At 45.4% G+C, this 232,098-nt stretch overlaps 4 protein-coding genes and 3 non-coding genes across 13 annotated transcripts; 5 read left to right on the forward strand and 2 right to left on the reverse strand.

The window, feature by feature from the left end:
* Positions 1–26,742: 26,742 nt before the first annotated feature.
* LOC137778206 (U6 spliceosomal RNA) lies at positions 26,743–26,846 on the forward strand. Its single transcript, XR_011076786.1, has one exon. It is a non-coding gene; the product is annotated as a U6 spliceosomal RNA (small nuclear RNA).
* A 27,086-nt stretch (positions 26,847–53,932) lies between these two features.
* Positions 53,933–130,649, reverse strand: POLR1A (RNA polymerase I subunit A). Its single transcript, XM_068564331.1, has 34 exons — positions 130,450–130,649; positions 123,624–123,828; positions 122,320–122,469; positions 120,766–120,873; positions 119,103–119,188; positions 118,606–118,709; positions 113,459–113,545; positions 112,046–112,151; positions 111,599–111,761; positions 108,830–109,000; positions 108,576–108,698; positions 105,698–105,928; positions 99,071–99,325; positions 94,227–94,418; positions 81,966–82,115; positions 80,758–80,941; positions 78,327–78,409; positions 78,049–78,207; positions 76,107–76,205; positions 74,951–75,103; positions 73,564–73,646; positions 71,576–71,741; positions 70,515–70,736; positions 69,384–69,598; positions 67,258–67,425; positions 66,179–66,314; positions 65,514–65,671; positions 60,661–60,787; positions 59,223–59,333; positions 58,336–58,635; positions 57,382–57,582; positions 55,972–56,089; positions 55,325–55,489; positions 53,933–54,941 (listed from the first exon to the last, which is right to left on the reverse strand). The coding sequence occupies exons 1-34, from the start codon at positions 130,524–130,526 to the stop codon at positions 54,841–54,843; spliced, it is 5,157 nt and encodes a 1,718-aa protein (XP_068420432.1). The 5' UTR covers positions 130,527–130,649; the 3' UTR covers positions 53,933–54,840.
* On the forward strand, positions 114,825–114,897 carry TRNAE-CUC (transfer RNA glutamic acid (anticodon CUC)). Its single transcript has one exon. It is a non-coding gene; the product is annotated as a tRNA-Glu (tRNA).
* Positions 130,650–130,986: 337 nt separating the features above from the next.
* On the forward strand, positions 130,987–160,293 carry PTCD3 (pentatricopeptide repeat domain 3). Its single transcript, XM_068563887.1, has 24 exons — positions 130,987–131,122; positions 132,930–132,982; positions 133,092–133,128; positions 136,883–136,928; positions 141,682–141,750; positions 142,247–142,351; positions 143,918–144,041; positions 145,888–146,003; positions 146,539–146,609; positions 147,727–147,814; positions 148,202–148,262; positions 148,823–148,908; positions 149,878–150,022; positions 150,698–150,748; positions 152,847–152,936; positions 153,200–153,228; positions 154,093–154,199; positions 155,118–155,196; positions 155,294–155,384; positions 156,943–157,028; positions 157,512–157,660; positions 159,176–159,217; positions 159,646–159,804; positions 160,097–160,293. Exons 1-24 carry the CDS (start codon positions 131,019–131,021, stop codon positions 160,173–160,175), a joined length of 2,067 nt encoding a protein of 688 aa, XP_068419988.1. The 5' UTR covers positions 130,987–131,018; the 3' UTR covers positions 160,176–160,293.
* Positions 158,596–158,731, forward strand: LOC137778185 (small nucleolar RNA SNORD94). Its single transcript, XR_011076767.1, has one exon. It is a non-coding gene; the product is annotated as a small nucleolar RNA SNORD94 (small nucleolar RNA).
* A 5,248-nt stretch (positions 160,294–165,541) lies between the features above and the next one.
* Positions 165,542–215,555, reverse strand: IMMT (inner membrane mitochondrial protein). Of its 7 annotated transcripts, none has more exons than XM_068564374.1 (15): positions 215,391–215,555; positions 199,620–199,693; positions 198,537–198,726; positions 192,830–192,941; positions 190,806–190,907; positions 190,407–190,514; positions 185,833–185,969; positions 180,887–180,990; positions 178,276–178,411; positions 177,613–177,742; positions 173,343–173,357; positions 171,793–172,016; positions 168,616–168,747; positions 167,504–167,633; positions 165,542–166,494 (listed from the first exon to the last, which is right to left on the reverse strand). In XM_068564374.1, exons 1-15 carry the CDS (start codon positions 215,433–215,435, stop codon positions 165,881–165,883), a joined length of 2,253 nt encoding a protein of 750 aa, XP_068420475.1. In that variant the 5' UTR covers positions 215,436–215,555; the 3' UTR covers positions 165,542–165,880. The 7 variants fall into 7 exon arrangements, with proteins under 7 accessions (XP_068420475.1, XP_068420474.1, XP_068420472.1 ...); XM_068564373.1 differs by having other exon boundaries at positions 190,806–190,910; XM_068564371.1 differs by having other exon boundaries at positions 190,806–190,943.
* Positions 215,556–218,501: 2,946 nt separating this feature from the next.
* MRPL35 (mitochondrial ribosomal protein L35) lies at positions 218,502–228,995 on the forward strand. The gene is made up of 4 exons (XM_068564381.1): positions 218,502–218,589; positions 224,791–224,980; positions 225,624–225,768; positions 228,649–228,995. The coding sequence occupies exons 1-4, from the start codon at positions 218,547–218,549 to the stop codon at positions 228,835–228,837; spliced, it is 567 nt and encodes a 188-aa protein (XP_068420482.1). The 5' UTR covers positions 218,502–218,546; the 3' UTR covers positions 228,838–228,995.
* The last annotated feature ends 3,103 nt before the right edge of the window (positions 228,996–232,098 follow it).

The following is a 232,098-nucleotide window of genomic DNA, read 5'->3' on the forward strand; positions in this document are numbered from 1 at the left end:
CACTCATAGCATTCTCAACTGTCCTGTTTATGTTTTTCTTAAAACTTCCCCCTCCCCCAGTCTCAACCCCATCTTTCAAGTTATTCAGTTATTCATGTGTCTGGATTTATCAATCTGGCTCTCCTTCCAAAGGGCTGACCTTCCCCAATGTCCCTTCTCATCCTCTCAGGACAAGGATCTTCATCACAGACTATAAAGGCTCCCTGAGGATCTGTTAAGAATAATCTATTCTCTCTACATGAAACATCCTTCCCTCTGCCCCAGCTACTCCTGCTATAGCGGATGGAAGCAGCTATAGATTTTGTTTACTCAATAGTCTTTCTCAGCCCCAGTCTTCTTCTGGTAATAGTACTCTTCTTTTTTTCCCTTTGGGCAACTTCCCTTCCCCTGGTCCTCATCCTTGCCTGTCCATCATGGTTCTCCTCCATACCCTGGCAACACAGGAGAGATGCATGACTGAAGTTCAGCCAATCAGAGGACCTGATCCCTCTGGCCATTGTGATTCATTCAAGGATGAGCGTGTGACCCAATCCAATGCCTACAAGTTTCCCCTCTTCAGGTAATGACGCAATGAAAATGCTATACTGATAGTGACATCTTTTTTCATTTGTCCAATCATTCATTTGTCCAAGATAAATGCCTGGTTTGGAATAGCTGAGTCATATGTATGTGCGATTTAAACATGGGCACATTTTGTGAGGTTGCCCCGCAGAAAGGTTGACCCAAATTTACACCATCCCAGCGATATGTGTGAGAGTCGGCTCTGCAGACTCCAGCAGCACCTGGTGTTGTCAATCTTTAAATGTTTGCCAGTCTGAAAAATGAAGACAGCTGTTGAAATCTGTTCCATTCCGGGCCTCTTTCTGGGTCATGTTCCCGCATGCCTGCCCCTAAAGTTACCTGCCCCCAACCTTGCTTCTAAATTGCTTGCCTGGTCCTTTGTCCAACTTTACTGGTCTGCTCTGTCCTGGTCTCACTCTACTAGACTGGAAAATGAATCTTTATCTCCCTTTTCTCTTTAAGCTCCTTGCTGGCGCTAAGAACAGTTTAGAACCCTGCAATTATCTGTTGAATGAATGAACGAATGGAGTGAATGAAACCCTTCTATGATCCACCCTTTCTCTGTTCAGTTCTGAGCAGTGCCACGGGGCAGTGCTAACCTGCGTCGATAAATGCCCAAGAACGTCACATTTCAAGGATCCAGATAACCTAACCGTTATATTGTGGGTTTAGGATCAGAACACAACTATCCCTTTCCAGGAATGCCACTCCCCATGGAATGTCCTTGATTAACACACTTTTACTGATATCTGCATATCTTCTTTCGTGTGGAATCAAAAGACACAGTCCCTGATCTCCAGTAACTTAATCTGTGTGAGAGTTAAAACTAACAAGGGAAGGATTTGAATTGAAGTGGGAGCTCTGTCATGTGGCATTTAGGAAATGCAATCCCTTGGGGGAAAGTGGAGCCTAATTTGAGCTGGTAACATTTGAGAACGTTTTATAAAAGAGGTGGTTGTTAAGGGGACATTAATGAGGATTAGAGAGCCGCCCTGGGCTCCCCACTTACATTTGGGGGAATATGAAGTCACAGCTCTTCTAATATGAAGCACGAATAAGTCTCTAGCCTCCTTTCCATGTCTCTTACGCTGAGTTATTCACCTTTTTGGTTGTTGGATTTGGCTACTCACTGGCCAAGAATCCACAGTGCTTTGGGGAGGAATGTCACAAATTGCCAAAAGCTCACCAGGAGAGGAAACAAACAATTCTGAATTAGGAGTAAGTGCTGAGGTGGTCAGGATTGCTCTCAGGTTTCCCAGGTAATAAAAATTCCCAAACTACTTCAAAGCAATCTGGTTTTTGTCTTCTATTCAGTGGTGCCAGGACCCCAAAGGGCTACAGTTGGTAGAATAGGGTACTCTGGAACTCTTCACAAGGAATTAGACACAGCCTCTGAACAGGGGATAGAAACTAAATAAAGGCAGGAGAAGGCAGCGCGTTCCAGGTAGGTGAGTGAAGAGCATTTCCAGGGGGCTTTGTCATTTATAAGGCCCTTTAACAAACAACCTTCTGTATAATTCCAAATAACCCTGAAGGGGTTGTTATTATCATTATAATCGTCACTGTTTTAGGTTAAAGAAAACTGAGGTTCAGAGAGGTTAAAAATCTTGTTGAAGGTCTCTCAGTTACGATTTAAGCCGAGCCTCAAATCCACGTCCTCTGACCGGGGTTGGCATCCAAAACAGTTAACCACGAAGGTGGCACAGGTACAGTGGCCAAGACTGCTTAGCTGCTTACCTAACGAGTTTCCTTTTCTCCTTGGGTCGACAGCTAGACGAGCTTCCCCAGCCTCCTTGTAATTAGAAGTGATGTGTGCCATTTCCCGGCCCAGCCCCTAAATCTTTCACGAACAGTGACTCTGGAAGACATGCGCTCAGAGGGCAAAGTGTAGAGAGGAGGAGCCTGGGCCCCAGATGCCCACTTAGAGGAGACCCACCCAGGAATCAGGAAGACCCATTTTAGACGTTATCTGAAAAATAAGCTGTGTTCTTCCTTGAGTCACTCTACATTTTGTGTTACAGCAGCTCACTTTACCCTAATCAATTCAGGCCCCCAACCTATTAGAACAGAGGTCAGCTGTAGCACCCTATTAATTGTTGGGGGAAAGTAAATTCCCAGGCGGTCCATCTCTCTGTAGCCTCAGGATAGCCCTTTGAGAATGAGGGGCAGGTGCTGGCTGTTGGGTTTGGGGTGGGGGGAGTTTGGGAATAAGGGAGCCCCACTGTCTCATGATCTGGTCACCACAAGTAAGACAGCTCTCCCCACCCCAAAACACAAACACTGAATGAGTCTTGTCTCTGAACTATAATGATTCATCTTCCCAGGAGCTCTTGTATCCAGTCAGATCCCCTCATCTCAGGGACATATTTTGTTGAAAGAAATGTCACGCTCCTTCCTGAGCATTTCTACCCTCCCAGCCAATCCGCCAACACCACTGAATCAAGTTCAGTTTTCCATTTCTGTGATCCTGAGTTCTAGCTGTACATGGAATCTGGAAAAATAATTAACATTTGTAGAATGCTCACTATTCGCCAGACTTTGTACCAGGCGTTTAATATAGTTCATAAGTCACATTCTTCATGGTCCCTGTGATGTCCAGAGGCACTTCTGAAAAGAACTTCCCCCCAGCCATTCCTGAATGGGGGGCTGGGGCACAGGGAATGTGTGGCAGCCATGCCTTATACCAGTTTGTTTCCAGCAGTAAAAAATTGTATTGTTTTTAAATTTAAGTCTTTCACACTTCTTATTAGGTCTATTCTTAGCTTTGTGTATAGTCAATAGGATTCTTTTTCTGTGATATTTTGAAATTGGCTACTGTTTGCTTATTAGAACATGATTTTTGTATGTTGACTGTACTTGGTCACCTTTCTAAACTCTCAGTTTTACTAATTTTTAAGTTTATTCTCTTTCATTTTCTAAATAGAGAAGTATCTTCTAAATAGTAAAATCTTGTAATAGAGAGGATAATGATTTTTCTAACAGCTTTTGGAGATATAATTTATATACCATACCATTTTCCTATTTAAAGGGTACAATTCAATGTTTCTTTAGTATATTCACAGAATGTGCAACCACCACCAAAATCAACTTCAAAACAATGAATGGCAATTTTTAAAAAATTGGTTTTCCCTTATTGAATTGGTTAGTGTCACCAGTAGACTGTTATATAGTGCTGGTGATTGTGGTCAGCCTTGTCTCCTTCCTGATTTTTCTGGAATGTCTGATTTTTCACCATTGAATAGGATATTTGCTAACTGTTTTTGGTAGTTAGACTTCATCAAGGTAAGAAAGATTCCTTCCACCTCAGCTTGCCAAGAATTTTATGTTCTTATTTAGAAATAAGCATCTGTTGATATGTTATCAAATTCATTCATCAAAGCATTTATCTTAATGGGAATATCTTCTCTCCCTTTTAATCTAGTCCTGTAGCAAATTAATAGATTCTCTGCTGAAAATCATCTTTGGATTCTTTACATATAATCCTTCTTCTTTTTCTTTAACATTTATTTATTTATTTTGGCTGCACTGGGTCTTCCTTGTGGCATGCAGGATCTTTAGTTGCGGCATGCACGTGGGATCTAGTTCCCCGACCAGGGATCAAACCCGGGGCCGCTGCATTGGGAGCTCAGAGTCTTACTGACTGAACCACCAGGGAAGTCCCTACATATAATCCTTTTAAAATACCATTGGATTTCATTTGCTAATAGTCTATTTAGAATTTTTGCCTTTAAGTTTTTAGTGCGGTTAGCCAAAGTTTCCTTCCTCCCTCCCTCCCTTCCTCCCTTCCATCCTTCTTTCTTTCCTTCTATCCTTCCTTAATGGGACATGGGGAGCCAAGGTCACGCTTTTCTCGGGAGGCTTCCAGGTAATGACTAAGCAAGACTATAAAGAAGGTACAAGTGCCTGACCATTTCTGTAGGATCCTCTAATGCAGTCTTTGCTCTGGAGCTTCTCGTTGGGCTGGCAAAGACTTGGTCAGACCTGCATCCTTGTCTGACAGCTTTCCCTGCCTAGTCTGGATTCTGCCCTTTCCCTTTCACAGGTGTTACTCCACAATAAACTGTCTGTATGCCCAACTCCAATCAGCATATGCTTCCCAGAGCCCGCAGCTGACACACATGCTACCCTTGCCAGCTTGGTATAAAGCCTTGTTCATTTCCTACACTCTGGAAGAATTTATGTATCCTAGAAACGATCAGGTCCTTGAAAATTAGATGTAGTTCACCAATAAGACCATCTTAGCCTGTGGTTTGGTTTGCTTTGGTTTTAAGGGAAAGGACTTTGACAATAGTTCTAATTTCTTCTGTGTTTATTGGCGTATTCAGGTTTTCTATGTCCTCTTGTATAAATTTTGGTAATTTGTATTTTCCTAGAAAATTCTGTATTTTGATCTAGATTTTAACATTTTTAATTAACATAGAGGCCCCTTCTCTACAAGCTGGGGAGAATTACAGGCATCTAAGTAGTTTCCTGGGACCTGGTTTATTGCTGGAAACCTGGAGGTTCCAGGGCAATGTGAGAAAGTTCTGGAACCAAACTTGGTTCCCAAGCCCTAACAAAAAAGTAGTAGGATGCAGACATGTTAGCACTGGAAGGGACCTTAGACACTACCTTACAGGTAAGGAAACAGATCCAGATGGGAAGTGGCTTGCCCATGCCCACACAGCTCTGTGATAGCAGAGTCAGTACTGTGTCCCAAGTCTCCCCGCTCCCAGCCCTGTTTGGGCTGCAGCCAATCTAATAGTTTACTGAGAGGCAGTGATGGGAAGATTCCTGGGATTCGTGAGGTGATAACAACCTCATTGTGGGTGGGACCTGGGTTCCAGCCCTGGCTCTGTGACTGTGGGCAAGTTACATAATCTCTCAGCTTGGGCTTCCTCAGAGGTACGGTAAGAATAATAATATCTTGCTCCTTGGGGTATTGTGAGATTTAAATGGAAAATTGTCTATGGAGCAGTTAGCACATTGCCTGGACCCTAGTAAGCACTCACTCCATGGGAACCACTAATACTGTTGTTACTAATATGTGCACTGTTCTGAAATTCTGAGAAGCCAGATTTTGGCTCTGGTGCAACAGTTATTTTTTGTGACTTTAATCATAACAATCCCCAAGGTAGTAGTATTTTCTGTATTTTACAAATAAGGAAACTGATATGCATGTCCAACCTCAAGTCTTCAGATCTGGATCAAACACAACTATGTTTTCTAATAAACCTCTGGGCAGGTATGGTCTCAGCAAAATTACCACTCAGCAAAGTTTATTTTACTGCCTGCTGCATCTCTTTCCAAGCCTCTCCCCACCAAGTTGGTGTGGGGAAGAGAAAGTTGGGGACAGTCTGATATTCCTGGGTAAGAGTAACACCCTAAGGAACCACATTTCCCAGGAGCCCTCAGGGCAATCTAGAAAGTTCTCCATTCTCCCAGCACTGGCAGGCAAATCCAGCCAGGACATGAGAAGATCCACTTCTGTCATCCTTAAGGCAGTGCCACTCAATGCATTTGCTGACTAAGAGCCTCCGTGCGGGGGAGGAAAAAGTTTTCCTCAACCCTCTTAGGGTACCTGGCTGGGTCTGAAAATTAAACTGACAAAGACAGAGTAACAGGAGAAAAGCCTACCAATTTTATTGAATTTTTACATGCACATGGACATTTCACAAGAGCATGAAGAGCCAAAGAAGTGACCAGAACAGGAAGCTTTTATAACTTTAGACAAAGAAATAATCCATTTTTGAAGAGTTGACGAAACAAAGGGGTTGGGACTAGGGACAGTAAGTGGTGAAGAATTAGCTAGGAAGATAAGCGTTAGTTTAACAATGTTTGTTTGTACAGATTTCTTGGCCCCAATTCCCCGTCTCTGGTCATGAGAATGTATTCCTTCCTCCTGGTACAGGGAGGGCACCTTTCACATGGGAGTTTCACGACTTGTTTCAGGGAAGAAGCAGGCAGTGATCAGAATGACCTTCCTGCTTCTGCCATTTTCTCAAACTCCTTCAGCTTAAGACATTCAATATGTCAAAGTGCCATATTTTGGGGTGTCATCTACAACATCCGGGAGCTTGTCAGAAATGATGATTCTGGGGATTCCCTGGTGGTCCAATGGTTAGGACTCCACGCGTCCACTACAGGGAACATGGGTTCGATCCTTGGTCGGGGAATTAAAATCCCGCATGCCATGCAGTGCGGCCAAAAGAAAAAAGAAAAAAAAAAAAAAGAAAAGAAATGATGATTCTGCCCCAGCCCCACCCAGACCTACTGAAACATCAATCTCTAGAGGTTGGGGGGGGGAGCGGCAATGTGTTTTAGCAAGCTCTGCAAGTGCTACTTCAGCACAACAAGGTTTGAGAACGTCTATGCTAGGGGACCAATAAGAAGACATAGGCGTGGACAGTCTCTGTAATCTTGCCTTTCCCCAAGATGTGAGCGCTGATCTGTGCTGAGGGTCTTTGCCAAGGAGGAAATAGGACTGAAAAGAAGAAATTGCATCAAGAATGTGGTTCCTCCTTTTTGTAACTCTCCCAGCTTTCGTCCAACATGTTTTTTTCACCTTCAACAAAATACCGAAATGAACATGATGGGTGTGGTATGTTTGGCAGCCTGGAACAAATCAGAGAAGGGTGTGAAATGGGTTCACACCAGATAGGACCGAACTAGGCAGGAAAGCAGCTCAACTGGAGGACCTTGGCAGGTGTGACAGGGTTTCGGACTGGAGGTGGGCCTCAGTGTGTGCTTTAAAAAGAAAAAAAAAAGGGAATTCCTTGGTAGTCCAGTGGTTAGGATTCTGAGCTCTCACTGCCGAGGGCCCAGGTTCAATCCCTGGTGGGGGAACTAACTAAAATCCCACAAGCTACGCAGGACAGCCCCCCCCAAAAAAAAGAAAAGAGAGAAAGAAAGAAGAAAAAGGCTGCCTCATTTGTGATGCACATATCAGCCTTCAGCTGCTACCCTGTTCTCACTCACTCGCTGTGGGACCTTAGGCAGGCGACATAGCTTCTCTCAGCTGAGGGAACTATGTGTGTTAAAGTAACTGGTACGTAGGAGGCACTCAACACAGGTCACAGTAACCACGCCTCAAGCCCTTGTTGTGAAGAGAGGGGCAGCACAGGGCTCAAGACAAGCCATCTTTTCACTGGCCTCCAGCACACGGGGGTCGCCCAGGGTCCCCTGCTTCAGGTCTCTCCCAGGGAAGCCACAGAGTCGGGGTTTGGTGTGACTCCTCCAAACCACTGAATGGATCTCTATGGCTGTGGCCCAGCATGGAAAACTCAGGACACTTGATGTGGCCACCATCTTGATGAGCAAAGACCACCCTCCCTGCCCCTGGAGCCTCTCCTTCTTGCTCTCCCTGCTCCTCCAGCCCCTTGGTCTTTTTTATGAGCTACCCCTGCGCCTGGCCTCCAGTATGGATGGCAGGTCCTTCTCAGCCATGTTTGTTTCCATGGCTGATTAATGGGCAGGGAGAGGTAAGAGGTGGAATGGTGGGTTTGATTAGATCTGTGATGATCAGCTTTGGGGCAGTGCATCTATAGTGTTAGAAGAATAAACCTCCTGCTAGCATTTCTGCTCTACCTTTTTATGTTAAAATTATATCTGTCTCCTTCCTAGCCTTGAGTTGCATTGTGAAGGTCTCAGGAATTTCCAGGCTCCAGGATGCAGAGGTGGGAAGAACACGTGACTCTCCATGCCATTACAAGTGACTGATGTTTCACCTGGAGTGTCCTCAAAGGTATTTGTAGAGCCTCACTCTGGAAGTTTTTCCTTTTCATCTCACCGGAGCGCATAAGGACTTGGGTCATCAAATGAGGATTCTATCGTATACTCAAGAGCCAAGTGGATGGTTTGGGAGGACTCTTCCCCAAACCATGGCCCTGTGCCCTTGTGGCTGAACTAGTGCTTGGTGGAACCAAACAAAGCTACCTGACCCCACAAGAGACTGCAAAATGAACTATGCATTTCCTCGAAGAAAACCATCTCAATATGCTTTGGTCTAGAAACTCACCATGTGTTATCAAAATGTCCACTCTCAGAACTCTCAAAGCCAACTCTGGTCCAGACAATGACTTGATGAAATAAAATTGATATTTTAAGGCAGGCCAAGAAAAAATTAAACATAAAATTCTCTGTGTGTGTGTTTGTTTGGGCCTCCTTCCTCCCTAATGTGCAGTGTGCATCTGCATTACCCATTAACCAGAGCTCCTCAAAGATGGGAACGCCTGCTCGACCATAAAGATCAATCTTTTCTTTCTTGTGATGTTAGCAATGCAACTTCTTAAAAGAATAGTAGTCTTTTTTTTTTTTTAAATATTTATTTATTTATTTGGTTGCACCAGGTCTTAGTTGTGGCAGGCGGGCTCCTTAGTTGCAACATGTGAGCTCCTTAGTTGTGGCATGCATGTGGGATCTAGTTCCCTGACCAGGGATCGAACCTGGAACCCCTGCATTAGGAGTGTGGAGTCCTATTCACTGCACCACCAGGGAAGTCCCCAAAAGAATAGTGTTCTTTCCCAGCTCTGTAGAGGGTCATGAGCAGCAAGGTGATTTGCTGCTCACTTTGTAAGTGCTTACTTGGACTAGGTATCCTTGATGAACTTTATGTAAAATATCAATATGTCATTTTGATGTATGATCCTTTGTCTCAAAAATGTATATGACTGTGGCTTCGAATTCTAACAGGCGGAACATTTCTCAGACCTCTCTGAGAATCTGCTTCCTGGGTGATAATCCTCAGTTTGGCTCAAATAAAATTCCCTTTTTTTCTTCTTAACGTGATAGTTAATTTAATTTTCATCAACAGGTTTCCTGGAGAGAGATGGGGTTAGGGGTGTAAAAGATTGGAGAGGCTTGTAGCAACATAGTTTATTTTCTCCTCCTCCAGGCCAGACCGAGCTCACCATACTGCCCTCACGTCTGTTTTATTTACATCTTTCTGTTATAGCTCCTGCCTCACAACACTCCCAGTTCAGAGTACCTCTAAACTCCGTCAACAGAGTCCTCAATGCAGATGGAAAAACATTCTGCAGTTTTTGCATCTGGCAGTGAATATCCCACCTCTTAACCAAACTTGATCACTGGCGGGGAGAACTTTGTTCCAAATCTGGCCCCCTACCCAGCCGGGTCCAGTGCCAGGGTGTGGCTGGCACAAGATTATGTTCTGTAATGTATTAACAGTAGAGTTGCATTTAATAAAAGCCAAAGAGCTTCTGAACACACATGTTGGAGGAGAAAAGAAGCAAGTTAGAGCTCAGTAGCTGAGCAAACCTAGAGCATGGGTGGGCGTAGGAGGGGAAGCTGTTTTTCTTAGGACCACAGGCCCACGGTCCTAAAGGCCAAGAAGGAATCCTTGCTAGGACTAGGAGGCAATAGCAATCAGTTAATTCATTCCACAAATATTTCTTGGCACTGTTTTTCTCTGAAAATGATCCCCCAGAAAAGACTAACTCTAAGTAGTCTTACATGGGAGTCCTTGCTTGCATGCTTGCTTGCTTCCTTCCTCCCCACCCCTTCCTTCATTCCCTCTTCCCTCCCTCCCTCCCTTCCTTCCTTCCTTCCTCTGAAGTTATGACAACTGTCTGGGGGAGATGCTTTAGTCTGAAATGACCTCAACCAGTGCTTGTTTGTATGTTTATAAAGGTCATCTGATGACACTGGTGAAAAACATAGGCAAAAAACTTTAAAAACACAAATTTAGTAAGTCTCCCTGGAGATAAGACCTCACAGTGAAAAGAGTTGCATGTTTTCGTAAACAGGGATTTTAAAGGTCATTTAAAAATACCTTTAAAAAGCTCTGAAGATGACAGATATATATACCTACTGCATAAATGGAGGAGAAAAACTGTCCTAATGTTATGTGAATGGGTAATTGTGGTTTGGGTTAAAATGTCCATTGTCAGCATCACATGTGGGTTCAGAAAGTACTGTCTTTCAAGCACTTTAGGTGATGTGAAAATGATATGTAGAGCCTTTCAGAGGCTCAGAAAGTGCTCCTATGAAGCTGTCACTTTCCTGCAGCCAATAGTAGGGCTGCTGGCCTTCCGGCTCTCAGACCTCAGCTCCTAGGGGAGGGAGGGTCGGTATCATCTTTGCTCCTCGGTGCTGCTGCCAAACCCTTCTCCCTCCTTCCTTCCTTCCTAAAAAACCACCCGGTTGAATCTCCCTTTGAATCTCATCAAACTATACAGTTGACCCCTTGCTTGTTGCCAGCATCCGCTGACCCCAGGCTCCTTGAGGACTTGGGGTTCACACTCACTCTCTCCAGCACTACTTCTGTTTTATCTCATGGGGATTTCAATATCCACATAGAAGATCCTCCCCATGTTTCAGTGTCTTAGTCCGTTTGGGCTACGATAACAGAGGATCACAGACAGCGTGGCTTATAAACAACAGAAATTTATTTCTCACAGTTCTGGAGGCTGGGAAGTCCAAGATCACCAAGGCATCCATAGACTGGGTGTCTGGTAAGAACCGACTTCCTGGTTCCTAAATGACAATCTTTTTGCTGTGTCCTCACCTGGTGGAAGGGGCAAGGGAATGCTCTGGGGTCTCTTTTATATGGATGCTAATCTCATTCATGAGGACTCCACCCTCATGACCTAATCACCTCCCAAAGGCTCCACCTCCTAATACCGTCACATTGGGGATTAGGTTTCAACATAAGAATTTGAGGGGGACACAAGCATTCAGTCTATAGCACCCAGCCTTGCAGTCCATGACCTACTCTCCACTCATGACCTTGACACCTCCACCCCGACCACTCCCTCCCACGGTCATACCCTGGGACCCGTCACCACCACCGACTACAGCTCTCTGTTATTTCCGTTTCTAGTGGCCACTCTCCAGCCACTCTGCTCTGTCTCTCCAGCTCACTCCTTCTCTTACTCAGACTGCAATAATTCTTCTTCCAGTCAGGACTTACAATCTATGACTCAACCATGTTTTCACTGATAATTAGCCCCTTCATTGCCTCATTCCCTTCCTGACCCAACCTAGAGTTCACAGCTCATCGTTACAGAATTTCTTGCCCACACCCACATCCTCCGTTGTATTTGCCTGGCAGAACCTCAGCACAGCTGGCCTAATCAATGACAAGATGGAGAAACAAAGTGACAACAGATGTCTCCCCCTTTATCCCTCTTCCCACTTTAGACATTGTTTCCCCTCTCTGCTCCCCTTAGACAGAATTCCTTATGAGTTGTCCAATTCCTATCACAAATTCCTCTTCTCCCCTTCTTGCTGGTTCCACCCTCACTGGCTCTGTCACCTCACTCCACTGAAACAGTTTGTGTCAAGACCTCTGAGGACCTTTTGTTGCCAAATCTAATGGGCGATTCTTTGACCTCATCTTGTCTGACCCTTTGATGGAGCAGCTCACTCCACCTTCCTGACACATTCCTGGTGTGGACATGCACTCCCCTTGGATCTCCTTCGACCTCATTGGCTGCTTGTTCACATCTCTCTGACCCTAAACGTTGGGGGACACCAGGATTCAGGCCTTGGACCTTCCCTCTACCACTCCTCACTGACCTCATCCAGTCTCAAGGACTGAATGACTCCCAGAGTTAGATCTCCAGCCCAGATCTTTCCCCCAAACTCCAAACTTCTGTCTGCAACTTACAGCTTGACCTCTCTACTTGGATGTCTAAGGACATCCCAAACTTACCATCTCCTATCCCTCCAAAGTGTTCCTCCCGATCTTATTCATCTCAGAAAATGACAATTCCAGTTGCTCAGGCAATAAAAAAACAACTTGGAAGTCATCCTTGATTCCTTTCTTCCTCTCATGCCCTACATGCAATAATTAGTAAATCATGTTGGCTTACCTTCAAAATATAATACATCAGAACCCAGTGCTTCTTTCCACTGCTTCTAACATGGTCCAAGCCACCATCATCTCTCGCCGGAATTACTGCTGTGACCTCCTAAATGGTCTCCCTGCCTCTGCCCTCATCCTTACATCCACTTAAGCAGCTGGAGTAAACCTTTTAAAACTCAAGTCAGATCAAATTGCTCCTTTGCTCAAAACCGTCCTGTGACTTCTCATCTCATACAGAGCAAAAGCCCAAGTCCTTACAATGGCCCACACGCCTTATATTATCTGGTTTCTGCCTCCCCACTCACCTGATCTCCTACTTCCTCCCCACATCACCCTGCTTCAGCTTCACTGGCCCCGGTTGGATGCACTGAGCACATTCTTACCTTAGGATTTTTGCACTTTCCTGCTCCTTCTTCCTGGGACCATTTCCCCTGATAGTCACATGCTCTTTTACTTTTTTAAAAAACTAATTCATTTATTTGGCTGCGCCAGGTCTTAGTTGCGGCATGCAGGTCTTCGTTGACATGTGCGGGATCATCTTTGCGGCATGTGGGATCTTTAGTTGTGGCATGCGGGCTCTTAGTTGCGGCATGCAGGATCTAGTTCCCTGACCAGGGATTGAACCCAGGCCCCCTGCATTGGAAGCACGGAGTCTTAACCACTGGACCAGCAGGGAAGTCCCACATGCTCCTTTACTTTTGATGTCATCTTATCAAAGAGGACTTCTCTGATCACCCTGTATCAAGTGTCAAACCTACCCCCACCCCTGTCTCCCTGTCCCCTTCAAGTCCTGCCTTATTCTTTCTTCTCAGAGAGGCAACTTCCAGACACTAGACAGAGAGAGAACAGGGAAGGGCAGGGACTTTGATGTTCTATCAGTGATGCTGGAACAAAAGCCAAACCCTGGCCCCTTTCCAGCCTCACCTCTTGTCTTATGTTCCAAGCCACCCAGCTTCCCCACACCTCTCCAGATGACTTCCTGCTCAGGTATCCTTGTCACTCTCTTCCCCACGCCTGGAATCCCTACTCCCCCTCCTCTGCCTGACAAGCTCAGTCCCATCACTCCAGTGCCAGGGTCTCCCTTGGGAAGCTCCCCCAGCTCCCAGCAGATCAGACATGCTCCCTCACCTGTGCCTCCGCTCTGCTTTATGCACCTTCTCCTAACATTTGTCGATGGCGGGGACCAGTCTGTCTTCCTCCTCTGGTCTGTGTGCAAGCTCCTTAAAGGCGCCATGGTGTCTCATCTCTCACCTCCATGTCTGATCCCCAGTGCTTTGCACTGGGTTGGTGCTCAGTATCCATTGGTTTTCCTAAGAATGGTTGGCTCAGAAATCTCATCGTTCACATAGTTCCGGGGTTAGGCGGGACAACAGAGGCTTCATGAGCAATTGTCAGCAATGGGGAACTAATTACCAGCACTTATTGGGTGGGAGTTTCTACATGGGATATTTTATTTCCATGTCATGAGAATCCCTTGTGAGTGAAATGTAACCATCACCATTTACAGATATGGACATCGAGGCAGTGAACACGTGCCATTTGCAGATATGGACCCTGAGGCAGTAAACACGTACCCCTTCTGGGGTACCCGCTCGTCTCAGGGCAGGCCTCACGGTGAGAGCTCTCCCAGGCTCTCTCTCACATTTCATTTAATCCCACATCTACTCTAGGAGGAAGAGGGTGGAGTTCTCACTTTATAGAAGAGGTAAAACCAAGACTTCCCTAAAGGTAAAGCCAGGACTTTAAACACCGTCATCTCGGACTAGGAGTCAGATGGAAGACCAGATGGGAGGGGGCTGGGGGGACATCACCTAGAGGAACTGGTGCAGCCCAGACGAGAAGGAACTTGGTTTTCTGGGAGCCTAGGGCCTTCCTGTCCCTCAGCCCTCGGGACACCCAGCTTGAGCCTTCTGTCACCCTTCCAGGAGGTGTTGAAGTAATGTGTCTTAAATGGAGCATGCAGGGAAAGATTTCTTGTCCTTAAAAAGGCAAAAGCTGGGTCTACCCAGAGCTGGGTTGTTGGGATGGATCAGCCCGGGGGGCAGGAGGGGACACTGAGCAAAAGCTTCCAGGGTAAACTTCTGGCTTCTGGCGAATGCCAGCAGCTTCTCCCAGGAGTCTCGCCCGCCCAAGTGCATATCCCAAGCACAGGAAACTACAAGAGAAACAGGGCTTCTTACAACCTGTGCTGAATGCAAATAAATTCAAATTGTATGGAAATGCAGAAGCCTGACACCTTAGTTTAAGAAATATTTTTAAAAGAAAAAAAAAAGTTGTAGCAGTTCCCAGAAATGTTGAAGATGCAGAGAAAAAGCATGCAAATGTGCTGGGTGTTTTAATAACACATTCCAGAAAGGAAGCAGTGCTCTGTTCCCAAAGCCTAGATATTGCCACCTTCCAAAGAAGGAAGCCCAACTGAAAGACCTAACTGAGGCCCGTGGCTCAGAAATGACACCCCCTTGACACTGCCCTTCTCTGGCACCCCAGTCCCGCTGGAGGTTTGGCCCAGACACAACAACAATCAGGGTCTCCAAATGAAAATAACCAGGACACGTAGTCTGACAAATGATTTCGGATTTGCAATTGTATTTACGTACATATTATAATATATCGATAATCTGTATTATATAGAAATCTGGCAAAGGCTGGCTCTACCCTTCCTGGCTTGAACGCTGGAATGAAAAGACTGAAGGGCTGTGAGAGCCAGACCACCTTGGACAAACTGGGATGTACGTTTGCCACGTGTGTGATGGCAAATACTAACGAGCTGCTAAATTGGGGGCTGAATTAGGAGGCCCTGTGCTGTGTGCAGGGCAGCACAGGGTGGGAAGAATACAGGCCTTGCCAGCAACAGGCCCTCCACTTGCATCTGATGCCTAGTGAGGCCTGGGTCGCAGGTGAGGTTTAGCAATGATGTTATAAAGGGTGCAGGCACTTGATAAATGGCACTAACTTTACCTCTAACTGTATTCTCCGTTCCTATGGTTGCTGGGACTTGTCACCAAAGCTGTATGGGGAGGGGTGCTCTGTGGTAGGGGAGAAGCCCCCTCTCTCCGCCTCACACTCTCCCCTTCTGCTAACCTGGTGGGGGGTTTTCTTTGCACTAAGGGCTGGAAGCAAAGGGGTATATTTCCCTGTGGTGATCCCCACTTAGGCTCTGTCTCTGGCAAGCAGATTCCAACTCACTCGTCAATTCCAACCGATTGCTAATAGTGTCCTGAGATGCCCCGTGGAGAGCTCTGGGCTTATAGAGAGGAAGGCCATGATTGATTGGCAATGTCTGCCAAGTCCTAGGCAGAGGGAACGGGACAGGCAAGTTATATCCCCTGAGACAAGGCTCCTTCCCGATGGGCCTGCTGAGATTGGCTTCCTCAGAAGCAGACTCCAGACAAGGACTCTTGTGCAAGCAGTTTGTTCAAGAATCAATACCAGGGGACTTTCCTGACGGTCCAGTCAGTGATTAAGATTCCGTGCTGCCACTGCAGGGGGCACGGGTTCGATAACTGGTTGGGGAATTAAGATCCCACATGCCGTGTGGCTCGGTCCAAAAAAAAAGAAAGAAAGAAAGAAAGGAAAGAAAAGAAATGATACCAGGAACAGGGATTGAAACAGGGAAGGGATGGAAGGGAAAGGGAGGTGCAGGGTGCCTTACTAAGTAGGTCACCTCTAAGAGCATCTGAGGCTCGGCTGGGGCTCCTCTGGGAGAGAATGGGGACCACCCTTCAGAGTTGCCCCACCTGAGAGGAGACGGAGGGGGGAGATTTCCTCCAATGCCCCTCAACTTCCAGTGCACCCCAGGACAAAACCCTGGGATGGGGGTCACAGCCTGCAGGTGGACGCCCTTGGCAAGTGTGGGCAGGGTGCTGGCAGGGCCTTCTGCAGTGGCCTTCCCCTTCCAACAACCAGCCCTCCTCCGGCAACGGAGAAAAACCCAACAACTTGCTCCTTCCCAGAAACACAGATCCGACCCGAAGTTGACCAGAGGAGGTGGTGCAGCCCAGTGGGGCAGACACGGGCTCTGGAGTCAGCCAAACCTGGGTCTGAATCCTGGCCAAGCTGTGTGACTTCGGGCCAGCATCCTCCTAATAGCCTAGAGGCAACAGTTTCTGCCCAGGGGGTGCTATGAGGATCCCCCCAGGCTTCTCCGTCCAGGAATTTCCCAGACACTCCACTAAGTCAGCATCTGCTGCCCCGACCCCCGACTCTTCCGCACAACTCTGCACAGAACTCACTCCACCCACATGTACAATGCAAACGGCCCAGAAGCCCAGCCCCCTTTTACTTGACAAGATCTGGGAGGACAGTCTTGAACTGCCACTGGGGACATAGAACCGGGCAAGAGGCCTCCGGGCAAAATACCAGGCTCCAGAGCTCCAGTGGGGACAAGATGGCAGCCCACTGCGGGGTGAAAAAGGACATCAGAACGTCTTTTTATCCTCATTTTTAGTTATCCTGTTATTTTATTTTATTTGTTTTATTTTTGGCCGCACCTCGCGGCTTTCAGGATCTTAGTTTCCCGACCGGGGATCAAACCTGGATCCCCGGCAGTGAAATCCCGGAATCCTAACCACTGGACCGCCAGGGAATTCTCTAGTTATCCTTTTAAAAGTTGGTTTTGCTTTTGTTTCATAACAACCATAATAGAATTGTGCACGTGCATAATTTATGCATAAATAAGATATATATCTTAGGGTGTGTGCTCAAAAATACCTTATGGGTGTGTGATTCAAAAAGTTTGGAGACACTTGCGATAGAGCTTTTCTTTTTGGCCTGGATAACACACATCTAGCCTCTTTCCTCTCTGGACTCTCCCCATGCCCCACCCTGCCTTTAGTCTCATTCTCTCCTCACAGAGTTACCTCTTGCTGCAATTCAGTTCCTGACCTCTCAAGGTTTATAAAGAAAAGGGTGACTTGCTACTTGTATAATCACCTCAAGGGGCCCAACCTCACCCCTTTCCCAGACTTGGATTTCCTTTCCTAGGCCTTTTGCCATCACCACCATCATAGTCTCACACCTGTTGCTTCCCTGATCAACAGCTATCAGGGTCTTCCTGTCTGCGGTCCCAGACTACAACAAGTTTCCTGGATCAGTTGACCTGAGTCAACCCACTTTCTGAGTCATTTCCCAGTTCCTGTTCCCTGACCTGTGTAGTCCCCTGGGACCTCACCTTTGTAGTCCCCTGGGCAGACCCTGAGTTCCCACCTCTGTTCCTTTTCTCGAAGTGTGCCTTGCCTCAGCCCTGCAGGTCTAAATCCCATCTGACTCCCAAAGCAGGGGCTCCATCTACCGCGGCGCTTCCCTGGAGCCTCCGGCCACCAGGAAACATCCTCCAGTGCCACCTGGAAACTACCTGCACAGCCCCAGTGAGACTTCCCCGGTGTTGCTTTGGGTCAGGAGCGGCTACATCATTTGTGAGCTCAGTACAAAAGGAAAATACAGGGGCCTCTGTTCAAAAAAAAAGAAAAGGTACTATTAAAGGTACTGAAATATAAAGCATTTTCCTTTCTTCCGAAAGCTCTCTCTTGACCTATCATGGTGTTTTTGTTTTCTATGTAGTGTTGGTGGTCCCTCAGGCAAGGCGATACTGATGGCAGACTCTCACAGGCATCCAGCCACCCCTGCTCTCCGCAACTGGGTGCTCACCCATCACTGGTTGACTGATTCCCCTCCCACCACAGCTGCTGGATCAGCATGCAGAGCCAGGCATCTCCCTTCCCGTGGGCCTGTGCCCCAACCCATGGCAGATGGGCAATCCCCAAGGGGGATGCACTAGGTACCTGGATCAGGGGAGACCGAGAGGTCTGCCCCTGCTGAGTACCAGCCCAGGGCAGAGACGGCTGCCACCATACCCTGTCCCAAGACACAGCAGGGCCCGTGTGCCCAGGCCCCTCCAGCCAGGGCTAAGAGGGGCAGTGGTTTCTGGACAGCAGCAAGGAGTGGAGCTGGGAGACCTTGGGACACTGTGGGTCAGGGGAGTGGGCGGCCAAGACCACATCCCAGGGAAGTGAAGGGAGACAGCATGGTGTGTGAGCCAAGGCTCCAAACCACCAGGACGTGCTTCACTGTCCCATCGGACTTCACTTACAAAATACAAACTCAAAGGGATTTCCCTGGCCGTCCAGTGGTTAAGACTCTGTGAGCTTCAAAAACAGGGGGCTCAGACCTGATCCCTGGTCAGGGAACTAAGATCCCATTTTTAAAAATTAAAAATTAAAAAAATAAAAGAAAATACAAACTCAAAGATAAAATTATTAAAAGCTTCATGCACCCTCATGTTCATTGCAGCATTATTCACAATAGCCAAGATATGAAAACAACCTAAGTGTCCATCAACAGATGAATAAAGAAAATATGGTATCTATCTATTTATCTAGCTATCTATCTATCCATCTATCCATCCATAGATATATACACAATGGAATATTATTCAGCCTTAAAAAAATTGAAATCTTGCCATTTACAACAACATGGATGGACCTTGAGGGCATTTGGCCAAGTGAAATGAGTCTGATAGAGAAAGACAAACACTATATGATCTTACTTACATGTGGAATCTAAACCACAAAACAAAAACCCGACAAAACTGAGCTCATAGATACAGAGAACAGACTGGAAGTTGCCAGAGGTAGGGCGGTGAGGGGGTGGATTGAGGATGTGGATGGGAGGAATGGGTAAAGGTGGTCAAAAGTTATAAACTTCCAGTTATAAAATAAATACGTCATGGGGATGTAATATACAGCATAGTGACCATAGTTAATAATACTGTATTGCATATTTGAAAGTTGCTAAGTGAGTAGATCTTAAGATTCTCATCACAAGAAAAAAAACTTTGTAACTATGAATGGTGACTGATGTTAACTAGACTTATTGTGGTGATCTTCCTGCAATATATACAAATATAGAATCATTATGAAACTAACGTGAATCACCTGAAACTAATATAATGTTATATGTCAATTATATCTCAATTTAAAAAGTAATTAAAAACTTCAAGACAGGGCTTCCTTGGTGGCGCAGTGGTTAAGAATCCACCTGCCAATGCAGGGGACATGGATTCGAGCCCTGTTCCAGGAAGATCCCACATGCCGCAGAGCAACTAAGCCCGCGTGCCACAGCTACTGAGCCTACGCTTTAGAGCCCATGGGCCAAAACTACTGAGCCTGTGAGCCACAACTACTGAGCCTGCGAGCCACAACTACTGAAGCCCATGCACCTAGAGCCCGTGCTCTGCAACAAGAGAAGCCACCGCAATGAGAAGCCCGCGCACCGCAAGGAAGAACCAACGCAGCCAAAAATAAATAAATAAAATAAATTTATTTTTTAAAAAACCAACAAAACTTCAAGACAATGCCCACAGAGCATTAAACCGCAAATGCAGGGCCTTTCTGACCATGGGGCCTGTGTGACTGCCCTGGTCTCACACCCATGATTTGGGCCCTGTTTTAGGTTATGATTATTAATGCCTATTGTGTATGTCCAATCTCCTCTACAAAGTCAATGTTTCCCTGACTGCTGCTCACTCCGTGGGTGATAATCAAGATGTCTTTAGGTGATATGTGAGCAGGTATTTAAAACATTTTAGGGACTTCCCTGGCGGTCTAGTGGCTAAGACTCTGCGGTTCCACTGCAAGGGGTGCAGGTTCAGTCCCTTGTTGGGGAACTAAGATCCCACATGCCATGCTGCCATTTTAATAGTTTATATTTATTTTAATGTATATTAGAAAAATTATGACTATCACATTCAATCTATATTTCACAGTGGTACTCTCTTAGTTCAGGCTGCTATAACAAAACACCATAAACTGAGTGGCTTACCAACAACAGAAATTTATTACTCACAGTTCTGGAAGCTGGAAGTGTGAGATCAGGGTTCTGGTGAGAGCCCTCTTCCAGGTTGCCAACGGCCCCTTCTCAGTATATCCTCACTTGGTGAGAAACAGAGGTCTCTGGGGTCCCTTTTATGAGGGCACTAATCCCATCCATGAGGGCTCCACCCTCATGACCTAATTAACTCCCATAGGTCCCACCTCCTAATACCATCACATGGGGGTTAGGTTTTTAACATAAGAATTTTGGAGGGACACAAAGAGTCCATAATAGATACATAGACTCCCTTAGAAACAAATTTACTGAAGGAAAAAAATATCAGTTGCTCTAAAGAAAAATCTTACGTAAACGATAGTACATGTGGTACTCAGATACGGCAAAAAATGCGACGACAGTGCTCAGAGTTTGGGAAATACCAGACTGTGAGTTCTTTACCGTCATATATGGCTTGTCTACATGTCCACTCTACTTGCTGCATCAGCCTCCCTCAGCCCTTCCTTTAGGGGCAGCCAATGCTGAATGAATGAATAAGCAAATCAACCAATGGAAACTTGGACACCCAGAGCTGGAGCCTCTCCTTTGAAATTTTCATTTGCAGGACTTATTCTGATTAGTCAACTTGCACAGTATTCATTTCTACACATTTTAGAAAAAATTGCTAAAGAAATTAATTCCTTTAAAATATACAGAGCTTGTTTTGGGATAACCTGCCTGCCTTCCTTTTTTGAGTCTTCTCCATGACCACCAAGTTCAGAAACTTGGTGACATTCACAGCATGATGCAAAGTGCCGTGGGCTCCCAGTTACCCTGGAGGCTGTGTCCTGTGTGTGGTCTGAGATGACACTTTGTGATGTGTATTTCCCCGGGAGTTTACCTTGTAGGGATATCAGGACAGAAAAAATGTCAGTTGATACCCTTGGGAGATCCTCAATGAACAAGTGGCCAAAACGTTATCACCAAAAAGTTGTCAGCCCTTAGAGAAATGGTCTCCAGCTTCACCTTTCAACCAAATTTCACCTTATCAAACAGCTACTAAATTTTTTAAAGGACAAAGACTGAAATGTCACTCACAGCAAACATTTTGGAAGCAAGGTTTTCAAAAACGGAGAAAAAGGAGAAACACGTACTTAATGGTTAGCAGCTTCACTGCTGCAGGTGCTCTCTTTGCCAGGTGGCCTTTTTTTTCCTTGAATAATCATTAATATATGTTTATTTGGGTAATTTTCTGTCTGTTTAATCAATGACAAAAAAGGACATCGCTGGCATGCTGTTTTCAACCTACTGGAATATATCACTAGTGCTCTTGATTTTTTAATTTTGAAGTTTCGAGGTAAGCATCTTGAGTGAACTGACATATTTCAGGACTTATCACATAAATCAGGAGATGGATTTACATGTTCATTGTGAAAATTCAAACATCACAGATATGGGTGACTTAGAAAGTGAAAGTTCCCCCATAATTATGCTTTCTAGATATAATCAGTGTTTCTAGTCCTTGGTGCATTCTTCCAGATATGTCTGTGCTTGTGTGTACACACACACGCACACACACACACACACTGCAGGATGCTACTACTCACTGTGCTAAGATTTGCCTCTTTCACTTGGCTTGCCTTGGACATCTCTTCACATCAGCTCGTAAAGATCTACCATGTGAGAGGACTTTTTAAAATGATTCATCAGGGGACTTCCCTGGCGGTCCAGTGGTTGGGACTCCGTACTTCCACAGCAGGGGGCGAGGGTTCGATGCCTGGTCAGGGAACTAGGACCCTGCGTGCCACGAGCCTTGGTTATATAAATAAATAAATAAATAAATAAATAAATAAATAAATAAATAAATAAATAAATAAATAAATAAATAAAATGATTCATCAGACTCATATTTTCGGTCAGACTCAATAGCACGCCATGATTCCGAGGGTCTGCTAAACTTGACTTTCTCCTCATCACCACAGGAGAGAAAAGACGACTTTCACCAACTCTTGGGAAATGGCCAGCTCTTCTCTGAGACCATCCCATGCTCACTGCCCACAACCCACAACCTGTCTGCTCACCCCAGCTGTGGGGTCTGCTGTTGATCCCCATGCGCCTGACCAGGCCCACCCACCTGGCCCAAAAGGTAAGCCCAGGCAGACCCAGTTTGTCCACTGACTGCTATCCACACAGGAAAAGTTTGAGTTCCAGGGAAAAAATTAATTTGCTCCAAAATATACAAAGAAAAACTGCATAATCAAAATGAATACATGTTTAATTAAATGTCTACAAAGTGGACCATTATGTCAGTTACATTAATTGGTAAATTTAGTATTTATAATAATTTCGTTACATTTGAAAAATGAATTGAAAGTAACATTTTCTCCTCTGCAAGAGTGCGTGGAGATGGCCCAGAAATAACATGTGTTGTTTGTTCATATCCTATTATTTTAAAAAGCAAAATTATTAAAGCCAGTTAAAAATACTTGGCAATAAAAATATATATATACACACACATATATGTGAGTATGTTATATGTATATATACATACATCTATCATAGTCAGTGCAGGTTGTGTTTAACGTGTTTGATATGTTGTTGGAATAGAGTCTTTAAAAGTAAGCAGAGGGCGCAGGGCCAACCCAGTTTTTCAGGAGGCCCAGACCACCCCAAGGAGCCCTGCACTCAGCCAGCATCCCCTTCTGCAGGCGTGAGATAGGAGTCGTGCTGAGTCCAGAGGAAGTTTTTCTTGAATCATCTCTAAAAATAGTCCCTATCATGTGAGGCAGGATATTAGTGGCCTGGGAACCAGGAGATTCAGAGGCAGAATTTAGAGAGCTGACGAAAATGGAATCCCACAGCCTAGAAGGTGTCTTCAAGGTTCCATTGGCCCTCTAGAAAAATGTAACGTTCTATCATTAGAGCCAATGTCTTTTTTGGCCTAGATCCCCACTGAACTTCAGTGCAAATAACTTCATGAGAAAATTGTTCTTTTTTATTTATTTTATTTTTTTATTTTTATTTTTAAAAATTTTTATTGGAGTATAGTTGCTTTACAATGTTATGTTAGTTTCTACGGTACAGCAAAGTGAATCAGTTATACATATACATATATGTACTCTTCTTTAGATTTCCTTCCCCTTTAGGTCACCACAAATCATTGAGTAGGGTTCCCTGTGCTAAACAGCAGGTTCTCATTAGTTATCTATTTTATACACAGTAGTTTATACAAGTCAATCCCAATCACCCAGTTCATCCCACCCTCCCTTCCCCCCTTGGTAGGCATAAGTTTGTTGTCTACATCTGTGACTCTATTTCTGCTTTGCCAATAAGTTCATCTGTACCATTTTTCTAGATTCCACATATGTGATATTATACGATATTTGTTTTTCTCTTTCTGACTTACTTCACTCTGTATGGCAATCTCTAGGTCCATCCACGTCTCTGCAAGTGGCACTATTTCGTTTCTTCTTATGGCTGAGCAGAAAATTGCTCTTTTATTGTTTTTTCAAAAAATTCCAATGTAACATGTGTAATAAAGAGCACACATCTTAAGAGTATGGCCTAATGACTTATTACATAGATGATGTTAGATAGATGATAGATAGATAGATAGATAGATAGATAGATAGATAGATAGATAGATGATAGATAGATAGATAGATAGATAGACAGATGATAGATAGACAGATCTCCCCAGGTTAGCACCATCCAGATCACCACAGACTACTTCTATCTCCCCAGAAGTCTCCCTCTGTTCCCTCCCAGGTCAAATCCTCCCCTCCAAGGTAAGCACCGTTCTGATTTCTGTCACCATAGATTAGTTTTGCCTGTTTTTGAATTGCATATAAATGGAATCATGCAGGATGTATGTACTCTTTTGGCATCTCTTGTTCAACATAGCATCTGCAAGATTCCTCTCTCTGGCTGAGACTCATAGGGCTTTGGGGTGTTCGCAGTCATAGGTTTGCATGTGGCCACGCAAGCCTATTCCTGCTTGTCCCTTCCTAGACCATGCACTTATCTCTCACCTTCCTCCCTCACAACACACAGCTGTATAAATGCACAAATAAAAGTCCATTTTTTACAACGTAAATGTATTTTTTTTTTCCTGACTACAAAACTTACACCTACTTGTTTCTTTTTAATAGATCTTTATTGGAGTATAATTGCGTCACAATACTGTGTTAGTTCCTGTTGTACATACTTGTTTTTAAAAAAAGAAAGAAAGAAATTCTAGTTTTGAGAATCTCGCATGGCTTACCCAAACACAGCCAGTCCATGGGGCGGTCAGTGGCCTTTGACCTGTGTATCCTGGCTCCGAAAAACAAACTGGGTCAGTCACATCCTCTGTCTCAGGAATGTGACCTCTGGAACTCAGAGGGAAGTTGCATTTGCTGGAGACATTGGTCCCACTTGGACTGTGTGTAGTGCTGCTCAGACCCTCCTCCAGGACTGAGGGGGCTATTTCCCCAGATGCCAGCCTTCTTGTCCCAACTCAGGACAGCTCTCAGAGGCCATCCCAGCTCCAGAGCGCCTTGTGGCTTGGGCTGAGGCCCTTGTTGAGACCGCTTGGCCGCCCGATTTCTCCTGTTGCTCACTTCTGCTTCTCCCCACCATGCCTCCACCTCCCCGTCCCAGGGGCATTAACCCCAGGGCACAGCACAATAAACTTCCTGCCCACTAATCTCCACCTCAGAGTCTGTTTCCTGGGGGACCACTCTGCCACCAGTAGAAAGAAAGGATGATGCAGAAGAATCAAGCGTGCCCCCCAGGTCTTTCCCTTCTGACCCTGCTGAGCCCTGTATCTTCTTTAGTGGGGTTGCGGGGGGTGGGGGGGAAAGAAGTTCGCCCACCTCTCATACATGCCCCCCCACCGCCATGCTCCTGTACGTCTGTCCTCCTGGAGAATTGCTTACCTGACACTCAGGGTCTCCAAAGGAAAAAGACAAGTTTTGCAGAGAGGCAAGGCCAGATCTAGTATTACCTATCTGAGCTTTAGTTTCTTCATTTGTAAAAGAGGCCTTTGCCAAGGTTACTGCACCCCCTGTGTCTTTCCTATCACCCTCCATTTCCTTCCACGGTCCCTACTTCCACCGTCCCTTATTTGGTCTCCCCTCCCCAATCTGTTACCGAGTCCAAGCTCTGCTTGCCACACAACAGGACAATAAATCAGGAGACAAGGTGTTGAAACAAAGAATAGTGACTTTATTCAGAAAGCCAGTAGACCAAGAAGATGGCGGACTAAGGTCCCCAAATAACCGTCTTATGGGGTCTGGATGCCAGATTCTTTTATAGAACCGGGGGAGGGGGAGGGGAGGAAGTAAAGTAAAAAGGCCATCAGTCTTGCAAAGCATCTCGCATGGCCTGCATGGGGGAGGGGATGTGTTAATTTCTTCTTTCCTACAGCCATTCACACGTGGGCAGGGTCAGAATGCCTCCCTGTGAGCTGAACAAAGGCCCTTTAGTTTAACATTCAGGCAGAGGGGCAGGGTTCTCTGTGGCAGGCCATTATGCATGATTATAGTAAGAAAAGCAATGAAAAGCAAAGGTTAACCTAAAAGAAACAGAGCCAATATGGGGTCAGATTTGTCTCTTCCCTGTTACAAATCCACCCTCTACACTTCGCCCAACAGCACTCACCAGTGCTGTGGAGGTGATACAGCAGGGCACGGGTTCATATGGGGTGGACATTTTACTGGGGAAAATGGGATTGATGATTGCTTTCACAATTAGCCATTTCATGACAATTATGTGAGAGCATTGTTCCTGATCAGAGCTCTTTATCAGAGCGGGCTTTCAGAAGCCCCATTTAAAAAATTTTTTTCATATTGGAGCATAGTTGATTAGAAATGTTGTGTTAGGGGACTTCCCTGACGGTCAGTCCAGTGGTTAAGACTCCGTGCTTCCACTGCAGGGGGCGTGGTTTCAATCCCTGGTCAAGGAACTAAGATCCTGCACGCCACGTAGCCAAAAAAAAAAGAAAAAAAGAAATGTTGTGTTAGTTTCAGGTGTACAGCAAAGTGATTCAGTTATACATATACAGATATCTATTCTTTTTCAAACTCTTTTCCCATTTAGGTTATTACAGAGTATTGAGTAGAGTTCCCTGTGCTATACAGTAGGTCCTTGTTGGTTACCTATTTTAAATATAGCCGTGTGTACATGTCAATCCCAAACTCCTAATCTATCCCTCCCCCCCAACCCTTCCCCCCCTGGTAATCATAAGTTTGTAACCAAGCTGGACCCTATGGGGCCTTCCAGGGACAGGCCTTCCACCATATCCTCTGCTTTAGCTCCTCTCTGAAGTACATAGATAACAGTATTTGATGCACATTTCCTGAGTTGTTTTACAGATGTGAAAACCCCCCACCAAATGGAAGATGTTAACTACTTGTTGACCATGAGCACGGAGCCCCAGGCCTCCTGGAGCCTAAGGGTTGATAATGTTAACCCCTGTGACACCACCCTGTTACCTCACCATCAGCCAATCAGAGAATTGTGCACGAGCTGATCACATACCCTGCAACCTGCCCCCCGCCCCAAACCTGGCTTTTAAAAATGCTTTGCCAGTGCTCACTCGGCAGCACATATACTAAAATCGGAATGATACAGAGAAGATTAGCATGGCCCCTGCACAAGGATGACGCAAATTCGTGAAGCATTCCATATTTTTTGGAAAAGAAAAAAAGAATATCAATGCATATACAATCAGAATAAAAGTAAATATCAAGTACAATTAAAAAAATAATAAATGCTTTGCCAAAACCCTTCAGGGAGCTCGGGGATTTTAGAGCGTGAGCCACCCATCTCTTTGCATGGCCCTGCAATAAATCTTTTTCTGTTCCAGACTCCGAAGTTTTGGTTTGTTTGGCCTCACTGTGTATCAGGCACATGAATTTGTGCTAACAAGTTCATTCTCTAAGTTTGTGAGTCTGTTTCTGTTTTGTAAATAACTTAATTTATATCACTTTTTTAGATTCCACATATAAGCTATATCATATGATATTTGTCCTTCTCTGTCTGACTTACTTCACTTAGTATGCTAATCTCCAGGTCCATCCATGTTGCTGCAAATGGCATTATTTCATTCTTTTTAATGGCTGAGTAATATTCCATTGTAAATATGTACCACATGTTCTTTGTCCATTCACCTGTCGATGGACATTTAGGTTGCTTCCATGTCTTGGCTATTGTAAACAGTGCTGCAATGAACATTGGGTTGCATGTATCCTTTCGAACCATGGTTTTCTCCCGATATATGTCCAGGAGTGGGATTGCTGGATCATATGATAGCTCTATTTTTAGTTTTGTTTTTGGTTTTTAAAAATATTTATTTACTTATTTATTTATTTTGGCTGAGCCGGGTCTTAGTTGTGGCATGCAGGATCTTCATTGCAGCATGCGGACTTCTTAGCTGCACATGTGGACTCTTAGTTGCAGCATGCATGTGCAATCTAGTTCCCCGACCAGGGATCGAACCTGGGTCCCGTGAATTGGGAGTGTGAAGTCTTACCCACCAACAGGGAAGTCCCTCTATTTTTAGTTTTTTAAGGAAACTCCATACTGTTCTCCATAGTGGCTGCACCAATTTACATTCCCACCAACAGTGCAAGAGGGTTCCCTTTTCTTGACATCCTCTCCAGCATTTATTGTTTGTAGATTTTTTGATGATGGCCTTTCTGACCAGTGTGAGGTGATACCTCATTGTAGTTTTAATTTGTATTTCTCTAATAATTAGCGATGTTGAGCATCCTTTCATGTGCCTCTTGGCCATCTGTATGTCTTCTTTGGAGAAATGTCTATTTAGATCTTCTGCCCATTTTTTGATTGGGTTGTTTGGGGTTTTTTTGATATTGAGCCGCATGAGCTGTGTGTAAATTTTGGAGACTAATCTCTTGTCAGTCACATCGTTTGCAAATATTTTCTCCCATTCTGTGGGTTGTCTTTTCATTTTGTTTATGGTTTCCTTTGCTGTGCAAAAGCTTTTGAGTTTAATTAGGTCCCATTTGTTTATTTTTGTTTTTATTTCCATTACGCTAGGAGACGGCTCAAAAAAGATATTGCTGTGATTTATGTCAAAGTGTGCTCTGCCTATGATTTCCTCTAAGAGTTTTATAGTATCTGGTCTTGCATTTAGGTCTTTAATCCATTTTGAGTTTATTTTTGAGTATGATGTTAAAGAATGTTCTAATTTCATTTTTTTACATGTAGCTGTCCAGTTTTCCCAGCACCATTTATTGAAGAGACTGTCTTTCCTCCATTGTATAGTCTTGCCTCCTTTGTCGTAGATTAACTGACCACAGGTGCATGGGTTTATTTCTGTGAAGACACATTTTTTTTTTTTTTTAAGATATTCGCCATGTATTTCTTCTTTTAGGTCTTTTTTTTTTTTAATTTATTTTTATATTAATTTTTGGCTGTGTTGGGTCTTCGTTTCTGTGCGAGGGCTTTCTCCAGTTGCGGCAAGCGGGGGCCACTCTTCATCGCCGTGCGCAGGCCTCTCACTATTGCGGCCTCTCTTATTGCGGAGCACAGGCTCCAGACGCGCAGGCTCAGTAGTTGTGGCTCACGGGCCTAGTTGCTCTGCGGCATGTGGGATCTTCCCAGACCAGGGCTCGAACCCGTGTCCCCTGCATTGGCAGGCAGATTCTCAACGACTGCGCCACCAGAGAAGCCCTGAAGACCCATTCTAATTAAATAAGTGTCTCCCCCACCTGCCCAACAAAGTCTAGATTCGTGAGGCCAATCCAGGGTCATGTGATCTGTGGGAACCTCATCTCCCATTACCTGGTACCATGTGCCTGTCAACTAAAAAAATATATGCACAACCTACAAGTTGAGAGTTATGTTTTAGTTGGTGGGAATTTTTAGGACTTCAAGCCCGGGAGGCAGTATCTCAAGTAACCCTGAGAGAACTGCTCCGAGGAGGCTAGGCGGGGAGCTAGGATATATAGCAGTTTTGCAACAAAGGGCAGGTAGTAGGAAGAAAAGATTACTGTTAAGAAAACTAGATATCTCGGTTAAGGAATTTCGTGCTTTTCTATGTATGGAAAGATGCAAGAATCTGGGCTCACCTAAATCATTCCTTTGATTTGCACCTCAGCTATCTGGGGCCAGCATCCTGTGTTTTCCCATCCTGAGTTTCCTCAGGGCTCACAGTGGGGAGTGGCTGCAGTCTGATGGCTGCTAGATGGCAGGTATTCCTTCCTTCCTGAATTCCCTCAGGGCTCACCAGCTCACCAGCGGTGGCTGCAATGGCTGATGACTGAGACATCCTTTGTTTACTGATATGGTAGGCCATATTCCATTACTCACTCCCATGCCCCGAGATGCCCTAAACATTCCCACCTCTTCACCTTTGCTCCTACTGACTGTACCTGCTGAGGCCCAGCTCCTATACCAGCTCTTCTACAAACCCTTCCTAGAACCTCCAGGCCACTGTGGCAGCATTTTGTTTGTACATTAATGATAGCATTTGTCATTGGCTGCCTTGTGCTAAGTCTTAACTAGGTTAACTAGCTACAATGCTTCTTTCTTTAAAAAAAAAAAAGAGTGGCATGTCCTCATGGCTTGGTAATTTGTGAAATGCCTCCCGTTTCTCCAAACTTGGCACCAAAATTTATCATTCCTACAGATGAGTCAGTAGAAGGGAGAGTTCATTTATTAGCTTAGGTTTGGGAAAAATGCACAAGAAGGATATGTGTCACCTGGCTGCCCCCCTCCCGGGATGAGCAGGCCTCAGTGGAGACCCCACACAGTCCCCTCCCAGGAAAACCCCCAACATCTTCCCCGTTTTCCTGGGTGGGGGAGACCGGCCCTCTGCACGGCGCTAGGGGCCATTTGCAGGCCTAGGGCGGGTTCTCCCCGCCACTCCCACGCCCCAGAGAGGGGCTGGGAGTCAAGGACTCCCACACAATGTCTCCATTGACACTTGTGTCCAAGTCGGGTCTGGGTGCCATGGAAACCTCTCCTGGGAGCAGAGAGGGAAAGCAACAGCCCAGGCCTCCCACACTAAGCCCATTGTCCCCTGAGCTGGCCCCCCTCAGAAGGCCCTTATCACCGTCCCCCTGCCAGGCCTCAGCTCCAGGCTCCCCACCCCACCAGAGGCACCCGCTTTCCCCCTGCTGGCCCTGCCTAGCTGCAGGAATCCCAGTGCCCGGCAAACAGAGGCCCGAGACCTCTGAGCCCTGTGCCCCTCCCCCTCTCCATCCCCATTTACCATTTTACAGAGAGGAAGCTGAGGCTGGAGAGAGGCCGGGCCCTGCCCACGCCCGTTTCACCACGTGGGCCGCTTAGCCCTTCTGGGAACCAGGGGTTCAACAGATCCCGGAAGCAGCAAAACCCTCCAGGGGCTGGAAGGCCCCAAGCCAACCCAGTCCAAAGTGAGGGTGTCAAAATCAGAAGGCAGGGCTTGTGATTACAGCACCGCCTCTCACCATCTGTCACCCAGGTGTCTCCAGGGCACTCCCTTGACAACAATATAAGCAACAAGGACACCGCCTTTAAGCCGAGCCCCTGAAGCCCCCCAGGCTGGGGGAGGGGTGGGATGTCCAGATGGGCAGCAAGAGGAGCCTGGGCTTCGGACCAGCGCTTGCGGGGGCTTCAGTCCCAGCTGGGTGACCTGGGAGAAGTTAGGTAACCTCCCCGAGCCTCAGCTTTACCATCTGTAAAAAGGGAGCAGTAAACACTTTTGACACACCTTCCTGGGATGTGGTAAGGACTGGACAGGACAGTAAACGATGCATTTAGCAGGGCACGGAGAGAGCGCTGGATGAACAGAGCAGGTGCGGCTATTACCCATTTGACGACCTTTCCCCACAGCTCTGGGCACCAAGTCAGGCTCTCGGGGATAAAGGAACCACAGGGAGCAAAGGGAGAGCCCTCAAGTGACCCCCAGAGAGGCCCGACCCCGCCTGAGGCAGGAGTCCCTGGCCTGAGGGAGAACGAGGCAGCAAATGTTTGAGTTGCAAGGGGGCCCCCCTAACATTCCTGTTGGGGTTTTACACGGGGTGGCCAGTTAGTTCTTGGAATGCCCAAGAAAAACAAACTGGTTATTCTGAGTGAAATTGCAGCCTGGCTAAGGCAGGTGGGTCTGCTTTAAATTTAACACAGTGTTTCTGAGATTCTTTTCATCTCCTGGCCACCGCTGGTCTATGGAGACATTACCTTACTTCACCTTCCGGCTCTGAGGCGGGGCAGCTGACAGGGAGTGGGCCTGGGTGGGGGGGATGAGATGGGGGGCTGAGAGCCCCACCCCGGGCTCCTGGGGGCCGGAGTGAGCAGGCCGCCTTCCTCCAACAACTCGGTCTACCTCTGGGGCTGGGGGTTCTGGAATTGGGGGATGCGGGGATGCTCCCATCCTTGGTATTTAGCTGAGGAATTATGGCATTTGCAAATACACTGCTTTCCCAGGAGTACTTGAAAAAAAACTCGGCTGCAGTTTTCCAAGTCCAAGGTTGGTCCCTTTCAAACATTTAGGCGCTGGGTGGCCGTGCCTGCTGGCTCCTCCCAGAATTCCAGCTGCTTTAGCTGGCAAACTGACGGAGAGGCCAGCGTCCCCGCGGGGTGCCTTGGTCAAAGGTGGAGTTCCCTTCTGGTTTTGGAAATTGCTTTTGGCCGGGCTTGCCAGCTTGCGGAGTCCTTGAAAATTCCAGAGCGTTAGAGGCAGACCCGAGTGTGTGAGTCCCTGACCTCTAGACAAAGATTGCCTGATCTGACTCAGACCTTGAATAGCCTATCTTTAAAATGGGGATGAGGGAGGACTTCCCTGGCGGTCCAGTGGTTAGGACTCCGCGCTTTCACTGCCGGGGCCTGGGTTTAGTCCCTGGTCAGGGAACTAAGATCCCGCAAGCCGCGTGGCCAAAAAAGTAGTAATAATAAAAATAAAATAAAATAGAATGGGAATAAGGGGACCTACCTTCCATCAGGGCTGTTACGTGGATTAAATGAAATCGTGTGCTCAAGGTTCCTTTGTTTCAAACGAAGCGGACCTCAAGTTCTTTGGTTGTAACACACAGAAACTTCCTCAAGCTGCTCTTTGTAAAAGGGGAATTTTTTCTATGGAATTAAGGTACTTTCATGAAAACAGGCCACCAGTCCTCTCAGAAAACTGAAACCAGGACCCTGAAAAGGGATTTGCAGTGTCCCTCATCCTGCCCTGTCTCCATGTGCTCTTGGGTGCCTGCTTCTTGGGGCCTCAACTCATCTCCTCTCCCTGCAGACCAGCTTCCAAAGAGAAAGACCCCTTCACTCACCTAAAGCCTTGGCTTTACATCATTTCCTCAAGCTAGGTCCATAGTTTGTGCTCTGTAAAGGATAGGCCAGTTTCTACTGGGTTGCTTTGATTTGTATGTCAATATTAACTTGCTGAATATTCCGTTTGTCCCTCCAGATCTGCTCCCCTTTCTCCTCCACCTTGCTCTGTCCCCAGGGGCTGACCTGTGTGAACTGTCCCTGGAGCTCCCGCCCCCCCCCCACCCCCCGTTCTGGGTTCTGGCTGACTTCAGCCCATAGTAGACACCAGCAGGAAATAGGAGGGCAGGAGGAAAGAGCCTGCAGGGCGTTGATTGTTCTAGCGCCTTGCCAGTGGGGGTGGGCTGGCAGCCGTGTGTCTGGTTCCTACACTGAAGGCCACAGCAGCTTTCCAGTGACCCCATCCTTCAGCTACAGGCCTCTCTGGGTTCTCGTAACCACTTCCTCTCCTGGTCCCTTCAAGCTGACCATGCTGATGGTTCTCCACATTACTATCCCGGAGGTGCTCTACCATCTTGGTTGGTTTCCTTTCATCTTGTCCACATCTCTGTAAAAGTCTCTACACATGGTCCATTTATTATGTTCTCTCAGGTAACAAGGCTGTAACTTTGTTGCCATCTCTCTCCTGCCGGGACTCTGGTGATTCAATGAGATCAAGGGAGAAGTTTGTCTCCCTGCTCCACCTCCCACTCTGGCTCCCGCAGGAAGTGGATAAAGAGCTAGAAGGCCATTGAGATAAAAATTATAAATAAGATACCCAGAACCGAGAAGATAGCCGGGATTCTTTTGGTAGGGAAAAATAACACATGTGCACTGCAGGGGGAGTTACTTCTCTTGAAAGAAACTCTCAATTTTCCTGGGAGAGTGTGACCCACATAAAAGAGTTGGAAATAGGAATATGCTACCAATTCAGTTAGGGCCCTCTCTCTTTCTTAGGGCACAGCTGTCTACGAGCAAGCATCATACAGGTTGTGAACAGAAGATATTTTTAAATTGTCAACTTCTCTGTATTTTTCACTCCCAAGTTCATTGGATTGGTCACCAGAATCTCTGTCTTTTCCTTTCCTTTTCCAGTTTGGCCCATGCACATCTCACTTTGGGCTTTGACCATGACCATAGCCTAGGTCAGACCTCCCTGTCTCCAGTCTCTCTTGCCCAGTCCGTTCCACAGCTCACTGTCAGATTTGCCTTGGTTTCACGAAGGCCTGTGCATGTCGTCGAATCCCACATCAGAAGCATTCCACGGCTTCCTGGTGAAACATCTGAAAGCTTCAGCCCGACGACATTCAAGGCCTCTGCAGTTGGTCCCCGACTCAACTTTCTGGCCTAACTCCCTTTCCAGGAACTTCCCGCTCCTGACGTATCAGCTTCCTCACTGACCTGCCAATCCTCCTTCCCCACCCGCTCCATCTTTTCATCAACGTGCAGCCCAGGAACTTCCCTGCTGGTCCAGTGGTAAAGAATCCGCCTTACAGCGCAGGGGACGCCGGTTTGATCCCTGGTCAGGGGACTAAGATCCCACATGCCGCGGGGCAACTAAGCCCGCGCGTGCCACAAACTACAGAGCACATGCACTCTGGAGACGGTGCACCACAACTAGAGAGAGAATTAAAAAAAAAAAAAAACCTGCACGCCACAACTAGAGAGAAGCCCGTGCTCCACAATGAAGGGCCCGCGCGCCGTAACTAAAGACCCGATGCAGCCAAAAATAACAATAATAATAATTAATAAAAATAAACGTGCAGTCCAAATCCCAGTTCCAGGTAAGGCCTGCCCTGCCCTCTCAGCCACAGGTGACTGCTCACGTTGAACTCCTACCATTCCGAAGAGGACTGCTGAGGGTCCAGGAGGAAGGGTTGAGGGAAGGATAGCTGAGTTCAGGCCAGTTAAAGAGTCTGTGCTTGCCCACTTGGATATCACTCGTGGTCCCTCAGGGGACCTTGTGTGTGCCTCCCCGTGAGCTAACTCCATCCCAGAGGAGCTGAGGGGATGACCCTTTGGTGTCATCTCCTCTTCAGGCCTCTCCATTCTCTGATTTCACTCTCTGGTTTCATCAGGTGGTGGTGCTAGTTGCTCCTCTCTTCACAGACAGTCCTGGGACCCCTGGTTGTCTCATTTAAATGCTTGGGTCAAAGGTTACATCAGAGTCTTGTGGATTCCTGGACACTGGGTTGCACTTAGCTCCCTGGGAATCTTAAGCACGTACCAGGAAGGGCTTCCCCCGGGAGGTGCATTCACGGCACATTCTGCTTATCTTCAGATGGCGTGTCCCGACCTGGCCTGTCAATGCCAGGACACCCCATGTCTTCCTAGAAAACCCAAGTCTTCTGTTGCATTTGAGGTTAAGCCCCAGTTGGTTTCAACCATCTTTGGTTACACACACACAGAGCTTTGAGGATCCATACTACTTTTGATCATTCATTCCAGACTTTGTAATGGCCTTGACTGTGGAAAAAAAGGCCGTTACAACACTGTAACAATGAATATCATGCAATTACTTTTTTGGCAATTGAGTATGCATGACTTAAGAAACCATAGATTTGTAAGTTTCGTTTATCCCTGAGCGAATGCCAGAACAATTAGCTACACATTAGATTGTCATCACTTAGAACAGGGTCTGCAGCCTGTTCGGAACCGGGCTGCACGGCGGGAGGTGAGCGGTGGGAGAGTGAGCGCAGCTTCATCTGCCGCTCCCCATGGCTCCCCATCGCTCGCATCACCGCCTGAACCAACCCCCCACCACCCCATCCGTGGAAAAATCGTCTCCCGTGAAACCGGTCCCTGGTGCCAGAAGGGTTGGTGATGGCTGACTTAGAATATAGATTGGAAACGAAAAGAATTTAAATATCGTCACTACTCGCCTATCAGAATGGCCAGAACACAGAACAAGACAATGTCAAATGCTGGTGAGGGTGTTCTATGAATGAGCAGAAGTTCTCATTCATCGCTGGTGGGAATGCAAAACCTACAACACTTTGCAAGACAAGTTGACAGTTTCTGGATTTTCGTTACAGGGAATTGCTCCATGTGTAGCTGTATATTTGGTGTGTCCACGAGAGGAGGGAAATTCAAGAGCCTCCTATGTCCTTATCCTGGTGACATTGTGCATTAGCTTTTTTTTTTAAAAAAAAACTTTGGGTTTATTTATTTATTTATTTATTTATTTATTTAGGACTGTGTTGGGTCTTCATTTCTGTGCGAGGGCTTTCTCTAGTTGCGGCGAGCAGGGGCCACTCTTCATCGCGGTGCGCGGGCCTCTCACCGTCGCGGCCTCTCCCGTTGCGGAGCCCAGGCTCCAGACGCGCAGGCTCAGCAGTTGTGGCTCACGGGCCCAGTTGCTCTGCGGCATGTGGGATCTTCCCAGACCAGGGCTTGAACCCGTGTCCCCTGCATTGGCAGGCGGATTCTCAACCACTGCGCCACCAGGAAAGCCCTGCATTCGCTTTTTTTTAAGAGCATTATGCTCATTCATTAGTGGTCTCGTGTCATCACCAGGCATTACTAATCCTAGATCTGTGATCTTCAAAATAACATATTCAGGATAAAGGTAAAAATTAAGCAGGACTAAATAATTTATATCATCAAAAAAAAAAAGAATTTAGATTGGAATATTTTTTAAGTTTAAAAAAAAAGATAGAGAAAATACTGGTCCTTGGAGCCAGTGTGAGCTTTTCTTCTTCTTTTTTTTTTTTTTTTTTTTTTTGGCCACGCACCATGTGGGATCTTTGTTCCCCTACCGGGGTTTGAACCCGCATTCCTGCATTGGAAGCATGGCATCTTAACCACCGGACCACCAGGGAAGTCCCATGAGCCAGTGTAAGTTTACTAGGAATAAATCGTGCCAAACTAATTTCATATTCTTTCTTTGTAGAGTCACCAGGCTGATAGATGAGAGAGCTACTAAAGAGATAGAGTCAAAGAATGCTAGGTGAAGTGCGTTGGTTTCCACTGGCAGATAATGAAGCCCCTCATAGTAGCTGGGATAGTCATTAGCTCTGTGCACAAAGATTCTATCTCTCCTCCTCTCACTCACATAGTGGAGCCGAATCTGACCTCTGTATCCCGACACCGAATTAAATCTCGGAGACAGAGTTTTGGGTTAAGTAGAAAAGTATAGCTTTATTGCTTTGCCAGGCAAAGGGGGCCACAGAGGGCTAGTGCCCCATTCTTCTGATTGGTTGGTGGTGACGTAAGTGGGAGTCAGCATCATCAACCTTCTGGTTCCAGCTGGTCTAGTGTCTAGTGTTTGTGGGCAGCATACCATCATTAACCTTTAACTTCTCCCACCTGGTGAGGGTTTCAGTATCTGCAAAACAGCTCAAAGATATTGTTGTCTGTATCGCTTGATGGGGAACCAGGACGTTGCCCCAAGGCTGCACTATTGTTTCTTTTGACTGTTCCTCCCCTGTCTCTGCATCCCCTCCCTTCCCTAATTAGCAACTATTTGAACCTGCTCAAGGAACTCAGGGAAGCTATGGAGGCTGAATGAAGCCTATTTCCTGTAATCAAGAAATGGGGGACACAGAAAGGCTTTTGTGCCCAGGAGCCCCACAGGGTCCTGCTCAGTATCAATAGCAGGGCTGCATTGTCTTGCCTTCTTTGAAGTTAGGTGTTGTCATGTAAACAGCTTCGGCCAATGAAACGTGAGTGGGAGGACGCTCCATGATGAGTCCTTGGATGAGCACTCACAGACAGTCGACACCTTGACTGCAGCCTTGTGGGACCTTGAGCAGACTCAGCTTAGTCACACCCAGACTCTTGACCCATGGAAACTGTGAGATTATACATGTGTGTTCTTTTAAGTTATTAAGTTTGTGATAATTTTGTTATGCAGCCAAAAGGAACTAATATATCATGCTATGGATTTAAGATCTTATCCTGTGTCCAAGGAGAATCTATGGGTTGCTTTAAGGATGGGAGTGCCAGGATCAAAAGTATATTTTTTAGAGATCACTCTGGCTGGTTCAAGAGGATGAGTGTGGGAGCAGCGAGACCATTTGGGAGGCTACTGAGGTGACATAGCAGAGGCAGGAGGTGACATAATGGCTGGGATTCCACTAATGGCAAAGAATAGAAAGAGATGGGCTGATTCAAAATATACTTGGGAAGTAGGTGATAGATTGGGAGGGTGGAGGGTAGTGAAGGAAAGATCAACAACGTCTTCCAGGCTTTGGGTGTGAGTAGCTGTGACAGGGAACCCTAGAAGGGAAAACTTGTCTGCAGGAAACACCTCCTTGGAATCCTTCCTGCAAATTCTCTGTGCTAGTCAGGAATGAAATGGCTGCTAGTGACAGAAAACCCAAATGCCTGGGCTTTAATGATAAAGATGTTTAGTTACATCACATAAAAAAGGCCTGGAGGTAGGAGTTCCAAGTTGGTTCAGGAGTTTGTGGAAACAGGAAACTATATGAGCCACATATTCTTTAATTCAGCCCAGGCTAGAAAAGTCTAATCCAAGTTCAAGGCTGCAAGCCTGAGGTTAATGAAAAAACTTGACAGAATGGAAGTCAATGACACAGCTGCCTAAGGAAGACAGGTCCTGAGCTAGCCATTATATCTCATCAGATAAAGAAAAAGCAAATATTTAAATACCTACTACCATACAATGTAAGTTAAAACTATACTTTTTTGGTATAGTTTCATCATAAAATTCAGTTTCTGTCTATTCACTTCTTAATAAAGAAGGACAGAGTTTTCCTGAAATAGTGAAAGTTTGCTAGTTCTAAGAATCATTGACTTACAAAACCTTGAGATCAGGGACTTCCCTGGTGGTCCAGTGGTTAAGAATCCTCCTTCCAACGCAGGGGACGCAGATTCGATCCCTGGCAGGGGAACTAATATCCCACATGATGCGGGGCAACTAAGCCCACGTGCCGCAACTACTGAGCGCACTCGGGCCAGAAGTTGAGAGCCCGCGCTCCTCAACAAAAGCGCCCGCGTGCTGCAACTAAGACCCGACCAGCCTAATTAATTAATTAATTAATTAAAATTAAAAAACAAAAAAACCTTGAGACCAGAATATATATATATATATATTCCAGTAACATTTACCAGGACGTTTGTTGTAGAAAACTGAGTTTGTTCACATAAAGTTGAAAATTCTATTTGAATAGGCCTTTGATCTTATCCACCGGTCCAGGTGACAGTGAACTTCCCTTGACCTCATTGATCTCATTCTCATTTACTCAACTTACATAGGAAGACTGTGCAGATTTTCTTAAAATTAGGAAAACAGTGAAAGGCATGGTCCTCTTTGTAAAATGTAAGACTGATGACAATAGATGAACTTTAAAATACAATGCAGAATTGAAATTGGTCACAGTGTTACTGAACCAAACTTGGGTCCACTTGCCCTCGTGTAGTAAAGCCAATCTACTGACACCAGGTTGTGGTGAAGGAAAGTGCAGCGTTTATTGTAAGGTGTCAAGCAAGAAGAACGGGTGGCTCATGCTCAAAAACCCTAAACTCCCTGAAGGGTTTCAGCAAAGCATTTTTAAAGGCCAAGTGAGGGAGGGGCCTCCCAGGGTCTGTGATCAGCTCGTGCACAATTCTCTGATTGGCTGATGGTGAGGTCACAGGATGGTGTCACAGGGGTTAACATTATCCACCCTTAGGCACCAGTAGGTCCGGGCCTACGTGCTCATGGTCATCAATTAGTTAATTTCTTCCATTTGACTGGAGTTTTAGCCTCTGTAAAGCAACTCTGAAAATGTGCATCAGATACTACTATCTAGGGACTTCAGAGAGGAGCTACAGTAGAGGATATGGGGGAGGGGTCTGTCCCAGGAAGGCCCAATAGGGTCCTGCTCGGTTACGACAACAGGCTCTGCCACGTCAGCCGGAAGTGGCCCTCTGGCCACTTCCCAGGGGTTCCCTGGTCTTCCCAGTGGCAGCAGGACGTCTGTCTCAGCTCTACACCCTCGCAGGACCATGCACAGCAGGAAGGGAAGGACGAGGACAGCCCTCCTCCGTATATGGAAAACATGGATCTTCCCAGAAGCCACTTACTTGTCATTGTCGGCCAGGGTCAAGAGCAAAGGGGGTGGGGTTACTCTTGGCTTAGACTAATCAGAGGCTGGGTGTACTGCAGCCTGGTTGAAAGTGGGGCTCTCTTAGTAAGGGAAGCAGGGACCGAGGGTGCACAGCCCTGGCCCCCTCCTGGGGGCCACAGTAGAAGACACAAAATGCGCAGAAAATGGCTGTGAAAAGATTCCATTTTTACAATGCAATAAACATCAAACAACTTTGCTGGGGAGTAAGGAGCCTCGTAGAGAGTGAGCCACCCAGGGTTCTTGTCACGGGACTCGGGTTTGTCCACAGGCAGGCTTCGAACAGAGACCTTCTCAAAGCGCTTCTGAGGGCGCCGAGCACTTAGCAGGGAGGTCGCTCCCCCAGAGCACAGATGCCTCACCTTCTCCCTGTGACTCCACCCCCAGGGACTCGACTGCCTTCTTGGCTGGACTTGTGGGACCTCCAGGAAGATGCTGAGGAAGTGGAAAGGCCAGCGCCCTCTGGGTGGGTCTCCTGGGAAGGCCTGTGAGGGGCCTGGGAAAAGATCACAGGCTTTATCCAGCCTTGGGAAACTCACTGGAGGCCAGGTCCTGGTTGAGAGCTGGGTCCTGGGCCCCCCTTGGGCCCTAAGCAGAGCTGGGCTTGGCTTCCTTCTCTCCCAGCAGTAACTACATGAGACAGTGGCCACGGTAAGGAGACAGAACCCGGAGTGAACCAGCTGCAGGAAGTCCTGGCTTTGTTCTCGAGGCTGTGAGGCCCAGAGAGCAGGCACTGGTGCTAGCTCTTCGCTGTCCGGTGTGGCTCCAGCAATCCCTCCTAATATGGTCTCCTCTCCTCAGCCCCGTGCTCCCCCCTTCGACTGCAGGCAAACAGGGGGATGCACTGGCCTAAACACGCCCACCCAGCCCTGTGCCTGCTCACCTGCCTTCCCCAGCCAACGAGAAGGGGGTACAGCCTCTGGCCTTGCCAACACATGGCTCAGGGTGGTCCTGCTGCTGACACGGGCCACGAGCTCCTCACGGGCTGGAGCACGTTTCACAGGGCTAAGCACGGCGCTGGCTGAGAACTAGTGCTCAGTGGGGAGAGGCCACAGCAGACAGAGCAGGAGCAGGGCCAGGGCAGTGGGTCCATCTGCAGCCCTCAAAGGGCTCAAGCACGTGGCACATGGCAGGGGCAGCACAGCTGACCCTGGGAACAGGGGTGACGGGCAGGGGAGAGGCAGCCCCCCAACACACACACACTCAGACACATGCTCACAATTACATGAGCTGCGTTCTAACAGGTATACTGGAGACTTGAATCCATTTCCCCTTTAACTGTGGCACGCTCTCCCCATCACATACACCCTTACCTGCTCTCGATTGCCTGTGTCACAGCAATGGTTAACACGTGCCCCTTGTCTCCCATCAGAAGACAAATCAATCCCTCCCTTGCTCTACCGGGCGTGGAGGCCACAGAATGTATTTGCTTCTCATTCAAAGTGACGTCAGCCAGAGGATGGGGTTGGCAGTGACGGGATAAGTGGAGGTGCAGGGTTGGTGGGGCAGAAGGAAGGGCAAAGACCTCAGCAGCTCTAGGAGACAATGGCAGCAAGAGCCACCTTGTGATCTGGACAGACCCTGGTCCAGGCATCCATGTAGCCTATAGGAAAAATGCAGCATCTCCAGTAGAGATGTAGCATCTCCAGTATGGGGTAAGAGAGAGAGGGGTGAACACTTTCAAGGAGATTTCCAAGCATTTTTGATCGTTCTGCCCTACCTCACAGTCGGCTGTGAAACTTCAATGAGATCATAGATGTAAAATGCGCTTTGAGACAACTACTCACTTGTTGATTCATTCATCGAAAATGTGTTGAGAGTCTAGAATGTGTCAGGCATTGTGCTTGAGCCAAGAGAGAGGGTAGAAAAGATAAACACATAACACAGAGAAATAAAATATACAGTACATGAGCCACCACAATCCCTCCTTTCTAAGCCCCAGGCAGACATGACTAATCAAGCATAGCTCTCTTTATCACAGAACCTGGGAAGGACCTCAGAATTCTTCTCAACACAGTTCTCTAGGCAGCTACTCCTAATCGAATGTTATGGATTGAATATTTGTTTCCTTCCCAAATTCATATGTTGAAGCCCTAACCTCCAGGGTGGCTGTATTTAGAGACTGGGCCCCTACGGAGCAATTATGATTAAATGCAATCTTAAGGGTGGGGTCCTGATCTTGTAGGATTAGTGTCCTTATACGAAGAGATGCCAGAGAGCTCACTCCCTCTCTCCCTGTCCTCACATGTGAGGACATGTGAACACATAGCAAGATGGCAGCTGCCTATAAGCCAAGAAAAGAAGCCTCAGAATGAAACCTACCTTGCAGACACCTTGATCTTGGACTTCCAGCCTCCAAAACTGTGAAAATAAATTTCTGTTGTTCAAACTACCCAGTCTGTGGTATTCTGTTATAGCAGCCTGAGCAGACCAACACACTGAGTCAACATGAAGGTTGATGTTTGTCATTCCTGGGGCAAAGACATGGAGGTATTGATAGGTGAAGTTGGTGGCAGAAACAGGGAGCAGCATGGTATGTCCAGGGCCCATGATGCTTAGAGAGGGGAGTGGACAGAGATGGGACTGGAGAGCGAGGCAGCCACCATAGCACATGTGGATGTGTAGGCCATGCCAGGGCCTTGGGACTTACCCTAAAAGCATTGGGGAATGATCTTCAGGTCCGCATTTAGAAAGATCAATCTGGGACTTCCCTGGTGGCGCAGTGGTTGGGAATCCGCCTGCCAATGCAGGGGACATGGGTTCGTTCCCTGGTCTTGGGGGTGGGTCCCACATGCCACGGAGTAGCTAAGCCCGCGAGCCACAACTACTGAGCCTGCGTGTTGCAACTACTGAAGCCCGTGTGCCTAGAGCCGGTGCTCTGCAACAAGAGAAGCCACCGCAATGAGATGCCTGTGCACCGCAACAAAGAGTACCCCCACTCGCCACAACTAGAGAAAGCCCGCGCGCAGCAACGAAGACCCAATGCAGCCAAAAATAAATAAAATAATTAATTTAAAAAAAAAAGAAATAAATCTGACGACAATCCATCTATGTGCAGGCTTGATAGCAGGCAGGCAGGGATGGAGGCGGGAGGTCAGTAGATAGCTGCCCCATGGATCAAGCCTGGGATGGACCTGAGCCATGTGAGAGGACAGGCTTGTTGACCATTTGGCTGCAGATTAAGAGGAAGAGGTGAGGTGGGTCCCGGGTTTCAGGTTTGGACAATGGGTTGGATGGATGTCCCTCCCTTTGACAGGAATGTGGTCTCCTATGGGGAGATCTCCTGTAGGCAGGCCCCAGGTTGAGAGCAGAAGTCCCTGAACCTCACTGCAGCCACATGCTATTGGTCAGAGTTAGGGTCAGGCCAGCCCAGATTCAACGTGGGTGGGGATTGCCCAAGAGTGTGAATAGAGGGAGGTGTGATTCCTTGGAGCCACTGGGTAACGATCTGCCACCACATCCAAGTAACAGGCAGGAAGGAAGGGGAAGGACAAGTCCCAAAGCCAGAGGCACCTGCCACCTGGGCCTGTGGCCTTTGACGAGCTCTCCCTGAAGCCCCACTCTGACTTCCTCTGGGCCAGAAAAGAACCAGGTCACGTGAACACGCTTAGCTGCAAGGGAGTCTGGGAAACTGAATGTTTTCACCTGAGCACATTCTCATCCCCTCAAAAACCTGAATTCTCAGTAGGGAGAAGGGGAGCACGGCTTTGAGTAGGCCACTAGCAGAGTCTTCTGTGGAAGTCTCAGGGGTGTGGGGGGGGGGGGAATAACAGCCACTGAACACCTTTACGGGAGAGAAGCCATGCTTAGCGCTTTACACAGAATTTGGTTCAGTTGGTCGAGGGTGGGGCCCAAGAATTTGCATCCCTAACCAGCTCCCAGGGGATGTCAAGGCTGCAGAAGTGAAACCACGCTTTGAGTGGCCCTGAGCTGGGTTACATTGAGGAAACAAGCAACTCTCAAATCTCAGAAGCTTAAGTGACAAAGGCTTGTTTCTTACTCATGTGACCTGTCCACTGTGAGCTGCTGGGGCTTTGCTCCCAGGGACCAGGTGGCCAGAGCAGAGGGAGAGAAGTCACGGCAAAGCACCATCTGGCTCCTTCGAGTTGCATGGTTGTGCCCGATATCAGACGTCAGACAGGGAGGAGGAGCTGCTTTGGTGAATGATCCTGTGGGCTACCACAGGCTTCATAGAAGCAGTGGGATTTGAGCTGGCTGGGCTTTGAAGGATGAACAGGAGCTTACCCTGCAGAGAAGGGGGAGAACATTCCAGGCTGAGGAAACACCATAAATTAACTACCATTGATGGAGCACTGGTTATGTGCTAGAAGCTTTCAGATCGCTTCCTTCTTAGTCCTCACAAGAACCCCAAGATAGTATTGGTCCCTTTCATGAAAGAGGAGACTGCGAGTTTGAGATGAGGTCACAGTGCCAGAACATGGGAGCCCAGGAAATTGAACCCAATGTCCAAGGCTTTCTTACCCTTGTCACCATGGTGTCAGGGAGGTGGTATGGCTGTGTAGGAGATTTGCAGAATGATCTGTGTGATGATGTTTCCTGGAACTTGGTTCCAACATCCAGAGGATTTGGGGGGTGGGGACAGTGGGACTCATTAACGGATAGCAATTTTTATTGTGGTTAAATATATATGACATGAAATTTACCATTTTTAAGTGTACAGTTCAGTGGCATTAAGTACGTTCACATTGTTGGGCACCATCACCACCATCCATCTCCAGAGCTTTCTCATCTTGCAAAACTGAAACTCTGTACCCATTAAACACTAACTCCCCAATACCCCTCCCACCAGCCTCTGGCAACCACCGTTCTACTTTCTGTCTCTATGACACTGACGACTCTATTCCATATAAGTGGAATCATACAGTATTTGTCCTTGTGTGTCTGGCTTATTTCACTTAGCATAATGTCTTCACTGTTCATCCATGTTGTACCATGTATTGAAACATCATTCCTTTTTATAGCTCAATAATATTCCATTGCATGCATGAACCCCATTTTGCTTATTCATTCATCCATTGATGGATCTTTGGGTTGTCTCCACCTTTTGGCTATTGTGACTAATGCTGCTGTGAACATGGGTATGCAAATATCTCTTGGAGTCCCTGCTCTGAATTCTTTTGTGTATATACCCAGAAGTGGGATTGCTGTGTCCAGAGGAATTTTTAACATAAAGGACTTTATATGGGTCAGAGGTGCTGGTGGGCTTCGTTGGGGTCCAGGGGAAAATGCTGCCCACCAGCAAAGTAGGAGGAGGCCCAAGACCCCCCAGGTTCCTCACTGCTCTCCCCTCCCCACCAGGATGTCCCGGTTAGGCACTCCTCACCTGCTGCGGGGGGAGGTGGGGCTGTGGGAGCCCCGACCCACCACCCAGGTGCAGAAAGTCTCTCTGCCCGGTTATTTAACTGTTTATCAGGCATAGATCTTGCCCCCACAGTAGTTGGGAATTTCTCCAGGGAGAACAGCCCTTAACCTCTCTAAGCCTCTCTTTTTCTGGCTATAAAACTGAGGTGCTGGTATTGGCCCGCCTACCTCACAGATTGTCAGGAGGTTCAAATGAACTAATGGACGTGAGGGACACGGAGATGCTGCTTCCTGCTGGAGACCCACCCCCCATTCCCGGGCTGCCCTCCACGCACCCCTCTTGGTGGGTCAAACAGGGGCACTGCTGGGGTGACGGTCTGCAAAGGCTGAGGCTGCTTCCACAAGGCCGGAAGAGCCCCCGGGGCTGAAATAGCTAAAAAGAGGACAGCTCAGTAAGATCACTTCCTCAAGACAGTTCTGGGGCAGTGGTTTGCAAATTAGAACATGACTGAGAATCCTCCAGAGGGCTTGTTAGCACAGAGAACGGACCCACCCCAGAGTTTCTGATTCAGGAAGGCTAGGGTGGGCCCCAAGAATTTGCTCTCCTGCAAGTTCTGAGGCTGCTGAGGTGATTCTGAGGCTGCTGATGTGGGGACTGCATTCTGAGAACCACGGCTCTAGAAAATGGAGGAAAAAAGATGCTTATTTTGAAGACCACGGACACATGAGTTCCCGCCATCCCTCCTTGCCTCTCCCCTCCCTTTCTTGTTTCTTTCCTTCCTCCTTTGTCCAACATTTATTATTAGAGCACAGAGTCTGGCCTGGGTTGACCAGATGATCCTTGGCTGCCCAGGGCCCGAGGCCTGTGCTGTGACCGGATGCAGAGGAGTCTGCATGAGTCAGGCTGCTGGGGGGAGGGAAAACACCATGTTCTGGGCGAGGGCCCAGGCAGCCTTCCAGGCCCTGCAAGAGCCCAGGGCACTGTGCAAGGCCGGGGCAGCCTTCCCCCAGGGTCAGGTGGTGCCCACACAGCAGGACACTGGGTGAGGAGCTGGTCTTGGGAGAGGCACCTGATATGGTGCCGTGCCAGGCCCGGCAGCCCAGCCCTAAGGCGCTTGCCAGGCTAGGTCTTCCGAGGCAGGGCTGGAGGAATCCCCTGGTGGTCCAGTGGTTAGGACTCCACGCTTCCACTGCAGGGGCACAGGTTCAATCCCTGGTTGGGGAACTAAGATCCCGCAGACTGAGGGCTGGAAAGCAGGCTGAGAAGCTCAGTGAGTAGGGGCAGAGGTCCACGGGCACTAGGGGCAGCCAGCCCTTGGCCCTTAGATGGCCAGCTTGTGACATTTTTCTTTGAAGGCTCCAGCGTCCTTGTGTCCCACCCCGCGACCCATGGTGGACCCTGCAGTCCACCTTCCCAGAGACTCATCCATCAGGCTTCCCTGGACCTTCCCTCTCCTCCCTAACGGACCAGGGTCTCATTCCTCAGGGCCCCCTTTTCTATTTTCAAAGGAGATCACAAACCAATCTGATCAATGGAACCTAATATGGTCCCCTGTGTCCATCATCAGAACCCAACAAAAGCGCCAGGAGATGAACTGCAGAGGCTCAGCTCCAAGAGGGACGCCAAACTTGGGCGTCAAATTCCCTGGAATTTGATCTGACCCCAGGGCATTGCTTTCACCTTCTCCAGACCTATTTCTTCAATCAAGAAATGGGGCCAATAGGACGAGTGCCGAAGGGCTGAGGGGATCATACCAGCTAGTATCACAGGAATCCTGGGTAACTGGTACCTCTCTCCTCTGCAGCCAAGGGCTGGCCCCCAGGTTCTGAGATTCTTTCTGGTAACACACATGACATATTTCTCAAACTCTTCAAAATTTACCTCCGCTTTGATTGGGGCCATAGGTTGCGGTTCTTAGTTCCTTAAGGCGGCTGCTTGCTGTTTATTTGTTCCGGTTTCATCTCGTGAGCTGCCAGCTCCCCAGCCAGGCAAAACACAGGACCCCCTCCCGTCACCTGGCTGTCCCATCTGTACCTCTGGAAGGCACACTCGGGAGGGGTGCTCCCTGGCCGGGGGAGACATTTGGTACCCTCCCGTCTGCCAGCCACGCTCCACATAGGCGGCCTCTGATGCGAAAACCCCTTCCCTGGGGTCTGAGCAGAGGGGGTGGGCACAGTGCGGAGACCCGGAGCCCAGGCTCTGGAGCCCGCGGTCCGGCTGCAGATCCTCGCTCGTGCCTCCACATGTTGACTGTGTCCACGCGTTCCCGGGGAAGGAGGAGTGTAACCGTATCCCCCGCTGCCCTGGGTGAGCCGCAGGGGAGGGTGGGTGTCTGCACCTGGGACCCAGCTAAGAACAGCTGTGCAGGAGCGCAGGGCTCCTCTCCGTGCTCTGCTGCTGACTTCGGGAACTTTCTGCTGTTACCACGGTCCCTGCAGCACTATGGAGATGCTGTGTGCAGACCTCCTGTTGGTCCCTCACAAGGGGGAGCTTGCTCTGTCAGTCAATCTCCGGACCTCAGAAGATGCCCAGCTGCCCTAACTAGAGTCTAGGGGTGAGCAGGGCCAGCAGCGAACCTCCTTAGCCACAGTGTGGGCTCTGCACTGAATTTTTGGCCTGTATTATCTCATTTAATTTGGGAAGGGATGGAAGTATTTAATGCGGATGACACAAGGTTATCTATATCTGAAAGAAATAAGAGCTCTTGTAAATAGAGCTGCAATGAACATTTTGGTACATGACTCTTTTTGACCTATGGTTTTCTCAGGGTATATGCCCAGTAGTGGGATTGCTGGGTCGTATGGTAGTTCTATTTGTAGTTTTTTCAGGAACCTCCATACTGTTCTCCATAGTGGCTGTATCAATTTACATTCCCACCAACAGTGCAAGAGTGTTCCCTTTCCTCCACACCCTCTCCAGCATTTATTGTTTCTAGATTTTTTGATGATGGCCATAGCCAGGACATGGAAGCAACCTAAATGTCCATCGACAGATGAATGGATAAAGAAGATGTGGCACATATATACAATGGAATATTACTCAGCCATAAAAAGAAATGAAATGGAGGTATTTGTAATGAGGTGGATGGAGTTAGAGTCTGTCATACAGAGTGAAGTAAGTCAGAAAGAGAAAAACAAATACAGTATGCTAACACATACATACGGAATCTAAGGGAAAACAAAAAACAAAAAAAAGGCCATGAAGAACCTAGTGGCAAGACGGGAATAAAGACACAGACCTACTAGAGAATGGACTTGAGGATATGGGGAGGGGGTGGGGTGAGATGTGACAGGGTAAGAGAGTGTCATGGACATATATACACTACCAAATGTAAAATAGCTAGCTAGTGGGAAGCAGCCGCATAGCACAGGGAGATCAGCTCGGTGCTTTGTGACCACCTAGAGGGGTGGGATGGGGAGGGTAGGAGGGAGGGAGATGCAAGAGGGAAGAGAAACGGGAACATATTGTATATGTATAACTGATTCACTTTGTTATAAAGCAGAAGCTAACACACTATTGTAAGGCAATTATACTTCAATAAAGATGTTTAAAAAAAAAAAAAAAAAAAAAGAAATAAGAGCCCTTAAAAATTGACAGTAAAGGTCAATAGAAACCAACCAATAGAAAATGGGCAAAGGATACAAATAGACAATTCTCGTTTAAGTGCAAATCAGACTAGCCAATACACGTCTGAAAAGAGGCTCAGAAGTATGAACAGGGAATTGCAAATTAAAGTAACAATGAGAGGCGTTGTTTACCTCTCAGAGTGGCTAAAATTTCGATGATTCCATTTTGTAAAAGAAACAATGTTCCTCCCCCCTCCCCCGGCCCCCATAGATGTGTATGTGGCAGGGTTTCTCAACTCCGGCACTACTGACATTTAGGGCCAGATAATTCTTTTTTTGTTTTTTCTTAATGAATAAGGCAGCTTATTAACCCAGCATCATTTGTCGTAACGCTTCTTGTTGGCCGCTGCCACCTGTCCAGCGATTCTGTCCAGATCTCTCTGTCCCGAACATGTCAGTTTGCAGCCCCCATCTTGGTCCTTTCCCACCACCTTCAGCCCCTCTGGGGCTCAGAGGACCCGGCGGGCCCCGCTCCTGGAGCCTGTGCTGAAATGGCTGGGCAGGACACTTTCTCTGCCGTCCCCCCAGAGATCTCGGTCATGGAGCCGCCCCAGCGCCACGCCGGAGGGACAGGTGCAGTGCTGTGGGAGCAGCTCGTGTGTAGAGCCACAGGGCGTGAGCTCTTTGTGCTTGGCCAGCTTGACTGTGTCCACCCATTCAGGGCCTTTCTCCAGTTGTGATGACCAAGGACGACACTGCCAAATGTCCAGGGGGCAACACTGTCCCCCACCTCTGCTTGAAAACCACTTGGTATATAGGTAAACATTTATAGCTGCGTATGCTTTAATGAACACTTATTTAATTTTGATCACTATTTTACAGATAAGGAAACTGAGGCACACAGAGGCCAAGTAACTGTCAGCTGAGGACCTGAGATTCCAAGAGGAGTCTGATTTCATAGCTCAGTTTCTTGCCTGAATTGCAGCCACGCTGCTCAACTACATTTTTGAGGTCCGACTGGTTGAATGTACCGGGACTTCAGATTCACGTTTCCAGGCAAGAACCACGGGTCAGGGAAGGGGAGCCCAGGCCTGTGGTGTCTGAAACTGTCACATATGAGGCCACAGCCCCAGGGCTGGCTTGGCTCCCTGAGATGACAGTGCTGGGCGGCCAGTCCAAAAAGCATCAGCCAGCAGGGCCGCCTGACCTCTGAGCAGGGCTGACCACCATTTGCAGAGAAAGGCCTAGAGGCTGAACCCCGGGGTGGGGGGGAGAAGGTGGAGGAGCTTGGATGGGGCAGGTGCAGGAGGTGGGTGCTGATGACTGGACTCCTGATTCTTTCTCATTTCCCTCCCTTCTGGCCTCTGAGCACCCAAGTGCCTCCTCACTGTCCTTCCCACACTGCCCTCTCCCCAGAGCCCCGCTACAGCCAGCTGGGTGGGCAACAGCCCTACCCGGAGCGGCAGGGGAGGTGGGCAGGTGCATGTTCACACGATGCCTGGTGGCTTCTTCAACCTGTGGCCGGGTCACAGTGGGCTGAATTTCCTGTTGGCTCGTCTGTTTGGGGCCCTAGACCATGAGCTCTGTGAAGGCAGAGCCTGGGTAGTTCTTGCATCCTTGGGGGTCTGGTGCAGTGGGCATCAAGATTGGGTGGGTGCAGGATGAGGGAAGGAGGTGGGAGAGGGGCAATTGCTCAAGGGCTGAGCAGCTCCAGTGACACCCAAGCCCAGCCCTGGTGAGCTGAGGTGCTCAGCTCTGCCCCCTGGGACTAGGTTCTGGCCTTTCCCTGGATCTGTGAACAAAGCAGAGCTGTGAGGAGTTTTCAACTGAACAGGGCTCCTGATTACCTCTCCTGGGAGGAGACAAGAGCTGCTTAAAGAACTTGAGGCATGGTCCTCATTCAGTAATTCAAGCTTAGCTTCTTAAATGGAAACTTCTCTTGGAGCTGCTTCTAGAAACACTTGCTGGTTGTGTCCCCTCCTCCTGCCCCTGCAGGTCCCACCACCTCTTTCTTTGCTGAGCCCCCAGGTAGAGCTGATCAAGGCGTCCTTTGAACCCCACTGTATTCTTGGCACCATGAGAACTTTAGCACACACACGCACTCCTGCTTTCTGAAGACAGGGATCAGACCTTAAGACCTCTGTGGAGAAACCTGGCGTCCATGACTCACTTGTCGAGAAGTCAACACACCAATAGGAGGGGATAGTGGCCGTGACTCGGCACAACTTAGGGCTTATTCTAAGTCGGTGATTCTCAACCCTGCTCACATTAGACTCATGCCCCGGGCTCGTTAAATCAGAATCTCTGGGACAGTGGTCCTGTAATCACAGGTTTTATAAGCTCTCCAGGTGTTTCCAATGCGCAGAGTTGAGGACCTCCGTTCTAAGTGGACTTTGGCAAAAGGGGGGGCTTGATGGTGTAGAAATATTGAAATTTTAGACTGTAGCTATTTTGGCGCTTGTGACTGAACTAAGAGCCCTATGTAAGCGAGGCAGGAGAAAGAAGATCACACCAGGTTTGGGATACCTGCAGAGTCCAGCAAATCCATCACCTGAACTGCGTGGCCGCAAACACGAGCGGCAACTGGTTCGCTCATGCTGTGGTCCAGCGCCACCCACTCATGAGTGGGTGAAGTCACAGAGCAGAGAAGTCGCTGATGGACGACTTGTCACCTAGCCAGCTTTTGAGGACCAGTCTTTCCTATTTCAAGAGCATTCTCTGGACTCCTACAGCCCCCAAATCAATCGTAAACTCAAAATTTTAGGGTTGGCAAGCAACAAAGAGACACTTCTTAAGTGGTTCCTAATTCTCTGTAGGTGCAGACCACCTAAGGGCCCCAACATCTTATTGGGTCCTGCAACCCAAATCAAATCCACGATGAAATGCCACCTCACACCCATCAGGATGGCCAATATATATATATATGGTATTTCATCATGGATTTTATTATGTATATAAAACAAAACAGGAAATAACAAGTATTGGCAAGGGTGTGGAGAACCCTTGCACACTGTTGGTAGGAACGTGAAACGGTTCAGTCACTGTGGAAAATAGTATGGCAGCTCTTCAAAACATTAAAATAGAACTGCTGTGTGATTCAACAATTCTACTTCTGGGTCTAAACCCAAAATAATTGAAAGCAGGTACTTCAACAGATATTTGTACACCTATGTTCATAGCAGCATCATTCATAAGAGCCAAAAGGTGGAAGCAACCCCAAAGTCCGCTGACAGGTAAACGGATAAACAAAATATGGTACATACATACAATGGAGTATTATTCAGCCTTAAAAACAGGGAAATTCTGACACATGCTACAACATAGATGAACATTGTGGATATTATGTTAAGTAAGCCAATCACAGAAGGACAAATACTGTATCATTCCACCTATATCAGGCAGTAGTCAGATTCAGAGACAGAAAGTAGGATGGTGGTTATCAAGGGCTGGTGGGAGGGAGGAATGGGGAGTTATCGTTGAATGGGTACAGTTTTAGTTTTGCGATGAAGGTAACTGTGATGGTTATGCAACAATGAAACTACTTAATGTCACTGCACTGCACACTTAAAAATGGTTAAGACAGTAAATTTTATGTTATTTTTACCAAAGTTAAAAAAAAAAAAACAAAAAAAAACCCACAGCCTAGTTCTGGGGTGGGCACACATGAAGGAGCCCACATTTTCACCAGAAGTTGTTTATCAGAGTAATGGCCTGTACCAGCTCTGAAAGGCCCAGGGAGGCCCAGGGGAACCTACATGTACTTTGGCACCTGTATTTTGGGGGAAGGGGACAGACTGGGAATGGGACAGGGGGCTTTATCCATTCCTTGGTTTTCTTCTCGATTCAGGTAGAAAATGTCTCAAAGACTCACTGGGGTACCTGTGGGAATGCTGGTAGTGTTTTTGATGAGGATCTAGAGTGGGGAGATTTTTAAAAAATTTAAGTGTTGTTAGAAGCAAGCAAGTAGGTAGGAATTGATACACAAAGGGGCGGGGTGGGGAGGGCATCCAGGAGCAGTGTCTGGTCTAGCACCTTGGGGTTCTGCAAGAACTCGTAGCTTCTGTGGAGTTTGGGAACCCCGCCAATCACAATCCATTCCACTTTGATTAAAAAAAAAAAAAAAAAAAAAGATCATTCAGGGGAATTCCCTGGCGGGCCAGTGGTTAGGACTCCGTGCTTTCACTGCTGAGGGTGTGGGTGCAATCCCCGGGTGTGAAACTAGGATCCCATAAGCTGCGTGGCACAGCCAAAATAATAAAAAAAATTAAAAAATAATAAAGAAATGAAGTTGGTAAATATTAAAAAAAAAAAAATCATGCAGCTTGATCTATTCTCTTCATCAGATTTGACTTGGACCTACTTGTGGCTCTCTCCAAAAATCAACTTTGCCCTCAGAGAGGAGCCTTTACAATACTGAAAATATTCCAAAGGACACGCCATCTTAAATGGCAAAGGAGGCCACCCCCAGAGGCTCTGAACAAAGAGTGGCACTGAAGTGAGCGTGTAAATCCCATAGGGGAGAAAGGGAGTCCTGGTCTGCCAAGATGTGCAAGCCTGGAACGTCTGCTTACAAACCAGAGGTAGGTCTCCCAGGAGAGAAACACGCATAGAACGGAGCTGCCCAGGACATGCATGGATGGTCGGGCAGGAAGGGCAGGGGGCCGTCACCCACCTCCCAACGCAGGTCAGGGGTCTGATTTCAGCAAGCACGTCGGCCCTGCCCACATCTGGGGCTCGCTTCTTCACCTCCGCACCCTCAGTTCCCAGGTGGGGCTGAGCCATGACACTCAAGTGCTTACGCCGAGCCCTAGGGCCAGGTAACCACATGCTTATTTGTCCAACGGGTACCTCGTGACCTCCTCTGAAGACCCTCTCCCACAGTCCAGTATGAGTGGAAATCATCAGGTTATACATTGGTCCTTTAACACCCCGAGTGCACATCTTCACCTGTGGTGCGGATTCCATCCTGACCCTGCTTCCTGCGCCCCTCAGAAGCTGTCCATAATCCTCTGTCCCCAAGCCCTGGTTGAACCCTATTTCTTCTTTTTTCTTTTTCTTGGCCACGTTGTGCAGCACGCTGTATCTTAGTTCCCCAACCAGGGATCGAACCCGTGCCCCCTGCAGTGGAAGCGCGGAGTCCTAACCACTGGACCACCAGGGAATTCCCAGGTGAACCTTGTTTCTGCCAGGTTTTCTCCAGTGTGGGCACAGGACACACAGGCTGGGTCCCGTCGTCACGTACCTGGAGGGAGCTGCATGGTGACTCTCCCCAGGCGAGGCCTCCCTTCCCAGCCCAGACACACATAGCTAGCTCCTTCCCACTGGCTTCTGCTCTCCTGGCCTCAGGGCCAGAAGCTGGCTGTGGAAGGGGGACACCACAGGGCCAGGCTGGGGTCAGAGTGGGAGGTTGCCAGGGCTGAGCTCTCTCCCTCCACGTCCTCTGCCAAAAAAACAGGAAGAGGGATCCGAGATGTGACTGCGCTGAGTAATTCCAGTCCCAGGCTCTCAAGTCACAGGCGTAGAAACCACAAACCAAAGAGTAAAGAACAAAACCAAAAAGCCCGCAGTCTTGTAGATTTTTTTCCTCCCAACAGCTAGTTCCAGTGATGTTTATTACTCAGCCTGAGTTGGAATAACATCAGACAAAAATAGAAACAGCCTCTGGTTTTACAAAGCCTCGGTACAAGTCCTCTGACTTTTCTGTCCATGCCAAGGCCCCTTGCTGCGGGTACCAGAGGTCAAGGGAGCCCGGATGACCCCGGATGGGGCAGAGCCTGCACAGGGACGCAGGCCTCAGTGCTGGCTTGAGAGCAGAGCTAGGGAAAGACAGCCGGGCAACTTGCTCAAGCGGTACAGCCCGGCTGGGGATCCAGGGTTTTTATGTCTGGGGGTGAGCTGCTGGGGCCCCGAAGAGACCAGCCCCGGACTCAGGGCTGATCCGGTTCAGAAGGACACGCAGCCACATGCCAGCAGGGCCAGGGCTCTGCCCCAGGCACAGAAGCTGGGTGGGTGGAGGTCTCCACCATCCTGTGCTTGTTCCAGAGAAAGAGCCTTAGCGGGGGACTCTTTGGGGACTCTGTCCCCAGGGGCTGGCGTAGCCAGAAGGAGCAGGTCACGGAGCAGCAGGAAGCCTGCCTGCAGTCACTGGCTGCTCGCAGCACTGAGACCTCGCGCCCCTACCCTGGGGGCGCCAGGGGTTCCACCTCCAAGGCCTCCTGCAGCACAGGGGGAGGTCCGGCCGCCTCGGAGGGGCTCGGGGGACTTGGTGAACCTCGTGCGCATCCTGAGATGGGAGGGGCGAGGATGAGCAATGTGGCCACTTTCCAGGTGAAGCCGGTCCAGCCCAGAGGCCGGCTGCTTTTTGGACCCCCCAGAGTCACAGCCGGGCTCTGCACTGTCACCACGAACCGCCCGGGACTCCGGTCTCCCGGTCCTCTCCTGTGACGGGCAGGCCAGGTGGCCAGTGCGCAGGGGCTGCTATCTCAGGGGCTGCTTGAGCTCGAAGAGGCCTGTCCCGCCCTTGACGACCTTCCCGACCACGAGGCAGGCTGACGGGGACCTCAGCTCATCGCGGGATCCTGGGAGAGACACAAGAGTGCTCGTTAGGTGGCTGAGGGAGAAGTCGGGGGTGGTGGAAGGTGATGGGGGGCGGCACTCAACACTGAGGCTGGGCGGGTGGGGCACCTCCGAGGCCACGAGGGGTGGTGCTGAGGCTCGGGGGCTGACGGGAATGAGGCCGCGCTGCTCCTGCGTTTCAAAGAGAGGAAGACCCTCTCCCTCTCCTCCAAAAGGCAGAGGCAGCTCTCCCATCTGCTGCCCGCCCCTGCCAGCTGCTTCCCGCAGTGAGATGCCAAGATCTCCCCTGCATGCGAGGCGTGTGGAGAGGTGCCTGAGGGACGAGCCCGTCTGCCCAGAGCAGACTCAGGAGAGGGGGGGCCAAGGGCACGTGCCCACGACTGACCCATCATGGTGGCCTGCTTCAGAAACTGGAAGCTGGTCTCAAACGTCATCTGCTGCAGCGGGGAGGAGTTCGACCGGATCCCAAAGCGGTTCAGTGGCTTGTAAACACCCTCGAAGCACATGTAGTCAGCGACCAGGGAGAGATGGCGGGGGTCGACGGCGATGCCTGTCACACGGGCGGCGACCGAAGGGAGGGTTAAGCAGTGACGAGGGGACGGTGGGAACAGCACCACCCGATACAAGGGTGCCCCCTCCAGCTCCGTCACCTGCTCACTCAGCTCCCCAACCCCTGACCTCGGCGGGCAGCCCTCCCTCCCCGGTCTCCAGTACTACGTCTCTCTCCACTTCCATCCGGCAGCGCGGGAAGCAGCCTCGCAGGACACGAGACCCTAGAGCACTGTTTGCACTTGGGAATTGAAACCCTGAAGGCAGGATGAGGAAGCAGACTCTCCCTCAGAGGCCAGCAGACGAGAAACACGCTAGGAGGCCTCGGGGACGGGACAAGACTGACCCACAAGGGACTCCCTCTGCACGGTGGCGCTGAGGATCCCCTACGGGCTCCACGCTCACCGTGTCCCTATTTCAGTTCCCTGCGGAGCGGGATTGACACCCCGGGACCTCCCGAGCGCCGCCCACAGCCCCTCTTACCGTACACGGCGAACACATCCTTGATCTCCTTCTCGATCACCCTCAGCGCGGCCTCGATGCCGTACGTGCTGGCCATGGCATGGATGTCATTGGAATAGAGGCGGCGCAAATCCAGGACCTGGGGGAGGCGGGAGGGGTTGGTTAGGAGGGCCTGGCCTTCTGCCCCTTCCTGTGGACACATCCTGCCCAGGCCGCCCTCCCTCCTTGGCTGGCACTCAAGCGCAGCTGATGACAAAGTGGTCGCGAGGTGGCCCAGGACTAGCGAAAGGAAACAGTGTAGGCAGAACTGCCAACAAGCATGCTGGCAGGGCCCCAAGGTCTGTCTCATCATCACCAGGGCCAGAGGAAGACTTGGTACCCGCTTTAGAGTCAACAGGAAGAAAGGTGTTTGTTTATTTAACAGAGAGACCTGTTTCCTAGGATGGAGGCTTCCCCTGGTAGGCGAGGCCAAGTTCCCCAGCAGAGACCCAAACGCCTCCCCCAGGCACGGGGAGCAGGGCTGGGCCCGCTGCATGGGGGTCAGCCGGGCCCCATCAGGGGCCTGGGGCTCCAGGTCGGCTGCCCCGGGGGGGGCCCACGGTGGCTCTGCACTGTGGCAGGTCACCCCCAGAGGCAACAGCAGAGACCCTGGCGGCCTGCCTGGCCTCGTCTGGACAAATCCCACGAGCACGACGCGGAGCTTGGCCTGTCAGTGGCCGGCTCTCGGGAGGCCTGAGCCCTGCCTGCTCCGTCCTCTGGGAAAGCAGCCTGTGAGAGGCTCCAGGGCAGAAGGGGGCCTTTGTGGGGCAGTGCTGTGCGGGGTGGGGGGTGGGGTGGGCATGTGAGGCCGGAGAGCCTCGCCAGCTTGGTGCGCGCGGACTAGGGAAGAGTGAGCTGGTCCTGGCAACTCAGAATTCTGTGGGGAAAACTCGCGCCCACGGGTCGAGAGCACCTCGGAAGGTTCTGGGAGGCTCAGTGAAGCGGGCGGGGGGAAGCAGGAGAGAGCCCAGAGGAGAGGTGGGTGAGCTGGTGGAGCAGGCGGAACAGGGCGCACAGGCCTCTGCCGGGCGTGGGAGGCGGGGCGGGGCCCCCTCTGCACCCAGGGCCTCCTTCACCCGGTAAAGTGAGCAGCCCCCAGGCCAGCGACTCAGAAAACTACTTCTTACAGGTCTACTTCGGGAAGGTTTTAATTTCAAGGAGAAGAAACTGTACTCAAAGTAATTTGGGAAACTCTGGGTTCCGTAAAATTAAGCAGGTTCTGTACTGCAAGCCTTACCAGGCTCACGTGCATCGGGGATCCCTGAGAGGTGGGCCGGGAGATGCAGGCTCGGTTTGGGGACCCTGGGCTAGGAGCGCAAATGGCCCAGGAGGGAGCCTGAGCCGGCGTGAGGACCCGGAGGGGCCAGCAGACGACCCGGAGGGGCCACGCACCTCGGCGTACTTGAACAGCTCCGGGAGGTTGATGCCTTCTGTATTTAAGATGAGCTCCTTCTCGTTCTTGCTGTTGGTGGTTTCGTTCAGGAGGCACCTCGTGATGCCCTTGGTCGCGTAGACGACGGCGTCTTGGGCCAGGGACACTACCAGGGAGCTCATGTCAAAGTTGACCTTGATGAGAGGGAGTTTCACCATCACCTGCAAGAGGAGGGAGAGCTGGGGCGGGGGAGAGGGCCGCCCCAGACCCACCGCCCGGGCTCCCCGGGAGACGCCTCTGGAGCCCCACTAGGGAACACCGCGGCCCTGCTGGGGCGAGCGGGTGGCGGGCCGGGCCTGTGAACGCTGCGGGCCTTCGTGGCCACACAGCAGCCATTTCCAGTCACACAGGCTGAGGTGAAAACAGCAGAGCAACGTTTTCACGGATGTCGGTGAGAACGGTGAAAATCACATCCACTCACATCACCCTTGATATCCTTTCAATTACCACAAAGCATAACACGTGTCCTTTCATGTGTGTAATCCCGGTCAAGGCTTCGTACCCACACTACCATTTAGGAACCAATGAAATCGGATCAAAGGAAAGGACTAAAAAGCCAGTCTGTGTGTAGACGTCCAGGCATCCAAGCCACCGAGCCTCTCAGGGAACACTGCAATGCTGAAGTTGGGGACCAGGAACAAAGACGGTGTGAGGAGTGAAGTGTCTCTGCTGGTCTCTACGACAACTGATACACGTTAACGCACATGTTGTACCGAGGCCTGAAGTACAACGTGAAAGCACCCGTAGGGTCTGGTGGCTCAGATCCCCGCGCAGCGAGAGGACTGGCCCACAAGGGTGTGAAAAGTCGAATGTGCGAGGCCATGACCGGGGGCAGCAGGTGCGCAGCTGTCACCAGCCTCTTTAAGGGACCTGGGGTTGAGACGAGAGCAGCCGGCGGCCGCCCCGGCACTGACCTGGCACCACAGGCCGCCCTGGGTGTCGTACTGGTAGTCCTCTATGAACGGGTGGCACTCGCGCACCGCCCGCACCCGGCGCTCCACCGCCTCGGCGCCCTGGGGCTCCCGGCTGCGGGCGGGCCTCCACGGCTGCGTCAGGCGGGCAGCGGGGAGCGAGTCCTCCTCGGGGCCTGAGCCCCCCTCCTCCTCCTGCGCCGGGGCCTGGGGAACGCCTTCCCCGAGGACGGTCCCTTCCTCCTGCAGGTCGTCGTCGTCCTTGTCCTCCTCCTCCTCCTCCTCCTCACTCTCGTAATCGACCTGGAGGGGGGCGGAGCGCAGGCCGTGTCACTCGGGCCCCACCAGCCGTTTGGACCTGGCCTGCACAACAGGCACCCCTGCAGAGGCCTCAGCCGCTGGCTGACCCCGGCCCCGCCTGCTCCGTCGGCCCGGCCGCCGTCCTCGCCTCTTCCCCGGGGATGCCAGCCCCTCAGTCCCAGGGCCCCCTCCTCTGAGCTGAACCCCGCCCCCCCGCCTCTAGCTCTCTCACCCGTGAACCCGCTCAGCCCTGCCTCACCGCCCTCTGTCCTGGCAGCAATCGTGGCAGTGGAAGACCAGTAACGGGGAGGAGAAGGAGGTATTTTCATGGCAAAGACAGGACGCGGCGGCCTGACTTCCTCTCCCTGCCCAAGGCCTCTGGGTCCTCGAATCTGATTCAGACGCAGGGACAGCCAGCCCTTGCCCACTCGCCACCCCATGAACAGCGCCTTGTCAATCGAGTGGTGCGCTGGGCAGACTGCCTTGCTTCAAGGCTCCTGATGATTCCAGCACGACACAGAGGTGTGGCCTTATGCACCAGGGGGTGAGCCCTCATCTGTGACGAAAGTGTCACCTCAGAGTCCCCTCACCTCCTCCTCTTGTTTCTCCTTGCGTTTGGCGTCCGAGGCATCAGCGTCTCCCTCCTCAGCTTCGGCGTCCACAATGTGCCCCTCCTCTTCCTCATCTCCTTCCTGCTCTCCCTGGGGTTTGGGGACAAGAAAGAGAAAGATGAGCTCTAATACCCAGTGCTTGGTGAATCCATCTCTCCACCCCCCACACTTGCCCATCCACCTGCCTTTCTCCTTACTCACCCAGCCACCCACCTGCCCACCCACCCATCCACTCATCGTTCAGCCACCTATCACCTTCCCAACTATCCATCGACCTACCTTCCACCCCCCTACCCACCCCTGGATTCCACGCTTCCTTCTCTGCAGCCTAAATCTTTACACGTACCACCCGCAAAATCTTGCATTTAAAAAAAAAAAAAAAGAAAGAAAGTGCCAAGGCTTTTCAAGTCATTAAAAGAAGATGGTGCTAGTGTCATTCCAAGTATTTTTGTTATGGGTGGAGATGAAGAGAAAGAGTTGTCTTGGTATTTTAAAAACCAAATATTTATACCTTTCTCCTGGCCTTGGCTCTTAGTTCCTTATCGTCTCCTTCTGGGTGATTTGAGAATTAAGACTGGGCAGCCTTTCAAAGACATCCTGTGCCCATTTGCGCTTGAGTTAGCCAACTGGTAGACCCCGGGGCAGGAGACCTGGCACTCTCTCTGTCTAGGTAGGCCAGGCCCTCATTTTAGGGATGAGGAGACAGGCCCAGAGAGAGGAGGTGACATAGCTGAGGTCACCGAGCCGGGAAGGGACAGGACCAGTCTTCGTTGTGGCCCTGTCCAGGCACAGCACAGCCCTACCAACTGCCGGCTCAGATGACACCCAGGGACCTGCCCCACACTGCTCCCGGGCCTCTTGGCAGATGAGGTACCATCATTCCTGGACTGTTTTGCCTCCAATGGTTTTTCCCTGGCTCTATCCTTTTTCGTCACTGTAGCCCAACTTCCCTGCTTCAAAATGCCTCTCTGGTCCTTTCCTAGTACTCTGTGGGCCTCAATTCATCTGGCCTAGGGAAGTCAAAGGCAGACTGAACAAGACCAGGAAAAGAACTTCCAAGACCTCGGTGGGTACCATTACTTTGAGTCTAACCTCAGGATAAAAAGAGTCACTGACAGAGGGGTCCCTGAGAGCAGAGAGGTGGATGACCTGGGGCCCTCACCCAGGGCCAGGCAGACTATGCTGCCCGACATGGCCTGCCACACTCAAGGAGAAGAAAATGTTGCTTTTCGGCTCTCTCAGAACAGTGGATAAATGCTAAGGTAAGCGGAGAGATGGGCCAACAGCAGGAAGGGGCTCGAGGAGCACCGAGGATAGTCACAGAGCCGTCCTAGGAGAACTGACTCAGTGAGCCGCCACCCGATGTGCTTCCCAGCCCTGGACCCTCCCCCAAGGGGCCCTCAGGGGACTCGCTCACCCGACTCCTCTCCAACTCGCCTGCGTTGTCTAGATCCCGCTGGGTGGCTCTCCGCGTGTTTACGCTTCTGAAAGCGGATGCTTTACTACTCTTCTTTCTGATGGATTCCATCAGAATCTTAAAGAATCTGAAACGAGAAGAAAGCCACGCAGCCCCGTTCAGCACCAGCACCTCCATTCTCCCCTCCCTGTGGGGACAGGATGCTGTAAGGATCTCACAGCCCCGAAGGTGATGTCGGGGATTTCTACAGGAGACGGAGACCCTGCCTCTCCCTTCAGCTCACTTTTCCCCCTCCTGCTGTTTCTGGGTGGTATACGGCGCATCAGAAGGAACACTGCTCCACGCCCAACAGGCCCGGACTGAACACGTGGCCTGCCACTCCCAGGGTGCGTGGCCTCGATCACCACAGATGGTCTCCTGAGCTTTACCTCTGTCTTCCGGAAGACGCGGGTATTAATAGATACCATGCAGTCTTGCTTTAGGGATTAGAAACAACACCACATCCGATACCTGTCATGGGGCCTGGCAGGCTGGCTGCTCAGCAAGTGACAGTTGTTGGTGCTGTGTGGTGGTGGTGGCCGTCTAACTCCGGTGGCAGGGCCTAGCAGCGGGAGAGGGGAGGCCAGGCCGGGACGAGGGCCGCCCCCAGCCCGCCGCCTACCGCATCTCCAGGAAGTGGCACTGCTCAGGGCTGGCAACTCCTGTCTCCTCGGTGTGGGACCCCCGACAATTTGATGAGAGACATAAGATGTGGAAGAGCTTATCGGGATCTCCAAGGCGGTGACAACTTACTTCGTGGCGGTAAATCATGGCGACGGGTTAGAACGAAAGCAATTTAAAAGGACCAACTTGAGGCAGAGCCCAGAGGACCTTTCCTGGCCCCTGGGTCCTTCCTCCTGAGTTATCTATTTAATGCTTCCTCTGGGCCTCACCCTGTCTCCCGCCCCCTGCTCCTTTCTTCATATGACGTCTTGCCTGTCTTCTGCATCAGGCCACAGCAGCACACCAGACAGCCTTCTTTTAATTATATAAAGCATCAGTTCCTCATCTGCCCAGCCAGCCATCCTGTGTTCTCCGAGCGCCTATGACGGGCCCACCGTGTGCCAGCCCTGAGGGCAAAGCAAGGCTGAAAAGACAGGCACTTAAGAGCTTTAACTGGAGAAACAGGCAGGTCAGATGTTTACTATTTTGTTCATTAAAAACAAAAGACTGCTACTCTCCCTCCCTACCATTTTTTTTTTTTTTCCCCAACTTTTTAAAGTTGTACAGGGTTTTGGCTGAGTTTCCGCCCTTGGCAGAAAAAAGCCTCCTCACCACCGATCCAAGGAAGAGCCTGGTCACCAGGTGCTGTGGACAGGGACCAGAGGGCCAGACAGGGGGGAAGCCTGGCTTGACTTTAGAAAGACACAGTCCACCCGGGAGGAGGGGGCGGAAGAGATGTTTCCGAAAGGACAGGCTCTGGTTCAAGTCTCTGTTCTGCCAGAGTCTGGAGACAGAGACAGACGAGGGCCTTGACCCCGTCTGGAAGTCTTGGGACCGCCCCTGCCCCATGCCTGAGCCTGCAGCGCAGACTGCAGGGCGTGAAATGACACGGACGGGGTGTGAAGCTGGGCCGCCCCGCACACACAAGCTGCTTGTCGCCTCCCTCTGCTGTGGGGCTGCCGCCCTGGCCTGTCCCTTCAGGTGACATCACCCCTCTGAGGCTCCCCCACCAGCACTTCAATCCCCGCAACTGGCCTCAACCCGTCACCCACCTGCTCTCACCCCCTGCACGTGCATCGCTGGGCTTCTGTTCGGGCCATGTGCACCACCATCAATTTCCCCAGCCTCCCATCGACCTGTTGGAGCCGCGCCCACGCCCACGGTGGGGTCTAAGCGCAGATGGAACCCCCCAAGAGACCTTCCCTAACCCCCCCGGTGCAAATCCTTTCTACCCTGCCTGCCTCTTCTGGTGAACCGGACCAGTGCAGAACGTGACAGAAGGTGAGAAAGGAGAATAACACCCTGAACGGTAAGTGGCAGGCATGTCACCTGTGTGCCAGAAGTCCTCCCGGGGGTACAAAGAGTCTGCCCTTCTGTGATTTTGCCCAGAGCCAGGAAACCGGAGGCCCACGGTGACTGCTCTGTGAAGGTCGTGCTGTTTGTCAGAATGTGGCAACTGAGGGGGAACTGGAGGGGGGCAGCTGCAGAGAAACCTCCGTCCCACATAAATAATTACCAACAGGGAACATGACCCTCGGCTGTTTCCGAAAGTGCCTGCCAACAGCTCCACCACCTGCTGTTTGCAGAGTCAGACTCACAGAAGCTCTCGCTGCAGACTGCCGACTCGGTGGTACACGGCTGGGGACCGGAGGCCGGAACTCACACCCCTGCCTCCTAGCTCAGTACTCCTGCCACCTCACCACCCCGGCCCACCTTCCAGATCATTTACACACATATCCAAAGGGATGGGCACCAGGGCAGATATTTAGGGGAGCTTCACGGCTTATACACCTCCATCTAGGGAAGTGCCTCTGTGTCTCTGTTTTTTTTTTTTTCTCCAATCTGTGTCAAAAGAGTCTCAAGATCCCACAGCTGGGAAAGAAGAAGGGAAGAAAGGGAGGGAAAGGGGGAAGAGAGAGAAAAGGGGGTGGAGATGAGAGAGGAGAGAGGGGAAAAGGAAGGGAGAAAGGAAAAAGAAAACGCTCCCGGTGGGGGGGGTCCCCTCTTCTGAAGGCACACCCCCATCCCCGTGCGGTCTCCAGGGGGCCTGCGTGAGGCTGCTTCACTGCCCAGGCCTGGCAAAGGCAGCCCAACCACAACCCCTTCCACGAGCTGCTCCCTCTCTGGCCCCCCTGCCCAAGTCACAGGGCAGCTCCACCAAGCGCGACTGCACATGGCTTTGTTCATCACAGCTTTTCAAGTGCACAAGCCAAATACAAAGAAGGAGTTGACTAAGTCTTTCACCACTGGGAAAAAGCCAGGGCTCTTCCTTACCAAGAAGACATTTTTAAAAAGTGATGAACTCTCAGTTCCCCAAGGCAATGTAAAGAGGAAGAACTCTGAGCACAGCCTGGGGCACGCCTCATGCGACCTACCTGCTTGGCAGGCCCACACCTGAGATACATAGAAATGGGGCAGATCGCCGACCCCGCCTGCTCTCGGTAATTCTCAGGAGGCCACATGATCCGAATTCCTATTTCTCAGAAAAGGGCCGCCTGGCCAGCACAAACAGCGGCACGCTTGGGAGTGACGTTCCTCCCGGTTAATTAATGAGCCGGCAGCTGGGGCACAGACAGGTCTCCTGCGACGTGACCCAGCACCCCGACAGCACTGGGCCTGCCTGATAAAACGAGCCTCCTCCACCCGGGCGAAGAGCGACATAGGTGCTTCCGAGGCCCAGCAAGCTCCCCCGTCCAAAGGGCTGAGTTCACGTCCAAGCTCATCTACCACAGCACCCGCCATCCTACGTGCCACCTGCTTAGGGGGCCAGGCTGCAGCCAGTCCACATCTTCAGGTGAGGGCAGGACAGTCACTCCCTCCCAGCCACACTGCCCTGGGGCCCAGCCTGTCAGTGGGCATCACTCAGTAAATATTTATGGGATGACTGAGTGCGCGGACGTCCTGCCTCGACTCTGCCATCACTTCTCTACTTCCAAGCAGCTCCGGAAGACCTGAGGGCTGTTCTAGACTGAAGACAGTGGTTGGTGGTCCGTGGCCAAATCCTGCTGACATATGGGATCTATTTCAGCCTCACCAGGCTTTTCTTTTTTTTTTTTTTTAATTAATTAATTTAGTTAGTTAGTTTTTTGGCTGTGCTGCATCGCAGTTAGTTAGTTATTTAGTTAGTTTTTTGGCTGTGCTGTGTGGCATGTGGGATCTTAGTTCCCTGACCAGGGATCGAACCTGTGCCCCCTGCATTGGAAGCGGAGAGTCTTAACCACTGGACCACCAGGAAGTCCCCTCACCAGGCTTTTAAAAAGATATGAATTAGTTGCCAATGTTTACAAATTAGAGATTTATCTATAAAAAGTAAAAGCAAGCAAACAGCCAAAGAAAGAAAAAAGAGAGGCGGTTTTCTTCTTCTTATTTATCTGAATCAGAAGGTCTGGCCACCCTGGCCCACACCCCTGCCCGCTTGAGGCCAGTGGCGTGCTCTCCAGCCGGACGGGGGCCCCCAACCTGCCTCACCGGCCTTCTCACCTGCCGGCCCCGCAGCCATCTGAGTCTGTGCACCATGATCCAGGGTCACGTGGCCAGTCAGAAGTGCTTCGCTGGCTCTTCCTGGCTTCCCCAGCCCCAGTATGACCACCCTTCTACTCCTGTGCACTCAGCACTGTGGGCCGTGCTTTCCAATGTCCAACAGTGACTTGAACTGGAGAGAAAATGGATGTTCCTTCTCCCCACCAGAAGGGAACCCGAATTTCTCTAAGCAGCTGAAGGTAACCCCAGTTATAGACCTGTGTTTAAGAGCAGCATGCTGGCAGTACACTGCTCCTTCCTCACAGAATATAAACGAATCAGGAACCACATCATGACAGAAATTAACACCACGTGCTGGTCTGACGTCACAGCAGCACCACCGCGACAGAGCACTGTTCTCTTTATGGTACATGAACTCCTCCATCTCAAAGCCTACAAACCCGAGTACACGAGACTCATGGGCCAGAGAGAAGCATAGGGGGCAGAGATGGGAATGTAGTTAATGCAGTCATACCCACAAGCCAGATTAGGCTGCAGGACCTGTTCTTCTTCTAAACACCTCCTTTGAAGGAATCATTTGGGCAAAAGCAACCAGTCTCTGGGAGTCCTGTGGCCAGAAGCCCTCAAGGTCCATGACAAAGTCAAGCAATAAGCATGGCCTGAGTCCTGACCTTGTTTCCATGAAACGCAGGATATCCTCGGGTCTCAGGCACTTTTCCTGCTGGTAGTACGCGTGTGGCAGGAACTGAAACCGCAGCTGGTACACGCGGAACTTGTTCTGTCTCTCCCCCATAGAGAAGGACTCCTGGACATCAATTTTCTCCAACACCTAGAACCAGATTGACAGACAGAAACTAATTTTGCCCAAAGCCTGGGACTGAGCATTACAAGTGGGTTACGGGAAAACAGAGTTTGCAGGGACAGGGGCTGGGACCACAGGCCAAAATCCCAAAGAAACTCCAACAAGCTCTGCTGGTGTAGATCCCTCGGGGGGTGGGGAGAGAGACCCCCCCCACCCTGTAGGCACACCTCCAGAGAACGGCCTGAGGCTGTAGGGCGCAGTCTCCAGCGGGGCTGGTAAGCTGACCCAGAAAGTGCCCTTATTCTTAAGGCACGTTAGAATGCTGCAGACCAGTGATTACCTTTAAAGCTTCCTGATCCATCCCTGCTTAGCAGCTGCAGAGAAAGCCTCCCTCTCACTGGGTGGAGTTGAGCAGGGTCTGAACAGCTGGCAAAGGCTGTTCTGCCCGGATGGGAGGACAGGTGGGAGGATGGGTGGGAGGATGCAGGAAAACGCCTGCAGCCAGCCTGCACTGGGTCCCAGGGAGACAATTACCTCCCCGAGGCACACCCTGGTGAGCTGCTTCTTCAGGCTTTTCACTTTCTTCAGCGCTTTCTTGGTGCTGAATACAGGCACGCTCATCATGGGCGTCTTGATGTTGGCGCTGGCCACCATGAGAATCTCCCTCAGCCTGTCACAGAACAAGGGCGCATCTGATCGTGAGGCACCCGGATTCTGTATTGTTGCGAGGCCTTTCTCATAAAGATGTCACACTTCTTTCAGGATCTGCCAGAGACCACAGGATCTCGTGGGGGAGATATGCTGATCAGGGAGTCCCAGCTCTGGCCCCGCGTGTGACAGCAAGGGACTCTTCTGTCAGCTTCCTCCACCGGAACACGAGCTCCTCAAGGACAGGGCTGTGTCTTCTTCCTGTTTCCTACCACCTGTGCCTCACATTACAGCATGGGTGCTTACTGAACCAATGAGAGATGCAGGGAAGGGAAGCAGCGTCTGCAGCGCTCCCACTGGGCACAGGGACCACGGCTAGACCTCGGCCATGGCTCAGTCAGCCTGCAGGGCCCGACTGCACGGTGCTCCCCGCCCTCCTCCCTCCCACAGGAAGCTGAGGTGCCTGAGTCACTCTGCTAGAAAGTAGCCGGGCCAGGCAGGTGAGCCTGATCTCTGTTCTTTCCCCTCGCCCAGCGGCCATCGTCCTGCAAGGTGCATACTTTTACCTGAAGGGCCAGGGCCCCTTTGGGTCATGTTCTAGGTGAGTGGTGCCCCCGAAGTTGCGCAACCAGACGGCCTGACCCCAGGAGTATGTAGTTTCACAAGCATCCCGGGTAACTTGGATACAGGAGTTGGTGGAGAGGTAAATGGAGATGCTAAGAGGCCTGGGCATGGATCCAACCACAGAAGCCACTGGGCTCTGGAGATTCCAACCCTGACCCCCGCTTTGATGAGACCCTGCCTCTCTCTCTCTCTCTCTCTCTCACACACACACACACACACACACACACACACACACACACACACACACACACACTCTCTCTCTCTCTCTCTCTCTAATGAAATGACCTCATCCCCAGGAGCAGGCTAGGACACCCCGCCCCTGCCCCCTCGCAGTCCCCCACCTGGGAATGCCCAGGGTGACATTCATCTCGCCTCTGCCGGCGAAGTGGAAGGTGTTCAGGGTCATCTGTGTGGAGGGCTCCCCGATGCTCTGTGCGGCCAGCAGGCCCACGGCCTCTCCCGGGTCACACAGCGAGCGCTGCCACTTCAGCTGCAGAAGAGTCCTCAGCCTGGAGATGGGGCAGGGGACAGCAGGAGTCAGGGGCACAGACACTACCTGCCCGTCAGGAGCTGTCGATGCCACCCGCAAGCAGGGTACATGGACCTGTTACCTCTTCCTCTTTCTGGGCTTGTTTTTTCCTAAGCAAATGGTCCTTCTAAGCCTTAAATTCCAGCCAGTGACCCTGAAATGTCCTAAATGACACAGCACAGAGCCCAGCTGGGTAGCTGAAGCTCTAGATGTCCATGCTCGGACTGTTCACGTTCACCCTGAGAACGTCATGGAACTAGTGAGCTCACTATTCACGTTTCCCTTTGTTAATTCTTTTTTGCCCACTAGTTGTGACAGCTTGGAGAGGGCTTACACCTCCCTCTGTACAAACTAGGAAGAGGTTCACTGAGCACTTATGGGGATATTGGGGGGGAGGCGGGAAGGGGTGCTTACTTTCTTAATTAGTGCAAATGGCTACAGGCCACATTGGAAATGTGCGCACTCTACAATTCCGTAATGTACTAACCCTTCTTCCTATGAATGCCGGCCCTTTTAGAACAGTCAAGGAACACTGTATTACCCCGGAACATAGGACAAGGAAGCGGCTCAACAAACAGAGACTAAACGGGACATTACGTTTGAACACAGAGAAAGGTAATAAAACTACGTTTCTATGCAAGTTCTTTTCAAAAGTCAGACTTTCTGCGGCCCTGATGTGTCTTCTCTCCTTATTACTTCAAACCAGTGAGGTTTGACTGCCTATCAGTATTCCCGACAGGAAAAACCTTTAAATACTTCCAGAACTTTGGAGTTGCACCCAGAGCTTGCTGCTTGCTAACAGGTCCCCTGTGAGAGCCACTGCAGCATACGCTGCCTCCCTATCTCGGCCCTCTGAACCCAAGTGATGCTCCCCAGGGCCAAGCTTGCCCCACTCCGGATGCAGCACAGCTGGAGGGAGGACCCACATGGTCCTTCTGAAGGTAAAGGGCAGCATCCTGAGCTGTAGGGAGGCAGGCGAAGGGGGCTGGGGAGCAGGGTCTTGCTCTTTCAGGGAAAGCCCGGCTGGTAGCTCAATCACAACCCGGCATGATTTACTCCATCTTCGGATCTCTGAGGCCTGGCTGGAGAAAGTACTTCAAAGGATAAAAAGTAAGAGCCCTGTCTCTGCCCTCCAGGTCCTCCACCCAAGTGTTCTTCTTTGCTCATCCCCCTGCTGCAGTCCTACTCCCTGGACCCTCAGCCTCTCCGTGCACCTGGCTGGGTTCCACCGGGTGCAGCACAAGCAGCCAGGCTATAGCGGATGATCTCAGGCTTCCGGCTCTGCAGGCCAGGCTTAGTGAGTGGAGTGGGAAGGATCCCTGGATGACTGCTCTGAGACCGACGCCCCAGCAGGCATTCCCTGGGGGCAGTTTTGATGTTTTAACTCACTGTGGCTCAGTGCAGGTCCATGCCTGGCTTCCCACTTGCCAAGGCCACGAGATTTCTTTTTCCTGTTTTATTTCTTTGTGAATAAGTCTAAGCTCAGGACTCCATGGGGTCCTTCTTCCTTGAGGCTTTGAAACCCAAAACTCAAAGGATCGCTGGAATATTCAGACCAAACTCCTTAGGAAAGGCTAGATTGTGGTGTCACGGGGGAGAGAGTGGTCTGTCCCGGGTCACAGGGTTGGCAGCTGCTGACCAGATTCCCCGATTCTCACATAACCATGCCCACCACACCACACTCAAGAGAGGGGCCACGTGTGCAGGGTTCTGTCCCCGCAGAGCGCTCTTCTCTGTTGTGGCCCAGATGGGGGGTGCACTCCTGCCTACCTGCTCTCATCCGTCCCACAGGCCTCAGGGCCTGCAAGGTGCCCTCTGTTTCACTTCCCTCCTTCTTGCTGGAGTCTTGAACCCAGGAGGCTGCCAGAGTGGGCAGGGAAGGGCCTGAGAAGCAGATTCTCCCTCTGCCTGTGCTGTGCAATAAATCAATGTCATTACCTGTCCAGAGAGAGCTCCGATTTCTCGTAACTCTTCTCTGCTTGAGCTGCCCACTCGCGACTGTAGCCATCCACCTTCTTTTCAAACGTTTCTGACACTGATGCAAGGTAGATGTCTGGGCGCCAGACAGACAGACTGGGGTCAGGACAAGGAGCCGCCTTCTTCTGGTATTTCCTCCGGCTTTGCTCGTCTAACTCAGCCCACATCCTCAACATCTGAAAGGAAGGATGGGCCTCAGCTACGCTGGAGGACACCAGGAATAGGCTTCTCTTCCTGGGAGGTCCAGTAGGATAAGGAGGATCAAAGGCACTGGCTTCAAATGAGAATAGGGGAAAGAGACAGAAACCTGACGGCAATGAGAAAGCCATCTCGACATCTGAAACACGGAGAAACCGAACCCATCCCAGGGCGGACTGCGTGACCATGACTCTACAAGTGATTCGTCCTGGCCCTTCAAGCACAGGCAGGGTGACCACGTAAGTTACTGTCCAAACTGAGTGTCTTCTAGCGTAAAATGGGGCACTATTAATAATAATACTGGGATGAGAGGCAAAGCCAGGGCTGTCTCAGGTCAACAAGGACACAGTCACCACAAGCCAGGTGACTGTGCCGGATCCCTGTTTGTCCCCCACCCAGGCTTTCACACGCTCGATGCCCCAAAGCTGTCCCACAGCAACTGCTTCAAAGCGCTCCCCTGCCTCCCGGCTCCCAGCTGTGCTTGGCTGATGGGAGGTCCCAGAAGCAGAAGGGCATGTGGGAGGAGAGTGAGGCTGGGCATTCATCCCCCGCCCTCTCTAACGGACCTCGGAGCCCAGAACTCTTTGCTGAGGGCTCCTGTCAGCTGGCCTCTGCCCACGGCCACCCTCTCCACTCCTGGTGACTGTTCATGCCTGTGGGGGGCGGGTGGGGACCCAACTTACCAGCCCTAGTTCGTTTCCTGGAACCCTGTCCACACCTCTGTAAAGATTCCCTTCCTTAAATCCCTATTTGAGTGCCGTGTTTCCTGACCAGCACCGAACGAAGCCAGATTTCATGACTGCACCTTCCACCGGGAAAACAACTCCTCATCCCCTCAACCCCTGACTGATCGCCCACCCCCACCCCACCCCCCCGCCCCAACCCCAGCACTACCTGGTGAGTCTCAGGGCTGCGGCCGTTCTGGTTTGTGCCCTCGAGGTTCAAGGCTTTCACAGCTGCTTGAATTTTCTGGGAATAATTCAAGAAGGCGCCTTTTCTCAGCAGGGTGTTGGAATGCTTGCTTTGCCATTTTTTGATGGCTTTGAAGTGGCGGAGAGCTTTCTGGGGATCTGCTCTGGATAAAACTTCATGGAGGTGCTTCGACTTCATTAGCACCTAAACAAACAGACCACACAGACAAAACCGAAGAGATGAGGGCGTAACACAAGGGCCATGTCACACAACTTCACAGGACGGAGGTGGCCCGTGTGGAGCCCTCACGATGCCCCTGGGGGGTCTGAGCACCCAGTGCTAACCAGGGCCCTCACTCTGTGCCAGTCAGACTTGGCAGCTGGCGGTCTCAGGAGCTGAGGTCACGAGGGAGAGACCGTGACACTCAGAGTCCCTCCCGAACATGGCGCCAGGATGGAAAGGAGCCAACCCCAGAGCACAACCTTCAATTCGACCACCTGCTTCATGACCTTGGACAGGCCATGTCAGTGTCAGTTTCCCAATCTGCAAAACAGGGTGACTGCTGAGCCAACGGTGACAATCGCTCTCGGGGCAGTAAGGTGTGGTATGAAAACCGCGGGCTTGCGTGTCAGAGGGCCTGGGTGCAGACACAAGCCCTGCCACTCACCAGCTCGTCACTTAAACCCTGACACTCAGCTGCCTTGGCTGTAAAATGCGCAGAGGGCCACCTGTGTCCCCAGGCTGCAGGGAGGAGGAAGGGAGACAGCAGCCATGGTGCGCTCTAGTTTAGGGCCCAGCACAAGGCAAATGCCCCACGGTGCAGTTTTTCTAGACGTATGCGTGCCTCTCTGCCATCTCACGGGATGAAGCACACAGAGGGAGGGGCTCTGACATTGTCAGGCGTTCCAAGGCATCGCCTGGTGCTTTTGCACTCTTCCCACTCTAGTTTTCAGCGGCCACTCTGAGTGGCAAGGCTCAGGGCGGGAGGCCCACCGCACGGCCCCCGCCCCACGACCCACAGGCGCCAGGGGCCGGCACGCTACCTCATAGTTGCTAGCGAGGAAGGGGAACTGCTTGGGCTGCAGGAACTGTGTCTTGGGGATGTCCAGGCCGTCCTCCCCGTACAGGAACTGCACCACGCTGCCATCGCTGTCGCGGACCGTCAGGTCGTACTGGACGACCAGCCCCTCCAGGTGCTTGATGATGCACCTGTACAGAGACCACTGGCTCAGCGCCCACCGCGCTTACCACCTCCCAGGGCAGCCTCTGATGGAGCGGATGGAGGGCAGAAAAGGGGACTGCTGTTCTGCAGCCAGGCAAGCCCCCAGCACAGGCTGGCTGCCATGCCCAGGCTCTGAGCTACAGCACCTCGAGGCCAGGGGCTGCAGCCACGTGTCTGAGGAGGCTGGCTGCCCCGCTCCACCCTGGCTCCCATCTCCAGCCCCAGCTGCTGGGACCACTGCCTGCTTTGTCGCTCCCTGGCATGGCAGAGCTCCCCAGGGACCAGTGTCCTTAGACCCAGGAGGCAGGCAAAGCAGCGGGGCTGTCTCCCCATCCAATGCTTCTCTCATGCCATTAGTCCAGAGACTGTCAGGGACAAAGGGGACCTTAGGAACTACATGCTGATGTGATAGCCCTAACCCGGTGCCTTTTTTCCTCAGTGCTCCCAGCAGTCAGCTGCCTCCCTCAACCTGCCCCCTCTGCTGCCTTGGTGTTGGCCTTAGCTTACTTCTCTGGCCACCCTGCCTTGGTTTCTCCTCCTGCCACCTTCAGAGGGGGTTTCCTAGGAGCCACTGTTCCCCTGAGCTCCAAGGACTGAGCTCGGCACTATCTTCTTGGCACCCACCCCAGGGCCTGGCAAGGCTGGAGCTGAGCACCCACGTCCCTTTGCTGAAGATGCTGAAGTGCCACTCACCTCACAGGGCTGCAGCTCTCAGCACCAGCCACGGCCCCGGAGGCTGCATCTCCAGGCCTCTCCCGAGCTTCAGGCCCCCTCCCTGGAACGTGTCCCCTTGATTATCCTGCCGCTGCCCCCTCACGCCAGCCACACTTTCTCTCTCCCCTCTGCAGCGTCTTTCTTTCTGTCCACCGTGCCACTGTGCTGCCTGCCACTCAGGCCTGACGCCTCCTGCCTCTTGTGCATTTCAGCAGGTTGCCCCACGTCTTCGCCGCGTCGGCTTCTCCCTTTCCGTCGCCACCCACAAGAGGCAGCCTTCCATCCAGCCTACAGCCCCTGCTGTCTGAAGGAAGGCACGCGCCCTTTCTGCCATGACCCTCCACGGGCAGAGGGGTCCTGCGGACCTTTGTGCCCTTTGCCCCAGCGGCTGCCGCTCTTCACTCCAGCCGGGATCCCTGACACCCTCCTCTTCCCTGCCCTGCATTCAGATGGCTCCACACAGATTCCCCCACCCCAAGACTTGCGTGATCACTCGTTTCCTAGCTTTTTCTACACTCCACAGGTATCCTTGAATGATTTAAGAGGATGGAGGTGGCGTGTAACCCCTGCTCACAGGTGGATCTGGCCCTGTAATCCATGCCGGATGCAGGAACTCAGGGCGCCCCAGCCCAGACCTGCTTGTTTAATCTCCTCTCTGGGAGGAAAGGGAACACGTAGCTTCTCTGACTGAACTGTTTGGGCAGGTGGGAGGTTGAAGCTTAAAACTGAGACCGGCCTGGCTCTGAGTGCCAGACTCAGGGGGCCTGGAATCCTCTCTGCCCCAACCGCAGAGCCCTCCCGGGGGGGGGGACCAACTCATCACCACCCAGGACCTTTCCCCCCGGGGAAAGGCGCACACGCCGACTCACGGGCCCTTCCTATAAACCTCTGAGCTCACACTTTACCAGTTCTCTAGGAGGGGAAGAATATCTGCTATTTTCTGTCTTGGGCCACCCATGGGCATTTTTTTCTAGCAGTTTTTTCATCCAAAGGGATCTTAAGTGAATTGTCAATGAAAATGTGAAAAAAATGACAGAGGTGAATGGACCTGCGACGCTGATGCCACCTAAAGGTGGCAGAGCAGGTGCTCTTTACCTTTGGAGGTAGCCGGAGCGGCTGGTCTTCACAGCGGTGTCCACCAGACCCTCTCGCCCGGCCATGCAGTGGAAGAAGAACTCCTGTGGGAGAAGCGGGGACCCAGGTCCCAGTGGTGGCAGTGAGGACAGTGTGCTTCCTAAAGGGTGGCTCAAGCCAGTGCCCCTGGCAGCTGTGACGTCTCCCACGGCCCCAGGGACTTCTGCCATCTCCTGGGGTTGCCTCTGTCTTATTCTGCCCGAGCGCAGAGGGACAAGTGGAACAGAAGTGCCAGCTCCCATTCCCAGGAGTCCGTCCTCAGTGCCATGTCCCACACCCCACACGCACCCCACTTTCCAAACAGAAACGGCACTGGTGCCTCATCATGTAGTAGTGTTTTCCAAAATTCCACGAGAAATGGGTTTATCACAGTAATCAGCAAACACGTACATACATACACACACGTGCCGATAAAGATAACATGACTCGAGCTAAAACTCTACGAAATGACCCCATCCCTCACTCTGATGCTTTCTTTACCACCCTACTCTGTTTCATTCTATGAAGTCAGTCACTACCTATTACAATGATTTCATGATTCACTAAGGGGTCGCAACCAGAGTTCAGAACTCTCTGGTCTACGCCAGCTCTCCACCACCCTCTGCCAGAGGCCACGGATGACCACTGGAGGGTCCGCGTGGGACTGAGGGAGGAGCCCTGGGAGCAGCTGGTGGCCCTGACACGAAGGGTCGGTCCCGTTCACAACCTGGACTTAGTTGTCTGACCACAAGAGGCGTCCTTGCAGAGACGCACTAGACCAGGGAACAGGAGGTACTAACAGTCGAAAAGCCATTTCTGCCAAGTGTGAGGAGAAAACCTTTCTCTTAAGAGAGAGTTTTGTTGCTGACTGAGGAAAAACTAGACATTTGCTACAGCTGGTCAATTTTCCCAAGGTCAGGGAGGAGCCAGGGAGCCAGCTTCTCTTAGGGAAGCTTTGTGAAGTAAATCTCTGTGATGCTCCTTTTGGCAACAGAGAGCACCCTGGTGAGGGGCCTCCCCGTCCCCAGCTGCCCTCAGATGCAGGGAAGAACCGGTTGAGAAAGGGCACACAGCAGGAAGAGGCAGAGCTGGGATTGATCTTATTCATCTTCCCATTCATCAGCAATCCTTCCCGAGCACCCACGATGTGCCAGGCACCGTGCTGGGCTCTGGCATTATGATGGTAAACATGACATGGCTGCATCCTTCTGGTCCTTGCAGGCCCCAGGGTCTAGTGGGTAAGCAGGGATAGCCTGGCACTTATTACTTGGCTGTCTTTGCTTAAAGCTGCTGGTGAAGGTCATAGGCCTCTTACTGTTGAGCCTAAGAGATGAGGAGAACAGCCCTAAGGAAAAACCAAAATACATACAGGAGGCTTGATGCCGGTGAGGAATCTGCCAGTGACGAAGCCGCCAGCCCTGGGGGTGAACTCATAAGGCTCGAAGCAGGGCAGTGACTTGCCAGATGCCATCAGCGGGGGTCTCCGGCCTTCCAGTTCGATCTGGCCCAGCAGGCACGAGATCTGGGAGAAAGGAAACCCAAAGGCAACTGAAGACCCACATGCTCGTTAAATGATGCTCTGTCCCAGCAGGGGATGGGGGGCCTGCTCTTCCAGAAAAACTGCATGGGATCCAAGTTCCTGAAGGCCAACCCAGATTGCTAAACGAGCCAAGAAAGCTGACCATTCAGGAAGATAACTATGTCTTCCTTTCCATGACGGCAATTTTCGCATTTGGACTCAGTTGAAATGGACGGTGTTTGTAAAAGTAGCCATGTTTCAGAAGCATCACGTGTTATACTTGGACGGGACCCCCAGGTCCTAACAGGGAAACTGAGACTAGCAGAAAAAGTAGTTTACTGTGATCTTTAACATTCTCAGGTCAAAAGAGAATAAAACCGCCTATTAATGTTCTTGGGGGGAAAAGAGCAGCGGGTCTGGATTTTACTTAGTCAAAAGGGCTTCCTGATGGCCTCCAGCCTTCTAAGCCCATTCCTATTGCTCTCTACTCACCAGAGAATGAGATGGTCCTTAAGACCCTCTCAAGGTCATCAAGATTTTTTTTAAAAGTTGCTAAAATTTGTGAAAATGCTGTGATAGCACTGCAGTAATTGGAGGAGATAATGAGCCAAAAATTAAAGGTTAAGAAACCTCTACGACAATCCCTATAATGTAATACTAAATGAAAAAAGCAGATCATGCAAAATTTCAGGATCTCAGCTAAGATTATAAATACACACACACCGTGTTTATATATAGTGTGACTGTATAATAATACAGTATGTAAGTTTACAATATGTATCTGTTTGATACACATCAGTATCTGTATACTAATATCGGTATCTGCCTATAACACTTAACAGTGGTTAGCACCTGCACTGATTTCTACATACTTTTGTATTTTTCATTACTTGCCACATTTTGTACGGAATGTGGATCCTTTTAAAAATAGAAACAAATCTGGAAAGTGCCTCCTGCAACTACCTCACCCTTCTGCAAACCAGCCAGCACCCGCCTTTGCTCACACCTGCATGGTATTCACAGTTGAACCTTTGGCTCCAGACTGTACCATCATCTGCAAGTTGTTCTCTGGGAACTGTCTGTGCAGGCCGAAAGGCATGCATGCCTGCGGATAGAACACACGCACTGGTCAGTGACTCACCCTCTTGGGAATCCCAGGTTCAGAAGGTAAATCCAGGATGCAGGAGCCAACACAGACTATTTATCTAGAGAGAAGCGCCAGATCCCACGCGAGGTAAGAAATCTCATCCGGCATCAACCCTTTGGCTAGAAGCCCTAGAGAGAAGTCTAAAGGATGGCCCAGTACAGCAGAAACTTACACATTTTAAATCAACTATACTCCAATAAAAACTAAAAAAAAGAAAAAAAAGAAAAAAAAAAAAAAAAAGAGGATGGCCCAGGGCGCTGCGTTCTCTTGACACCTCTGCCAGGAAGCCGGAAAGGAGATGCAGAGGGGCCAGCATCTCCAGTTCGTGATTCTGAAAAGCAGCTGGTTAAAAATAAAACCTAAAGTGGTGCCCTTGGGAACCTGTCCAGCAGACCATGGCCTGGCCCTGGACAGTAGCCATGATGACCAATGTCTGTGTCACATTCACGTTTCCCAACATGCTGCCCAAGTACCAAGCAGGAGGCTCACCTTGGCTCCTGGGCCAGCGGAAGCGGGCAAAGCCCCCAGGGGGACCAGGGAGATGCTGAGGTGGGGGGAGCTCTGAGTCTATCTAAGCTTCTGTGTAGGGTTGCAGAGACCCAGCCCCACACAGGAGAGGCAGAGTGGATGGGAAGAGATGGAGGAACAAGAAATAATCCTAAGATGCTTCTGAGACAACGCCCCACCCAGTATCCCCACGCAGCACCCGCAGTCAGCCCTAGAAGCTGAGCCTCCTGGTTTTCATGCGGTGCTGGAGGGCTCCTCTGAACCACGCCTCTCAAGGACGGAACTGTACCAACAGGGTCTGCATTCTTGGCAGCTGAGGGGATGCTGACAGCCAGTCAGAGGGCTCCACGAGCAAACACTGACTTCTGCTGGGCACTGGCCACGCCTCCCTTTCTCCTCCTCAGGTGGGGCCTCAAGGCCCAGGAGGCAGGGTGAGGGCCAGGTGGGCTCCTTCAAGCCGCAGGATTGGGAGCCCCAGCTCTGGGCTGAGAAGGCCAGAGAACCGGGCTGCCATCCTGGCTTGTGCGGGGACGTCCCTCTCCTTTCTCAGCTGCGCAGGAAGGGGCTTTGGAGGACTGGCAGGGCGCTCACCTCACCCAGGGCACTGTGCAGATTAGCTCCTGAATCCTCCCTGCAAGCCCACGAGGCCGGTGCTCTTCCCATCCCCACGCCCCTGGGGGAGGACACCTGGCTCAGACCGCTCACATCACACAAGGCCCGAGATCTCAGAGCAAGTCCGCGACAGAGCCGGGATTCGAGCCCAGGCCTTCACCCTTGGGTCCCCCATACAAGCAGCACTGGTGGTTTTGATCCTTCATTCTGCCCCTCCACCCTGCAGTGGCCCCTGGCAAAGATTTTCTTCCATCCCCTTTAATGTAGTTACCCCAAAATAAAAACATTTAAAATGAAAAATAGTGGGGAATTCCCCGGCGGTCCAGTAGTTAGGACTCGGTGTTTTCACTGCCAAGGACCTGGGTTCAATCCCTGGTCGGGGAACTAAGATCCTACAAGCTGTGTGTGGTCAAAAAAAAACAAAAAAGGAAAAAAGAAAAATAGTGCAATGCCTTCTTTCTCAGCATTAATCAAAGACCTTTCCAGACCCCAACGGGTTGAGGGAATGAAGCCCTTGGCTTTTCAAAACGATCAATTCTGCTCGCCCCACCTCACGTCTCACCTAGTCAGCTATTAAACAGCCAAATTGCTCCAAAGGGCCCAGAGTGAGAATCAAAATGTAATTTTTTAAAAAACCAGCATTCAAAATGGTGGTGGTAAGTGCACACACTGCTGGACTAACCTTGTTAATTTCGTTGCTGTAATGGTTCACTTCCTCCTTGAACTTCAGATCAATCATGTTAAAATCCCTCTGGTCTTTGCCCAGATGGGCATCCTGCCACTTCCCTCGGACCTCATCACACGATGCCGCTTCTGGAAGGTTTAACGCAGCCCTGACAGCCTAGAATGAGAAAAGGAAAAAGTCGGAGGCTGCAGCCAAGTGAGGAGGGTGTGGGCTTCATCTCGCTGGAGCCCGGCCAACCCTCTGCGGCAGGCAGTAGCCACCCAGGCCCTCCTCACCCGGGGCCCACAGTGGGTGGACTCTTCAATGATCCTGTGTCTCCTGACATCTGCCTTCGGCTTGACCAAAATGTCTTCCACGCCTGTGAAGTGAAATAGACAAGCTTGGATGTGACTGGGCCTGACTTCTCACCAGGCCGTGAACTTGGTGAGGTCAGGGCACGGAGCACGGTGCCACGCATGCAGGGAGCACCTGAACAATGATGGTGACATTCGTAGCACCATTAAGAGACTGCTACCATCTCTTAAGGGCTTACCATTTTACAAATGACAAAACTAAGGCTCAAACTTGAGCCCAGAGTCACAGAGGCAGAAAGTAAATCCAAGCCCACGTCCCAAACTTGTGCTCTTAGCCACCAGCTATACTCCCTCTGTTCAATAAAAACATGTTGGATGGATGGGCTAGAGGTGAAGATGACGTTTTGGGTGAAAAACTGAGTTTGAGGAAAGAAGAGAGGGAGGGAGAGGACATCCTAGTTTTGACTCCCAGAAGTCACACGTCGTAGGGACCAGCCTATATGGTTGTGAGAATGCGTGTGCAGGCACACACACAGACATGCTCAAGCCTGGGCGACAGGGACCACCACCGCAAGGTCCCCTTCATTGCCCTGGAAGGAGGAAAGCCTCGGTCACTTCAGTTAAGCCTGTCCTTCTGGCTTCAAAGGGCTGAGGAATTCCTCACCTTGGGCAAGAAGTCTTCCCACTTTCTCTTTCAATGAACTATTTTCTGTCTACATCTGAGAGCTACTGGACTCCAAAGTCCCTCGGCCAAGGTCTGAGTGGGAAGGGAGACAAAGGTTGCACTGTTCCAAAGCTGGGCTAAGATGGCTGGGACTCCCACATGCAATGTCCTGGAAGCTTGAGAGCCTCTAAAGAACTTGTGTGAGCAGGAGGGGAAAGAAACTGTCCCTCTGTGAGGAAGCCACAACCATGAAAGTGGGCCCTTCCACGGGGTCAGCTCCAGACCGCCTTGCTGTCCCTCCAGTGACCTCCAGCTGCAAGGGCTAGAAGGCACCATGGCTAGCCCGGCCTTCCGTCCGAGCTCGACACCCAGCTTGGCCCTGCGCCCTCTCAGTCTCTCGGCACCAGATGGTCTTTGCACTTTGGCCAATTTCTCCTCGTACCATGTGCTAAGCAGAGCTGATTGTTCGGTTTGGTCCTCGTCACTGTCTGGGTGTGGGATCTTCCTCTACTTTTCGTTTTTAAAGATATTTGTTCAAGGGTGTTCATCCCAGCAATATCGCGAAAACCAGGAAAGAGCTTAAATGTCTAATAACAGGAACTGGTTAAATAAGCTACGGTACATCTACACAAGTAGAAGAGTCTGTAGCCACAGACCTGAGGATGTCGGTTTATATTTGCTCACCCAAGAGGACATTTATAAAACACATCTGCAAATGGAGGGAGGAGAGATTACAAAACACTAGGTAGTGTAGGATCCCCTTTTTTCTGAATGTGTTTGCACTTGGAAAGTCTAGAAAGACACACATCAAATCGACATTGCTGGTTATCTCTGGCAGTGGAATGCTGGGTGATTTTAAATTATTTTCACACCTGTACTACATTATTTTGACTTTTCCGCAGTTAATATAAATTATACAGTTATGCAGACCCTGCTGCAGGCCGACGAGCAAACTCCAGCTGCGGCAGGCCCACCAGCCCTGTGTCTGCACGCCAGCCAGACCATGGACACACAGTCTCAGTCCCACCGCTGCTGGTCTTGTCGGCTGGACGATTCCCACGCTCACTGGGGCCCCTGCTCAGCACGCAGCCCGTCACCCATTCCTCACAGGGAACTGCCGAAGGGCTCGGACTCCGCTCTGCGCACCTGGAGACGCGCTGCCCTGAATGAGCTCAGGGCACGGAAAGTATCTGCACACTTGTTTCCTTTACCAAAGCCAACTTCCTAAAACAGCGGGCTCTCATTTCCAGGGAGGAAACCAGAGAGTTCCTCCTTCTATCTTAGGATCACCTGACAGGTCGGCCCCAACATGGTGTTTCCAACCTCACCTGCTGCGTCGGGAGGTGTAGGCACTTCTGACAACAGGGAGGACCCTAGATGGAGTGCGGAGTGCCTGGAGGATTCTGCAAGGGCACTTGCAAGAGAGAATGGAGGTGAGTGTGAGTGTGAGAACATCGGTCTCAGGGACCGAAAACCAGGAAGGGTGGGGCTGAGAAAGGGACAGAATGGAAATGGAGATGAAGGTGCAGGGGGGTGTCATTCTGTGCTGTGTGAAGAAACAGGGGGTTGGGGGGTGGGGGGAAGCACTGAGAAGGAGCAAGGCTGTGAAATGTCGCTGGTGGCCGAGTGAGGCTGCCTTTGTAGAAGGAGCCCGCTGTTCCCCTGGAGGCTGCTAGTAGAGCCGGGGAGACATGCCGGTGGGCGTGCTGGCCAGGGGAGGGGGCCCCAGGGCCACCTGCCCACACTCACCCAAAGTGAAGCCTCTGTAGAGCTGCAGGTAGGCGGTGAAGAGGCGGGCCAGGCAGGTGAGAACCTTGCCGCTGGTCTCCCCGCCGTAGATCTCGTAGCAGCAGTGGACCAGGCCGTAGGCGGAGCTCCCGTAATGCGCCTTGTCCAGCACCCCGCAGAGCAGCTCCCCTTCCCTGATGATCACCTGCAGAGGGACGGCCACCAACGCTGGGCTGGAGGCAACGCCTCCTGTGTGAGGCCCCCAACCCCACCCCATCTCGTGTCTTGTTAACCTTATTGTAACCTGCCTCAAGCCCTTGATGCAAAGAAGACTACACACACACACACACAAACACACACAGATATTTCAGTGTGTTCTTCTGCCCCCCTGCTCCCTCCACCTATCCGTACTGACTTAAAGTCAAGGATCCTTGACAAAAGCCTTGTGACTGGAAATGAGAACACCTAGCGTCTAAACTTCATAACCGTGACCTTGGCCTAGGTACTCCCTTCCTTGTACCCTGGGAATAAGAAAAACACAACCTTTTTAATATCATTTAAGGCCTGAATTTGTACTTCCATAAAGTTGGGTTCAAGCATTAGAAGCTAATTCAAGGAAGGACTTCCAGTTGCACAGTGCCACACACATTAAGCATATAATCTATGAAGGGAAAGAAGAGGGGCAGCTTGGGTTCCAAATGCAATGTGTGTTAGACCCTGTGACAAAGCACTTGTGAGCTGGGGCCTTGGGGATACTCCCCCACCAAGAGCACACAGAGGCCTTGGCAATCTTCAGTGTGTCGCTCTCCTGCAGCAGCACTGTGCCCCCCGGGTTTGGCTGCCCTGGGGCTGCCCCCGAGGCCTGGTTCCTAAGCACAGAGCTGGGGGGTGTGAAACCTCACAGCAGCGTAATGATCTTCAGCCTCTCAGGGGTCTCAGGGGAAAACACAGGGTCTGCATTTCCAAGCTCTGCTGAGTCAAGTTCAGAGGCCTTCTGCCAGAGAAGCCTTTCCGTGCTGGTTATGAGTTTTATACTGGGAGTCAAATGCTACTGGTCAACTCTTACTCTTTCCAAAACCGAAGTCGACACAGTTTGGGTACAACTCCTTCCCTTCAGGCACGACTCCTCTTTCTGTGCACGTGTCTCCATCTCTCTGTCCTGGTTTTAAATCAAGCTGCCTAAACCCAGCACTAGAAGGTCTCCAACCCGCACAGCTGGGCAGCCACACCTGGGACTCGCACATGGAGTCGGGGTTAAAGCCGGGAACGGGCCGAGGAGACTCCTTCACCCAGGCCTTCCCGCCAATCTTCGCCTTTCCTGACAAGTTCAGTGGGACGTGATCCTCTGGGATTATGTTGATGAGCAGCGTGGACACAACCTGGAAAGAAAAAGAAGACAAAGCGGATGGCGGGAAGGGAAGCTGAGACGTTCCCTTTTAGGACCTCCTGTCCCTGTTCATCCTGAAACGCAGACAACTCCATTCTGACGAGCTGGAGGTGAAGCAGAAAACAACGAACAAAAAAAAACCACCACCACCAAAAAAGGGACAGTTTCTTGTCTGTGGGACAAGATCTCAGTTTTTACTTTTCTGCTTACATGACTTAGGAGGCGGTTTAGGATTGGAAACAAACACATACCACTAAGAACTTCACTTCTTCTTAGAGTGAACAATCCCCTAGACTTGAAATTAAGTTCTTGAATAGACCAAAGGAAGAAAAGGAAAATAAATTGCTGTGGGATCACAGGAGAGGAAGATTTAAATTTGTATGTGGTTTAAAAAAAAAAAAAAAAGGAAAACAAAGACAGCAGGGTTGAGAGAGATGGCGGGGCTCATAACACTGCCCAGGGAAAGGCAGCCCTGATGCGTGAACCCCAGGACTGAGGCAAAGCGTGAGCCCCAGGACTGAGGCAAAGGTCCAGGAACACTTGTCAGAGGCATCCTTCTCTCATTTTCAGGCCACATCAAAACAGATGACAATTATCACATACAGTTAGTAATGTCCTCCCACAGAGCAGTGCTGACTTTCTGGTGGGGCCCCAAGGAGGAAAAGATGTACAGACTAAGAATCCAGTGTTTTCCCTCTGAAGAGCTTCACAGAGGAGGCCCGAGGTATGTGACCGAGAAGCGGGCTGCAGTGAAGCTTCGGGGATAAGGGGGTGCCCCAGGGTCCACTCCATCACTGACTGGTCGTGGGCTGTGGGGCAAAGGGTTATGTTCTCTTAGCCTTAGCATTGCTCATGTGTAGCATACAGATGAGATCCGTTCATTCATTCAGCAATTATATACCGAGTGCTTACTTTGAGCCAGGCGCTGGGGGAGTCATGAATAGAACAGTCTCTGCCCTCAGTGGAGCCTCCAATCCCAAGGGGATCCACGCTTTGGAGGAAAATAAAGCGGGGAAGGAGGACCCAGAGTAGAGCAGGGGGAGAGAGTATCTGGGATTTTACATAAGATAGGCAGGGAAAGGCTCACCACGAAGGAGAAGGGAGCCCTGCAGAGATCAGATCATGCGTTTTGGGCAGAAGGCTTTTCATTTGAGTGAGAAGGAAAGGTAATTGGAAAGTTGTGATCAAAGGAGTCAGTGACAGGCTCGGATTTAACTTTTAGCAGGATCACTTGTTCCAAATACATTCCTGGTCTGGACTTTGAAGCTAAATAAATGCTGCAAAGAATAAGCCTCCCAAGTGACACTGACAAGAAGGACTGGCACTTCAGAAGCAGTTATTAAGGCGTCCTGAGTGGGGAGCACGTGGGACGCTGTCTCTGTGTGAGGTCTATCACAGGGCGCGCCGGGGATGTGATTGCTCGGCCACCCAACGGCTCCCACACAATTCACTTTTACATAGCTAATACCAGAAATAAATGTATTTGACTGGGATTAATTATGGCTACTGGAAGGCTGGGGAGTCCTTCCCCTGCCCAACTGGGCCCATCAGTATGGCCATCCACTCAATACACGGCTGCCAGCAGGAGGCCAAGAGAGGCGATTTCACAAACAGCTGCTCCACAGAGAAGCCACATGGGGGCAGCCATACCTGGGGACGACCACGGGTCAGCTCCACAGAGGCCAAGAGCATGCATTCCCAAAGACACGGCAGGCTGGGGGCAGGCAGACCGGTCTGACAGGCCCAGGGCTGAGGAGGGGCTGGGAGCCATCAGCTGGCATCAACAGCTCTTTGTGTGCCTGTGCCCCACAAAGAAGCATCTGTATGTGCACAACGGGGTCGGGGCAGCTACGAGAGCAGCTGTCTTTTCACGCAAGTGCTCCGGGAACCAGGGACAACTGGCAACAGCATCGTTAAAGAGAGCAGACAATAGTCCTTGTCATCCCTCAGAAAATGACCAGGAAGGTCACGGCCCCCGTTCTTCACAAGGCTGGCACCGCCAGGAGAGGGGGTGAGGAGTGCAGGCAGGAGGGTGACTTCCCCGGGATGCTGACCACAAGCTGCACTTCAGCCACAGTGCCACATGCCCAGTGGGGACCGCCAGCTGGGCACAGTCAGGGTGGGAAGTCTGAGAGAAAGGTAACATACGTATCCAACCATCTAAGGACAGGGAGATGTGACCCGCCACCTCATCCGTAAAATCAAGGGCGCAGTAAAAGCATTTGACAATCTCAATACCCCTTCATGATAAAAACACTCAACAGACTAGGAATAGGAAGGAACATCATCAACCTAATAAAGGGGAGGCATCAATGAAAAACCTACATCTACCATTCTCAGTGAGCAAAGACGACGCTTTCTGCCTAAGATCAGGAACAAGAAAAGAATGTGTGCTCTTGTCACTCTGTTCAACAATGTTCTAGAGGTTCTAGCCAGGGCAGTCAGGCATGGAAAGAATAAAGCTGCTTTCAGATTGGAGAGTAAGAATGAAAACTACCTCTAATTGCAGATGACATAACCTTATGTAGAGAGAACCCGAAGGAATCCACAAAAAATTATTAGAGCTACTAAATGACTTCAGCAAAGCTAAAGGATATAAGATCAACATTCAAAAATCAACCGTAGGGCTTCTCTGGTGGTGCAGTGGTTAAGAATCCGCCTGCCAATGCAGGGGACATGAGTTCGAGCCCTGGTCCGGGAAGATCCCACATGCCGCAGAGCAACTAAGCCGGTGTGCCACAACTACTGAACCTGCGCTCTAGAACCCGCGAGCCACAACTACTGAGCCTGCGTGCCACAACTACTGAAGCCTGCATGCTTAGAGCCCGTGCTCTGCAACAAGAGAAGCCACTGCAATGCGAAGCCCGCGCACCGCAACGAAGAGTAGCCCCCGCTTGCTGCAACTAGAGGAAGCCCGTGCACAGCAACAAAGACCCAACTCAGCCATAAATAAATAAACAAATAAATTTGTTTTTAAAAAAATCAACCATATTTCTACACATTAACAATGAACAATCTGAAAATGAAATTAGGAAAACAATTCCATGTACAATAACATCACGAAGAATAAAATACTCAGGAATAAATTTAACCAAAGAAGTCTAAAACTTGTAAGTGGAAAACAATAACATACTATTTAAAGAAATTAAAGAAGATCTAAGTAAATGGAGAGACATCATGGATTGGAAGACTTCACATTGTTAAGATGGCAACACTCCCCAAACTGATTTACAGATTCAATGCAATCCCTATTAAAATTCCAACTGCCAGTTTTACATAAGTGACAAGCTGACCCTACAATTCATGTGGAAATGCAAGGAACCCCAAATAGCCAAAACAATCTTGAAAAAGAACAAAGCTGGAGGACTCACATTTCCAGATTTTAAAACTTATTTCAGGGGGCTTCCCTGGTGGCACAGTGGTTGAGAGTCTGCCTGCCAATGCAGAGGACACGGGTTCGAGCCCTGGTCTGGGAAGATCCCACGTGCCGTGGAGCAATTGGGCCCGTGAGCCACAACTACTGAGCCTGCGCATCTGGAGCCTGTGCCCTGCAACAGGAGAGGCCGCGATGGTGAAAGGCCCGCGCACCGCGATGAAGAGTGGCCCCCGCTCGCCGCAACTAGAGAAAGTCCTCGCACAGAAACGAAGACCCAACACAGCCAAAAATAAATAAATAAATAAATTTTTAAAAAAAACAACTTATTTCAAAGCTACAGTAATTAGGACATGATACTGGCATAAAAATAGACATATTGATTAATAGACTAGAAATGAGAGTCTAAAAATAAACCCCTACATCTGTGGTTAACTGATTTTTAACAAGGGTGCTAAGAATATTCAATGGAGAAAGAATAGTCTTGTCAACAAATGGTGCTGAGACAACTGCATATCTACTGGCAAAAGAATGAAGCTGGACCCCTACCTCACACCACATAGAAAAATTAACTCAAAATGGATCAAAGACCTACATGTAAGGGCTAAAACCATAAAACTTTTAGATGGAAACACAGCTGTAAATCTGTGTACCCTTGGATTAGGCAACAGATTCTCAGATGTGACACCAAAAGCACAGGCAATGAAAGAAAAAGTCAATAAATAGGACTTCATCAAAATTAATATTTGTGTGTTAAAGAGCACTATCAAGAAAGTGAAAAAACAACCCATACAATGGTATAAAATATTTGTGTGTCATATATGTGATACAGATCTAATAGCCACAATATATAAAGAACTGTTAGAACCCAACAATTAAAAAGACGAACAACCCAATTAATAAATGGGCAGAGGGCTTGAATAGACATATCTCCAAAGAAGATATTATAAATGGCCAGTAAGCATATGAAAAGATGCTCAATATTATTAATCATTAGGGAAAGGCAAATGAAAACCACAACGAAACACCACTTTGCACCCACTAAGATGGTTATTTAAAAAACAAAAGACAAATAAGTGTTAGTGTGGATGTGGAGAAATTGGAACCCTCGTACATTGCTGGTGGAAATGTAAAATTGTATAGCTGCTTTGGAAAAATGTTTGGTAGTTCCTCAAAAAAGTTAAACATAGAATTACCATATGACCCAGCAATTTCACTCTTAGCTATATATTCAAGAGAATTCAAAGTACACATTCACATAAAAACTGGTGCACGAATACTCAATGCAGCCTTATTTATAACAGCCGAGAAGTGGAAACGAGCCAAATGTTCCATTTATCAACTGACAAATGAATAAACAAAATGTGGTATAACCATACAATGGAATATTATTCAGCCATGAAAAGGAATGAGGTACTTGATGAGGTTGAGTATAATTTTTGTGACTTTCTGTCTGAATTAAAAAAAAAAAAAATCCCCCAAAAAAAAAAAAAAAAAGAAAAGGAATGAGGTACTGTTCATGCTACGACACGGATGAATCTTGAAGACATTATGTTAAATAAAAGTAACAAGCCACAAAAGCGTACCTAACTTGTATGATACCATGTATATGAAATGTCCAAAATAGGCAAATCAATAGAGACAGAAAGTGATTGCCAGGGAATGGGGGAAGGAGGAATCAGGGCTGACTGCCAATAGGTACTGAGTTTCTTTTGGGGGTTATGGAAATGTTCTGGAATTAGTGGTGATGATTGTACAACATAAAGAATACACCGAAAAAAAATCACTGAATTATATACTTACCAAAAATGGTAACTTTTCTGGTAAGTATGAATTACATTTCAATAAAAAAAACAAGGATGCCAGACAAGATGATTTGAGGTCCTTACCTACAGTAATATTCTAGAAGTGCATAATTTACTTTCTGGTCATAAACTATGCTAGGAAGGAAAGATCATACCTGCAACATTCTTTTAAACTGTGAAGGGAGGCAAAATCTACAAGAATTATAATTATTTATTATTTAAATTATTTATATGAAGCCTGTATTGAACTTTAAAAAATGCTCTAAAAATTAAATGGACTTCTTTTTTAAAAATGTTTTGAAATGTGTATACCCTTCAAGCCAGCAATCACAATTCTAGGAATTCATTTAAAATATATACCAATGAAAAGTACACTAGTATAGATATAAGTGGGTGTCCACCACAGCACTGTTCAGAATAGTAAAAAAACAGGTAACAATCTACATGTCTGCCAATAGGAAATTCCCTGGCAGTCCAGAGGTTAGGACTCAGCGCTCTCACTGCCGGGGCCCTGGATTCGATCCCTGGTCAGGGAACTAAGATCCCACAAGCCACTCAGCGTGGCCAAAAACAAAACAAAACAAAAAAACCACAACAACAAAAAAACTGGACACTCATTAAATGTCTGCCAATAGAGAGACAGTTAAATCAATTATATATATCCATGTTATTGGGTACAACACAGAATGGGTTAAGAAGAATGAAGTCAATCTACACATACAGACACAGAATGGACCCCATGATACAGCATTAAGTGAACTAAATATGTCACAAAGCAATTACAAGAAAGGTTCTGTCAACCTAGCACATGAAAACAGTTAAATAAACTTCATGCTATATTTGGAGTGTGTTAGGGTGGTTCAAATTAAAAATACAAACTGCCTGAAATAATGGGATTCCCTTTGGAGGACCTGGTGGCTCAATTAAAGTAAGCCGTCTTACAGACCAGTTAAAACTGAGGTCGACGTGCCTGAGGATGAGGTAAGTGCATGCCTCAGGCACCAGAATATCATGGATAAAGAAGTGGTCTTAAATACAAGCTCAAAATTGAATGTCAAATTTAATCATGGTTCACACCTCCCCTGAGTAGGTATAATATGATTCCATTTTTATTTCTTTTCTATGAGAGTATGCACATACATGAAGAATGGGATTGGACAGAGAGGAAATTTTTCCTTTTTCCTTTCATATTACTGTCTCTTTATTTATTTATTTTTATAAATTTATTTATTTTATTTATTTATTATTTTTAGTTGCATTGGGTCTTCGTTGCTGCCGCGGGCTTTCTCTGGTTGCGGAGAGCGGGGGCTACCCTTTGTTGCGGCGTGCGGGCTTCTCATTGCAGTGGCTTCTCTTGTTGCGGAGCACAGGCTCTAGGCGCGTGGGCTTCAGTAGCTGTGGCTCGCGGGCTCTAGAGCGCAGGCTCAGTAGTTGTGGCAAACAGGCTTAGCTGCTCCGCGGCATGTGGCATCTTCCCGGACCAGGGCTCGAAGCCGTGTCCCCTGCATTGGCAGGTGGATTCTTAACCACTACGCCACCAAGGAAGCCCTACTGTCTCTTTATTTAACGAAAAACTTACGTTACTTCTATAGTTAAAAATAATTTAAAGGGCAGAGATCTAATAAATGAAATCAGCAAGGTTGCTGAATCAAGGACAATATACAAAAATTAATTGTATTTCTATATACCAACCATAAACAATTAGGAAATTTAAAACATAATATCATCTATAATAGCAATACCTAGGAATGAATCTAATGAAAGAGGAACAAGACTTTTATGTCATTGAAAGACATACTGTGTTCATAATTTGGAAGATTCAACACTGGAATGTAATCCCAAAAAAACTCCTTGCAGGTACTTTTTTTGCAGAAATATACAAGATGACTTTGAAATTTATATGGAAATTCACAGGGCCAAGAATATTCAAGATAGTCATGAAGAAGAACAAGGCTGGAAACTTTTACTATCGAAAATCAAAACTTACTATAAAGCTACAATAATTAAGACAGTGTGGTATTGGTGCAGTGGAATCAAACTAATCAATGGAAGTGAAATGAGTCCAGGAGTAGACCTACACACATACAATTAGTTGATTTACAACACAGGAGATACTAAAGAGCAGAGGAAAAACAATGGTCTTTTCATCAATGATGTTGTATCAACTGGATAGTCCTATGGGAAGGAAATGAATCCTGACCCCTTCCTCACATCAACAACATCCACAAAATTCAACTCCAGGCAGACAGTAGACCTAAGCATGAATGGGGAAACAATAAAGCTGCTTAACAATGATACAGGGAAATACCTTAATGACCTTGGGGCAGCCAAGTAATTTTTATACAGGACTAGCCATAAAAGGCAAAGCCTGGTGAATTATATTACATAAGGAACTTCTGATCATTATAAAACAGCATTAAGTGAAAGGGCAAAAAGGCCAGCCATCAAGTAGAAGGTATTTGTAATACATATATCTGTAAATGGACTTACACTAGAATATATTTCTAAAACTCTTACCTATTAATAAGAGAATGGCATAGACTAAAAAAAAGGCAAATGACTTGAACAGGCACTTCACAAAAGATGAGATCCCAGTGGCCATAAGCATATGAAGAGGTGCTCAACCTCACTTGTCATTAAGGAAATGTAAATTAAAACCACAATAAGACACCACTACACACCCATTTCAATGGCTAAATTTACACAGATGGGGGAAAAAACAAAAAATAAAAAACACCCAAACGAAATGGGACAATAATATGAAGTTCTGCTGAGAATAAGGAGTAACTGGAACTCTCATGCCCTGCTGGTGGAGGTGTAAATTGCTACAAGCACTTTGGAAAACTGTTTATTAAACTATTTATTAGAGTTGAAGGTAGATCTTATGATTCAGCAATTTGATTGCTTGGCATTTACCCATCAAAATGCATACATATGCTCAACAAAAGACATGTACAAGAATGTCATAGTAGCCCTATTTGTAATAGCCAAATGAAGACGATCGAAGACAACCCAAATGTCCATCAACGGTAAAATGGACAAATATATAATGGTATATTCATATAATATAATACCACACATCAACAAAAGTGAATAAACTACCACCATATGTGATGACATGAGTGACTCACACAAAGATATGATTTACTCTATGATCCTATTTATGTAAAGTTCAAGAAAAGACAAAACTTACCTATAGTGTTAGAAGTCAGGTGAGTGGCTACTTTTGGGGAGGAGCAGAAATTGAGGGGGGCCTGGAAGGGTCTTCTGGGGGTGTTGGTGATATTCTACTTTCTGATCTAGGTGACGACTTATGTATTCACTTTGTGAACACTCATTGAGCTATATGCTCGAGATCTGCAGTGACGGGCAAATCTTCTTCCTTTGCATGCTCTCTCATTTTCAACAAATGGTGAGAGACCTCCGATTCTTAGGTGGAAAGAAAACCACTCAAGAGGCTGTATAAAATGCCCTGGAGAAATAGCCTAAGACTTAATTTTCTAGGGCAGTACAAATAAATTTCCCAAGCTAAGTTCCTTATTTCCTGATTCAAAACATGGCTTTTCTCTGTAGAATCACACTGAGTCACTAACAAATTCTTGCGCAGTGCAGTCACTCTTCCCCTTTTCATCTATTTGCAAAGAAATACCAGCCTGTACCAATCTCTCAAAAAACACTGAAAAATCTCAACTGCAACAGAAATAAAACCTGGGCCTATTTTCCAATTCTATTTCATTATAAAATAAGCATAGCCCAGAAATGTTAAACAGTGAAAAAGAAATTATTCCTAACACAAACCAAATTACTCTCTCATTTTGATCTTTTTTATGTCAAAGTTTTTGCTCATATACGTTTTTAACATGTTCCAACTGTGATTACACATAGAACTGTGTAGTCTGTTTCTTCTTTCAACATTATGTCAGAGAATTTTCCAGACTGTTACATAACCTTTTAAAACCACTATTTTAAACAACTACATAATATCTTAGCAAATGGATGTCCCACAATTTACTTAGCCCCAGTGCTGAGTATCTAGGTTTTTCTAATTTCCACCACTATAAACCACGATGTCATGGACTGCTTTTTTCAAGTATCTTTTACTATACTTCAGATGATTTCCTTAGGCTGGATTCTCAGATTGAAGGGAATGAACATATTTGTAGCTCTAGATATACAGTCTTTGTCCACTACTTGGTTCTATTTTGAACTCACTGCTTATGTTTAAACAAAATCCTAATAAATTCTGGACACTTACTTAAGAATTAAAATCCCTTTATGTCCAAGATAACTTGAGATGACTTACAAAATAAAGACATAAAAAAGAAATAATAAAAAGAATATAAATAGGAATAATAAGTGGACAAATACATATAACCAGCTAAACTGGGGGCTAGCAAACTACAGCCTATAGGCCAAATCTGGCCCACCATCTGTTTTTGTAAATAAAGTTAAACTGAATCGCAGTCATGCTCATTCATTTAAGCCTTGTCTATGTCTGCTTTCATGTTACAATGGCAGAGCTGAGTAGTTCTAACTCAGAGACTGTATGACCAACAAAACGTAAAATATTTTCTATCTGGATTTTACAGAAAAAGCTCACCAATCCCTGAACTAAACTTAACTGCAAAATTCCCCATCTATTCTGTTAAATCAACTTCTGTTTCTGGCCAGGATAGAACAATGGTGATCTGATTTCACATCCACTAGAAACAAAACAATAACGACAAAAGCAGACATGAACATGAAACATGAATATAAAACAAAGGTTTTCAATACAGACCTTAGGAAATGAAGGAAAGGGATCAGCAAGGATATAGTACACTTGAACTATCTATCACCTGAACCTAACTGACATTTACAGAGCACTCCATCCAACAACAGCGGAATACATATTATTTTTAAGAACACACAGATCATTTACCAAGACAGACTGTATTTGAAGTCACAAAACAAATCTCAATAAATTGAAAAGGATTCAAGTTATCCAAGGTATGTTCTCTGGCCACAGTGGAATTAAATTTGCAATCAGTAATACAGATATCTGGAAAACCCCTAAATATTTGGAAACTAAATCATATACTTCTAAATAACTCAGGGGTCAAAAAAAGAGAAATTAGCAAGTATTCTGAAGTGAATGTAAATGAAACTACAACACGCTTAGGGGAAATTTTATATATAAAATGCCAATATTAAAAAAGGAAAAAAGTTTCAAATCAGTGACTTCTGTTTCAACCTTAAGTAACTAGAAAAAGAAAAGCAAATCAAACCCAAAGTAAACAGAAGGAAATAAAAAAGATCAAAGTGAAATCAATGAAACAGAAAACAGAAAAATAGAGAAAGTCAATAAAAGCTGGTTCTCTGTGAACAATAAAACTGACAGACCTCTAAGCAAACTGAGCAGGAAAAAGAGAGAAGACACAAATTACCACTATCAGAAATGAGACAGGGGACCCACCTTCAGATTCTACAAATAGAAAAGGAAAGTAAAGGAATATGATGAATAACTTTACGCCTATAAATTCAATAAGTTAGATGAAATTCCTTGAAAAACCAAAGCAGTACCTCCAAGAAGAAAGAGATAACCTAAATAGCCCAATATGTATTAGAGAAATAAAAATTTTAGTTAAACAAACCTTCCTAAAGAGAAAACTCCAGGTCCAGATGGCTTCACTGGTGAATTCCACCAAACATTTAAGGAAAAAATAATATCAATACTACACAAACTCTGGGGACTTCCCTGGTGGCACAGTGGTTAAGAATCCACCTGCCAATGTAGGGAACACGGGTTCGAGCCCTGGTCCGGGAAGGTCCCACATGCCATGAAGCAACTAAGCCTGCAAGCCACAACTACTGAGCCTGCACTCTAGAGCCCGCGAGCCACAACTACTGAGCCTACGTGCCACAACTACTGAAGCCCGCGTGCCTAGAGCCTGTGCTCCACAGCAAGAGAAGCCACTGCAATGAGAAGTCCGCACGCTGCAATGAAGAGTAGCCCTCGATCGCCGCAACTAGAGAAAGCCCGTGCGCAGCAATGAAGACCCAACGCAGCCAAAAATAAATAAATTAAAAAAAAAAATACTATACAAACTCTTACAGAAAACTGAAGAAGAGTAAATACTTCCCAACTCATCCTATGAAGCCAATGTTACCCTGATACCAAAACCAGGCAAACATATGACAAGAAAAGAAAACCACCGATCAAAATCCCTCATGTACACAGATACAAAAAATTCTACACAAAAGTTTAGCAAATACTACCTCATAACCAAGTAAGGTTTATCTCAGGAATACAAGTTGGCTTAGTAACTAAAAAGCAGTCAAGTCCCAGGTCCACAGATTTAAAGAACTGCAGAGCTGGGAGAGACCTTAGAGCTCATCAACCTGAACCCTTTCGTTTTATAAATGAAGAACTGAGGCTGACAGAGCCAAGATCACATAACTGATTAAGTATAGTAGGATGGTCTGGGTGTTAGAAAGTCCCGGGTTTGAATCCCAGCTCTGTCTCCTATGGACGTGGGCATGTAACAGTTTCTCCAAACTTCATTACCCTCATCTGCTAAATGGTGGTAATGATGGTTTCTGCATCGCAGGTTGGTTGTGAGGGTTAAGTAAGATAACATATTTGAAGCACTCCCAACAAACCTTAACTACTGCTACCATCAGCACCACTGCCTATTACCACCATATCTGGATTATGAGGACACTGAGTTTAAGTCAGAAGCAAAGGACAGAAACCATGCAGATTACGCTTAGCAGACACTCCCTTGAAACCATCTACACCCAAAAACCCCAGCAAAGAGAGAGTCAGACTATTGTTTGATTTGCCATTTCTGTTTCTGGCCTGGGCTCTCCTGGGAACAAAAACCTCTTTACTGAGCGGCCGGTTTCCTTTTTTTATAGCCACCATTTGTTTTCTCCCAATTACCTGCTTTCCTGTCCACAGCGGACAGGGCTTCAGGATGGCAGGAGGAAAGAGCCTCACGCGCCCCACTCTGTCGGTGAGTCCTCGGTACACCAGCTCCATATACTGCTCCCGGCTGAAAAAGCAGCCTCGAATAGTCATGTTTGCACCCGAAACCATGTGATCTTGGATCAGCCCTGCCAACGGCTGGCCATCCTACAAACCAAAACAGATAAGAGAAGAGCAAAGAAAAAACTGAAGTGGCATTCTAATTCCTAACCCTGTGCTTGGGAGCTGCCCGCTAGCAACAGCCCTCCTTTACATCCCCGTACTGTCCTGTCTCTGAGCCGCACCAGGCCGGTGCTTGGGCTTCCCATCTTGAGAGCAAACTGCCTACCAGAGCACATGACCAGGGCTTCCTGACCAGCTCCCACCTTTGCCTTTTGCCCACTGTTCTGTATCAAAACTGCTGCAAATTCATCCAGGCCCCCTAGCCTTCTCTCCAAAATCCTATCTGTTTCTAGTTACTCCAGCATATTTCTGGCACTTATGCATAAATTTGGTCTGGCTGCTGTTAGCTGTGTCCTTGTTCTTATATTTTGGTTTTACGCTTTGGTATTTTTCACACATTTCTGGCCTGGTTCTCCTCTAAATCAGTCATCCATTCAACAAATATTTATTGAGAGCCTACTGTATGCCTAGGCACTGGGTTAGACCTTCAATCTACTCCAGTGGCCCAAGCAGACACGATCCTTCATGATGAGAAAGAGCTAGACAGTAAACAAATGATTGGACAGATACATTACCACAAAGAGTTTTAAATACTGGAGGAAAATAACAGGATGGGTCACCACATAGATTTGGGGTGGGGAGGATGGTCAGGAATGGTCTCTCTGAGGGGCAGTACTGCATCTTGGCCTGAGGAGTGACTTGGAGTGGGCCAGCGCAGGGAGGGTGGGGTTTGGGCAGAGGTTCCTCAAGAGGGTTGTGGAGGGCTTTCACGTGTGTGACTGCAGAAGGAAAGAATGCCTGCTGTCAGCGTCTCTTCATAATGGAGCACGTATTCATGGTAGGCTGTTATTTACCAGATGTCAAAACAAGGGCCTTTATACAAGCCCCAGTTGGGTGGGTACATTCATCTTTCCACAGCCTTTCTGATCCCCAGTCTCCTGAACCCTACCTGCAGGTCTGCATTCACGGCAACATAAGGCACACCAAAGTAAAAATAGCTGTGCCCGCTGACATTCTCTAAGAAGCAGTTTTTGCAGCCTTTTCAATGGGTATGGGAACTTGAGAAAAATCTGTGCCTTGGATCTACAGATTGTTATCATTTGCTTATTTGTTAAATACTGTCCAATATCATGGCCATGTTTCATAACTAAGGAACTCACAAATGCAGCCATGGAGAAGCGCCAGGAATTTAACCACATACACTAATTCAAAGGCTAAAAAGGATGCTTGTCAAACAGTCTCAATACTGTGGCAACGGGCTTTACGTAAACTCAAAGATAATTATTACAGATGAGCTGAATAGGTGGTGCAGATGGAAGGCAAGATCAGATGGGGCACGCAGCCCTTCTTACGAAGGCTCTGAGTTATGAACATGAATAAAAAATTACACTCTGTGTCTTATTCCAAAGACAAGGTTTTATTTTGCTTAGAGGAAAAACCCAAAACAGTATTAGGCATTTGACTCATCCCACAGTCTTTGGGGGCAGATATAGATTTTCCCTTTTGTCTTTTTCTTTTAAAGAACATAATTATAAGTTACGGGATCTAGTCAGTGCCTTCTCTCTCCATCCAGATTTTTCCATGACTAGAAAATTACCTTAATGGCTAAATTGCTTTCAATGCAATAATCATGAATTCTAGGGAGGAATACTGATTAAAGCAATTTACTAAGGGTCTACTTACAATTCTGAATTTCCTAAATCTGCTTAGGATCAGAAAGACCATCTCTGAATCAAAAACCCAGATAATTGTCAGCTATCCTATTCCACTTAATATCACAGCAAAATGACACTACAATTGATGTCTTTGGTCAGGATGCTTTGAGAATTAGGGTATTCTGTGACTTGAATTTCGCAGCTAAGTCAAAGTCTGGAAACTATGTCTCAAGCTTTGTTAAAAAAACTTCCATGAAGCAATGGCCCTCAATAGATACAACAAACAGAAGAAAAAAAAAGAATCCACAAAGAAACATGTAAATGAAAAGTGTAACTGTTTTCTTGGAAAAGAAACAGCTAAAGTTCCATTCATCTCCTATTTTAAGTAAGAAGACAACCTCCAACCCTATTAAACACATATAACCAACAATAAAATGAACTTAAATCGGGTACTATGGTTAGTCAAGGAAGAGAACCTAGAAATAGAGAAGAAATAGAATAATGAACAAAGGGAAACAGAAACAAAGGGAAATAAAGACACACCAAGAAAAATTACCCAAAAATGGCTTAGGGAAACCAGCTCTTGTCCTTTTAGGACTTTGCCACCAAAGTACATGTTTCATTTTTATAATGATTAGCAAAAAAATAACGAGTCCACCTCTCGGCAATTGCACTGAGGACTAAACAAAATTTATCAAGAATCAAAAGCTCTTTACCTCTGACAAAAGAAATTGTCTGAGGGAATTCCCTGGCGGTCCAGTGGTTAGGACTCTGCATTTTCACTGCTGAGGACGTGGGTTCAATCCCTGGTTGGGGAACTGAGATCCCAACAAACTGCGCAGGGTGGCCAAAAAAAAAAAAAATCTGTCTGAAAGTAAAGTGAACCCTCAGGTCATCCCCTAGAAGTGGTTTTTTTTGTTGTTTTTTGTTTTTACTTTTTAAGAATTCAGTTTATTGATGTAAGCTTATTTATCTGTGTTCTCCCTGTCTCTGGACCTGAAACTCATAGGCAGGTGAGCATATGATGAGGCACATCTGGATTTTAAATAGTCCAGCCCTTCGCAGGACATGCTGTAAGCAATGAGGTCCCCTATGCTACCTTATTCAATCAAAATCAAGTATAGCACATTCAAATTCACTGGCCTGAGAACTTCGGAGCACCCCCAACTCCCCATACAGCTGAAGTCCAGAGGTCACTCTGCCGGCAAAAAATGAACCACCTGCTGCTCGCTGGTAGTATCCCCCGGGGTGAAATGTGACACTCCCTTTAGAGAGCCAGGCGGCCGGTTCAGTCCTGGGAGCCACTCACTGCCACGTGCCCTCACCCAGGCCCAGCCTCGCCTGTCAACGGGGTTGATCACACACGACGCTGAGCACACAGGCTTGGGGGTCAACGGCGCTGGGTTCAAGTCCCAGCTTTGTCACTGGCTGGCAAGTCACTCACCGGTGTTTCCTCATCTGAAAATTGCACCCACCTCCTAAGGCTGTTGTGAGGACTAAGAATGTTTGCAAACTGCTCAGAGCAGTGCCTGAGGCACAGGGAGCGCTCAGCAGACGGTGGCTTTTATTGCCACCACCATCAGAGCTACCACGGATATTATTTACTTAAAAAGACAAAAAGCCAATTTTCAAATTAGGCTAATTACTTCTTCTTTTTCTTCTAATTATTAGCAAAATTATTACTAATTACTAGTAACATTATTAGTAAAAATTAATCAAATTATTTCTTCTAATTTCTGGGGGACCTGAGTGGGCCCTTAAACCCCTCCTGCCTATTGTCAGCCCCTTCACTAATCAACAGCCAGCTAAGGTGGGTGGAGAAGGGAAAGAAAGTTATATTCAAATAACTGCGTCCAGGACGAAGCCACAGTGGTGTGTCTGGTAGGCAACGAGGCTGGGACGCTAGGACCCTGGCCACGTGCCTGACTCCCCAGGTGGGACTGACGGGGGAAGAGAAGTTCCCAGGAGGAGAGGTTACTAATCGATGAGGGACATGTCCGAGCAGCCTCTGGTGCTTCCTGGGTGCGGAGGTCTCCCTCTCTTCTGTGGCAGGGCAGCAGGGCCCGCACAGCGGAAAAGAACAAGCCACAAGGATCTGCGAGCTCCTGGCCCTTCCTCCTCCTCCTCAGCTCTGTGTCCTTCGGTAAGTTACACCATTTTTTTTTTTTTTTTTTTTTTTTTGCTGCGCCGCAGTGCATGTGGGATCTTAGTTCCCCGACCAGAGATGCAACCTGCACCTGTTGCAGTGGAAGCAAGGAGTCTTCACCACTGGACCGACAGGGAATTCCCTACACCGTTTCTTCATGTGTAAATGTGGACGTTAGTACTACCTACCCCAAGGACTGTGGGGAGGAAGAAAGGAGAGGCCTCCAACGTGCTTTGTAGTGTCTGACACTGAAAAAGTGTTTGGCAAACGGTAGCCATAGTTCTTTATTATTATTACTACTCCACACTGCAGCCCAAATGAATGATGTGTCATTGTGAATCACTGTGACGCAAACGGCTTATAAAGGAAGGGATTCACAGAGGAGATTGCTCATGGGCTGGAGGGGGATTTCATCTGGACCCTTGGGGTTAAGTTGTCTCTTAAAACTCCTGCTTGTCCAGACTCAAAGGATCAGAGTCATCTGTGGACCTTGGGGACCCTCACAGCTGGGATGCTAATGCTTGCCAGAGGCTAATAAGTTGTAGAATCCAAACAGACTGGAAGACAAGACCTGTTATGTAGCTACTAAACTCAGCGTTCTGGGATGACTGTTACAACTTCTCTCCTGCCACCTTAAGGGGCAGCAAGAGAGAACCCTTTCCCTGCCTCTAGCCACTAGAGAGCTGAAGACCCCACCCGGAAGAAGCCAAGACCTTCTGTTCCACATGCCCCTGCCCTAGAGCCACCCACTGACTCCAGGAGCTGGCAAGGGCCCGGACCTGGACTGCCAAGTTGTGCTGGCGATGACCATGGAACGGCCTCAAGGTCAGACCTACCTTGGGAACAAGGTACTGCTGATCCGTGCAGGCCAGGACGTAGGCCTCGGCCCGGCCCAGTTCACTCTGAGGGAAGTGGGCGTTCATCTCGTCTCCATCAAAGTCGGCGTTGTAGGCCTTGCAGTTGGCATAGTGGAGCCGCAGGACCTTCTCCTCGGGCAGGATGCGGGCGCGATGCGCCTGGATGGAGGGCCTGTGCAGGGTGGGCTGCCGGTTCAGGAGGAGAATGTCCCCATTCTTCACGTGCCGGCATACCTGGGGGCAGAGGAGAGAACAGGGTGAGCGGTGGCAACTTCGGCAACGTCGCTACTATTCCAAGGGCTCACCTTGGCCTGGGCTGAGTGTGCCTTCTGTCTGTCTCAGGTTTTATTCAACTAAATAAAAGGAGAACTTTTAGTCTGGAGTGAAACCCTAGAAATCTTTGAGAAATAGCTACTAAGCCCCTCTGGTACTCTGAGAAATAGCTGCTAGCCCAGCATAGTCGTGTCCTGGCTCTGGGCACAGAGGCATAAGCCAATGAGGCTACAGGCCCCTGTCCAGTAATCTCTGTCTTCTTCAGAGATGCATGACCTTTCCGGAGTTTGAATTCCTCTGCGAATTAATCTGAAGAAAGAAATAGACACATCTGAAGACAGCATATCTACATATAACCACAAAACTCCTGGTCTGCCAGATCTAGAAAGATCTGGCAGACCTCTAGAATCCCCGCCATGGCCACATCTGAGTACGTTATTCGAAATGTGAATTCCACGTTTTAGAAATACTTGCCCAACCTCATCCAGCAGAGCCAGGACTGAAACACAGGGTTCCTGATTCCCAGTTCAATGCTCTCTGCAAATGTTTTATTGCACTTAAAAATTAATAATAAGTTTAAATTGCATGGTCTTCTGGGAAAGCAATTTCACAATAGATTTTAAAACATTTAAAACTCATTTCCTTTTGGCCTTTCAGAACAGAACAGGTGTCAACGCGAGGTTCTAAGAACGTGTATGTTTATGCAGCAGTGTTAACAGTGGCAAGAACTGGGAAAAACCTGGCTGCCCCACAGAAGGGGCATTGGTGGCTAAATCATGGTATGTACTACGGAATACTATGTAATGATGAAAAAGGATGACTCAACCCTATTAACAGCCCTGAAGTGATGGCAATAATGTATTCCAGTAAAAGAAAAACAATCCAGGTGCCATCTAAGGTGACAGGATGAGGCAATTTAAAACCCAACCCAGGGGACTCCACTGGCGGTCCAGTGGTTAAAAGACTCCAGGCTTCCACTGCAGGGTGCGTGGGTTCTTAGGGAACTAAGATCCCACATGCCACGCAGCACGGCCAAAAAATAAAAAATAAATAAATAAAACCCAACCCAACTCTACGGGTTTATATACACAAGGGAAAAGGGTACTTAGATCCTCACTGAGCTGTTTCTATGCTCTCCTTGAGGCAGGGACACAGGGGAGGAAGAGTAAGGCACAGATCATCACCTTTATCTTTATACGTCTTAGTGACGTTCATGTTACGACAAGCGTGTATTACTTCTATGAAATTTCTTTAAAAGATCTTCGACTGTTTCTAAAGAAAGCAAGAAAAACTGCACAAGTGATGCTTACTGTGGGGGAAAATACAGAAAATACAGACAAACTTAAAGAAGAGAATGAAAACCACAAGTAACTTTACTCCTTTAAAGACAACCAACGCTCACGCTTTCTCGTTCCTTACCAATATCAACATGCCACTGGTCACGTCCTCCTGACAGAACACCTCCGCCCACAAAGCTGACTTTAGTATAAGGCCCTGAATCTTACGCTATATTAATTACTGGGCTTCCCAAATGATGAACAGAGACGCCACTTTAAAAAACAAATGCATGGGAATTCCCTGGCGGTCCAGTGGTTAGGACTCTGCGCTCTCACTGCGGGGGTCTGGGTTCAATCTCTGGTCAGGGAACTAAGACCCCACAAGCCTTGCAGCACGGCCAAAAAATTTTTTTAAATAATAAAATAAAAATAAATAAATAAAAATAAAAAAACAAATGCATGAGGCAACTGCTACCCCAATCATTCTGCAGGCTGCCCTTAGCAGCCCAGAGGAATTATGGAGACTCAGTGAGGCCTCCCCCCACCCCAAGTCTCCCCTAAATTATCCAGCAGATAACGGGTTGGGGGGAAACAAATTACTCCAGGTCTAGTTTCTTCTTATGTCGTCCACATTATGAAGTTGTATCAGAAAGCTGGCTACAGAAAGAGGCTAGAGGTCAACAAGAGATGCTCCCCACCCACCTCCCCCCATCCCTGTTTGGCTGGGCTGAAAGTGTCCTCCAACTCAGGGAAGCAGGGAGCAAACCCCTCAAATTCTAAAAGGCAGTCCTAAAAGCAGCTAGCGGGGAGGCAGTCTTTCTGTTCCCCAAGGAATTCAAACCCGTCCTCCCCCCACCCCCATGTCTGTGTTTCCAAGGAGACCTGGATTCTGAGGATTCCCATGAGTGGCTGCCTAGGGCACGTCACGAAGCCTGAACTGACTTTCAAGGTCTATTTCTTTAGCTTCTCAAGGAAGAAACTGCCGGGACCTGTGGCTTGGGTCCCAAACCCCGGGCTCGCCTCGGGTCTGAGTCTCGAAAATTCGAGACATCCTCCGGCGTAAGCAAACCCCACAGCTGGGAAGGCTCGCAGGCCCAGCCAGCAGGCACCAGCCAATCCAAACAGAAGCCCTGGAGCACAGCGTGCTCCCCTCGCCAACCCAAACCTGAGGCCCTTCCTTTCTCTTGTCTCTAAATAAATACCGCAGCGAAAATTAGTGTGCCCCAGTGCCCGGGTCAGAGTTCCCAGAGGCAGAGCCGGAGCCAAAGAGCTGCTCCTGGCTGACTGCGGGGCCGGGAAATGAGGCCTGGCCGTCCTGGCCACTTCCTACTCCATTTACAAGGCCCAGGAGAAGGGGCAGAGACTTCACCGCTCCCAGGGGAAATGGCTTCTTCCACTCACCCCCTCCCCCTTCTCATCTAACCTGCAGTTCGTCCCTTCCTGGACCTGGGTCTCTCCCTCTCAGTCACGTCACCCATCCCTTTGGCCCAGGTCCTGATCTATACGGAACACATTAACCAAAAAATTACTTTACAAATTACAAATGAATTGTAAATGCACACGTATCTGACTACATATATAAACATTACATATGACATCACCGAGATTTTGGAAACTAAAGATAATCACCTTTAGGCCCCAGGTCCCGATATAAGGACCACTTTTGTCTCATAAGTGCCCTTCCTGTCTCTGCCCCAGGGCCACATCCTCAGGTCACATGTGGCCCTCACACCTCAGAGCCTCCTGCACCTCATCCTGGACCGGTCCAGTCCACAGGGGTTTCCCGAGCGCCTCCTACATGCTGGGTGCTGGGGAGGGTGGAGGGCCGAACACCCTGCCCTGTCCTCACGGGGTTTAGGAACTCGAGGTCAGACAGATGGGGGTACCTGGAGTGACAACATAATGCAATGCGGGTGGGGGGGTAAGGTGGGACACACGGGGGGGACCCCATTCGTGTTGTAAAAGTGGCAAACTGCAGGCCACCTGCTTTTGTAACTAGAGTTTTTTGGAACACGGCCGTACTCATTCACTTTGTACTGCCGTGGCGGCTTTCACACTACATAGGCGGGGCTGAGCAGCTGCAACAGAGACCGTGTGGCCCGCAAAGCCTAAGATATTTACTATCTGGCCCTTGGCTGAAAAAGGCTGTGGACCCCTGCCCTAGAGGAACGAAGGCTTTGCAGAAGGACGAGTGGGCCACGGCTGGGGAGTGTCAGGGAGGACAGAGTATCCCCGGCAGGGACAGCAAGTTCAAGGCCTGACGGGGAGAAAGAGGCCCATATCGATGGGACGCCGAGAGGTGGGGCTGGGAGACAAGGCAGGGACAGCGTGCTCGGGATGTGAACTTAGGCTGGGGGACAGGCGACTGGGCCAACCTCACTCAGTCTCCCGGCTGCTGAGAACTCATTTCCGTCGCTTCCCACGAGCTGACCTGAGTGTGCAGTGAGGCCAACCTGCCCTCTCCTAAGCCCACCCCCAGCCCCACAGACGTAACAAGGCCACGGGAAGGAAGCTCCCCTGCGCGTCTGCCCACCCTCACTCCCCAATAATGTCAGAAACCCCATATCCTTTTGCTTTTGCTCCAGAAGCTACTGCTTCGCTGCCTCACCACAAAGGCCCTGAAGCCCAGCTCCCCCCACTTCATTCAAACGGCTCTCCTGGGTCACACGTGACCTTCATGTGGACAAATCTGCATCTTCCTTCCCTTTCCTCACTCTTCTTAAACTTCATATTTAACTCCACAAACACCTACTAAGTGCCTCTGGGAGAAGCAAAGATACTCTGGGGCTGGTCCTGACCGGGAAGAACCCCCCCCCCCAGCGCAGGTGGGAGACAGATGCAGACACCGAGAGCGAGCCCGGCCGGCCCTCTCTCCCTCGGCGTCCTTCCCTACCTGCCTCCTGCTTCCACAGGTCGCCCCCACCCCCCCGCCGCATTTTCTCTCTGTTGTACTTTGTGCTCAAAGAGTTTAACTCTGATAATTTCATTTCTTTTTTTTTTTTTTGGCTGCGCCACGTGACTTGCAGGATCTTAGTTTCCCGACCAGGGATGGAACCCGTGCCCCGCCGCAGTAGAAGCTCAGGGTCCTAACCACTGGACTGGCAGGGAATTCCTGATAATTTCATTTCTTAACTCTATGCCCCCTAACCTAAGTGCCACATTTCTACCTTTTACGGGAGACTAGCTAGCCCTTAGATTCTCCACCATGACCTCAGTTCAGAAGGGTCCAGACACACCTCCTTCCAGGGCAATGGAAACCACGCTTCTTTCTCACCTTCGCTCTTTTACAGCCCTGACACCCAGCCTACAGCCAAGCCCCCCTACTTCAAGGTCCCCTTGAAACATACCCTGCTTTCACCTTCGGTTCCCCTGCAGCCCCCAGGCTGGCCCTCAACTGCCTCCTGATGACTCCAAACTCGCCCTGCACGCCCACCCTGCCCACAGCCCTCTTTTCTTCTCCAGCTTCATGTGGGTAAAGTCACCGTCCCCCGTCGCTGTTCCCTTGTGTCCACCACGCCACTCAGCAGTGGTGACACATTTATGGTCTCATTCCCTGGGGGTGCCCCTACCAGGCCGTCCACCCCGAGACAGCAGGATCTCATCCACGGTGCCTGGCAAAGTGGAGCATGGCACCACCTGACCCCACTCTGCTCTCTTCTCTCAATTTTCTTCTCAAAATGTCCTACTGTGAGACTGTTTCACATGCTCGACTTGAGTTAGTATGAAGATTACCAGTGTTTGCCTTGCTTCACCGTAAGTTATGAAAAACACACCTTGATTTCTCCTGCATCTTTCTCACAGCTCCTAGCAAAACACTAGGCACTTAAAAATGGCAGAATAATCCCATGAGCCTGAACACAAACCTCACTTAATGCACGAGGAAAAAAACAAAACAGGTGACTAGATTTGTGTCTGCATGTGCCCCCTGCCACCAAAGCAGAAAACGCATGGCCTGTTACTGCTTGACCTCGGGACGGCGGTGAGATGGAGAGGAAGCAAGAGGACAGGCCGCGGTGAAGAGCAGTGGGGACCAATGGTCACCGTGACAAGGCTTCCTCTCCCCGTCTGTCCTCCAACCAAAGTTCCTTCAAGGACCAATGGTCCTCTGTAGAGCTCAAACCCACTAAAAAGAAGACCTAGCCGGCCACCGGGTCTGGATGTGTCAGAGGGCAAGAGGAGGTCTAACGAATGTGCAAGTGGGTGCGGAAGACACACTCAGTCATCCCCTGACTCTGGGCAGTCACCACAAATTAATCCCAAATCTAGTCCATTTCACTCTAGCAACTTCCGCCACTGTTGCCTGGTTAGGCGTTATTTGCTATACCCCTCCCAGCAGGAATGGTTATTATTTGACACAGACACAAGTGATGTCACCCACCCATCTGTCCTCAGCAGACATTGCTAATCGATCATGTACTCTTTCCGGTGAAGCCCAGATAAAGCCTCAGGATCCCTTAACACAGTACTACAGGCAAGAACTAGCAGTCCCCCGAAAGTGAAGTATCACATGAAACCTGTCAGTTTGCAGTTACCAGACACAGAATGTTCCCTTCCTTTAGGGCAGTTCTCAAACTTTAGCACGCAGAGGAACCCTCTGCAGAGCTTATTAATATACAGATTCCTAGGTTCCATTCCCAGAGAGACTAATTCAGGGGTGGGGGCAGGGAGAGGGGAAGGAACGAATGTGCATTTCCTACCAGCTCCAGGGACGCTGCTGCTCTGAGGACCACCCTGTGAGCAGCCCTGTTCAGGGGCAGCAAACCACAACGGAGTTATAATTAAAGAGCGTTCTTCAAGCCCCGACATGTACCCAGAATTGCGCTGCATGCGTGGGATGGCCAAATGAAGTTTTATTCACGGTGTTCAGGCCCTAGGGAACACCCACGTCTGGGGGCAGCTTCCTCTGGGCGGGGGGCGGGGAGAGGGAAGGGGAGGCAGGAACTGCTCTCACAGCATTCCTGCATCGGCACTCACTGAAGCCACAGCCGACAGCCGGCAGCCACGGGGAGCCAACAGGAGCTGGCCGAGCCCCTGACCAAATCTGCCCATTACTCACAATTTTTGTCCCCTGAGGCTTAGGTGCCCCCATGGCTGGTGTCAGGAGCTGTTTGGCCACGGCTTCCCGCTGGGTTAGGTTCGAGGCGCTCAGGGCCGTGCGGCTGCCATCCTCGTTGATGACCATGGAGGCTCCTGGGTGCACACTGGGGCCGTTGATGACTGCCTGCCTCAGTTCCTGAACGTTCCAGGGGGTGACTGGCTGAGGGTAGGTCAGCTTTGTGGCAAACACCTGGAAACAAGGAGTGGATGTGAAAATTCAGGGGGGGCAGAAAGGTTACATGGACCCCCAGATCCGACTCAACAGGCTGTGTTACTTTTTCCCTAAGATGCAGAGGTTCTCTCTGAGCCAAGAAGGTCGTCCTTCAGCAAGTAAAGCAGCATCCTCCCTGTCTTTTCCACATTTTTCCAGACTCGCTCCCTTAAGGAAAGAGACTGGGTCTTCTTTTCTAGCAGAGTCTGCTCAAAGAGAGTAATCTGAGTGTTGCAGTTTATACAGTAGAATTTTTTTTAACCCATTTAAAAATTTCACCATTTCCTGGTCTGCCAATACACTCATTTAGTCCCAAAAGACGGAAAATAGCATGGAACCCTAGCTTGAGAGAGACAGCAGATACCCGCCCTCAAGTACCACCTTCTCCCGCCAACACTTCCCCCACGCCCCCAGCAGCCATCACTAATTGATGGTGGCCCATGCCCTGAGACCAGACATGCCACCCAAATCTCTTTACCTGGCCTGAGATGAAACTGATTTGGTCTCCTGATACATGAGAAAACTCAGGGCTCCATTTGACACACAAGACCTGCACCACACTCCAAGAAAAATGAATTCCCTGGTTAAGCGAGTTCTGAGCTACTGAATATTAAAACCCTTTGATGCTTCCAGAGGCACGTATAACTACATTAGCGACTCTGAGAAGTCCCAGGTAAAGAAACTTGCTAAATGCTGGCCAGGTCTCGACGTGAGTGGCTCTGTGTGAGAGGCCCTCCCCGCCCCGTGGCCCACTCCACTTCTGCCAATGCACTGGCCACTGCCTGACAGAGTGTATATGTACAGACAGTGCCCGACTTAGGATTCTGGGGGCTTTACGATGGTGCAAAAGCAATACGTGTTCAGTAGAAACTGTACTCCCCATTTTGAATGTAGATCTCTTCCTGGGCTACTGAAACGTTGTACGATACTCTCCTGAAGCAGGGCGGGGCAGCAAGCTGCAGCTGGCAGTCAGCCCTGTGATCACGAGGGTTAATAACCCATATACTCAGAGCCGTCCTGTTGTTCACTTCCAGGACAGTATTCAATAACTTAACAAGAGATATTCAACACTTCCTTATAAAATAGGCTTTGAATTAGATGATTTTGCCCAACTGTAGGCTCACATAAGCGTTCTGAGCACATTTAAGGTAGGTTAGACCTAAGCTGTGCTGCTCAGTAGGTTAGGTCCGCTAAATGCATTTTCGACCCACGGCATTTTCAACTTACGATAGGTTTACAGGGATATAACCCCATCATAAGTCGAGGAAGATCTATACTTGTGTATCTGTTGATGCGTCTCCACTGCTGGAATGTAAGCCTCGCAGGGGCCATGTAAGCCTCGCAGGGGACATGCTAAGTCTGTCTGGTTCCCTGCTGGGTCTCTAGCTTATTTCCCAGACTTCACCTCCTCTGCTTCTGTTAACACCTGTCCACAATGCTAGACGGGAAGGGCGTGCCACAAGGGACCAAGAGGCAGCTTCACACACCCTGCTCCTCACAGCTATCCTGCGAGTAACACCCCAGGCCACCATGGCCCTGAGGCTTGGGGCAGGCTGGAGATAGGCAGAGGGGGAAATTCAGAGTCCCTCCATTACCACATGAACCCGGATCCAAGAAAGAGAGGACCTTTGAAGGTGGAAAGAGGAGCAACTCTAAAGGTCTCTCCCACAGCCGGGGACCCTGGAGGCACCATGAGGCCAAAGCCAAAAGGGGCAGCCTCTGCCCTCTGTCCAAAGAGAGCAACAAACAGGTCTCCTCCCAGGGCCTCGGACTCTGGAACTTCCCAATGCCTTTCCCTGACACCCGACCCAGCTTCCAGATGCAAAGACCCCTGGTTCCCAGGAGGCCATGGGCATCGGACTGGGCGTTCTCTGACTCTTGTCCCCTCACACAAGAGCCCTTGCCCAGGAAGCCCATGTGTGCCCGAGGGAGGAGGCGGCAGCAGGTGGGAGGCCATCGGAACACTTGAGCTCTGCTCTCTGCTCCTCCCCAGTCCTCCCCAGAGAGCGGCAGGGGGACCGTGCACAGGGAAATGAGCCTCTCCGTGGAGGGAATTAAACCATCTTCTATTACGGACCTCAAGGCCCATGAAGGAGGAAGCCGATTAAGGGGCCGCTGCTAACGAGCACCACAGCTTGACGTGGTGGGGGAGTGAGACAAGGAGGCTGGCTCCTGGAGGAAACACTAATGGGCGGATGGGGCAAACCGCCTACCCCTGCGGATCTGGGAGGATGGGCGATGCCCGCTCTCTGGGGCTCCTCCACGGCCTGACTCCTGATGCCGGCAGGTACACGGGACAGAGAACCCCCCTTCCCTCCTCCTCATCTCTGTCATGTATTCAATCTCACTAGGAAGGCTTAAAGCTTAGGCCTAGACAGGCAGGAAGAAGCTAGGCGGGAGGGATGTGCACCCTGGTGGCCCGGGAGGTGGGTCTTCCCTGTGGGTAGAGGGTATCTGGAGACCTGGCAGGGAGTGAGAGCAACGCTACCCCAGGGCCTCAGGGTCCCCGCCGAACAGCTGGTCCGGGAAGAGGCAGAGGCTGTCCCCACCCAAGCCACTGCAGTCGGCCACATGCCTTCTCCCCAGCCCTCCTCGCCACTCCCATCCGCCACCTAACAGCACACACCATGGGAATTCCAATTTCATTGGTGTTGATGTACATGTCGGGGCAGATGACTGAGCGGGCTGCGTAGTCTACTCGCTTTCCCATCATGTGCTTCCGGAATAAACCATCCTTCTTCTCCAGGATCTTTATGGGGAAAAAAGTCCACAGAAAGCATTAAAAAAAATCAAGTATGTTTATCATTTTCTTCCTTCAAGACAAACATGTTTCTTATTTAACCCCTTTGGCTAGCAATGGGGATCCAACTTACTGCTCACCTGTCTAATGCCAGGGTACTTTTCCATCATTAGTTTGTCCATCTCACTATCAAACACAATATTGACGTGGCTCTGAAGGCGAATCCAAATGTTGTAAAGTTTGTCTGTGAGGGACTGGCCTGGAAGTAGACTCAAAAAGGACCGGTCCATAGCGATCGAAAGGTCTTTTTCCTGGCCAAGACACAAGCAAGAAAACAGGTGTGATGGAAGAACCTCAAAAAGGCCAGGCCTGGTTCCATTTTTCTTTCTTACTAGAGCTCTGACAAATGATGAGCTCTGGAGTCTGCCTTTATGTCTTTTGAACTTGACAGATCAGCGACAAAAGTGCTCCTAAATCTATCTTGTCCATATACAATCTATCTTGTCCAAAACATCAGCCCCACTACCTATTTACCAGCCCGTCTCTTTCTGGGAGTAAAATGAACTCAAATTTCTAAGAAGTCTCCTTTCTTTCCTTTTAAATTGACACACAATTATTATCTCACAGTTTCTGAGAGTCAGGAATCTGGGTACAGCTTAACTGGGTTCTCTGCTTCAGTCTCCCCCGGGTCACAATAAAGGAGTCAGCCAGGGCTAGGGTCTCATCTGAAGGTTCAACTGGGGGAGGACCCACTTCTAAGCTGACATGGCTGTTGGCAGGATTCAGTTCCTTGAGGACTACTGGACCAAGGGCCTCAGTTTCTAGTTGGTTGTTGGCCAGAAGCCACCTTCAATTATTTGCTGCATGGGCTTCTCCAACATGGTAGCTTATTCCCTCAAAGTGTGCAAGCCAAGAAGGTAATGGATGTATCTGCTAGGAGCAGCTGAAGTCCCTTAGTATCTAATTCTTAAGGCAACCCTAGAAATTATTCCCATATCAATACTCTTCTTATGTAGCTCTGTTATCCTGCAAGATAACTGATTCTAATATGGAGTTTCGGCTTTATTTATGTTTTGGAAAAACTTAATCCAAAGCACTCATAAAAATGCAGGTGAAGTAATTTCTTAAAAGGAAAAATGTTTACCTTATGATTTCCTGTGCCATCAATTAAGATCAAGGCTATGTCAAGTTACTGGCTGATCTCCAGGCCTCACTGAAATATTTAACCAATCCTTTCAATATTTCTGTCCCTGGCTCTGCCTCTTCCTCTTCTCCCACACCTGCCCAGGTGACAGGCCTTAAGGCAGTAAGCTGCCCTAGAGCACCACCTACTGACACTGTCTGGTCTCATGGGGCTGGGTATGACACAGGAGAGAGACATATGGTCCTTTGTCCCAGTGCGGGTCAGATGAGAGAAGAAAGCTGCCAGCACTGAGGGGAGGGAAAGCGGAGGGTGGGGGAGACCCAGTAAATGAGAATGTCTTGGAACCCATTAGTGATAAAGTGGGCTTGTCCTCAATCCTGAGGAATAGAAGGGTCTTCTCAGTTACAGAGAGGACAGGTATATTTTCTGTTCTGGCAGAGGGAGCCTCACAGGGAGAGATGGTCACCTACATGATGACAGAGGCCCTGTCAGACTAACTCACTTCTCATGGCAGCACCTGACTCAGGGCCGTGTGACTACTTGCGAAATGAGTGAGACCCTGTCTCACTTGTACATTCTCAGTGCCTGGAGCGGCGCTAGCCCACCCACACAAGGCATTCACGATTCGTGAGAGGGCCGCCATGGGAATGGGATGTTGGGAGCAAGCGTGGGAAGAAACAACACACCCTATTAATCAGATGGAAAGAGGGCACTGTGACTTCAGGTAGTAAGGACCTCAGGAATCAGAGAGGATACTGTTCATTTCTGCAGAGATTTAGCTTTTTCTCTTGGACAAAAGGCTGCCCTAGTTTCAAGGGATATCAACGTAAAATCCTCAGCCCTGGTCACTGCAGCCGTCTATCCTAAGGCCTTCCCTCCGAAACTGAACTAGGACCTGCAGATGGCAGATTTCTCTAATACTGAGGATTTTTCAAAGCACATTTGCCCCAGCAGATCAGAAAACTTAAGCAAAACCAAAGAAACCCCAAGCAGAAAGGCCGAGTAACCCAGAGCATGGGTGTCCAGGACAGACAGTGGCGCCACCTGGTGACGGGCCTGTCCCAGCAGGGGAAGGGAGCCTGGAAGCCCTGACTATCTACTCAAGGCTGAGATGGTCCTTCCTATTTACATCCAGAGAGCATCTTAGAGCTGGGAAGGATGTCAGTGATCTCAGCAAACTTCCTGAGTGCCTGACTCATCTTTATACCCACCGAGGACCTGGCCCACTGAAGGGGCTCGGGAAATGTCTGCTGAAACAGGAAAACTGATTTCAGTTCCACCATTTACTGGAGAGTAAGCTGAGGCCCCAAATCTGACAGTCCTATTCTGGGAAATTCCTACAAATGACAACACTGTCTTCCTGACCCCAATGTTGGAGACCTTCCTGAGCCAAAACCAGAGCTGGGTGGCATGGGCTCTGGTACCATAACCCAGGAGGGACATTCTTAGAGCTGAGGGCAGCAGACTGGTGTTTCTAGAGCTGCCAGGGAGAGCAGGTGGCCCAGAACACACCACATATAAAATCCCACCACAGACCACATGCATTTTATAGTGGAGACGACCAAGAAGTTAAAGCAACTCAACCAAGGTCACCCCGGGCATGATCGCGGGGGCCACGCTCAGACTCACGCGTTCCCCCAGACATCGCCTGGTCCTCCCAAACCCACGGCTCACACACAGCTGTACAGAACTGCTAACAGGCATCTCCCAGGACCCAGAGCGTAGGGAGTCAGAACTACGACATCAGCTCCAAGGCGGCCCTGACCTCATCTGCGGCAGGTGCTGCCACCTCACTTGGCAGCTCCTGTTCTTGGGCCATCAACGCCAGAAGCTTTCGGATCAGAACCACATCCTTCATGACAGCCTGCAGGTTCACCGTCTGGCCGTTGGTAAACATCTGGTCCCCGAGGCGGCTGACGGGGCGATACCTGTAGGAGGACGCGTGGCATCAGTGGATGCTTAGCATGAAGGGCGTGTTCCTCAGCCTCCCGCCGGCCCCTATTCCACCCCCACGCTCAGAAAGAAACCCACATCCCTCCTGCACGCAGGAAGAACGGAAAGGAAAATGCTCCTACCACCTGCCACCTGGGAGTGGAACAGATGTGCTACTTCTCAGTGCCCTTGACCCTTCCATCATCCTCTCCCAGAGGTCATTATTCAATTGGTCCAGAAACCTTTGTCAGGTGAAATAAAGCCAATGAAAGGGCATTACCTTGAGGGTGGCACCACCAAGAAATCCAGAAAGAACATACTGGGATTGAATCTGGACTCCATGCCAACATCTTCCAGTCCCAGAAAAAGGTAATTCAGAAAGAATCCTGTGTTTGAAATAAACCAAAAGGATCATTTAAATCTATATGTAAGAGCATGGAAGGATGACCACAGAAATTTTACTGAGCGGGGAAAAAAAAAAAATCCCAGAACGTAGGACAATATGTAGAGTAAGATTACATTTGTCTTTATAAAAACTAATGAGCAAAAAAACATTCTCTGGGTGCTGTGAGCCTACACACAGGGGAGATGATGGGTTTAAAGACGGGTGCTACAGGGATGACAGTGCTCAGCCCAGGGGCTGAGATGGGCAAGGATGGGAAACAAAAACTTTCACGTGCTTCTGGTTACCTTCCTGGATCATTAGACTCACACGCGCACGTGCACACACACACTTATTACTCTGGTATTTATAAGAAAACGTATTTGAAATAAACAAACAAAAATCAAATCAAAAAATAGTTAGCCTTCTTAAGATGGGTGGGATGGGGAGGGAGGTCCAAGAGGGAGGGGATATATGTACACATATAGCTGTTTCAATTCATTGTACAGCAGAAACTAACACAACATTGTAAAGCAACTATACCCCAATTAAAACAACAACAACAACAACAACAACAACAAAAGGAAACAAAATAAAAAACCCTCCACATAGATGCTACCAAGATCGTCTATGGATCAAAGCTGTGTTTCAAGTGTCTGGTAACCTAAAAAAAAGCTACAGAGAGAATGAATAAAACATGTCAGGGCCAACAACACTCATACTAACTTGAGTGCTATTTTTTTTCTGACATCACTTATCCCTTTAGCGAGATTTTCATTTTTAAGTGCTTGTCATTACACAGCAGTTACATTCAGTGTTCCAGAACACACTCTCAGAGGGTGGGTGATATGTGGGCTTTTCTTATAAACTCAAAGACTAATGGAAGACTTTCCTATTTGTAGGGAATTAAAATGTATGAAAATCCTAATTTAAAAAAAACAGAGTTCATTTTTTGATTCACAGAAGGAATTCCCATAGACACCTTAAAAAAAAAAACCCCAACTTTTATTTATGGGCATTTAAAATAAAGTGAGTTACACTGCACCTTCGAGACTTATGTCAAACTGTATTAAGCGATGCCCACCTGCAGCTGTCATTTAACGACCAGGCTCAGTTACAGTAACTGTCAAGTTCATGCCTTCCCCACATTACAAGGCGTCAGCAACAATGTACCCTGAAGCCTGCCCCAAACCTACTGTTCGATTTCAGGAGACATCTACAAGAATCACAATTTTGAGAACATAAAAATAAAAAGGCAGGGTAAAGGAGTCCAGGAAAGCAAAGGGCTATTTCTTTAGGCTGGTACAGCACCTTCATTTTTCCAAAGAGCCGTGAGATGTTCTTGAGCGCTGGTGGGTGTCAAGTATCCTCGTTTTCCCATCTGAGCGTCCTCAATTCCTGGAGCCGAAGAGGGGAATCAGAACACAGTAAGTTAATTACAGGCACTCCCTCCTTAATGGGATTTATCAATTCTTTTCCCCACCCTGCCAAGCCTGCAATCTGACCACAAAAATCAATCTCTAGGACAGCATACTCTCTGCTCTGAATTTTTCCCCCTTAATCTAATTTCTAAAGTAATGAAAACCATGTAACTAGTGTATGAAATCTAAAAAAGTAGAGCCAAAAGAAAAAAAAAAATCACCCACGATTTCATCATGTTAACACTATTACCACTTTTATATATTCTTTTCTGGTCCTTCGGTTTATACAGTTTTAGATCATTATAATCTCAGGTGTGGATTTATTTTGTACTACTTTGCTCATTTAGTGTCATATTGTGAGCATTTCTGCATGTTGCCCCCTATAGCTTTTGTCTCACCCTCATTTTTTTTTTTTTTTTTTTACCCAGACTGAAACCTAGTCCTTTATCTGTATTTTGTCTGTTTTCCCAAGAGATGTCACTGTTCCAGAAAATAACTTAAATATTCTTGGAGTGGAGGCAGTCTCTCTCTTCCTAGTGGGATGTCTTCTTGGCTTCTTTTCCCAAACTTGGCATCGAGACCGAGACCCAAGAACACAAGCACAGTGCCCACCCACCGCATGGGGCTGATGGGGTTGGCGAAGAGGATAACGGAGGCCAAAATGGTGAAGAACTTTCGAGTTGTGGTGATCATGGAGCAGGTCAGGGGACCAAAATACACAACTGTCATGAAGATGAAGCTCTGACCCAGGGCACTGGTCAGGCCAATCACCATCATTTTTAATGGCTGCATGATATTCCTCTGAGAGGATGTTTCCTGAGTAACTGAACCACACTGTAATAGTTGGATATATGAGCTGATCCCAATCTTTTTACTATTATTATAAGTTACACTGTGATACACAGCTTTATGCACATGGCTTTTACCAGAAAGTTTCACAGCAGAGTTATGGAGAAATGAGGATGAACATTTTTATGGGTAAACGTATATTCAATTTCTTCTTACAAATATCTTGCTGGTGTGTCAGAAGTAGATTGATTTTGGTTTCTCAGATTAAGCAAGATGACTCTGGGATACTGTTTATCAGCTATACCCGGAGTAAGACAGAAAAATCACACTTGGGGCTGCCATTCAGGAGGTGTGGCCCCAAGCACTTAGATGATTAACAAAGATAAGTAAGCAATGTGACACTCTACGTTCAAAACTATCAACTTCTTTTGGAATACATTCACTGAAATTAAATATTGCTTGGGAATTCCCTGGAGGTCCAGTGGTTAGGACTCTGCACTCTCACTGCTGAGGGCCCAGGTTCGATCCCTGGTCAGGGAACTAAGATCCCACAACCTGCACGGGGTGGCCAAAAAAATTTTTTTTAATTGCTCAGTATTCTTTTTTAATGTACTTATCAGGGCAGGAACTGTGTCTTGTCTGTGTTCCTAACACCTAACAGTATCTAGGACCCAGCAGATACTAAATTTTCACTGGCTTGAACACACATGTTCGAAATATCGTAAGATAATCTATATTTAAAAAACCCTACTCTTCTGCTTTTTTCCACATTTGTAAAATCCAGCTTCATTCCACCTCCAATTCTCTAGTTGGTTTCTTTACCAACTGCAGAAGACACGTCACTGAAAGTTTTTAGAGAAATCTGTAACTTGGATAACAATTAATAGATGTACCATAATTTAATTACTTCTATTAACAGGCACTGTAGTCATTTCCAATTTTAAACAACTTCATACTGTGGGCATGCCTAGTTCTTAGGATAAAATCATTAAAGTGGAATTGCTCGGTCAAGATGTTACACGTCTAAAATTTTGATTCCTATAAAAGCAAAACATTTCAACCAATTAATGCAATTGAAGGAAGTGTGGGGAATGCAATGAAGAGAGGCTCTGACCTTCAGGGATAAACCACAGAGTTAGAAAGCTACATGCGTTCAGTGGGGAGAAAAGACCCCATTAACCTAAAGAACCACTTTGCGGGCACTTCTGGAAAGAACCTCTCTCTTACTAAACTGGCTTGATGCGCTGAGGCAGATGAGTTGCATCTGGCAGTGCTCTCCAGCCCCCGACCCAGGGCTGCCAGTGCAGAAAGTGACCCCACCACAGTTTAGTCACAGACTAAAGCAGACCGGGGCTGTTCACTCACTGGGTTTGAGTCAGAAGAGACCTGTGGGATGACACCTCCTCACATGGACTGCACCCTTCCTAACGGGACACTTTTGTAGCCTGCAAAAAATGAAATCTGGGGCTTCCCTGGTGGAGCAGTGGTTGAGAATCTGCCTGCCAATGCAGGAGACACGGGTTCAAGCCCCGGTCTGGGAGGATCCCACGTGCCGCGGAGCAACTAGGCCCGTGAGCCACAACTACTGAGCCTGCGCGTCGGGAGCCTGTGCTCCGCAACAAGAGAGGCCGTGATGGTGAGAGGCCCGCGCACCACGATGAAGAGTGGCCCCCACTTGCCGCAACTGGAGAAAGCCCTAGCACAGAAACGAAGACCCAACACAGCCAAAAATAAATAAATAAATAAACCCAAAGTTTAAAAAAAAAAAAAAAATGAAATCTGCCTCGATGGGACCTCAGAACAGCCCTAATGTGTGTTTCGTTTAGCTCTAAGAGCTGCCATGTCGAAAACAAATGTCAGGAAGTCAAATAACTTGGGGAAGACTAGATCACAGTGGGTGGAGCACCTCGGCTTTAAGAATTCTCATTTGAAAATGCTAGCATCGTGGGGCTTGAGGAACACTCTGGAGTGAACGTGAATTTCACGAGCTTATGGTGCCCCTCGTGGGATCACCAGTACGTGGGGATCACTGAGGCACCGGCCTCACTGCCTGGCCCCCTTTGATACCAGGAACGTGGCCAGATCCTTGCTCCTAATGCTCACCTGCCTCCACATCACCTCCCCCTGGAGTTACTGACCTGCGTCACCCACAGCCTCCCCCAAGAGCAGAGGCCACTAGGTCAGGTCTCCACTTTGGCACTGGACTCGGCCAGAGGCAGGGTCCTGGGCACAAGGCTGAGTGCCCAACAGGTAAATGTCTGCTAAATACTAAAAACCCAATCCAAAAACTATGGAAGACTACGGCTGACTTGTTTCTAATGCACAGAATTTTGGGTGGCACCATCATATTCTCATAGCTGCAGTGAAGATTACTTCAAAGAATGGATTTGACAAAGGCACTGAAAGGCTACCTAACTTTTAGATATTTGCCCCAAAGAAATAGTTATCCTCTAGATTTCTGACCATCTTTGTTCTCAATCTATGAACATTTTCTAAGGTGCCCTAAGGGCTAGAGCAGCAATTTCCAACCTTAAAAATTATTTTAAGGGCTATATATAGTGTAGAAAAATCCACCCTTGTGGTTGTTTACGGTTAACCCTTAAACAGGCTTTCTAAATGCACTGTGGTATACTGGATTGGATCCTGGAACATAAAAAGGGCATTACTGGATAAACTGGTGAAATTCAAATAAAGTCTGTAGTTCAGTTAATAGTGTACCAATGTTAATTTCTTAGTTTTGACAAATGCACCATGGTCATCTGAGATGTTACATTAGGGCAAACTGAGTGAAGAGTACACAGTAACTCTCTGTACCATGTCTGCAACCCTTCTATACGTCTAAAATTAGTCTAAAATAGAAGGTTTATTTAAAAAGTAATAATAAACACGTTTGCTATTGCTGTGGTCTCAATGTTTGTATTCCCTCAAGTTTCATGTGTTGAGATCCTAACCCCCCAAATGGTGGTGTGTTAGGAGGTCGGACCTTTGGGAGGTGATTAGGTCATGAAGGTGGAAGTCTCGTGACTGGGACTGGTGCCCTTATGAAGAGACCCCAATAGAGCTCCCTTGCCTCTTTCCACCATGTGAGGTTACAGGGAGTAGTTGGCTGTCATTGAGGAAGTGGGCCCTCACCAGACACCGAATGTGCCAGCACCACAACCCTGGACTTCCCAGCCTCCAGAACTGTGAGAAATAAATGTCTGTTGTTTATAAATGCCACTCGGTTTATGGTACTTTTGTTACAGTGGCCCAAACGGGTAAGGCAGTTACTTACTCCAGGCCTTGCCATAGTCCTCAGTGCAAAAGACAGATTATGCAACTCCAGGAAGAGAACTTATTTCCTTGCCTATTCTATGGTTCTTAACTCTGGAATAAGGTTTAGAGACAATATACTACAGACTTTCGCACATGAAATTTCCTCAACTCTGGGCCAAAAGTTCTGTTGCTGCCACTATATAGAGATGGAAACCTAAGGTCCAAGAAGTGACCTTCTCTAAGCCCCTCAGAATAAGAAGCAGAATGAGGTGTCCATCACAGGTGATGCTTTTCCCGCCCTGGTACACTGACTGTATAACAAAAAACAAACGGTCAATATCTACAGAGCACATAAGACATAGCAGGCACTGGTCTCAGTACTTCAAATGGAACACCTTATTTAATCTTCACTTCAAAAGAAAAAACAAAAAGCACCTTTAAACAAACTTACAACTACAAAAATGAAAAAGCAGGAGTACCAAGTCTCGCAAATTTCTTCCCAGGTACCCCCAAGGGCAGAGCAGAGTTACTCCAGGGATCTGAGAGGTCAGGAGCAGCCTGCAGGAGGCGCTAACAGTCTTTGGCTGCTCACAGTTTTTCTTTAAATTCACCTACATTTTACTTCAAAATAAATCCACACTTGTTTGACAACAAAATGGTGTGAAATGTTTTCCAGGTAAATTTCTTAACTTCTTCCTCAAAAATCTTTCAGAAAACCAACCACCTGTGGCAAGAGGTGCGTCATTCAGCGTGTGAGGGGCTGCCTCGCCCTGCAGCCCAGCCGTCAGTTCTGCGCCAGAGGCCGGGGCTGGGAGCTCGCCAGGATGCCCACTGGCCCTAAGAGCCTGGACACCTGCCATCTGCTGGCCCACCACAAATGTGCAGCTGAGAAACACGTGGTGCGGAGGACCAGGGATCCCCAAGGCTCGGGACACGTCTGATGGCCACACATGAAAGACAAGCCGAGGGCCTCCTAGGGCCCGGCCTGCTTACCCTGGGGCTTAGTGTCCTTCTGGTCAGCTTTCCTGTGCACCATGGCCGGATACGTGATTGTCAGTTTGCTGTTGTGCTCCTTTCGGACAACTGACCGCCCGGTTCTAGACACGAGGACAGTTTGGAGGAGAGAAAAAAAACCGAACAATGTGAAATCTAAAATATGACACATATGAACATATCTATGAAACAGAAACAGACTCACAGATATAGAGAACAGGCTTGTGGTTGCCAAGGAGAATGGCAGGTGGGGGAGGGAAGGATTGGGAGTTTGGGATTAGCAGATGCAAACTATTATATATAAGATGGGTAAACAGCACAGGGAACTATATTCAATATCCTGTGATAAACCATAATGGAAAAAATATGAAAAGGAATATATATATATATATATGTATAACTGAATCACTCTGCTATGTAGCAGAAGTTTATATAACATTGTAAATCAACCATACTTTAATAAAATTTAAAAAAACAACAGAGGGGAAGGCACTCACTTGCAGTGGGGACATCGCTTAGAAGTCATATGTGTCTTCCAGAAGAAAGCAATGAGCTTGCTCCTGCTCTCACAGACATTTTTTACCTATTAAAAAAAGGCAAGGAAACTCAAGAGTGGCATTCTGAAGAGAATCCAGTAGGTATTCATTTTGTGGTTTTCACCTTTTTTTGAAAAACCAGAGGAAGCCACCCCTTTCTTAAAATTTCCCACAGAACCCTAATACAGCCAAACGCTACCAATCACCGAGCGACTTCTTTCCTTAAGTTCCCTCATTCATAATATGGGAATGAGAATAATAACCACCTTACCAAGCTGTTACTAAGATAAAGACATCATGACTGCAGTGGGGGGGTTTGGAATACAGCAAGGATCAATAAATGCTACCTTAATTTAAAAACAAACCTGGACTTCCCTGGTGACGCAGTGGTTGGGAATCTGCCTGCCAGTGCAGGGGACACAGGTTCGAGCCCTGGTCCGGGAGGATCCCGCATGCCGCGGAGCAACTAAGCCCGTGCACCACAACTGCTGAGCCCGCGCTCTAGAGCCCGCAAGCCACAACTACTGAGCCCGCATGCCACAACTGCTGAAGCCCGCGTGCCTGGAGCCCATGCTCTGCAGCACGAGAAGCCACCACAATGAGAAGCCCGCGCACCGCAACGAAGAGTGGCCCTCACTCGCCACAACTGGAGGGGGCCCACGCGCAGCAACGAAGACCCAATGCAGCCAAAAATAAATAAATAAATAAATTTAAAATAAATAAATAAATAAAACAAACCTCTCTGGGGACTTCCCTGGTGGTCCAGTGGCTAAGGTTCCATGCTCCCAATGCAGGGGGCCCGGGTTTGATTCCTGGTCAGGGATCTAGATCCCACATGCCGTGACTAAGAGTTTGCATGCCACAACTAAGAGTCCACATGCCACAACTAAGGATCCCGCATGCCACTACGATGATCCCACGTGCCGCAACTAAGACCCGGCGCAGCCAAATAAATACATAAATACTAAAAAAAAAAAAAAAAGAAACCTCTCTGGATGCAGCTGCTGCCTCCCTTGAATGGACCTCAAAGTTCCAAGGGAAGGCACATCCACAGTTAAGCTACACTAGTGGTTCTGAACTGGCTGCAAATGAGACCCACCCGGGGGGCTTCTGTACCCTCCCCTGGGGCCCTACCCTAGACCAATTAAATCAGAATCTCTGGTGTGAAACTTGGGCACAAGGTGAATCAGATCTCAAGATTAGCCCTGCAGGTTGATTACCTAGACCACTCATTCCCTGAACAAATTAACACTTACACAGGTGCGATGGCGGGGGACAGGGAGGCAGCAGTCATTCAGCAGTGTTGGAAGGAAAAAGAAGAACAGGGCGTGGGCCTCATTCTCCAAGTGAGACCGTAAGCCAGAGCATAAGCCTCACTGGATGCTGTACCCAAGCCACTAATTTCACCTAACCTTCTCCTCAGTCCTGCAGGCAGGCATCAAAGATGAGGACCCGGTGGCTCAGGGATGGTTATGTAACTTACAAGGTCAGAGGCCTCACGAGAGGCAGAGCTCGGATTCAAACTTTGGGAAGCTAAAGGATACGCAAAAGACAGTGCGGAGGCAACTGTGATAATTATGCTAAAAACCGAGTGTTTGGGAAACAGAGAGACAGGATAACTCACATGTGCGCCGTGGGATCCCAGGAGGTTGTTCTGTAGGATTTTGGTTGTATATCGTTCTAACTCTTCCTGAATTTCGAAGGCAGTAGGATCAGCATTTTCTTCCAGAAACTGGAAAACAAAGAAAAAAACTGTATGATCAAAGTAAAGCAAGTGTATGATGCACAGCACCAGGGGGCAGCCTCTCCAAGGATGGGAGAGTTTTGTTTGAGGGGAGAGAAAGAAACTTCATGGCTGCTGCGGTGCATTTCCAAAACAGTTTGGCCACACTGCTGTTAAAAACATAAAATAAAAATAAAAATTTAGACTATTCTGCTTCCAGTAGTGGTCGGCTAGATTATTCAGACCAAACCAAAAAGTGAAAAGAACCAAGACAGGATAAAATATTTTTAAAAATGTAAAGCTCCGAAGAACTGACAGGACAGTGAGGGATAACCGAGGCCAAACTGAAGGGAAAATGGGAATCCAGGTCAAAGAGCACAGGGGCCAAGGCTGCTCTGAGGCAGGGATGCCGCACTGCACGGCTCTCGGGCAACCCTCAGGGTAGTTATGTCCCTCCGGGGAAGATGCTGACAGACTTGTGATGATCCCTGGAGCTGCACAACACGTTAGCCTGGCCTTGGAAACATTCTACAATCCAAAAATTTTGAACTTTTCATTTTGAAGGTCTTAAATGATAAAGCGGAGAGAAATGAAAGCCTAGAGTTAGTGCAAGGACAGGAATCTAACAGGATATCTTCCTGCCATATCGCACCCCACAAACACAGGAGGCTGGGGACCCTAAGGGCTATGTCCTTGGGAACTAGACCAGCCCTGAAACACAACCACCTGGCTTCCCATAGCCTGCAGTTCAGTCCAGCCTTGAACACGGACTACGATGGTCCCAGGCCACCAAGCGTATGGCAAAAGCAATAAGAACCCTCTCAGGAGGAAGGCAGCCAGCATCCCAGACCTCAGATTATTCCTACAAAGAATTTGCTAAGTACAATGACAAACTGTCAAAAATAAGCACACAAGGAGGATAAAGAGAGGGAGTTCCTGGAGACAAGGACAATATCTTCTTTTAAGAAATTATTTATTTATTTATTTATGGCTGTGTTGGGTCTTCACTGCTGCGCACGGGCTTTCTCTAGTTGCGGCAAGCGGGGGCTACTCTTCACTGCGGTGCGTGGGCTTTTCATTGAGGTGGCTTCTCTTGTTGCGGAGCACAGGCTCTAGGCGTGAGGGCTTCAGTAGTGGTGGCACACGGGCTCTAGAGCGCAGGCTCAGTAGTTGTGGCGCACGGGCTTAGTTGCTCCGTGGCATGTGGGATCTTCCTGGACCAGGGCTCGAACCCGTGTCTCCTGCACTGGCAGGCAGATTCTTAACCACTCTGCCACCAGGGAAGTCCTTTAATTATTCTTATGGCTTCATGTTTTCACACCTAGCTATTTGTACTCAGTCACAAGACTTAAAGCTCAAGCATTCTGGTGACTATTCTTAGGGGCCACACACAAATAGCTCTTGTACCCACCACTCTGGCTTGCCTGATTGCCATGACAGCCACTACCCACTTACCCTGTACAGAATTCTCTCCAGCTCGTACACTGCTTGTAGGGCCCCGACTTCCAGAACTCTCAGCTGGCAGAGCAGCAGGTGAATCACAGCCCGGGGGCAAGTCAGCATGTGACAGTTTAAACAGGAACCCCGGAGCAGCAGGTAGAGTTTCTGAAGAGAGGGAATAAAAGAGACAGGATATTAGAAAGTGACGTAGCAGTCAAAGTGATTTTCAATGTAATACATACTTACGATTTTTGTTTTTATGTTGTCAGTTTACTCCTTTAAGAATTCCACTTCACCCTATGTACCTGGAAAGCCCTTCTTCACCTTAAGAACTTGATAAATATTCCTCTATATTTTCTCTTATGATTTCATTTTAATCCATTAATACTAGAAATTTACTTTGGGTCTGAGGTCGGAAACTACCTTTATTTTATTTAAATACTAAATTTAGTACTCATTTAAATACTGAAAACTTTTTTTAAAAAATATTTATTTATTTAGGCTACACCAGGTCTTAGTGGCAGGTGGGATCTTCACTGCTTCATGTTTAGTTGCAGCATGTGGGATCTAGATCCTCGACCAGGGTTCAAACCAGGGCCCCCTGCATTGGGAATGCAGAGTCTTACCCACTGGACCACCAGGGAAGTCCTAAATACTGAAAACTTTTAATTAAAATGTTTCATTTAAAATAATGTTTCAAATGTTTAGTATTTAACTAAGACAATTCTCTTCCCCTAATATGATTAACAGACAAAAATCATGTCCACGTACACTATCATCTGTGTTGCTTAAAACAAATCCCGGAGGCTGGGTTAACTGACTTAAGAAGCTGAAAGTGTTGAAGTAGGACTGCACAGTAACTTCATTCTCAGCTCAGTGCTGGGCCTTCTGGAGCTCTGCTCTTCCTGCCACTAAGCAAGAGCCCACAAATCCACCTGAAGGGCCCAGGGAGGCCTGGGGAATTCCGAAGTCCTCTATTGCCAGGGAAGCCCCACCCTCATTTCTGAAAGACATAAAGCCCTTAGAACAAAAGGTCTAGGGATGGATCTGAACGCTTTTCCCTCTGTGTAAACAGAATCCAGCTGTGGCTCTTCTCAGTGGGAATCAAACTGAAGTTCCTTTAGGCAGGGCTAGAGGCCAAGTTGAATGTACTGGATTTCGCTCCTCAAGGTTTTAAATGGCCAAGTAAACAGCACTTTCACTCAATGTGTCGGGAGCTGACCTCCTGAGACACCTGCCCTGGGGAGAGGGGTGGCACTCACAAATCCCACCCGCGCCCTGAGACCCACACGGCCAGGGTGGCCCAGGCCAGAATGTACCTCGAAGAGGAGAGGGTTGTACACAGTGAGCGGGAGCTCGATGTGGCCCAGGTGCCCGGAGCAGTTGCTGAAGTCCTGCACGCAGGTGGAGCACACCTCTTTGGAGTCTGCGGGGCCCAGAGCTAGATCGTACAGGCCGTTCACCGATGGGTTCCCCAGGCTATCTAGGTACCGAGGGTTTGTAATGGACTTAACGCTTAATTTCCTAGGAAGATAAAAAAGACCAGGTGAGACAAGGTTACCCAACTTCTAGGACATTTCCTCTTCGGCACTTACAAAGGGATGATTTTTTTTTTAATAAATTTATTTATTTATTGATTTATGGCTGTGTTGGGTCTTCGTTTCTGTGCGAGGGCTTTCTCTAGTTGCGGCGAGCAGGGGCCACTCTTCATCGCGGTGCGCGGGCCTCTCACTGTCGCGGCCTCTCTTGTTGCGGAGCACAAGCTCCAGACGCGCAGGCTCAGCAGTTGTGGCTCATGGGCTTAGTTGCTCCGCGGCATGTGGGATCTTCCCAGACCAGGGCTCGAACCCGTGTCCCCTGCATTGGCAGGCAGATTCTTAACCACTGCCCCACCAGGGAAGCCCCAAAGGGATGATTTAATGTTTGTGTCTTCAGATGTGCTGACGGCTCCAGAGGGCAGACTCGGTGTCTGCCTTGCTCCCCACTGCAGCTCAGCACGTAGCCCAGAGCCTGCACTCAACAGGTGCTCAATGAATATGTGCTGAACGAAGAGCAGTGAGTGGTAACATCTTTAAAACCCAGATTTAGTGCAAATCTTGCGCTAACCGAACACACTGGCCAACTTTATACAAAGAAGTACCGACTTACACGCCAAACGCATCATAAGCAGCATTTAGTCTGACTTGAACCCTCTGAGATGGGCATCACTATATGCGTTTTTCAGAGGAGGAAACAGGCTCAGAGTGGTTAGTGATTTAATTCAGGTGACAAAGCCCAGAATGGTGGGGGTGTGGTGAGATATGGACCAGACCTAACCCCAAACCCACAGAGTTCAACAAAGGGAATAATCCCAGTATGTAGGAACAGTGAATTGAGAAAAGTTAAACATAAATATGCAAACCTTTGAGAAGTATAACCTGCTTTACTAAAGGTTTCATTGCAGTATTTTATGTTTGGTTGAAAGCGGGCTCCCACAGGACACCTAACTACTTTTACCAAAATTACGTTCATGCCAAGTTTGCTTTTAAACTTTTTTTTTTTGTAAATTAGAAAATAAAGGTAATGAAATCCAAATCTCACAATGCAGAGAAAACCACTGTTAACAGACTTCTTTCTATGGATACATTTTTAAAAACGGTAACTGGGATCATTTGCTATTTCTAGCATTGCCTTTGTCATTTTCATTATGCATTAAGTGTTTTGAGGTCACTAAAAATTCTTTGGAAAGACTGGGTAATTAAGAATTACCCAATCTTTCATTATATGTCAATTAATATAATTCATTTAGCCAAACTCCACTATAAGTAAGCTCATGCCACCTATCTGCATAAAGATTTTTGCATAGCATAATTCAAACTTTTAACTATTTCCTAAAAATATAATTAGTTCCTTGGTGGAGGGAAATCCTTGAATCAAAGGGGGTGAACTGTTTTGTTTTGTTTTCTGGCCTCCCGCGAGGCTTGCAGGATCTTAGTTCCCCGACAAGGAATTGAACCCGGGGCCCCTGCAGTGGAAGCTTGGAGTCCTAACCACTGGACCGCCAGGGAAGTCCCAGGGCGAACTGCTTTGAAGCTCTTGATATATTCTGCCATCTTGCATTCCAGAAAAGATGGGTTAACAGTAAGTAGATTGCCTGTCTGTCCTAACCAGCACTGGGTCTTAGCACTTAAAAACTTTCCAAATTTAAGGTGAAAAAATGCTACCCACTGTGACGTTAAATATTTTTTTTAACAGAAATTAGGATATATCTTTTTAATTTTTAAAAAGTTTTTATTGGAGTATAGTTGCTTTACAATGTTGCGTTAGTTTCCGCTGTACAGCAAAGTGAATCTGCATCCCACCCACCCCCTTCCCTGTCACATTAATTAATCTTTTTATTATGTTTTGTTTTAAAGGTCATTTTGGTCCTTTACTTAATTAAAAAAATAAAATTTAACTCATTTTTAAGTTAAAATCTTAACTTTTTTATTATTGTCTACATGAGCTCCTTACATATGAGGACATTAACCTTTTTTGGTGGCAAATACTTTCCTAGCTTGTGATGCCTTTTGTCATTTTTCACAGGCGAAAGTTTATAAATTCTTTAAACAGCTTCGTTGAGCTGTAACTCACGTACCATACAATTCATCCATTTGAAGTATACACTCGGTGTTTTTTAGTGTATCCACAGAGTTGTGCAACCATCACCACAATATCATTTTCGTCCCCAGTAAAGGAAACCCTAGCAGTCACTCTCCATCCGCCTCTACCTCCCTCACAGTCCTATGCAATGACTAATCTACTTTTTGCCTCCAGAGACTTGTCCATCTGGACATTTCACATAAATGAAATCATATGCTATGTGGTCTCTTATAGCAGGCTTCTTTTACCTCGCATGTTTTCAAGGTTCATCCATGTTGTAGCCTGTATCTGTATTTCATTTTTTTTTAGCCAAAAAATATTCCATTGCATGGATACACCATATTTTATTGGGTTAGTTTTACATTTTGGCTACTATAAATAATGCTGACAGGAACATTTACATACAAGTTTTTTTGTTTTTATTTTTTTTTTAATTACAAATGCATTGGAAATTTCCTGGGTACTCTTTTTTTTTTTTTGAATTAATTAATTAATTAATTTTAATTTTTTCTGCGTTGGGTCTTCGTTGCTGCGCGCAAGCTTCCTCTAGTTGTGGTGAGCAGGGGCTACTCTTCTTTGCAGTGTGCGGGCTTACTGCGGTGGCTTCTCTTGTTGCGGAGCACGGGCTCTAGGCGCGCGGGCTTCAGTAGATGCGGCATGTAGGCTCAGCAGTTGCGGCACGCCGGCTCTAGAGCGCAGGCTCAGTAGTTGTGGCGCACGGGCTCTAGAGCGCAGGCTCAGTAGTTGTGGCGCATGGGCTTAGTTGCTCCGTGGCGTGTGGGATCTTCCCAGACCAGGGCTTCAACCCATGTCCCCTGCATTGGCAGGCGGATTCTTAACCACTGCGCCACCAGGGAAGTCCTGTACACAAGTTTCTGTGTGAATATATTTTTTTCATTTCTCATGGATATATATCTAGTAATGAAAGTGCTGAGTCATACGGTAACTCTATGTTTAACTTTTTGAGGAAATGCCAGACTGTTTTCCAAAGCGGCTGTACCATTTTACAGTCCCACCAGCAATACACCAAGGCTCTAACTTCTCCACATTCTTGCCAACACATTTTATGATCTGACTTTTTGATTCTAGCCATCCTAGTGGGTGTGACATAGTATCTCACTGTGGTTTTGATAACTAATGATGTTGAGCACATCTTTGTGTACCTATTGGCCATCTATATATCCTCTTTGGAGAAATGTCTATTCAAATCCTTTACCTGTTTTATAATTGGGTTATTTGCTGTTTTATTATTGAGTTGTAAGAGTGCTTTGTATATTCAGTATACAAGTCCTTTGTCAGATACATGATTTGCAAATATTTCTTCCGACTCATCTTTTCACTTTCTTGATGATATTGTTTGCATAATTTAAAATTTTTTAATGAGTTAAACTCACTGCTGCTTTCTTCCACTACCTTTGGGCTAAGTCTTTCTCCTTCGAAGTTGGATAAATATTCATCTACATTTCTTCTCGTTCATTTTACACTAAGCTCTAAAACTTAACTGGAGTTATAAACAAGGAGAACATTTATTGCATAAGGCAAACACAAATTAATTAGGTCTGGGTGCAAAAACTTGTACCACTAGATCCTCTTTCTATCATGTTCTGTAAGTTGGTACTTCACTTCCCTTGCCTGGAGCCTACAGTGATGGAAAAAGAGTAGGCAGGTGGGGCCAGCACACACCTGTGTCAACTGGCAGAAGAACTGTGTCCTGTGCTTGTCAAGGCAACACAAACAGCTCACATCCAAAACTGAATGTTTTTTTTTTTTTTTTTTTTGTCTTCATCCTAAGTCTTTCTATGTGGTAAGGAGCAAAGTTCCTCTCTCTAGCTGGGGAGGAGGAGAAAACTCCTCTAATCATTGCAGGAATGGGATGCAATGGGAAGAGCAATCAGCAAGGATTCCACTGCAGAGAAAAGAGTTTAAGACTAGCAAACTTGGGTTTGAGGATGACCTTTGCTGCCTCCTAGAGAGTCATTTTATTCTCTGGACAGGAGTTTCCTCTCCTGTAACTGCAGACACCAACACAAATGGTTGCAGTAAGGACTGATAGTACCAAGTGCTGAACAGATAGCTCCCCCATCCACCCATGAGTGCACTTAACAAATATCTATTGAGTGCTTATTATGTGCCAGACACACCTTTAGATGCTGGGAAAACAGATAAGAATCCCTGTGCTCATGGGCCTTACATCCTATTGAAGGCAGGGAGACAAAAGCCAAGATAAATAAGCACACAGTCTATTGCATGGCAGAAAATCCTATGAAGAAAAGTAAAGCAGAAAAGGGGAAGGACAATAGAGTGGGCCAGTGGCTGGGGGAGCCCATATTGAGAAGGTTATACTGAACAAAAGCCTGAAGGAGATGAGGGAGTAAGCCATGCGGTCACCTTTACAGGAGGAAGAAGCAGGGAGTGCAAAGGCCCTGAGGTGGATGTGTGACTATGGTGCTCCGGGAACAGCAAGGAGGCCAGGGTGAGTACAGAGGTAAGTTCAGAGAAGTAGCAGGGGCCAGAATGACCTTTCCAAGGCATTTTAAGGACTCGGCTTTTACTCCAAGTGACCCAGGGAGCTATTAGAACTTAACACAATAAAAGGTAGCATAATGATTGAAATTTGTCAACCCCAGACTCAAATAGTACTATAATGCTAGTAATGGATATAAATTTGCTTATGCAGTTCCCTGTCTAAAAACTCTGCAATTAATTTGTAAAAATTCAATTCTTTTGCTTTTGGATGAAATAGTATCTATGTATGGCTAGTGATGATATAATTGAAATTTCTGGGCCAGCATACCGTTGTAGCTCAGTTTATTCATCCAGTCATTCAAACAGAGTTGAGGATAAAAGAAAGGAATGAGGAAGCTCAAGGCTAGTGGAGAGAGGCAGAAATATAAACAAGCAAAAGAAGTAACTGAGGCACCATAATAGACAGCTGTACTAGGTGTGGAAAGACCTCAGAAAATGAGGGAGGTTGAGCTGAGCCTTAGAGGGGGAGAGATGCTCTCCAGGTGTCTGCTGGGGGTCGGGGGCAAGAGCAGAGAAGCAGATCCCTCTGGCAGAGAGGACAATGCATGCAGAGGAAATAGCTTGAGGTAAGGCCCAGACGTTGAAACCTGATGGCACTTTATGGAATGTGCAAGTGAGGGCTAGCGAAGGGATCATGTTTTAGCAAAAATCAGCATTGGCCTGATCATGGGTAAACTTGTAGGCTAAGCTAAGAAAGTATCATTTACCTGAGGGAAATGGAAAGCCTCTGGAGGGTTTTAAGGGTGAGAGTAGCACGATCACATCTGCACTTTGGAAGAATAATTTTAACAGCAATGTAGAGCATGCACTAGACTGGTGTAAGGGTGGGGGAGGCGGAAGAAAAAGACAATTCAAACAAGAGATAAGGGTCTGATCTAAGAAGTAACAGTAGTGTTGAAAAGGAGGTTATAGAACGAATAGACATGTAGGTGACACACAGTAAGAACCCAATAAGTAAATGAGATGTCAGGAGAAATAGGTCTAGAATATTTGTCCTGTCACAAAATAGTGACCATTCTGCGCTAGACTAGGTACACCATTTTGGAGGGGCAAGTTCCCTCTCCCTTTAGGGGAAGTAGTTGTTGAGGTTTTGGTATAGGAGTTTAAGAATTCGGTGTGAAATTCAAATAGAGATGTCCGAAAAACAGCTGAAAAAAATGAGTCTGAAAAATCAGGAAACGAAAATTGGGCTGGAGATTTAAATTTAAGAGTATCACTCATGAAAGTGGTGAAATTGTCTAGGGAGGACATTTAGAACAAGAAAAGCAGCATGTATGACCAGAATAGAATCTCAAGGAACAGCAAGATTTAAGTAAAAGAGGAATCAGCTAAGGAGCCTGAGACGAATTCGAATATAAACCACGAACGCAAGGACCTTGCTCACCAATGTGTCACGAATGCTTAGCTTAGTGCCTGGCAAAAACTGGATGATGGATAAATGTTTGTAGGTTGATAAAGGGAAGAAAGAAGTAGTACTTGTCACAGAAATAGAAGAACCTGAAAACAATAAATAAGGTGCTGGAAAAGAGAAAGACTGTCAAATGCTACGGTGATCAAAATGAGGACTGAAGAGGGCCCCTTTGATTTAGTAATTAGACAGAGAATATAAGCGGTCCTAGCAAGGAGAAGTTGTCGCATGAATTGAGTCTCGAACGATCATCATTTTATAGACAAGAGGAGACTAACCATGAGCTTAATAAACCACGTCAGAGACATTATAGTAACTACACAAACGCAGGCTAATTAACGAGGAGACTGGCGGATGATAACGCTGCAATCTGGGTACCCCCACCTTCCCAAGGGCAAACTCTTCCCCAGCCACACTGGGTTCTAGGCAGTGCTCACTAGCCCAGGACGTTCCCGGAACTACGGGTCCCAGCAGGCCATGCGCCAGACAGCCATGGACTCTGAGGAGAAACTGGGCGCCAGACCTTCTGGGAACGGTAGTTTGTGGCCCCGACCCCAAGAAGCTCTGCATGCTTCCCACCAACTCCTTACTTGAGCTCTTCGGCCGAATACATCCCGAAGGAAATGCCCTGCAGCCTCCGCCAGGGCATGTTCTTTGAGCCCAACATCCTCCAGGTCAGTTCCGAGCTCTGACACCCAGAGAGAAATTCCAGTCACCACGGATATACTTTTAACGCTGCCTGCGGCCCGCAGCCACCATGTGATTTAAACTGCGCTTGCGCGCGCGAGAAAGGCTCACGGGAAGATTTACGTGGACGATAACATTTCCGATCTAGGGGGGGAAGGAAAATAATTTCACGACTCTCACTCGCCCTTATATTTTGAAAATAATCGAATACATATAAGACATTAAAATAATATTTTAGGAAATGTCTTTGAGGCAAATTAGGTGTACTGAGCCTTTAACTTCCGAAGCAAAATCTTTCAAACCATGCGACTGTAACCTCCTATGTTGTGATTGCTTTCGTCTTGTTCCGTCTCAGCCAATAGCCGAGCTATTCCCCGCCCACCTCCCCCCCGACCCCCGCCCACCTCCCCCCCCACCCCCGCCTTAAGGTGGAGGGCATGCTTTTCCCGCACGCTATGCGAAGACGCCAAAGATGGCGGCTGTATCGTCGGCTCGCTGGCTGAGGGTTCGCCGCGGGCTTTGCCTACCGCTGACGGGTCGGCGGGCAGGTCTCTGCGGACGGGCCCCCAGTAGCAGGTAAGAGAAGCTTGGAGACTCCATGAGAAAGACCCCAGGATCACCTGGGCCGTATGTATCTCCTTTCCCCCCTGAGAGCTGGGGAACTAAGTACCGTGGAGTGGAATGCGCGTGCGTGCGCTCGCGGCCGCGTGTCCCGGAAAGATGGCACGCGGAGTCCGCGTACTTGAAGCAGGGCTCCACACGCGCTAGGTAGGGGTATATTGATTGCTGGGGCTCGCCTACCCCGGGGTTAGAACTCTTGGCAAGATTTAGGATCCTGCTGTTGTGGAGCCTGCATTCTATAAGTGTGGCTGTTGGCAACCCCTACCCAAGTTTTAAAAGAAAGAAAAATTGTATCCGCTCTTACCCGTTTTCACCCACCGGGAGGAAGGTGGGAAAATCAGGTTTTCCCAAATTAAAGGCAGTTTACGAGTTCCACTGTATGCTGGATGTTGTGGGGATGTTTGGCCAAAGAAATTATCCAGGTGTTCATAAAAACAGGAAAGTCTAAAAGATCTGAACACAATCTGAATAGGATTGCTGTGATTGTTAAAACTTGGCGCATGTATCATTTGTGTAGTTTTTTTCACTCGGTACAAACTGGCGTTGTGGAAGTATGAGAGGCAGGAACTTGTTGTGAAAATTTGGGAATAACCTAATTTTGGATTCGATGTTTGCCATTTCCTTTGTGAGGTGATAGTAGACAAAATTCCCTTATGTGTAAACTGGAGCTAGTAGTAGCCATCAGAAAATTGTGAGTAACAAGTGAGGTGTGTAATTTACAATATACATCTTATATGTAACACCTTCCCTCAATCCTCATAAAAGAGAAAACGCTCCACCTGGTACTGCAGAAGCCTCAATGCTGCTGTTCAATCCCAGTCCTTTTCCCGGTGGTGCCCAGTGTTGTTGTTTTTCTACCCATTTCCTTTGATCTGGCAGCAGCACCTCTCCCTCAGCATTCATCCACAAGACAAGAGTGGTGTATGTGACATACATGTCACGAGAAACAGCATGATTTGAAAGAATTGATCCCTTTCTGAAGTTGATCCTTAGCAGAGAGGTATTGTTTTAAGATGATGCCCGAGACCAGTTACTAGTAGAGGAAGTAATTCTTCATTTAATCACATCTTGACAATTTTCTGAATGGTACCAATGCTATTTAGGAAGGAAATACTTACAGGGTAGTGTACATTATATGTGTGGTATATTGACTCTATTTTTTTTAGCGTGATCAGAACATTTTAAAACTCAATCATGGGTCAGTAATTCTATATTTTAGGTTAAAAAAATAATGTAAATTGTTCCAAGTTTAAATTAGGACACATACATTTGGTACATTCCTGATTGTTGAAGGAAGTGGAATGAAAGGCTGTGGTGATCTTAGTTTCATAATTTGTCAAAATTGCTTTAAGTGGGATAATCTTCTGTTGTCATCAGGGCGTCATCCATGTAAAATCAGGAGCTCATTACATCATCCCTTTTAGCCTCAGTATTTTGGGTTCTCAAAGGTGAAAGTTCCTTATATTTCAGATAAGCTGCTCAAATGTTCAAGTGCTACTAAATTTTTCCTTTTTTCCCTGATTTTATTTAATGAGCTGGCCTGATTTAAAAATTTTTTGGCAATATGATGTCTATATGTGGTACATATTTTGTCATCGTTTTCAACTTGCCATTGAGACCATATCTTCTTAGCATACATTGACATGAATTATCCAGTTTGATCCGTGATAATTGGAAAATTTTGGCTGAGTTGCACATAAGTGGAGGTGAGGTGGGAAGTTCATTAATGAGTATTAGCTTTAGGGCTTTTATTTTTTTGTAGATTTTATTCTGGAAGTGCAGCCGTCCCAGAGGTTGAAGGAGCTGATGCAACAGGTATATAAAAATATATTGAAATAACTCCATTTTTATATTAACGCATTATACTTCTTTATAGTAGTAGTATTGGGAAACTGATTCACTTTGTTTTATTTTTCACATTAAGGGAGTGAAGAAGTGGTCATTCCAAAAAAGAAAACTTGGTGAGTATTCAATCATTGTTCATTCAGCAAGTGGTTAAGTGCTTATTATGAGCGAAACATTGTTAGGTAAGAAGCTAGTGACGGGAATAGCAATGGGAGAGCATTCTTGGGGAGGGAACCATTGCAGAGAGAAAAGCTTAGGGGTCTGAAAGAACATAGAAGAGGAAGGTAGAGAGTAGTGAGTGAAGGGGGAATGAGATTTACTTAAGAGTTAAAAGACCTTCTGAACTAAATTTGGGTTAGTGTTTACGTGGTGATGGTCAATTATGAGCATCATTATTAGAGTAATTTTTTTTTAAAGGAAGTTTTCACGTTGTTGGGAGATTAAAAAAAATACTATCTTTATGGTCTTTACTGAGGTAAAATAAAACAAATGGTGCACACTGCAAAATTTAGCTTTTTTAACTCACTTGATAGATCCTTGAACAAATTGCCTTATATAGGAAACATTTGTTGAATATATAAGAACTAAAACTTACAAAAGCTTGTATAGTAATGATATTATTGAATGCATTGAAAGATCCTTCAAAAAGCCAGGTGTTTTTTGAGTATGACCTGAAGATTCAGGCTCATTTAAAAAAAAAAAAAAACTTTCTTAAATTACTAAAGTAATTAATGGTTATTGCCATTAATTAGTAAGGTAACTAATGTTTATTGTTCAGTGGGATAAATTGAACATGCAGAAAGGAAGTAAAATTACCAGCAATCACTGTACTCAGAGGCAAGTTACCTAATGTGTCTGTGCCATAGTAGAATGTGGGTAATACAGTACCTGCCTCAGGATTAAATGAGCATTTGAACAGTTCCTGCCACATAATCAGATCTCAATAGGTGATACCTATTATTTTAAAGTTCTGGGATATAACATTTGAAGTTGTACGTATACATTTAGTTTAGCAGAATTGATTTGTTAGATGTACCGTTCTATACTCTGTTTTAAATTTTGAATGATTACATAGTATTTTATTATATGGTTATATTCAGGGTCATTTTTGTCTTCCCTGGACTGAGAATCAGAACCAAGATAAGAGTAGGAATATACATATCGTGAATGAGGCATTTCTTGAATGACATTCCAGTCCAGTGCACTTTACCAACCCATTGTGCCTCTATCCCTGACAAAGGTACCACAGGGAATACACGAGAGGGAGTGTATTGAGGGTGTGTTCAGATGGACTACAGTCTAGTTGAGTTGTGTGCATATTTTATACTTTATATCTTACACCCACTTTACACGTGTACATAACTGTTTACACATGACTGGGGGCTACACGGGATATGATCAAATCAAGAGTGGTTGTATTGCAATAATCAAGGTGAGTTTTATTGAAAACATAGTTTAGGTGTACCTTAAAAGGGGTCAGATGATTTTATTGGCATCAGAATCACCGGGGAATTTTGTTTAAAATACATATTCCTGCAGGTAGTTCTTATAAACCCTAAAGTATAAGCCCCACAAATATAGAAAACAGTAAGGTAGGGTGGGACATGATCATGATCTGTCTGGTGGTAGTAGGAGACCATGCAGGCAGGCCTGTGAAAAATGCTCTATTAGAATAGGAGAAATAAGGTAGTTGATAGAGAGCAAACTGAGGCCTATTTATTTATAGCCCATGAGGTAAGAATGGTTTTTACATTTTTTATAGTTGAAAAAAGACTTTCATGACACATGAAAATTATGTGAAATTCAAATTTCAGTGTCAGTTAAATTTTTTTTGGGAACACAGCCTCACTCATTTTTTAACTTACTATCTGTGTCTACTTTTATGCTCCAAAGGCAGAGGTGGGTAGTTGCAACAGTCCTCACGGCCCATAAAGCCAAAAATACTTACTGTCTGTCCCTTTACAGACAAAGCGATTGATAGAGGCTCTCTGATAGAGAGCCTCTGCTTTCCAGGCTCAGGAATTTGTGCTTTTAGACCTAGAAGAAGCCATAAAGACTACAAATTCCTGTTGCCTTATTTGAGAGATGAAGCATCTTTTAAGGCTGTTAAGATGCTTTTAAGGCATCTTTCCCAAATCACAGATGCCGTAAAAGACTAACAAATTGTAGAGAGTCATTGTGAGTTTTCATATAGGAATGTGACAGGATAGAGTGTTCTGAGCACGCTAATCTGGATGGTGTAGTTACTGTAGAGAGGGCAGGGAGCCCAATTATGATCAGCGCATAGGTAACTGGGCTCATTAAAGGAATGGATGTTAAAACTTACCAGATTGGCCAGAAGAGGATGTGGAGAAATGGATGCTCAGATACATTTGTTGCTTGGGCGGTCAGTTGGAACAACACTTTGAAGGGAAAGTTGACAGAACCACAACCTAAAATGTGCACACCTTATCGGTTAGCCATTCTGGAGGAACCCCTGCAAATACGCCCAGGGAGACATGGATGACAGTGTTCTTTACAACTTGGGAATAATAACAAGTTGAAATAGCCAAATGCCCATATGTAAGGGATAATAAAAAGCCGTTATCATACAGTATAACATTTAAGGAATTAATTAGATTTACACGTAGTAACGTGGATAATACAGTCAAACTTATGGAAGCACGTATCCAGAATGACGGTATGTGTTTTCGTGTTAGTTTTATGGTGGTATGTGTGTAAAAGTACCCTTTAAAGTTATGGAAGTATAAACACCAAACTTACGGTAGAGTAGGAGGGGGTCACAAAATGATGCCAGATATAATAGTCTAGTTTGTTGTTGTTGTTTTTTTAAGTATAATGTATTCATTGAGGTTATTTTTAGTGAGTGATCTGAATGTTCATAATTTTTTCACTTACATTTGTTCAGTATGTTGTAAAGATGTACTCACTTGATACGACTTAAATATGCTAACGTAAGATTTAGTTAGGGAATACTGAGAGATGAAAGAATATCTTTCTCTTGCTGAAATTATGTAAGTGTGATTTTAGAAAATCCAGTAGATGTTGTGTATGTCAGGGAATTAGTCTTGACATAGTATAAAATTTCCTATGTGTTTTTTTTCAAATGACTTAAATTATGAGTGTATGTTTAAACTTTATTTAGAAAAATACATTTGGTTTATTAAGTTTATTCTTATTTCCCTTTTAGAAATGAAACACATAAAATCTAACACAAGTAAAAATACATTTGGAACCAAATTATTTTGTTTGTCAATTATTCCAGTGAAACCTCCTCTTTTCAGTAGTTAGTGAATGTCTCTACCCATACTCACAGTGGGTGGCTGGCCTGAACTTCTTATAAAGGTTATATAGTTGAGAGGTTCTAAACTCGAATCATCTGGGAATTCAGTAAGAATGTATGTGACAGTTCTCCATAGAACCTGGGGGTCCTGATTCAAAAGTCCAGAGTGCGGCTTGTGATTTATTCTTATATACAGCTGAATTAAGAGCCACCAGTTTGGATAATAAAGGCAAGAATATTACAGAAAGCTACAGTAAGAATGCATAGAAAAATGGGTAGGAGGAGGTAAGATTCAGGTTAGACAGTTTTATGAGATGAGGGTGAAAATTGGTAGCCCTGGGTGATGGTTATAGGGACCAGGCCAGAGAGTGTAGCATGGAACGTGTACTAACCACCTTTGGGCAAAAGAACTAAACAGTTTTCTCGTTTTCTAACTTATTATTCTAGTGATCTTGAGAGATCAGAACTGGCTTTACTTGAGAACTGAACTTCGTTGTTGGCCAGTCCATTCCGAGAGTAGGATCACTTGTTCGCTTTGTGAGTGTGAAAAGCCCTCATGAGGGTTAACTTGTGATTCTCATTCTTAGGGATAAAGTGGCTGTCCTTCAGGCACTTGCATCCACGGTACACAGGGTAAGTAGGAATTTTAGGTTTTTGTATCTAACTCAGCTAATAATAAATGTAATGTTCATACCTCTGCATGATTCACAATTAAACTGTTGTAGATCTAGAGAGTTTCTTAGAAATATCTAGTCCAGTCCCTTCATGTGACAAATGAGAAAACTAAAGCTTTTAAAGTGATTGGCCCAGGGCTACTTAGGATACTAAAACCCTGACTTAGTACCATGTCTTTTTTCTCCAAATTCAGTGTTTTTATACTATGCCAGTGATTTTTAAACTTAACCTCCTGAAGAGCTTGTTGAAATACATGTTCCTGGGGAACGGTTTGGGTGTGATACTCTAATGCAAATGATCTGTAGACCAACTTTGAGAATAGTGTACCCACCATGCTGGAAGTAATTCAGTGATTAAGAATCTGGGTCCTGGAGCCAAATGTTTTGTTTCATCTTTATCACAAAGTTACCTTTTCTCTTGATGCTTCTGTTTCCTTATCTATAAAATGGAGATTTAATTATAGCACCAAACCTTGAGGTTTGGGTGAGAAATAAGTTAGTGTACGTGAAAGGGTTTAGGACAGTGCCTAACACAAAGGACATGCTCGGTAAGTGCTAGCTATTTCATTATTGCTCCAGCTATCTTGGTGATTTATTTGTGAATAATTTGCTCTCTTGACAGTTCAAGAATAGAGTCTGTAGTCTTGATAGATAAACTGAAACCCTGGTAAATGCCTCAGAAATGGAACTTTCTGATTGATTGTATTTTTCATTAGCTGCAAACTGTACTTTCAATTTCAGCTGTGGGGGAAATGTCTAAAGTAATTAAGTCCTGTCTTTTTGCTGCAACGTCTGTGTGGATTCTGACCATCCCTGAGACCGTTATCACAGATTTCCAGAATTTTTCTTCTATTGTAGATGTTAAACTTATAGGCTGTCGGGCCAAATATGCACTGATATACCCTAGCAGTTTCTGAGGACGGGTTTTAAAATACTGCATCTCCACCCTAGCAAGACATTGAGATTTTCAGCTCACTTATCCATAAATAGTCACCTGAAAAGTAAACTCGTGAAATAGGCCTCTGAGACTGTTCTCAGTTTTTTAATGAGAATGGCCCAGGGCCCCTTCAAGTCAAAGAAGTTATAGAATTATGTGTACAGTTGTCTGACTTGTCTGGGTTTGGGCACTTAAAATCCAAGGGATAGTCATTCATTCATTCAGTAACCACACATTCTGCCCTTAACTGTGCTTACCAGGCACTGTGCTGGTTGTAGAATTAAGACAGAGTCCTTGCATAGTTTCTAGAGAGGGAGGCTGAAGGAGCACTGAGGAGAAGTTGCATGACCCAGACTGGGAAAGGACTTCCAGAAGAGCTGATATCGGATCGATGCTTGGACGATGAGAGGCCAGGATGGTGGGAAAGAGCATTCCTAGCAGAGGCAGCACCAGGAGCAGAGGCACAAAGGTATAGAATGAGTAGGTTGTATGGGGGAAGCAAGAGTTTGTGGGGTAGAGCAGTGAGAGGTGAGGCAAGAGCATGAATGCTATGCTAGGGACTTCTGATTTTTATTCAAGTCCACTGAAAGACTTTAAGCAGTGGTGTGACATAATCAGGCATATTTTAGAAAAGACAGCAATGTGGATATGGGAAACCTTTCCTCTCAAATGTATAATAATGATCTTAACATGTCCAAAACCCAACCCCTTTCTCTCTAAAACTTACACATTCTTTGCCATCTCATTAATGGCAGCTCCATGCTTCTAGTTGCTCCTCTTTTTCATGTGCTGCACTTCAGTAAATCCTCTGTTTCTTCCATCAAAATATTTGTGTACGGAGTCCCAAAGACCACGCCCAGGTTCAGTGGTTTGCTAGGAGGATTCACAGGACTCAGCATATGGTCCTATAGCTATGTTTTATTACAACGAAAGGACACAAAGCAAAATCAGTAAAAGAAGAAGGCACGTGGGGTAAAGTCCAAAGGAAACCAGGAGAAAGCTTCCAAGACTGTTTTCCCAGTGGAGTCACAAAGGACACACTTAATTCCTCCAGCAGAGTTGTGACAACACGTGGAAAAGTCTACCAGGAAAGCTCTTTAGAGACTCAGTGCCCGGACTCTATGCCTGGCACATACCAAAATTCCACACTCCCAGAGGAAAGCAGGAGTTCAGCATAAACCACATAGTACAGTTTAGATCAGTACTGGGAATGGTGGGGACCCTCCAAGATCCAAGTTCCCAGATGCCCACCAGGCCTTGTAAGCAGGCCTTTCTAAGAATAGCAATTTCAAGCCTGGTAACTTTTTTTCCTGCACAGCATCCAAATCCTGAGCACTTGTCATCACCATGATCACCTTGGTCATCCAGGCCACCATCATCTCTTACCGTCTTGGATTAATTACAGCCGTCTCTGTCCTCTTCACCTCCTCTGCCCCCTACAGACTGTTCTCGATTAAGCAGCCATAGTGACCTGCTAAAATGTTGAATCACATCGCTCTTCTACTCAGGACTCATTTGTCTTCTCATTTATCATAATATGGCTTCTCATTTGTCATAATTCAGATAAAAGCTGAAGTCCATCCGAGGGCACCTGAGGCCCTACGTGTTCAGCCACCACCCCCACTGCCACTCTTACCACATCGCCTACCATCTTCCTTGCTGGCTCTGCTCTACGTGGCCTCCTGGCTAATTCTCAGTTTCTTAGTAGGCCCGGGTCTGCCTCAGGGCTTTAATGTTTGCTGTTTATTCTGCCTGGAGTATTTTTCCCTGAGATATCCACATAATTTCCTCCTTCATCTCTTTAAGCCTTTTCATTGAGGCCTTCCTCAACCACACCATTTAAAATTGTATGTTTCGGGGACTTCCCTGGTGGCACAGTGGTTAAGAATCCACCTGCCAATGCAGGGGACATGGGTTCGAGCCCTGGTCTGTGAAGATCCCACATGCCGCAGAGCAGCTAAGCCCGTGCGCCACAACTATTGAGCCTGCGCTCTAGAGCCCGCGAGCCACAACTACTGAGCCCGTGTGCCACAACTACTGAAGCCCATGCGCCTAGGGTCTGTGCTCCGCAGCAAGAGAATCCACTGCAATGAGAAGCCTGTGCACCACAACGAAGAGTAGCCTCTGCTCGCCACAACTAGAGAAAGCCTGTGCGCAGCAACGAAGACCCAGCACAGCCAAAAATAAATAAATTAATTAATTTTTTAAAAAAGAATTAAAAAAATAAATGTATGGTTATTTTCTCTGATAGTTCGTTCTCCCTCCCTCCCTCCCTCCCTTTCTCATAGCAGTTATTGCCTTTAAAATTACTCTATGTTTTATTTATTTTTGTTTTCTGGAGATTTTTTTCCCCACTAAATTGTGAGCTCTATGGGGGATAAGATTTTATTGTCTCCTTGGTAGCTGGAATAATGCCTGGCACATACGAGGTGCTCAGTAAATACGGAATGAATGAATAAGGAAGGTACTGAACTAAGGCAGTGGCAGTGGGGATAAGGGACGGTGGAGTAGGTAGGGGATGTTAAGGAGCTAGAGTTGACCACACCTGGTGACAGGTTAGTTGAATGGAAGTAGTAGGAGAGGATCTTTGGCTGGGATTGCAGAGTGCTCGGTACCATTCACTGAGATAGAGAAGATAGGAGGGAGAAGTAGCTCTGTCAGGGAAGTTCAGTTGGGGATAAATCTAGTGTGAGGCATCTGAGCTACAGGGCCAGAGTAGAGAAGTTGTTTCTCAGAAACCATGAAGGGCTTGGAAATCATTGAGGGAGGAAAATGTCGGAAACAAATAGTAAGAGTAAGTCTAGTAAGGGAAGTCCAGCATGTCACAAAACTAGGGGCCCCAAACAGGTATTGGATAAGGATGGTGGACAGGACAGAGCCAAGCAACAGTTGGTAATCAGGGAGCAATAGTCCAGGGCAGCTACCCTAGAACTGCTTCCTCTGGGTTGCCGTTACATACCCACCACATCTTGGTGGAGAGTGGTATAACCAGATGAAAGGAGCCTCAAATGAGTATAAAGGGAATACAGCATCGGGCGTCAGGAAGCGAGGGCCCCAAAGAGTACTGCCTCCGCGCCCTAGGCATGAGCACCCTTCCTGTGAGAGCCGCAGCGAGGCTCTCCCTGGAGAATCCGGGTCGGTAAGACAAGGCATCAAGGGGACAGAAGACATTCAGGATGTAAGTTGAGTTCTTCCTGTGGAACAAAGTTGCCAGAAGGCCCAGGGAAGGGGGCTCCAAGGGATAGGAGAAGGCTAGAAGAAGTAACTTGAGGGCCGTTCTAAGTGAGCCTCTAGTGGTGCTGGAGAGTTAATTTTGCTCAGGGTTCTACCTAGAACAATTTGAAGAAGTCTAGAACCTTGGGCAACAGGATGCGGGAGAAGCTGCTGCTGTTCCCGCCTCCTGAGAGGGCCCAGGAACTACTGTCCTCCGTTTGCAGGAAACCCTAGTGCAGGCAGCTGGTGCCCAGGCTAGTTAATTCCGAAGCTCTTGACCTTGAGTTTAAAACAGCAATTGTCCCTGGTGATAGCAGCCTTCAATTAAAAAGCAGTCGTGGGGGTTTGAGCCATTGTTTGCTTTAAGTTGTGCATAATTACAACCAAGTCTACAGAGCCATGGGTACAGTGTAGGTATTAGTGTCTGCAAACATACATATTTCTGCTTCTGTGATACACGTATAGTTAAAACTTACTTTACAGAGTTTTTAGTCATCACCAAAACCCACAGGGTCCTCTTAATAAAAATCTAGCTAAAGAGACTTCTGTGTCTTCTCCACAGGATGCTACAGCTGCCCCTTACGCATTTCAAGATGACCCTTATCTCATACCAACATCCTCTATGGAATCTGTGAGTATTTTTATGAAACTTTTCTAGTATTGTTTTATCTTGTTGGTTTGGGTACAAGAGTACATGTATAACTTAGCTTAGTTGTAAAAACTTTTGAAAAGTTTGCAGATGCTGATAGATAAATTGGTAGATTTTCTGAATTTTTTACTACTTTTATCAAAAAGTTTTAGAGATTGGCTGTGGAGAGAGTATTTGGTTTGGGTTTTTAATACTTAGGGCTCTTTCCCACTATAGAGCAATGCACTCAGTTTAAACACATTGCTTTTATATACCTCAAGCTGTATATAAGATGTGACCTGAAATTATGTCACACTAAGTAGAGGTAGATAAATAATAATTATGTAGTTTAACTTCTAGTTGGGATTCTGTGTATCACTGTATTCTCTTTTTTTTTTTTAAGGGGGCAGAATAATTTTTGCTGAGGGTGTGACTTTGATCTCTTGAGTTTAAATTACAGGTAATATCAACTTATATCTAAATCTTTTTCTTTATATAGCATTCATTTTTGTTGGCAAAGAAGTCCGGGGAGAATGCAGCAAAATTTGTTATTAATTCATATCCCAAATATTTTCAGAAAGACATAGCTGAACCTCATATACCGGTAAGGAGAAGTAATTGCAATTTTCAGATAATACTATGTAATTGTCACTTAAACTAAGTTTTCATGGCTAATATTTAAGTAGCCATTTGAATGCCTACAGTATTTGGGTGAAAAGTCTTTTAATGTTTACGGTTATCTTTGCTTACAATACTAACCTTTATTATTATTTTTTTTAAACTATATGTCTTTGCTCTTCATTTTATTTTCCCCATTTGGCTTCTCTGACACCAGACTCTTACATCTTTATCTCTGTGACTATTCCTTTTTAGTTTCCCTCAGTAGCTTTTCTATCTACTCCTTAAGCCTTGGTGTCTTTTTCTTAGGGTTCCATGCTCAGTCACTTTCTCTTTTTTCTGTCCAAAATCTTCCTGCTTCAGTGACCCTTATACTCCATTTGGCATTCTTGTATATCTGGCCTAGGTATCTCTACTTTGAACTCCAGATTGTATTTCCAACTGCCTCTGTTCTGTAGTCATGAGGAGTGTGCAGGGCCTGCTGTGTGTTAGGCATTGTGCTTAGCGTGTCATACAGTGGTGAGCGAAACACGGGCTCTGCCCTCCTGAGTTTATTAGTGGAAATAGTAACTCAGACTCATTATGTCTAAAACTGCTCCCTCTCACATCTCCCTACTTTCCAAAGCATGCACACACACACACCCCCAGACACACCCTCTTGGGCTTCTCAAGCAGCGACTCTTGGGGACAAATTAGGTAGTCAGTGTGATTGTGTCCATAAAAATATTAGAATCCTGAACTAAGACAGTGGCAGCAGTGGAATGATCATTTGTTGGCTATCCTTTCCCCGTTATGTTTCTAACAGTTACTCTTCTATGTTTAGCTCACTTCTGCTTAAAGCCGTCCGTGGATCCCCTGCCCCCATGGCGGGCAGCATTCCCATACCTCTGAGACCTCTTACATCATTTATCATTCACGCTGTATCATAACTATTTCCTTATTTGCTTTCTCTATTAGATTGTGAGCATCTTGAGGATAGAGAATGACTTCCGTCTGTTTATCCCCAGTGTCTAGCTTAGTGCCTGGCATCAAGTAGTAGGCCTGCAATAAATATTGGGTACATTGGTGAGGAGGTAAAATCAACATACCTTGGTAGTACTAAACGTTTAGAGTAAAAGAAGTATCAAGGATGAAAGGTTTCTGTCTTTGCAAACTGGGTGTACTGTGGCACTTTTAACCAAGATAGGGAGGAAAGTAGGAAGGATGGTTTTAGCAAGGGAAAAATAAGTTCACCTTGAAATTGGAAGTTTAGTTGGAAATTAGATTCTTCAGATATGGATTAAATAGTTATGTTTGGGTGCTTTTAAATTCTCTGCCCCAAGCTAGGAGATCGCTAAGTAATCTTGTTTTGGAGACTGGAGAGGTTTTTTGAAATAAGTTATATTCCCTACAGAGGTATTCTTGTTAAAATGATAAATAGTATCTGGTGCATGAAGCATGAATCGGAGCAGTGAAGTTTTATTTTGGTGTGTTGGTGATCAAAATTTTGTCCTACTCAGTTCCCTTTCACGTTGCCCTGTTTGCAATAACTTTAGCCATCTTGTTTTCCTAGTGTTTTATGCCTGAGTACTTTGAACCTCAGATTGAAGGTATAAGTGAGGCTGCTCTGCAGGAACGAATCAAGCTCAGAAAAGTCAAAGCTTCTGTGGACATGTTTGATCAGCTCTTGCAAGCAGGTGACTAAGTTCATTTGAAGCCTCTCTGGGAACATGGGCTTGGAAGTGGGCCACAGTTACGTCTGTGATCCAGATAAGTTATGAGTACAAGTTACAGGTGCTATGCTACTTCCTCTGCTCAGTGGCTATATTTGTGTTTTTTATAGTTTAATAAGTCATATTTCATGTTCTGCTTGAGCATCATTTTAAAACTGTGGGTGGTGTAGATTTGCAACTTTGTTAGTATGTTGTCCTCTTGTGCTGTATCACAGGTAGAGAAATTATACAGCCATTCTTCCTTAGTTTCTGTTTTTAACATCAGGTGTGTACATACTCTATTCACATTTCCTATATATTCTTTAAGTATGTTTGGAAGGCATAAAGCAGACAAAAAAGAAATATTTAAAAAGGAAAGAGCGCTAAGCGGCGGGATCAGAGGTTTGGATAGGTTCTGGCACCAATTAGGACTGTGGCCTTGAAAAAGTCACTTCTGTCAAATCCTGCAGCTCTCTGAATTTGATCTGGATGAACCTCCAGGGGTGTAGATGTAGGTGGCAGGGCTTGTAAGCTGTCATGAGAATGTACCTATAGTAACATGGAAGGCAACAGCATTAAGTTTTAGAATCCCGAGTGCTGTTCAGTGATTTAGGAGAAAAATCAGCCAAACATGCAAGAGATAGAAACTGGACTGAATCACTCAATACAGTCTTAAACACAACAAGAAACATTTGCAGAAAGCTGTGTTTGATTTGAGAATTTTGGTGTGTAGCCTGTTAAAGCTTCAGGTGTACAAATGAATTGCTGATGCAGGTTATCATTTAGGAAGGCTTTTCCCTCAGCTTGTTGAGTACGATAAACATCTTAGTACTAAGACTTGTCTTCCTTTGTTTTACACACTGTGTGGTGTAGGCACATGCAGACGCTCAGTAAGCATTACTAAAGACAGTGTGTCAAACCCATAACACTCGAACTCATTCAGAGTAATGGAATGAGGCAACATACTGGGAGAGGAAACAAAATTTTATTATCAAGGACCTAATAAGTGCCAAGCACTTTGCTATGCATTTAATTCTACAACACCTTATGAGTTGGTGTGCTTATAGTCATTTTATAAAGGAAACTGATTACAAGTAATCTTTAGGGTTACACAGCTTTGAGATGGTAAGACCCAGTCAAGTTACACTCCATCACCGGTGTCCCCTCCACTCTGCCATGCTGTCTTTTCTGGGCTTTTAAGTTTCCTGATGGGCATTTGTATTATCAGTATATTTTCTTTAGAAAAATGCAGTTAGTTTTCTTTTAAAGCACTAAATTATATTTCATACTTCTTCCTGTTCCCTTTTCTCCCCCTTCATAAGAGTCAAGATGAGAACATAATGTTTTGAGCAATAATTTTTTAAAGGCTACTATAATTAGGCATTTATGCTAGTATTTCTAGGCAAGGATTTCAGTGAGGGCCTGGATCCAAGTGGAATAGTTCTGCTTGCATTTGTAAAAATGGAACTGGGCCCGGGGGACAACGTGGCAATCATTTGCAGAGGGCTCAGTTTGAAGATGATAGTTAGAACTGTGAGATAATTTCTCTGGGGATATGAGTACATAAAACAAATGAGCACAGGGTCAAACTTGATCTTGTATTTTATCTTTTCTGTCACACAGCACTGTTAGGGATTGTGTCCTGTCTGCATCACTCCAGGTGTTTAAGCTGATGTGGAGTGCACACTCATCCATCACGAAAGTGGTGGATGAGACTGAATATGCAGCCAGGAAGGCCACAGCTCATAGAAAAAGTGAAGAATTTTAATCTAATAGGCTTTAGTTCTTTGATGTTTCAAGGTATCTTTCCCTTTTTTTCTCCTACCCACAGGAACCACCGTATCTCTGGAAACAACTAACCGTCTCTTGGATTTATTGTGTTACTGTGGTAACCAAGAGCCCTCAACTAATTATAATTTTCAACAACGTGAACAAGCAGAAGAGTTGGTAATGGCTTTGGCAGTGATTTTTAAAGTTTCTTTTGGTAGTAATACCTCCTCAGACTAAGGCAGGTTCTTGTGCCATGTGTTAGGGTCGAAGAGATTTGTTCTGAGGTGTGGTGTGGCATAATACGTAGCCTGGACAAAAAGTGATGTGGAGAAAGAGATGGATTTTAACAATTGTTTTGCCCTGGTTCCCTCCTTAAAAATATTTTGACCTTGCCTGCCACATGCAGCAAACCTTTGACCAGAAATCTTTGGACAGGCCCCTTTGTTGTTGTTACTTAAAGTGATAGTATGATATGTAAGGGACGGGGCGGGGGGGAACCCCTGGCCCCAGCCCCCTCAAAGATTCATACGTATGTGGGCAGAGAGGAGTGAGCATACTCTATACTTTAGAAATTAATACTTCTTAATAAACACTGGGTTTCCTTTTTGCCTTCTAGGGGATCTGTATGTCCTTTGCTTTTCTGAAATTTCCTCAGAGAATGCATTCCATTGTCATATTTTGTTTTATATCTGTTGGTGATGGTTCATTTCAGGAAGAGGCCACAGAGGGAAATAACGAGAAACCTAAGAAGAAGGCTGGTCATCAGCTTGGAGTTACTTGGAGGTATGTTACAGCATGATTAGAACTTTGTGTTATGGCTCTGTACAGTGCGTGGAATGTTCCCCATCAGCCCCTGAAGAAGGTAGGATCCTGGAATATTCTAAAATGCAGTTTGTTTTCGGTGTGCAGTATAAATGGCTCAGTTGGTTTTCATATGTGTTTGGACCGTTTTTCATTAGATCTTTACCTCCAACCAGCAGCACAAGGTTGACACCTGACTTCTTTTTTTCCATCTAACTCCATGTAACCTTCATGGTATGGTTCTTTCGGTAGTTTCATCAGTAGTCCTACCTTGCAATATATACCTCTAATTCTAAAAGATTCATAATTTTTTGTTATGTTAGAATACACATATGCTAGAGCATAGTTCTAAGTTCAGACTACTGGCCAGCAAACAGAAGTATTCACTTCCGAACAAAAGGTGAATGTCATTTAACATTTCAGAATTAAATTAACTGAGTAGAAGTATCTAAATAAAAGAAAGGTATTTCATATGGATATCTGGAAAAGGGAAGCTACCATTAATATCTAAAGTCTTTTTTGAAGTGATAAAATGAATAGAATCAAAAATTAAATTTTTTCAGTAGATATTAATAATTTCTCATAGTGGTTAAGAGCATTGACTTTGGAGTACCATTTTGGCCCAAATCCTGGTTCTGTCTGATTTCCAAGACATATTGGTAACAGGGAGAATCAAGGTACAGCGTGATTTGTATAACATAGCACATTGATAGGCTAGAACAGGACAAAGGATTCTAGAGACACCGCTTGTCTGTGGTTGCCTCTGGGGAATTGTATCCAATTGAAAGAGGGTGGGGAAATGTCACTATGTACCCTGCTGTGCAGTTGGCTTTTTGTTTAATACCTTGAGTATATATTACACCTTTTAAGTCCTGGTTCTGCCACTTAGCCTGTAAAGCCTTGGACAGTTTAAGGTCTTTGAGCCTCAGTTTTTCCTGTTTTCAAAATGATGATGACCATGTCTTCCTCTCTGGGTGGCAAGAATTACTTGAAATTATATGCATAAAATGCTTAGCACGGTGCCTGGAACATGGTAAGTTGGTGGCTATTACTGGTTTTTCCTGTTTCCTCTGGTTCACATTTACTTTCTTGTGTCTAGAGCAAAAAACAACGCTGAGAGAATCTTTGCTCTAATGCCAGAGAAAAACGCGCATTCCTACTGCACAATGATCCGAGGAATGGTGAAGGTAACGTTTGTTTTATATATCTTTATCTTCCCCTAAGTCAGCGCTTCTCAACCTCAGGACTGTTCACAGTTGGGCCAGATAATCTGTTGTTGTGGAGCTGTCCAGTGCCTTGAAGGACGTTGAGGAGCCGCTTCTATCCACTGCGTGCCGGTGGTCCATCCTTCCCGCCCCAGCTGTGCAACCAAAAATGTCTCCAAGCATTACTGAACGTCTCCTGGGAAGCAGCATTGCCCCAGTAGAGAACCACTGCACGGAGGATACATTTGTTGAGAATGAGACCATGTCTGTTTACTGCTGTGTTCCCAAACCCTAGAGCAGTCGATACGCACATATTCCTTAACTGAACAAATTTGATGATCCTTAATTTTCATACTTTCCCTTTTCCAGCACCGAGCTCCTACGCAGGCATTAAACTTGTACACTGAATTATTAAACAACAGACTTCGTGGTAAGTGCGTTTGGAGAATTCCCCTCTGTCCTTCCTTTTCTTTCCTTCTCTCAGGCATCTATAAAATCTCAGGATCTTACCTCAATCATTTGTTCATTCTTTTTTTTTTTTTTTTTTAAATTATTTATTTATTTATGGCTGTGTTGGGTCTTCGTTTCTGTGCGAGGGCTTTCTCTAGTTGTGGCAAGCGGGGGCCACTCTTCATCGCGGTGCGCGGGCCTCTCACTATCGCGGCCTCTCTTGTTGCGGAGCACAGGCTCCAGACGCGCGGGCTCAGTAATTGTGGCTCACGGGCCCAGTTGCTCCGTGGCATGTGGGATCTTCCCAGACCAGGGCTCGAACCCGTGTCCCCTGCATTGGCAGGCAGATTCTCAACCACTGCGCCACCAGGGAAGCCCATTTGTTCATTCTTAATCTTTTCCTGTGGTATTGGTGATTGAAGCAGGAGTCCAGAGCCAGAGAAAAGAGTAGTTTTCTAGTTTTGTAGACATGTGTGCATGACCACTTTGCCTTTAATCTTCAACCCCAAATTTTGTTAAAGTTGTTGTCTTCTTTTATAGCTGATGTACACACCTTCAATTCATTGATTGAAGCAACAGCATTGGTGGTGAATGAGAAATTTGAAGAAAAATGGAATAATATATTGGTAAGGAGGAACCCTCACTTTGTCTTCTAATGGGCCTAAAATATCCCTTGCTAGGAGTACGTGGGCTGGAGGCAGCATTCACTGAACATCTTCATGGCAGTCGCTGTGCTGGGCGCTCAGCTCACGGTGACCTGTTCACACCCTTCCAGCGACCGTGTAGTTTACGTAGGTGTATCTGACATGTGACCCAAGCATACAGCTCGAATCCAGGAAGACCTGGGTTGCTTTATTTACTTATTTCTCATAATGGTTTTTTCATTAAAATGAGACACATTGATTGAAAAAATTTATTAGCTAAGTTTTAAAAAATTGAGGGGCTTCCCTGGTGGCGCAGTGGTTAAGAATCTGCCTGCCAATGCAGGGGACACAGGTTCAAGCCCTGGTCCGGGAAGATCCCACATGCCGCAGAGCAACTAAGCCCGTGCACCACGAGTACTGATGAGCCTGTGCTCTGGAACCCTCAAGCCACAACTACTGAGTCCACGTGCCTAGAGCCCGTGCTCCGCAACAAGAGAAGCCACTGAAATGAGAAACCTGCACACTGCAACGAAGAGTAGCCCCCGCTTTCCAAAACTAAAGAAAGCCCACAGCAGCAACACAAAGATTGAAATCACTGGATTGAAGTGGCAGGAATAGAAACCGTGTTATTACCATACTGCGCATGTAAAAAAGGAAAAAATGCAATCCATTCTAGTCTGCTCTCTTGCTTCAGTCTCAGACTCACTAGGCCGCCAAAGACAGTTGGACACCGTGATCACATGGGGTCAGGGTAACTGATGGAGGGGCTTTTCTAAGGGGCAGAGTTACTGGTCCTGCTAGTTACTAGATAATTCTGAAATTGGGGATGTATTTATTAATCTACTTTAAACATAGGCACAGAGCCCAAGTCTTTTTTAGTATGTTACATTAGTTTTTTGGATAAATTACCTACCAGGCATAAAAAAGACTTCCTGCTTTTGATTCACCTAGGACCTGCTGAAACAAATGGTTGCACAGAACGTGAAACCCAACCTACAGACTTTTAATACTATTCTGAAATGTCTCCGACGATTTCATGCATTTGGAAAATTGCCAGCCTTACAGACTTTACGGGAAATGAAAGCCATCGGAATAGGTGAGGATGTGTCCTAGTGTCCCTCACTGAAGACAGTGCTGACCAGAGGTTTCAGGTGCAGACAAGCAAAAAAGAGACTGTAAACTCTTTTGCTGTTTACGTAGTGTGTTGGGAATTTCCTTTCCACCATTCGGCACATTTTAATTACGTGTATTTACTATGATGGGAGCTCTTTTATCATCTTTGTGTTGTTTATAGGAAGTTACATTCTTTTAGTATTTTAGGTACTTTTTTACGGATTTCTTGATTCTAGGGAGAATTGTTCTCCTACAGTTGGCTGGTTTTAAACTCGTGACATTTTCTAGCATAATTAAGTATTTGAACCCAATTGTGTGCTAGTGTATTGTATATTTTTCAGTAATTACTTTATTGAAGGATGTTTTGGGAATCAATTCATTTCAGTATGCTTTAGTGTTCTTAAATGAAACTCATTGTGCATTGGCTGTAATAGGTGTCTGGACTTTCTAAGAGGAATTCAATCTCTGTGACACCTTTCCACCTTTACATTAATCATATGAGCTAGCAAATGTCTTTGTTCAGAGGAACAGAAATGTATCTTTTACTTAAATACCAACATTAGTATGTTTTTAGTTCAGTGTGCCTCAGTAGGCTGTATTTTGTATAGCTGTGTATGACTTATTTTATTTTTTTCCTCTATGTACCTGGTAACATAAGAACCCTCGCTTGCAACGTATCACTATATTATTCAGCTGTTTTATCAACATGGTATGTATGTCATTATGCTACTAATTTATGTAGAAATTAGGCTAACTTCACTGCTTATGAATTAAGACTAGACAGTTCACAAAATAACCTTGTCTACAGCCTGAGCAAAACGTTATTCTTGAGGGGAGTAACTTCTTGTTTGTGATGTAAAACTTGAGCTGGAGGGGAGGGAGGTCATTAAATATACTAACAAGGATGGTGGGGCTTCCCTGGTGGCACAGTGGTTAAGAATCCGCCTGCCAATGCAGGGGACACGGGTTCAAGCCCTGGTCCGGGAAGGTCCCACGTGCCGCGGAGCAACTAAGCCCGTGCACCGCAACTACTGAGCCTGCACTCTAGAGCCCACGAGCCACAACTACTGAACCCATGCACCTAGAGCCCGAGCTCCGCAACAAGAAAAGCCACCGCAGTGAGAAGCCCGCGCACCACAATGAAGAGTAACACCTGCTCGCCGCAACTAGAGAAAGCCGCGCGCAGCAACAAAGATCCAATGCAGCCAGAATTAATTAATTAATTAATTAATTAATTTTTTTAAAAAAAGGATGGTGTACAGTTTTGGTCAGGAGAAACTGTAGTTCCTTTTGCTCTCCAGAGCTGTGCTGTCCAATACAGTAGCCACTTAGCCACACATGGCTATTTAATTAAAATTAAATAAAATTAAAAGTTCCTTCATTGTATTAGTGCTCAGTGGCCACTTGTAGCCGCTGGCTACGTGTTCAGCGATGCAGGTACAGAACATTTCCGTCCTTGCAGGAAGCTGTTGGACAGTGCTGCTCCACAGTAACCTTATTTTGAAACCTCATGGGAGAACCTTGAGGCTCTGTTTGTCACCTAGTTTTAGGTCAGCTGTGCTCTGTTGAATGGACTTTGGAGCAGGGCACACCTGAGTTGAAATTTCGCCTCTACCATTTACCACCTGTGTCAGAAGGAACTGGATACCTTACTTGAGTGATGCCATCACGGTGTAATGATGAAATGAATTATGCACAATGTCCTGTCCTGTGCTTGGAAGGCAGGTAGTAGGCGCTCACAGTCTGTTGGTTCTTAACCATGTGCCCCAATCTGAGGAAGAACCTCTGGGTTCAGAAATGACAATTCTAGTCCTTCTCTCCTGTGGTAGACTTTACGTGTGAAGACAACAGAAACCCTTGATTATCTATTTTGGAGGGCTAGTGTTACAAAATTCACATTCTCACCTATCGGGAAGTAAGGGCAGTTAACTGACTTTATCTTGAAAACAGGTAAACAGTTTCCATGGTAATTCTGTCTTCCAAAATTTTACTCAACTTTGGTGTCATTTTGCTGAAACTATTATTTCTGACCCCAAAGCCTATTCCATTTCTCCTCAGCATCACATTATCACTTTGGTTCGGTTGCTAACTAAAGTCATTGGTACTTGTGCTTCCTAAGTAACACCCGGGGCCATGGGGGGAGGAGTGTCGGTGTGTCTGAGGGATATAAATTGGCTGCCTGTAATAATAATTTCTAGGAATTTCCCCAAAGGAGAAAGCCTAAAATAATGAAGAAATGATACATATAAAATAGGTTATTATAAAACTAATAGAATAATTAGGATCGCTAACAAATGAAAACATGCTTGAACTTCAAAAGTACATCTGGGCTGTCATGGAAAGTATATTACCGCTTGCATATGGATAAGGTGGGGAAGGGATGTGGATTAATAATGTGAAATGTTTAACTGGAATTGTCATAGGTGCGTTTTAATTCTACAGTTTTTCTTTTTCTTGGCTCTCATCCTGGTTATATTTAAAAGGAGCGCAAATGTTTATTAGCAAAAACATGTTTGTTTTCTAAGTATGCAGGCTTAGTGAGGGTCTGTCTGTCTCCCGTTTCAATGCAAGTCGACCTTGTGAGGAGCCTAAGAAGGAAGGGTAGAGCCTCTGCTGGGAGCCCCTGTAACTGCCCCGGGTCTTGGGGAGAGAGGGTGCGGCTCGTTCCTCTAGCAGGGATGTGCCCGGCCAGCTCCGTGCCTTGGGTGGAGGAAGGAGAAATGCGGCCTTAGGACTAGTTCTGCACACCTGGTGGTTGTACAGGAAGTGGACTCATGAGAAAACCCAGTTGCCTTCTTGTTCTGCAGAAAGCCCTTCAAAAGGATCGTCCCTCATCATCTATGACATCATGAACGAATTAATGGGAAAGAAATTTTCTCCAAAGGACCCGGATGACGGTATGTACAGAAATTGCTTGTATAAGACAGAGAGCCCCATTTTCCTGACTGCTAGGTCTTAGAGCCTTGTGATGAGGACAGGGTTTAATTTAGCTTAGTAATTTTTGGAAGCTGTATGCTTCCTCTGCTTCCTCTCCTGAGTTTTTATGCCGTTAGGTTTGTCTTACATGTTACCAGTTTTGTTGCCAGGATTTTTATTAATGTTACTGACTTGAAAACGTTTATCCATAGTAACCAAGGCTCTTGTGAACTTTGATTTTCAGATATGTTTTTTCAGTCAGCCATGAGGGTTGTAAGTACAATTTCTCGCTTAACTTTTGTTTTCCTTTTATCTTTTATCCATCTCCTAAATTCATCATTGGGGGGGGTGGGGGGATTCTGCCTGATTCTTTCACTTCCTGACTCTTACTTATATTCACGTCTTTAGTTCTAATTTTTTATTCCTCTAAAATCTCTACAAAATCACAACATTCCTGCCCTGTGTTTATTGTATACATTATCTTTTTTCATACCTTTCTTCAGAAAGTAAGGTTTGAAAGTAAGGTTTCAGAGTATTTCATATTTGCCTATTGGTAACTTTTTAAATTGATGGTTTTTAAGTTTGGTTTTTCATCTTATCATGCTAATCATAGGAAAAATTTTCAAGCAGTTTCAGAATGAATTAGCATATCCTATTCCCTAAGGATATGTGTGTGTCCTTCCAGGTTTTCTCCTTTGGTTATTCAAACATGCATGTCCAGACTCATTTCCATGTTATCTTGTTTGTTGACAGCAGTACAGTTATTTCACAGGAGGGAAGGACTTCTGTGGGTGGGTTTTGGAGTTATTTCATGGGTTTTTTGCCAGGGTAGTGATGCTGGAGTGAGCACTCCAGCTGTCTTGTGCATGGCAACCAGGTGTTTTCATATAGTTACTAAATATAGGTATAATTACTAGATTAAGGTTATTTTGTTTTAAATTTCACAGAACTTGGTGATTTGTTTTGATTCCTCCCTCCCCCCCATTTTCTTGTAATTCATTTGCTGTCAACCAATAATAATGTTAGATCAGCATAGATGTTTCTGCAGGTAACTGTACTTTTTTTCTTTATATAATGAGCCACCCTGGCTGATAAGGATCGCAGAGTGATGCTTATTTACTACTTGTAAATTTTCAGTGCTCATCTCTCAGAGATCTGGAACTTGCTTACCAGGTCCATGACCTTTTAAACACTGGAGACAACCGGAAATTCATTGGACCCGATCATCGGCGTAATTTCTATTAGTAAGTGTATTGGAAATGTATCCTTCTGCATTAACGGAGCACCTGTATGCAACCAGTAGTCAGTTCTGCAAGTGGGAGGCTGTTGGCGGCCTGATTTTAGGCAGCTCGACCCTGACTTAACAATGTGAGTTAATTGAACACTTGAAGAGTCAAGCAGTGGTAAAACTGATTTGTCAGACTGAGATGTCTGCTGTGTATCTTTTAAGCTGTTTTTATTTGTGACACTTTGGGGTTTTTTGTTGTTGTTTTTGTTTTTTGTTTTTTTCACCGTACAGCGTGCAGGATGTTAGTTCCATGACCAGGGATCTATCCCGCAACCCCTGCAGTGGAAGCGTGGAGTCTTAACCACCAGACTGCCAGGGACGTCCCTGTAACACTTTAAATCCATATATCTTTTCCCTGTAAACCCTCCTATTTTATGTTTTTGAATTCATGGGAGGGTGGGCCCCTAAAGATTTCATCGCAGCCTCATTTGTTTTTGAAGATGAACATAACATGTTGGAGCCCAAAGAGACTCCTTAAATGGGTTTGCTTTTAAGCAGAGAAAAACAAGAACTTAAGGAGGCAGCCTGTTTATAGGTGTGTGATGGTTCTCTTCTATGTGGTCCAAATCCTCGCTTTACGTTGAACGCTTTTAAAATGAATAGGATATCCACTCTCTCCTCACCGTGAGCTGAGAGTGTAACCAGGAGGTGGCATCAGTGACCGGTTGAGGATTAGAAGGTGTTAACTGGGAAGTCCGGAAAGCACGGTTGGCAGCACCTCCTGGGTCAAGCATTGGCCTGTGTAACTGGAAATTGTGTGTAACTTATTGTCTTTAAATTCTGTGTAATGTCATTATATGACTGTGCTGTAATTTAATCATTCCCCTATTAAGCATGGATTTTAAACTAAACATGCTTTCTTTCTCCATTACAGTTCCAAGTTCTTTGGTTTGCTTTGTCTAATGGAACAAATTGATGTCACCTTGAAGTGGTATAAGGACCTGATACCTTCAGTAAGATGATTCATTACTTACCATTTATCACTGTAGATGTTTCTGGGTGTCTTTGCTGAGTAATACTTGAAACTGTATTTTTATTTTTCTGAATCAGGTATTCTTTCCACATTCCCAAACACTGATAGATCTTCTCCAAGCATTAGATGTGGCCAATCGGCTAGAATTGATTCCTCAGATCTGGAAAGGTCAGTTTCAGCTTATGTGTCCAGACCCATCTCATTTTATTGTCTTATGTTTTGATTAACAAGCATGTTAACATTGTTAGGGAAGAAAACTTCCTTTTTTTTTTTTTTTTTTTATTACTACTCTTTATTTTTTGGCTTTGTTTGGGTCTTCCTTGCTGTGCGCAGGCTTTCTCTAGTTGCGGCGAGCAAGGCTGCTCTGCGTTGTGGTGCACGGTCTTCTCATTGCAGTGGCTTCTCTTGTTGCGGAGCATGGGCTCTAGGCGCGAGGGCTTCACTAGTTGTGGCACGTGGGCCCTAGAGCGCAGGCTCAGTAGTTGTGGCGCACGGGCTTAGTTGCTCCGCGGCATTTGAGATCTTCCTGGACCAGGGCTCAAACCCGTGTCCCCTGCATTGGCAGGCGGATTCTTAACCACTGCGCCACCAGGGAAGTCCCAAAAACTTCCATTTTTGACTAAATTGAATGCAATAGTTGAGGTCTACTTCAGGGTCATTTGCTCATGTTACATATTGGATTGCATGAGTGACAGTGTAGTGGAAAAGACCTAAATTAGTTCTTTTCTGACAAGAAAAGGCTGGGTTTTGTGCACTTGTGTGACATTAGTGTTAATTACCTGGGACACCCAAAATATCAACCCCCAAAGCCTGTGCCGTTCGTTCCTCTATACCATGTTGCATCACTGTGCTTCAGTAGCTAACCAGGGGCTTCCCTGGTGGCGCAGTGGTTAAGAATCCGCCAGTGCAGGGGACATGGGTTCAATCCCTGGTCCGGGAAGATCCCACATGCCGCAGAGCAAGTAAGCCAGTGTGCCACAACTGTTGAGCCTGCGCTCTAGAGCCCGCGTGCCACAACTGCTGAAGCCCGAGTACCTAGAGCCCATGCTCCGTGATAAGAGAAGCCACCGCAGTGAGAAGCCCACACACCGCAAGGAAGAGTAGCCGCCGCTCACCGCAACTAGAGGAAGCCCACGCACAGCAACGAAGATACAATGCAGCCAAAAATTAAAAAATAAATAAAATTAATTAATTAAAACAAAAAAAGCTAACCAATCAGTGATACTCAGGTTTCTAGGAAACAGCCATGACTGTGGGTTTGTGTGTGTGGTTATGTGTGTAAATTGGCTGCAGAAGATGCTGTATCTCATCCACTAGGTGACTGATCATAAAATCAGTTTCTGTGTGCCTCAGTTCCCTTGAGACAGCGACTACAGCCCTGCCCTCCTACCTTACAGGGCTGCTCTAACGATCGTGTGCAAGGACTATTGACGATTCCCACGTGCTGTAAAACCACGTAGAGCTGGTGGCTGCTGGAGAGTGGTGCACGTGCCGTGTTAACGCTTGCCTGGGAGCACGTTACTGGTGCTGGCTTTCACTGCTCATTTGTCCTTTCCTACCATGAATCATCCTGCTAGTTTTCTGGAATCCTGGAATACATGTCAGCAATGTATTTTCACCCCCCCAAAAAATGTGGGTGGCTGCTGACAGTGGACAGAGGTCAGCCAAAGAGTCTTGGTTTTACATGCCAGTGATCACTTCTCACTCTGTTCTTTTTTGTTTCAAGATAGTAAAGAATACGGTCATACTTTTCGCCGTGACCTTAAAGAAGAGATTCTGATGCTCATGGCAAGGGACCGGCACCCACCAGAGGTAAGCTTGTGTTGACACTCAGGTTTTGCTGTCGTTATTAGATGTATACTACCCAGTGTATCCTCTAATACTGACGGCCCAGTGAGGGTCATTTCCATGGTTTTACCTATCACTGTGGAGAACTCTGCCGTCTAAAGTCACTCTTATTCCTCTAGTCCAAAGCAAGCCGCATGAAAATGGATCCTATCAATCCTGACAATTAATAGCAGCTTGCCTTCTTCTTCCTTTTTTTTAGATTTCTCTCTAAAAAGAAAACCCATAGTTGGATTTGAAATACGTGGCTGATCCCATTATTACCCCAGGGCAGAGTGCTTTGCTTTTTTTTTTTTTTTTTTAAATACTGTATTACTGTGTGCTGTACATGTGATGTGTTCCCACGGTAAAATGCATTGCTTAAAAATTTTAATGGTCCTGTGGAGTCTCCTGAACTTAAATTCTCATAAAACCAGTTGGGCATTTCTGCTGACTCTCAGAGCATCTCAGCTGCAGGCGGCGTTTGCTGACTGTGCTGCAGATATCAAATCGACTTATGAAAGCCAGGATGCCAGACAGACGGCTCCCAGTTGGCTGGCCAGCTCTCTGAACTACATAGCCATCCTCTTCTTAAGGGCCGGGAGAACCCAGGAAGCCTGGTGAGTACAGTACATGCCACATGTGTCACTGGAAGCATCTGTGCTTGGATCTCAGAGAACTTTTACCCTGGTCATTAAGAGTTTCTCTAATTTGGCTGTATACTGTGTAGTTTATCAGGAGACAAACGAGTTTTCTACGTACTGAGTTTTCTATAGGAATTTCCAAATACCAACTAAAAAAGCAAACTTGGGGAAGAGGAACCAGTATACATGATGTGTTTAAGAGAAGATGTGGTTCAGTGGGCTCATTCTCTTTCCATTTTCGTTTTCTGTATGCGTGGGCAAGTCACTTCTCCGTTCACTTAAGTAGAACAAAGTGATCAGAGAATCTTAATTTTGAAAATGTTTTGGTCATTTGGTTTATTCAAGTCATCTCATGGATGCTTCTCCGCCCCACCCCCCCAGCTTAAAATGTGGGCTGTGTACTGGGACTTCCAGAAACTGGCATTTTACCAGTGTTTACTAAACCTGGCCTTGACTAGAACCCGTCTTTGGTTTGTGCCACTGTATTCTAGTTCTGTGTGTTCTTCAGCACTTTACTCACATACTAATTCCTGGTGTTTAACTGTGAATGGAGACTTTATGCATAGCGGTTTTTCCAAAAGCGGAGCAGTCAGTGGAAGAGTCCTTGCTAGGGGTGGTCATCAGTTGGGTGGTTCCGATGTGTATTGTTTTGGATATAACCGTGTGTTGGTGTTAAGAGCCAGTGACGGGGTTGTTGTGCCTGGCTGTTCACTAGCGAGGACCTTAATTTGAACCTGATGGTCAGTCCACGGTGTGGGTGTCTGCTCTCTCCAGGAAGGGCTGGTAAAGGCTTTGCTGCCTCCTCTGATCGTAGCTGGTGGCGAATCACACAGCCGGCTACACAGCTGCTGAGAAACATTTGACGCTTGGACTTGTCGACGAGGGCAGGGTGACACACGCTCGTTATGAACCAGGCTGTGATGATTGGCGCAGGGGTACGGACCTCAGCTGATCATGGGAGCTGAGTGTACGTGTTTCTCCTTTGTCCTGCGTGTGGCAGGATGACGGCAAGCACTTACATGAGACTGATGCCTGAATCTGAGCCTGCTCTTCATAACGTCATCATAGGACACACTGAACTCACACTGGATTGTAAGAGAAAAGAGATCAAATTGTATTTGCGTCCCTCTCTTCCCACTGCCCACATAATATCATACATTCCCTCCCTGCGGGGGACTGAAGTGATCCCCTGGAGGAGGATGTACCCCAGCAATTCTCAACACTGGCAACAAAGCAGATTTGCCTTTGAAATTTGTAACGTAATGTGCATATATGAAGTTTGGGAAGAGGGGGTTGAGGCACCTGGGGTGATTCTGATGGGAAGACAGGGCTGGGAACTGGTGGAGCTCACAGACGTGTGTCTTCAGGAGCTTCCTCTCTGGTTGTTAGGAAGGACACTTGGTCTCTGAGTCCAGGAGAAAAGCTATGGTCGTTCGATTGCCTTCTGTTCTGTTAGTATTCATAATCTTTTTCCTATCTCATCTTGAACAGGAAAATGCTGGGGCTTTTCAGGAAACATAATAAGATCCCTAGGTAAGTTCAAGTTAACAGGGCTGCCTGGGTACATCCTGGATTAGCCACATGCGTTTAACTCTTATTGGGGGAAGGGGGTTGGAATTTCCTCACATACCTCAGCCATGGCAGTTGGGCACTTTTCTGCTAGGCAAGTAGGTGATCGGTCACTCCTACCATCTAAGGCATCCTGAGGCAAGCACTGTTTTTTTTTAATCTGTGCTCAGTGATCACAGCACGCTGGGGATACATTGGCTAGATCCTCAGTGAAGGCATAATGAACCAATCAGTGTTCATTATCTATTTGGCCCTTTAAAGTTAGACTTCATGTAACTGTCTGCAAAGCTACCGTTGAGGATTTTATGACTGATCTTTATAAGGTACTAGATTTTGTATGTAAATCTTTGAGGGGTTTAGTTGGGGAATGTTGACATTTCTGCCTTTTACAGGAATGAGTTGCTGAATGAGTTTATGGGCAGTGCAAAAGCATCCGGCAGCCCTGCCCAGGCCATTGAGATAGTGAAGCTGGCAGGTGCCTTCAGCTTACCTATTTGTGAGAGCCTCACCCAGAGATTAATGGCTGACTTCACCCTCAGCCAGGAGCAGAAGTAAGTGGGTCCTGTATCATCACCATCAAGGAAAGTTACGAAAATGGAGCAGACCATTTGTCTGTCTGCCCATTCAGATGTTTGTAGCTTTCTACCCCCTGAATTTCCTTTCCTTGTAGAAAGTCAGGATGTATTGGTTTCATGATATTTTTCGTTTGTCATAAAAGTCAGGGAGGCCTATAGGTTTATTCGCTGGTTGGAACCTTTTCCTTTGTTGCTATAGTGCAGCTGCAGAGTTCCCCAGCCCCAAGCCTGAGTTGCAGTGTAACCCTCCCATTTGTTTTTCTTACAGGGAAGCCCTGGGAGACCTAACTGCATTGACCAGTGACAGCAGCAGTGACAGTGACAGTGACGTCGGCGAAGGCAAATAGAAGTGGTCGAATCAGGAGCTCCTGTGGCCTAGCATGGCTGTTGTGATTACACTTGAGAACTGAGATGTTAGTATTTAATTGTAATGTGAAGAAAACAAGAGAATACCGATTTGGTGAATCTTGATAACAACGCTTACTTATTTACGTTTAATTCCTGAACTAAACCATCCATGCCAGGGTTACCACGTGAACAGAAGGGGCACTACCACTTTCATTTCTTTGGACACACGTTGTGATGTTCTTAAGCTCCGCACAACTGCAGTGTTTGTCAGCTGATGTCAGTGTGGTTTGCCCCTCCCCCATTGGGGACTGTAGCCTTTGTTGGCTGATGCTATGACCTGACACTTCCTCCAGCTCAGAAAGCGTCTAAAGGAAGTTTTTGTACAATTACATCACAGTTGGTGCTGGGTCAGTAGTAGCCAAGTTCAGGGATATTTATATGTGGGAAATTATTCATCTTAGAACTGATTAAACAACGTCAGGAGTTTAGGCTGCACAGCTGGGAAGATGAAGACTGTAAATACTGTAACCAAGGTACATATGTATGCGTTTCCATTATTTTTATAAAATAGCCCGTAGTCTCCCACTAGGCTTGGGGCTTGCACAGGAGTGTTTCATCTCTCCCTTTCTGTGTGAGTGCTGGCACCTTCTTCAGTTGTGCTGTACTTAAAGTGGTCTAAATGTATGTGGTGACAAGAGGATTGAAGTGTCTTCTTGACATGATTGTGTATTGCTGGTAATCGAGTAGGTCAAGAACCTCTACTCCAGCCTCTCTCATGACTTCCAAGTGGTATGGGAAGCAAACAGGAACTTGTGAGGCTTGCAGGAGCTTCACAGGGGTTTCTAGCGCAGGCTGCTTAGCTCATAATCTGATCACCAGATTTACCCAGGCATCCCAGGAGTTCTCAGATGAGCAACTTCATCCTTACCCTGCCGGGGTTGCCATTTATGGGCTGCTGTATTGTACATGTGTCTGTGACATGTGCCTGTCCCCATCTCCATTTGCTATCCTCTGGCCAGGACCCAGTCATACATCCTCAGAAACCTAAGTAAGTATGGACTCGTATGTTTTCTCCTCGATCACCAGAATTTAAGATAGATTCTAAGTGAGACACAAAGAAAGAGGGCAGGGGAAATGACAGTAACTAGCTACTTAAGTATTCATGTGCATCGCCCCAGTAGCCCCTTGACATAGCAAATGAGCAAAAGGGATAGGTAGGGCAGATTAGCCTCTGATCTTGCCTTAAAACTTGCAAAGAGAACTTGGCTACCTGGAAGCTTCTGTAAACTCGGCCCCTCCCTTTCCCTCTGGTTCATCAGCACCTGGAAATGGCTGATTCTTCTGGGCTGAGTATCCATTCAGTGCAATCCTTACAGATGCAGAACACTTCCATTGCCGGGGAATCCTGCCAGAGAACAATCCTCAGCATCGTGCTTTGCAGCTATGGCGTTGATGGGGAAAAGGTCCATCTGGGCTGATGGCACATGAATTTGTAGTGGACTTTCCAAGTGGGTGATGATGTGGCCATGTGGTCTTAACTCTGTGCTACAGATATTCCAGATTCCGATTCTGGGCAAAATAACTGCTTCCAGCTTTTCAGAAAAAAATTAAGGAAGGCCTGTAGGACTGGTCTCCATTCTCTCTTTAGCTTCTAATAGTATAAGGTGTTCTGTTTTTCTATGCCGAAGTTAATAACCTATCAATCAATTTTGGTTTTGGTCCAATAGAACATTTGAGTACTCTTAATAAAATGGATTGTCTTACGTCTTTCAAACTGCAGGGTTTGAAATCAATTTTTGCAGATGATGACGAATATTTTAATGAAATGGATTAGAAAGATGACGAATATTTTAATGAAATGGATTAGAAAATTAAGTACATTGCATACGTTAAAGTTTCGTGACATTTTTACAGCACCACAGATGTATGCATAATGATAAACACGTATAAGTGTACCTGATGGTGATGTAAATTATTTTACTGCTGGTAAAAGGACGTGCTGTGAGACAGCAGTCACCAGGAGTGTGGATGGGCAGGGCAAGGTTTACAGAATCACTTAGATTAGATCTCAGTGGTAGAGTGGCAACTTACCCGAGAAATGGGCATATTTTATTCGGTTGATTAAGGCAGTGTGCTAGCACATGGAGTGAGCAAATGTAAGGTACACAAAGGGGGGGGGGGTGTGAAGGAGTCTCCAGCCTGGCCCAGGAAGGAGCCTAACCTGTAAAAGAATGTTGTCTAGGGCCTTTCCTGGACAAAGAAACCATCATCCATATGATCACCTTCAACATCAAGATATTGTCCTTGAACTTCCCTGGTGGCACAGTGGTTAAGAATCTGCCTGCCAATGCAGGGGACATGGGTTCAAGCCCTGGTCCGGGAAGATCCTACATGCTGCCGAGCAACTCAGCCCGTGTGCCACAAGTACTGAGCCTGCACGCCACAACTACTGAAGCCCACGCACCTAGAGCCCGTGCTCCACAACAAGAAGCCCCCGCAATGAGAAGCCCCCGCTCGCCGCAACTAGAGAAAGCCCGCGCACAGCAACGAAGACCCAACACAGCCAAAAATCAGTAAGTAAAATAAATTTATTAAAAAAAAAAAAGTTGTCTAGCTGACCTGCACAGCTGTGGACTTTATAGAAGATTTTAGAAGGAACACTGGAGATCAAACCCAAGTTTACAGAGCTCAGCAAGACTTTACTCTTGAAAACTCAGAAAGTCCAAGAGAAGTGAAGGTCACGATAGAATTCATCCCCAGGAAAACCTAAGCTTTGCCGATACCAGCGCCATCTGTTCCCACGACAGCAGCGCCTTTGCTGGCTTGTGCCCCACAGTCCCTGCAGAGCCCCTTCCTCTTTCTTCCTGAGACCCCAGGGCAGTGTCCATACAGCTAACCCGGACCAAGCAGTGAAACCGTGTCACCACCCCATGTGGAAAAGGGTGGCGTGGCCAGGCAAAGCCCCTCCTCCTCCTCAACGCTCCCTCTGCTTTCTCAGACCCCCCAGCCCCAGAATGCATCCACAGGGAGGAAACCAGGGGAGCTGAGCCGAGCCCTGGTTCAGGTAAATGGTGCCCACTGGACCTGATGAGTGATTTGCCTGAAATGTAATCACTTTTTATTTCCCGTTTATGTTAAATTATCTGTTCTTCTGCACTGAGTTCAAATTACTTTAAAAGTTTAAATTACAACTAATTTGGGACTTGGAGACTGCTTTTATGCAGAACCTGTTAAGAAAGCAAAGGGTTTAAGTCAATACTCAGGAATACAGAAGTACCGTGCCTTAAAAAAAAGAGACTGCCTAAGTTTACATTTTCCTTCTTTATTGATTTAGAAACTTTAAACATTAAGGCAAAAATCAGAGTTTTAATGATTCCACCTCCTTGAAGGTAGAACTGAGAACGCACGTAAAGGCTCTTTAGGCCCAAGTAAAGGCCGTTTCCACCTAAGGGGTTGCTGAGTGATAGCTCAGGAAGATGTGAATCTTACTGGGCATCAGGAAGAAAAATCAAGGTCTGGACAAGCAGAGTCCCCTTTCAACATCTTGTTTCTCAATATGCAATGAGGGTTGGGGAGGTTTGCTAAAGGAATACTAAGATTGAAAGCCAGTGGCTTTTGTTATTTTGATTTAGAGAGTGGAAATAAACCGCTCAGTATTGCTTGCTTCCTGTGAGCTCAGATAATCACATCTGAAGGAAGTTATTCCTGGGCTCCTAGATATTTCCTTCTAATCTGTAATGTTTTACACATTTCCTGAGTAAAATAAAAATTATGAACACTTCTAACATGACAAATAAGTTAGTCAGCTTTGCAAGTTAATGTATTCTACAATTTCATGCTATTCCAAAGGGAAGAAAGGATTAATTTAGAACAGCCTCATTATCTTCTAGGAAAAGCTTAATGGCCCACAGGTGCCGAGAGTACCTCTACCAGCAGAGATTAAGGACATCACACGAAGTGTGTGTTCCAGTCAGAGAAACTAGATGTATTGTGTTGAATTAAGAATCCACTTAGGAGGAACATAAGGACCGTTAATAATGCCAAACGAACCACTGGATCCCCAAATCAAAGGACAACATCAAGTGCCATGCAGACTTGAGTGTAACAATCAGGAGCTGGGATACACCTGCAGAAATATATAGACAACCCTCTTTTTTTTCATGATTTCCAGATACATTGCTCAGATAAAACTGCCTCTTCAATAATATGTTTATGAACACATAAACCTCAACAAAAAGGACTTACCTGGTGGCGCACTGGTTAGGAATCCACCTGCCAATGCAGGGGACATGGGTTCGAGCCCTGGTCCGGGAAGATCCCACATGCCGTGGAGCAACTAAGCCCATGCACCACAACTACTGAGCCTGCGCTCTAGAGCCCGCGAGCCACTACTGAAGGCCGTACACCTAGAGCCCGTGCTCCAAAACAAGAGAAGCCACTGCAATGAGAAGCCTGCACACTGCAACAAAGAGTAGCCCCCACTCGCCCCAACTAGAGAAAAGCCCGCGCGCAGCAACGAAGACCCAATGCAGCCAAAAATAAAATAAGATAAATTTATAAAAAAAAAAAAACCAACAAAAAATCATGATTTTGAAAAAATATGTTGACAGTAATTTCATGAAGTAAAAAATGAAAGGTAAAAAACACTGGTTAATGTTTATCCAATATGGCAACTGTTCTAATCTTCAGAGAAGTGAACTATGTAAGTAAGTTCTCTGGGTTTTACAGCAATCCAGTTCAAATATACCACAAAATTATTGAATCCCTTTAAGATTCCAGGCTCACCACCCCCACTTCAATGGAGAGATTCACAGTCAACATACCAGAAAAGAGCAAGGTCAACTACCAGTGTTCCAGCACTGGGAGCCATGAACTTTTCTGAGGGCTGTGGAATTAATTTGTGGGTAGGGAAGACACCAACATTTTTCTAATGCCACAGACCAGAACACAGTACATCACAAGTAGAAAGGAGAAGCAATGGTTCCAGAAACTGTTTCATGTATACATTCACATAAGGGTGCGTGCAGGTGTGTTGGGTCCCAGTATAAAATATAATTTTTCCCTGTGGTAGCAATCGAAGTTTGGGATACACACTATCTCTAGTGCCTTTGAATCACTGGAATGATATATCTCCAATTATAAATATATTGGCATTTTGGCTTATATTTACATCACTCTTGAGGTTGACCAGCAGCAGTCAGTTCACCAGGACCTTCAAAGCCAAGAACAGGCCTAGGGCTTCTGAAACCCAGTTCACAGCCTGGAAACTCTGAGCGCCCAGGAGTTGCTACTTCTAATACTTCTGCTAATCAAGGAAATTTTCCATATACACAACAAACTAGAAATGATACTTTTTGAAAAGGGATAAGCTACTCAGTTTTCAATTTTTGTTTTATTCAGTTTGCTCCAAGGGCAAAACCAATAGTAACAGTGATGGCAAACATTATTTTGGTTGGCTCACAAGCCTGATCAGTAAAACCTGAAAAACAGAAAATGTTACACAAGTTGCAAATAAAGTGCTCCTGGAGTTGACTGACATGACAGCTAGAAGGAATAATATAAGTGCAACAGGTGTTAACATTTAGAACAGTACCTGTAACCTGCTCATTTCTAGGCAATTCTGAGACCCTGTTGCAAACCCTTCATGTATTACTGCCGATTTCCTTTGACATGAAATGTGACTTTACCAGGCTCTTCCTGGACCTTACTCTTGCTGCACTTGAGTGGTTCCTATTCCTACAGCACTGGCGTATGCTGTCAGGATCTCCACTATCTGCTTAGTTTCTAGGGTCATTCGGGCTTCCTTCAGCCAGTCCTGTGCCACTCGTCTGGACTCCCCTTTCAGCTGATTGACAAACTTTGCTGCCAGCTCCAGGTCTCCATGCTCAATGCAAAAGGAGGCATATGATAGTAACTTAAATGTGTTTGTGTCCTCGGGGCAGAGCTCTGCTGGTGGCTTCAGCTGCTGAGGTGGGAACAGCAGTAGGGACTGTATGTAGGAGAGGAAGTACTGGTATAAGCTATTCCTGGTCTCATCGATCATGGCTACCCTGTGGGCCAGTTTTTGGATGGCATAGAAACGGACTCTAAGGGTCTCTTCACTGTACACCCCACGGGTCAGGGACTCTGGAGGGAGGGCTGCGCTTAGAGCCTGGGCGAATTCACTATCGGAACAGTTGACTCTGATGGCCTCCACTGCGCTACCCAGGGGAACAGTGGGCAGGTCTGCAGATGCCGTCTTCATGCGGTACTTTAATGCCTCCACCGAGAGCCAGAGCTGGTGGGCTTTTCTGGCCTCCTCTTCAGCAACTGCGTGACCTATTAAAAAAAAAAAAAAAAAGGCAAAGACAGACTTTTTTCTCCACCTGACTATGTCCTCATACACACAGAGAACTGGTGCACCTTCCACAGAAGTAGAAGACGGGGCTGGAGAGAGCCTCTTCCAAGCCCATCCCACCACTTATTTATGGTGCGTTCTTTCCTAGCTGGCCTCTTCACACGAGGCAACAAGGCACGACATAATCTGCTGAACACTTGTTTTTACTGTAGCCGTGGAGAAAGCTGGGAGGGTGGATGTGCACAGACGAGTCCCCCTTCTTTCTTCCTGTGACATCTAGGAGAATGCAGGGTATCTAATTCAGATACATTTATCTTTAGAAATGTTTGAGAAAGAAATGTGATATTTAAATTAAGCCAAGACTTACATTAAGGCCATCAGAAACTTTCTACAAAGGAACGGAAGACTACTGGATCTTGAAATTTCATGAGTACTTAGCTTATTGCTATGCTTACCTGACAAAAAAGATTCCATCACATCCCACAGAAACCCATTTTATTAATAGCACCCTCACTGTCAGGGCATTTCCCTTCCAGTGTGGCACATGGAGGCCTCAGCATAACTACCATCCACTTGGTGGGTGGAACCAGCAAATCACCACCTCCAGGTAACCCTCCAACAGCAGAGCCTGGAGGGCGAACATGCAGCACACTGACCTTTTTCTCCACTCAGGGCACGTGAGACACAACCAAAGTGTGTTGGGTAAACCGCCTTGTAAATGGTGATCTCATGCCAGTCACATAAGGAGTAAAACTTCAAGTTACTTAGGTTTAATTTTTAGATCCTTTAAAATTTCTTCTCACAACTCTCTATACTACAAACTTATTAAATCTGGGGCTAATTTTCTAAGAAATGAATAAAATTTATTAGAGGGACTTCGCCATCTTTATCCCCTAATGTCAATGCACGTATACCATTATCCTCATAGCAAGAATTTACCCTGAGAAGTAGGGCTGAATGAAATTAGCTGTAAGAGGCCCGTGTGCTTACTCTGAACAGCCTGCTCGATGCCCCTCAGTCTGGCATAGGCAGTGTTTATATCCAGAGTATAGTTGTCAACTTGCTCTTGACTGAGGCGACGAAACTGTAATTCTTGTTCAGCGAGTTTCTCAGACAGGTCCTGAAATGGTAAACAGTGCACAGAGAAAAGTGATGCTACCTCAGTGCATGTCACTTATCGGGCCACTAAGTCTTCCAGTAACTGCTGCCTCCAAAAGTAAAGAGGGCCTTTAACATCTCAAAACAGGTGTCATGAAACTCCTACATTATGGGTAAGGTTTCAAAAATTTCCTAAAGCTTATATGTGATGGTTCATCTTCTACAAATTTACTGGTGGAACCTAATATTAGAGGAAGAAGACCAGGAGGGGAAGAAAGAAGTCTATTAAAATGAGAAAATGACAACTTTAGAAAATAAAGTAACTCTGTGGCCACCCAGACATTAAATTGTATTCAATATCTTCCACTTTAAGAGTTCACTTTTCTCAAAATACTCATCAAAGAGAATTCAAAGTAATATACCTTTTCATACTGGCATAAATTTCTATTTTCTGGAAGATTTCCTTACTTGGAAAACCTCATTCCCTTCTTGTGAGACAGAATAATAAGTTAAAATATTATAAATGACTTGCTGAGTAGAAACTAATTATGATTAAAGGTATCCTGATGGTTTGCTGTGGTTTCCAAACTTAACCTCTCCGGGATGTTTCCTCAAATATAAAAATCTCAGAACTACCACATAATCCACAAGAGTTTGTGGAGATAAAGCAGGCGATACATGTGTCAAGTATTATTACCTGCGTTCCTGAAACCCCCTGTACCAACCCTCCTTAAAGCTTTGAAGGCTCCAAATGACTAGGACATAAATACAAAACACATCTGATCAGTAACACATAGGTACACCTTTATGTAAAAAGGAGCAGCTGTGAAATATACAAAAGTCCCCCTCCAGCAAGGACAGGCACCATTAGAAATCTTTCCCCGTTCTTCCACACTCTCAGACTGAACGACATGGAGCACATTAGAAGGAACGCAGAGACTGTTTATAACGTAAAGGGGAAAAGGAGGTTGAAGGGGAGACGATGCTTTACGACAGGTCCTCACCTGCTCAAACTCGTATTTCAGTTCCTGTTCTTGGACCCTGAGGACATCTCGTAAGTGATCGGTGTGGGCAGCAGCCTGCCGGCGAAGCTGGGTTCTCATTTCGTTCTCCATGGCATCTCTGACTTCCTCCACCTGTGAAGCCAAGTACAGTAATGAGGAATTCTCAATTCTCCACGCACGCTTTTAGCAAGAGAGAAGACCAGTAACCACGATGATGGCAGCTTCCACGTCCAGAACCCCTTACGATGAGCCGTGCGTGGGAACACATTCTTATTTCGAGTTCTCGTATGAGTCAGAAAGCTGAATGTTGGAAGGTGACTCAAACGAGGTCACATGGCTGTGGCGAAATCAGATTTCAAACAGGGGTCTCTCTAACCCCCAGACTTGAGTTTCTTCCATATCACCAGGCTGCCTCCTGTACAAAGCAAACACTCATTTCCTGCATCACATACTCCCCTGAGAATCAAGAAATCCGAGACCACAGAACTAACTACAAAGACTTGGGATCAAACACAGCTTCACCGCAACCATCTGTGTGACCTTAGGGAAATTATTCATCTTCTAAGTCTCCATTTTCTTGTCTGTGAATAATAAGGCCTACCACGCAGAACTGTTAAGAAAAGTAACAAGTATCTGACAGTTACTGAACACAGTTTCTGTCAACAAAGAAAGCTCCTCTGAAACTGCTTATTTTAATATGAATTTAGATTCAACACAGGCCAAATCAAGCCAAAACTATGAAAAGCCTATAATGTCTGGCCTAACAATTAGCCGTGTGTCATATTACAAATTATTTAATACTAACTACCTGGAAATCATAACTTCCTTTTTCTCAGAAACAATATAGTTAATAAATGAATCCATTCAGTCAGTGCATAAATATTTATGAAGTGCCAGCCCTGTGCCAGGCAGTGCCTACTATAAGCTTGGATGCCGTGGTGCTCAAGGCAGACAAACTTCTCGCTCTTTTGCAGTATACATTTCAAGAGAGGAATCAGTGATAGGCAAAATGGACATCTCAGACTGTGGTACTTGTTTTTAAGAAAATAAATAGGGCAATATGAGAGAAAGTAATACAGAGACTCTACTTTAGATTGAAGGGAACAGGACAGGGCTACTCCAGGGCAAAAGATGTAGTCAAGGCGCCAAAACGACAACAAAAAAACCCAAGGTACCTGGTACATTAGGGAAATAAGGGAAGTAAGGGAAGCCTGGCTCACAGCAAACAGGAATGAGATCAAGGGGCTTCTTTGGTATAAGTTAAGAATTTGGATTTTATATTAAATACAGTCGGCAGTCAGTGGAGAATTTTCAGCAGCATAGTGTCTGATGAGAATACATTTTATAAGGACCACTTGCCTGTGTAAATAGACATAGAAAGATGGGTATGCAAACAGGGACCCTGTTAAGATGATACTCTGAACTAAGGTGGTGGTGACTGAAAGAGAAAAGTGGAGCGTTTAGGGATTTATTCTGAATGCAGAGCTGGTAGACTCTGTCAATGGTCTGGATGCAAAAACTGATGGAGGAACAACTGAGCATGATTTCTAGCTTGATCAACTGAGTGGATGGAGGTTTATTTAGAGAGAAACAGCTGAGGGGCTGGGAGACAGTCTGGAGAGAATCAAGAAATTTGTTTTGAACATGTTGAGTTTGAAATGACTACTGAAAATCCAGCTGAAGACATCAAGTCAGCTGCTGGACAGCCCTTGAAGCCAAGGCAGAGGTCAGAGCCAGCAGTATAAGTGTCAGTAATAGACAGTATTTAAACTTCAAGGCCACAGGACTAGCGAAGAGCACCTGGAGGCAGCTTAGATGGATAAAAGGTTTCAGAACAATGCCAGTGCACGCCGGTATTTGAGAGGCTGAGCAAAGGAAGCCAAAGAGCGTCAGCAAGGCGGGGGAAAGGCCAGCAAGTGTGGGGTCTGGCAGCCTAGGGAAGAAAGAGATTCAGGGAGGAGGAAGTGGACTTCCCTGGTGGTGCAGTGGTTAGGAATCCGCCTGCCGGTGCAGGGGACATGGGTTCAATCCCTGGTCCGGGAAGATCCCACATGCCGCGGAGAACTAAACCCGTGCGCCACAACTACTGAGCCCGTGTGCCTAGAGCCCATGCTCCACAACAAGAGAAGCCGCCACAATGAGAAGCCGGCGCACCACAACGAAGACCCAAAGCAACCAAAAATAAATAAATTAATTAATTTTTTTAAAAAAGGAGGAGGGGGGCTTCCCTGGTGGCGCAGTGGTTAAGAATCTGCCTGCCAATGCAGGGGACACGGGTTCGAGCCCTGGTCTGGGAAGATCCCACATGCCACGGAGCAACTAAGCCCGTGAGCCACAACTACTGAGCCTGCGCGTCTGGAGCTTGTGCTCCACAACGGGAGAGGCCGCAACAGTAAGAGGCCCGCGCACCGCAATGAAGAGTGGCCCCTGCTCGCCGCAACTGGAGAAAGCCCTCACACAGAAACGAAGACCCAACACAGCCAAAAGTAAATAAATTAATTAATTAATTTAAAAAAAAAAAAAAAAAAGGAGGAGGAAATGGTCAACTGTGCAGCTGAGAAAACGAGAAGGTAGGATGAGTAGTCAGGTTCCCAAATCAGCCTGTAGACACCTATTTAATACATGATGTGCTCAGACAGAAGACTACAGCTACTTCATCCATGCTTCACCACTAACTACTTAGAAATGCTTGCAGAGAGGGGCGTCCCTGGTGGTCCAGCGGTTGGGGCTCAGCACTTCCACTGCAGGGGGCAAGGGTTCAATTCCTGGTCAGGGAACTAGATCCTGCAGGCCATGTGTTGCAGCCAAAAACACCCCAAATAAACAAAGAAACAAAAAAAACACTTGAGGAGAAAAATATACTCAGAATCCAATAGACTCTTTCAGCACTGCTTAAGGGGACAGAGGCTCCACTGGGAAAAGGAAAGCTAGATAATCCTGGATGCCAGCAGCTCGTTACTTTCTGACACTCCTGCATCAGCTCAACATAAAGGCTCTCTGCTAGACCAATCCTTCCCTAGAAGTTCTGACTAGAACAAGGGCCAAAGTTCCATTCAAGAGGGGGGTCGGCCTGAACTTACAGCTAGTATTTTAAAGTCAGTGACTGCTGGTATTACCTCTAGAAGCAAACAAGTTAGATTCACTTTAAACATTAGGCAGTTTTGCTCATTTCTTTACCTTTCTGTCCTGTTCAGCCTGTATCTCACTTCTATGATGTTCTAATGCTTTTGCCACTGCAGAGTCAAACGCCCGCTTTTCCTCCAGCTTCTGTTTCTCCAAGGCTAAGGCAATGTGCTGCTTCTCCGTGGCTTTCTGTTCGGCCAGCGCTTTGTTCAGCTGGTCGATGCGGCGATGCGCGTGAGCAATCAGGGAGTTTAGGTCGTCGGCGGACAGCCTGTCAGCTAAACAAAACCACGTGAAAATGTTAATGATTTCACCAAAATCATACACCTACAAGGTAACTTGCCTCAACTGATTGTAATTTAAACAGCTAGGAAGAAAAGCCAAGAGGAGCTGACATTTAAAAAGAGATGTAGAGGCTGCCGTGTAATCAGAAATTCACAGCTCATGGCCAGCAACTAAGCATTTTCAATCCCAAGCAAAATAATTCAGGGAGGCCTCCAAGTACAGAATCAGTTTTTTTCCAGGAACCCAAATTAGTAGTACTTCCAATCTGAACTGATTATAAATTGGCTTTGTAACTCACCATAATTTTGCCTCTAAGGACAAAGCTTACAAATACAAAGCTCACAAATGTACTCACTTCTCCATTTTCTGCTAAAACTTGAATCAAATCCAAATTCTCTCACTTTTCCCTAATAAGAGTTTTCTACTTTTTCTGACACAGATAATATTATCCAGGACAGCGACCTGCAGCCAGAGCTGTCCATCAGAATCACTTGCAGAGCTTTTAAAAATAATCATACCCAAAGAGTCTGATTCTGATGGGTTTTTTTTTTCTTTCCCCAATCTCACACTCCAGAAGTATTCTGATATATTACCACAGGTTAAGAATTATGGCTCTAACAGCAAAATAAAGAATATGGGAAATACTATGATAAACAACTCAATTCCACAGTACGTAGATTGAAAAGCAAAAAACGAAGTGAGGATGAGAGATTTATTGACCAAATTCACCATGTGTAGCTCCTTTGGATACTGATTTGAACAAAACAACTAAAAAAACTCATTCTATAAAGTGATTAGGGATATTTGAACACTTAAGAGATATCTTTGATGACATGAAGGAATTACTGTTGACTGGGACAATGGTATGGTGATCACATTTTTTAAAAAACATACTGAAAGTTTTTACAAGCTGAAGAATATAATGTTTGGGATCTGCTTCAACATAAGTTGGGGGAATAAATGAGACAAAACCAGCCATGTGTTGGTAACTGCTAAAGTTGGGTGATGGGTAAACAGGAGTTCATTATAGTTTTCTTACTTATTAATGTTTCAAATTTTACAAAATAAAAACTTAAAAATGTATATACATATATATCTATCACATCTACAGGTTTCCAATCACATAGTGAAAACATTTTTGTTCCTGAGAGCACACGGATGACAAAAATATACAAATCAGATTTATCACATGCAACATAATTCTACTTTAGATTAATTTAGATGGTTTAGTATAAGAACCATAGGCAAAACAAAAAGACTTGAGTCTTTTAAGACTCAAAACAGAAGCCTTTAAACATAAAATACACATAATTACTCACCTAGGTCAGAAATACCTACAAAGAAAAAGAATAAGTTTGAAAAAAAGTAAGTACATGTTTCAGTTATTAATCATTAAGTAGGAATATCCAAAAGAAAGCAAGAAGGAACCAGAAGCTAGTAGTAGAAAAAGCATACTTTAGTACTGGAAAGCAAAATTTTTTAAAGGATCAGAAAACATTACAAAAATCAAGGTAAATTCTAACATTTCAGAAAATAAGAGAGTCAATGATATTAAAGTAGTCTTGGTTTCCGGGGACTCATCTCTAACTACTTTTGTAAAGCAATCAACTTAGTTTTTACATGGAAACTACAATTCTCGTTTATCCCGTCTGCATTAGTTCGTAGACTATTTCACAAAGTCACAGTCCTGACTGTGTTCTCAATACCACGCCTCTCCTAACATTGCAAATACTTAAGAAATTAATTTTTCTTCTTTGGAAATGTGAAAACAGTGAACTCACATTAAATTTGTGCTTAATGTGTGCAAATTAAACTAAGAACTACGACTGCCTGACGTGGCGGTAAGGAAAAAAAAATAACATTCTGAAGAGTTTGGATGATGTACCCCACCACGATCACAAGTACCACTGCGTGAACACCTGACAGGAGGGGACCCGCAGACAGTCTCCTGCCCCTCGGAATAAGCTTCTTAACATCCTGGGTATGACCCTTGGATTCAACAAGTTCAAAGACAAGTATTTTTCATCCAAAATGGCTCTAAAAGTTCAACTACTTAATCTGGTATTCAACCAAAGACACAGGGATCTGTCCCAATGCTGCAGGAAAAACCCGCAAAAGATGGGCAAGGTTAGGAGATAATAGGTCAGTCTGAACATGGCACGTAAGTATGGCTCTATATACTAGCCTACTAGCAATAAAGGAAATGTCCCTCGGGAATACTGACAACCTACAAATTGCACCTCATCCTCTCATCCTGGCAACACCCATGTGCACACTTCCTCCTCCCACAGTGGTATCCACTATCTGAATATAGTGTTTATCATTCATTTTGTTATACTTCACATATGCATGCATTCTTAAACAATATATAGTTTCATTTTACATGTTCTTAAGCTTCATGTAAGCGGTATCCTATTTTACATATTCTTCTGCAACTTTTTGCTTCTCCTTAACATTTATGTTCAAGAGAAATGGTCTAGGTCATTCATTTGCACTGCCATACGTGTGGTATTTAACTGTCTCTGATTTTTCTGCTCTTACAAACAGTGCTGCTATAAACATTTTAATGAATCTTCCTGAGCACCTGTGTGAGTCTTCCTGAGCTCATACCTAGGAACTGAACTGTTGGATCAGGAGTATATACATCGTCAACTTCACTAGATACAAGTTATGGTTCAACAAACCAATTGCTGGGAATTCCCTGGCAGTCCAGTGGTTAGGACTCGGCGTTTTCACTGACAGGGGCCTGGATTCGATCCCTGGTTGGGGAGCTAAGATCCCACAAGACACACCGGTGTAGCCAAAAACAAAACAAAACAATTGGTGAATGATCACTTCTAAGTCTCTTTCCTATTCCTCATTTTCAGTGCCCTTGGCATACACACTGGGTGACCCATATCACTTCACCCTCAGATTACTCCAGCAGCTATAAATAGCTTCCTTACCCTGAGGCATCCCTCCCTACATCAAACTCACCCTCAAGCTCATAAAAATGAATTTTCCTACTTATTATAATCACATCATTCCTCTTCTCAAAAGCTCAAAAGGGGGTCCTGTGCTGCCAACACGAATCAATCAGCCAGAGAACAGTGAGGCTAGTAGGTAAGAATGAGATCCTGGCCCTAGCCCCAAACGTGGACAAACTACTTAAGCCCTCTGTGTCTCAGTTTTCTCATCTATAAAACGGGCATAATAATAAAACTTACCTCAAAGGACTGTTATGAACTTTAAAAAAGTTACTACATGTGAAGCACTCAGAACACAGTGCTAGACATAACATAATGCTCAACAATGCTAGCTAAATATTGTTATGTTTGCCACTGTGCTCAGCTATGGAGAACACAGAAAAAGTACTAGACAGACGAGTATCACCAGGATACTTATAACTTAGGGAAATAAGACTAATAAGAGGAAAATAACTGGTAACACAAATCAGTACTAATGAGCTTAGTATAGGTCTTAAAAGCGAGAACATACACTGAGGGCTGAGGTAATCATGGAATAAGTCACTATCTCCAGAGGGACACAAGAAATCAGCAGCATTGGCAGGAAAACTCTGCAGCTGTAGGCATGGCTGGAAGGGAAAAACTTCAGCAGGTGCCATTTGTACCTTTCAATCTATTTTAAAAATAAGAAATTAAATGGAGGTTGCCTTCCTCCCTCTAAAAAATAATCCAAAGATTACACTGCAGAGGATTTTCCCTTTCTATATGATACGCTTCTTTAATGCTGGGTTTCTCAGCCTTGGTACTACTGACATCCTGGGCCAGGTAATTATTAGTTGGAGGGGCTGTTCTGTGCACCGCAGGATGCTGAGAAGCACCTCTGGCCTCTATCCCCACAACGTGACAAGTCTGTCTCCAGACATCGCCAAATATTCTCTGGGGGCAAAAATGCCCTGAGCTGAGAACACCTGCTTTAATGTTTTCATGCTTTACAATGGGCATTTTTTAAATCAGCCAAAAAAAAAATTTTTATTTTTTATTTTATTTTTTTTATCTTGGCCGCACCACACAGCCTGCAGGATCTTAGTTCCCTGACCAGGGATGGAACCTGCACCCTTGGCAGTGAAAACACGGAGTCCTAACCACAGGACCACCAAGGAATTCCCCCCGACCCAGGCCCCCAAATTTTTTAAGCTAAAAACTTCACAGGCTGGCATGGAAAAATGAGTAGGATCTAGCCTACTGGGAAGACCAAAGACAAGTATTTTAGATGAGAGAATGCAAATTTCTAGGGATGGCACTCATAACTAACTCTCCATAGGCAAAGCCTGACCTGCCCTTTCAGTCTTATTTAATTTACTGCAGCCAACCTAGACTCCCTACTGTCTACCAACGTCAGGTTTAAGCCAAGGAGCTTACATCCAATGGACAGAGATACACACACAACAAACAAAAACCAGTGAGTAAGTACTTCAGAAGGATTAAAAAAAGGTAACGTGGTAGAGTGACTTGTGGAGGAGGATGTCTCTGGGAATAATAACATCTGTCTCAGTTGTAACCTCAATGAAGCCCAGCCCTTGGAAAATTCTGGTGAGGGAAATGGTACAGCTGTGGCCTAAGGGAGCCTGCTCAAGGACACACTGTCCCCTCTGCTGCTAGTCAGTTTAAACAAGTTTAACCAACAATGTTCAAATAAGACTGACTCACTGTTCCCACACTGAACTTTGTGTGATTCTCCATTTAATCCTCTCTTACAAATCCTGCTTTTATTTTTTGCTTTGACAAGAATCTGGTATCTATCTCCCTCTTAAGTGAGTCAACTACATTAAAAAAAACTAACTACATATCTGAGTTAATAACAGCCTTGACTCTACCTCTTGCCATGACATCTCCTTGGTTGGCTATGACGCTGTTAAAATTCCTGCACTGTCTTTATTACCTGAGCTCCTTAGACCAGCCACGGTTCTGTGATGCAGCCTTGACACCTTCACCCCAGAGAAGTCTATAATGCCAGTTCTTCAGGTGCTACCTGATGTTCAGTTTCTAACAGACACTGGCATTTAGGAAGTACTGTTTTGATTTTGTTGAGACTGGTAATCTCCGTGATTCTTATTATTCTCACAGAGCTTCAAGGAAATGTGACCATTCCCTGCAGTTACAACGTGTAATTGTTGAGCCATCAAAGTTCCATGCAGTCTGAGCTATTTGCAACTTGAAGGCCACACAGCAGATTTCCTTTTCACCCAGCACCCCTGGGTGAGTTCTCAACCACAGTGTTGTCACAGAGCAGTCATAAGGTGTGCCTTAAGTAATTCATTATGAATATTTTTAAAGTAACAAAGGTTTTGAATAATTTTACATATATATAATATGCTAATAGAGTCAAGGTTATGTCGCTTCACTCACTTAGATTCCAAATTACACTGGCTGGAACTTGTGTCCACCATGGCTAAACCAGGTGTGTCACCTGTCACAGGTGTGACTGAAATAAAATGTTGAAAACACGATACCGCATATCAGATGAGATATGCATGCCAGAGGGGTTTAGACTAGAGAATGGAGCTGAAGCAAGTTTAGATCAGTTGATCAGTCGTTAAAAAAAAAAACACAAAAGGGAAAGTACCAACACTTCAGTTGTACTTACTCATCCCTTTCCACCCTGGCAAGACTTCCGGAGTAATACTGTCCAGTTCTCGTTTAAAGTCATCCCGGGCTTGGACTACCAGCTCATGATACTGAGACACAACCTTAGCCTCAGACTGAGCTGCTTTAACCTGAACAGATACAAGGGGTATGTGGTTAAAGTGAACAAAAAGTGCCATAAACATTCCAGAATATTCTAAGTCATATTCATTTATTTATTTACATCTGGTTGTGAATATATAAGCAATATATAGAAAGAAATCTCAAGCTCAGAAAAAGGAATGTAAGTCTTGTCTTTGTTTCCTTCTAATTCTATACAAATGCCATGGACAGGCCCTGTCCCATCTCACTGTGCCCCTGTCCCTCTTTCTCTGGGTCACGGGAAATTACCCATACACATCACAAATGCAGACTTGTGAAATTTCCATAAGTGGTGATGACCATGAGTAAATATTTACCTATTATAAAAAGTATCAACAATACTGAAGAATCCACTTCGTGTCCAAAGCAAGTTTTTAAAATTAGTTACAACTAATATTCTTTTCAAGGGAAAAGAGAGAAAGATGATAGGAATCTTACTACTTTCCGGAATTCTTAAAAATCCTTTGACAAAACAATTACATTTAAAAATAAAAAGTACTTGTACAAGATCTAAGAAACACACCTTTTGGACCACATTATCCAGATCAACTATCATGTTGTGAAGTTTCCCCTCTGCAGCAGTTATATAAGATTTGGCCCCAGCAACCTCTTCTTTCTTTGCATCTTCAATTACACTTTTCATCTTCTCTAACTCTTCTCTGGAAACCAATAAAACAAAACAAAGGTTTAGTATTAGTCCTTATCAACTTTATTAAAGAATATGACAAACAATTGTTAAGTCTATGAAAAATTTAATTTGGAAAAAACTACTCAATGCTTTTTCAGTCAACAGGCAGAGAACCTTTCCTCACCAACAACTGAAAACACCTTGGTGAGAAGCTAGATTTATAGAGTGAACCGGACGAGTAGCATGGTGTACAGGAAAACACATAGGCTTCAGAACCAGAGAGACTTGGATTCAGCTCCCAGACCAGCCTCTCCTTTGCTGCTCACGCTTATATAGGGAGTAGAGGTAATTCATGCCAAGTACCTTGCACAGTGCCTGCTACATCAGGAGCACTCAATAAATGGCAGCTTTTGCAAGGATTAGGTTGACTCCCCTGCCAATGAGAGCTTGAGGAAGGCAAAGGCAAGGGAGGAGGCCTAAGAGCTCACTAAGCAAATAGCTGGGTCTTCAGGAGCCCTCACGATTCAGGCTGGATGGACTATGGTCTACCCAACCACAGAACACAGAACTCAGAGCCCTGACTCATGGTCTACTGATGTGAGCATAATGCCTTCAATCTCCTAAAAGATATGCTGGCTTTATTAGAAGGCTTCTCTTTCTCTAAATATCTTGTTAAGAAGACAGCAAAAATTTGAATGACAAATATTGATTGGGTGGGCCAAAAGGTGTGTTCGGGTTTTTCCGTAAGATGGCTTTAGTAGCACTTAAACAATTTCGTTAGACTGTAGGTGACAGCTGTCGTATCAGCACGCATTTTAAAAAAGAATTATCAAAATTGGTGAATTTTTGTGTGGCCATTTTAATATTGAAGGTGGAAGAAAAAAGCAACATTTTCGGCATATTACACTTTATTTCAAGAAAGGTAAAAACGCAACTGAAACACACAAAAAGATTTGCGCAATGTATGGAGAAGGTGCCGTGACTGATCGAACGTGTCAGAAGTGGTTTGCGAAGTTTCGTGCTGGAGATTTCTCGCTGGACGATGCTCCACGGTCGGGTAGACCAGTTGAACTTGATAGCGATCAAATCGAGACGTTAATTGAGAACAATCTACGTTACACCACGCGGGAGATAGCCGACATACTCAAAATATCCAAATCAAGTGCTGAAAATCATTTGCCCCAGCCTGGTTATGTGAATCGCTTTGGTGTTCGTGTTCCACGTAAGTTAAGCGGAAAAAAACCTTCTTGACCGTATTTCCACCTGTGATTCTCTACTGAAATGTAATGAAAACATTCCATTTTTAAAACAAGTTTGTGATGGGCAATGAAAAGGGGATACTGTACAATAATGTGGAATGGAAGAGATTGTGGGGCCAGCGAAATACACCACCAACAACCACACCAAAGGCCGGTCTTCATCCAAAGAAGGTGATGTGTTTATGGTGGGACTGGAAGGGAGTCTTCTATTATGAGCTCCTTCCGGAAAACCAAACGATTAATTTCAACAAGTACTGCTGCCAATCAGACCAACTGAAAGTGGCACTCGACGAAAAGCGTCCAGAATTAGTCAACAGAAAACACGTAATCTTCCATCAGGATAACGCAAGACTGCATGTTTGATGCCCAGGCAAAAACTGTTACAGCTTGGCTGGGAAGTTCTGATTCATCCACCGTATTCACCACACATTGATTGCACCTTCGGATTTTCATTTATTTTGGTCTTTACGTAATTCTTTTAATGGAAAAAATTTCAATTCCTGGGAAGACTGTAAAAGGCACCTGGAATAGTTCTTTGCTCAAAAAGATAAAAAGTTTTGGGAAGATGGAATTATGAAGTTGCCTGAAAAATGGCAGAAGGCAGTGGAACAAAACGGTGAAAACATTGTGCAATACAGTTCTTGGAGAAAATGAAAAATACGTTTTTCATTTTTACTTAAAAAACCGAAGGCACTTTTTGGCCCCCCCAATAACAATTCCATAATGTTGATGAGAGCCCTTTATTCAAATGTAGGTTCCCATTGTCAGAGGTTGATCTTGTACTTGGTTTGCTTGCTTGATCCTAGTTTTAGACAACTTCCAGGAAAGGTCAAGGTGGCATAAAACTAGACTCATTATACGCTAACTACTTTGGTAGTTAAGGCAAAGAGACTGTGACATACTCTTTAATTTCTGATAAAACTGTTCAAGCCATCCCAGAAAAATCCTGAAATGATGGCAGAGCCTCAGTAAATCTGTAGAACACATATCACCTAAATAATAATCCAAAGAAAAACTTGATTTTTATACAAGATCTTTTATATAGGCTTCTGCCAAGTTTATTTTGGCTGGATTATATATCAATATTTTTTTCCCTCTCTCCCTTTTAAGCTTCCGTGCTCCTATCACCAATACAGTACAGGTGGAGAGGGGAGGGAAGGGTTTCTCTGCCTCCTCTTTCTATGCAGACAGTACAAAGAAAGCCCCCAGGAGGCCCTAATTGCTTGTTAAAGCCCATGAGTAATTACTTGGCTTTGAGAAGGGCATCGGCAGCCTCATCTACTGCCTTTCTGCGTTCCTTCAATGCACCCTCCACTGTGCGCCACTGAGCTGACTTCTTGTCACCTGCAATCTAAACAAACAGTTTTAATTATGTAAACATGAATAACTGCTATTATTGTCACAATAACATGACTAAACGCAGACAGTAGTGACATGAAAGTCAAAGGTAAAAAGTTATATACACTATTTCTCCGGAAGAGGAACTCTTAATCTAATGTCACGTACAGGCTCAAAGAAATCCATGAACCATCTCCCGTCAACCACCCGCACCAAAACTGTAAAAGACTGTGCTCCAGTGCACAAGCATTCTCTAAGGAGAGATATTTTTTATCAGAGTCTCAAAAGGAGATATGAAGCAGAAAAGATTAGTAAGAACAATAACTTGTCATGAATTGTTTGTTGATTAAATCATTCTTCAATGAAGCACCGGTGCTTAAAATTTTCTTATTTGCAGGTCTACTGAAATCATAGTAAGAATAAGTAGAAAGTTTACACATTTGTAGGGTCCTTACTCCTCCAAAACATTACCCTAAAGAATGAGCCTCCATAATTTTTAAGGAGAAAATCAACTACTGTCAAGAACCCCACTCCAGGGGCTTCCCTGGTGGCGCAGTGGTTGAGAATTGGCCTGCCAATGCAGGGGACACGGGTACGAGCCCTGGTCTGGGAAGATCCCACATGCCGCGGAGCGAATGGGCCCGTGAGCCACAACTACTGAGCCTGCGCTCCGCAACAAGAGAGGCCGCAATAGTGAGAGGCCCGTGCGCCGCGATGAAGAGTGGCCCCCGCTCGCCGCAACTACAGAAAGCCCTCGCACAGAAATGAAGACCCAACACAGCCATAAATAAATTAATTAATTAAATTTAAAAAAAAAAGAACCCAAGAACCCCACTCCACCTTGAGCTGACTTCTACAGAATGTGAATTTTATCTTTATATATATATATATATATGTCTCCCTTGAAAATTCCTCAGGCAGGTCTAACATGTTTTGCTCCAGCACTGGAACTGACTGCCAGCCACTTCTTCAACTGAGCAGAGTTGGCTAATACTTAGGGGATACATCATACCAAAAACAAAAACCACCTCTAACACTATAATCACACTCAGTGCAGCAAGACGCTCACACAAGAGAGGTGTAAGAAAGCAGACCACTGAAGGCGTGGCATAGGCGAGTCCAGCTTCCATCCCCCTCTCACTTTGCATCATATAAACAATGAGCGGAATGTTGTTTGGAACTGTTTCAACTCTTTAAAACTATTTTTAAAATTAGTTATTAACTATTTTAAATGACTTTTTTCCCCTCCCTTTTCTTTTGCCAAGTACATATAGTTTAAAGTAGTATATTATGTGTAGATATGAAGCAAAATCCACCTTATGGCTTCTCTTCAAAGTACAGTTGACCTTTTAACAACACAGGTTTGAACTGCATGGGTCCACTTATACAAAGATTTTTTTCAACACAGTACTACACAATCTGCAGTTGGCTGAATCCACAGATGCAGGAGGGCCAACTACGGGACTTGAGCATCCGTGAATTTTGGTATCCGTGGCGGGTCCTGAAACCAATCCCCTGCAGATACTGAGGGGTAACTATATACTATGCTAGGACCTTAGAGAGGAATAGGAACATACTAAATTACCAAAGAATGAAATATCTTTTATCAAAGAAAAAAACGACTGAGTTGGTTCAGTAATTATATTTCAAGTCGCCCAAAGAGGGCCACTACAGGGGCTGCTGCACACCTGAAACATGAGTGCAATCTCAGTGCGGTGTCCTGGGCCTTGGATGCCCAACCCGTATCTTCCCTTGTTAGAAACAGAAGTGGTTTTGCCTCTGCAGCCCTAGGCCTGCTACTTTAAGGGGAATAGGGCTCAGCAAAAGTAATGCCTCTGGTTTGGGTCATTCACAAGCAATTCTCCACATTATGTTCCTACTGACATCTAGTGTGATCTCGATTTTAAAGGTACATCCATTATCAATGCAAAGTTTAAACAACCAAGCTCCTTAAGGCAGGATTAACCCTGCCACCGGACCACTGTGGCAGTCTGAGGAAGCCTCTCAGGGTAACATTTTTAAATGCTTAAAATGAAACTATTAGATTGCAGAGAAGCCCAATTACATTGAAATATGGTCATAAAAGATACATTTTTTAATTTTGTGAAATAGAAACCAAGATCTAGTAGTAGAACTAATAAATACCCTAATCCAGAAGTAGTGATGAGCATAAATGCTATTTCAAGAGATCTGCAAGTACCATAATGTAATATGAAAATACCTGTGCTTTCTCTTGGTAATAAAGTTATGGATACTACTAACACTACTGCTTTTGTTGTCACTATTCGTAATTGAAGGAAAAGCTTTTGAGGCTAGGGAAAATAAAGATGTTTTCCATCCAAGTTCAGCGAGCCCCTGAATTCTATCCACAGACCCAACTCTAGGTTAAGAACCCCTGCTTTTAGAAGAAATAGTTGGCACTTTTTTTCTATCTTTGTATCTCACTTTTCTAATTTTTATGTTCTACACAGATTGTTGCAAAGTGACAAAACCAATTAATTTCATGGTGTGAATAATCAAGTTGAAGATTCAGTGAACTGCCACTTTAGCCATCTTGCAAAATAAAATACATCAAAAAATGTTGTTGGTTTGGGCCATATCAGTATCCTGTATAAAAAATTTTCCAAGACTTTATCATATGTTGTTACAAGACCCTGGTATTGTATTAAGGTAACTCTTCATAACTAACCCAAACAGACTCATGAATCACGTAAATGTCAATGACATATCTGGGGGCCAAAATGTGTCTCCCTGTGTTAAAGGTATTCCTGTTTATAGAGGTCCAAGGATAAGCTGTCCTGTAAAACAGACATCGGATTCCCCTACGATCAAGCCTGGTCCAACTGTTTACAAACAATGCTTTGAGAAATTAACTCAGTATATATTATAGAACAAGCCCATGTGCACCTACAGCTTCTTTTGCTACAAGAAACAGAGTTGGGATCAATTTTTAACATTTCAAAACTTGTGTTCAATACGTTTTTCTGATTATTTTGTTAACACCAGCTAATGTTCCCTAATCTGGTTAACTGTGCTACTATAAAGTATCCTTTAGTTGTAACATCCTTATTGTAAACGATCTCATACTGTCTAATCCACATGCACTACATGTTATGTGTTCAGCGGGAAGAGGAAATACCCTCTTATGCAGCCTTTCCCCAAAGCAGTACCATGGACATCTAAAGCCTCTAATCACTGTCCTTCTGAAAGAACCTACTTGGGTTTGAACTCAACTTCCTGCTATCATGCAACTTCCAGCCTTCTCTATACATGTGTATAACCAGCATAGTAAGTATTTCCTGTGTGGTTTTTACTTTCCTGACTGAACTCTGACTAAGATTTAAATTTTTCTCGTGGACTTTGAACAAAACAGAATTTTCTTTTAATTTTTCAAAGGTTGTAGTTTCTTGACTGTTTGCATCAGAGGTCTAATTTAACTCCTTCATGATGCACGTACATACAACTAAAGCAATCTGAAGTGTATTTAAATATTTTAAAAACCACAGTCATGGTAGCAAAGTAACTTGACGGATCATGCATGATCCTGATTCCTGAGATTTATAGGTTCTCTATTTCATTTTATTCTTCTTTTTTTTTAAAGTTACATTTGTTGGAAGTAGCAGACCAAATCTTTTTTCAACCCAAACTTGAACTTTTTTTTAAAAATTATTTATTTATGGCTGTGTTGGGTCTTCATTTCTGTGCAAGGGCTTTCTCTAGTTGTGGCAAGCGGGGGCCACTCTTCATCACGGTGCATGGGCTTCTCACTATCGCGGCCTCTCTTGTTGCGGAGCACAGGCTCCAGATGCGCAGGCTCAGTAATTGTGGCTCACGGGCCCAGACGCTCCGTGGCACATGGGATCTTCCCAGACCAGGGCTCGAACCCATGTCCCCTGCATTGGCAGGCGGATTCTCAACCACTGCGCCACCAGGGAAGCCCCCCATTTTATTCTTTAAATGACTTGGTGTCAAGATACATTTTTATATACTGAATAACTGAATGTAATTATAAAGGAAATTTATTGAGTCCCAGTATTACATTTTTTTTTAATAAATTTATTTATCTATTTATTTTTGGCTGTATTGGGTCTTCGTTGCTGCGCATGTGCTTTTCTCTAGTTGCAGCGAGTGGGGGCTACTCTTTGTTGTGGTGCTCGGGCTTCTTGCTGTGGTGGATTCTTTCATTGGGAGCACGGGCTCTAGGCGGACGGGTTTCAGTAGTTGTGGCACACAGGCTCAGTAGTTGTGGCTCCCGGGCTCTAGAGTGCAGGCTCCGTAGTTGTGGTGCACGGGCTTAGTTGCTCCACAGCATGTGGGATCTTCCCGGACCAGGGCTCAAACCCGGGTCTCCTGCGTTGGCAGGTGGGTTCTTAACCACTGTGCCACCAGGGAAGCCCCGAGTCCCAGTATTACATGTTAATTAGTGTAATTACTTTATTCTTTGAGGTGTCCAATGTAAGTTAAATAATCAACATAAGCATTTAAAGTAGCTGGTGTTTTGGGGTACCTGGGATCTCTGTATTATTCTTTTAACTGTGTGTCTATCAAAAAGTATCTGACAAAAAAAGTTTATTTTAAAAAATAGATGGCGATTTTAAAGCAAAAGAAAAAAGGCAAACAACAAATACATTCAAGCACTATTAAGATATGAAAGCAAATCTGAACTAATTCTTATACCATATCACTGTTGTGAGATAAAGCACCATATATAAAATTCATTAAAAAGAACACCTGAAATTTTTTTTTTCATTTTTTTTTGTTTTTCTAAAAAGACCATCATTCTAGTTTGTTTTCGCTTACTGAGAGAAAGCCCAACTTAGAAGGAAGAAATCATGTCTAACATTCTTTGGCCCACCTCAGAATCGTCCATGGCTGTTTTCAGTATGTTGGCGTGGGCAGTGACAGCCTGGACCGCAGCATTCTGAGCCACAATAGCCTGCTGAGTAATGCAAGCAGTTTGGCTCAGAGCATCTTCTAAGCTCTTGGCTAGTGCTGAAGTTAAAAAAAAAAAAAAAAAAGTTAAAAACTAGATCCCTCCTACCAAATGACTTTAATCTTTCCCTCTTCACCTGTTGAGTCTTGCATTGCATTTCCCCCTCAAAACAAACAAAATACAGATTAAGTGAATCAAAATTTCACTTAAAAGTATGATAAAATATTAATAATCACTGAATCCAGATGGTGAATCTATGCAGGTTCATTACACTATTTTTACTTTTATGTATATCTGAATTTTTTCAAAATAAAACATGTTTTGTGTTTTCTATATGAAAGGGAAGATCGCAATAGGAAAGGCAAATATATAAAAGGATTGAAGATCACTTAAATGAGCCAGCATATAGTTTAAGAAACAATCAAAAAAATTTTGTGAAAGCGATTATAACTACAGTGAACAGCAAAAGGATAAACATGAAGATATAAAATAGGACATCAAAATCACAAAATGTGGGAGAGGGGAATAAAAAAACGTAGATCTTTTAGAATGTGTTTGAGCTTATATGACTATCTGTCTAAAGCAAGCAGATATAGCAATGGGTTAACACACTTGAAAACAAGGGTAACCACAAATCAAAAACACGCTACAGATTCACAAAAACCAAAAAGAAAGGAATTCAAGCATAATACAAATGAAAACCATCAAACCACAAAAGGAAAAACCAAAAGAAGAAGAAAGGAACAAAGAAGATGTTAACTGGATAACAAGATTTTTAAATGGCAAAAAATACATACCTATCAATAATTACCTTAAATGTCAATAGACTAAATGCTCCAATCAAAAGACACAGAGTGGCAGATTAGATAATAAAACAAGAACCTATAATATGCTGCCTACAATAGATCCATGTTAGGGCGAAAGACACACACAGACTGAAAGTGAGGGGATGGAAAAAGATATTTCATGCAAATGGAAACAATAAGAAAGCAGGGGCAGCAATACTCGTACCAGAAAAAATACATTTTAAAATAAAGGACATGGAGAAAGACAAAGAAGAAAGACAAAGATGGACACTATATAATGATAAAATGATCAATACAAGAAGAGGATATTACACTCATTAACTTATATGCACTCAATATAGGAGCATCTAAACACATAAAACAAATACTAACAGACATACAGGGAGAAACTGATGGGAATACATAAACAGTAGGAGACTAACATCCCACTGACATCAACAGACAGATCTTTCAGACAAAAAATCAACAAGGCAAAAGAGATCCTAAATGACACAATAAAACAGTTAGACTTAATTGCTATCTACAGCAACACTACATCCAAAAAACCAGAATACACATTCTTTTCAAGTACGCATGGAACATTCTCTAGGACAGACCACATACTAGGACACAAAACAAGCCCAACAAATTGAGGATAAGTAATTAAAGATAGTAATTATTTCAAGCATCTTTTCCGACCATAATGGCATGAAACTAGAAATAAACCACAGAAAGAAAAACGAGAAAAAACCTATTACATACGGACTAAACAACATGCTACTAAAACACCAATAATAGGTCAAAGAGAAATCAAAAAATACCTTGAGACAAACAACAATGAAAGCACAACCATACAAAAATCTATGGGAGGCAACAAAAGCAGTCCTAAGAGGGACATTCATAGCAATAAAGGCCTTCCTCAAAAACAAATAAATAAAACTCAAATAAATAACCTAACCTACCACCTAAAAGATTAGAAAAAGAAGAACAAACAAAGCCTAAATTCAGCAGGAGGAAGGAAATAATAAAGATTAGAGATGAAATAAATAACACAGAGATTAAAAAAATGAAAAAAAATCAAAGCAAGAGCTGGTTTTTTGAAAGGTAAACAAAATCGACAAACCTCTAGCCAGGCTCACCAAGTAGAAGAGAGGACCCAAATAAACAAAATAAGAAATGAAAGAGGAGAAATAACAACTAATACCACAGAAATACAAAAAAATCATTAAGAAGAAAATACTATGAACAGTTATATGCCACCAAAGTGGACAACCTTGAAGAAATGGACAAGTTTCTAGAAACATACAGCCTGCCAAAACTGAATCAAGAAGAAACATAATTTGTACAGACCAATCACTAGAAGTGAAATAGAATCTATAATTTAAAAAAACTCCCTGCAAACAAAAATCCAGGATCAGGTGGATTCACTGGGGAATTCTACAACAATATACAAAGAACTTATACCTATCCTTCTCAAATTCTTCCAAAAGACTGAAGAGGAGGGAACACTCCCAAGGTCATTCTATAAGCCAGTATCACCCTGATACCAAAACCAGACAAAGACACTACAAAAAAAAAGGAAAACTTACAGGCCAATATCTTTGATGAATGGAGATGTAAAAATCATCAACAAAATATTACCAAACCGAATCCAACAACATATAAAAAGGATCATATATCATGATCAAGTTGGATTCATTCCAGGGTCACAAGGATGGTTCAACATATGCAAATCAATCACTGTGATACACCACAGCAACAAAAGAAAAGACAAAAACCACACGATCATCTTGATAGATGCAGAAAAAGCATTTGATAAAATTCGACACCCCTTCATGATAAAAACTCTCACCAATGTGGGAGAACATAATAATAAAAGCCATTTATGGCAAACCCACAGCCAATATAATACTCAACGGTGAAAGGCTGAAAGTCTTCCCACTAAATTCTGGAACAAGACAAGGATGCCCACTCTCACCACTTCTATTCAACATAGTACTGGATAGTCCTAGCCACAGGAATCAGACAAGAAAAAGAAATAAAAAGTATCCAAATTGGAAGGGAAGAGGCAAAATTGTCATTATATGCAGATGACATGACACTCTACATAGAAAACCCTAAAGATTCCACACAGAAACTAGTAGAACTGATAAATGAATTCAGCAAGGTGACAGGATACAAGATTAATATAAAGAAATCTGTTGCATTTCTTTACACTAACAATGAAACATCAGAAAGAGAAAGTAAAGAAACAATTCCCATTTAAAGTCACACCAAAAAATAAAATAAAATACCTACAAATAAACCTAACCAAGGAGGTGAAAGACCGATACACCGATAAAGGAAACTGAATATGATTCAAAGAAATGGAAAGATATCCCATGTTCTTAGACTGGAAGAATTAATATTGTTAAAATGTCCACAGTACTCAAAGTAATCTACATATTTAATGCAATCCTTACCAAAATACCCATGACATTATCCACAGAACTAGAACAAATAATCCTAAAATTTATATGGAACCAGAAAAGACCCAAAATCGCCAAAACAATCCTGAGGAAAAAGAACAAAGTTGGAAAGATAACACTCCCAGACTTCAGGCAACACTACAAAGCTCAGTAATCAAAACAGTGTGGTACTGAAAGAAAAAGAGACATATGGATCAATGGAACAGAATAAAGAGCCCCAAAATAAACCCACACAGCTGAGACGAAAAACCAAATCCAAGTAATCAAACGAATGCCCTACATCTGTGCTCATTCTGGCTCTTCTACTCTGTACACAATTCTAACAAACTTGCCTCCTAGGAGTAGGACAGAGCCAGCAAGTTGAAGGAAAACAAGAACCACTCAAGGCAAAAAAAACAACAGAAAAACGTGGAGACAAAAAACAAAAAAAAACAAAAAACTATAAACAGCTGTCCTAAGAATTTAAAACTAACATCTCTTGGTCCAGCAAAAAGCTACATGCACACTACCTCCAGGGACATCAATATATTGCAGCACAGTACAATAAATTATGTTCCATGTACCTCGTTTAAGACAGGAAAATACATTTTTAGGTAACTGATACCTGCGTTTCTTTTGGCCCTGCGGCAGGCGGGCTCTTAGTTCCCCGACCAGGGATCACACCTGGGCCCTTGGCGCAGAGTCCTAACCACTGGACCGCCAGGGAAGTCCCACTAACATCTTTCTTTAAGCCATCAAAAAACCTAATGTAAAATTGAAACTTAAAAAGGAATATGCTTCGGTTAGGTGGAAACCAGCAATGTGTGGAACATTCCATCCCCCAATGATGTCAGATAAGGGGGCGGCTAGACGGAGTCCAGAGGCCAGGTAATAAACCAGAGTGGGAGCCATTCCAACCTGCACGAATATATGTATGAGTGTAACAGAAGACTCTTAGGCAAGTGGCCAAAACATAAATAATTTCTGTTCCGCAGAGTACAAAGAATCTTCAGCACTAACCATAATAAAAACAAAAGGACAAAGTACGTGAATCACTTGAATTTATGCGGATTAGAATAGCCCTTGTCACCTGGGTAAAAGTTTAGATGGAAAGAACACAAGTGATGAAATAAAGATGGTGAACAGAGCAACACCACTAAAGAAACCACAAAGAGCCGACAGATGAGAAACTTGTGTGACAGCTGAAGAAGAGAGCAACCGAGAGAGATGACCCAAGTACTTAAGAAGCGTCAGGTTTACATACACTCAATCTTAACTTGTTCTTGCTTCTCCTGTTGCGCAAGCCGAGCTGCAACTTCTTCAGGTGGCCGCTCCCTTACAGAAGTTGAGGATGCTTCCTCTTGCAGTAAAACTAAATGAGAGGAAATCAAATTTCAGCACAGAATTTCAACAGCTAATGGGGACATAAAAACACCATCATTTGTGCTTGCCAGATGTATCAACTTGAGGGCATTTTTGTGATAAAGATTCTAAAACCACATCATCACTCAATGATTCCAACACGAAGAAATAAAGGGTCAGCTCTTAAACCCCTTGTTTTCAAAGATTTATTCAGACTTTGAAATTTAGGGAATGCCTAGACATTGCATAGTTTTGATGAGCATATCATTTACATAACCACAAATACAGATAATTTAACTACCTGAAGTTGCAGGCTTGGGTTTTCCTTCACCAGTTTCAGGGTGATCAGTTTCTGTAGATTCCTCATGCTGAACCACAGGCGCTGGGACGGACAGTGTGTCACCTGCTGCAGAAATAATTTGAGCTGCATCTGTAGGTGCTATAAATATATGTTACACATGGTATTTACAGTTTCCTGGGTTAACAGAGAAACACACAGGAATCCACTACTATTACCTCCCACTTCACATCTGACTCCTTAAAGACACAAACACATGTGCTGCCACTACTCAAACACACAAACAGTCAGGGGCGCTGCCCACTGCACAAACCCACACACAATGAGCAATGGCTGGGAAAGCACAAGAGAAGAGAGTCTGGTCAGCATCCACCTGCATTTTAACCATTATTCTCAAGCAAGCCTTCTAATAACAGTACTAAATGGTACTAAATCTTAACATGAGAAGGGGACATAAGATTTACATAGCATGGAAATATAATAACAAATGAGAAAACAGCCTGTAATGAAGAAGGTAGATAAAAGAAAGTAACCAAAAACCATTTTTTAATTGCTTTGAAGAGTGGTAGAGATGAAAGAGGTGCGGGCAAGAACAGGATGGCAATTTTAAACACAAACAAGAAAAGTTCACAGTTTAGATGGCAAGTGAGTAAAGGACAGGACTCAGTTAAAAAAATTACTTCATAGACATATTTTTAAAGAAAAGAAGGTTGAAAAATCAAGAGCTTATAAATTATAAATAAAAGTGTTGATGGAAGAGAAATGAGTAATTCTGAAGGTGGAATAGATGGTGGGGTGGGGAGCAACAAAATGGAGAAAAAAAAGTTTTAAATAAACTGAAGGTCCCATTTAAGAGTTAAAGTTGGACTATCACAAAGCCCATTAACTGGTCTCCTTGCTCTGTCCGTGGTTCCTTTATCTATTCTCCACAATAGCCAGTAATCTTATTAAAAGTCAGCTATCAATCCCCTGACTCATAATCCTCCCAACAACTTCCCATCTTACACAGACTAGAAAGCAAAACTCTTAGGATGGCCTCCGAAGACTGCCACTATAGGCTTTCTGCTCCCTCTCTACTATTGCTATTATTCTCCTCTTACTCTACCTGGGTTTCATTTGCTCCTTGCTAGAATACGCCAAGCCTTTGCACTAGCTAATCCTTCTGCCTGGAAGCTCTTCCCCACCAGCCCTTTACATGACTGACTCCCTCATCTCTTTCTAGTCTCTGCCCAAATGACACCTTCCAGAGGAAACTTTTCTTACCCACTCCATTTAAAATTGCAATATTCCCTCCCACACTTATCACTGCATGACATCATATACATAATTTACTTGTATATTTATATGCGACTTCCCTCCCCTCATCCCACTAAGGAATCTTCACAGCATTTGTGTGTTTGTTTTTACTGTTTTGTTCACTGCTATAACCCCAGTGCCTAAAAGACACCCAGCACTTGGCACACAGTAGATACTCAGTATTTACTGAGTGAAAGTCAGGTGATTTAATCAAGGACAGAAGTGAAAGGAGACACATAATAAATTCAAATGCATGCAGACCAGGTTAGGACTAGGAAGTGCTATAAGTTATTGTGGGATTACAATCATCAAGGGAAAAAAAAATCTGCAGATCAAAACTAGATCAAGACACTTCATCACTAAGAAAGAAGAGAGAAGAAAGAGTTGGTGAACAGGAAGAAAAAAGAGGTGTGGAAAGAGAACAAATCTTAAAATCTAAAGAGAGGGAAAGCTAGGAGTCAGAGAAAAGGAAAAAGTAACAGAAAAATAAGTGTGCTGCAGGCAAGACAATTCTTGTTACCATTACTTAGTAGCTGTTCACAATAAAGTCCAATTTCATATCCCACTCAACCCTTAAAATGAGAGCCAAGATGACAGGTGAGAATACTCCCTCCCCAAGGTGAGGGAAGAGTCCTTCATGGGGACGGGCCCCCCTCTTGACCATGGGTACAAATACATTAAAACAATTCATTTACCTATAATTTTAAAAGAATGATTCTAAATATAGGTACCTGTTGTTGAAGCTGAAGTGTCTCCCTTTTGTTTTTGGAGCTGTGAAGCAGGCTGTTTAGATTCTTCCATTGCCTCAGATACACTAGAGATTTTTAGTGGACCAGACTGAATCTTGGAAATGAAAAACATTTAACATTTCAGATATGATAGTGTTCTTAAAAACAGGCAGCACAAAGTATCTTGTATTATTTTAAAAGTCAAGTTTTTCAGGCTTTTAACATAAAGGTATCAACAATTTACAACAATGTATTTTATTTTTTAATTTCTTTTAAACTTCTTTATTGGAGTATAATTGCTTTACAATGTTGTGTTAGTTTTCGCTGTATAACAAAGTGAATCAGCTACAAATATACATATATCCCCATATCCCCTCCCTCTTGCGTCTCCCTCCCACCCTCCCTATCCCACCCCTCTAGGTGGTCACAAAGCACCGAGCTGATCTCCCTGTGCTATGCGGCTGCTTCCCACTAGCTATCTATTTTACATTTGGTAGTGTATATATGTCCATGCCACTCTCTCACTTCATCCCAGCTTACCCCTCCCCCTCCCCGTGTCCTCAAGTCCATTCTCTACGTCTGCGTCTTTATTCCTGTCCTGCCCCTAGGTTCATCAGAACCATTTTTTTTTTAAGATTCCATATACATGTGTTAGCATACGGTATTTGTTTCTCTCTTTCTGACTTACTTCACTCTGTATGACAGACTCTAGGTCCATCCACCTCACTACAAATAACTCAATTTCGTTTCTTTTTATGGCTGAGTAATATTCCATTGTATATATGTGCCAAAACAATGTATTTTATTAACCATAGTAAGAGAAGCCATCGTACTAGAAAAACGCAGTCCAAAAATGTCATTCCAAATGACTAGTCTATATTTTAATAGTAACAAAGACTTCTCTTAGGGCAACTAATAAAGTACATGATATATGACCTTCCCTTTAAACACCATTCCTTTTATATATACAACACTGAGAAGGCTATTTCCATTCGCATTCTAAATCCAGTTATGGTGTCTTCTAAATAAATTCAGTTAAAATCAAATTTGTTTTTAGAAGGCTCTGAGTAAAAATGAAAATTCATCTTTTTTCTCTTTAATCTCCAAGATTCCCGTACCTGCACACTAAGATATATGATCCAATTGTGAGTAATGCCTGTTTTTCTCTTTCTCAGTAACCACCTGCCTTAAGTTTAAGGCACCACTCATTAACAGGACTGCCAGGTGATGTGCCACAGAAAATTACTGAGTAACAGAAATATTTTCATTTACCACCTATGTTGTCCCCCTTTTTGCCAGAACTTGGCATTGGGACTCAGATATCCCTAAGATGACTACTCAAACATAATAGAAATTGTTCTGAATTTTGTCACTACCAGAAATCAGAAATATAGCCATTTTCTTACTATTAAAATTTTGTTATTTTTTAACTCATGAAATGCATGCTCACTATATAACAAGCAAAATAACATCAAGATACATCATTGTTTTAGTTTGCCCCTTCATTGCTCCTTCCAGCACTCTCAGGGAGCCACTGCTAATGCCCTGAAATTAATCCTTCCACCCATGAGCTCAGGTATATATACATATACAATTTTTCATTTCTTTAAACAAACTAAAATAGTTCATTTTATATTATACAAATTATCATGTAACCTGCTTTTTTTCATTTAACAACACATTATGTACACTCGCTTCCGGTCAAGAAACTCTTTTTAGTTGAATAATATCCTAATTTAATTGTATATCCTAATGGAGTGGCAAATCCCATAATTTGGTCAATTACTCCCCTACTTATGAACATTCAAGTTGTTTCCTGATTTTTGTTAAGCATTCTTGTCCACAGACAACTGAAAAGCACTAGAGTGTGATGTCTGCAGGATAGCTGCCAGAAGAGGGAGTGCTGGGTCAGAGGGCTTGTATATTTTTAAGATATTATCACTTTCACATAAGGTTCTGGCAACTCACACTCTCACAACAAATGTGTGTGTATGTGTTTGTGTATAAATATGATCTATTTCCAGACTCCGTTGTTCTGTTCCTCTAATTTCTATTCCTATGTCAAAACCTTATTGTTTTATGAAAGTAGGATTATAACAGTCAGTATCTGGAAAAGCAAGTGACCTCTGACCCCCTACCCCAACACTTTTTAAAAATGTCCTTGACTCGTCTTACACATTACTTATTCCTCCACATGAACTTTAAAATCATCTTGTCTGGTTCTTTACCCTCTGGAAAAATCAATTAGAATTCATATTAGATGTCTGTGTGTGTATTTATGTACACATACACACACATCATAAAAACATTATTTCTCTCAAATATATACATATTTAAGAGAGATTTGAGAGAAATGCATTTAAGAGAAATGACATTTTAATATTACATCCCATCCAGGAACATAACATTTGTCACCATTTAGACAGGTCTTATTCTATGTCCATCAAAAAGATTTTAGGTTTATCTTCTCTCAGTATTTACTGTCTATGCATAAATAACCATGTTGACACTAAAAGGGTTACCATGAAATAAAATGCATAGTTTCTAAAAGAAACAAGTTTGTAAGAACACACAACAGTATAGAGTGCTGAATAAATGGTACAAATTAAAAAATAAAAACACTGGGCTTCCCTGGTGGCGCAGTGGTTGAGAATCTGCCTGCCAATGCAGGGGACACAGGTTCGAGCCCTGGTCTGGGAAGATCCCACATGCCGCAGAGCAGCTGGGCCCGTGAGCCACAATTACTGAGCTTGTGCGTCTGGAGCCTGTGCTCCGCAACAAGAGAGGCCATGATAGTGAGAGGCCCGTGCATCGCGATGAAGAATGGCCCCCGCTTGCCACAACTAGAGAAAGCCCTCGCACAGAAACGAAGACCCAACAGAGCCACAAATAAATAAATAAATAAAGTCACAACCTTCCTCCCAACCCAGCCCTAAAAAAAAATAAAAAAATAAAAACATTAATTCCTATTGGAATTCAGCTGCGTAGTGAAGGATGCAGGCCTTGAAGAGAACACTGAAAGACAAAAGAAAGGAAGTCATTCTGAGTAGAAGACAGACATGAGAAGAGTTGTACAAATGGAAAGGATCACTCTTTAGTTCTCTAGTTTACCAAGGACCTTGGAACAATGCCTGGTACATAATAATCACTTGATTGACATTTGAGTAAATGAATGAATGAAAAGCACAAGGCATACTTGTAAGGTAAACAAGTATGAAACTAAGTATTTATGAGCAGGACCATACAGAGATAAGACTGGAAATGTAAATGAGAGCCAGAATGCCAAGGGTAATAAATATCAACCTAAGAACCAGCAAAAGCCATAAACGACAGAAATAAAGGAACCAATAGCCAGCTCCCAGGTTAACATTTAACCACTCCTGGCTTCACTTTCCTTATTCAGAACATGAGACAATCTCTCTTCTATCTTTAAAACAATAGGAATCAAAGTTCTTGATTAAGTGATATGATGAAAATATCATGAAAACATCACAGCACTTATTCTAAAAGATTCTCTGATACTGATATAAGGATGGCCTAGATCATGTTAGGAAGAGAGACTGGGGGGTTGGAGACTGGGAGGAAGTGGGAAAGGCTGTGTGTCAGGGGAGAGGAACAGGGCTAATTTAAATACAAAGTGATAAAGGTCAGAAATGAGATAAAGATGGTGGAAAGAAAAAGAATAAACATTAGAGATCTAACAAGATAGGACAGCTAGGACTTCCCTGGTGGCGGAGTGGTTGAGAACCCACCTGCCAATGCAGGGGACACGGGTTTGAGCCCTGGTCCGGGAAGATCCCACATGCCGCGGAGCAACTAAGCCCGTGCGCCACAACTACTGAGCCTGTGCTCTAGAGCCCGCGAGCCACAACTACTGAGCCCACACACCACAACTACTGAAGCCCGTGCACTCAGAGGCCGTGCTCCACAACAAGAGAAGCCCGCACCACAACGAAGAGTAGCCCCTCCTCGTCGCAAGTAGAGAAAGCCCACGCGCAGCTACGAAGACCCAATGCAGCCAAAAATAAATAAATAAAATAAATAAATAAATGAATTTTTAAAAAAAAGAAATGAATGACATTTAAAAAAAAAAAAAGATAGGATAGCTACAAAATATGGGCAGCTGTGAAGATGAATCCAAGAATTCTAACGGAGCTACCTGACAGCGTGGTACAATCTTTAATACATGAAAAGCAAATCAGGAAGAGTGCAAGTTTTGAGGCGGCGGAGTACAGACATGCAAAGTTCACAAGTGGCGATGTTCAGCAGGGTAGGGAAAGTGGAACAAGAAGAGGCCAAGGCTATTGAGAATGACACCTGAAGTCATGTCAAGGGAGAAAAGAACACTACCCTGAACTGTTCAGCCTGACTGTATGCTCCTGAAATTGCTTCCAGCTCTTTCTCCCAGGTCATGGAGCTTAAAATAGGCCCAGGACTTTAGAATGAAGTCATAGGATTCTGCTCCTTGACTACTGAAGCTGCAACACTACCTCCCTCAGCCCACGTAGACATTTTAAAGTTCAGACGGAAGAATAAATGATGTAGAAGACCAAGAACATGTTGAGTCATTTGGGGTGGAGGTGAGAGAAATCAGAGGGCACCTGCTTTTCCATATAGTAATTCTGTCATAGGATTGGTCTCGAGACCATGTTAGATACTGGAGAACAGACGTCTACTCAGTTTCTAAAAAAGAACTGGGGGCTTCCCTGGTGGCGCAGTGGTTAGGAATCCGCCTGCCAATGCAGGGGACACGGGTTCATGCCCCGGTCCAGGAAGATCCCACATGCCACGGAGCGGCTAGGCCCGTGAGCCACAACTACTGAGCCTGCACGTCTGGAGGCTGCGCGTCTGAAGCCTGTGCTCCGCAACGGGAGAGGCCACGACAGTGAGAGGCCTGCGCACCGCGATGAAGAGTGGCCCCCACTCACCGCAACTGGAGAAAGCCCTTGCACAGAAACGAAGACCCAACACAGCCAAAAATAAATAAATAAATAAATAAATTTATTTAAAAAAATAAAAAATAAAATGGCCCCATGGGGATGGATTTAAAAAAAAAAGAACTGGTCAGCCATGTCCAGCCTCACAGCATAAAGAAATATCCAATACCAAATCACCAAAAATTCATGCTCTCTTTTATACATTTTTTTCAAGCACCCGTTTGAAAGAAGAAATATGTTAAGATGTTTAAAAAAAAATTTGTAAGCCTAATGGGGTAAAAAAGGGTGAAACTGAAGAATATGCACAAACTTCCAAGAATACTAGAAGGTATTCCCGTCACAGAATCAGTATGCAGCTGAAAATTCTGTGGCTGTTTTGAGGTCTAAAAGGAGCCATTACTAACTATGACATGTGGGTCCTGTGTCATGGCCATTCTACATTTATGTTTTTAGTCTTCTAAGTCAGAGTTTGAGAGCTGCAATGCTGTAGGCTGACACAGAACCCCCTCCATCCACAGGGCAGCTGGGGTTACTTCTGCCCGAGCTGCCCCTTCCATTTAGCCTTGTGTGCCACATAATTATTTTCTATACCATGTGGACTAAATGAGAGCACTTATGGGACTCCAAAGGGATAAAAACCCAGCTCTACATAATATTACTTCAATTTTTAAAAAAATGAAAACATATACCCGGCAAACTATTTTCAAGATGAAAACAACCTGCTTTTCAAAGTATTCTCTAGGATAAACTGAAATTGTGCTTAGAATTCTTACCGGCTTCTTTGGCGATGGAACAGTATACGGTGGGGAACCAAGAACCATCTCAAAGAGTTTGTCTGAGTAAGGTATGGTTTTCTCTACATTTTTCCGGAAATGGGAATCCCATTTGGCGTACAGGATAGTGCCACCAATACCGCCACCAACAAACAAGATGCCAGCTCCGGCAATTTTGCTAGGAGACAACCTAAGTGAAAGAAATAGGAAACACATTTTTATTTTTTGGCTCTCCTAAACCTACTTCCCTAGACTAATGTAAGAGTCTCAAAGACCTCAAGCCTCTATTTCTCTATCACTGATTCAGATCACAGCAGCCCAGTTTATCACCACAGCTGCACATCACCTTTCCCTGATTTGTTTTTTAATATGTTCACAACAAAAAATAATATTTCTTTATGGATAATTTTTTAACAGTAATATCTAGGATAGGAAGAATGAAGCAATTTTCCCTTTAACACTTAAAACTTAGCATGTTCAGGGACTTCCCTGGCGGTCCAGTGGTTAAGAATCTGCCTCCCAATGCAGGGGGTGCAGGTTTGCTCCCTGGTCAGGGAGCTAAGATCCCACATGCCTCTGGGCCAAAAAACCAAAACATAAAACAGAAGCAGTATTGTAACAAATTCAATAGACTTTAAAAATGGTCCACATCAAAAAAAAAAACCTTGGCATGTTCACAATCATGAGGTTTCCTTTGAACCCAAAAAACAAGTATCACTAATTTTCAACAGTCCTCTCCCTTAAACATTTCCGTAAATACGATAAAACAAATGTCAAGTAGAACAAATACTTTTTAAGTTCCAACGTGCTGAGTTCTGGATGTAAATCTATTTGCCATAAAGGGGTGGGGGGGTCTACCTTGGATGCCATCCAGTCACCAAAGAACCAAAAGGAGCACCATAACAAATTTTCGCCTACAAATAAATAATGCTCCAAAGATATTACGGCAAAGCTCCAGTGTTTGTACCCCTTAAAAAAAAAGACTTTAAGCAGATGTTCTCATATCCAAAGAACGAACACACACACACGCCCCTCAGCATACAGTTAAAAGCCTATTTATTTACAAGGAGACATGCTACATACCGAGAACTGCCTGGAGTGGAGTATCTACGACATGGTCGCAATGGACGGAGTACAAACTTCCCACAAAGACAACTCTAGAAAAGAAGGAGAAAACACCACAACCAACAGAGTTATAAGAATCTGGGAGGACTTTAGGGTTGGGAACTCAGTAGTAGTACTTTTATTACAAATACAACCGTCTTCATTAAACAAAACTTTATTTTACTTTCAGAAACCAACTTACCATGAAACATATTTACAAACCCTTAAAAACAGTGATGCTTCCTGCGCCCCAAGGCTCACGTAAAACTACTTTTTTTAAAAAATTTATTTATTTATTTATTTATTTATTTTTGGCTGTGTTGGGTCTTCGTTTCTGTGCAAGGGCTTTCTCTAGTTGCAGCAAGCGGGGGCCACTCTTCATCGCGGTGCGCGGGCCTCTCACTGTCACGGCCTCTCTTGTTGCGGAGCACAGGCTCCAGACGCGCAGGCTCAGTAGTTGTGGCTCACGGGCCCAGTTGCTCCGCGGCATGTGGGATCTTCCCAGACCAGGGCTCGAACCCGTGTCCCCTGCATTGGCAGGCAGATTCTCAACCACTGCGCCACCAGGGAAGCCCAAACTACTTTTAAGATTTCAAAAAAAAAGGGACTATGAGACCATGATCAATTAGCATTTTTTTAAATTGAGGTATAGTTGATGTACGGTATAAGTTTCAGGTGTACAACACAGTGATTCACAATTTTTAAAGGTTATATTCTATTCATAGTTATTATAAAATACTGGCTATACTTCCTGTGTTGTACAATATATCCTTGTAGCTTATTTATTTTACAAATGGCAGTTTGTATCTCTTAATCCCCTACCCCTGTCTTGCCTCTCCCCACTTCCCTCTCCCCACTGATAAGCACTGATTTGTTCTCTGTATCTGTGAGTCTGTTTCTGTTATATTCACTAGTTTGTTGTGTATTTTTTAGATTCCACGTATAAGTGATATCATACAGTACTTGTCTTTGCCTAATTTATTTCACTTAGCATAATGCCCTCCAAGTCCATCCATGTTGCTCAAATGGCAAAATTTCATTCTTGTTTATGGCTGAGTAGTATTCCATTTTACACACACACACACACACACACACACACACACACACACACATCTTCTTCATCCGCTCATCTGTTGATGGACACTTAGGTTGCTTCCATCTCTTGGCTATTGTAAATACTGCTGCTATAACACTGGGGTGCCAATCAGCACTTTTAATGTTATGTATGCTAATTATTTCTTAGAGACAATTTGCCATGTTTTCTTTTTTATAAATTTATTTATTTTATTTATTTTTGGCCACATTGGGTCTTCGTTGCTGTGTGCAGGCTTTCTCTAGTTGCGGCGAGCGGGGGCTACTCTTCACTGTGGTGGCTTCTCTTGTTGTGGAGCACGGGCTCTAGGCACACGGGCTTCAGCAGTTGTGGCACGCAGGCTCTAGAGCGCAGGCTCAGTAGTGGTGGCACACGGGCTTAGCTGCTCTGCAGCATGTGGGATCTTCCCAGACCAGGGCTTGAACCCGTGTCCCCTGAGTTGGCAGGCAGGTTTTTAACCACTGCACCACCAGGGAAGCACCATGTTTTCTTAATTGGCAAGAAAAAACAAAACAAAGTATAAAATATCTATTTTCACTTTGTAAACGCAGACATCTGAAAAATCACCTACAGAGTCTAGCAAACAACACTGCACTATAAGATACATATGAATGCACTCAGGGCAGAGATCCAACCTTAGCTTAATCTACCCAGAAAACCAAGTTTCCCATCTCTACGATGATTATGTAGCTACTCAATTCCAACAGGCATTCATCTAAATCTAAAAGTTCATTTTGGTTTCTCCTAATGTGTAATTAGACTAAAAGTCAATAGTTTTAAGAAAAAAAACTAATTTTTACTAATGTCATAAATGTTCATGTAAATACTTATCTCCATATAAGTTGTCTACCTTTACACAAAAGCAAATGATCAAGACAATGCTGTGTGATTTGTTTTAATCAAAGTAAAGCACATAACATCAAATGTTTCTTAACAAAATGTAGATCCCTTAAATAAAACAAATAATTGGGCATCTAAATACTATTTGGGGAGGGTTTTGATAAACTTAAGGCCATTCATAGCTATCAATTTGAAATTTCAAACTTATTGTATCCAGAAATAAAATCTTTCTTTATACCAAGTAGGAAATCAAACAGCAGCAAGGGAAAAAAAATGCTTTCTCTAGGTTCCTTGATGAAACTGCATCTAAGGAATAACAGAAAAACACAAACTTCCTTTTAAAAGTATCTTAAATTTTAAGAAAATATATCACATGTCAGAGAGCACATGAAATTACTCTAGAATTATAGCTGCATTTACATTCTATTTGCCAAAGCCTAGAGGTAAACATCAAATTAACATATTAATACACTTGGGGGAGGAAAAACTGTATGTTTTACAATGTGTAAAGCAGCTATAATTGGTATTTTAAAAGTATTTCAATTAGTACCTTTAGTGTAGAATTCTCAACCGAAATTACAAGAAAAGGGTGTTTCCCTACTGTTCTATAAGACAAGTAGCATGAAATTTCAAACAGAATTGCATCTACTTTCATATATCAACAACTCCATTTTGTTCACTTAGGGATGAAATATTAGGAAACCATTAAAGTTGTGTTTTGTTTAAGAAAGCATTTTTTTACCTCAATGGGTATAAAAAGGTATTCAAGTCAAAAATTAAGGCACTGTTAACAATGGATAATTAGCTAATTGGAATGTCAAGCAGCAAACATAATAATGGATACTTGATTCTGTGTAATACAGAGCCAAATTCAACACTAGAGTTTGAGAACACCCTAATTCACAGCAATAAATATTTTTTAATCTGTTCCTTTATCCATCTTCTACTTTTACCTTGCCCCTCTTCCCTCCCTTTGACAGATATATTTGATGTGATTGTAAGTTTATAGTTCCTAGCATTAAGTAAATTTAAAATCTAAAATTCAAAATGTTTAGTTACATACAGAGTGAAGTCCCCCTCATACTTCTGTCTTCCAGCCACTTAGATTCCCTCTCCATAGGCAACCAATGCTAATGTTTCTTATATATTCAGATATTTTGTGACGGAGAATTCCGGGCACGCCTCCTTTACACAAACGAAACCATAACATACACCCAGTCCTGTACTAAAGTTCCCTCAACAATATACACTTGAGCTCATTCTATATCAGCACATGAAAATCTTCCTACTGGATCTGAGTGATTCCGTACTCCACTGTATGGTTGGTTGCACGGCTGTTAGCATAACTGATGCCATCTTAGGCCCACATAGTTCCTCCTGTCCTTCCACAGACCCTGCCCAGGATGGTACTGTGTGGTAAATCGCTACTCTGTCATCAAAGGCTTTGTACTTAATAGATATTGTTTAATAATCATTAGGACCAGGGGGCCTCTATGCTCTGTTAGTCCCCAAACATTGAAGACCTTTGCTGATGTATTCCCCTACCCATGAGACCAGTTACCCACTCAATCATCTTGACTTAGGAATGCACGTCCTGTTCCCAAGCACGTACCCCTGTACTCTAGGTTAACTATAAAATCGTCCCAATAGCCCCTCAGACATGCGGAGTGCAGTTGTGAACGCTTCCGGATCACTGTCTGCCGGATCCCATCCTGTAAGTTGCCTTATAATAAACTGATCTGTTGATTATGTGGAGCTGCCTGCCTTGTGTTTTGGTCTCAAGACGCTCTCAGTTCGGTGGGTACATTTCATTCCCTCTGGCCTCCAACAGTTGTCACTTAATATATTTAACCAGCCTCTTTTTGATGGTGACTGAGGTTTTGTTTAAATTTTTATTATAATAAACAATGAGAAACATACATCATTTGGGGTCAATTCCTAAAAGTATTCCTAAAAGTAACACCTGAAACGTTGGTAAATATTGCCCTATTAGGGGCGTCCCTGGTGACGCAGTGGTTAAGAGTCCGCCTGCCAGTGCAGGGGACGCGGGTTCCCACAGCCTCTCCAACAGCCTTGCAGTGCAGTTTTAACCACAGTTTCCTCTGTTATGACTGTGCATCTTTTAATATATTTATGATCTGTTTTATTTCCTCTTGTATGAACTATCAGAGTATCCTTTGACCACTTTTAAATAAGATTGATCATCTTCATGTTCTAAGTGTTCTTTACATATGAAGAAAAATTAGCCATGTCCCTGCTACTTGCAAATGGTTTTATCCAGTTTGTGATACTTTTATAGCCAAAAGTGTCCATCTTTTATGACTTCCAGGTTTTCTCCTATTCTTAGAAAGCCACCCTCCGATGATAAAATAAGTCTTCCATGGTTTTACTCTCATGGTTTCATCTTCTTTATATTTAAATCTTTGAATCCAGTGTAAAGTATACGGCATGGATTCAACTTTATTTTTTCCTAAATGTCTATTCAGTGGTCCCTAAATCATAGACTGAATAATCCATTTTTTTTCCCCAAAAATTTGAAATGCCACCTTAAAATATACTCAATTCCTTGATGCATTTAGATTTCCTAATTTGTTCCACTGTTCCACCTATTCACACACTTCTCTTCAGAGACTAACACCACAATGTTTTAACTACTGCATCTTAGAATTAGGTTTTAACCTGGTACAGCTAGTCCTCTCTTCTAGTACTATTCTTTTTCAGAATTTTTCTGGATATTCTTGTTTTTGTTTTTGTTTTTGAAAGCTGAGCTTTCAATTAAACAACTGTAATATGCACCCTGATTTAAGAAGGGATAAAATGTGAAAAAATTCATCTTTTATGACCAAAAAATAGTAGCAATAAAAGGTCTCACACTTGGGACTTGCCTGGTGGTGCAGTGGTTAAGAATCCGCCTGCCAATGCAGGGGACATGGGTTTGATCCCTGGTCCAGAAAGATCCCACATGCTGCGGAACAACTAAGCCCGTGTGCCACAACTACTGAGCCTGCGCTCTAGAGCCCGCGAGCCACAACTACTGAGTCCACGCGCTGCAACTACTGAAGCCCACACACCTAGAGCCCATGCTCCGCAACAAGAGAAGCCACCGCAATGAGAAGCCTGCGCACCACAACAAAGAGTAGCCTCCGCTCGCCGCAACTAGAGAAAGCCCACGCACAGCAATGAAGACCCAACGCAGCCTAAAAATTAATTTAAAAGAAGTTTCATACTTCTGTACAAAAAAAAGAAAATTGATTGTATCCTGACGCAAATAAATAGATTTTTATCTGAAATAGTGGCTCCTGGTTTAAAAAATTTAAGTATCCTGTTCATTAGGCTACCGTCATAGTCTATGTTGCATTTCATATTCCAAACAGAGCTTTAAGAGTCAGGAAATTTAAGTTTTCTACGGTTTTATCACCCAAGTATGAATCCCTAGATACAAAGTTTAGTCTTGCCTATTAAAAAAATATGGATATCTTCTAAGTCTATTAATCCATAGGTCTTTTACTCTATAGGTGTTCCCTCCAGTAATCATTCAGTTGAAGAAATCTGCTTGTTCAACCTGCAGAATTTTCCACAGACTGGATTTTGTTCAAGGTGCAATTTAACACGTTCCTGTCCTCTGTATTTCCTGCAAGCTGGAGCTGGAACCAGACACTTGATCAGACTCAGGTTTAGTCTCTTTGGCAAGACTTTAGGGGGTGGTGTTTTCTTTCATTGGGAGGCACACAACGTCTGCTTGCCTCTCTTTTAGTGCTGTTATCAATTGTGCTTATGTACAATGTCTAGATCCATTAATTTATTGGAAGTTGCAAAAAGTGGTCTCTAATTCTATTTTTCATTTATAATTTGACGTATTTTATAAAGAGATGCTTCCCCTCATCTACAATTTGATTACTCAATAGTACAGTTCATATAGGAAAGGCAGGATAAATGGTTGATTCTTCTTATCCTTTTATCCAGTTATCCTGTGATGATGAACAATTGTGCGGTTTTTTGGTTTTCATTTATTAATTGTGACAGATTGTATTTTCCAAAAACTGCCATATTTCACATCTCACATGCTTTTCTAGAACCTTGCCACTTCCCCAGAACCTTGCAAGCTCGTGAGACCCCAAGAACCTCCTAATGGAACCTCCTTAGAAATGAAAGATATTTACTTATATGTTATTTCCTTATAAGTATATATAATACAATATAATTTTTATCTGTATAATAATAAATATTATTTACCGTAAAAGAATAAATAAAGCCTAGGTTTGAGGTGATCTGTTTTACAGCTATAACCAAACAAATGCTTGTACCTGGAAATAGGGTGCTACTATAAAACATAAGGCACGTGTTAATGACTTTGGGACTGGGGGGTGGGGAGTGAAAGTTGGAAGGGCCTTGAGGAGACTGTCAGCAGAAGCCTAATGGCCTTCACAGAAGCTGTTTTGGTGAGGGCTTAAGAAAAGTGAGAAAAATATTTTTGGGACCCGGAGGAAAGAGGGATCTTTGTATGTAGTGACAGAAGTTTATCAAAATCGTCACCCCCGTGGTAAGACATGGAAAATAGAAAATTAGGTATAGCTATACCTAATGAACTGATGGATTTAGCTAAAGAGAGTACTAAGCAGAACGTTCACAAGTGCCAACTGCTTCCTTTTAGCAGAGTATGATAAGGATAGAGCCAGGCTTCTGAAACACACACAAACCAAAAAAAACTGTTCAGCTTTCAAGCAAAATTTGAAGGAAATATAAAGGAGCCAGTACTTGGTGGGTTAAAAAATAAGACTGTTTCTCATTCTCAGCCTCTCCAGTTAGCAACGATCCTTTAAGACCTCAGAAAGATCTCAGGAGGTGCTCCTCACAGAACTTTTTATACTGAGAAAAGGCCCATTAAGGATCTTAAGAGTATGCATCCCATATTCTTTTTATTAAACAACAGGGCAACTGAAAATCTTAGGGGTTTGAGACCACAGCAGCCTCACAGCGAGCCCAGAATTGGAGAAGAGCTTATTCTGATCAGATTTGTGGGTGTGGCTTTTGTCTAATGGAGAAAACCCCAGTAAGACCCACAAGAAACCCACAAAGTCCTTAAGATGAAAAAAAAACAGGCCGGCCTGGATTTAAAGGTGAAAAGAGTATAAAACAAATAGAGGTTTTTGGACTCTAGAACTTCTACAGACAGAAAGCAGTCTGAGAAAACGATTCAGCTGCCAACAGGCGACATATCTGGAAAAGGAAGGATGGGGCTTCCCTGGTGGTGCAGTGGTTAAGAATCCGCCTGCCAATGCAGGAGACATGGGCTCGAGCCCTGGTCCGGGAAGATCCCACATGCCGTGGAGCAACTAAGCCCGTGCACCACAACTACTGAGCCCGCGAGCCACAACTACTGAGCCCGTGCACCTAGAGCCCGTGCTCCGCAACAAGAGAAGCCACCACAATGAGAAGCCCGCGCACCATAATGAAGAGTAGCCCCTGCTCGCAGCAACTAGAGAAAGTCCACACGCAGCAACCAAGACCCAACGCAGCCAAAAATAAATAAATAAATTAATTAAATAATTAAAAAAAGAAAAGGAAGGATGATTCAAAGGGTGAAATCTGAAGCCCAGAGGGTAGAACCAAGAGCTATGGAGGGGGACTTCCCTGGCGGTCCAGTGGTTAATACTCCGCGCTTCCACGGCAGGGGGCTCGGGTTTGGGGAACTAAGATCCCGCATGCTGCGCAGTGCAGCCAAAAAAAAAAAAGAGCTATGGAGAAACATTCCCAAGCAAGAGGACTCAGTCCTAATTAAGCAAGCAGCAACATGTGCCAGTTGGATTTGACATCTGTTGTGAACGGTGACTGCTGTGTGCCTCTTTGGATGGGAGTGTCACGCTGTACTGTGTGTAGGGTATATGGGGAACAGATAACTTGTCTCTTTAGTTCACAGGTCTTTAGACTGAAAGGAAAGGCACTTAAGGAACTGTACCCAACAGACCACATTCAAGATGTCTTACCTGCAAAGGGATCTGATTTGACAGCAAGATCCTGGTCCGTTAGTCTAAGCCTGATGCTGTGATGGGATGAGGTTCTGGAGGGTTATGAGGAAGGCTGTGAATGTATTCACATGTGGGAGGAATGCAAGTTGTTGTGGCTACAAGGCAGACTGTATTGTCCAAAACTGACTACAACAATATTTCCTGTAACACATGCTCTTCCAGAAACTTGCTACTCCTCCAGCAAACTGAGCCCTTCCCTGGAACCAGGGCACGCCTTAGTTACTAGTTTACTAATAGAGGGCAGTGAAAGTGAGGCCCTGTGACTTCTGAGACCAGGACATAAAGGGGATACAGCTTCTGCCTGGCTCTGCCTCTCGCCACACTTGCTCTTGGAACACAGCCGCCAAACTGGGAGGAAACCCAGACACACATGTAGGTGTTCCAGCCAACAGCCCCAGCTGAGGTCTCAGCTGCAGCCAGTATCAACTGCCAGACACCGGGAGTGAGGAAGCCTTTGAGATGACTCCAGCCCCAGCCATGGCCTGACTAAAACCTCACGAGGGACACAAAATGCCCAGCTGAGGCCAGGAAACCCCCAGAACTGAGGGAGGCAGTAAATAAATCTTTTACCCCAAGCTCAAGGTGCCTTAGCAAACTAAAACAAGATCTTTATCAATTCATGGATTTAAACACTTTAGATGAACTTAAACCAGTTGCAACTGTTATCCTTTTGAAAACTCAAATTGTCCCATTTTTGGCTAATGGATGCTACTTCAAGTTTATTATATATTATTTTATATTACTTTAATTATATATATATATGTGAGTCTAGCTCTGTATATATCAGGCCATCTGCAACTGCCTGGTGTTAAGTGTTTTGTTTTTTTCTCTGTGTGGTAAAATTGGCTTATAAAATTCACTTTAAATTTTAAAGTGTACATTTCAGTGGCATTTAGTACATCCACAATGCTGTACAACCATCACCACTACCTAGTTCCAGAACAGTTTCATCACTCCAAAAGTAAATTCCTGTACCAACTAAGCAGTCTCCCCATTTTCCCTTCTCCCCAGCTGCTGGCAGCCACTATCTACTTTCTGGCTCTACATTGGCAGGTGGATTCTTAACCACCGCACCACCAGGGAAGCCCCAAATCATTTTTTAATTTTGTGAAATCCAATTTATCTTGTGTCTTTTGGTGTCACGTGTAAGAAACCACTGACAAATCCAAGGTCTACCTTCAGAACTCTCTTTCTTAAGCACCAAACTAAACTCTCTATTTATATAAACTAAACGTCCTAACTTTAACACACAAAATATTGGACACTTCTTAGTTCTGGAATACCTTTTTATTAATAATAACCAACAATGTAGAAAAGACAATACTGTTTCAAAACAATTTGCCTTGACACATAGCCTTGTAATAAATGTTATAAGGTTAGCATTGCTGCTTCCAACCTATAGAAACATGATTTTAACAAACCCCAAAAAAGCAAGTTAAAACACACAATTCCCATGTAATGTTCTTTTTTTTTTTTAAACAACAGCTCCTGTTTATTTTATTTTTTTTTTAATTTTTTTTTTTTAAGTATTTTATTTATTTATTTATTTGGGCCCCGTCTTAGTTGCGGCAGGCAGGCTCCTTAGTTGCAGCATGCGAACTCTTAGGTGCAGCATGCATGTGGGATCTAGTTCCCTGACCAGGGATCGAACTCCGGCCCCCTGCCTTGGGAGCGTGGAGTCTTAATCACTGTGCCACCAGGGAAGTCCCTGTTTATTTTATTTTATTTTTATTTATTTATTTTATTTATGGCTGTGTTCGGTCTTCGTTTCTGTGCGAGGGCTTTCTCTAGTTGCGGCAAGCGGGGGCCACTCTTCGTCGCGGTGCGCGGGCCTCTCACTATCGTGGCCTCTCTTGGTGCGGAGCACAGGCTCCAGACGCGCAGGCTCAGCAATTGTGGCTCACAGGCCTAGTCGCTCCGCGGCATGTGGGATGCTCCCAGACCAGGGCTCGAACCCGTGTCCCCTGCATTGGCAGGCAGATTCTCAACCACTGCGCCACCAGGGAAGCCCTGTAATGTTCTTGCGAAGACCACTTATTCCTTAGCTCTTCCAAATTAAAGTGAACATATGAAAAGGAACCACAATCCTGGAAACAGAGACTAGAATACAAGTCCCCACATATGAACCCTATCTGGAGGTTGCAGGTTTCCCTTCTAGATGTGGTTTGCTGTAAATGACATTTTGGTTTTGAGATTTGTCATAAGGATTCCTCCCACACAAACAAACAAAAGGTATCCAGAAGTTAATGGCAAGTTCTACATTTGAATTACAGATTAATATCCAACAACTCTTTCTATAGTTGACTAAAAATATTTTATAGGAATCATGCATTAAGGTTAAAAATATATCACATACACAAATCCAATTAAGTTTGGCATGAAAGCAGTATTATTTTCCAGTAAAAACATATTCTATATCTAGGAGAAAAAGTGCTCTTCAGTTATGACAAGGAAATAGCAGATATTCATCGGTATGGCAAAAGCAGGCAGGTGATATTTCTCTAGTTTTCTCTGCATATATGTGTGAAAATATATATTACCTATATACTCTCAATCTTGTGTTCTAAGTTACGATGTAAAATGTATTTCAAAATGGTCTGAAAGCAACTGGTCCAGAGAAATGAAAATGAAGAATAATATAAAAGGATTCTGGACTTCCCTGGTGGCGCAGTGGTTAAGAATCTGCCTGCCAATGCAGGAGATATGGGTTCGAGCCCTGGCCGGAAGATCCCACATGCCGCAGAGTAATTAAGCCCCCGAGCCACAACTACTGAGCCCACGTGCCACAAATACTGAAGCCCAAGCAGCTAGAGCCTGTGCTCCATAAGAAGAGAAGCCACCGCAATGACAAGCCCACACACCGCAATGAAGAGTAGCCCCCGCTCGCCACAACTAGAGAAAAGCCCGTGCACAGCAATGAAGACCCAACACAGCCAAAAATAAAAACAAATAAATAAATTTATTAAAAAAAAAAAAAGGATTCTAATATGCATAGAAGCAAACAGGCTGCATCATATACTAAACTACTTTCTACCACATGTGCCTCACTACCTACATCTATTATTGAGTAACAGTGTTTTATAACCCTAATGAAAAGAAAGAATTCCGGAAGATGATAGCTAAAAATGTCCACACACAAGTTCAGTCCTAAACTAGCCCTGCTATCAAACTTGGTCTTAGTTAAATAAGCTAGCTTAGTCAACCCTCAAAAATAATGTTTCTTTCTCTTTTTCAAAATTATAAGCAGATAAGATCAATGCACATGCAGATGACCACTCCCAAATTTGTAGTCTGGGAGAGGGCCAGCTAGGCTGAAAGCCCAGGTCCTCCAAACCCAATGCCCACCTCAAAAAAGGTTGGGCCTGGCCATGCAGTCCTGGGACTAAAACAAGACAGATGGTGTTAGGTCTGGGAAGTAAAGTGAGGAAGAACCAGAGCTCTGAAGCTCATTTCTGGGAAAGAAAGAAAGAGCAATTCATTTCTGCTGAATACCCACATGTAAGGAATTTAAGGATGATTAAGCCCAGACACGAGGATAAGCTAGATGCCAGCCGTGATGGTAAATTGTATATGTCAACTTGGAGGGTGTTTTTGGATGAAATTAACATTTGAATCAATGAACTATGAATAAAGCAGGTTGCCTTCCGTGAATCAATGAACTATGAATAAAGCAGGTTGCCTTCCGTAATGTGGGTGGGCCTCATCCAGTCAATGGAAAACCGGAATAGAACAAAAAGACCAGTCTCCCCAAGCCAAGAGGGAATTCTCCGGCAGACTGCCTTCAGACTGGAACTGCACCATCAGCTATCCTGGGTCTCCAATTTGCCAGCCTTCAGACTGAAAAAGCACCACAAGCTCCTCTGGGTCTGTGCGTATCAAGCCTGCCAGCCTCCACTGCGGACGCTGGACCTGCCAGCCTCCACAACTGCATGGGCCAATTCCTTATAGTAAATCTTTCTATCTACTTGCACACCCTATTGGTTCTGTTTCTCTGGAGGTTCTAAAACCAATGGAGGTTTAAGTTTAAGGGAGGTCACATCCACTTACAGAAATTAAGAAAAATTCACAGAACACATTTATTCTTTCATTCAAACATGCCACAAATGAGACATGTTTATTTACTGAGCATCTATTAGGAGCTAGGGACGATTGTGAGTACTATGGATACAGTCCCTTTGAGGAGCTTCCATTTTAATGTGGAAAATACACAATAAATACACAGTATGTCAGGTGGTGGTAGGAGCTACAAAGTACAACCAAGTAGGGTAAGGGTAAGTTCAGAGTGATGCAAAGGAGAGAGTGGTCAGAGGTCTGTTTTGGATAGGGAAGGCCTCTCTGAAGGGAAGGTGATAGCTGAGAAAATATCTGAAGGGAGTGAGCTAAGCAAAGATGTATGGGAGGACTTCAGGGTAAACAGCAAATGAAAAGGCAGTGAGAAGAAGAGAATGAGGCCGAGTAGAAAAATAAGATATGCAAAGAGCCAGATCATGAAGGGCCCAGTGGGCACGGTAAAGAGTTTAGATTTTACTCTGATGAGACAGGATGTCACGGGAGGGCATGACATGGTCTGTATGCTTTTTTAAAGGCCGTTGTTAACAACTAGGTGAAGAACTGACTCTAGGAGGGCAACAGTAAAAGCCAGAAGACATTTAAGAAGATGGTGTGATGGAGTGGAAAGGATTTTGACAAAATCAAACAAGAATTTAGAAATTTGAGTACAAAGTTCAAAAGCGGAGGCTAGACAATCATCTGCTTAGGGATTAAAATTCTGAGAATTGATGTAATCCCAGTAAGAGAGCATATAAAGAGATGGGACAGTATCACTACATGCCTCTTAGAATGGCCAAAATCCCCAACACTGACCACAACCAAATGCTGGTGAGGATGTGGAGCAACAAGAACTCTCATTCACTGCTGCTGGGAATGCAAAATAGTCCAGCCATTTTGGAAGACAGACTGGCAGTTTCTTACAAAACAAAACATATTCTCACCATATGATCCAGCATACGTGCTCCCTGGTATTTACACAAAGGAGCTGAAAATGTATGTCCACGTAAAAACCTGCACTGAAAAGTTTACTGCATCTTTATTCTTAACTGCCAAACCTTGGAGGCAACCAAGATGTCCTTCCATAGGTGAATGGATAAATAAACTGTGGTAGCCAGACAATGGAATATTATTCAGCACTAAAAAGAAATGAACCATCAAGCCATGAAAAGACACGGAGGAACCTTAAATGTACTACGAAGTGAAAGAAACCAATCTGAAAAGGCTACATTCTGTATGATTCCATCTATATGACATTTGAAAAAAGCAAAACTATGGAGACAGTAAAGAGATTGGTGGTTGCCAGGAGGTGGGGGTAGGCAAGTGATGAACAGGTGGAGCACAGAGGATTTCTAGGACAGTGAAAATACTCTATATGATACTATAATGATGGATACATATCATCATACATGTGTCTTAATCCACAGAATGTACAACATCAAAAGTGAACGCTAGTGTCAACAATGGATGTTGGGTGATTATGATATGTCAATGTAGGTTCATCAATTGTAACAAATGTAACACTCCGGTGGCAGATCTTAATACAGGGGGAGGCTATGCATCCCTCAGGCACAGGGTATATGGGGAATGCCCTCCAGTTTGCTGGAAATGTCTTAAATGAAAAGAGAAAAATGTCTTAAATGAGAAGAGAAAGGGGGAGAGGGGGAAAGTTCATTGGGGTACTAGAGTTCCTAGAGGTACAAGAAGTCGACTCAACAAAGGAAAATAAAAGAGATGAAGGGTAAAATGGGACCCAAGATACTACATGAGAAGAGCAAAAAGAGCTTCACAAAGCAACAGGAGCAAATACTATAGAATGAAGAGGAGATAAGAAGAATAAGCCAATGAATTTTTCAAGATAGCAGTTTTAGGAAGGTAAGAAATCTTGGTTGCAGGCTAGAAAAGCCTGCTCATATTTTAGTATGAAGTTTTAACCAGTTTTCTCCTAATTTCCTAATTGGGATCCCATTAAGTGGAAAATATTTTGATAAAGGCAAGGAAGGAAAAAGTAATTTTGGACTTCAGGGCAGACAGAGACAGATCAGTGACAACCATGATGTAACAAGACTGGGCCTGAAAGGAGGGCTCCAAAAACATACCTCACCAGTTCTGCCCTGAAAGGCAGTTCTGCTTCCTCCAACCTCCTAGCCCCACTTGGGCACTATGATAGGCCAGATTCTAAGACGGCTCCCATGATCTCTGCCCCCTGAGGTTAAGCCCATGATTAGAGTTGCATACCAAAAGGGATTTTGCAGATGTAATTAGGTTTCTAATCAGTTGACTTGAACTAATCAAAAGGGAGTTACCCAGGTGGGCCTGGCCTAATCACATAAGCCGTTTAAATCTGGGTCTGGAGATCAGAAACAGGGAAGTTAAGAGATTTTGAAGTCTGAGAGACAAGCTCCTGGTAGCCTGCAAGAAAGTAAACATTTGTGTTACAAACTGCCTCTGAGGACCTTGCGGGAAGGGAAGGAACTTCAGGCAGCCCCCAGGAGGGGTGAGGTGAGAGCTAGCAAGAAAACAGGGACTTCAGCCCTACAGCTGCAAGGGACTGAATTCTGCCAACAAACTGAAGGAGCTTAGAAGAGGAGCTCCAAATGAGAACCACAGCAGGGAAAACACTTTGCATCCTTGTGTGACAGCGAGCAGAGAACCCCGACCATTCATGTCCAGAAACAGTAAGATAATAAATGTGTTGTTTTAAGCTACTCAATCTGTGGCACCTGTTATATAGCAATAGAAAACTAACACTACCCTGCACTTTCCTACAGAAGAGGCTGCTTCTCCTACGCTGGAAACGAAAGGGGAGATAAGCAAACTTGAAAAAAAAAAAGCTTGACTTTTATTTCTAACTCACTGTGTCCAGGGATTTTGCTCAATTGCTTGAGTCACAGTACCTGTTTTGCAAATACCACATCTTGCCAAAATACCAATTTTCTTTCAATTGTGAGCAATGGGAATAGGTTTCCTTTTTTAATTTCAGAAAATTACTTTGATAATTATGCAGAAATAAAAATAACTGGGTGTCTGGGCTCCTTGAATGTCTGCCAAAGTTGTCCCAGCACCTAGAGACACAGATCCTCAGGCTAATCTCAGAAATGAGCACAAGGTCATGACGCCTAACCTTCCTCGAGTACCAGGTGTTCAAGCTCCATAAATTACAATCTTTCATTTTTGTTCAGAGTAAGAATAGCTCAAGAGGTGTTCTCCGCTACGAAAAGAAAGGCAGCCCCTCCTGATTAATTACAACCTCGACCCCCTAAAACGCGGACTCTAGCAGTCCAGGTACCTGCTTATTAAGATGCAACAAGCCAAGGCTATGCATGTCCTGCTGGGAACTGCAGTTTTCCCCCGTCGACCTTCAACCACTGGCTGCGCGAAACCTATCAAGCGCCCAACCGGCGACCCGGGCGCCAGCAGCCTCAATTGGTCCTAGACTGGGGCAGCGCGGGGCTGATTGGATGGCATGTCCCCGAAGCCGTGCCTCCCGTCCTACGCCCGCCTCCCCGCCACCTTCTCTTCTCCACGCCCCATCCCTATTCAGCAATAACCCTCAAGTCATCCCCGTCCACCGAACTCCCGAATTAGCTGCCTCAAGGGCTCACCCGGGACTCTCGCGATAAGGGCGGCCCTGAGACACGCCTCTGTCCCCGGGCCTAGGCAGAGCCAAAGCCTCCCTTATTTTCCGCCGGTTGCCGGGAGTCAGTTTCACCACGCGCTCTCTCCCGGCGCCCGCGTCCTCACCTGGGCGGTGGAGGTCACGCCGGATAACTGACAGGCTCGCAGCATCTCTGCGGGGCTGACCGCGCTGCAGGTGTAAGTGGGACCTAGGGCGGCGGCGCAAATAGGGTAGACCTTGCGTCCGTGCGTGCTTGCGTCCGTGCCGCCTCTCCGCGCCGGGCGTACCGGAAGGGCAGCCAACGCCACTGCGCACGCGCAGCCCCCTCTCGCCCTTGTCCAGGCCGCTGGGAGAGGGTGGGCCCTGCTTAGGCGGAAAGGGCGATTTCTCCTTCCGGGTCGCGCTCGGGGTTCTTGGCTTTAACCCCAAGCTCGGGTTACTCGGTGAATGAGATGGGTAGCAGTGCGTGTGAAACTCGGGCTCTGGTCCGCGCGGAAACCGGGCAGGTGTGACTCCGGAGAATTAAAGCAAGAAAGCATCTCAGTGGGTCTCAAAGTGTGGTATGGGACCCCTGGTGAGCCTGAGCCCCTTTCAGAGGGTCCATAAAATCAAAACAATCTTCATACGGGACTTCCCTGGTGGTCCAGTGGTTAAGAATCCTTCCAATGAAAGGGACGCGAATTTGATCCCTGGTTGGGGAACTAAGATCCCACATGCCAAGGGGCAACAGAACCCATGTGCGCTCTAGAGCCCGCACGCCACAACTAGAGAGCCCGCGGGCCGCAGCTAAAAGATCATGCTTGCCGCAAAGAACATCCCGCGTGCTGCAACTAAGACCCAACACAGCCAAATAAATAAATATATTTTTAAAAAATCAAAACAACCTTTGTAATATTAAGATATTATTTGCTGGGCTTCCCTGGTGGCGCAGTGGTTGGGAGTCTGCCTGCCAATGCGGGGGACACAGGTTCGAGCCCTGGTCTGGAAAGATCCCACATGCCGCAGAGCAACTAGGCCTGTGAGCCACAATTGCTGAGCCTGCGCGTCTGGAGCCTGTGCTCCACAGCAAGAGAGGCCGCGATAATGAGAGGCCCGCGCACCGCGATGAAGAGTGGCCCCCACTTGCCGCAACTAGAGAAAGCCCTCGCACAGAAACGAAGACCCAACACAGCCATAAATAAATTAAATAAACAAATAAAGATACATGAAATTGCTAAAATTAAAAATATATATATATAAAAAAGAAAAAAAAGATATTATTTGCTGTTTTTACTAATTATACATAATTGTAGAGTTTTCCCAGAGACTACATTGACAAGTGATACCACAACAAATTGAATGCATAAGCAAATTTCAGAATCCAGCTTTCTATTAAGCCAGACCTTACAGAGATTTGCAAAAAGGTTAAACAATGCCACTCTTCTCGCTAATTTTTTTTAAATTTTGAAATAGTTATTTTTCATAAAAATATCTGTGTTAATATGTAATAGGTCTTTTGGGTTTTTTTGCTGCACCACGCCAGCATGCGGGATCTTAGTTCCCCTATCAGGGATCAAACCTGTGCCCCTGCAGTGGAAGCACAGATTCTTAACCACTGGACTGCCAGAGAAGTCCTTATAATTGTTGTTTTAAAATGAATAAGTGCAGGGCAGAATACTTATCGCCCAATAGGTCCACATTCTCCTAATCCCTGGAACCTGTGAATATGTTACCTTACATGACAAAAAAGAACTTTGCAGGTGTGATAAATTAAGAATCTTGAGATGGGGAGACTATTCTGAATTATCTGTGTGGATCCAACGTAATCACAAGGGTCTTTAGGAGTGACGGGGGAAGCAGGAGGGTCAGAATCAGAAAAGGAGGTGTGACAATGCAAGCAGAAGCCAGAGTGATGTGATTCTTGGTTTTGAAGATGGAAAGAGGCAAGAAGCCTCTAAAAGCTGGGAAACACAATGAAACAAACTCTTCTCTAGAGCCTCCAGAAGGAACACAGCCCTGGATACCTTGATTTTAGCCTTGTGAAACCCATTTTGGACTTCTGACCTACAGAACTGTACGATAATAAACTTGTGTTGTTTTAAGCCACCTAATTTGAGTTAATTTGTTATAGCAGCTGTAGGAAACTAGTACAATACGTGTTTAAATTTTTTCTCAACTTTACTTTCCAATATAATACATTCTAATAGATATAATCCATATAATCACAAGGTCTTTGGGATCCACAATTTTTAAGCATGTAAAGAGGTTCCAAGAGCAAAAAGTTTGAAAACCACTGCTCTAAATAAATCCTGTGTCTCTCTGTCTTGGCTTCCTCTCTTCTCACCTTAGCGCTTGATGCTCTTACTGCCAACAGTGACCTTGCCCTTGTTAAAAAATCCTCTCCATTCTTTAAGATCCATGTTATACTCTATCTCCTTGTCCCTGATCACCCCAACCAGAAGCCTTCCCTCCTTAACTTTGAACTGCCCCATCAGTCATTTATCTGCCTATTATGGTCTGTAGTTGTCTCCTTATTAAATGTGAACTCCTTGAGACTCAGTGTTTGACCCTTACCCATTTCACCCAGTAAATAGTGCCATATATTGTATATGCGTCAAGTATCTTAGACTACAAGGATGGGAGAGAGGTTTGCTGTTTATTTTATGTTTGAATGAACATTGTTTAAAAATGTGTGATCACTAATTTTCAGGAATAAGATAAGGTATGTAGATTGTTCAGGAAGAGTTGAGGTGCTGTTCTATCAAATAACAGTGTTATTGATTAGAGAGAGAAAAAAAAAAGTGTGTGTGTGTGTCTGATGTCCTCGGGATACTTACATTCATTTGATTAGAGTTGGCATTCAATTTTTAAAAAAAAAATTCTAATAATGTTGCTATTTCCTGTTAATTTAGCCTAACATATCCCAGCTTTGGAAGGATACATTTTATTCTTTCAAACTAATTTAATGAAATGAGCAAAAAGAAATTGTTTCAAATATGCTGGTACTTAAATACATCTTTCAATCAAATGCTCAGTAAGAATTTACTGAGAGCCTACTATATGCCAGGCACTATTCTATAGGCACTTGTTTTAGAGCGGTGAAGGACAGCCTGGCATAAAGAAGATATTCAATAAAGATAGACTTGACCGTTCCTTTATTCATGTTTTTAACTCCCTTCCCCGACTCCGCCCAGGTTACTTTTCCTTAGTGGCCTCGACTCCGCCCAGGTTACTTTTCCTTAGTGCCCTCTTGCTCCGAAGCTTTTAGATCCAATTCGGCTGCCGTAAAGCAAGGCGGCAAGATGGCGGCCTCCGCTTTTGCGTGTACTGTGAGAGCAGCCTCAGGTTAGTGGGCAGCAAGGAGCTCGATTCATGCCTTCACAGAAGGAGGGAATGGTGCGGGATGGAGTGGGCGTTTAGCGTGGAGGTTAACAGGGAAAAAAAAAAAAAAGAGAAAGGAGGGGGGTCGTTATATGAGGCCAGAGGTTTGTTCCGAATTTTCTCCGGGGCGGCCTGTGTTCGGCCGCCAGCACCGGAGATCCCCGAGATTCTTGGACCCTCGCGAACCGGGGTGTCCCGCAGTTTTGGCTTCCTTACCGGCTCCTAGCCCTTCCGCCTTCCCTAGAAAACAAACCAGAAGGACGGGGGTGGGGGGCGAGGAAGACAGAAAAGTCCCACCGAGGCTAGGAGCCGCCACTCACGAGCTTTGACTTTGAAAAGTTATTTTATATCTCTGAACTTAAGATTCTACGGCTCTAAAATAGGGATAACACCATCCACCTGAGGACTAAATGAGCTCGAGCACGTAAAGCGCGTTGTGTAGTACCCGGCAGGGGGTAAGCGTGGCTGTATGAAGTGCACACACGTGCAGGGAGTGCGGCTGCTTGCTTCACTCAGTGGCGGCCCTAGGGCAGCCTTAAGGACTTCTTGACAGAGAGGTGACAGAAGTGAAGGGCTACCTTCACTGTAGGGACTTTTGCAAACGTTAAAGATCATTCGAATAAGATACGATGATCGGTAAATTACGTTCACGCAAAATAGGATAAAATTCTGTGGAACAAGACTAGAAAGAAAAAAGTGTAAAGTTTCCAACTGTTACAGAAGAGCTGGTTTATGTGGGGTATTTTTCAATTGTGAAATATAACATATAAAGAAAAATGTATATAGCATACACGACTACCTTAACAAATAACTCTCTGGCAAACATAGGGTATAACTAACACCCAGGCCAGGACATAGGACACTACCAGGAGCCTTCACCTCTGTGTGCCTCTTCAACCAAAATTGCCCCTTTCCACCAAACATAAACACTATTCTCACTTTTATTATTACCTTGTCTTTTTTTCTGTAATAGTTTTAATATCTATATGTGCATCTCTAAGTAATATATTGTTTAGTTTTGCCTGTTTTTTTACATTCCAGGAACGGAATCACATAGTATGTACTCTTGTGTCTTCTTTTTCTTTGTGAAATTCATTCATTTTACACGTAGCTGTCATGCTTTCTCATTGCTATAGAATGGTCTCTTATGGGACTACCCTACAAATCTCCACTTTACTATTGATGGGCATTTGGGTGTTCCCACTTCGGGGCGGTTAGGTACAAAGCTGATTGGCCTTGTGTCATGGTGCATGAGTGCAAGAGTTTCTCTAAGGTGTGTGTGTGTTTATACATATAAAACTAGCTGTGGAATTGCTGAATCAGAGAGTATGTATATATTCTGCATTGCCTGATGCTGCCAAAGCGATGCGCTTATTTAAAGTCACCCAGCACTGTGTGCTCCATATCCTCATCAACAGTTGGTATTGTTAGACCTATACATTTTTTCAATCTGGTGAGTATTTAGTGGTGTCTCGTTGTGGTTTGAATAGCATTTCCCTGATGAGTAATGAGCCTGAATACCTTTCCACATGTGTATTAACCATTTGAATTTCTTTTGTGAAATACTCAAATATTTTGCCCATTTTTCTATTGAATTGTCTTATTGATTTATAGTAGTTCTTTATGTATTTTGGATGTGTGTCTTTTCTCATTTAAATGTGTTTCCAATATATTCTCCCACTCTGGCTTGCCTTTTTAGTTTGTTTAAAGTATCTTTTGATGAAAAGTTCTTATTTTCATCAATTTGGATTTATTGCCCTTGTTTTTTAACAATTGATGATGTAGGCGGGTATTAACTCACTATGGTATTTAGATTCCATTGAAAACATTTAAAAGAGTGATGCGACAGCTTATTTTTAAATGTCAGTTTTAGAAATATACTGGAAATTATATCCTTTTTAAACTATTTAAAATTTTAGATATTACTTGAAATCTTGTGAAAGGGTACATAATTTTTCAAAATTCATTTAGAGGGTATGGGATCAAAAAAAAACTTGAAGACTAGTTTAGACACTGTCACACTCACCTCCCCCTACCCCCACGTTCCTTTGATTCCTGCCACAGGGGGGCTATTTGTAATTCCCTAAACAGAGCTCCCCAAACGTACTACGTATTCCATTTTTGGCCTCCTGTTTCCACTACCTCCTCTTACTCCTTCGAAACTGGTTTTGTGTCACCTTCTTCATGAAAACATCAGTGTTCTCCATACAAGAGGGTGTTTAAGAGAAAGCCTGTCTGTAGTGAAATTCCCAAAGAGGGCAGAAGACTGAAGGAGCAGTTAATTACTGCCCTTGATTTGTGAGCTGCCCTTTGGTTAATACAGTCTAAGTTGGACTTTGGTTTTTACAAGCTAAATCAAAGTGTTGGTCCAGGAGAGGGTATGGTGGATATAAAGCCCCCAAGTCATTTTCCCAGAAACTGCTCTCAAGCCACAGTCACCCTTCCTGTTGTTCCAGGAACCATTTTTTTCTAACCTCAGTTTGTTTATCCCTGGTTTCATTTTGTTAATTTTAGTCTGTTTTTCCTTTTACTGAGATCACTTTGAGTCTAGATAGCCTATCTTTTCACAAATATGTTAATAAGCCATGGTTCCCAGCTTGTTTTTTATGCAGATTTACTAAACATGCCTTGTACAGCTTCAGGACCTTCATATAAATTGGGGAAAAATAAGAGTCAATTAGGGAGCCAGGAAGACACTTCCACCAGGAGAGCAGCAATCAACTAATTTGAGTACAGTTTCCAGTCAGCTTGGAATTTACCTAATTTATTGTCCTGCCCACATTTCTATATTTATTTAGAATATAAGAAACCTTTTCACATGCCTTCCTAAAGTCAGAATACACTGTCTAGATATTCTCATGATTTCTCAGGCTGGTGACTACATCAAAAAGTGAAATGAAGTTCTTTTCAAGGAACAGTTCACTCCTGGTTGACGAAAAAAAATTTTTTTTTCTGTGCATTTCTATTTATCCATTCTAACATTTTTTTTTTTTCTACAGATAAGTTTACCCAGTTATTTCTGGACTGCATCTGCTCACCTCCTTCAGGGGCAGCTTCCAAGAACTTCTGAGAGTTTTGTTGTGTTTTATAATTGAGATATATCAAGCTCCGATGAGCTGTGAAAATTGGGACATTTTGTTGTCTACAATCCACCTATTCACTTAATCTTTCAAAGATTACCTCCTGGCTTGTAATCATGTCTGCAAATAGTTTCAGTTCTTTGAGATATAAATTTATTTATACTTGGAGATTAGAAGGGATTGAACCTGGGCCATGTCAGTGGAAGCCCAGAATCCTAACCACTAGGTCACCAGGTGACTGGAAATTATTATCTTTGATGGAGAAGAAAAAAGCAAAATAAGGGTTTCAAGTATTCCATCTTCCTTCTGCCACCTGTTAACATTATACCATCTTTGTTAAGCATTCCTCAGCTCTTTTCTATTGTCTGCTTTTAGCATTTATTAAATGTTTTCTCTATGCCAGGCACTCTTCCCAGTACTTTACATATTTTATCTTATTTAATTCTCATTACCTGCCCATGGTTAACCTCATTTATTTTTTTCAATAAATTTTATTTATTTATTTAGTTAGTTAGTTAGTTAGTTAGTTATTTTTGGCTGCGTTGGGTCTTCGTTGCTGCACGCAGGCTTTCTTTAGTTGCGGCGAGCGGAAGCTACTCTTTGTTGCGGTGCGCGGGCTCTAGGCGTGCAGGCTTCCATAGTTGTGGTGCACAGGCTTAGGTTGCTCCACGGCATGTGGGATCTTCCCGGACAAGGGCTCGAACCCATGTTCCCTGCCTTGGCAGGCGGATTCTTAACCACTGTGCCACCAGGAAAGCCCGTGATTAACCTCATTTAAATTTGAGGAAACTGAGGCACAGAGAGGTTAACTAACTGGCCCATTGTCACACAGCTAGTAAGCAGTAGAGCTAGAGTATGAACCCAGTCTGGCTCAAACACTGGCATTTCACTTCTCCACACTGCCCCTCATTTGTATGTGAAATCAGTGCAGTGGACAATAAAGTGGTTCCAAGCCCTCACTTAGTATCAGACTCACCTGGGGAGCTTTTTTTAAAATAAAATTTATTTATTATTTATTTATTTATGGCTGCGTTGCTGCGTGTGGGCTTTCTCTAGTTGTGGCGAGCGGGGGCTACTCTTCATTGCTGTGCGCGGGCTTCTGATTGTGGTGGCTTCTCTTGTTGCGGAGCACAGGCTCTAGGTGCGCGGGCTTCAGTAATTGTGGCACGCCGGCTCAGTAGTTGTGGCTCACGGGCTTAGCTGCTCCACAGCATGTGGGATCTTCCCGGACCAGGGCTCAAACCCGTGTCCCCTGCGTTGGCAGGCAAATTCTCAACCACTGCGCCACCAGGGAAGTCCTGTGGAGCTTTACTTTAACCAACTATTGAGGTATAATTTACATACCATGAAATTACCTGTTTTGTGCGTACAGTTTTTTTTTTTAATTTATTTTATTTTTGGCTGTGTTGGGTCTTCTTTGCTGTGCGCGGGCTTTCTTAGTTGCGGCGAGCAGGGGCTACTCTTCATTGCAGTGCCTGGGCTTCTCACTGCAGTGGCTTCTCTCGTTGCGGAGCACAGGCTGTAGGCACACGGGCTCAGTAGATGTGGCTTACGGGCTCTAGAGCACAGCCTCAGTAGTTGTGATGCGCAGGCTCAGTAGTTGTGGCGCACAGGCTTAGTTGCTCCGTGGCATGTGGAATCTTCCCAGACCAGGGCTCGAACCCGTGTCCCCTGCATTGGGAGGCGGATTCCCAACTACTACACCACCAGGGAGGCCCTGTGTGTACAGTTTGATGTAGTGAGTTGTGCAGCTATCACCACAATCCTCTTTTCAGACATTTCCATCATCCTGTGGAGTTTTATCAACGTGCACATTCTTTTTTTTTTATTTTTCTTAAAATTTTTATTGGAGTATAGTTGATTTACAATGTTGTGTTATTTTCTGCTGTACAGCAAAGTGAATCAGTTATACACATACATATGTACACTCTGTTTTAGATTCTTTTCCCATATAGGTTTTTACAGAATATTGGGTAGAGCTCCCTGTGCTATGCAGTAGGCCCTTGTTGATTATTTATATATAGTAGTGTGTATATGTCAATCCCAATCTCCCAGTTTATCCCTCTCCCCCTTCCCCCCGATAACCATAGATTGTTTTCTATATCTGTGACTCTGTTTCTGTTAACATGCACATTCTTGAGTCCCACACTAGCCTCACTCAGAATCTACAAGTGGAGTCAGAGCTCTGTGAGTGATTCTGCTTTGCAGCCGTGGACTCTTGAGTCCGGTGATGGTGTGAAGGATTGATAAAGAGGACTGCGTTCAGTCCACACATCTAGGCCTTCCGTGATCTGCCTTCTGAGCTGCCCACCTTGTTACCCACTACTCCCCAGGCATCTCCGATAGTCAGGCAAACAGTGCTCAGCCTCTGTGGCAGGTCCAGTCCCCGCTCCCGACATGGATTTGTTTCGGCTTCCTTGCCTTTGCGTATGTTGTTCCTCCTGCCTGGACTCTGTGTCTCCTCTTCTCATGGCCTGTTCATTTTCTAGAGGGAAGCTCAAGTACCTCTTCTGTTTTCTTTATGAATCCTCCTCCTGCCACCTGCCGTCTCTCTGCGGAGCCGAGGAGCTTTTGTGTTTCTGCCATGCCATTCCCTACGTGTGGGAGTTCTGTGTATTCACAGTGTAAGATCTGGTGGTGGGAATTAATGTCACACGTCTTTTGTCCCCTACTGTTGAGTGTAGAACTAGGACACATCAGACTGGACTGTGATGATGGTTGCCCAACTCTCTAAATTTCCTAAAAAGCATTGAATTGTACATAAATGGGTAATTTTGTGGTGTGTAAGCTATACCTCAACAAGGATAAAAAGCTCCACATGTGAGTCTGATGCTCAGGACCCATTAATTATGTATAATACTTGGTCACTTTGGTACATTGCCTCGTTTTAAATATCTGAATGCATAATTTTGTTTTTGTTTTGGCCACGCCCCGCAGCTTGCGGGATCGTAATTTCCCGACCAGGGATCAAACCCAGGCCCCGGCTGTGAAAGCGCCGAGTTCTAACCACTGGACTGCCAGGGAATTCCCTGGATGTGTATTTTGGAGTGTCATATTAAGTATATATGCTTCTCTCTCTCTCCAGGAATCTTACGGCCCCTGAATATTTTGGCATCTTCAGCCTATCGAAACTGCTCCAAGAATGCCTGTCTTAGTTCTGCACTGTCTTCCCGACATTTCAGTCATATTCAGACACTGTTTGTGTCCTCTGCTCCCAGACTGATCACATCTGTCAGAAACCTGACATGTGGGCAGACTGCCACAGTCCTCAATAGGTTGAGTATATTTCAGTAAACATGATGCTTGAGCAAAAATTCTAAAATCTTCATGCCTACAACATCTTAGAAGTAGATGATATTCTTTGCCGGTTTATTATATAGACTTTGCCTGAAGGATGGGAGAATATACATGCCAGCATCAGGGATGACTACACAGGGCCCATTTCTGATGTTCTAAGATGTGTTTTGCTGGGTGGAAGCTGTCAGCCAAAGTGGGGGGGTGAACAAGATGCTCAACTTACAAGGCTCGGCTGCGTGTCGTGCTCATTCAGTCAGCAGGTATTTAGTTAAGCGCTCCTGGGTGCCCAGCACCATACTTGGCAAAAACGATACGAAGATAAAAATAAGTTAAAGTCCTCAAGGAGTTTATAATCTAGTGGCAGATGGATAAGGAATCAGGTGATTAAAATATAGTAGGATAAATTCTCTCCTAGGGATTGAGGGGGTAGATTATGGAGGACTTGCAAATTGATGATAGTTGCCATTCTTATGTGTAGTGTCACGGATCATTTGGAGTAACAATGTTTATTGAAAGTGAGCTCTATTCCAGTGGAGCTGCTGCTCTCATTTCTAAGTATAGAAGTGGATTTTATCCTTTAATGTCTTATTGCTGAGTTAAAAATTTTTTAATATATTTTAGAGTGGTCCCCTTGCTCCCAAACGTCCTGAAGCCACCAGTCAGAACTGTAACATACTACAGTTCAAGAAAAGGCAAGAGAAAGACTGTGAAAGCTGCCGTCTATAGGTTTCTTCGACTTCATTCTGGCCTGTGGCTAAGGAGGAAGGTGAGTCTTCACATGGTTACTTGCTTAGAAAAGGAGTGTGAGGTTAGATTAAACTGAAGCAGAAGTCAGCCTGTTCCTTGACACATCTTCCCCCCATCCTACCAGCAGCTTTTACAGTGCTGTGCTTAAGTCCCGGCTTCGCAGGCATCTCTTCATGTAAGTGAATACATGTGAAGAAAACATTTTTAACTATTCATATAACAAAATATTATTCACAATGGCGAAAGTCTTCACTGCAGAACAGGTTCATCTCAGGTCTCTTACATGTCTGTCTTGTCTGATGATTACCGGAATCCCTTTGAAGCCCCCGATATGTAAATAACCTGTGGGGAGGCTCTGTTTAAGCCCAGAGCATTAAACAGCGGAGCAGACTTCAGCGAGGACTTAGTCCCGTGGTGCAGATTTGGGACCGAATAGCTTCCAGCCTACCTTGGATTGGGTTCTCCAGGTGGCTTAATCTTTATGGCGGAACATTAACCCCTCACATACTTGTTTTAAATTTGACTTTGTAAGTTTTTCTCTGTTGGTGTGTATGATTGGTGATCATATCAGACAGAACTCCAATACTTATTCTGGCCAGGGACCATGGCCTCTAGAGGGGGACTCTGACAGAGTATTCCTACTCTGTCTTCTCCCACAGCAGCAGGTCTATTCCATTCATGTCCTTATTATTCATGGAAACAGAGTAGGTGATAATTAGAAAGCAGCTGAAGACCAGAGTTTTGCAAAACACCTTTGAGTTTTGATAACTTCAAATCCTAATTCCCTTTTACTACTTGGGAGTTAACAAACAAATAATTCTTTAAAGATCAAAATTTGTTTCCCTGTGAAAATAAGATAATTGGTAGCATTTTCTCACTATTTGAAAGGTACTCTGTTATAAACAATCCTAAATTTGTAGACAAATAAGTTAATTGGAACTCTCAGCTCACTTCTCCATTGGAACAATACTGTGGTAGTTAGTTTCCTACACTAGTCAGTAGAAGCTCATATAATCCATAAGTAGCTGAACTAAGTAATTCAGCAGATAGTTATGAATTTTGGACCATTGGAAACATTTCCTCCCCTTTGTTATACTAATTATTTCCAGGTCCTCATCTGGCCCTAGATAAAATTAAATGGGTGGTTTTCCTTGCCTTCCTTTCCACATCCCTTTTACTGGGCCCTGAAACCCTCACACTGTTATAAATGACCTGATCGAATTCTCCAATCATAATACCTAGTCCCTGCTCAAGGCCCCCAAAAGTATTCCATATGCAGAATGGCCTGCTTCATCAAAATCTAATTTTAAGAAGAAAAAAAAAGCTGGGTGGGTTAATTTACACTAATGTATAAAAACAGAAAGCATTTTCTGCAGCACAGTTTCATCCAGGTGTCCCTAATTTGTATTGCTTATTCCCTCCTTCCATTTCTGAACCTGTAGATTGTCTAAAAAGTCTCGAGCATTTTAACAGTGGTTACATTCCACAGAATAATCTTCAAAGGAGATTATTCTGCTGTTGATGGGCAGGACAGCAAACTAGCTGTTTGTATGTCAGAGATCCACAGGGACCCAGATTGGCTTGCAAACTAGAAAATTGTTACACAAATATGGGGATTTTTCTTTGAATCTTTCAACTTAAAATTGTAAGTAATGAGAAGTAACCATCTAATCTCTGGCATTTTAAAGCCAGAACTCTGAAATGACCCTTCCTTATTTCTAAGCATCACTATACTATAGAAGTTGCTGGTCACAGTGATGACACTAAGGCATGTCAGGAACCCCAAGGCACCTTCTCAGCAAAGAGCTGTGGTTTTGTTCAGTTAGTGTGCTGCCCTAAAGAGCCCTTGGTTTGAAAGGACCCAAATGCTCTTACCAGTAGCTGCGTTTCTAGTCTCACCTCTCCTATAAATTACTGTAGCCAAGCGTTAACCTGAGGGGCAACTAAGGTCTCTTTTAGCCAAGCACTAACCTGGGCAGCAACTAAGGTCTCTTCTAGTTTAAATAGGCTATGATTGGGAATTCCCTGGTGGTCCAGTGGTTAGGACTCCACGCTTTCACTGCCGAGGACCTGGGTTCAATCCCTGGTTGGGGAACTAAGATCCCACAAGCTGTGCAGAACGGCCAAAAGAAAAAAAATAAACAGGCTATGATTATAGTTTTATATTCGATCTAATTATCTGTTTCTCCAAAAATTCTTCAAAATTAATAATGCATGGATTATTCCTTCACCACTCCCAATAATAGTTTTCCTGCAGTCATTATTCCTTAGAAAAGTACTTACTGTAGAAACTGGTCCCCCCAGTGTGTGAAAAGAATAAATGACACAGTATACTTGAGAACTCTGCCTCTCAGCCTTTGTAATACTTAGGCCCCCTTAAATGAACGTAAGTGTCACCAACTAGCCAGTACTCCCTTCATCATCCTCCACTTCAGGAAGATAGCAGTGTAGTGGTTAAGAACTCTTATTAGTTCTCTGACCTCAGTCTGCTGCTTAACTGCTCTAATTGTTTCTCTTTTGTCTGTAAAATGAGAATAATAGTATGTTATTGTTGAAGATTGTTGAAGAGATAATAAGGTAATGCATATAAAGTTAGCTGTTACAATTATATATCATTACCCTGTACTTCACCAGCCACAACGATTTATTTAGCTTTATTTGCTGTGGCTTTAAATAATCTTTTTAAAACTCCTAAATTATTAATATTCCTTTTTCAAACTACACACGATTTCTCTGTCTAACCCCACACTGAGAATCACATTTTTCTGAAAAACATACCAGCCCCTATGAAAGTTTAGTCTTTGTTTCCAGCGGGCCTATGAACCATGAGTGGTTAACATATCTGTTGTTTCCTATATAATATAATGTTTTAAATTGTCTTTGTAATATTATCTAACAGGCTGGTTATAAGAAAAAATTATGGAAGAAGACGGTTGCAAGAAAAAGACGCTTGAGGGAATTTGTCTTCTGCAATAAAACCCAAAGTAAGCTCTTAGATAAAATGACAACGTCTTTCTGGAAGAGGCGAAACTGGTATGCTGATGATCTTTATCAGAAGTATCATGACCGAACAAACTTGAAAGTATAGATCAGAAGTTTTATGGTTTCCCAGTTACTGAATGTGTATCTTTGTGTATATGATGTCTTTGCGAAGATGAAATAGTATAAGACATGATGTAAATTGTACCAACTGATATGGAAACATGCAGTACCAACATTAAACTTAACCAATGTTTTAAAACTTAATGGATTAAACATTCCCAGATTTGTTCAGAGAAATAGAAATTTTAAATTTTGATTATTTTTAACAAATGGTAATGGCTTAAATAGTTGTTCCAATTAGGCTTATTTAGTTGCAAGGAATCTCCAGCTAGGACAAACGTAAAAAGACTGTAAAGCTAACAAGTTAGCTCAAGCAGTGTGACATTATCTTAAGGATATGTGCCTGGGAACGCAGGAGCACCTCACAGCCCCATCTCCCACCCAGAACTAACCCCCAGGCCTCAGGAAGAGCAGAAATTACACGGTGATACTGGATCTGAGGCACCTCCAGGGGCCTCAGCAGCAGAAGTGGTGGATCTTCAGGCTTGGGGTCTGCCATGCACGGGGCTCAGTTCTTTTTACATCACTGGCTCCATTCTCTTTCCTCACCAACTTCTCTGATTCACAGCTTTTGTTTACTCTTAGTGTCTGCTTCCCATAGTAAAGCTAGCGTGCACCTTTGAGGTACTTTTCTACGTCGTGACCCTCAGCTCCTACCTCCAGTCTCTAACTAACTGCAGAGAGACTCTAACTGGGTCAGTTTGTCCTTTTACACCAGGCCTAACCAGGGGTCACCGACCAGTGTAGGGCTGGCTGTTCTGAGGTCAGGAGCCCACCCTGGCCCATCTGATTGGGCTAGCAGGTTCACATGGAGCCAAAAATAGTGACGTGAGCAGTTTCCCTCAGAGGTGAGCCTGGGGTGGTAACACGTCTGGGTTACTAGGTTCACTGCATTCATAACAGTTCTCACTTAGTTCATTGGAACAGGATTTTTATTGAGAGGAGTAAATGAAATAGCCTTTCAGTATGCTCATTCGTGAAGCTAAAGAGGCTGTATAAGTGGAGACAAAAACTTTTTAACCAAGAGTTAAAAGATACTGTATTTTATAAAAGTTCATTTATCCACTTGAGATTTCATATATTTAATTGTGAGGGTAAACTTTTTCCAAAATTTTCCAAAGACACATTGTAGAATCTAAAGGGGAAAAGTAATCTCAGTCATTTTTAGAAACGATGCAAAAATTAAGCATTGTTCACATGAAGAGGGTCAGGTAAGCGGCATTGAGGAAAATTCAGGTTTTCAGGATGCTTATAGTCTAGGGCAGTGGTTCTCCACTCTCCCGTCAGAATCATCTGGGAAGCATTTTCAAAGAGCAGAGCATTTTGACTGGTTGAAAAACCATTATTAAATACAATTATGCCTCAATTACTGCTTCAGATCCTTTAATATAATAGTTGGTGATGATAAGATGCAGTTCCTCTATTAATAGATGAAGATAAAAGGTAACCAAATTGGAATTCTGTGGCATGTCAGACTAGGATTATTGGAGGAACTCCTTGAAACCAGTGTGTGTTCACTAAAAGGAAAAGTGACAAGAGAGTGTTCTAAAACTCCAAGGCCAAGCATGTGTCTATTTATGGGACCAGTTAATAAAGAACAGACATTTTAATGGTTTTTTTTTTTTTTTTTTGGTTTATTTATTTATTTATTTATTCATTTCTGGCTGTGGTGTTGGGTCTTCGTTTCTGTGCGAGGGCTTTCTCTAGTTGCGGCAAGCGGGGGCCACTCTTCATCACGGTGTGCGGGCCTCTCAGTGTCGCGACCTCTCTTGTTGCGGAGCACAGGCTCCAGACGCGCAGGCTCAGTAGTTGTGGCTCACGGGCCCAGTTGCTCCGCGGCATGTGGGATCTTCCCAGACCAGGGCTCGAACCCGTGTCCCCTGCATTGGCAGGCAGATTCTCAACCACTGCGCCACCAGGGAAGCCCAAGAACAGACATTTGATTTGAGACAAGAATCTCAAGAACCTGACACATGGAATGGCTTTCTGTTTTGATGGGTTTTCATTTCCTCATGCTTCTGGGGTAGCAGAAGCCAGTCCCTCACAAGGCCTCCACATCATTTCTCACCTGCCTGGCTCCTTACCTCTTCCACTCACCCCTGGAAGCGGGATGGATCTGGTGCCCGAAGAAGCTGAGGAGGAGGAGCCTTTTCTACCACCTCCGTGACTTCTTAGTGCAATGTGGACAACAGGGTCCCTGGGCCTCAGAGCACCTTGGTTTCCCCTCTAGGCCAGAGGCAGGAGAGGTAGAGACAAGGGCTGGCTAAGGCCCCAGCAGCCAGAGATGGACTGAAGTGGAAGGGCTGACAGGCAGATAATTTAGGGGAAAGGGAATTTTCATACATGTAATTTTTGTTTTATGGGTAGCAGGGCTTATCATCTACAGTGATTTTATAGTTTGACAACAGAACATCTTATTACATTAAAGGGTCTATCTAAATGACATTCAAGTATATGTAAAAGTGGAATTTATTTAACACCTACTACGTCCCAGCATGTATCCACAAGACGGCGAACCCTCATACCAACCTTGCAAGGGAGATATTATCTGTCCCTAGTTTAGATTTGCAGAAACTGAAGCTCACAGAAGGTTAAATACGTTACCCAAAATACAACTAGTAAGTCACAGAACCCGGGTCCATCTCCTTGGAATCCTGTGTATTTCCCCAAGTCAAGTCTAACAACATATGAAAATTCACATCAAAATCAACAAGTGACTGTAATCTAGCACCATAAATACTAAATACTTCTTTATGACACTGAACCAAGTCAGCTCTTAAATTTTATAACTTTGCTTTTCTGTTATTTGTCAGCTCTTAACCTGGTTAATATCAGTTCTGTTGACATTGGACTTGGCTCAGGAAATGATTAATGAGTGGATTTTCAGCCTTCCTTTGCATCTCTTCTTTCTTTCAGTCCTCTTATCGTCTTCTTTACCTGCTGCTGCTATGCTTTACAGTCCTCGTGTCAAACATACAGGACTATAAAGGCAAAGAAAATGAGTGTTTCATTGTGACGTTTCAGATTTTGAGTTTCCAAGTCTTTTGGGGTTTTTTTGTTTTTTTTTTTTTTGGCCGCACCACGCGGCATGTGGGATCTTCCCCGACCAGGGATCAAACCCGCGCCCCCTGCAGTGGAAGCGCGGAGTCTTAACCCCCGGACCGCCAGGGAAGTCCGTGTACCCGTTTATATCTTAAAGGCAAGGGCTGCAGTGGCATTAAGGGCATCCATAACTCCCGGTGCATCT

Source organism: Eschrichtius robustus, chromosome 15 (assembly GCF_028021215.1).
Source record: "Eschrichtius robustus isolate mEscRob2 chromosome 15, mEscRob2.pri, whole genome shotgun sequence".
Taxonomy (NCBI): Eukaryota; Metazoa; Chordata; class Mammalia; order Artiodactyla; family Eschrichtiidae; genus Eschrichtius; species Eschrichtius robustus.

Coding starts and splice junctions, on each gene's coding strand:
- POLR1A (XM_068564331.1), bottom strand. CDS start 130,526: ATGTTGGGCTCAAAGAACATGCCCTGGCGGAGGCTGCAGGGCATTTCC. Junction 67,426..69,383: donor TCGGAGCTCTCTCTGGACAG/GTAATGACATTG, acceptor CCCCATCTCCAG/GCTGAGGACTCTTCTGCAGC. Junction 60,788..65,513: donor CTGCGTTTCATGGAAACAAG/GTCAGGACTCAG, acceptor TTCTCGTTTCAG/ATTCTTTAAGATTCTGATGG.
- PTCD3 (XM_068563887.1), top strand. CDS start 131,019: ATGGCGGCTGTATCGTCGGCTCGCTGGCTGAGGGTTCGCCGCGGGCTT. Junction 146,004..146,538: donor GTGAACAAGCAGAAGAGTTG/GTAATGGCTTTG, acceptor GGTTCATTTCAG/GAAGAGGCCACAGAGGGAAA. Junction 150,023..150,697: donor AATGAAAGCCATCGGAATAG/GTGAGGATGTGT, acceptor TGGTAACATAAG/AACCCTCGCTTGCAACGTAT.
- IMMT (XM_068564371.1), bottom strand. CDS start 215,435: ATGCTGCGAGCCTGTCAGTTATCCGGCGTGACCTCCACCGCCCAG. Junction 192,942..198,536: donor TTCCATCGCCAAAGAAGCCG/GTAAGAATTCTA, acceptor TTCATTTCCAAG/ATTCAGTCTGGTCCACTAAA. Junction 166,495..167,503: donor CATCGAGCAGGCTGTTCAGA/GTAAGCACACGG, acceptor TTTTTTTAATAG/GTCACGCAGTTGCTGAAGAG.
- MRPL35 (XM_068564381.1), top strand. CDS start 218,547: ATGGCGGCCTCCGCTTTTGCGTGTACTGTGAGAGCAGCCTCAG. Junction 218,590..224,790: donor TACTGTGAGAGCAGCCTCAG/GTTAGTGGGCAG, acceptor CTCTCTCTCCAG/GAATCTTACGGCCCCTGAAT. Junction 224,981..225,623: donor ACTGCCACAGTCCTCAATAG/GTTGAGTATATT, acceptor AATATATTTTAG/AGTGGTCCCCTTGCTCCCAA.